Source organism: Camelus dromedarius, chromosome 6, assembly GCF_036321535.1.
Source record: "Camelus dromedarius isolate mCamDro1 chromosome 6, mCamDro1.pat, whole genome shotgun sequence".
Classification (NCBI taxonomy): domain Eukaryota; kingdom Metazoa; phylum Chordata; class Mammalia; order Artiodactyla; family Camelidae; genus Camelus; species Camelus dromedarius.
This window is the reverse complement of record NC_087441.1, coordinates 46,054,188-46,315,264: the sequence shown is the minus strand read 5'-3', so window position 1 is coordinate 46,315,264 and position 261,077 is coordinate 46,054,188. Positions and strand designations below refer to the sequence as shown.

Below are 261,077 nucleotides of genomic sequence, written 5' to 3'. Positions count from 1 at the left end.
TTACTGTCTCATGGTTCTAGAGGATAGAAATCCAAAGTCAAGATGTTGGCTGGGTTGGTTCTGTCTGGGGGCTGGGAGGGAGTCTCTGTTCTAGGCCTCTCACCTAGCTTTTGGTGGCTTCAGGCGTTCCTTGGCTCTGAAGTGGCATTCTCCATGTGTCTTCACATGCTCTTCCTTCTGTATGTGTCTGTTGCTGTGTCTACATTTCTCCTTTTTAAAAGAACACCAATCACACTTGATTTGGGCCCACCCTAATTACCTCATCTTAACTTGATTATCTGCAAAGACTCATTTTCCAAATGGACCCTCTTTCACAGGCAATGGGTGTGAGGACTTCGACATCATCTTGGGGATACAATCCAACTCATAACAGGTGGGGAAAAAAAAGAAGTAAGCTCACTTTGATTCAGTCCTAACATCCCAGAAGCACTGGGTTCCGGAATGAATGTTCTGCCGACGAGATGGCTTCCTCTGCTATAGCACAACTCCAATGATTATTGCAAACATCTCTGTCACTACAGGAATTGCCCTCCCTTTTCTTTCTAAAGAATGTGCCTAATTTAATCTTGCTGCTCCTTGGGGACTGGGCCCTTGGCATTCATGTTTCCATCCCTCCAGCCGTACTGCTGTCCTGCAGAGAGCCGGTGGTGATAAATGCTCTTGCACCTGCTAGCTGTAGCATGCAGGGCTTATGAAGTCGGACAGACCTGGACTAGACTCCAGGCTCCCACACGTACTAAGTGTGAGATTTTGGAAGCTGCTCAAGCTTTTAGGCTCCATTTCCTTTTTCATAGCATGGGGCAGCCCCACCCTACAGAGGGGTTATAAACGAGGCAGGCAATTAGGTGTAGCACCGCAGAGCGACTGGCATAAGGTTAGTTCAATAAAGGATAGCTGTTATTTTTATTGGTTATAAATGAGGTGAGCAAACTGTGAAATAGCTAGCCCAGGCATGTAACAGTTAGGGTTTTGACAAAATATATTTCTAGTTTAGCACCAAAAGCACGAAAGTTCATGTGGCCAGCCAGAATGCCATCTGGAAGACACCTCTTTAAATTCAAACTCCACCAAGAAAGGAAAAAAGATAGCACGATGTAATTCTAAAACATATGATGTTTATGAAACCACAATTCTAAAGTCCATTCTCCTTACCCCTCCCAGAAGGACAGTGAGTCCTGTTGTCTTTCTCCAGGACAGGCCTTGGTAGTCTGGTGCCACCAGAGCCCTGAGCTAAATAACCAAGCCAGAGAGAAAATAAAGGTACCGCAGGCAAAATCTCTGTCCATACATTTGTGTGTATGAAATAACAATTTTTATAATTTACTTTCTATATCGAGCCCCATCCTTTTGGAGGTCCCCCCCCCCCAAAAAAAAGGCTTCCCGGGGCCTCTGCCCTCCAGGCATCTGCCCACATGGGTTCTTGGTGAGCCCTGCAGGCAGCAGCTCTGCCATGCCCAACCAGGGACATGGTCATCTCTTTGCAAGGCTGCCTAGAGCAGGGATACGTGATGCAAATGCCTCCAGGGAGTGGGCAAGGAGAGTGCATGAGTGCAGCAGACGGGTTGCCTATTAGACACATAAGAACATCTTTACTTCTACAAAGAAATGTACTCGCTCCCCTGTTTCTTTCAACACAAGCCATCTTTAGTCTATCTTTTGTTTCTTCATTTATAGAAAAAATCTGGGGTAAAGAGGACCATCCTCTATCATCTGGAGAACAGCAGTACAAGTGTCAAGATGCATGGTGACTAACCATTGGCTTCAGTGTAGGGATGGAGCAGGGACAGGGAGGGACTCTGGCAAACTCCCTCATTTGTTCCTTATCTGAGGCGGACAGCTTTGGTGCCATAAAAGACTGAACATGGTGTGGCCAAATCTGCCAGTTATTCAAAAGAAGCCCCAGCCTGGATCTTTATGTGAAATTGCCTAGATTTATAATGTTGGGTGGCTGAAATTCACATGGCCAAACAGTCAGATGTGGCCACAGTCCACGGCTACATCTTCGGATGGTGGGGAGTGCGCAGTCCTACCTCCCAGCCATCCTGTCCATGCTCCTCCTGCTCCTGCTCAAGACACTTTGCTTATGGCTCAAATATTCTCCCTGCTGGGGCTTAAGCTTTTAGAAACAAAAGCTTGAAAGCAGTTTCACCTTTCTGCTCCATCTCATCCCTTCGCCAAGATAATAAATCCAGATGGGACTATCTTAGTGGAGACAGGGAAGGGAAAGGAGGAAATACCAGGAGAATAAAAATATAGATTAATATCTCAAAGATATTATCTTGCCACACATACTCACTGAGCAAATCTGATCTGAGGTTATCTATAAAACAGTTCAGAATTTCTCCATGCTGTGGACTCTAAAGAAGGAAGCACTAGGAAAATATTTTAGGAAGGAAATCCCAATTCAGCCAATTAATCAAAGACCCCATTTTTCACAGTAAAAATATGTATCTGATACAGCATCTTCTTAATGATACAGTAAGACATAATATTTACTTTGGTTAGTATATAGTCCCTTGTTTTCTTGATTCTGTCATGGGCAATTTCTAAATTCAATAATAAGGTTTTTTGAAAAAAATATGTAATATCTTGAAGGTTTATCCATTGAGTTAATAGTAAACACAATACTAGTCATTACTGAGCTGTCATTGGTTTAAAGGACTAATGTTATTATTGAGCCATTATTGGTTTAAAGGACGAAAGTAATACAACCCTTGTGCTCTGGGAAGATGACAAATTTGGGAGCAGAAGGTTCAGACTAAAATTACCTTTGTTTCATCATTTTCTTTGGTGGTGGGAGAGAGATGCTAGCCTCACTGTGATACTGATTTGAGTGGTCGGGAATGGGGCAAGCATATTAGAAACACCAGATGAAAATCCTTCAAATAAATGAACTTATTACCCTCCTGACCTATATAATCAGCATGAAGCAAAGAGGAATAATTGCCCTTTGGAATCCAAATGTGTGAATTTGAGGGAAAAGGTACCAGAGGAATCCAATAATCCACAGTACCTGCTTCTTCCCTCTGAATATTTTACACTAATAATTAGAGAAGTTTTCGGTAACTTTCCTCCAATAAAATTGAAACCATTTTTTAAAAAAAGGAAAGTATTAGTGTTAACAGAAAATCTCTGGTGGTAGGGAGAAACATAAGTTTTGGGACAAATATGGTGCTTATATTGTGATTCTCTGAGACACAAACATTTGTTATTTCCTGAATTCTCTTTCTAAAGATACTGCAGTTTTCAAATGGTGTCTATAAGAAAATATATTATTCTCAAGTTGATATCCAATGATTTAATAACATTCAAATATTTAAAAATTAAGACACATGAAAGGTACAGCTTCTGTAGCCATGCAAATTCATGAGATGCTTGATGCAATCCTCGCTTTCAGAAAGTAAACTTTGTACTTGTGGAAACTGCATTTATTCAGCCTTGACATTAGGAAAGTAAGCAAATTATTTCAGTGCCAAAGGGATTTCTAATCTAGGCTGGAGTAAGTGAATGTGCTTTCCCAATGCCTACATGCCCAGAGAATTTTTGCAGTGACAGAATTTGGCTCATATCAGTTGTAGAGAGAGGTGGGGGAGACCATTTAGTACCTAAATATAGGGCTGAGCACCCATGCAGTTGGCAGGAAGAGATGAGACCTCTTTGGAAGATGGCCTGACTGGCTTTGATGTAACAAAGCTTTCAAACTTAAACAAATATTTATTGAACACCTGCAACTGCAAAGCCTTGAGTCCTTTGGGGAATTAAGAAACAGATAAGCAAGGTCCCTGTCCTCACAAAGATGTCATTCTACCTGGGAAATCACTCATGAACCCTGAGAACTGTGATATAAAGCAGAAGGCAGGATCAGAGGAGAAGCCCAGAGTTGGGTTGGGCCAGGAGCAAGAATAGATCAGGAGGGTTCTGTGGAGAAGGGGCTGCCCTGGGAGCACACAGGAAGGCTGGGTGGGATTCTGACCCACAAAGGCCAGGTGAAGGGCATTCTCAATGTGGAAAAGCGTAGGCAGTAGCTGAGGCAGGAAACTGCAGGTCATATTTGGAAAACTCCGAATAGTCCTCTTGAGTAAAACAGAGTGTTGAAATTAGAGGGTGGGTAGAAGTAATAGGTGAAGTCAGAGTGATAGGTGGTGGACATATTAAGGCCTTCACTGGTCTGTGCCACAAATCTTCCAAAATGTGACATTCAGTTTGGTTTTTGACAATTTCATCGAAGACAACATGTGACCTCTGGCAGCCACAAGGCAAGAAGACCCTGATCCCAAAACGCTAGTTCTGCTCATCTCTCAGATGGCCTCTCTCTGAGTGTTTCAGTGACCCAGCTGTAACTCAGAAGTGGGAGGATGCCAGGAAGAGTGATGGGGACAGAGACTAAAGGTAACCAATGGACCACTGCCTTTTCTAGTGTCTTGCACCTCCATGCAGCTTCCAAGAAGCCCAGGGTGTGTGTTCAGGGGGTACACCTAAAACCACTGGAGCACGGTAACATGTGTGTACAGGAAAGGAAAAGCTGCCCCAACCACCACCACTGGGTGGCACCAAATCACAGTTCAGTTGGGCATGAATTTGGATAGGGCAGCTGGACTCCCAGAATTCCTCACTTGCTAGCTCTATACTGGTCATTTTTTGTTAATTTTACAAAAAAAAGTGGCCTCACATTTCACATGACTGAATTCTTTGGATCTCACTTATCCAATTACCAGTATTTGAGGCAAGTGTTCTCTTAGTAGACTAGACCAAAGGAGAGTAACTTAGACATTGCACTAATTGCTTTATAAACACAAGCTAGTTTAATCCCTTCAACAACATATGAGGAATAATATGAAATTACTATTTTTATAGGTAAAAAATTCTCAACTATTGACATTTTCACATAGTTCAGTTTTTTAAAATTAATTTTATTTTTTTGTAGGGGGAGGTAGTTAGGTTTATTTATGTATTTTTAGAGGAGGTACTAGGGATTGAACCCAGGACTTTGTGTATACTAAGCTTGTGCTTTACCACTTGAGCTACACCCTCCCCCTCAGATAGTTCAATCTAATAGTTATTATTAAACTATTTCTTGGGTGCTGAGTTCTATATATACTTCATAGCTTGAGCTTATTAATGTATTATTCAAAATTTCAATATGTGTATTTTAAGCCTGCCTGATCTATCAGTTTCTGAAAGATGTGGTTAAAATCTTTTAACTATAACTTGATTTATCCATTTCTCCCTGTAATTTTTTTCAGTTGTTCCTGTGTATATGTTGAGGCTGTATTGTTAGGTACATACATGTTTTTGATGGTTGTATCTTCTTGCTCTATTGTTCTTTTTATCAGCATATAATACCCTTCTTTGTCCTTTTTTTTTTTTTTGCCTTATAGTCTATATTGTCAGATACTAATATTCTTTCCCTTTTTTCTTTTTTTTTCCATCTTTTATTTTCAATCTTTCTGTGTCTTTTTGTTCTATGTTTTTCTTTTGGACAGCTTATTATTGGATCTTTCTTTATAACCCAATCTGAGATTGTTTTCTTAATTGGTGAATTTAATTAATTTATATTTATTAGAATTCATTCTAATTACTAATTTCTGCCATTTTATTCTATATTTTTCATTTACTACACATTTTAATTTTTCTATTTTCTGCCTTCTTTTCTTTTTTAATTGAGGTACAAATACGTGTAACATTAGTTTCAGGTGTGTAACATAGTGATGAGATATTTGTATGAGAAATGATCACCACAATAAATCTAGTTAACATCCATCACCACACATAGTTTAAAAGTTATTTCTCTCTTTTGATGAGAACTTTTAGGATTTACTCTCTTAGCAACTTTCAGATATGCAACACAGTATTATTAAGGTCACTGTTCTGTACATTACATCCTCATGGTTTATTTATTGTGTAACTAGAGGTTTGTACTTTTTTCATCCATTCCTCTCCTCCCACCTCCAAACCCTGCCACTGGCAACTTCCAGTCTGTTCTCTGAATCTATGAGTTCAGTTTTTTTTTCAGCTTCCACATATAAGTAAGAGCGTACAGTATTTGTCTTTCTCCCCTTTCTGCTTTCTATTGGATAGGGCTTTTTTGCTTATTTTCTTGCTGGCTTAAATGTTGAGCATTCCAGTTTGCCTGGAATTTGTCTTACTTCAAAGCTCATGTTTTGTCTGTTGAACCACACCCAGAATTAGATGTCAGTGGAACTTTAGAAATTTGTCATCTACCCACTGGATCTAAAACTGGTATGTGTGAAAATTACTTGGAATCTTATGAGAAATGTTGACTCCTGGACTTCCTCTTCAGAGATTCTGGCTTAATAGGCCTGAGTAAAGTCCTGGTTCTACTGCAGGCCCCTGATTTTGATGCAGGTGGTTCACAGACCACATTGTGGGAATATTGTTCTCATCCAACCCCAGGGCTTTCCAAACAGTAAGCTTTACACTTTAAATGTTGCTTTTTAAAGATACACTCCTGGATGGGTCCATCAGCTCACCTTTTCTCTAGACCTTTTCTCACCTTATATTGTCTTATATGTGAAAGGAATTCTCTAGACCCACTTTACATGTAATTTATATTCTTCTAATTTGAGTTTGCAGCCCACGGCTCCTTCACTTGCTTGCTTCATCATTATAAAAATATACTTCCTTTAACAGCATTTCTGGAACGCCATCCTCTGTAATAGGTGCAGATAGGTGATTTGGAGCCACTTCACTAGTAAGCACGACTGTCTCCATCTCTACAAGAAAGCAAGACAAAGCTTGGGAAATTTGCCTAATATCACGTTCAGTGGAGAAACTAGCATTTGAACCCAGATCTGTCTATTCTATTTGTTATATCCCACTGCCTTCAAAGAGACTCTGATCCCAAGAAGTCCACAGTATATTGAGGAAAGACACGAATAATTTCACTCTCTGGTCATCTTTGTATCCAAGACAGTGCTTTGCACATAGTAACACTTAATAAATGTCAGTGAAAAGAAAACATGAATTTATCTTGGCTTCTGACTTTTTTCTCTACTTACAGTTTCCAAGTCAGGGAAATCACAATCTGGTAAAACAGAGAAGCAAAGAGGACTGTTTGGAAAGACACAAATTTGGAGACAAGACAGAAAGAAGAGCTTGTGTCACACAGTGAGTTTCTTCCGCTAAATAGCCACTGTAACAGGTCATCAAAGTCCCATTATGTGAAAATGTTCATTATATTAACTGGAGCTACTTTCACTCTGCACTCTTGAATTTTTTTTCTAATTAATTCAGTAAAAGTCTTTAAGCAATACAAAAATGTAATATTAGTACTATTTTCTCCTTCCTGGACTCAGTTTTATAATGCTGATGTTGAACATAATAGAGCAAGCAACTATATGTAATTGTAGAAATTACTGCTGTGAATTTGCATATGAAATACACACCTTTTACTGCCTCTAGTTGGCATTGTTAACTAGATTATAAATAGTACAGCTGACACACTGCAAACAGAAAGCGCTTTTTGATGGGCACATGCTATGAATGGAAGAAGTGTTAGCACACAATGTTTAAGTTGGAAAGCTTTCATTAGAACTAGTCAAGGGGGAAAGTGATTTATATTCTAATCATAGCCTTGTCTAAGAATCCAATCATATAGAAAGATTACGGTAGAGCTGTCTAAAAACAGATATTTATGCTACTATTTGGGTAAACAAGTAATACATCCAGTGTATAAACATGTTTGAATAGTGTTGATGGGCACTTTTAAGAAAATTGAGCTGTTCCCTTTGGATTCAATAATCTCTCGCTGTGTATATGTGGTGAGGCAAAGGAGGCAAAAGGACTAAGGATATGACATTGGAGAGTGCAGTTTGTATTTATACACTCTTGAAGATAAAGCTCACACTAGGTCATTTTGCTGAAATCATCTCCTAGAATCTGAAATTTTAAAACTATTTGAAAAACTTTAACTGTTGAGAAAGAACAAAAAGATGCCATTCATTGTGACTGCATGACCATAAAAATTATAATTAATAGGGCAGTATTTTTGCTGGTGTTTTATATGGCTTGAGGGCAAAAATTCAGTCTCTGTTACTATGCAGGCTGTTTCAATCATTACAAGGTGTAGGTACAAAGTCTAGTGATGACTTTTGTAAATGACAAAAACATTTGCAGACATCGTTATATTTTTATGGGCTGTAATAATTTGGCTTTCAAAAGTTTGGGGGTTTTTGTTTTGTTTTGTTACGGCTGTAAAGCATCTATGACACAGAATTTTAATGCTGCACTACTCAGCCAGATGACAGGAGAGGTGAGGGAGCTAGGGACAAAATTTTCTTCCTACACATTTGTTTTTACACATTTATATTTGCCTGAGTGCCTTGGTACCATGGTGATAGCTTAGCAACAGCTAGACACAAATTAAGGTAATCTGTTATGCCAGTCTCTGATCATAAAAAGTTGGTAGGTAGGAAACTGGGAAGAAAAATATTATTCAGATGTTTAATCAAAAAAAAAAAAAAAAAAAAAGACTTGCTCTCTCTATTACTTGCCCTTGTCCATCTCTTCATCTTCTTTCTATCTGAAGCTCTTTATAGAGAGCTAAGAATCTTAAAAAAAAAAAAATCCCAAACAAACCCCAGTGTTTAAATTGATGAGATAAAACAAAATTTAAACCTGTCTTAAATAGGAAACAAAACAACACACCTTAACCTTTCTTAAATAGGATCTAATACTCACAATGGTGCATGGAAAATGTTTTGCAAAGACATTTCCAAATGCTTTTTTTTCCCATACTAATGGACATTTGCTTTCTGTTGATGGCTATTAGAAGGACAAAGTTACATAAGATATAAATACCTTTGGACTAGCAGACTCGGACAGCATGATGGATACTGTCATTTTTAAAGTCAACATATTATATGGTATCTTTCATTATTTTCATTATGATAATTTATACGTAAAACAGAGAAGGCAAAATAATCTGAAAGGAAGAACATAACATTTGGAAAGCCAAGAGTAAATAAAATTATCTTGATTTTCAGGGCTATTAATTTTACTTCAAATATCCTTACATGGTAAAATATAGGTTAAAGCAAATAGTCATTAACTAGTTGTACAGAGATGGCAAATAAATTGCAACTCGTGTACTGGCTCTGATACAATAATACTGGCTGCCTACAGTGCTGTGTTAAGGAGGATTCTGAGGTTCTGTAGGAAAAGGGCTGCGAATGATGAGTGAATGTCTGTTAGAGATGAGAGGGAGATGATAGGGTAAAAGACTTGTTAAGTGGAATGTGGGGTGTGGAAGGGAAGGAGGGTTAGCCCAAAGCACCCCCAGACAGGTTTTTTTTTAATTAAAAAATTTTTTTGAGTGGGGAGGTAATCATTTAATTAATTAATTAAAATAAAGGTACAGGGAATTGAACTCAGGACCTCCCGCATACTAAGCATACATTCTCACTGAGCTACACCCTCCCTCCTACATACAGCTTTACATCTGTCTTATATTTTATAGTGTAATTAATGCAAATCTTACATTTAACTCCATTATATATATATATATATATGTGTGTGTGTGTGTGTGTGTATGCACACACACACATATATATATATCTATAAAGAGAGAGAGAATGCTATAAAAGTTTGAAAACTCATTTGTAGTTAAAGTACCTAACTTTAACTTTGTGGGGAAGAATATGTTCTTAGACAATGTGCATGTTCACTCTGTGGCTTCCACAGCACCTGACAGGCTGCTGAGTATCCCTGGGAGTCTCTGTACCCCATTTAGTAATGCTTACACCTGAAAGACTGGTAGAAATAAAAAGGTTTAAATTTGTGCATGATAAAGTAAGGCTCAGAGCAGTAAGGCAACCTGCTTGCCAATGGCAGAGCTGGGATTTGAAGACCCTAAAGCGCAATTTCTTAAAAAGACTCTGTTTATAGTCTTTCCAAGACAAGTACCAGGATTCCTTGGAATTCAGGGTTTGGTGCTAAATTACTGATCTGAAAAAGGACGTTGGGGGCTACAGAAGACCATATGGTAACTAGTAAGTTGGCAATTTCTGTATTGCTGTTAAAAAAAAAGAAAAGCATGGTTTCCATTTGGGGTAATGGAAAAATTATGGAAATAGAGTGTACACTTAAAATGACACGTTATGCTATATATAATAACCAAAATAAAAAAAGAAAATTATGATTCATGGATTAGAATATTAATATTGTTAAGATGGCAATTATCCAAAATTAGAGCTATATACTCAATGCAATCCCAATAAAATCCCAGCAGGCTCTTTTGTAGATACTGACGAACTGATCCTAAAATTTTTATAGAAACGCAAAGGACCCAGAGTGGTCAAAACAATTTTGAAAAAGAACTACAAGTATAAATGGGGAAATCTAAATAAGATTGATGGAGTGTATCAATGTCAGTACTCTGGTTGTGATGTTTCACTATAGTTTTATAAGATGTTACCATTGGGGAAAAACTGTAGAGGGTATATAATCTACAATTATCTCAAAATAAAAAGTTAAAAAAAATTAAGTTTGAGGACTCACTTGTCCCAATTTTAAAATTTAATATAAAGCTATAGTAATCAAGGTAGTGTGGCACTGGTATAAGGACAGACATAAAGATTGATGGAACAAAACTGAGTCCAGAAACAAACCCTTATATTTAGGGTCAACTGATTTTCTACAGAGATGCCAAGACAACTCAAAGGAGGAAAGAACAGTCTTTTCAACAAATGGTTCTAGAACAACTGGATATCTACATAAAAAAAAAAATTCAGTCTAGTGATTTTCGATGGGGAAGATTTTGGCTTCCCAAAGGCAAGGAACATTTGGCAATGTCTGCCAACAATTTTAGGGGGCTAGGGTGAACTGGCACTTAGTGGGTAGAGGCTGGGGAAGCTGCTAAACATCCAACAGTGCACAGGGCAACTCCCACAACAAAGAATGATCCAGCCCAATGTGGTAATAGTGCTGAGGATGAGAAAGCCTGATCTAAAATTTTATTCAACACTATTCACAAAAATTAACTAAAAACAGACCATTGACCTAAATGTAAGAGCTAAAGCTATAAAACTTTGAGAAAATAACATTGGAGAAAATATTTGTGGCTTTGGGTTAGACAAAGATATGACACCAAAAGCATGATCTATAGAAGAAAAAATTGATAAACTGGACTGCATCAAAATTAAAGGCTTCTGCACTTCAAAAGTCACCATTATGAAAACGAAGTTAAGCTATAGACTGGGAGCAAATATTTGCACATCCTATATCTGATAAAGGACTTATATCTAGAATACATGAAAATGCTTATAACTCAGAAATAAGACAAACAACACAATAAAGAAACAGGAAAAGATTTGAACAGATATTTTACCAAGGAAGATATATAAGTGACCAGCATGCTCATAAGAAGATGCTTAATATCATTAGTCATCAGGGAAATGCCAATAAAAGTCACAATGAGATGCAATCTCATTCTGCCAAGAGTTGGCAAGGATGTGAAGAAATTGGAACCCATTTATGTGTTGGAAATGTAAAATGATACAGCTACTTTGAAAAACAATTTGGCAATTTCTAAAAAGTTAAATTTACCATAAATTTTACTCCTGAGGGTCTACTCAAGAGAAATGAAAACTTACGTCCATACAACGACTTGTACATACTCAGAACAGCATTATTCATAATAGGTAGAACGGCAGAAACAACCCAAATGCCAACCAACTGGTAAATGGATAAACAAATATATCTATACAATGGAATATTGTTTAGGAATGAAAAAGAACAAAATAATGATTAATTCTACAATATGAACCTCAAAAACATTACGCTAAGTGATAGAAACCAGATACAAAAGGCTAAGTATTGTATAATTCCATTTAAGTAAAATGTCCAGAGAAGGCAAATCTACAGAGACAGAGAGTAGGACTGCCTAGGACTGAGGGTGGGAGTAGGGGTTGACTGCAAATGGGCAAAAGGGATCTTTAAAACTGAATTGTGGTGATGCTTGCACAACTCTGTAAATTTACCAAAAACCATTGAATTGTATACTTAAATTAGGTGAATTTTATGGTATGTAAATTATACTTCAATTAAGTTGCTTTTAGAAATGTAGTTAAAGCAATTTTAAATCTTCAAAAAAAAAAAAAAAAAAAGGAAAGAGAAGCATGGTACAGAACCGTATAAAAAGGCAGCAGTTAGGAAGCTCACAATAAACTGCTCATATTCCATGTACACGAGTTGTTGTTTTTTTTTTAAATTGCAGGTACTGGGGATTGAACCCAGGACCTCGTGCATGCTAAGCATGCACTCTACCACTGAGCTATTTCCCTCCTGCAATAAGTAAATTTAAGTTACCGTGTGCAGTTCATGATACAAAGGAGGAAGGCAAGCAGGGAAACAGCATTAAAATGTGAGAAGTGAGAAGTAATACAAATAGTAGAGCCATGCTAATTAATTTAAGAAAGGAAAGGTTGTGAGTGTAGCTTAATTCTTTGAGGATGATGCTGTTTTCTTATTCATTTGAAGACTTAAAAAAAAATCCAAACAAAACAAGACAATAACAAAACACACTGTCTCACACTGTTATAGCATGGAAGATTTGAGTCAGATAAAGATTATTTTGTTTCCCTTCAAACAAACCCTAGGAGTTTCCTTCTCCCAAGTCTTTGAAGAAGCAAAGTTGGCTTCTCATTTCTTAGGAAATGGCTTCTCCATGGTCTTAACCAGGAACAGAACCGATGACAACTGACTGAGGGCCTTTCCTGTCCTAGGAGACTGTGAACCTCAGTGGAAAGGAAGAAGTCCTATTGAAGTGCGGCTAGCTGAGAACTTACCGTGAAGCAAGAGGAAAATACAGGAAAATACACAGAACTATGACTCCATCCTGGGCATCATCTTGCAGAAATGGGAACCACCAACTGAAAAGATTAATCATTCAAGCTGAAGAATTTTAAGGGAATTTATTCCAGTTTCAGCCTGCTGTGGAGAGCCTGCAGGGGCACTATTTTTCCAAGACAAAGACTTTCTTAGCAGCAGGTTGGGAGGTTGACTTATGAAGTATTTACCATATACCCATTTACACCAGAGAAACCAATCAGGAATAGAATTCAAGATGCCTTGTTTAGAATTTAAAGTTACTTATTAATAGTGCTTATGAAGACTGCAACACTATGGGAAAATGTTTATGATGCATTATGTGCAAACAGCAGGACCCAAAGTTAAATTTATACTATAATTACAATCATGCAAAAAAAGATACATAAGGCAGAAAAGGTTGGAAGAAATACGAATGAAATGGTGATACTGACTATGTTAGTGTGTTGAGATTGAGAATGATTAATTTTTCCTTGTTTCCAAAGTTTGTTTAAAGTGTTTCTTTACTGAAACGCAACAAAAAGTGAAATTTTCCCAACCGTCAAGGCAGTGGGGAGCCCACGTGTTTGCTCATAGGACATACAGTGACCCGTACACTGTCAGTCTTAGAAGTGGGCAGATCTCATTGAGAGAAAGCTGATGTAGCTTTTCCACGAAGATGGAATCAGCATCTACAAAAAGAAAGATGAAGAATGAAAGCCTGAGAAACTTCTTCTTTCTAAGGAAGAGAAAGAAATAGGTATCTAGGAAGAGCATTCCTCCACCAGTACAGGTTTAAAACCTGGCACTTCAGGGCTCCAAGGGCTGGGGGGTGAGCTGAAGGGAAGGGTGGATCCACCATCAGTTCTGCCCTCTGGACTCCCCTGGGGTGACCATCTTTTTCAGAAGTATGTATCTAAGAAATATCTCCTTAGTGGAAAGGCAGGCCCCATTCTGAAAGAATAAAACACGTAATCTGAGAAGGGATTAGGAGTAGGAAACAGAAAGACGTATATGCTTTTCTTGCTAGACTGCCTGTGGTTTTAAAAGAAAGTGCAAACAATAATGGAAACTATTCATAATAATGGAATGACAATTGTGTCCTCACAGTTAAACAGATTAGAAAATCAACCCAATCCATCTCTGCCCTTTTGAGTTTTAGCAAAGGTGTGGCATGCCGTCTCCAGATTAAGAGGCAGTCATTACAGATTCTAAAGATAAATCCTGGAGCTTCTATTGGTCAGAAAGGTGAGATCTTAACAGCAGGATTTCAAAGTAGGAAGACAAAGGAAGGGGCAGGAAAGAATCTTCTTAAAACTAAGAACTCTAGGAAGGAGCTTGAAAAGCGTTTTCTGAAAAGCTAGTTTCTCTTTATCAGTGATGGATCTGCTGATTACAGAGTCTTAAATAAGAAAGAAAAAACAGTATCCTTCAGCTGCAATTTTGTTGGTCAAACGCAATTCCCCCAAACCCACTTGCTCAAGAGATCTATGTTATAGAGACTTGTGGTTTTTTTTTTTTTTTTTGAAAGATCATCACAAATTATTCAGATTACTTTCTGGTCACCTGAGTTCAATATGTTGCAGGTACTGAGCCTTAAAAAAGGTCTACATCTTTTGGGAGCACTTTGCACTAATGTATTCGTCTTTCACCCCAAGTCTGTAGGTGTCACCTGCATCCTGGGCTATAGCAATAATACCGAAATAGGTAAGATAAAGTCTCAAATATTAGAGAATGAGACCTGGACCAGGCAAACAATGTCACTGATAAAACTTATTTTTAAGTGTGACCATGTTATATGAGCAAGAAAACATGAAGACGATTTACTGTTATCATCAAAAGTTTAACAAGTCACAATCCTTATTTTCTTTCAGAGTAACCGTGAATGGCAAATAACTCGCTATCTAATCAATATCTATCTAACTGATATTGTTTTTTGGAATCAGTTTTTCTAAGTTGGGGAATTTAAAACAAGTCAGCTTAGTGGGGCAGGCAACTGCTTGGAAGTTTCTGGGGAAATACAATTTAAATATTTAGAAAAGAATGTCTCTAGGGGTGGGACTAAGAACGAGATGTGTGAGACGAGAAGGAAGGGTTGTCAGAGGAGGGGGAGGAATCAGAACCGATGTGGGCACAGGCGCTGGGCGTAGGGGGCGCCAGGGGGGCTGTGGTCAGCAGGGGGAAATGCTGTGGGGAGGTCCGCATGCAGGGCCGCGGCTGGCGGGTTTCACGGCCAGGCCACCATCTGTGAACGTTAAGGAGGCGTCTCGGAACGGTGCAGTGTGTCGGCAGATCTGCTGACCAAGTATTCCCTGAGTGTCTCCAGCGCTAGCGCCGGTCCAGACGGTCAGGGCCCGGGAGTGAATGACCAATTGCCAGGGTTAAGGAGTTAGTGGACTGTGAGAAGCTGTGTTGCTCATGCTAGGAGGGAAAAAACAAGTGGAAGGAGAAATAGGGGAAGTGAGGGATTTCATTTTGGGGAGAACTGAGCACATTCATAACCAGCAGAGGAGACACGAGACAAGAATAGGGACATGGAAGAACACAGGAGGCTACAGGCTCGAGAACTCTGGAAAGAGAAGCAAAGGAAGAGAGAACGAGGAGCTATCTGGAAGGATTTTCAAGGCGGGAGGTGGTGTGTGAGGGTGAGCCAGTCAGTCAGAGGCAGCCCTCTCCGCATCTGTGAACGGGGGAGACGTCTCACCCGCCGAGAGCGGCTGTGGGATTTGAACGAGACGGCATTGCTAAGGCGTTTCGCAGGGCGCCTGGCACACGCGGAGCCCTCACGCTTGCAGCCTTTGTTATCCTTGAAGACAAGACTGACAGGGAGGAAGAAGAGTGCAGGAGGGCTCAGGGGTCTGAAGGGGGTGAGGTTTGGAGGTCCAGGTGAAGGGAAACAGGGCAGTGGCTGACGAATGAATTCTTCCCTCTACCAAGAAACTGGGGGTGGGAGAGATGCAGAGAAGGTGAAGGAGGAGACAGTGAAGGTCACTAGCTCTGTCTCCTCAGTACCTTCCCTGGCAGGACTCAGGCAGGAGGCCAAAAAGTGTAATTAAGCATGTTTGCTTGTGTGGGGGGGTATATCTCAGTGGTTAGAGCACATGCTTAGCATGCACAAAGTCCTGATTTCTGTTCCCAGTACCTCCATTAAAATAACTAAATAAATAAACCTAATTAACTCCCCCGCAAAAATCAAACCAAACCAAAAAAACCCCACAAGCATGTCTTGCTGCCCCAAATTTCTCCCTAGAGATTATGTGAAATTATAAGGCCTTAATATGAATTAATAAATAAGTACCCCTGAAGAAGGGGCATGGAGAAGACTGTCCGTATTTAATGCTTTTAGTGAATTAACCAATATACTAGGTTTAACAAAAGCAGAGCAGTCACTTAACAGTTAGGGTGAGGCTGCTATTCTGAGGAGCCAGGGTGGCAAGGCACAGGAGAGGGAATGGAGGACTGGAAGGCGGCTGAGAAGATGAAAGGGAGGTAGGAGAGGTCCCAAAAAAAGCTGAAAGCCAGATGTTGAAACCAAGTGTCCAGGGTTACAAGTCATAAAAAGGAGAGCTGGGAATTCTTTATGTCATGTATGAGGCAGCTTGGCCAGATATTTTCCATTAAGTTTTATGCATCCCTTCATAGCCTTACTCTTCCCTGGACCTCACAAAGCACTTTATCTAGAGAGTCAGAAATAGCAAAACTGTTAGAAAAGAAAACAAAGCTGGAAGGGACTTCATACATTCTTTTGTTAAATCTTACTTTACAGGTGAGGAAATTGAGGCTCAGAGGGAAGTGACTCACTCAAGGTCACACAGCAAACCAGCAGCTAAACCAGAATCAGAAGAGCCCTAGAATCCTGCCTGTGTCCTACAGTCCCCAACCATCTGCTTAATAAAACCTACAGCTTGCTTAAGTTCCTGCACAGCCAGAGAACACAAAGCATGACTCCTCCTTTGTGGACGTTAATGATTAAAACCTACTCTGATCTAAAGCATCTAACCATAGTTACTAATTAAGCCAGTTTCTGTCAGAAAAGACATTTCAAACAGAAGAGGGGAGTGTTCTCTCCAGCGAAATCTGTAGGCCTTCAAATTGGCGTAGCATAAACTGTACAATTACAATATTTCAAGTATGCTTAAAAGTATTTCATAATATAATACCTTAACCTCTATAGCTAACGTTTTCTTTTCACTGCAGGCCACATGCTGGGTCCTGATAAAACGGTTTTGTAACTTTTGGTGAAGAAACTGAACTAAAATGACTTCACTGACTGTTTGAGTGAACAAGGTAATAAAATCTGTTTGCTGTGTTCACTGTCTCCAGATAGGGCTGTAATTACACCACATAAGGCAGAAAGGTAGCTGAGTCTCAATCTAGATCATTTATGTAAACTCAGCCTTCTTGTCAACAGTGTTCTCATATTGCGTGCAGGCAAACCACAAAAATCATCTCCTGTGAACCACATAGAGATAGTGTCCGATTGCAGGCCTGTAAAATTGCTTACATTCGTTCTGTACTTGGATGTCTGTGGTTCAAGACCAAAATTTGACATTCTGAGGTTAAAAAAAAATCACCAATGAATTCCTCAGTATAATAATTATATATCTGACACTTGTAAAAATTAAAGGTATTCTCTATACCAAAGTATCACAAATCAGCACATTTACTTGAAAAAAAGCATCTTTTTCAGTTTAAGAAACAAAAACCAAAACACAAGTTTGGTGGTTTGGAATGTGTTTGGAAAAAATTCGGTCTTCCAGAAAGAAAAACAGGCAATTCCTATTATAACCAAGTTAACATTTGATAACATTTTAATCTCCTAGTTCAAATATTTGGCATTATCTTTTCAGCAATTTCCGCTCCCCTCCCCCAATCTTACAAAAACCAAGAAGCACAAAGTATATTCATACTGTATCTATAAATACAGAGACATAACTGCAAGAAGACAAAGCAAGTTTTTTCCTCACTCACTGAACTACCCTCCGTTATGACAAATTGGTCACTCGTTTTGGATCTGACAGTCCTCCCCGACTGGCATTGATAGTGTTTCTCTTGACACCTGCAGCTTCCAGCTTGCTCTGTCCTCTCTAGAAGGAAAACCACGGGCCACCGCCCTGGCGCCATCCTTGGCTCAGTCCAATCAATAAGGACTTATTTCCTGTCCATTTGCTGAGGTCACAGGAGCGAATCTCATTAATTATTTCTGCTACTGCAGCCTCAAGTGTGCTTCTGGCATGACAACTGAAAACTGCTTGACCTTTTTTTCTTCTAATTTTGTTTGTAGCAGTTCCAAAAAAGAAGGCAGTATTCATTTAGCAATGTGATAAAAAGAAAAAAAAGTATATGTTGTTAAAGTCATTTACACATTTAGATATTCCATCATGAAAGCTCTCCTGATCACCTCATTCCCCAGTTTTTTCAGCTAACGAACAATAGTGTCTTTTCAATTTGGTGTCACGAAAATCTGGTCACAGCAAACACAATGTTTTCTAAAGCAGTTCTGGCCTCCGAGGGAGGAAAGCTCTCCAGGGCCTCCAGTGCCTTGTTTCCATGGTAACGACACAGGTCAATAGCTGAAGTCACACCTTTGCCAGCTTTGATTGTTTCTCGCAACTGTTAAGAAACAAATGTACAATAAAAGTCAGTTTTTTAAATTTAACAATTAAATTGGGGAAGGGAGGTAGAAAACAAAGAAGGCGAGAAACAGTATAGGTTCACTGTATCTGCTACATTCTTTTGAGGTTAAAGAGGACATCATTCCCCAATGATTTTGAGGCACTAACATTCCCTAAGGCTGCTAGGTGTCAGCCCTCCAGAGCAGCACAATAGGCTCCAATCAGCCTAATTACACCTCCTCCCCCAACTCCCGCCCCTTGATACCTAGAAATGGGCCCTGCTGGAGGGTGGCGGTGATGAAGGCAGAGGGCATTCACATCTCTGGCATTTTGAATTCAGCAGCCTGATACTCTCTTGTGAGGAAGGCTTCATTAACATCCTAGTTAATAACTGATTTTTTAATACTGTGTGTTGACACAATAGTCTATATGAAAATTCAAGAAAGATACATAGTATTAGATCTGAACACTACATTTTTAAAGCTATAAGACTTTGGGAAGAATGAATTAAAACACTGTAAAGAATAAAGTCAATTCATGCCAACAGAGTTGATTTCGAATCCCTCTCCTTGACGACTGGAAAGGCCCAATACAATGGCTATATTTTAGAGCTGAAAAATAATTCTAATAATTTGGTCTGTCTACTTCCCCTTGCCCAGATTCCATCTTTTCTTTCTCAGTGAACACCTCTGATGTCTGCTTCACTCCCTAAACCAGAAACCCAGGAGTCCTCCTGCATCCGGTCAGGCACCACAGCAGCACCAGTGTTGCTCAGCCATGACTGAACTTTCTGGCCCCCATAGGTTGGGTGGGGCCATGTGACAAGTTCTAGTCCACGAGCTGTGAATGATGCACGTCACTTCTGGGCTGTAGCATTTAACCGTCCACCTGAGTCCCTCCAGAGCTTCCCCTCTGGTACACCAACCAGTCACATGGGAGATCCTCAGGCTGGATCCCAGAGTGACCACAGTGAGCACCATGGTGCCTCTCTAACCGCACAGGACAGGCAGTGTGGGCAAGAAACACATCTTTGTTGTCTGAAGCCACAGAGATTGTGAGGTTGTCTGTGGCCATCCTGACAGATGCAGTCACTAAGTCCTAGCGATTCTGTCTCACACAGAGCTCTCAAATTATCCTCTGCTCTTCACTCTCACTGCCACGACATTAGTTCAGGCTATCATCATGCCTCGCCTGGGTTGTTTTTTGCAATCACCTCCTAAAGAGTCTTCCCACCACCAGTTCTTTGCTCCTGGACTCCATCCGTCACGCTGCCAAGGAGATCTTTATAAAATGCAAATGTGATCTTGCTTAAAACCCTCCACTGCCTTCCAATAGCCTTAAGAAAAAAAATAAAGTCCCGGCACTTTCATGAGGCGTGGAAGTCCCTTCCCTATCTAGTTCTTTCCCAGCCTGTTTTTCCCCTTTTCTCTCTTTCATCATTATTTAGGGAAACTACCTGCAGCTATCAGCTCCCTTGAGACAGTCTCCACACACTCCTCTCTCCCCATCAAGCTTCCCAAATTCCACTTGGGTGGAATGAACTCAGCGAGGATGACACCCTAAGGAGCTAGGTGCCCTTCTTCCTTGGGGCCCTGGCGTGCCCTGTGCATATGTGGAGTGCAGCATTATTACACAGTGTTGTATCTTAATTCTCTATCACTTGTATATCTCTTCATTAGACTGTGCTACTGGATAGTGCATGAAACATAAAGGAATAAAGGAATTAACCTGCCTGCTTTATTCTTCTAATTAAAGAGATGAGAGAACAGAAGTTCAGAGTAAAAGCTCAGTGGCTCTCCCAAGATCATAGCTGGATAGTGACAAAGCTGTGATCAGAAGCCAGTTTTCTTAACACCCATCCAGTGGCACTCAATATTATACTCCACCAGATGCTCAGTATTCTAAAGATATTTCCTCCCTGCATATAAACTTTGGAACTGCTTCAGCCTGGGGTTCCCTGGTCTCCTGCCATCACTGAATGCTTGAAGGCACTAAAATGGTGCTGGGTGTCAGAGGTCGCCAGGTTCAAACTCCCATTCTAGCTTTATAATCTGAGGGAGGCCAAAACCGCTCTGAGTTCTAGATGGGGATAACACCACTCCATTGTAGGACTAGTGAGGGCACTATATGAGACAGCACAGAGTGCCTGATAGTGTCTAAAACACTATAGGTATTCAGAATGACTTAGTTCTTCTTCCTCCTCAGCCCTTAAGCCGTTGACCAGAGAGCTCTCCATCCAAGGGTCCAATCGACCAAGATCAAGTCTATTTTAGCTTGATATACAACAATTTCAAAGGTAGCTGAACTTGGATCAGGTCAGCCTTAAAGATTTAAAAAAAAAAAAAAAAGGAAAGAAAGAAAGAACATGCCCCTATTTTTATTATCTTTAATTCCTCCAAATCTAAATTAGACAGGCCAGCATTCTCTACTTGGGATTTCTAGGTTGGTACCTGCAGGCATGTGGATACCTGCATGACTAGATTTCAATTTAAAATATTAACTGAGCACCTATTATGTATAAAGAGTATAAAGAACCTTCTCTGCTTTATGGATCAGGAACTAATAAAGGGTATACTGCGAAAAGCAGCAAAGCCAAGGCACAAATGTAGGACTACAGATGATCAGAGAAATGAGAGAGCAATTTTGATTAGAAGAGATTCAAGAAGGCCTTACAGGGTACGTGGGATTTGAGGCACGTCTTGAGAATGTTGATAAGTAGTTATGGTGTCACGGTAGCAAGAAAATTATAGGAAAAGAGAATAGCTTGAGCAAAGGCACAGAAAAGACCAGAGCGAAGTGTCCAGGGAATGGAAACAGACTGGTGTGATGTATCTTGCAGGTGTTAGGGGATCAGGAGGGCTCTGGAAACCAACCTAAGAACTTTATTAAAATTTTTGATTATCATCAAATATTTTAAAAGTTGAAAGATTAGCACAAGAGTTGGTAAACTACGGCCCTAGGCCAAATCTGGCCCCCTTTGTTTTTCTAAATAAAGTTTTGTTGGAACCTAACCATGTCTGTTCATTTAAGTGTTATTGTCTGTGGTTGCTTTTGAGCTATGACGGCAGAGCGGCAGAGCTGAGCTACTGCCACAGAGACAGTATGGACTGCAAGCCTGTAACATCTACATCTACATTCTGGCCTTTACAGAAAAAGTCTGTGGGCTCCTGGACTAGCACGGTTACTGAACACAGATCCTCTACCTAGATTCAACAACCATTAATATTTTGTTATTTTTTGTTCTGTCTACTTGTATGTGCGTGTTTTCTGAATCATTTGAAAGTAAGCTGTTAGCATGGGTATGATGGTAAATTAGCTCTCCAGAGGAGGGAAGAAGCCCTCCCTGGGGCACGTGCAGATTTCTGTAGTATAAATACTCCCATCATGGCTGATTTCAAGCTATTAAGGGTTGTAGAATCACAAAATTCTTGAATATTTAACGATAGGCTCTGAGTTGGTGGGACTTGACTTGGACACACCACGGGCTACAGGATGCTTCACCCTTGTTTTGACCCTAAGATAAGAACATTCTCCCCCATGACCAGAATACTATTATCACAGCTAGGAAAGTTAACAGTAATACTCTACTATCTAATATCCAGTCCACATGCAAATTTCCCTAGTTGGCTCCCAAATGCCTTTTTTTTAGCCCTTCTCTCTAAACTGTAAGGAATTCTGGTTCACACACTGCATTAATTTGTTATGACACTTTAAACTTTTTCCCCCTATGATACTGCCGTTTTGAAAGGACCAAGCTGTGTGGTACAACGTTCTACATTCTCCGTTTCTCTGATTGCTACACTTAGTTTGGTACTCTATAAACTTTATTCAGCCAGGCTCAACTCAATATTTGATGGCGACCTATATCATATTTAACTATACAACGAAGGGTAATTCAGGTTAGGGCAAAATAGCACCCAGTTGGACATCACTAAAAGTTACTCAAGCCCTAAAAGAGTTAATTCCTCTCCCCCAATGACTGTTGTACTTCCTGTTAATACTCCAATTTGCTCTCCACAGGGTTAGGCTCACAGGACTTCCCATACCAAGGACTGATAGCTTCCAAGTGTAAAATGCCCATTTCAGGACTCAGCAGTAATCTAGTCCCTCAGGGAAGGTATTATTCCTCACAGACTTCTGTATACACTTCCACCAACTAAACATAAACTGCTGGCTCAAAGGAAATCCCTTAGCTATAATTAATAGAAAATAAATGAGACTTATTTTTATTATAAATTAGAATAGGTCATGAGCTTATCCTGAAAAAAGCCAATCTTGCCCTTTGTAAATAAATGTGACAAAAGACACATTAAGCCAGAGTTCCTAAACTCAGCTGATCATAAGATTCATTGGGGAAGCTCTAAAATGCAGATGCTGAGGGCCTCATCCCTGGCAATGGATTCAATAAAGCCTTATAAAAAAAGGCTTCTAAGGTCATGCCAATGATTAGCCAGATTCAGGAATACCTCACTCACTGGGGCATGTTTTTGAGTTACTGTACTTTAAAATTGTTATTTTAAGTTTATACTGTTTTAACCATACTTCCAATGAGTTGTCTTTGTGACAATCAAATTAATTTCAGCAAGCATTTCTTGGGCACTTTTATGACCTGGGTATATAGTCGGGGCTGTAGGTATAGAAACACAGGTGCTGCCTCCCAGGACCACCTGTTACAGGGCTGGTCATAGGGCTGCAGAACCAGAGAGGCTTGAATGGAAGGTTGAGGGACTGGACCCATGACCTTCGTTCTAACAGCTGCAAGAGAAAAGACCATAATCGAAAAAAAAAATTCTTTCCACTTTTGCCTTCACCTACATGTTGACTGGGCAAATTCCAAATTGATGTATAGGTAGAACTTTCCATTTAGGATGTGCTCAGAAGTGCCAGTATGCCCACTCTGGCCTTTATAACATGAAAAACACATTAGCTGTAGGATAAAAAAAAAAAGTGAATTATAAGCCTGCATTTTATTTTCCTGATATAGCACTTTAGGGCAATAATATAATTAAATCTCTAATTAAGTCAACTGAATAATTGTATAAGTATAGCATCACCTGAAATAAATTAAGTCCAAGTCCCCTGCTACAGGATCCAATTAAAGATATTAACACAGAGAGAAGAGGATGCAATGTACCTAAAGTTAAGTGCATTATTATTTAACATTTATTAAAAGGTGTTATTAAACACCTTTTCAGTGATAAATGTTGCTTTTATGAAACCCTTCTGAGAAATCATTGTTATGTGTCCGAAAACTATTTGGTACAAAAGTCCTCTCTAAATATTAAAGGCAAGCCCCTATTGTAGGGTCTAAGTAGCCTTAGAAGATGTGGAGGCAGCAGCTACTTCTCTCTGACGAAACCAAAGAAAGACTTCAGATCTAGAAGAAACCTCAAACACAATCTTATCTTTTCACTTCGTTTTGCAGGAGAAGATACTGGGATGAGACACGCTAAGTAATGTGGAGAAGCGTCAATAGCAAATTTGAGAAACAGCCTGGATTTCATTCCTGCGCATTTAGAGCTCTTCCCCTCTATGGCACTGGAAAAGATTCGGACATAATCCCGTTTTCCTTCACCCAACCAGAGTGCTTAGAGAGAACAGGGATACTAAAACTCAACTGGAACACAGAGTAGACCTTGTTCTGAAGAAACTGTGTAACAGAGAGTAAGGGAGTATGAAACAATATGTTAAAGCTCTTTGTTTTTTAAATGGTTGAAAACAGCGGGATATGGGTAAAAGGAAACAAATGGAAGCCATGCTGTTATGGGAAGAGACTACCTACCTCCCAATCAAGTGGTAGAAGTGGACCATGCTGTCTTAATAGAGATTATGAAGCTGGCAGAAATGACACTTCAACCTTTGAACATCTGCTAACTCATTCTATAGCTGAAAAATGCTTGATACACCTGACTTTTTACTTAGTTATGTCAACATAATTGGATTATCAAGGTGACAGAAATTAACAAAAATTAATACCATTGGTGGTATTAGAATCAGTCCTTAGAAAGGACTAGCAGGCAGACACCCAGACTGTAAGTTAGGAAAGCACACTGCAGAAATAAGTTTAGTGAAAAGATTGCCATGATTCCATGAGTCCGTAACTAGAAATATAGTTCGAAGGTGATGGAAGCCTCTGAAAAACTAAATTCCAACTATGGTCATTATTAATTATGAAAGTGACCAAAATAAGTGGCTACTGAATAAACTCTCTCAGGGCTCAAATTTGAAAAGGCCGAGGTGTGAAAGGAGGAGCCCATCATCCCCTCTTTGCTGAGCATCTGCCCTGCACGGAGCAATACTGAGGAGATCGGACAACGTCCCTGGTTTGAAGGAGCTGACAAAAGAGAGGCAGGAAGCTGTAAAAATTGTGTGGGAATCTATCCATAGGTCTGTATTATCACCAGGACACTGGCCACAAATGTTTTCAAAGTGCCGTTCCTCATAGAAAATGTTCAGAAACAAACAGCCTGGTCAGAAGCTGCTGAAGACTGATGGGTGTGCATGGGGGAAGGAGATGGTGATAAAAATAAGGGGCTTCAAAATGTAAAGTCTGTATGTCCAGTAAAAACAAGTATGTGTAAATATTTGCAAAAGATTATCGATTACTAAAAAAAAACAAAGGAAACAGAACAACTGAAGAATGAGTTAAAAACTGTAAAGACTAAAATAAATTCCATGAAGAGGGGCCTTTAAAGATGAAATACGCATTCAAGTAGCCCATTACAGGTTGTCAAGGAGGCCTTGGATGCAGCTACCATCCTGGATTCTGGTGTCCTTTGCTTTCCAAGACCACCTCCATCCTCCCATTCCAAACACAGTATTTCCTCTTGGACAAATAACTTGTGGCACCCACTGAGGGCCCTCCCTGCCAGTGGCTTTCTCATCATTTTTTCTGATGTTCCCGTCCAGCTTTTATCTTCTAATACTTCCCTTCTCTGCCTTCCTGCTCACTTTAGAGACCAGTTTCAGGTCTAGAGCACCTTCACAGGGGCACCCTCCCACCTCTGCCCTGCTCCTGCATGCTCACAATCCACATAAACGTCCTTCCCAGCTACTGAAAGACAGGAATGCCAGAGATGGGAGGGTCAAATGACTAATGCCTTCAAACACAGGGCAAAAAAAGATGAGGACAAATGTGCCTTCTGGAACACAGATCTGTGAACTTATGAACATTATGGCAAAATTCCAGAAAAGGTTATTAAATAGACAGTTTGTAAGCTCTAGAGAAAAGGCAGCGGTGATCACAGCCCCAGGATAGGTGGGTCACAATGAGCAAGTTATGACAAAGCACTCTCATTTTTCTTTTGATAAGGCCACCTGCCTTGTTAGCTTCAGAAATAGTAAAGATAGAGTATATTCAGATTTTGGAAATAGTCCTTAATGGAAAAGACAGAGATATGGGATCTGTATTAGAGTTTGGTAATACAGATTCAAATATGTAAAACAACTATTCCTAGAAAATGTTTAGTAGTGCATTTTTATCGAGCAGGAAAGCAATCTCTAGTGTGCTACAAGACCCAATACTGGGTTTCTTTCCTTTATCACAGTGCTATGCATTGCATGAATGAAGATGGAAAAGAAATACATATTAAATTTTAATTTTCAGATGTCATATAGCCGAGAGAGAAAGCTAACACATGGATAGCATCAATATTTTAATGTTTTTGACATATTGAGCAATAGACTGATACTAGCCAGATGAAACGTAGCAGAGTAACTGTATAGTTGAGCATTCAGGTTTCAAAAACTAATTGCAGAAGTTTAAACCTCAGTTTGGCAGTGACTCATAAAAATATGCTGAGAATCTTTGATAACCACATTCCATATATAAGCCAAAACTGTGATTTAGATTTAAAAAAAAAAGCAAATGCAAACTTTGGCAGTATCAACAGATGTACATGTCCCACAGACAGGCGGGAACAGTCTCACTGCAGTCTTTGATGGTCAATTCACGTTAAGAAAACTATATTGTTCAGTCCACGGTGCCATTTCTCAAGAGGGACATTGATAAGACAGATGGAGAGCAGTATTAGGATGGAGAAATATTTGGAAACATATCATCTAAGGAATGTTTAACCTGGAAGAAAGGAGTAAAGGAGCATATTAACCCATTGTCAAACTTCTAAAGCAATTAAATGGAAGAAGGAGCAGTCCTGTTCTACATGCTTCAGGAAACAGAGCAGAGAGCAACAAGGTGAAGTTTCTGAAAAGCAGATTTCAACTACAAATATGAAAGAGCTTTCAAATGACTAGAGTTGTCTAACAATGAATAATTTTTTTGACAAGATGTGAAATTCCTATCACTGAAAGTCCTTGGCAACTGGATAACCACATCAGAGAAATTATGAATGAAACTCTTGGCTGATGGGAGAGGTGGGACAAGGCTGCCTCCAAGGTCCCATCCAACTTCAAGATTCTAGCTGTCAGTGCTTCAACTGAATGCTCTTGCCAGCTTCTGAGTGCTAAGACTTGGTACAAAAGGGAAAACTACAATTAAAACCTTTCTCTAGTATGATCAGCTGTGAAATGTACTACAAACAACATACAAAAGTTCCTTTTTACTTAGAATAACAATTTAAAAGAATCTATAGGAAAAAAAATCTATTGATCTTAATTACTCAATCTACTGATTGGCTGACTTTAATTAAATATCTTATTTTGGCAAAAATGGAAGGAGGTGGAAATAAGATAATTTTTAGTTATTTCCTCAGTCACATGAATTCACATGCAAAGATACAATTAGGATGGTAGTACTTCCTAATATTAAAATAGTAATAATAATAATAATAATAGCAATAACAACAAAGACTTATTATCATATAATAAGATATATATGATAGTACCTATATCATAGGGCTGTTGAGGACTGAATCTATCTATATATCTTCTGTTTTACATACCCTACTAGGTGTATGTGTATATATATATATATATGTATATATATGAAAATATTAGAATTTCATTTGTGAAGAGAACCCATACCTATGTCAATAATGTCCTTTGCACAAGAGCAAACTTTAAAATATACATCACAGATTAAAAAAAAAAATCAAGTCAAATGCCTTTGGATAAAACCGTATTTACAGAGATGATAGAAAACTGAAGCAATTGTTAGATTAATTATGCTCTTCTATTACAACATATATATTTTTTTCTACCACAAGTAAAAGTGCCATATGGTTGTAGAACAAATGTCAATAGGAATTGGAGGTGGAGATTTTCCACATTTTCTGCTAAGAAAAAGGCATAAATATCTCAATTGATTAAGTATATTCCTCTGGATATACTTTTTTTTTTTTTTTTAACAAAGGGCACTAAACAAGACTACTGAGTTACAAAATACAACTAATATGTTTATACCTAAAAAATTCTTAATAATAAAAAGTAATTTTTACTAAAAATCTCAACTAAAGACTGACTAGCAGCGGTACTTGGGGTTTCGCACAACAGGACATCACTTCATGTCATTTTCATGATTTTTTAAAAAAACAATTTCAGGGTTCATCATACTATATTTAAGTCACTGGATAAAGGATTAATGAGTTCAAAGTGACAAATATAATTTATTCTATGCTTTAACATTTTTACTGTTCTCTAATAAAATATCAGAGTATTTTTCCTTTGTAAAATAGCCTGTAAAATTCCTATAGTATGAATTTGTATTGAGCTTTAAAATACTGACTTTTAACAAGTTCTATTTATTTTTTTTTGCAGAATTAAAATCATCCTGTATAATTGTGTGAGAGAGCAGGACACACATGACATTTACACTGCTCTCCTTTTCTCTTGCCAACTTCTGGAAGCCCATGGAGATGGGAGGTAAGAGGAGAGCTGGATGGTAGGAGGGGCAGATTTCATTTATGTCCAGACATTTTGACCTTTTTAAGCACCTTGGAGCAGAACCCTCCAGATGAAGCCACACAGGAATCTTTTTTTTAATCTCCTAATAGGATGAGCTATTCCCTTCCTAAGACTGATTAATTCACAGTAATATGAAAAATAATTGTAGAGAGGCAGCGAGGAAACTTTAGTAGGGAAACTCTGAACCTGGACATGTGTGACCTTGGGCAAAGCAACTTCTCTAAGCACACTTCACCTGTAAAATCGGAAAGATAATATTTATGCCACATTTAATTATCATGAGGAACAATTAAGATAATGTATGTGAAATTACTTTGACATCAGTAAAATGCTATACAAATGCAAGGTTTGAAGAGGAAGAGAGCATGGGATTCATCGCAAAGCTAACATGTAACATTTACATAATGTACCTGGCTTTAGTTATAAATATCCATAGACTATTTTACATAGATTCATTAAGGTATTTTAAATGTTTAAAACCTGTGATTATCAGTGAATCGGAAACACGCTTGTTTTGAAAAGTGAATTTCCAAATCACCTTGACCATTTAAAATTTAGTCTGTTCCCCCTAAAAGGAAAAAGAAAAAACATGACAAAGCAGGTATGGTATCATTTTTCTTGCCCCTTCCTCCACACATGAGGCTGTTAGGCTTGTGCATGGCCTCCTTTTCAGAGTGAGATTTCAGAACGGATTTCAAGGCCTAAACTTTCAGCTAAATACATTTATGAATCTGTGCTGTGAACTACTATCTACAAATTGTGAGTATAACTAAACAACTCATTTCATATAAATTATCATATCTGAATATATGTATATTGCATGTATAAATACCTCTAAACATACATATATAGCTTAATATATATGTATGTATGTAGTTTAGAGATACTTCCATATAATTAAAAACATTTTACTGGCCTACTCAAAACTGACCTAAATTGTTGACTCTGTGTCTGAGAATTCAGGCAAAGTTGTGTTTGCTACTTCAGAAACAGAAGTACATACAGCTCACGGTATGAGTAGATGTGCCCGTTTTCAAAATGTAATTAAATTCAGTTTAGTTCAGTTTATAAAAGTTTACAAACTTTCATTAACATTTGATAGGTAGGGTATCTGAGGTTAGCAATATGGAATTATATTAAAGTGAGGTTTAATTCCATAGAAAAAGCAATCATTGCTTCTTGGTTATCTTATCTTCTGAAGGAAATTTAATGATTTATAAATAATCCCTGATTTACCCATATTCTGGCTCAAAAAGCTAATTTTTAATTTTAGTATTATATTCCAGAGAGGAACTTAATTCTGCACATTGAAATTCAAAAAGCAAAACTGGGACCATGAAGCTTTTTAGCAAACTCAAATAGAAATTCAATAAGCAAAACATATCATAGGTTACAGACTGCAGCAATGAGCCACTCTTGCCTGTAGCTTTTTTAGGAGTGAATCAATAAATAGTATACTCTGTAATCTCATGACAAAAGCTATGCTGGTTATTTAATTAAAAAGAACACGGTGGGACAAGAGCACTCACATCATGTGGGTAAATAGTCCTGAGGGTTATTTGAGGAATACATAAACTATGTAAGAGTGAATCTGAGTTTCTGTTATTCTACTTGAGTCCATATCTTACTTATACATTTCTTAAATCCTCCTCAGGTCCCAATTTGTCATCTGCTGACACTTGGGGACCACTTACCTCAAAACTGCTACCACTAACGCCAGCACCACCACCCACATGACCCTAGATTCCTGACATCCTTGTGCATCCTGACACAAGATGAGCTCAAAACACACTTACGACTTCCATCACCAGAGCGCACCTCAAACAGAAAAACTCTGTGTACTGAGAGCAATGACAGTGAAATAAATGTATATACCTCAGCACGCCTTCCAGGCAGATTGCATCAGACTGGGGGCAAATGCAGGAATCAATGTCTGGCGTGAATAAGTTATTCTCTGTGCCATGTACCTGTAATCGTATCTGCAGGAATAATACCTCTTCCAGATGTAGGGGGCTCTACATTATGGGGCTATGGTATTTGTTAACACTGATCCTTGCTACCCTCAAGAGAATAGTGATGAGAACTTGTTTTAAATGGATATATCTATAAAACTTTCTTGAAAGACTGAAGAATGCTTACCAGCATAAAAAAATCACAGTAACTATTGTACTGGTTCAGCAAACATAAATCATAAGACAGTCACTTACTAGACAGTCACTATTTCTGAGACCAGAATTAGTTAGATTATGGAGAAATGCATATCATTTTCTGGATGTTTGTAAGAACAGAGCCTGCCTACAAATTCCCTTTTACTTCTCTTTGTAGTATGTCTAAAGCACCTTGAGAAGCAGTGTGGCAGTAAAGAGTACAATGTGGAGTCAGCAGACCTGGGTGGAATCATGTCTGTGAGATAGTAACTGTGTGAACACTGTTAGGTTATTCAACCTCTTCATAAAATGAAGAGATTCAGATACCGAATTGAATAGAACCACTTGATTAAAGTACTTAGTGTGTGTCTTGAACAGAGTGCACACTGAAAAACATGCATACAATAACATGCATCTTAAAGAGATCACAGGACAGAAAGGCCTACAATCTTTCCTAACTGGTGCACACAAATCTCGTCAGGAATGAAGATAAAAGGTAGCATAATTTCCTTGGATCTAGAACAGGGACACCTTCCATAGGGGGCACCGTTGCACCATGCATGAATCAATCTTCAGCGGTACATCGTTGTCTTTATTATGATCTGGTGGACAGGTAAGATCTTTCATCAAGCCAGAAAGTCAAGGACTTGGGGGGAGAGACAGGATCTATGCATCCACAATCTTTAGTAGCATCTTACACATCACCAACCTACACTGGAGGTCTTGTAATCTCTACTGCTACCTCAGTAACTGTGCTATTTCAGAAAGGTGGTTAAGGACATTCAGGATCAATATTCTGTCTCATGTGGTCAGTGGGGAGGCTGAGTAGTGCCTGCAGACACTGCTTAGGAAATATTAGGGAATGTCTTCAGATGTATCAACTGAACAAATTACAGCTTTCTGAAAGATCAAACGTCTTGAAATCACAAAAGTCCTTAACTCTGTATGAAATCAGGCTGTAGTATTACTGAATGAGTTTGGAAATATCAATCTAAGGTAAGGACAAAGACTTCTGACTTACTAAAATCACATTCAACATCTACACGGAGATGCCTCTGTTTTCATTCCCTCAAAATATATAGTTTTGGAAAATGCATGATGCCTTTCCACCTTTTTTTTTTTTATGATAAGGAAAGAGACAGTATTCTTTTTGGATCTACTTAAAACTATTTCAATGGACTAAGCAGGCTCCCCTCTTGGGACAGACGGCTCAGTCCCCCACATAAAGTTACACAGGCTCTCCCTGCGCACAGGTGGCTCCCGATACCACAAACTGGGAGCAGTAATTGAATCCAGCTATCCCACAGTGCAGAGCATTTACCCACAGAACCAGCCTGGCAGGCATCTGTAGTTAGTTTTCTAGACTAAGATTCAAAAGGTTACCCCACCTGAATCTTTGTTTCAACCCAGAGAGTGCATGGCATTGAGGATGCAACCATTTGATTGAAAATATACTTGCGGAGAAATAAGAGGAGTAAAGATGGCGTTAAAGATGCAAAAAAGGAATATAGGCACAAACATCTGGCACATCTTGGGTTATCCATTCATTCACTCATTCATCAGTAGTTCAAGACATATTTATTGGGTACCTAGTATGTGGCAGGAACTGTGTTAGGCCCTCAGGGTATAAATAGTGCGCAAAACCAGACATGATTCCAGGCTTCCAACTAAGAACTGGTCTTCATCAACAATCTAAGTTTGCCTTAGCTTCCTGAGAAACATTAGATATTATGTAGACACGTAGCCCAGTAATTCAAAAATGACAAATTTAAGAATGGGAGAGATTGCTCCACTAAATATTATTGTTATAAACTAAATAATTTAACATTTTATATGTAAAATTGGAGATAAAAACCCAACAAACTATGAATATATGACTTGAAGAAGAACAAAAAAGATTTACAACTGCCTAGAGGATTGAATTCAAATAGTATCAATAGTATTTGGGTGAACAACCAGAGGGGGGCATATTCTATGATGTCATAAAGAGGCCTTCATTGATATCATTTAATAATTTTATTCATGATCCACAAAAGACAAGAGATTATGATCACTAAATCTGTTGATGCCATTGAGGTGTGTGGGATTGTTAACACCTCGGAGAACAAGAATCTAATTTTAAAATAGTATTAAGAAATCAGAGGACTAGATCATCAAAGCAAGATGATAGTCGCTGGGGACAAAGGCAAAAAATACATGCACAGACTTCAAGGAAAAGAACTAGCTTGATGATGGGGAATGAATGAACGACCAGAGGGTGACTGCTTTGCAAAGAGACTTGAGGACTCATAATAAGGCACAACTCTGGTTCAAGATACTATTGTGTGTGTGATTAGAATTTATTTTTGATTAAAAGTTTCACATGGTACAAAATCTGTTTCACTTTATTATGGACAGAAATTGATCAATTATTATTTTTCCATCACTGAAAACTGCATTTTGAAGGAGATTTGGAATCAAAGCAGTAATTGCAAAAACCGAGTTTAGTAAATTAATTGTTTTGGAAAAAATTAAAATCTATTCCTTATTGCTGAAAAAGATTCCCTCAAAACAAAAAACCCCCCCACTTTTCTGAAACGTGATTGCCAAAAGAAAAATAACTTGTTTTATCTGATTTTTAAGGAAACAGAGAATGGGGGGATTTGAGACTTTCAGATGGCAGTTCTGGCAGTGGCTTCCAGCACCCACCCCTGCGCTATGGGTAGGTCATCAGATCAGTGCCTGAGCTGTGGGCTCAGCGTATGAGGTGTCTGTCTTCCTCAGTTATTCCTTAGCACCTCAACCACAAATTTAGGCCTAGTGCAAAAACTCACAGAGTGAAAGAAACACATTTTCTAATTGTGTATTTCCACCATTGCCATAGACACAAGCAATTCTTTAGGAGCCTAGAATTAAATTCTGGTTATGTCACTAGAAACATGAGTTCAGGCAAGTTATTTTCCAATTCTCAGTAGCTCAGGTCATAATCTGGAAAAATTCCAATTCAAATCAGAGTTTACACTTGTAAAACAGAAACCTTTAAGAAAAAAAATGTTTAAATATTATTACCTTAGTGCCCTTATTTACATTTTTACATGTTGTCATTCAGTCTTTATCAAGCATATAAAAGTTTACATAGTTGCACCCATATCATAATAGTATTTGGATTTTTTTCCTTTCAATTCTATTTTAAGCATCTCATCTAATTGGACCACAAATTCTTAAGGGAAAAAGATGGGCGAGGGGAATGTCAATGCTTCTACATAGTCTCCATAATTCTCACTACAACAGAAATTCTAAATGTTAAGACAACTTTAAGAGGTTGGAGGAAACAAGAGATTTAGTGCATGCAGTGATGCTGTTTGGAATATGTTACCAAAGGAGCTAATGCGAAGTCCCAGGGTAGAAGAAGGAGCATCTGTCCAAGAAAGGGGTACAGGGAAGAGAAAACACAGCAACATCTGGTCTCTAAATGTGCCAATGTGAAAAATTCTCAGAGCCAGTTAGCCAGGGTTATGGGAAAGAACAAGCAGGCAAAAACTATCTGCCAAAAAAAAAAAAATCTGGCTTTGTCAGAAAAGAAAATACAATAATACAGAAAATTTCCTATACTTAATCTTCAAAAAAGAATTTTGGATTTAATACGCAGCAAAATGGTTGAAGCAATTTATGGACAGTAGAAGAGAAGAAATAGTTAAAAGGGCAAGCCTTGAAAAGGAGAACCATGACATGAGAGGAAAGACTCTTTTTTCTTCTGAAAGGGAAGTGATGATGTGTGATCATGCAAATGCAAATGTCTGTGGACAGCACAGTTTGCTGCTGGGAAGGGAATTTTAATGTGTACCCTATGCAAATGCGTTTTATAATAAAACAAAATATGCAAGGCTTCTGAAGTAGGGAGGGAAGAGGAGAGCAGTCGCTTGGACACTGTGCCTGAGAGGGCCAGGGGTGGGGTGGGGGTATGGAGCCAGGGGAACACAACACTCTGGGACCCTGAACAAATTCTAGGAGAGAGGGCATGTCAAAACCCACTCCTTCCAAAAAAAATCTCCCTCTAATGTTTGAGAACTGGATGCCTGATGAATTAATACCTGCAAAATCTTTCTTTATTGAGTACTTAACCTTGAGCAATTCTCCGTGCTTAAAGTGAACTCAGTAAGAAGACGTTAAAAACAAGTCTCTTTTCTGTACTGAGTCATGGGGAAAATTATACGAACTGTACAGAAAAGACTGGAGATGGATATAAAGACAGCTCCTGCAAACCGTTTAGAGTCTTTGTATCAAAATTAGCATGATTGCCAAAGCCCGTGTAAGGCCCAGTCTTGGGCACTTACGAAGAATGAGCAGGAGGCTGGCCCACACTGCTGAGAGTCTGGTTTTGACCAAGAGATATTTATTCATATCTGTATATCTTGAAGCAAATTATTAAAAAGAAATTGAGAAACAATCTGTCTCTCTGGGACGGAGATATTTAAGCCAGCCATTTTGAAAGTGTTAAAAAATTAAAACTGCAGAAAGCCGAACCATAGGTGCCATGTTTTGCCTGAAGTGGTAAAAATACCATCTGCCTCAGTCTTTTAGCAGCATGCTTATTTCAAGTAGCAGTAGGCTGAACTACAGGCATACGCTCAGCTCCAGCTGGGGAAAATACACAGACGTTTGTAGATGTTTTTCTAAGTAAGAGTAGTCAACATATTCATTTTCCTTTAGACGTATATATTAGTTACCATGGCAAACCAAGAGTGAAACTGGCCTGGGAAATGTCTCCACTGGTCCCAACACGTGCCCGTGAATCTCTACAATTCAATAGGTGGCACTCTTCCCTCTAACACTGAACTCAATCTGCTGTGCTTAACCTGGGGCCAGGAGCCTGGGGAACACGGAACAGTCCGAGAGATAGGTACTCAGCGCTGCAGACCAATTACTGTAATTTAGATCCCCACAGTATTGCGCATTTATAAGCAAAACCGTCGGCACCAGTTTTCTGGTCACAAGTCACTTCTAGTAATTATATTCTGTCCAATAAAACTTCTCCTGCAGGTTTAACTAGGTAAGTAAGATGCTCCTTGTTTTTCCATTTTTGAAGCCACTGGGTAGAAATGCCTTCTAGTTGAACAGCTTCCATCCCTGCCCAGCCCCAGGTGGATGAGCTTCAAGAGTGGGTTGAGTGCTCTGGTGCTGGTGTTGACCACGTTACAGAGGCAGAAGAGACTTGATGAATTAATAGTTGTTGTGTGCTTTGATATCTTTAGATGAAAGGCACTGCAGCAGTGTAAAGCATTCGTACCCAGGCTCTGTCGCAACAGGAACTTAATTAAGAAGTAATTCAATTTCTTTTCTGAGTGTTTGAGGACAGACCACTGTTTTGCTAAATGTGATAGACAGTCTCAAGATCAAGCTGAGATTGATTTTGAAATGATCGCCTCTTCTGGCCTCTCCCTTACTTCCACGCCATTCTGAGACTGATAAAATTTGAGAGATGGCATACAAAGCCACAGAGTACATGGCCAAAATAATTTTCTATGGTTCTTAAAATCTGATTTTTTTTCAGATAAAATCTGGCTTTTGTGTAAATACACACCACTTGAAAATAAAGAAATTTCCAGCAAAAAATACATTTCACGATACTCTCTAGAAATAGCCACTGAATTTTTCAAATGCAGTTTTAAAGATAAACCCACCGCAGAGCCCTAAGCTGCCAAGCATGATGCCTGCATCAGTCAGCATGAGTACCAGGATCATACCACGGACTCATGACACACTACATAGACACAATACTGCAAGCTGTACCCTGCAGGCATCTCCCTGATACTTGGCAGAGATGGATATAATCTTTTTTACCCACGTTACTTGAGTTTGGGTCTATGCATAGATAATATGCCTGGATTAATCACCTAGATCAAGTTGTGCCCTTAAATGTCAGAATAGCACCACATATTTCAGTGGAGTGGGTTTCTGTTTACAGGCATGAGAAACATTATCACTAGGCACTTGGGAAGGCAACCTTAGGGCTGCTGAACATAGGAATGAACTGTGTTATATATATTCTTTGAATGGCTAATTTGAGTCTACAATCCTCAATTCCAGACCTCGGCCTCCTACACTTTTTCTAGCCCAATGCTAATGCAGCACGTGTCCACACGCATTTGTCAAGCACCCTTACATGCCAGCCTGCGCTGGGTACAGACGAAGTAACCACGGACAAGGCCATCGAGGGCCTTGCCTTCAGGGCTCTTATGTTCTAGTGCAAGAAGAAAGAAAAAACAAGCAATTAAATAAAAAAAATAATTTTAGATTATGATAAATGTTAAGAAAAAAAGACAAAGCAAAGGGGGACTTTGGATACGAAGGTCTGAGTCAAGGAAGCATGTGAGGCAAGGCCTGTGTCAATCTTGTACAGGTAGCAGTCAACCTCAGCCCAGGGCCTCGCACGTACAAAACATCAGCCACATGGTGCTTGGGTGGATGAAGTGGATGAATGAATGGATCTGGATCTCAGTAGTACACAAGATAAGAATATTCCCCTCCCTAACATAAGAATGTCTCCTGTCAAGTTTGGGCCTCAAGAGTAGAACAGCACTGCTCTAAACTGCCTCTTTCATCCTAAGGAAACTGAGGGAAGACCAAAAAGGCTAAGTCACTGATACTTAACCTTTTGCAGTGAGTTGGTGACAAGTCTCTGGAATTTTTGCTCAATTTTGCCGTGAACTTAAAACTGCTCTAAAAAATAGTCTATTAAGAAAAAAAAAAAGTGACCAGAGATGTCAGGAAGATGCTGAGTTCAGTTTAAGACATTTTGAGCTTCTTTGTCTGGGGGGGACTCAAGAGGTCATGTTCACAGCCCACCTTTGGGAGCAAGGCTCAAGCAGACTTCTACGATGGAGTGACAGATACAGAAGTCCTCCGTTTAGAGGTGCTTCTATTAATCTAGTTTTCCTGAAGAAAGCAAAAATTTGAGATAGAGAAAAGGAGGAGCTGCATTTCAGGCAAGGACAAGCAGCAGAGTAAAGGCATTGAGCCATGGGTGTGCACCTCAGGGCTGTCAGGAGAGCACCAGGTTCTGGACGAGCCCTGGAGAGATCACGGAGAGATCAGTTGTCCCACTACAAGCAGAGCCCTTACAGGTCGTATTTCTTCCTCCTTGTCTTTAGAGTGCAGGTGTGCTCACACTGGCTATTCCTGACTGTTGGAAAAACTCCAGATGGTCAGCATGTTCCTTTAGCCAGGCAGCTGTATGCACCCCACACACCTGCTAAAATATTCCATTTGTTCCTCAGGAAAAAACAGAACGTGACCCAAGTATGTTCATAGGCTTGCACTGGGGCACTGAAATCAGAAATCCTGCAGCAGTTTTTAAACAAGGCTGTGTGTCAGAATGATCTGTGGTGACTTTTTTCAAACCCTTACATCCTGCCCCTTACATCCCTTACCCGATGCTGTGGTAACCCAAACATGTATGTTTTCAAAAGCTCCACAGGGGATGTGAAAACTGCTGCCTTTAAGAATCCAAATCTGCCCTGTACGGTGCTTCCTAGGTATTACCTGATAATGCTAAAAGCTGTTTCCCCTAGTCCAAAGGCATCTTTCCAGTGACGGTTAGTGATCTTATTTAGCTTATTTTTCTTCATAGCACTTACTACCATCTGACATTATATTATGTATTCATTTAGTTGTTTATTAGTTATCCATCTCCCCCGCTAGCTTGCAAATCATGAAAGAAAGAGCTGATCTGGTTCACTCTTGTGTTCCCAACACCTAACACAGTGTCTGGAATAAGGTAGGCATGTAATAACCTTGTCGCTAAATGAATCCTATTTTATCTGCCAATGCCTGTTACTTAACTGAATGTGATGGTTCTCTTTTAACCTTTCAAATACAAATGAAAACCAAATACCAAACTGAAGTGTATAAAACTCTGTGGAATGTACAAAATCTACCTACCTTAGCATAGTCTAATCTTCCTTTCTCTTGAGCCTAAAATAGAAGAGAGGGAAATTAATTAGCTCCTTAAAAATTATTTAGTATTTCTATAACTTCTGCTTTTCAAAGAATAAGTCAACTCTCTCTCCCTCTCTCCTATCTCTATATATCTATATAGTGAAAGATACGTAACTTTCAAACATATTGAAAAGTTGACAGAACAGTACAATGAATGCACACATACGCGCTATCCAGATCGGATGTAGCAGACACCATGACTCTTCACCCCTCCATGCTTCCGCACACATCTTGTAAGCAGAGGACATCTCATACGTGATCATTTTCAAATTAAAAAAACTAACAGTAATGCCACATCATCTAACATACAATCCATATTCAAATTCCTCCAACTGTCCCAAGAACATCTTTTACAGCTTTTTTTCTCAAACTGGAATTAAGCAAGATTCACAGACTGCATTTGGTTTTTTTTTAATTAATTAATTTATTGAATGCATTTGGCTTTTATGTCTCTGTTTAGCCTTTTAAATCTAGCTCCCTTCCCCCATTTGTCAAGAAATGAAAATTGTTAACTTTTTTTTCATGAAAATAATTGACTTTTTGAGGTGACCAGGGCAGCTGTCTTATCAAATGTCTCTCTTTTTGGATCTGTCATATTATTTCTTCATTGTGTCATTTAACTTGTCCTTGTTTTGCTTACAAACTGAAACTTGGGTCTGAAGGAGCTTGCTTGGATTTAGGTTAAACGTGTTTGGCAAGAATACTTCCTGCGGAACATTATGTACTGCATAATGCATCAATTCCGGAGGTAGAAAATGTCAGGCTGTCCCACTCCTGGTAATGCTATACATTTGACCACTTGGTTAGAGGGGTGACTATCAGATGGTTCCACTGTAATGACATATTTCCTTCTGTTCAATTAGTAAGTAATCTGTGGGGTCAATTTTTTCCCATTTTTCTTGGCATAATTTTTATTATGCCATATTATGTCAAAAGACCCCCACCTCCATTACACCTTCACCAGAGATGGGTGAGGAGACATCCATCCTGTATGAGGTCAAATTTTATTTAAAAATATTTTTAGTTATTAAAAAACAATTTAAAATTAAAACATATACTCAAAAGTGTTACACATCAAATCTGAACATAATAGAGACAACCAATGTGTTAGTCTTTGCTGGCAGGTCAGCTCATTTTTTGTAGACTTCACAATAAAATTTCTCCTGCCACCTCTGCACAGAACAAGAGCCCTTCAAGTTACAAACTGGTGAGGTCTTGAGACCATTTTGTTCCTTAGTTCAAAATGACACTACATAGATAATGAACATGGGCAGATTACTTTCATGAGAGAAAATGAGATCTGTATAACACTAGTCCTGACTCTTCTTGCTTCTTTATAATCTTTCAAAAATTTATCCAAAGATGCTTGCATTTTTTCCTATTTTCATAATAAGCAACTTATAATAAGACACTGGCACCGTCACAAATGCTTCTGAATAAAAATTGAGACTTGCATGGTTTCAATGAAACAAAAGGCCTCTGCAACCAATGTACTATTAAAAAAAATGGGAGTTTTCAATCTGCTCTTCAAAGATTTTTTTGGGATCCAGAATTTTCAGTGAACTAAGAAGAGGCTGAACCTAATCCTGAGATGCAACATACCAGCATGAATACGAGTCGGTTCTTGCAGATATGTAAAAACCAGGTTTATTCTTCTCTCTGATCAGATATTTCATGCTGACTTGTTTGTCTGTCTATGGACATCTTTTCCCAAGAGGAAATAGTTTTGTCTATACTCCCCACCCTCTAACTTCTGCAGGCAGGGTAGGGAGCCCCTGAGCTCGTCTGCATAGTGCACTCATGACCCAGCTACTGACTTTCACACTGTGCAAATATGAACTGGCCTTGATCCTATGAATAATCCATGGCTTGTGACCAAAACTTCAGCAGCAGCATTTCACAACGTGCTTAGTCTTTATGTTCTCAAACTCCCGGCTGTCTCTCAAATTCATTTTAGGTTAAGAGTTATCCGACATGGAGGCCAATCCTGTGGTCACAAGTTTTCCACCTTGTTCATCTTTTCAATTGTTCATCCTTCTCCTAACCTTGCTGATTAGCATGGGCTGCTCAGGCACAGTGCTCTTCCAATGACGCACAAACTGGGAGCTCTATGGATTACTCCTACCATCAAACAACTCATTCCGCAAACACATCTGCCACTTCCTCACTACCTTCAATCTTCTTTCCGCTCTAACCAGCTCCTCTTTGTTCTAGAGCCTTTAACATTCGCATCTTCCAGTGTTTAACACAAAGGACATGTCAAAAGCATTAAAAGTGGTATTTGTTGAAAGTTAGAAACTTGAAAGTAGAAAGCTTTCATATCTTGACGCTACAAGGTAAAAGTGTGGAGAAACTAATTTGTATGATTTGGGTGGATTTTTCTTTTTGGAGGTGTTGAGCCATTTCCTTGTTTGTCTCAGGAAAAAAAAATTCAACAGCAATTTCTTCAGGTAGTAAAAGTGACTATAATACTGTTTGTAGGTAAGCTAGAGTAGTTCTATCACAAATTTTTGTAAAACCATTTTTCCCATCACATACTTTGTTTATAAACTAATCATCTCAGAGAATTCCATTAATTTGAAGTACTTGTGCTTAATCAATCACAAGCTATTTTCTTTTTTTTAAATTGAAGCATAGTTGATTTACAATATTATATTAGTTTCAGTTGTACAACATGGTGAATCAATATTTTTATGGAATCACAAGCTATTTTCAAACTCTCTCATTTTATTTTGTATCCTTTCTTGGCCATCACCCTTTCACCCAATAGAGATATGCTTTGCTGGGGATGGTGGCACTGAAACACCATGTATGAAAATCTGTATTTGCTCAACATCAGCTCTTGAGTGTTTTGAAAGCTGAGACTAGAAGCCTACATAAAATGACAGCATGACTGCCACAGCCATTACGATCTGAACAGAGTGTAAGTGTTGGTATGCAGCTCACCTGAATGTTCTTTTTATTTTATCACAACAAACATTCCAGTCCTGTGAAACCATTTGATCCCTGACTTCTTTTGCTTGTACATAAAAGTATCATTTATTTTATAAAACAAATATTTAGGTCTTTACAGGTATATGATATATATTTCCAGCTGCTATGTGAGTTAATGTATGCCAGACACTCACCTGAAAGTACACACCCTGATATAAAATTTTTTTTCACAAAAAGCTTTTAGAGTTTATAATACACAGCAAATTGGAAACAAATGCAAATGATGATTTAATTGCCTCCATAAATATTTCTCATTAAACATTACCGATTCTGTTTCTCTGTAAAATAGTTAATTCACGAGGGTTGGGGGCATAGTTTCTGTCGCACCTGTTGGTGCTCATTCACTCAATACTTATCTGTTGTGTACCTACTATGTGTTAGGTACTGCTTAGGCATTGGAGACACAGTCAGAAACAGAACAAACAAAAATCGCTATCCTCTAGGGGGCTGCATAGTCTTGTTTTCTCAAGCAATCTCCTTTTAGAACTTAAGTGCCACAAGAGCAGGGATATTTTCTCTCCTGCTCAGGATGTTAAGATCAGTGCTGGTAGATAGCAGATGGTCAGTAATATCTGGTGAATGAGTGAATAAAAGGATAAATGCTTTTTCTTTATAATCATTGGTTATATACTGCTTATTCAGGAAACTTAGAAAGCAAAGTTCCTATTACTCACTCCTAGGTCCAGGAAAGCTGGGAGTTTAGATTCAGTCAGGATGTAGTTAACGTGGAGACATTATCTGATGCCTTTCAAGTAATTTTTACTTACAAATACTTTATTGAACAATACCATATTTTGGCTTTATTACTCAGCTTCTATTTATAAGTAGACTAAAGAAGGGAATCTATAGAAAATAAATTCAAAGAGTTCATGAAACTCAAACAACAAAAGGACAGAACAGAGAAGAATGATCTAGTAGCCATCTCACTGATGCAGCGGCCTAGACTAACTACGTGCCTTGGTACCAGTGTACTGGAGGGAAAAGCGCCTGAGTGGAGGTCGGGAGGTCTCAGGAGATTTCACGTGCACAACTCAAAGCCTCAGGTGCTAAGTGGGCCCTTTCTATGGAGGGGAAGCAAATGGCCTAAGATCTTAACGGTGATCACTCTAAAGAGGCACTGTGACCTCCCGGGAAGTGGATCTGCTGGGAGCCAGAAAATATGGTTTCTAGTCCATAATAGGTTAATACCTCAAGTAATTTTAAAATTTTTGTGTGGGTCTTCATTTTCCTATCTGTAAAATAAGTGTACTGGGCCAGACCAGGCATTCCCAAATGCTGGGCTCTCACAAATGCTGAGCTGACTATATCAGAATCACCTGGGTAACTTGTTAAAAATGCAGATCCTCAATACTGTAGCCCTGAATTCTGACTCATTTGAGGATCACTGGTGTGGACTGTGTCTAATGTCCTTTACAATTTATGCTTCTGTATGAGTCATTGTTTACTTCAAAGGCTAAAAAGAGAACAACTATATAAACTCTTTAAAGTTTCAAGGAGAATGGAGTGCTGTAACTTTTCCCCCTTTTTCTGACATCTGCCACTTACCATGTATATTTCTAGCAGAGCAAGATATTATTAAAATAGCTTTCTCACTGGGGCCCAAAATAGGCTGATATAAAATAAATGCAGACGGTATTTCAACAGCCAGCAGTCCTGAACCTCTTCCTGCCACACTGTTCATCTCCAGAAGACACTGTAAATTCAGCCACACATGGCAATTCCCTGAGGGCTTCATTACTTGGGTCTTTAAAAGGGATTCACTCATCTTTTACCTCCTGTAGGTGTGCTTCTTGTCAATCCAGGTCATGCGAAAAGAAAGTAATTTTTCCCAGTCTTTAGCAGTTCACAGAGAATGTGTGGTTTGAAACTTGTTTTATCTTAAAAAAATGTGAACATAGACAAGCTAGTGTGCCAGCGCTCATGACACTGTCAGGCCTCCTCCGACAGCTACGGCGAGCACTGCAAAACAATATTCTACACCAAAGCAAACAAAGCCAGCGCTCTGATTGAGAGGATGCACAAGGGATTAATTCCAAAGGTTTATATACCAGCCTCTGCAGACCAAAGGCAGATAGATTCCCCATTGGTAAGTAATGGATGTACAATGTGGTCTTTTTCTTTAAGAAACAAATGCTTTTTTATAAGTCAGGTAACAAAGAAGGATTGGATGACATAAATGAACCGTTTCCAATTTTCAACTCCTGTTATCTGGACTTGAAAGTTGGATATGGAAAAACCTTTTTCTAAAAGCAGAAAACTAATATTCCACAGCAGGGAGTGCAGACATTGCTAGAGACTGATCATCTCTAACTTATCATGTTATTCTTCCCTAATGTTACCGGCTATATTTTAGAATAGCAGTCAATTTAAAAAAATAAGATTCTCTTCTTAAACCTTCAAGAAAAACTACTCTTCTCAAATTTTTTAGCCAAAAGAATATAACGAACACTTGTTTGCCCTCCAACTAGATTAACGAGTTGCTAATATTTTGCCATCTTTGCTTCTCTCTAGATGATCATTTGCTAACTATTTGAGAGTAATTATAGACATAAAGATGTCTCATCCCTAAATACTTCAGCAAGTATCTCCTAAGAACAACAATGCTCTCCTACATAATCACAAACCCATGATCATGTCCAACAAGTTTAACATTTACTATAATATTTAAGATAAAGTCCATATTCAAAATTTCAGGCCCAACCAATAGTATCTTTTATAGCTATTTTTATACCAATCCAAAATCAAATTAAAAATCATGCATTCCTTTTGGATGTCATGGCTTTTTAATCTCTTCTAATCTACAAAAGTCCCCACACTGACACCTTTTCTGTCTTTTATAACATTGGTGTTTTTAAAAAGAATCCATGTTGGTTGCCCTGCAGACTGTCCCTTATCCTAGATTTATCGAATTGTTTTCTCATGATTAGATTCAGGTTAAAACATTTTTGAGAAGACAACTACAGAGATGATGCTGTACACTTCTCCATTACATCTGAAGTCACACAATATCAGATGTCTCATTATTGGTGAGATTGTTCACTTCTTCCTTTTGTCTTCAATAAGTAATCTGTAGTGTGCTTTGAGTCCATGAGAATATTCGGTTTCCTACTAACCATTCATCCAATTGTTTTAAATGATTATTCATTAATAATCCTTGTTTGAGTAAAAGATTACATTGGTGACTGCAAAAATAATGATACCTTAAGGGTCTGCCCTGGTACATGCAGAAATACTATTGACTCCTTTAGAGAAAACAGGTCTTACTGAAAACAAACTCTCTGCATTTGCTTTGATATTAGGAGGTGGGGTTTAGTTGTATATATATGCACGCGCGTGTGTGTGTATGTGCGTGTGTATGTATGTAGGTATGTGTGTGTATATATGTATGCGTGTGTGTGTGTGTGTGTATATATACACATATATATGAGATTTGTTGGTGGACAGAGAAAAGCAGGAAGGATACATCCATCCTCATCCCAGAATGATTTGGGTATAGTGTATGAGGATTTAAAAAGGTCACAAATCAGAATTCTACTAGATCTGCTAGTCCCCAAGTAGCTCAGCCAGCTAGCTCAGTTTGGTTTGGGAGGAGAAGCAAGCCTTGTTTTGCTGGGCTCTCCAGTTATGGAGCTGGAAAGACAGTAGAATATAAAGAAACAGGGCAGGCTTTTTCTTTGATATCATGACAATTCTCACCTACTAATAAGAGAGCACAGAGGGTATCTACAGGTCAACACCCTTCTGAACTGGACTGCTTGGGTACCTGATTTTACCATCTCTTTCACTTGGGAAAGTTAATTTTTGGAGGCAAATGTGAATGTCCATGGAATTAAATTTCTTGTATTCTCTTCCCTTAGTTCAATGGGAGAAGAAGAAACAGACAGATGCAGAAGGCTGTGGTATCCCATAAAAAAAGAAGAGGGGAAGCTTGTATTATCTACATAATAAATCTCTCTCTGTTTAGAAGTCTCGATACTGCTCTTAAGCCATTTTTCTTGCTGTGCTCTCTTGGAATCTGGAAGAGACATGAAATACAAAACTGCAGTTTGACTAAGAAAAACAAAATCTACCCAGATCTCAGAAAGGCCATGAGCAGGGAAATCAGGCTGATAGGAGAACTGAGTTATTTCCTCCAGTGGTCAGGTCCCAAGGTGATGGTCACCAATCCTGATGGTGTACCCCAAGCTCATCATGTCAAAAATCAAGCTTATAATGGTGTTCCCACTTTATTTTCCTATTTTTATTAATTGTACAATTCTGCCTGTTACCCACGCTCAAAATCCTGGTTTTGGCCTCTGACCACCCTGCCCCAGTACACATTGGCCAGCTTCTCCCTGTCATATCAGTTTTCAGGTCGTAGACATTTTCTCTTTGAAATGAGTTTTATACCTAACTTCCTGACCTTCCCATTCTCACTGCCAACACTCTGATTGGGACTTTTTCTCTGCACTTATCAACAGAGTCCTCCAAACTTCCTAACTGGTCTTCTTTTCCATAGTTTCTCCTTGCTCTTTAGATTCTACATAATGCAGCCAGATATACCTCCCTAAAACACATTTCAGACCATGACATTACCTGGCTCAAAAACTTTCAATGTCTGCTCCATGACTTCTGAATCAAGCTCACTTTCTACAGACAAACATCCCCAAATTTTTCCTTTTTTAAAAAACTGAGGTAAAATTCACATAACATGAAATTCATCATTTGACTAAGTGACATTTAGTACATTAACAATGTTGTGCAACCATCACCACTATCTAGTTCCATAATATTATTTTTTTTCCAGAATATTTTTGTCATGTTGTAACATGTATCAATACTTCACTCTTTTTCATGGCTAGATAATAATCCACTGCATGGATATACTATATTTGTTTATCTATTCATCATTACTGGACATTGGGTCATTTCCACTTTTTGGCTATTGTAGTTATTGCCGTACATGTTTTGTTTGAACCAAAGTCTTTTAGTCATTACGTACTTTTTCAGCATTTCTTCATCTGTCTCCATAGTGTCCCATGTTTTTTACCTACCATCCAAACTGTAATAATTTTTTTTTCTTTGAATACATCACATGCTTGACCACCTGCATCCGTTTTTCCTGGCTTCTGTTGTGAAGGAAGCCCTTGTTCATATCTTTGCTGTCAAGATCTTCTTCTTCAAGGACTATCTCAGATATCACCTACTTCACAAACCCTTTCTTGACTCTTCCAACTGGATTCAAACTCTCTTTCCTATGAGCTCTGCAAATGGCATCAATTACAGCATTCCTTATATTTGTGTGTTTCTTTTTACGAGGCCGCAGACCAGCCTCAGGCAATTTAATCCTGTATCTCCTGTAGTCAAGCACTTTGTTTCCTTAAGTGCAACAGAAAACCTTAAGAAACATTTTAATTTAAGGGATATTTAGAGCCATTTCATAGTATGTGGTCTCATATAGTCCTTTCAAATGCCCATAATGTACATCCTCTATGGCAGAGGATGTCAATATTATTCCTTTTGAAACAACTCAGATAACTTAAATAATTAGAAAAATAACACACAGCATTAATGAGGACTCTCTGAATGTGGACTTTCTCTTTTGTTTAAAAGTCTATATGTGTGTGTTATGTTCATGACACCAGCCTTGCCTAGTAATTTTTGTTTCACTTTCTGAGAAGAAGTAAAAGTGGGATACCCAGGGACAAGTGAGTTATAGCTTAGCACTGGTAATATATAGTTCACTTAAAGTATTTTATGGCTGGTTATGACAGTGTCAGGATGTCACAAGCCTAAGTGACAATTCAGTACTTTCAGAAATAGCCAAGAAAATATAATCATAATTCTTATTTCTTCAGGTGACTTATAATGGCAGCAGAAAACTAGAAGGATCATTAAAAATAAAGCTTGCTGACCTGCATTAGCCCCTGGACTCCCTGAGAGAGTCAGAGCTCTGTGGTTCTCTGAAGGATTCTACTCTCTTTTATTAGGAATCAAAATGATAGCTGAGTAATGACTTTCACCTCTCTAGGATGAATCATTCACTATCAGTATTTTTACCTGATCATTATTTTTCAGCAGCTACAAATTTAAATTTAAAATTAAGGTAGGGAGCGATCTATAGAATTTAGTATGCTCAAATTTGCTCAACAAATATTTTTCAGTTATTTCTGGTCTGCCCTGGTGCTCTAAACTGCTTCTTACGAAAGTACGTAGTGTGTGTGTGCCTGTGGGTGTGATGGAAGAGGGCTATCTAATCTTAAGATTTGGGGAGGAGGGGGAAGTTGGAAGAGGTAGGAGGGCCTGATATGAATATTCCAGAGGTGTTCTGCTTCATGGCTTCACAGTGATGTTGAATGGGCACTAAGGGTATGTAATCTCCTCTTCCTTTCCTTGTCTAGTCATTAATTCTCTCTCCCGAAGCAGGAAATCAAGAGGGTAGGATGGGACACGAACCTGTCTGAGCAGAGCAGGGAAGTAATTTTACATGTGATAATAAGAAATCATGGATGTCTCCCAACACTGGGAGCAAGATTTTTCTATTTCTCAGTGTCAAAACCAGTATTAAGCTTCTAATAGAGATAAATATTTTTCTTATAATGCATCTCTTGCCGAAGAGACCAGTTCTTATTTGAGAGCTGAAAGGGACCTGAGAAGTGATCTGGTTCAATACCACTGTTTCACAAAAAAATAAAAATAAAAAGGATGTGAAAGAAAGTGATTAAAGTTAAACAGATACTAGCAGAGCCCAAACGAGAATCCAGGTTTTTCAAATCCTGGTCCTCTATGGGCCATTTCTGCTATACCAACCTGACTCTTTTTGTTTAACAAAACAGGCTGCTACCAAACAGCCTTGTCCTGTGGAAACCACACCACACACACTTTTTGGACAAACAGTAACTCTATAACTACTCCAAGTATGTCACTATGTCAAATACTATGGGTGATTCAAAGGTGAATTTACTATTATCTTTAAGGATCTTACAATAAAATTCAAAACTTTGGAGAAGAAAGTATCACAAAAATGCAGAGGAGGTAAATATCACACAAAAAAATTGAAGAGCGTTAGAACTAACTTTAGGATTGATAAACAACCTCCTTGAGATTTAGAATAGATCTTCCCTCTCAAATTGTGTCCCCTAACTCTGACTAAGGGGGCATTCACAGAATAATATCATTATTGTAGAAAGCTTTATATAAACATGAATATAACTTAGAAAATTAAAATAAATTTAGGGAAGGAGTATTTACTCTGAAGAATGTTGCTCTCTGCATGACAGAAACTGCTTATTTCTATTTGCTTCAGATGAATTCATCTTCTCTTCATCAGTGAGATGACTGATGACTCAGACATGCAGATATAAGGAGAAGGGCCCGAAGTCCACGGAGCAAACCACAGCAGCCTGGCAGAGCCTTGAGGTGGGCAATAAACTGCCAGTCTCTCTTGAAGGAAGAGGATTTAGAAATAACCCCAGGGGACTAAGGTTGGAGGACAGAAACCTCACCTGCTCACCGGCATCATCTCGTCAGAGTTTACTGAACTCTGGACACGATCTATTTGATTTACTTGAGTTAATGCCTAAGGCATAGGCTATGTGGAAAGGATATCCCTTTGAATTGAAAATCATGAGGATAATGATTTGAAAATATTTTACCAGCTGTTTAAGAAATCCAGGACTCTCATGTTGTCTATATTTACAACTTTTTATACTTGCAAAGACATCAAGAGTTAAACATGTCCCTATTCTGTGAAGCATCTTTAAAATTCAGATCTATGCTACTCTTATATGTATATGCATATATGTGAATAGCCAACGGAGAGTTGATAGCTTTCATTCAACATATTTAGCTGGATCTTTTCAAACAAAATGTAAGTCTGTAATGTATTCTAATGTAACACAATTAGAGCTACTAACACCATCTGTATATAAATTTTTGGTTCAGCTGTCAAAAAACAAACAAATATACCCTTGTAATATAATATTCGATACTTGAGTAATATTTCATTATACTACATACTTTAACTTTTTTCTATTTTTAAATGGATCAATTTTCATTTTCCTTTTACAACTATATAGTATTTTATTACATATTTTAATATGTAAGTCTTTGCCTACGTCTGATATTTTTCTTGAGATACATTATTAGAAGTGCAATTACTATAGCAAAGTATATGAACTTTTAAACTAAAGATTTAACTATAAAAACAAATATGTGTAATAGTATACAAAAAACATACTGTATATGTATTTGTTTAAAAAGTCAAATGATACAAGACTTCTAATAAAACATCCCAGCCCTCTCCAGACCTTGTCTGTCTCGTGTCCCTCTTTAGCTGTATCTTCTGTTTATCTTCAAATATTTTTCTTATTTGATTTTTAAATTTTAAACATTATCTATTATTCCTACTATAAAAGGAATAATTACATTTCTTACATGACCAAACACATTCCTTTCCTCTACCCTCCCCCACCAGTGATTATACTTTTGGTTTAAATACTGATTTGATATTTATGTTTTTGTGCTATATAAATATTGTTTTCTGAGCCATGTAAAGTATTATGATTATATTTCCTTGTACATTAAAATTTTTTTCATTACAGCTAAGAACTGCCTCATTTTATTCCATATGTTTATTGTGGCTGTTTTGAAAAGTGGGCCCCAAATTCTTTGAAATTGTTCCCATTGACAGGTGAGGCCTACAGCCCCTTCCCTTGATTCTGGGTGGGCTTGTGACTATTTTGATAGGAGACCATGAAAGTGACAGGTGATGTCAGATGTTGGTCATAAAAGAAGACGCAGCCTCTGCCTTGTGCTAGAAAACCTGTGTTTGGAGTCCTGAGCTGGCAAGTAAGAAGTCCAGCTTCTCTGAGGCTGCCACACTGTGAGGAAGCCAAGCTAAATAGAGAGGCCATGTGTGAGTACTCTGGCTGGTCAGATACCTGGTTTTCTTGACAGCCCAGCCCAGGTGCCAGGTGTGAGTGGAGCCTCCAGATGATTCCAGTCCCCAGCATCACTGAATCACCTACAGCCTCTGAGTCTTTCCAGCTAAGGCCCCAGCTATCATGGAGCAGACATCCCCTCTGTGCACTGTCCGAATTCCTGACCCACAGAATCCATGAACATAATAAAATGCTTATTTTAAGCAGCTAAGTTTTGGGATAATTTGTTATGCAGCAGTAGTGACTGGAATGCTTAGTCCTCTATATTCCTATTATTAATTGTCCCTAAATTCTCAATATGGTCAAGTACATTAGGGAATCATCAGTTCCATTTTTTTCCTTGGAGATATTTTTTCTAGACATCTCTGTTCTCTTATCCCAATCTGGCCTGGATGCAGAGCCATCAGCCCAGGACTTGCCTGGCTGAGACACAGTGTATCAGTTACTTAAGGATGTGGGCCCTGCAGCCAGGCTGCCTGGGTTTGGACCCTGACTCCACCACTTGCCAGTGCTATGTGAATGTGCTCAAGTTAATTTTGCTCCGCCTTGGTTTCTCATTAGAACAGTGTTGGCACATGGTAAGTGCTCTCATTGTTGGCATTCTTGTTGGTTCTTATTCTTCCCTTCATACTGTCCTGGGAACTTCCATTGCCTCACAGCCATGCCTGATGTCCTAGTTCCTAAATTCCACGTCTTTTTCTTTCTTGATTACTCCCTTGTCTTGCTAGAATACAACACCAATTCCCTAAAAAAAGATGCTTGGTAGGTAAGTTTTTTGAGAATGTTTTAAATCGTCTTTAACATCACACTTGATAGTATGACTGGCATAAAATTCTAAATTGGAAACAACTTTCTCTTTGAATGTTGAAGTTATTGTTCCATTGTCTTGGAGCATTCAGTATCACACTAAGACCATTCTGATTCTTGAGCCTTTGTACATAAGTTTTTCTTTTTCTTTCTATAAGTATTAGGGTCTCATTTTTACCTTTATTGTCTCAAAAACTTGACGTTGATGTCACTTGGTGTGTATCTTTTAAAATTCATCATTTAGAGCACCATTTCGATTTGGAAACACTTACAGGTTCTTCAATTCTTAGAATTTCTTTTCTTTTTAATTCTTTGTTAATTTTCATCTTCATTTTCAGTTTTCTCTTTCTGGGACTCAATAGATACAAGATCTCTCAAATTGGCCTCTAATTTTCTTATCTTTTCAATTTTCTATTATCTTTTTGGTCAATTTTCTGGGAGATTTTCTTATTTATATCTTCCAATCTTCTGATTTTTTTTAAAAAAATCTGCTTTCATATTTTATAATTCTGATTTCTTATTCTTGGATTGTCCTTTTTAATGTATCACCTGTTCTTCTTTCATGGATTTAATATCTTATCTCACTAAGTATACTGATGATAGTGCTTTTGAAAATGTCTTTTTTCCCCCCTTGCATTGCCTCTGTTTCCTCTGGATTCCCTCTTTTTATCAGTTTGCTTTTGACTCCTTTCCCAGCAGAGGCTGTGCTCTAATGCCCAGTGGTCCTCTATTACCTATTCTACTTCAGCTGGATATTCTGTGCCCTTCATACTCTGAGGCTTGTCAACTGGAGGCCTCACTGTATGACAGCCAGCTGGTCAGTGATACAGCACGTTTACTGAGGGAGCCCCAAACGTCCACATCTGCAGGTCTTTTTTCTGGGTTTGACAGTTTTCCTAGAAAGGAATTCTCTTTTCTACCTGGTGAATATGAAGGATTTTAAACTGGCTGTCAGCATTTTGAGAGCCTATGAGGGAGGAGGTGCGGGAGGGGGAAAATCTTATCTTTTGGAAAGCAGCTATCCTTAGGCTCTCTCTACTTTAATGATGGCGTCCACCCTCACCCAGCTGTGCCTGGTTCTCCAAGTGCAGAGTCTCAGAACCACCAAGTTAAATTCCATGAAGCTTTGGATAAAAGGGCAAGAACTCTTTGTACCAGAGTTTCTGAATTAAAAGAAACCCCCAAAAGTTCCCTCTCATCTTCCATAGCTTCCCTCTCCCGCAAAAAAAAAAAGTGAGAAATTCACCCAATTCAAGTCCCTTTACCCCTCCTGCTTAACCATACTTTCTTTTTTTTCTTTTGATAATGCCTCAGAACTTGAGTATTCAGGGTCCAAGTTTGTTTTAAAATAACCCAATGAGCTGACAGACGGAGCTCCTGGAATTCTGCAGCTTGTGCTAGAGTCTACAGATGGGAAATTGCCGTCAGTTAAAGGGTGGTGCTATTACCATAGCCCAATTTTTGAAAGCCTTTAGGAAAAAAAAAATTATCTGAGTTAATTAGCATTCACCACAGGCACTAGTTTTGTATTGCAGTATTCTAAGAACTCAGAGAATAAGAAAACAGTATTTCCGTCTCTAACTTTTAACTAACATTTATCTCTCAAAAATGTAGATTAGAAAGTAAGAGTTTTACCTGTTATATGAATAAGCTCTTATAGCACTGATCTATATGATCTTTACGGATGATTAGTCTTAGATCATCACAAAATATGAGTTATGTTCTGGTACGTAAAATAGAAGTAATTTCATTTTACCTCTCCAATCTGCTTAATCCATAAATCTCTTCCAAGAAACTCCTGATGTAAGACTACAGGAGCTGAGTTTAGATTAAAAGTCAAGGAATCACTAGTCTTTTCTTTAATAAAAGGCTGGAGATCAGAATTTATCTAGAAGGAGTAGACAAAAGAATTAAATCAGTGAAATGCATATACACTAGCATGTTTTAGTCATATTCAAAAATTACTAGTAAATATAGTGAAAAATTAAGCTTAAGGAATATAGTTATTAGTTATACTTTAATAGGCAAAAGAACAGTTCATATGATTAACAATAATCTTTAAAGTTCTTTAAAATAGTTTTCCCCTAACATAGCCCTTTTTTAACCAGGCAGCAGCCTTTATTTTGCTTTTTAAGTTCAAGGTAAGGATTTAGGAAAAGATTTAATAAATATCATTTGCTTAATAAGCTATTCAAAGATTTAATAAAATATGGAAGAAACTCATCTGGAGATACTACATATATGTATATATTTTCCCCCTCTTATGAGTTATTTAAGTAACATCTAAGAAATATATACTAAATGGAATTTTAAAATTACATATACATGGAGGCAACAATATAACAGCTAATCTTGAGACATTTTGTATTTCATTATGCCTATTCAAAAGAATCAGTTATTAGAATGAAAGCTTTCAATTTCCATGTATTTCTAAATTTCATTAACTTTCCACAATTTACTTTACATAGAAACTATAAGGGAACTGTAACAAAAATGCAAATATTTTTCCATTCTGCGACTGGCAACATTACATGTTACTTAATAACTTGCAGGAGTTCTTTCAAGAACCTTGTTAGATGGTAAGAAAAGACAAACATCACAAATACAGTTTAAGTAAGCTTTCAATCTAAATTATGCAGTACTCACTGATCATACTGTTTATATGATAAAATAATCACCATGTATGATAGATTTTATTCAGACTATAAGCAGTTTTTGAGATATAAAAGTAGTTATTAAATGGTAAAAGGCTTCTATATCATTTTAGTTATTTAAATACTAGAAAAAGAGAAAGAGTGTGCAAATACCTTATAACTCATGGCCATGTGCTTCCCATACTGAAATGCCATATCCTGAACCTCAGCATCATGCTTCGCTAATTCCATTGCAGCTTGGCAGCTCTTTGCTAATAAGGCACCATGGGAGAGAAAAGTCTGCTCCTTCCAAGTCGATATTCCAATATCATCTGTGATACGATTTTCCTAAAAAATGTAACAAAAGCCAAGATAAAAAAGAATTTAGGAGTAATTAAATTGTTCTGGTTTTTGAAGAATAAGAGTTAAGAAATGAACTATTCAAAACAATCAGGCTATTGCAACAAGACAGAACCAAAAGATGCTGAAGCTTAGTTCTACCTAAAGAGAACTAAGGGGGTAGGAACTGCTTTTTTAAGGTAATGGGGAAAAAAATGAAAGAAATGCTGAAACAAATTTTACTTTGAGCTAGGGAACATCTATTAAAATATATTTATAGGTTAAGGCAAAATTAGAGGCTTGGACCTTCAAACTATCTCTCTTCTATATTCACATTAGTTCTTAATTGAGTGGTAATATTCCAAAATACAAGAATCCTATTGCCTTTAATTTATGTGAAACTGTCAAGGGCATAATGAAGAAACTGTATTCTCTTATAAACAGTTAGAAAGAAAAATCAGAGACGAGATTAACCCATTGTAATGGAGTATGATTTAAACTACCCTATTCATCAAAGTTTATTCCCATAAGAAAAAAACAAGGTGATAAGGGAAGATATAACTATAGTTTATTTAGTTTCATCTTTTTACATTATGAAAATCATGGTACTATCTGTAAGTAAGCATACACACACCTACTGACTCTAGATGAGTGATGCCCAATAAAAACATACTGTAAGCCCCATTATGCAATTTAAAATTTGCTAGTAGCTACATTAAAAAAGTGAAAAGAAACAGGTGAAATTAATCTTAATGACATTTTATCCCAATATATCCAAAATACTATTTCAACATATAATGAAAATAAAATTATTATTAATATTTTATATTTTTTATACTAAGTTATCAAAACCAGTGTGTATTTTACACTTACAGCATATCACTAGCCAAATTTCAAGTACTCAACAGGAACAGAGAGCTGGTAGCTACCCTAGGGGACAGCTCTGCTCTAGGCAGTGAGCTCTCTGAGAGCTAGAATGATGAAGCAACATATAAAACAATGTTCATATTATGGTGTTTTGTTGAAACCTCAAACTAACTAGAATCCACTCAGAAGGATTAATTAACCCAAACACTTTACTTCCTGCCACCCATACCATAATCCTCCTTCCAACGTTATTCATAGACAAAATAAAAAATAGTAAGAAAACTGAAACAGAGACCATTCAAAAGTGATCTCAGATTTAGCCCACTCACCATGCTGAAGGGAATCTTCGACACATTGGTCAGATTAAATTCTCAACTTAATTAATGCCTTTACACAAAAAGGAGTTTCACTTATAGTTAACAGTTGCATATATGCAACCCAGCATTGCAAAAAAGTCATAGGGGAGAAGTAGTGCATAAACTGCTTTACAAAACATTAGGTATAAATAATAACATTTAATTTTGAAATTATCTTCTTGTTTGTAGTAGTTTTTTTAGTTTCAACTCTTTTGGTTTGAAATCTGAGATGGATTTTAAAATGTGCAAAGTTTATATATCATATTAATAAACCTGAAATAAAAACCATATTATCTCACCATGTATACCGGAGATGCATTTGACAAAATTCAACTCCTGTTTTTGATGGGGAAAAAAAAGCACTAAATAAAATAGGAACTGATGTGTATTTCTTTAATACAACAGGTGCATGTGTATGCATGCATGTGTGGGGCGGTACGTATGTATGCTTGCACACACGATCACCCAAAAGTCAGCAAATACTTTATGGGGAAACACATGAGCTTTTCTTTCTAAAATCAGGAATAAGACAGAGATGCACACAATATTACTGCTATTTAACAATGTAATAGAAGAGGTAAGAAAAGGACAGATGTATAAAAATTAGAAGAGTTTATCACTATTTGAAGACAATATAACTGTAAATTGGGGAAAACCAAGAGACTCAACTAAAAAAACTACTACAAACAAGAAGATAATTTAGTAAGGTAGCAGCATATAAAACTAATGTAATTTATAATGAACATAACAGATGTATTAACTACAGCTTTCATACATTAAAAACTAATCAGAAAGTATTATAAATGGGATCTTCTGTTATATCTATGGAAAAAAGATTAAAAAGCTGGGAATATACTTAGAAAGCGATTCTCCCCTAGAACCTCTGGAAAGAATGCAACCCTACCAACATCTTGACTTGGGAGCTTCTGACCAATGAAAAGAAACTTTTCATCTCCCTCAAGTTTCACTCAGTGTTGGTGAGGCTGTGAAGAAACGGGCCTCTCAAATATGACCAGCAGAAGTGGAGGCTGGATAGAAGTTCTGCAATGCCCATCAAAATTACAAATGTATTTGCCCTGTGACCCAGCAAATCCTATTTGCAGGAATTAATCCTACATAAAGTCAAACATGTGAAGTTAAATACATATAAGGTTATGGTCTGTTGTTCATCCAGGTGCCAGAGTGATCCTTTTGAAACATAAGCCAGATAGAACCATACTGGCCTCTGTGATATTGAGCTAACACTCCAGGCCTGTTCATCCTTCAGGCCTCTGCCACCCATTGTTCTCTGTCACACACTCTCCCCAGATGTCTGCACAGAGTGATCCCTCATTGCTTTTGGGTCTGTAATTAAATTTCACTTCCACAACCCTTCCCCATCATTTCCTCTCTCTTTACCCTGCTTGGAATATTTTTCCTTGATACTACTGGACCCCTGATGTAGTTCTGTGTTTAATGGTTTATTGCCTGTTCCCATCACTAGAATGTCAGCTCCATGAAAGCAAAGACTGCTTTGCCCTCTACTGAATCATCTGCACCCAACACAGTCCATTAGGTGCGCAACAACATTTGCCGGGTCTTTACCTTTCTTTTCTTTCTTCTCTTTCCGTTTTGTCCACCTTCCTCTATCCTTCTTATATTGAGCAAAAGAAAAAACTGAAATAATTCTCCCTGAATGCCTTCCTACTATGCAAAGAATCAAGATAAGCTCTACAGCATAGGATTCAAAGCAATGGTATCAGGTAATATTTCTGGCATTTTCTCCTGCCCAAATAGCCCCTTTGAGGCCTGCATTTCAGCAATACAGGACAATTTGCTGTTTCTTGAATAAAGTGTGTATTTTCAAATTTGTGTGAATTAAAAAAATATTACTCCTTTCAAAGAGAATATCACCTCCCATTCCCTGCCCAGTAAACTCAATATATCCAGTTAAAATATCATTTCTTTGAGAAACATTCTCAAACATTCCCAAATACTTTCATCCTTAGACTAACATCACCTTATTCACATTTCAAAACAGCACTTAATTCTCTCTTAATTGTATGATTGCTTATTTGTCTTTTCCCTTGAGGACTGGATATAGTCTTAGTCACTTTTACATTTCTAATCACTTAGGCCATATTTAATTTTCAACAAATGTTTCCTAAGTGAATAGAACTGTGTTTATCTGTTACATTTATTAAGTAATTGCATGTTCTTCTAAAAAATTTAGAAGTGAATAAGTAGATATATCCATACAACGGAATGTTACCCTGCAATAAAAAGGAAGGAAGTGTGGACACATGCTATGCCACGGTGAACCTCAAAAATATTACGCTCAGTGAAAGGAGTTGCCCATGAGACCATATATTGTATGATTCCGTTTTTATGAAATGTAGATTAGTGGTTGCCTGGGCTGGGAGTGGGAACTGTAAATGGCCATGAGGGACCTGACGAGGTGTGTGTGAAAATGTTCTGAAACTGACTTACAGTGAAAGTTGTATCACTCAATAAAGTTAACTAAAAATCATTGAATTGTATGCTTGAAATGGGTTAATTTTATAATATGTGAAGCATATCTCAACATGAAAGAAAGCAAAAAGGGTAATGAACATAAAATTTTACATTTCTTGGTCTCAAATGCTTAAATTAACATTTAAAAAATTATATGACTAAATTAACTGTGGCTTGTATATCATCCTCATTTACTCATATAATATTTATTTAGGTTATGGGTTAGGCTCTTTGTGAAGCAATACAGATAGGAAGATAATTATTAATGGGTATTTATTAGAAAATAGCCTGTCCTCAAGAAGCTCATGGTCCAGGAATGGCATCTATATCTATACCTACCTATATGTGGATATAAATATAATAGATAAATCAATAAGATTCAGTTTTATTTTATTTTCCTTATTATGATTAAGATATATTTTATTATCCATCATTTCTACATTTTAAATTATGCAAGTTATAAACAATCATTGAAAAAATCAGAAAATTCAGATAATCAAGAAACCATTAAGGCCTAGTCCCTTGAAATCTGCTATAATAAGTTAATCAGGTCATAAGTCAATAATTCTGCTCTTAAGTTAATCAGAAAATTTATTCCCTGAATATTAAGTTATTACCTATCATGAACTTGGTTACCAATGGAACAAAGCTCCTCCATTCGTTTCTGTCAGCTTGCCATGTATAAATTAAGAGACCATGCTCTGTTACAAAGGAAAAGTTAATGTACAACTGTGAAATATCAAGAAACCATTTTGACAACCACACCCAACTCAGTATCTTCAGATATCAGACATATAGAACTGGTGTGAAATGAATGTAGACAGAATAAATGAGACTCAGATATATGTGCAGCATCAACTTATATCTGTACAGTTTACAAAAGGGAGATACATTCAGTGGATATTTACTTTTGATGGGGTTTTCTTTCTTTCAGAAAGAATATATATCAACATACCTATTGAATGACTGTCAGACTGAAGTGTATTAATTTAAAAATGTAGGTCTCTTATTCACTGTAACATGACCTTTTTGCTCAAGTAAGGCTGGTTCAAAAAATAGGGAAAAAGGCTGAAGCTTACAAGATGATGTTTCCTGTGACAGTAGCACTGGTGGTTTTACTCAGATGTAATATGCTGTTCTGCCACTGAGTTGCCCAGGGGTCGTGCACTTTGAGTTGCTTTCCTAATGGTAGAAATACATTTGTATATACCTATACACATGAGACCAAAGTGTGTTTGTAAGGTGGCAGCTCGGTATTAAAGATTTAGTCCATGGTCACAGATTAAAGGCAAAACAGCTGATCCAGGAAGATGTCCAAGCCTCAACTAGAACCTGCCAAGCCAAACTTCTACCTTTCATATTATCAGAAAAGAAGATGTTAAAAGAACTTCAAAGAAAGTATGCAAATATTTCCTGTTTTTATGCTTCCTACTTCAGATTAATATTCTGAGCTGCTACCTTTATCATTTATCTTTAAAATAAATCCTTATATACTCATGCAGCATAAATTTGCGTTTGATAAGAGACCAGGTCTCTCAAAGGCCACATTTCACCATTTAAAATGTTTGCTTCGAATTAGTCTTTTCAGTTATTTTAAGAAGGTAAATTAGAGCCAAAACGTTTACCAGCCTTAAAAAAAAAGCCAAGTTAAGAACATTTTCAATAAAGACTCTCTAAATCTAGGGATAAGAAAGAAGCATGAGGGAGAACAGAATCTAACATTTTCTGGGAGCCAACTTAATGATGACACTTTCACATTCATTATTATATTAGCTCTCAAAGGTCTTAATTATCATTATTCCCATTTATTAGGCAAAGAGATTTGAATACTGTATTTTGATCAAGATCAAACATTAGTAAGTGGTAGATATAGATCTTAACTGAATTCTATTTTGCTTAATACATAATAGAAATACATGCAAAATATCTTTTATAGTTTAAAAAGGTTGTATTTAAGAGTAAATCACGTTTCATCTGTTTTTCAACAAAGTATTTTAAACCTATAAATTAAATCTTTTAATAATACCCACTAAAGAGATCCAAGAATCTATAGAGCATATAAATAAAAAGATTAGATATAATAGATATAGTATTTTTCCAGGAATCCCAAGGAAGGGGGAAAAAGTATAATTCTTTATTTAGCAGCACATCTAACAGTATGAAATAATTTGCTTTGATTTATAATCCAGTCATATTGGATACAGTAATGTAGGTATCTGGAAACTTTACATCTGTGTAAATCATGAGAGAGAAATTGATAAGGTTTGATAAATGTATATAACTAAAGTCTGTTTTTAAAAGTGCTTCTATATAATAAATAAAGCTATCAAATTTTTACTCACACATTAAAGAGAAGGGTTGCCAGGGAATTTAAAAGTCAGGAATTCTTTGGTCTAGGGCCAGCCACCCCTTCCTGTACTCCCTACAGTCAGTTCTTGCTGCAGAGGGGAGAAGGGAAGACTATTTTGCAGCACAAATCCTTCAGCAGCGGGTATCCTTGGGATAGGGAAAGCCTTGAACAGCTAGAGGGCAGCAGATAGTCTTCAGATGGGTTGCACAGTAGGGGCATTAGGGAACATTGAATAATTCTTTGAGATGAACAACAGCACTAAAGGGAAACTTGGCTTGCTTTGAAATGTGCAGTGTATGCTGGTGCTTGACATACCACGTAAATATGCAGTAGATGCAGGTCGATTAATTTTTTTGTGTGTGCTTACTATGCCAGGCACTATAGATTTGAGAATTGGGTATTACTCCTTGGCTTTTAGTAGAAGTTCAGCAACGGAGAAACACAGTACATAGAAACTAGTCTGGTATGTGAAGAGAGAGCTATGCTTACAACACAGAGAAGGGAGTGACCAGTTCTATCAGGGAAGGCTTCAGTGGGGGAACTGTTACCTGAATCTAGTTCTGAATAATAAAATGGAATTAGCCTAGAAGATAAAGTTTGAATGACTCTGGGGCATCAATATCAGTCCCATATTATTGAAGCACACAGTGGGAGAGGTAGGTAGAGAAAGACAAGATTACTCATGTAGGTAAGAGGCCCAGAGGGTTGGACCTTATTATTTAGGTGCCAGGAAACTGTCTTCAGCAGGCAATTATATGATTGCAAGTGCAATGAGATGGGTTGTTCCAGAGGCAGTTTGGATTGGAGGGGCAACAACTGGAAGATCCACTAAGGGGTGAAGTGCTATGTTCCAGGTGAGCAGGGATGATGCTATAAAGTGGTGGCCAGTGGGGACGGAGAGATAAGAACTATCTGAGCTGCTCAAAAAGTGAAACAAAATAGCTCCCTATTGTGGACACAGCAGACGCTCACCAAGGAACCACTTCCCTCTCCTGCCTTTCTAACAAACCCTAATTTTGTTCAGGTAGTCGCTGCTCTTGCTAATCATAAATTTAGGAATGGGCATGTGGTCCAATTGTAGGCAGTGAGACATGAGGAAGTCTACCACAGAGCTCCTAGAAAGAGACTCAGATAAAAGTGGCAACTGTGGATGTTGATTTGTCTTGATTAGACACCCCCAGGTCTACTGCAGCCAAACTGCCACAAGTTTGATAATAAAAAAGGACACTAGGAAGCAGAGCAGAGATGGAGGAAACCTTTATATCATGGCGTTGTCATGTTATCCTTGATGCCTGACTACCTCTGCATGTTGAGTTAGAGTAAAATATATTTCCTTACTTTTAATTTAATTGGATTTCCCATTTTTTTGTGTGTATGGCTGAAAGCATTCCAATGAATTCATTCCTTAAGATGAAAAACGTTTATTCTATATGAAGTCTACACATGCCAACATTAACAAACTACTAAAACATTTTAGGAAGAATTTCCTTAGGATGGAGTATTAGTTATCTACTGCCACATAACAAATTACCCACAAATGTATCATCTTAAATCATTAAATATTTATTATCTCAGAGTTTCTGAGGGCCAGGAATCTAGAAATGGCTTAACTGACTGGTTCTGGCTCAGGATTTCTCATGAGGTTGCAGTTAAGTTGTTAGCTCGGGCTCCACTTACATAAAGGGGCTAAAGAATTCACTCCTGAGCTCATTCACATGGCTGTTGGCAGTAAGTATTAGTTTCTTGCCGCTTTGGCCACTCTGTGGGGCTGCTCACATGACATGGTAGATGGCTTCCCTAGAGGAAGTGACCCAGTAGAAAGAGAGTGAGAGCACATCCAGGAAGGAAGCTTCACAATTTTTCATAACCTAATCTTGGAAGTGACACACCATCATTTCTGCTGCATGTTATTAGTCACACAGACCAACCTAGTACAATATGAGAAGGAATTAGACAAGGAACACTAGGAGGTAAGACTCACTAAGGGCTATCTTGGAAGCTGGTTACTAGAGATGGAGTCTATGATTAGAATTATTGGGTCAATAGATCTGAACGTTTTGAAGTTTCTTAAACATTCTGCAAGTAGTTTTATAGAAGAGTTCTTAAATGCACACTGACCAGTCAGGTTTGAGACTGTCTTATCACTGAATAGAATTACTATTTTACCCGCGAATTTAACAAGTGAAAAGTGGCATTTCATTTAAATATGGGAAGTAATTTCATTGATTAACCATTTGTATTTCCTCCATTTATTCATTTGTTAAAGATTTACTGAGCATCTTCTAAGTACAAGGCATTGTTTTAGGTGTTCATGCCAGTGAGCAAAACCACAGCGCACTCAATAGTTCTTACAGTCTGGTAGGGAAGCCAGATGATCAGATAACCACATAGATAAACACGTAACTGCAAACTGAGATACTTCTAGTGGGGAAAATGAACATACTTTTATGATGGCAGTAATAAAAGGACCTGACTGAGACTGGAGCTTTGGGAATAGTTTCCTTGAAGTGACACTTGAGCTGACACAGGAAGGGTGAATAAGGGATAAACAGTAAAGATGAAGAAGTAGGCAAGGATTGCATGATAGCTTGCAATGATCACACAAACAAAGAAGAACAGTATGTCTGGGGAATCAGGGTAGACTGGGGCTGATAGGTAGACAGTGAAGGTAAAAATAGTGCAAGGCGAGGCTGGAGGGACAGACTGGGCCAGATTATGCAGGGTCTTTTGGGTCACTTATGGGATTTCAGTCTTTATCCATAGAGTGGTGGGATGTTACTAGGGGTTGAAATGGAGGCACAACAGCATCAGATTAAAATTCTGAGATCCCTGGTAGTGTGGAGAAAGACTTGAAGATGGGAGAATTGCATACAGGGAAGTGAAGGAAGAGGTTGTTGGAATAGCTAAGGCAAGAGATGACGGCATCATGGACCACACAAAAGGGGTAGGCACGGGGTAAAGTCAGGCTGCAGCCTGTGCCACTGATGGTTGGAGAGTGAGGGCATCAACAAGGTACTGCTCTTGACTCCTGCCAGGGACCGAATGTATGTGTCTCTACAACACTCATATGCTGAAGCCCTGCTAGTGTTTAGGTCATATTTAGAGTAAGGAAGTAATTAAGGTTAAATAAAGTGATAACAGTGGGGATCAGTGTCCTTATAAGAAGAAACACCAGTGAGCTCTCCTGGCTCTTTCACCACAGTTTGAGCACACAGCAAGAAGGTCACCTGCAAATCAGGAAGACAGCTCTCACCAGAAACTGAATTGCTAGAATCTTCATCTTGGACGTTTCCAGAATTGAAAGAAAATAAGTATCTATTGTTTAAGCCACTCAGTCTATGGTATTTTCTTATGGCAGCTTGAGCTGACAAAAAAAACTACCTTCTCTAAAATCTTAAGATTCAATCAGTGTGTTTTGAAAGTATATTTATACTCTTCCTCCCAACATCTTTTCAGCATGGTCTTAACAACGAACATGTTGGAAAGATCTATATTCTAGCTATCTTTTTTTGGGGGGGGGGTATCAGAAGTTTTTTTTAAATTGAAGTATAGTTAGTTTACAATGTTATGTCATCTTCTGGTGTACAGCACAATGCTTCAGTCGTACATGAATACACATATATTTGTTTTTATATTCTTTTTCACCATAAGCTACTATATATTTTAGTTATCTTTATGCTATTTCTGTGTAACAAACCACCCCAAAGCTTAGTGGCAAAAAACAACAGCCATTTTATGATCACAGATTCTGTGAGTCTGGAATTCAGGAAGGGAACAAGAAGAGGGCTTGTCTCTGCTCCATGATGTCTGGGACCTCAGTTGGGAAGACCTGGAAAGCTGAGGATGATTCAAAGGGCTAGGGCTGAAACAGCCGAATTACCAGGGATCTACTTGCAATAAAATGGCTTTTTCACCCACACATCAGGCCCATCTGGGATGGATGTCTGGAGCACCTTACCCATGGTCTCTCACAGCATGGTGGTTAAGGTCCAACAGGGAACAGACAGAGTGTTTCAAGACAGTGAGCAATTCTAAGAGACCTTTTCATGGCTCAGCCTGAGAATTCAGTTAGTGTCACATCTACAGTACTCTACTGATTAAGGCACTCACAGTCCCACTGAGGTTCAAGGGAAAGGGTCATAAAGCCTCACTACTTGACAGGAGGTGATGGGAGGAGAGTTAAGGAATTTGTGGCTTTTTTTGGTTGTTGTTTTTAATCATCTCAGTCTACAAATGAAGAGAGTGTTCAGGAGAGCAACTTGCTTTCTCTGCTCCCTCCCAGTTATGCTTCTGGCTAAGCTGATACAGGAGATGGAGCAAAGAGCCGTGGGGCTAAGCCTGGTGAGGGGCAGAAGATTTAAGGATGACTCATAAGGTTTTGACTTGAGAATCTGGATGAGTGGTGGTGCTCTTAGTGAAGAGAGAGAACAACAGAATGGGTTTGGAGGGAAAGATCATGTAGTGAGTCTGAGATGCCTGAGACACCTTCAGGTGGAAATACTGAATAAGCAGCAAAATGTTCAGCTCTAGAGCTCAGGAGTGATCTGGGATGGAGATTAAATTGGGACTCACTGGCATATGCAGATGGTAATTGAAGGCTTGGGCTTCATTTTCTAGTCTATTCTTGTCCTGTGATCAAAATGGTATTCTATTAAACAACTTACAAGCTTAATAATGATGTTTCATCTCTCAGGCAAATAAACTGCCTTTTAAGATGTTTTGCTGTGATAGCTGTCAGTGAGTGACCTGAAGTACCTCTAAATGGCATACAAATTCAATTTAAACATGTATCAAATAAAAACATCCACCAAACCCACTCTAAACTTGAGGGCCTACTTAATCGAAAGGGCCATTATATACACTAAGCTTTCCTGTCACCAATAGCTTTTCTGCCTTCTCAATATCCGTGTCAACCTTAGCTTTCTGGCCTATACACATCTAACCTAATACTCCTGTATTTGATTTCCACTATGCTTACTTCCTAATACATTTGCTGTTCTCCCCTTTAAATAAAAACATTTTGTGGGTTAAAAAAATAGACAGTACTATTTTTTAAATGTGGTAGTGGGCACCTAGGTGTTTTATTTTCATTCTTTAAACTGTATATATGTCATACGCACTGTTCTGTATGCTTGATACATTTCATAACAAAAAAACACTCATTTAAACCACACTCAATAGCCTTTAAACCTGAATAAATTCAACATTTTTATTTGCAATGAATGATTTAAGACTCTGTCTACTTTATGAAAAAAGGATGTTATTAAAATTATAAGTATTTATTATCACTGCCACCTGCATCTTCAAAGTCTTGGATATGTGAGTGATGTCAGCTTGAACAGATGCCCAGCAAACAATAAAACATGACACGGCGTGTTTTATTAGCTCGTTAATACATGTCTTGGGTACAATGTGAGGGACAGGTTGTGAGTAAATGTACCAATGAAATACACCCCAGAGTATCTTAATGCTTTTATACTACACTCACTGTTTCACTTTTAAACCCCTTAAAATCTTTTGTCTTAAAGGTAGTTTTTACATGTATATATACTTGGGATAGTTTTTACTTCAAAGAAAGGAAAATAAAATTTTCCTATTTCTAATCTACAAAGAAAACTTTCATTATGAACTCCATTCTACTTCGATAAGGTTAATTAGCTTCTTTGAACTCAAACTCACTGAATTCCTCTCTCTTGTCAATCTCCCCTGGCCACCTTCACCCATTTTTATGGGAATAGTCTGCAAAACTCTGAATTTTGATCATTATTCTGTGCTTCTGTTTGTACACTGCACAGTAAGTTCTCCACATAAAACACTGTAGTCCTTTCTCACTGCCTGAGGATTGACTGCCATCACGAACAACATGGTACCTATTCCAACCAGGAAGTGCATGACCAACCAACTACGTCAGTGGAAACAAATGGTCATTGATGACCTTCCTCCTGGGAAGGCAACAGTGCAGTGCCTAAGACAGAAATTTGGGAAAAGCTTGCTAAAATGTATAAAACCACAATTGATGTCATCTTTGAATTTGGATTCAAAAAGCCCATTTTAGTAGTGGGAAGACACCTGGCTTCAGCATGATTTACAATTCATGAGTCAAACACAGACTTGCAAGACATGGCCTTTATGAGCAGAAAAAGATCTCAAAAAGCAGGGAAACTTACACAAAAGCAGACTGAAGAAAGTTGGTACTGGCAAAAAGAAGGTGCAGATTATGCAATGACCTTATCTGTGGTGACTGTGCAGATTTTTTTCATAAGAGAATTAATAAACTATAAAAACTTCAAGAAAAGCACACACACACACACACACAAACACACAAACCCACTGTAGGTTGTTCATGAACAACCCTGACATGGATTTCCTGAAACTCCAAGTACTAAAATTCTGCTCTCTGCAGCCAGGGGACAGGTGGCATTCCAGTTACTAAGTGGGTCCCAGCCCTAGAAAGCAGGGCTTCCGTCCTCAGGCTTGAAGCCTCCAGTTAGCTCCTCAAATCAGAGCCCTAATGACAGGCTTGGCCTAGACCTCCAGGTCCCCACAGATTCTCTGACTCCAGCTGACTTCAGTTGACTATTGGTAAAGCTACTCCTAGATTCAGCGGCTTCAAAAAATAATCATTTATTACTGCTCATGTGTCTGTGGATCAGCGGGGATTCAGCTAATTTAGACTGGTGGCTCTGCTTCTCACTGTATGTCTCTGGTTGGCCGGAGACGCTTTGCTCCAAGTGTCTCTCATTCTTCTTGGACCAGCAGTCTATCCAGGGCATGTTTTTCTCATGGTGATGGCAGAGGCCCAAGAGAGCCTCCTATTGACCAAAGCAAATCAAATGGCTGGGGTAAAGGGCATATAGGAACACCCAGTCCATAGTAGAAGGGCATCGTAGTTACATGGCAAAGGACGTGGATGTGTATATTAGTTATCTATTGCTGCATAATAAATCACCCCAAACTTAGTGGCTTAAAACAACAAGAAACAGTTATTGTGTCTCACAATTTCTGTGGGTCAGGAATTCAGGAATGGCTCAGCTGGGTGATTCTAGCTTGGGGCTATTCATGAAAAACCAGAAATGCTGAATTTTGCAGACAAAGTCTAAAATGAACCTGTACAAATACTCTATATTTTTAATTACTGTCTATTACTTAAAAAAATTTTTTTTTGCAAACCAATACATTTTAAGGAAAAATGCTGTTTAGAGGGTTCTTAGCACCAAAATGAAAGACTATGATATGTAAAGAACAAGTTAAGCAATGGTGAACATTGATTCAATTCCACAGAATACACAGTAAGAGAGTAATAAAACAGGAGACATAAATTGCAAATCACTTAGTAAGTTGAGAGAGAGGATACCTGCAGAACTCCTGGGCCCTTGCCCTTCACTTCTTTCCATTGCCAACAATCTCATCTGTTGCTTCACACCTGTGTTATTTCAACACTCTTCCAGCTGGTTTCTCTGCTTCTAATTCCTCTGGCTTCCAACTTATCGTATTCACAGCTTCTACAATAATCTCTATCAAAGATCTTCTCTTTGTGTAAGATCCTATGGTGCTTCCTTCTGCTTACTATCTTAAATCCAAACTCCCCAATAAAAATGTTCAAGATCTATCCATTGACTCATTGATCCTTTTTAAAATTATCACCCTTTCCTAGCAAGTGCCTTTTGCTCCAGCTCCGACTATAGTTTTGTCTCCATTTCACTTCTCAATACACATACTTGATTTGTCCAGCACAGCTGTTAGTGCATAATAGGCTCTCATTAACATTTGTTGACTGAACAGACCTAGAGTAATAACTAGGTAACCATAAAATGAAATTATAAGTTTCTCTTCTTAGTTTTGGTTGAACCTGTGTTCAAAGCACCTTTATGTTTGAGTCACATATCTTTTCATAATACCTGTCTGCCTCTCTGAACATACCTCTCATCACTCTTCTGTTCACTCACCATGTTCCAGCTGGGTAGGCCTTCTTTCTACTTTTGGGATACATTAAGCTGGTTCCTCTCTCAGGTCTTTGCCTGAGTTGCTTTCTCTTCCTGGAATGCTTTTTCCTCTGTGTATTTTTCCACACAGCTGCCTGCTTTTTGTTACCTAGATCTCAGCTTCAAAGTTATTTCCTCAGGGAGGACCTCCAAGAACATTCACTCCAAAGCAACTCTCTCAATCTTTTACTAACACTTCTCCCTATTTAGTTCTTCACTGTGCAGTACCAGTTATTTTTCTTGATCATCTATTTATGTGATTAATTGTTTATAGTTGGCCTTTCCACCAAGATGTAAGCTCCACGAAAACAAAGATGTCTTGCTTACTGACCACTTGTATCACTAATGTCTGCCACACAGCAGATGCTCAAAAGATATGTTAAATGAATGAATAAACAAATCTGACTTCCCAGTCAATGCTCAAATTCAATTTTCTGATCCCAGGAAACCTCAACAACTTCTCCTAATTCATTTCTGCAATACCTTCTAAGACTCAAAAGAAAATTAGCTCCTCCAAGGAGCTTCCCTTGAAATACTGTTCATTCTTAATATTGCACATTCACCTATATATTTTGCTTATATCATATAATCTGACATGTGGTCTTACGGGTAAATAGCTCTCCAGTGGTTTCATGCATGTTTTTCCTCTGACCTATATGTATCATCAGATCCTTGAGGGCAAGTGTGTGTTTTTTGTTACAGCTTTGTTTTGAATGCTCCAGTAGCCCTCAGTGCACTGTTGTACACATAGCATCAATTCAATGTAGGTTTACTAATAAACACTTGACCAAAATGGCCTAATATAGATCTGTGGCTAATGTAGGATTCATGATAACAAGTCAACCAGAAACCAATGAGAAACACATTATCTAGATTTTCAAATTTTAATCTCTTTATTATGTGAAAGCATCAAGAGAATCTTACTCTTTCAGTTTGCATTAAAAAAATTACCTTCACTGAGACATGAATTACTACATATCCTCTGATTTCTGAGTAGATGCTGGGAGAATGGGCTGTTTGCAATTTTATGTTGAAGGTACTATTCACTATATTCGCCAATATCCCTTACATTAGGGCCCATCACATAGATCCGTATGTGTTTAGTTTTAGAAAAAAATTTCTATACAAAAATTATTTGTAAAAAAAATTATTTGTAGCACTAGTCATCAAATAATAAATTCAGAACACAACACATTTCTGTTTCAGTCTTAGTTGGGAAGAAACAGTGTCAAATTAAAAATCCACTTACAGTGCATCCTGGTAGTACTGATTACCATTTCCATTTCTTTTGTATTCTCCATTCTATTTTTATTTTTCTAAAGTTTTTTCTTTGTCTACCAAAACTCATTTAGCTATAAGTTTAGAAAGAGGAATTCCCACATTACCTCTCTGGAGCTCTTGACTCTCTCTTTCATCTAGAGAGTCTGCCAACACCTCAACAGTAATATGATATCAACCAAACTCACTCACTTCTCTCTATAACCAGCAGTCTTTTATGTCAAATCCATCATCATTTTTTTTCTGGTCAACCAGGTGAAAAACATTGGAGCCATTTTTGATTTCTTATTTTTATGGATGAGGTAACCAACAGACAAACTAAAATAAGTTCTTTAGGGTACCAGCATCATACAATTTATAGGGGGAAATGTTATACTTGTTATCTTTTAAAAAGTGATCACAATACACACTAAAAAATAAAATTATGAGGACCGGCACTTCTAGCAAGATGGAACAATAGTACTGGATTACTCTCATACCTGATACAACTAGAATACTGCACAAAATATACGAAAACAAGAGCTTTTAAGGCACTTAAAATCAGACAACAAAGGACCATGATCTCTGAGAGATGGGAAATGAATTAGCTTTACAATTGTTCCAGCTTACTGCTTGGATAGAATGCCAGGTTGCAGTAGAGCCTTAAAAGTCTCCTTGAGTTGAGGAGATGGACGTGGATGTCTAGAGAGGACAGAGGTTAGAGTTAGTGGCCAGAGTTCACAAGACAGAGTGCTCAAGAAAAGACAGATGCACAGAGCTCTGGGGGTGTACAGAGAGTTTCTCTTAAGTCTTCAGCTGAGTATTGCCAATGCATGGGTGCAAAGAAACCATCAAAGTCTAGGGGAAGAATCATTCAGAAGATACGGAGAGAACAATCCCTATAGCTCACAGGTCTGGCAATAGTTCCTGTTCCCACCAGTCTGAGTGGAAAAACTCATAATTCATAGGGTATTAGTAGAGAACTCTGAAGGGTTTGCTTCAGCAGTGGGGAAAATTAGCCCTAGACTAAATGCAACTCTAGTCCTATGTAACAAAGCTTAGACTAAATGCTACTCTAGCATGTAAGACCTGAAAGGATCAAACTCTTTCCAGTCACTTGACTGCTTTCCATAAGAAAGCTCAAGAATATTTATAGAGACACAAAAATATTTAGCATCCAACAAAATAAAATTCACAGTGTCTGGCATCCAATTGAAAATAACCAAGCATACAAAAAAAAAAAAAAAAAAAAGGCAGGAAAATACAACGCATAATGAGGAATAAAATCAGTCAATTGAAATCAACTTAGAAATTACAGATGATAGAATTAATAGATAGGGATATTAAAACAGTTTTCATAACTGTATTCCATATGGTCTAGGAGCTAGAAGAAACATTGAGTATGTTAAGTAGAGACATGGAAGATATAAATTGGTGAACTTGAATGCACACCAACAGAAACTATCCAAAATGAAATGCAAAGAGAAAAACATGGGGGAAAAAAAAGAATACAGCACCAGTGGGCTCTGGCAAAACTTCAAGCAGCCTATTATACACATGCAATTGAAGTCCCTATGATAAAGGAGAGGGGAGGAAAGAACAAAAAATATTGAAAGAAATAATGACCAATATTTGATAAAATATTTCAATATTTGATAAAAACAATAAACTCACAGATTCAAGAAGTTCAATGAACCACAAGCACAAGAATCATGAAAAAAAATGATACCACTCCATCACAATAAAAGAAAATCATAAAAACAGCCAGAGAGATTTAGACATGTTATGTACAGAGGAACAAAGGATGACAGTAGCTTTTTTGCTGGAAACAACGTAAGTGAAAAGACAATGAAATAATACCTTCAAAACACTGAAAGAAAATAAAAGTCATCAATCTTGAATTCTATGTCCATGAACATATCTCTCAAAAGCAGGGTTGAAATAAAGATTTTTTCAGAGACACAAAAGCTGAAAGATTAATTACCAGAAGACCTGCACTATAGGCACTGTCAAAAAAAAACTGGAAGAAGAAAAATAATACCACATGGAAACCTGAATCAACACAAAGAAATGAAAAACACTGAAGATATTAACTATGTGGGTAAATATAAAAGACTTAAAAAATGAAATTGCTTTAAAATGTAATCGAATGTTTAAAGTAAAAATAATAACAATGTATTGTGGAATTTATAATATATGTGTAAGTGAAATGTAAGACAATAACACAAAACCTGAGAGGGAAGAAACAGAAATAAACTTTTGTAAGGTTCTTACAGTATAAGTAAAAGATCACTTGAAGGTAGATTGTGGTAAGTAAAAACTATATATCATAAACTCAAAAGCAACCATTAAAAAAATGTATCAAAGATTTATAGCTAATAAGTTAAAAAAAGAGACAAAATGGCATCATGTAAAATAATCTAAGAGAAAGCAGAAAAAGAAGAAAAGGGAAGAAAGAACAAATGAGACAAATGAAAAATAAATAACAAATAGTAGATTTAAAGTCAATCATATTAAAAAGCATCCAATGTAAATGATCTAAAGAGACAGATTAAAAGATAGAGATTGTCAGGCTGGATAAAAGAGCAAAATCCTATATACAGGAAGCCCATTTAAAATATATAAAAGGTAAAAGGATGGAAAAAATATATACCATGATAATTTTAATCAAAAGAAAGCTAGAGTGGTTAAATTGATCATGAAGTTAATATAATGATCCTAAAGGTTAATATGCCTAAAGCAGAGCTTCAAAATACATGGAAAAACCTGACAGAACTGCAGGGAGAAACAGAAAAATCCATAATTATAGTCAGAGACTTTAACACCTTTCTCTCAGTAACTGATAGAACAAGTAGGATGAAAATAATTATAGATATAGAAGACTTTATTGACACTATCAATCAAATTGACTTAATTGATATTTACAGAACAGTCTAAGAAATAATAGCAGAATATATATTCTTAAGTGAATATAAAACATTTACCAGGATAGATCATATCTGGGCCATAAAACAACTCTTGATAAATTTAAAATAATTCAAACCATATAAAATATGTTCCCTAAACATAATGGTATTATAAATCAATAACAGAAGTACATATGGAAAATCCCCAAATATTTGGAAATTAAATAACAAACTTTTAAATAATCTGTAAGTCAAAGGAAGAAAAATCAAAAGAGAAAATTAGTAAGTAGTGTGAACTGAATGGAAATGAAAAACAACATAATGGAAATTTGTGAGATTCTACTAACATAGCACTTAGAGGGAAATTCATTACACTAAATGCCATATTAGAAAAGAATCAGGTCTCAAATAAATGATTTCAGCTTAAAAAAAACTAATAAAAAAATAAATAAATAAAAGTAAAATCAAAGCAATCAGAAGAAAAGAGATGATAAAGCTATGATAAAGCTCAGAGTAAACCTGAATTAATTCACCATATTAACAAACTAAAAAAGAAGAACCCAAAAGACAGAGAGAAAAAAAAAACTAAAAAAGGAAAATATGATCACCTCAGTAACTGCAGAAATAAAAACTGTCAAAATCTAACATTAATTCCTGATTTAAAAAGTCTCAGGAAATTAGGAATATAAGGGAATGTTTTCACTAATAAAGAGGGTCTACTAAAACAAAAACAAAATCCTACAGCTAGCATCACACTTAATGGTGGTAAAATACTGAACACTTTCCTCCTAGCATCAGGAGCAAGGCAAGGATCTCCATTCTCACTACTTAAACATTATATTGGAGGCTCTAGTTGTTGGGCCTGAGATTTGATTATACTCTACGTACAAACTGAGTTAGCTTGCTACTGTTTTGAAGATGCTAAGACTCCTGGGTCAGAGACAAAGGACTTTATTATTCACAGCAAGGCAAGAAGCATGTGCATTAGCATATCTGTATTGGTTACCCTTGACCCCAGATCCTGTAGGGGCAATGCAATGGGCTCAGATGGATGCTATACTGTCAGTGGATTTACGTTACAGCTAAAAAAACACTGAGTTTGAGGGAGCCACTGACTTTGCAGCAAGTAGTAAGCAAGGAGTGCTGGATGTGTTTATTATCTTCATTGTGATGACAGCTTCATTGGACACACATATATACCAAAACATATCAGATGTGCACTTTAAATATTTGCAGTTTACTGTACATCAATAAAGCTGTCAAAAATGAGAAAAATCTTCCATTCCAAGCATTCTAGGCCTTTCTATATCATTAAGTTAACAAATATTTTTGGGTTACTACTACTGTGCTAGGCACTGTGCTGGTACTGGGCATAATATAATCGTAAACAAAATCCCTCCTCCCATGGAGTTTATATTCTTGTAGAAGGAGACAGAAAATAAATAATAAGAAAAACATTGGATAGTGAAAACTCTGATTAAAATAAGAACAATTAAGTAGGGTGGCTACTTTATTATTTTTTAAAAAATTTTTGGGGGGGATATTAGGTTTATTTATTATTTTATTTTATTTATTTTTAATGGAGGTACTGGGGATTGAACCCAGGACCTCGTGCATGCTACCACTGAGCTATATTCTCCCTGCCCCACCTCCCAGGGTGGCTACTTTAGACTGGGAGCAAGGTAGTCTCTCTGAGATGATACTGACGTACAGTTATGACAATCAAGAAGGGGTCAGCCATGGTGAGCTAGGAGAAGAGCACCTCTGATCTTCATTATTATTTTGATTTCCCAACTGTTCTCAATTCCCTCTGATCTCCTGTAAGCCACTGCTGAACTGACTTCCCCAAAGGTTAACATGATCATGTAATTATTTTGTTTTAAAACCTTTGATCTCTCTCTTATCTCAATAACTAAATATGACATTAGCTCTATATTCTGAGTCTTCATGCATATGATAAAAACCTACCTTTCCAGTCTCCTCACTATTCCTTTACTCTTACATGGAGGGAGCCCTGATCTTAAGTATGCTTCCCTACTTCTGAACATGCTGTTTCCTCTGCTCGGAATGCCATCCTTCTCCTCAAGGATGCCATCAGTAGACAGCCTTCCTATCCTTAAATGTCTGTCTCAAATATCACATTCTCCTTAATATTTTCCCAACCAGATGTAATTTTTGTTCACATTTCTCCCTGCTACTTTTCTCAATGGGAAAAACTCTTCTTGCTCATCTTTTTGTTATATTTTAGATGGTGGCGTAGGGCTTTTCAGATAGATAATCCACAACTTCCTAGTGGATTGAATTATCTTATCTTTATGTTTTACTTGAAAGCTGCATGAAAGCCAAAAGAGAAAAAAAAAGGATAAGCATAAAGACAAAACAAAAAAGTGGACAGAAGTTATCTTACCCCACAGAAGCAATGATATTCCTCATAAGAGAATAATCTACTGAAAATGCAATGTGTTTAGAAAAAACTAGAGTAGATCTTTATAATTACTGTGACTCTGTTAAAAGCAGTTCTTTTCCAGGAGAACTGGATCCTCTTTAAAACCCTCTCACTTTCCTGAGACTGGGACCAGGCTGACATCAGCAGAACCAAGAAGTGTGCTGTTCCTCATCTCAACACCAACATGAGCTGAAGACACATCCCTTTCAGAGGACCTTGATTAGATTCTTAAGGTGGGTGGGAAATAAACAATAAAAAAATCAGAAAAAGAGTGTGTTGGGGTCCCCAAGATCACCCCAGGTTTTGACGATTTGTTAGAAGGACACACAGGACTCAGCATATACTTGAACTTACAGGTATGGTTTATTACAGCAAAAGATACAAAGTAAAACCGGCTAAGGAAAAAGGTGCATGAAATGAAGTCTGGAGGAAACCAGGTGTAAGCCTCCCAGAGTTCTTCTACCAGTGGATTCTCACAGAAAGTGATTAACTCCTCCAAGAACTAATGCATATGAAAACATATGTGAAATATTGTCTAGCAGGGAAACTCACTGGAGACAGCGCTCAGGGTTTTTGTTGGGGTTGGTGATGTAGGCATACTCTGCCTAGTATGTACCAAAATTCTAGACTCCCAGAAGGAAAGCAGGTGATTAGTATAAACTACATTGTTTGCAGAAACAGTTTAGGCACAGTGATCTGGTCTCATCAGTTAAAGAATGGTTCCAAGTTCCCAGACACTAGCCAAGGGCCAACGCTACAAGCAGGCTTTTCTAAGGATAGTAATCTTTTTTTCTGGGATATATTGAAAATATTCTTACTTTTTTATTGAAGAATCTCACTTTTAGAGTTTTTTTAAGCAAATAGTATGAAATAGAGCAAAGTTATGTACACTAAAATGTTCATCACAATATTGTTTAAATTAGTAAAAAACAAACAAACAAACAAACAACGTAAGTGTCCAAAAACTGTGGAATGGCTTAGTAAATTATGGCATAGTAGGATGAATAAATATTAGTCATTAAAATTATATTTTTGAAGATTTTTAGTAACAAAAATGACTATCCTGGGGAGTAAATTAAGACAAAGAATTATATATACAATAATAAGTCAAAAATGGGAGAAATAGAGAATGAAATTTAGAAGACAATACGTCAAAATGTAATCATGATTAATTTCTGAGGGATGGTTTATATAAAGTAATTTTTATTTTCCTCGTAAACTTTTTCTGTGCTTTCTTTCAGTTTTTATTTAATAAACTTGTATTTACTTTTCTAATTAAAAAACAAATTATAATAATACAAGAATTGTGTTAAAAAGATTTTAGATATAATGGTCTGTGCCTTCAAAGCTAGTTTAGCTAAAATATGGAATATTTTATGAAATATTTTTAGTATGCACAGTGACTTATATGAATACAATGTATAAGGCAGAGCTTGACTAAAGAGCTCAGGATTGCAAACGACCATTTAAAATGCAATTTTTCTATTTAACATGTTTCTTTCTTCAATTAGCTAACAACAAAAGAAAAACAGGCAAAGGGAGGGGAGATATTATGAACACTACAGAAAGCACAATGACTAATTTTTATTATAAGGAAGAAATGGTTCACAAACTAGTAAATGTAAAAATAAAAATGTTACTTTTCAATGGATAGAACAAAGGATGAATTTCCTAAATAACACTGAATGTTTACATGATCCCAATTTATGTACAATCTGTTATGTATTACTAACAGAAATCACATAAATTTTCAAATTTTAAGAAGGATTGGGTAATTACCCTACAAACTTCTGGAGAAGGTGATTTCTAACATATTCAGTTACAATTCCCCTCCATTTGCTTTAATGCATCTACTCTAGTCACATAGATAATACTCCACAGAAAGCTATTTTTATACTACCCAGCTTCTCCATCACCACATTAAGTAGCCATATAGGAAACAGACCACTATTGTATCCTCTTATCCCTGGAGAGATGAAATGGTTTGCAGCTTATTTTCAATCACAAAGCAATTCTTTTGTGTACTGAATTGGCCCCAGGCTACCGAGGTTGTGCAACTCACTTTCCACATGACCTCCACTTGTGGCTGCTTCCCAAACGTGTCAGAACATGAAAACCTTGAAGGCACTCCATGTGGGGCAGTGCTCCCTCTGCCTCTGAAGTGATTGCTGGGCCAAGTTAGAAAAACCAAATTCTGAACAGCTATTGGGATGGCAAGTACACTTAGAAGGGAGGGAAAAAAAAAAACAACCCAGAATTTTTCTGGTTAGGAAGGGAAATGTGGTTAACCTAAATTGGACCTAGAGAGCAAATGGAGGCATCAAAAAGTACTCCCACTGCTTCAGTTTGACTATGCATTTTTGTTTGTTATAAAAAAAGAACAGCTCTTTAAATAGTTTGGCTATATTCAGAAATGTAACTGCTTAAAAAGGTCTCAAGTGTTTTAAAGGACTGTATTTGGGAGGTGGTGGGGAGAGAGGGCAGATGACAAAGCATTGCTACAGATTCTTTTGGGTAAAACTTATTAGCTAATGAAAGTCAGCAGTTGGTACTTGATAAGTGGTGGTTCGTGTGTGATCAACAGTTCTTCAGACTTCCTTGCTGCCTCTTTTCTTTTTCCCAGGAAGAGATAGATTATATAGGATTTGGAGGTCAAAAAAACTGTTCAGATCATGTCACTGTCAAACATGCATTAAGAACTTCCAGACACTATGCTTTCCTGCCATTTGTCATCTCTGAACTCTAGGCTGCTTTTCCTCTGTAAAATGGGTATGCCAACATGTCACCCTTTTCATACGTGATTGTGTAGAAAGAAAGAATCAGCAAACTGTGACATGCTATCCACGCATTTATTATTGTTGTTGCTATGAGGTCTGCCTAACATATGGAAAGTACTTAACAAATGTTTGCAAAATTATTAATAAACTGGACTAATTATAGTGGACAAATGGTAAGAATGAGTAAGTCAAGAACCTTAAAATCAACAATAACACTTCCACTTAACAGATATTTAACTATAAAACATTAATATCTTATATGAAACTAAGCTGAGTACCTTGGAAATATCCCGGGAGGGGGAAACAAGGCTTCAGCTGCCAGAAGAGGTCACTGTAATCATCATATATGGTCGGATCTCAGGTATGGTAGAGGCTTGCTAGCAAATCAGGTTTCATAAAGGTATAAAGGCAGTGAATGAGAGGTTAAGAGCCTGAGCTCTGAAGTTCAAATCTCAACTAACAACTTGTATGACTGTGGACAAATTACTTAATCTTTTCTGAGTCTCAGTTTTTATATTATAAAATGGGGAGAGTAGTATTATCTGCTGGCAGGATGACTGTGAAAAATTTAATGAACAGGTGAATTACCACAGTGTTACTTGCTTAGCTATCATCATCTTCATCATACTACATACAAGGAAAGGTCTTCCTATGAGTGCAACTAGACCACGAATCCTCCATTTCACAATGTGCTATTAACCCTCAGCCATGGTAGTGAACTATGGTATGCTTTTGAAAAATGCAGCAAAGGGGGTCTGCTGTGCATATATCTTGCCAGGCCCCTACACACCACTATGCTGCTTAGGTGAAGTTAGATATGTCTGCCAGGAACTGTGGTTCCCTGAACCAAATGTTAGCAGATGTCCAAGGTATGGTTCTTCATATTTCACTCACCACTCTCTGAACCATCCAGAATCCCTGGGTTATACTTTAAATTGTTAAATTTCATATCCAAGTTGCTCATGCCCTGTGTTTCACTTTCAGTAAAATTTTTCTTTCTTCAAATGGAAACATTGTCAAAAAGCTCAAGATGTGCATACATGCATATTTTTTCTAATTTGCAGTGAGTGAAATCTTGCTAATGCAGAAGCTAAAGAAGTTAGAATAATGAAACACTAAGATAGGAGTCCTATAATGGTATATATAACATGTTAAATGATGGCGGTGGTCAATGAAGCAATTGCTTCACATTCAATAACCTGCTAAAATGAAATAACTGCATTTCAAAGAAATAAAACCTAATCCTTTTTGAGATGTCCTGCTAAATGAGTCAAAAAACCTTAATTCTAGATCTATAAAATTAATCAAAATAATCCAACTGTGCAACCATCCTACTTCTTATCACAGAGAATTTAATAACGCAGTAAATTCTGGATCTTAGATATAAAAGACATTCTTCCCACATGCCTCCAACAGTCACCACTTTGGGATCATGTCCACTCTTCTGGGGCATGGAAAGTTCCTTCCTCTGGGGAAAGGCTGGGTTCAGCCTCTTCAGCATGAGCTGCTTCTCCAGCCTGCCTGCCTGTGACAGTGCTACCTGCCAGCCAGAAGCATTCTGGTGTCTTCTGGGCTGCTGCAGATTGAACAGACTGTGAATCCAGCCAGAGGATAAGAGGTTGTTTTAATTGGCTAAATCTGCTATGTACTAAGCGTATGGCCACGAATTTGTAGCCAAAACACTAATCTAAAAAAGTGTCATGTGCAATTTAAACACAAAACAAGAATGACATTTTTGCTCATCAATCTAGTTTTGCCATGAGCGTTTTTAACCTAACATTTTATAATGATTACCAAATCCTTACCTTTGCTGAAGTAGAATTTTCATGGTATACTCCTTGTACCAAGTCCATAAGAGCACTTGCTAAAAGTTCCACAACCTAAGAATACAAAAAAAAAATGAAAACAAACAATTTAAAAAATGTATCCTCATTTTTATCCAAGAAGGCTTAGTAGCAAGGCTTTTTTTTTTGATGGAAAAAAAAAGCGAGGGCAGGCGGTGGGGGGCAGGTTATATGCAAAAATCCTGGCAAATGGCATTGCCCACCTAGATATTAGTGCTGTGATCCAATTTTTTTCCAGTCATAATTCAAGCAAAAAAAAAACAAAAAACAACTTACAAGCATAGCACTTAACTAATATATGTGAAAATCCAGTACTAGCCATACTGAACATAAACTTAAATTTCAGATAACTAATGAAATCTTAACTCTATTTTCTGGATGCTTATTTCTGTCAGGTGGATACTTTTTCAATATCCCCATTTTGGGAGTTATCACAGTACTAATTTTCATACTTAATATAGAAAGAAAAGCAAAAGCAAAAAAATGGTTAACTTTCTTAATGTGTTCATTCTGTTGTACTAAAAATGCACTGTGGATATATCTGGTGCAGGGCCCTTGGGTCAAATATACCATAAACACTGAAAATATTTTAGAGAACTGCAATATTAAAATTGTATTCATCAAACCTGTATTATTTTCAAAGCTCAGGCTATTAAAAAAATCAAACAAAATCAAAAGCTTTGAACTTGTTCCAGAATGTAAAACAAGCAGAAAACAGTAAATGGTCTCTTTGGAACTACTGTACAATTTAGAGTTGTTTGCATAAACCATCTTAATTCAAGAGTATAAAATAGTGGTATTTTACTAATGTTCAATGCAGCCATTTCAAACAAGAATTCCTCAAGGCAACCCTATCTGCTTCTTACAAAGTCTTAATATCTTGTATATTTAGCTTCCTATATTATGCAGTCCTGTATCAGATTCCCACTCTTTGCTTCCTAAAATTTAGCTCAGTTCTGATTGAATTAAAGGATCTTGTTTCAGCTTTTATCATTCTTGTAACTGAAGACATTATTAAGCCAAAGGATACAGACCCAAACAACAAGATACTTCAATTTCAGGTATCTTGTATTCAATAAACATTTTCTTAGAGGCAAATTATATTAATTTGTAAAAAGACTTGCTTCAAAATTTTAACACACGGGCATTTATCTCCAAATTTATATTTACTTACATTCATACTGCATAACACACACAAGGCTGTTGATATGGAAATTTTGCTGATTAAAGGCAAAATTTTTTTCCAGCTCTGCAGATGGGTTAATTTGTAAGACCTATACAAAGTCTTTTTTTTTTTAAATCTCACTGCCCTTTAGGTAACCAAATACTTAAGAAATATTGTAGCAATATGAGATGCAGAGGAACTGCAAGGACAATGATCCTACAGTGTTACCAGATGTGTTGAGTTATTTAAGTGGGGAAGAGAGAAAAATGAATGGATTTTTTTCCCCCTGAAGGTATCAGATAAGCTCTATTCCCAAATCCAGAAGGATAGAGTATCACCAATAGGTCTATGAAAGACTGTAACTAAACGCACAGCATCAGATTGGATTACAGTTTACACAAGCAACATCCCAAGGTTCCTCTGATGGCTGGACACATAATACAGATCAATCAGTCACTAAGAAATGTTATGGTTTTGAAACAGTTCGAGGTCTCAGAACAGCACTGGTAAAGTGAAGAGGGATTTATAAAGAGAAACTCTGACATTAAATGTTAAAATGATGGCATGAACTTTTAACAATGGATCTGGTTTTGGATAACAAGAGTGTTCGTTAACTTCCCTGAAATTGCAGACCAGAAAGAAGCAATGAAAACATTTTATTCTCTCTTTTTCTCTTAATGCAATTAGCAAACAGAAGTAGATCATTTATAATTTATAAATGACCTGTACTTCTAAATGACCATCCTTGCTTGAGCAGAATACACCTTTATTGCCAACAACAACCAACAAGGAAAAAGCTCTGGACTTCCTTGGGTTAACAAGTCCAGAGAGGTAATAATAGAGTATGAAAAGCAGGATATCCTAGGGGAGTTGAATATGTCCCAGGCAAAAGTGATTTATCCAGCACACACATAAATGTCTTTCCATTGCCTGAAATATTTACTTTAAAAATTATACCAAAAAGGGATGTGTTTAAGTATTATCCTCCTGTAAAATCACAAATATTCTAGGAAGACCATAGGGCTACCAGCCACATGTACGTTAACAAGACCATTTAACGATCTCATTTTTTTTTTCATTACATGGCTTACTACCAAAGGCATTCACCTATTTAAATATCTACTGTACTTAAATATAAGAAAGCACTTGTTTAATGGGACTTCCCCACCTCAGGAATGATTTGTTCAAGCAACCCAAAATGGTAGCGAGGATAATGGCAGCCAGGAGACTCTAGAGCCTAACTGCCAGACCACCTGAGACTAAGAGTCCTTACCCCAGACTTCCTGGTGCTCCAGGCAGGAACAACCATGAGAAAGATTCAAGGACTTCTGTTCCAAGCCCAGAAAAAAGATAGGTTGAAAGAGCCTCCATGTCAGCAGCCCTCGGAAACCCAACAGATTAGCGGGTTGTAAAGAAACAGAGCAGAGCAGTGGGAGGGACAGGATTTAGATTCTGCTTCAAGGCCTATTACCAATTGCATTGTGAGGTTTGGGGCAAATCAATTCCTTTCTCTGATCTTTGGTTTTCCTCAAAAAGAAATGAGGGAAGTTGTAAAACATAATTCCTTGGGGTCTCTTCCAGTTCTAAGACTCTGAGCTTCTTAGAAATGCAAATCCTAGTATTTAAAAGTAGGCATGTAAATTTGAAAAATGCTTTTTTGGTAAACTTTGATGAAGCATCTTTGCTCATGCTATTATTTTTATCTGTTCTTTTCACATGGGCCTTTCTCTCTATCTAAACTTCACTGATTATTTTCTTTGTGAAACTTTTTTGTACCTAATCCCCTTTGGTTCTGATATCTGGAATCATAATGAAACCATTTTCATTTTTTAAGCCATTTAAAGCCATTTTAAGCCTTTTCCATTTTTTAAACCATAATGACTGGTAGCCCATCCCACTAGCTGGCAAAGAAGGCCTAGTTGGGTCAATTAAAGGTCACACTGCTGGGTTCTGGGTCTTGAAGGGCTCTAATGCTTGGGAATAATTCATACATAATGAATTCAGAATGACATCAGGTCTAAGTACAAAGTTGCATCAAACAATAATGGCACTAGTTGACCATATCACTTCCTTCATTCTCTAATGAGTAAATATGTAGAGAACTTAGAAGAGACTCTGGAACGTAGTAAGTCTCAGTGAATGGTAACTTATTATTCTTCTATACTTCTATATTACTACTCTATATTTGATACAAGGGTTGGATAGATAAAGGGGGTAGTATGGAAACCAAGATTAAAGTGTGTCCAAATACTCTGGAAGAAAATGGATTTTAATTCAACGACAGAACACATGAAAAGACTATTTTAACCAAAATCAGAGATCTCTGTAACATTGACTTGTTGCATCCTGAAACATTATTTCAGACTATATGGCTGTCACCATCAATGTTATAAAGTTTACCTTACTGCCTAGAGGGTAATCAAAGGGAGAGATACTTCTTCATTTCTGGAGGTTGTGAGAATAGTAGAATTGCCTATTTGTACATGCAAATACAAAAATGCTTTCTCTTCGATTTGTGTCATGTGTTTAAATCTAGACTCTACAGCCATTCCACACACTATCTCCCAGTCTTCTGAGTAACACCTGAGATTTCAGTGAGCCAGAAGTGATTAACTATTCACAATGTCAGTTTTATGAGCTGGCTTCTCCTGCCACCTTGTTTTAGTTACCAGGGAGAAGGTCGCGGAGGAAAGGAAGTAAATAGTGCACATTAAATTGATGTTCTCAAGCAAACTGTTGATCTCTCCCGTTTTAATCACCACCCTCTCATCAAAGAATAAGGAACAGGTACTATTCAGATGCATCTAAACCTTAGCACAATTACAGTTCTGATATATTTGACCTTTGGAATGAATTTCTTAAATAGTTAACTTATAGGACAAATTTTACCAATCTTAGGGGAATATGTAATTGCTTAATTTTTTATCTTTTGGCAAGGTTAGCTACAATTCAGTGATTTTTTTTTAAGCTGAAAAAGTAAAATGATGCAAACCCTCACAAAAGGTATTGTAATTATTATGCCCTGAGCTATAATAAAAGTCTCATCTTAAAAAATTGTAAATTGAGAGAAGTAGGAGGTAGTACAAGAACAGTGACTCAAAAACATCCTCACTTACCCTGCTATCCAAAGATATCTGTAACACATTCTTAAGGAAACGAGAAACAAAAGCTGATTACAAAACAGAATAACAGGATAGGTATTTTTAAAACAAAAATGAGGTCAATCTATGTGTTTCTAAATGCCGTGAAAAAAGTCTAAGAAACAACATAATGTTAATAATAATGACAATCTGTAAGTTGTAAGATTATAGATGATTTTTAGTTTAAAATTTTTTCAACTTTTCTGAATTGCTTAAATTTATACTTGCTTAAATATATAATGCATGACATTGTCTCTACCCTTTTATTATCTTGCTTTCATACTCAGATAAAACAATAAACCTACTTCCAGGGAGCAGGCTGGGAGGAAGTACACTCTGTTTTAGTTTCAGAAGGGCTTCAAGCTCAGCTGTGTCCACAACTGATTTTATGGACTATAGCAATCAGCAGTCCCTGGATTAGCAAAAATGAGATCAGTAAGCGGTGGTAAGCATTCTGCACAGGTAAGTTGTGCCTTTCTCAATATATGTGATTCAGGAGTATTGTCAGTTAGCATCTGACAGACGGAATAGAGTCAACAGAGTTGTAGCTGTTTCACTAGTAAACCAGACCACTTTGGTTTGAGCAAAGGAGTGCCTATCCTAAATTTAAAGTAAAATGCAACTATATCTTTAGAAAAATGTTAATTATAAACTAACGTGGCTCAGCTGAAACTCAAGCCAGCATAAGCTATCTGAGTTGATGTAATCAGGTAGTATAGTTCTATTTTAATTCACTTAAGAAAGGTTGTTGTGTACTTAATTTAATTTGCTCAGTATATTAAAACTGCGGAAGCTATTACAGATTTATAACTGTCTTTCAAAATCCTGCACTGGGAAGGTTGTTTCACTGACGTTTTTATGACAGCGTGGAACGCCAGACAACGGAGGCTCCATTACTCTATTTGGGAGGCCAGTGAACACACAGCCCCTCAGACTTCAGTGCTCTGAACAGCTGCAAGCAAGGGAAACTGTCACGCGTGTGCCCGCATCTGCAGTGCTGATGGCATTAATTACTCACAAATTTAATGCACTCCTCCCCCAACCCCCAGGAACAAATAGCAATGCATGAAGCAGTAGCAAAGGTAAAACACCCCTGGGGAAGAATTAATTCTCATATACATCTTGGGAGGAACAAAAGACTGATTTAGTATAAATACGTCCTTTTCAAAGAGCCTTGGCATTTGAAGGGATATTGTCAGGATTTTTTTTTTTTTTTTGAGCCACAAAAACTATATAGTCAGTGAATACGTTTTACAGAAAAATGCTTTTATAGATAAAGGATGCCGAATAGCCTGCTAATGGTAACCAGAGCATGTAGCTTCACTCCAGTTCCCCTTCATACAAATGGAATACAAAATATCTGAGAGATGCTTTTAAAGATGGAAAGATTACTTTCATTAACAAGGTAAGGTAGAGAAGGACTGGTAAAGGAGTAGTGCTCTCCTGCAGAGGCCAATAATATCTAACATTTGTAAAGCACTTTATCATTTACAAACGGGGTTTAAGTAAACTAGCTGGTTCCAGGTGGATCCAGTCCCCAGTGCTCAGCCTGAGCTTCCAGGCTGGCAGCCTTGGTGGAGAAGCAACCTCTGAAGAACACAGGAAGCAGCAGCAGTGGCCAAATAAGGGGTGAATCTACTCACCCACCACCTGGGCACAAACAACCCAGATGAGCCCTAATCTGCATGCTGATTAATATAAATGAGTGGTTTTAATAAAGCCATTGATGGAGTCTATGAAAGAATGGTTTTCTTCATTCCTTCCTACCAGACAAGGACCAGGTTTAATGAAGACAATGATGAAAGGTCTGTTGCAATAAACACGCGACTAACTCACAGGAGTTCTGGAAGAAGCTTCTAACTCGGCTTTTTGAAGGGAGTCTTTTCAGTGCTGCCAAATGTGTATAAGGCCGTGCTTATTTGTGGGAGGGATGGCAATCTGTTCTAGTGAGCTGGAAGTTCTTTCTGGCGAAGGGGGAAGAGCAGAGAGAGAAATGGCACTACCAGTAGGACAGGTGCAGCAAAAACTAAGCAAATTGATAATCTTAATTTTTAATTTAGAACAGCTGATACATTGGTTTATAAACTACTGGTAACATTTGTCAAAAAGGGTTCACAAAAATTCAGCGAACTACAGAAAAGTATAAAATCACAACTAATAAAACTTAAAAGAGACAGTCCACAAGTTCAGGAAAATGGCTTGAATATGAAGTATTGAAGTTTACTATTATATTGGCTAGTGCACTTATTCCATAAACATTTGCTCATAGCCTACTGTGTGACTGGCACTGTCCTAGTGAGACCAGTGATGGCCTTACAAAGATAAGGCCATTCATTTGTCTTTGATCACTTAGAGGGTTAATACATAGATGAGCTGCATGACCTTGGGCCAGCACACCAATTCTCTGGGCCTGTGCTTTATCAACAGTAAGCCCTATGATCAGAAATACCTAAATATGCAGCTGTATACATTTTTTACTCATAACAATTATAAGGAATAGTTATAGTTGGCCAAAAATGTGGGTTTCTTTTACTACCAATACAAAAATCAAAAAAGTTGTTCCCTTTTTGAGTGAGGGTGCAGGATTCTTGGCCTTGTTTGTCACTGAACAATGACAAATATTTATTTAAACAATGATTAGGTTTCTGAAAAACTGGCAGATATTTTAGAATGCTGATGTCAAGATGAAGCTTTTCAGAAGAAATAAAGGAAAAGGAGATGCTTTCCAGTAGGTTAAAAAAAGGTTGTGTCAAGTAGCTACAAAAACTGTAAATAGTTGCTAAGGATCGAATGCCTGTGAAACAAAGCAATTCTGACATTACCACACAAAAGTTAGTTGCTTTACTTTCTACCTTCTCCAACATGGAAATTCCTGCACATGAAGTCTGCTGTACTCAGGATATTCCACATTAGTATGCTCTTTACTTAATGGCACTGTTACACCTTGTTTTGACTGTACTTTCTTGAAGAGAATAAAGTTTGCCATTTCAGTGACCTGCACTTTTTTCCCCAGGTAGCTGATAACCTCCATTTTGCTTTCACTGCTTCGTCATGTGAGGTTCCTCTCAGTGATGTTAAGTGATATTTTCCAGGTGTGATTTTACTGAAACGTTAATGCCACCTTTGAGAAGTTCACAATGTGAATCCTCAGAACAGCCAGAATCATAGTACAGTATTTCATTCAACTGAAAGGATGCTGCTGGTTAGAATACTGCCTAGTAGCGTCGGCTTTCAAAATTTTAAAATTGTAACCTTCACTAAGAACTGTCTTTTATACCATGACAGTACATGTATACATGCATATATATAAAAATAAGTGAAAGGTTTCATAAAACAGAAGTTTAATTATCCCTATTCTATATTTCACTTAAAGTGTTGATAATTACTAAACTGATTTCACCATCCACCAATAAAGAGGGTGTAATCTGTGGTTTGAAACATTATCTTACATCATGCTGATATATGCCATATATAGCTCATACCTTGTTAGCCATTTAATTGCAAATAAAGTCCCCAAATTTTGACATGCAGTTTAAATATTCTTATTCTAAAATGTTTGTAAAGGTGTTAATTTATTTATCACTTTATACCTGAAACATGTAAATTTGCTGAGTATAAACAGAGGTAGGGTAAAACAGAATCACTCGTAGGTACTATGCAGCATATTCCATTAGGGTACACATCAGTCTTGTTCGTTTATAGCACTCATGTTGACTAGTAAAAGCTAGTAAGCTTTCAACTTATTAGACTCATGAAAACAAACTGGTTTAGATCACATTTTGCCAAAGAGTTAAAAATTTCAGAATTTTTCTGGGATTAACACATCCATCTTGCAAATTCCAGGGATACCATGTTCTTTGGGTAACACAGTTCACCTTTCAGCTCAATCAGTTCCTCTTCAAATTGGGCCACACTAAAAGGCAGATGTTTATAATTTAGAGATGTCCCAAGGTCTGTACTTTAAAGGCAGTCACAGAAATTAAGGCATGACTCATATGCATTAAAATCCATGCATCTTGTCTAAAACTGTAATTATATTTCTTCCAAATACCTTAGCAGCTCTTCAAAATCTGTGATTCAATGGAATTCTAAAAATAACTGGCCCTACTGGTACAGTGGTCTAGAAAATTAGGTAATCCCTTTTTTCCCTCCTTAAAAAAAAATTAGGTAGTAGAAAGTTGAGACTAGCTGCATTGTGCCCTTGAATCAAATAATGGATACTCTTCGGTTAAAAATTCTCCAATCTATGTAAATCTATAAAGATATACATTTGGCTTTTAAACTAGTATCTCCAATGCTTAGCACATGCACACAAAATTTTTTGTAGAATTATCAATACTGTTCTAATATGTGAATTTGTAGTATTAATCATAACTATTTCAAAATAAATTTGCAATTACCACTTTGTTCAATCACTATTTTCAGAAATTTATACTTGCATATCACCTTATGGCTTTTAAAGTACTTGAAAAAAATGAAGCCATGTAAGTTTCTCATCACAAATCCACCATAGAGGTGAGTTCACTAATTTGGTGTATTAATTTAGATTGCTGAAACACGCATGTCAATCTTAAGCTCTCTGACATTTATAAAATATTTTGGTTTCTCTATTACACCTCTTATTTTATTACCAATTCTTCTTGAGTCATTTGTTTTTCTTCATACTTTAATGCTGTTTTCAGAATCTGGTTATATGTTATACCTTTGGACTCTTTCCTATAACACTCAGAACTATAGAATATTGAAACTGGCAGGGAGGGAGGGGTGGAAACACGCTGCCTTTATTTTATAGATGAGGATACTAAGAAAACAAGTTGCCTTTGTTTAGTAGTTATTTCTCTAATATGTTTTATAAAGCCCTATTAATTTTTAAAAATAATTTATAAATTCATTTTTTAATTAATCTTTTTTGGGGGGGAGGTAATAGTTTTATCCACCTATTTATTTTAATGGAGATACTGGGACTTGAATCCAGGACCTTGAGCATGCTAGGCAAGCACTCTGCCACTGAGCTATATACCCTTCCTCCCCCCTTAATGTTTGTATTGAAATGCTTATTCCAATATTTTAAAACTACTAGTTGTTTAAGATATAAATTCCAGGTTCAGTAACTGCAAAATTGCTGGCAAAAAAGATATCATGGTTGTTTGTTGGTTTGTTTTCTGCTTTAGTTAAGCATGAGGATTTTGGAGCCAGACTGCCTGGATTAGACACGAGTTCTACCATTTATTAGCAGCGTTACCTCAAGGAAACTATTTAACTCTTTCCTCTGCCTCTGGAGAGGTTAAATGAGTTAGCACACAAAAAACAGAACAGTGTCTACTTCATAGTAAACACTCAAAAATATAAATTGGTATTTTTTTAATGTTTCTTGGTAACTTTAATAACTATTATATAGTCTACATTATGAAGTTTCTAATTTCATTTCTAAAGTGGAGTATTAAGACATTAGATAAACAATCAGGAGAAAAAGACCTGAACTGGAATTCTAAGAGATAAAATGAGCTGTCCAATGTTAAAGTCTAATTAAGGGGAAAAAAGGTAGTTATAGGAACTAGGTCCACAGACTTACTTCAGGGCTATTTCCACCTCTCTTTGTAGCTTTATCATCTCTGAGGAGTATAAAATAGGTTAAGTGTTATATAGCTCAATACATTATGAAAACATATGATTCACACGAGTGTAGCTGCTTAGTAAAGAAACAGTTAATTTGATATTCTAAACAGGGAAACCGTCCTTTAAAAACTAGAGATTGGACACAGAGACAGTATAGTTGTGGTGTTTACTGATATCTGACTGACTTGAACAAAGAATGATGACAATTAAGCCACATGAATAACAACAATTTAATGCATTTTCCAGAATTCTTATAAAGAAACTTCCTTGGCACAGCCATACTTTCCAACAAACCCACTTTAATGTTTTCACAGTTTACAATATCAGAAATGACCTCAGGGTCAGGCATTTGTCAGTTAATGACCTGTTGGGCTAATGGCCTTCAGCTTTGCCTTGGGCACACAAGTCCTCCAGTAGGTCATTAGCTGCCAGAAAAGGGCTCTTCCCCAATCACTATTGCTAAATAAATAAAATTTGCTCCTGGGTTAAGGCCCTGTAAGCCAACTTTGGCTTAGAGTGAATTTTTTTGTTGAGTATTTACAACTCAGAGGATTCAAGAAAATAATGGAAATGCTAAAACTAAAGTTATATCAATATAACTAATGAAAATTAGTTACACGGATCCTTTTGGACACTCTTAAATTTTCTTTTGCTTAGGGTGTTCAAATTCAGTATTAATCTAATATAGCAGGCACAGAATACAAATGCACTGCATTTTGGAATTTCATCTACAAGTAAGTTTTTTGGAGCTCAAACTACATTTTTCCAACATACAAGATTATGAATGGTGGCAAGGTTCCCAGGGCAGCCCACAAAAGCTTGGCTAGCCTGTAACATTAGAAATACCATATACCTGTAATCAAAAATAGGATAGAAAACCATAATCCTCCAAATCTGCAATTAAACAAAATAGGAAAACAAAACTATACAGGAAATACTTTTTAAATGATCTTTAAATGTTGATGGTTGCAGAGATATTTGGTTTAACAAGAGAATGAGTATAGAGACACTGGTTCTTTCTTATGCCTATTTCACTTCTAATTACAATATAATTTTCCTTTTCTTAACACACGAGTATACCAAGCTTTACTTTGTGTTCTTCAACCCCAAGTAAAGTTTCCTGGTTTATTTTTCCTCTTGAAAAAAGCAAGAAGGCAAAAAGGTGGATGGCAATTTTTCTGGAATAACAAGTAAGAGGAGGAAAAGGGTTGAAGAGGATGTGTATACATTTTGGAGATAGCCCGAGGTGAAACTCACTGAATTGTGAACAGTAAGAGACAAAGGAAAGGGCACTGTGTTCAAGTCTAGTGGGTGGAGAAAGGATGGATGAAGAGACGTGGGGTTAGGTGGCTGAGGACAAAGAAGAAGGAATCAGCTTCATCTTCAGCTTCATTAGCCTAGTACTTTCGTAAACTCCGAACTTAGGGAAATTCCTTGAGTAAAATCACTAAAAAGGCAAAGGAATAACACTGAATAAGTCAAGCTTGAAAATAGATTTTTTTTTTCCTCCTCTGGCTTTGGAGAAATAGCCATTTATGTCAGTGAAATTGGAGGAGAAGAAGCTGGTTTGATTAATTTTACTGCTAGAAAGTGGAAAAAGGGATTTATAAAAATTTAGGCTGCCAAAGTGTACAATAAGATTGTCATAACCAGTGTATTGCAAGGCCACCCATGGCGTGAGGTTCAATGCTACCCATTTGAGATGGTGTATTTTTGTATAACACAGACTTTTTTTTTAAAATGGGTTTCTTTGAATGCCAGGCATATAGAAGAAATGTTTCTCTTTTTTCTTGTCACCAAGTTTCTGGTTTGACATAGACACTCAGAGGAGTACCCATTTTGCATGATGGCATATGACTTTCCTATGCCCAAAAGATACTTTATTGTTTTATTGCATGGAAAGGGTAAAGTTCATGGTTTTAATGAGATAATAAATTTTAAAAGAACATAATATTTTGTCTTATCTCTAGTACATATCTCAAACATGTATCACTTTTACTTTAAAGATCGAGGAAGCTGACTCAGAAAATAGTGTCTGTTTAATATGTGGCTATGTGAGCAAATGATAAGAAAAAACTGGAAAAATTAGGGATTTTGAAATTAAAAATTTACAATAGCATTTTGACTTCTCTAATTGATATGGAGATAGCTTCCTTTATTGTTACAATATATGACACCCTACTTTCCTTCTGCACACATTTACTCTAGTCATGAAAATCTACATTTGAGTAGGTTATATAAAGAAAAGAACATTAATCCTGACTGTCAAACTACAGAGGGTAAAAGACATTAATTCAATAATTTCCACAAGTAAAATAGTGATGACAAGACTATAAACACATAAGGTCACAATAAGGCCTATTTTAAATGGATATCATAGAGAAAAACTTAAATTTCATATGATATAGCATATTTTAGGTTTCACTTTTCAACATGAATTTGAAACTAAAAGTAATATAACAGATAAGGAAAACATCAAATAACCAATAGAAGCCTCTTTATTAAAATATATAGATGATATAAAAGAAGATTTATATGCATAAATTGAGCATATTTATACAAACAGAATTCTTCCTAGTAAACAACATATTTATGCCTTTAGGAAAACAAAGTTAACATAAGGAAATACATCAGCTCTGTAAGGAGTACATCTGCCTACTACTGGTTATTTAGAAATATAAATCACTAATGCTTAATAGAATGGCCCCCAGGAGTGATATCATGACTATGTTCTACGGGAAAGGGGGCGTTTAGAGAAGACTGGGGCTAACTCACAGTCTTTTATCTGATGTATAGTGACAGGTCCATGAAATGAAAATTACCACAAAGATTAAAAAAAAAAAACACAGTGAATTAAATTCTTTACATCCCAGGGTTATCACTGTACATGTAAAATAAAACACTTAAATAAAAAGATGATAAGTAGTAATAGGGTTAGTCTTATTTGCACTGTGGCTTAATCCTAAGATATAAATAAATCCAGTCTACAAATAAACACAGGGACCAGGGAAAACCTGTAATGGTCAGCCAGATTTCTAAATTATAGTGCTTTTCCATGTCATGATCCTCTACCTCCTCCCCCTCCACCAATTATTCAGCATGTTTCATTGATCACTTGATGCTCAAACACTAAAACTTTAGATTCTGGCATGATCCCGTTGTTTCTGCATTCAATGATGTTCTACATGAACACAATTTATTTCAATGGAGTCAGGGAATTTATAGCTTAAAAAGGGGCATTCTGAGGTCACTTAGTCCAGGGTCTTCATACAGTGAATTACTAAAATAAAAAGTTGCCCTTAGTTCCATAATTGAAAATGAATAAAAACTCAATTAATTTTTTTTAATGTAGGTACTGGGGTTTGAACTTAGGACCTTGTATATGGCTCTACCACTGAGCTAACCCATCTTCTTTAAACATTAATTTTTAAACTCACTCTTGAATTCAAAATCTTGTTAATTCACACTTATGTGTCTATAGCTATAATAGTAAAGACAATTACCAGAGTATTAATATACCAATTTCTATACTTCGAGATATTTAAAAATCTAAATGTTACCTAAGGCAGTTACCTTGAAGACCCCCTAATATCTTCAGGGAAAAGCCAAAGGGAGAATAATTGACTTTGTTAATTTTACCCTGGGCAATTATGACAGCTCTGAATTTCATATGACTGCAGAATACTTCATCTAATCATCTGCCCCAGGAGAAGTACAGTGATAAACATGTAATATAGAAATTCAGACAAGAATCCAGTAGCACAAGAAAATGGGAAATTGGTACAATGAGTAAGTCATAAAATACTAAAGTTGTTACAAATATGCTAAGTTTAATTACCAAGCTAAATATATACCCTCAAAGAAAATGCATGCTGTCATTGTGAAAAAACCTAATACTATATACAGAAATTCTGTGTTAAGTTCTGCCTGATCCCTATTGCTGTGGTCTCTATTTACATTGCTACTGCTGACAATTTTTCTTGCTTATAAAGGAAAATTAAAACATCATTAAATAGAAATCTAACTTTACCAAGACATTAACCACATGGAGAGAGCTTAAGAAAACTTAATACTGCCCCCCAAAAGTATTTATCACCACCTCTTCTTCCCTCACCAAAACCCCCCTATTAATGGTTAGTATTACACTTAAACTTCTGGGAACTCATTTAATAAAATTAGTCCTCTTCTGAGATAAAACTTTACCTTTCTTAAAAAAATATTCTGAGGGGAATACTGCTGAATATTTAAATGAAAGGAGCTGGTTCTGAATATGGGAGATTTGCTCTATCAAAGAAAATTCTTTGATAAAGCACTTTAGTTACCCCTTACAATCTACTCAGTTTAAAACACTGCTCACATGATTTGGAAATCATCTATTATGATTAAAAGAGAGCTACAAAAAGCCTAGATTTGTAGAAGATCAATTATGGACCCCTGGACATGGTACTCAAGGTCTTTCACGAAGAGTGAGCCAGTGAAGCATCTTTTGAAATTGACCTTTGAAGAACAATGTACAAAAGATCCATGTTTTGGATGAACAGGAGGGTTGCATAGAATAAAGGCTTCAATTCAACACATAACTATCAAATTCAGAAAAAAAAAACATACCATGGCTTAAAAAGGAAGAGAAAAAAAATCCTCACCAGACAAAGGTTGATAAAATGCAAATCCAAAGGAGCAAACCTGTGCAGAGACCATGAAAGTACAGGGCTCACTGGAGGGGAAGGAAATGCCTGATCATTCATTCTTATTTCAAGGAGAAGCTCCAGGCTGAACTGTTGCTTGGATATGCTAAGGCTATTTTTTTTTTTTTTTTTGTAAATCAAGTAGTGCTACTGAAATCCAGTGCCTAATGGAGCAGATGGTGGAGGTCTTAGACTCTGGAACATTTATAGTGATGCTTCTGAATGCAAAACACCAACAGTGGATTTCACAGGCTGTGAATCTGACTTGATTTTGATGGGAATAAAAACTCCATTTTCTCTGAACTTGAACCACACTGAAAGAATGTGTGAATGATACAAACCAGCTAAGAAAAAGGAACATATTAAATATTATTCCCAAAAAGTGAAGTAGTTAAAGTGAGTACTTGTTTGTGTCATTATAGCATATTAATAATACTTGTACTTAATAACCACCATCTTGAAATCTTATATAAGATTTCATCAGAATAGCTTAAAGTAAGTTAAAATTGATGATTAGAGAAAACAGATATAAATTTGTCTAAAGGCAATAAGCTTTAGTTTCGTTGTTTTTTTTTAGAAATGGCAGGGGCCAGGCTGAGGGCTAATTACTGAAATGTGGACCTAGTTAGCATGTCCATAACATCTCTTCTTCTCAGGTATGTGGGTCTAAGCCATGAGGGGTCAGTGTGTGTGGCTAGAGCTAGTCTATGTGCAGCTCAAGGCACCCAGAAATTATGCCAGACTGTACTCTCTGATGCTTCCTCCTTCTCCAAGACCCAAAGTTCATCACAGATCACAGCAGGGGTGAAGAGGGAGGATGGACAATGAGTCAGAGTGGCTCCCAAATAAACTGAGGTTATTTATTATTCCATTTTATACAGCAATTCATTTCTTACTTTAGCTTCTTTTTCAGGTGAATATAAGCTATATATTAAAGTATCATACTATTTTCTCCCTAAAAATCAGCAGTTCTGTCTAATGAAAATATGTGCTAGACAAAAATGTGATGGGAAGGTAGGGCAGAATGCTACTTGTCTCCCAGTATCTGTTCTCTGCATCTTCCACATTTTTCCTGGGCACATGGCGACCCACAATAAAGTTTATATTTCCTAGTCTCTCTCACAGGGGTGACCATATCATTAAGTTCTGGTCAATAGAATGTAAGCAGAAGGATTTCAAATAACTTCTGAGAAATGTCTTTAAAGTGGTGACACTATATAATTTATCATCTAAATTGGGGCACTTGAGAGTAAAAGGGGTAATTAAGATTTTGTACTTTCTGAAACTTACATTTTAACTAACAATTGATTTATTACATTGGGGGACTTTTAAACTACTTTTATTCAAAGATTATTTTCAAAAGTAAAATTTCAAAAGAAATAAAAATAACACATATCCATGTATATTAAAATTCAAAAGAACTTCTTTATGTTGATTATCTGAATAGTAAAAAATAGCCAATAAAATAAATATTCTTGGAACATATTCACATACTTTAATTTGTTTCTTAGCCATATCTGTCTCTAATATTGTGTCACTGGCATTTTTCTGAAGAATGTGTTTTTTAAAATATGGCATTTAAAAATAAAACTACCAGCAATATTCTTCACATTTGCATGATTAATTAATTTGAAATTATTGATATTTTCAATTGATTTTTATTGGTAGACCATAATATTTTTAATCGAGAAAAATGCTCTTTCTACAGATTCTGAGTTGCTTGGTAAGCTCAGAGTAAATTTGCTAAATGGAAGAAATACTCAATTCTAATTATTTTCATATTGAAAAACATAACTATCCTAGTCCAAATATTTTCAAGGTACTGTCTTTTTGCTCCTTTCAGAGTGCCTTTCTTTGACAAATATTTTTATAAGACAAAATTTGTCAAATAAATTGATTTTATGATTCTTTTGAATGTTTTACCAAAATTAAATACTGCAATATCTGGGCCTTTTCAATTTTATTTCATTTGTGTATGTGTATAATGTATTCAAAATAGGAGCATCACCAAAATATTCTTCCTGCAAGGTGAGGTATTCCAAATCACAATTACAGAACTGCAAATTTTAATCTTGTAGAGCATTTCAGTTCTTACTATTTATTTTGTTCAATTCCTAATCTTTGGTTCTGTAGAGAAAAATTCCAGGGGAAGCTTTATTTTCATTAACTGCAATTCTCTAAAAGCTTCATTTGGTGTTTCATTTGTTAAATACTTGATTTAATATTTCCAACTGATTTTGAACAAAATGTCACCAAAATTTTGACGACCTGTTTGTAACAAAGTTCAATACCACTGTTGGGCATAAAGACTTCTAAAATCTGACTAATGAGAGGCACCAAAGAAAGAACCCACATAGTGTGGTGCTGAAGTATAGCTTTGTATTCAACACAGCTGTATCCCCCAATCTTGTAGTCCACAGCCTCTGACTATAAAGATTATTCTGTAAATTTTTATAACAATAGTTTTTATTTCAATTAGTAGAATGCTGATATCTGTTTTGATGCAATTATGAATTATGGGTATGCCTCAACCAATTCCAACTACACCATAGGTTTCTCAATGTAATAAGATGATCATTTTTATCCCAACACCATGTATGCTTTACCTAAATTTGTACTTGTATTATTATTATAAACTAATAATTTTATCTTCCATGTTGAACTTTTAAACTGATTTTCCAGTCTCACTCATGACTTTACCTTTGATAGAATGTACTTCCAAAAGCTTTACCTTAATTCCATGAATGGATGGAAAAATAAAGCATTTTTAGAATTGACTAAAATGATTTAATTACATGAAATATCTGATGGCAATCAACTGAAATTGGAATTATTTAACTGTTTACGAAGTTCTTCTGTCACTGGAGCCAACAAACATAAAGCTATTGCTTATAGTTGAACATTAGTGAAATTAATTTAGAAGAATAATTATTTACCTAAATAAAATTTAGGCTTCACAGAGTTGCATGTATATATACTTTCTTCAGCTGCATGTGTTAAATCATCATCTTCAGGAAGTCTCCTTAAAGTAACTACTAACTTTGTAACTAGATCCTGACATTTTTTCAGCAGATTTGACTCTTCTTGTTTTCATGTGGTCAGTGATACCACTATGGCCTCCATAGTGGATAGTAAATGTCAACAAACATTTTATGCAAGTTACACATGCCTTATCAACTTGCCTGAGAAATAAAAATCCAGTACTTTTTAAACATAAAATGTGTACTTTTTTTTTTAAGCTTACTGCTGCCAAAAGGTTTACTGCAAAAACAAAGTACTGCGAAACAATAAAATAGTTACCAGTTTACATCATACAAGCAAGTGTATTCAGTCTACGTTTTACTCAGTTTATACGCAACTGATCAGCCTTGAATTCCCACATGTCTATTTCAAAGACACTGGACCTCTAACTTACTATATTTCCCACTGAGCTTTTGGACTGGTATCTGGTAGTTTTGTGACTCTTGAAGGCAAGACACGGGCCATACAGTTGGGGGATACACCAAGTGGCCAGCTGGGGCAGCAGTGTCAAATACTTCTAACACCTGAAACAGGAAGGAGTTAACTGTCCCTAGACAAGCAGTACACTTTGTCATATCAACAACTGCCCTGCATGCTGTCCTTGATTGGGAGGTGTATGAGATAGCTGAGAGAAGAGATGAGTTTTTGCTGGTTGTCTTTCAGATATAATAACACCTTAATATGAGAACTCTCCCTATTGTACATGGGCCTCATAGATTACCAGCCTATGCTAGACAAAAACTGAGGCAGAGGCTGGAAATAGAAAGCAGAGGTCTATCAAATCCATGCTGGCTTATTCTAATGTAATTACTAGTAATCATTCTCTGTTAAAAACGAAAAATCCAGGACAGATGCTAAGTCAGATGGGATTCTGGGACAGCAGACTTACACTGAGACTGTCCTTGGTGTCCAGAATGTACACTTACTTGACATTCAAGGGAGGAGATCTGCCCTTCTTTGCCCTTCCTCTTCCCTCCTTCCCACTGACTGGAGTGAAGACATGATGACAACTACCTTGGGCCATAAAGTGGTAAGAGAGGAATGGCAGGGCAGTAAGACAGAAGCAGCCTGGGTTCCTGACTTTAGAATCACCATATCAACCTTGGACTGCCTACTCCTGAATAGTAAAAGTATGTGAAAAGTGAGAAAAAATAAACTCATATCTTGTTTTGGCCACTGTTATTTTATAGTCAAACTTAATCCTAACTGATATATAAGGACTACTTCTATAATCTTTCTGGAAAGCAGCTTGGCAGTATGTAGCAAGAATTCTAAAACTGTTTAAACTCTTTGAACCACTTCTAGATATTTATCTTAAAGAAATCATCTGAAATGAGGAAAAACTGATGTATAAAGATGTTTACTACAGACCTATTTATGATACTAAAAAATTAGAAACAACCTAAATGTACAAAAATAAGGAACTTGTTATACAATATTACATCTAAATAACTGAGTATTGTGCAAACATTAAAAAGTTTATGAAAAATGTTAATACATGAGAAAATGCCCACATCATATATGCAATGGGAGAAAATAGGCAGGATTTTTTTTAAAAAACCTTGTACATGTAAGTTCCCACTTACATTACCCCAAAACCCACATATATAAAGGTATGCATAAACAAACAAAAAATACTGAAAGGAAATACATGAAAATATTAACCAACAGTGATTCTCTCTAGATAGTGAGATTATAGGTAATATTTATTTATATCTTCGTTGTATTGAATATTTAATACTTCCCATAATTAACAAAGAATTCCACGTATGATCAGCAAAAAATAGAAATTAATTTCAAAACTCTTTCCTAGCATTTACCAGCTTTATCTGGTGTTGACACTGCCGTTATCATCATTATCATCATCACAATTTTACCGGGCATCTATGTGTGAGGAGCTGGGGCATCAGGGTGTCCAGATCTCTGGGGCTCCTATAGTCAACCAGGAGCCACCTACAGGCTATCCAGACACAAGCAGACCCTGCCCAGTTTTACCTTGGTGTTCTGTAGCAGAGCTAGTCCATTGCAGGCATTTGCTAGAAGAAAGTCTCCACTCAGGATAGCTATTTTATTTCCAAATTGCATGTCTTTCAGTGGCCCATCAGAAGACTGTAATTCATTTAAATTTACTATCCCACGATGTACAAGGAGAGCAGTATGGATAAGTTCTGTGATCTCTGCCAAACTTCTTTGACTAAAACATAAAGGTAAGACTTGTCTGAGTGTAAAGAATACCTTCTCACTAATGTCAGACTTCAGTTTTCAACAATAAAATATTTCATATATTAGTCCCTCTTTTTTAAATTATTGTTTTTAATGAAGTTTTTTCTCCTGGGATATAATTGATATATAACAGTAATCAGCTTTCAGGTGTACAATATAATGATTCGGTATTCGTACATAAATTTGACCCTTGAACAACACCAGTTTGAACTGTGTGAGTCCACTTACATGAACATTTTTCCAGTAAATACTAAAGTACTACACAGTCCAAGGCTGCTTGAACCTGCAGATGTGGAACCATGGATATGGAGGATTGTCTACAAGCCTCAAATATCCACAGATTTTGGTAGCTGAGGTGGGTCCTGGAACCAGTCCCCTACAGATACCAAGGGAGGACTGTATTGTGAAATGATCACCACAGTAAGCCTAGTGAACATCTGTCACCACACAGAGTTACAACATTGTTTTTCTTGTGATGAGAACTTTTAAGATATACTCTCTTAGCAATTTTCAAATATATAATAAAGTATTATTAACCATAGTCATCATTTATACATTAAATCCCCTGTACATTACATCTTCATGGCTTTTTTTTTTTCTATAACTGGAAGTTTGTACCTTTTGATCACTCTCATCCATTTTTGTCTACCTCCCTCCCTCCACCCCAGGAAATACCAATCTGTTCTCTGTATCTATGAGTTCAGTTTTTGTTTTTTAGATTCCACATATAAGTGAAATCATACAGTATTTGTCTTTCTCTGACTTATTACACTTCATATTTTGAAGTTCTGTGGGTTTTTTTTTTTTGAAGGTTTCAAATGTACTTTATTTCTTCAATTATGCCACATTTTAATGGGTACACAGTGCTTTTACTTGGCATCAACTATGAGTTGATTTTGAAGCAATTCAGTATTGTACCTGCTGGATGATTACTGATCTCTCCATTTTTGGGGGGTAACTCTGCCAACAAGGGACAGGTTCCATTGTATCCTAATTTGTGTTGCTGCATATGCCCATATAGCAACACAGAAAGTGGCTCCACTGTCATGATCATATTTGTCATGGAAATCAGGTGTACATATCTGATGTCTCTCCCTTGCAACTGTTAGCTGAACGCTTCAAACTTAGGGAAGCATCAAGAAGCTGAAGACAGAAGTCTGGCAGCTGCAGCTGCTGGTTTGGTGCAAGTACCCTTGCAAAGAGACTTGAATGAAGTTTTTGTTTGTTCTGTTTTTAATTGAAGCATAGTTGATTTATGATGTGTTAGTTTATGCTGTACAGCACAGTGTTTCAGTTATACATATATATACTTTTTCCTATACTTTTTCATTATAGGTTATTACAAGATATTGAATGTCCATCAACAGATGATTGGATAAAGATGTGGTATATATATACACAATGAAATACTACTCAGCCATAACAAAGAATGAAATAATTCCATTTGCAGCAACATGGATGGACCTAGAGATTAACATACTAAGTGAAGTCAAAGAAAGACAAATAACATATCACTTATATGTGGAATCTAAAAAAAAAAAAAAAAACAAATGAACTTATTTACAAAACAGAAAGGGACTCATAGACATAGAAAACAATCTTATTGTTACCAGAGGGGAAAGAAGGGAGAGGGATAAATTAGGGGTTTGAATGAAGTTTTAACAGAGGTCTCTCCACTGAGTAGTCTGGGATCCTTAAGCAGATCTTGAAGCCTTCCTTCTCTCCACCATTCCCCACAGTCTCCCCGGCCAGCTGCCAGGAATCCCCACACTCTACTTCACCAGCCAGTCACCAGGATTCCCCGGAGAGAAGCTGACCAGTGAAGGGCCATCCTCCACAGATCCATTTAGATACTTTGTTCTCAGGATAACTTTGTTCTCCATAACTTTAGGATTTCTGAAAATTCTTACTAGTATCTAATAGAACTCCAATTTAAATGGGAATACAATCTGTGCCAGACATTAGGCTAAGCACTTTTATGTATTATCTCTTTAAGTCCCAAATGCAAAGCTATGGAATTTACAGAGATGAATAAAATGTGGTCTCTTCCTTCAAGGACCTTACCTTTCAGAACAAGAATCAAGATACATACCTACAGTAGTAATTAAGATAGAGAAGGCCCCTGAGTTTATAGTATAGTACTGTATCAGATTGGGGTTTCAAGAGATGTTTGCTTTCTTTTTTATACTTTTCTGTAGTTTGTACATTTTCTACAATGACAATTACTTTTATAATCATAAAAATCAACAATTACTAAAAAATTTAAACCTCATAACCACCCTATGATAGTTACTGTTAATTTCTTTTTATAGGTAAGATATTGTTGTGCACAGTTAAATGACTTGCCCAAAACCACACAGTAAAGCAGAGCTGGAAATCTGCTGGAATCTGTTACGAACGGCCCCATGTGAATCATGCCTCTTTGTTTCCATGCTCCTGTGCAGTCCCCTCCACACTAACTCTGGGCTTGTCCATGAGACTTACTTTGGCCAAAAAGACATTCGTGAACGTGACACAAGCAAAGCCTGATAAGTGCTTATGCATTAAGGCTTTTTGAATGCAGTCATGCGAGTGACCACAGGCAGAACCATTCAGCGTCTCAAGTCACTAACTAAATCTTAGGGCAGTTTGCTATGTAGCAATAGATACCTGATATAGAAACTGGTATATGTAGGTGTGGGTGCTGTTGCAACAAAAGCCTAAAATGTGTGTCAATGGCTTTGAGTCTGAATGTCTGGGGCTAGAGGTAAAGGCTGAAGAAATGGAAACCTTTTAGTGGAATCCAGAAAGGCAGTAAGGAAATTGTTATTGGAGGATTAAGAACGGACATATTGTGTTATAAAGTAGTAAAACAACCTGCAAAACTTTTGCCTGTGGTTAACTTGAGAGATACAAATTATCTCTAATAAAATCCGAAAAAAGTAGGTAGTAAAAGTAGAGAGATCAGTGGAGGAAGTTTTTAAACAAAGGTCCAGGGGAAACGTAACAAAAGGATTTGACCTAAAGGTCAAATTTAAGCATCTGACCTAGAACAACAGCCTTAGACAAGGAGGCAAATATAAAATGATCAAGTAATAAATGTAAAAGTCTCCTCTCTCAAAAAAAATGTAATACTAGTTTAACAACGATAGTACATTAATTACATAAAGATGCAATAAAATAAAGGTGCCAAACAACTTGGCCTCTACAAAGGAAAAATCACATTTATAATTTATTCTCTTTGTTAAAAAAAAAAAGTAAAAGAATATGTAAAAATGACCCAGTGTACACATGGTACCTGACTACAAATTGGCAGAGTAGAAGATGAACCAGTGAGTTACACAGCTTCTGAGAAGAGTAAATTCATGGTTTATATTGAAACCTCAGTACATCCCAAAGAAAATCACTGGGCACAGAGGCTTATAAGACTACTGAGAAGTTAATAAAAAAACATTAAAAAAAAAAAAAGAGGAGCTAACATTTAAAATATCCTTTAAAAATGTGAGTAAAAGAAAGGAATAAAAATATATTTTATTAGTGCCCTGCAAATGTATTCTACTTTAAAAAGATGTTTACTGTAAAAATGTATATTGTTACATTTCACAAAAATTACATAATGAAATTATTAACAAGTATAAAACTCAAAAAAGGTTAAGCACTAGATAAATCTCTCACGCAGTTCGGCTTATAGAAGAAAGTAATAACCAGGCAAGCAGAAGTCATAGGTGTTTTGAATTATCCTAAGGATGAAAATGAATGATTGGGAGCTTTTAATAAAGACATCCATAATCATAAAACTGCATTCATTAAACAAATAGCAATCTTTAAACACCACATGGCCAGAAACAATAAAAACAATGGTAATAATAAAAGTGAAAAACCATAATTTGTACAGTACCCACAACTTACAAAGAACTTTCATTTATATTATCTACTTGTGATTCTAATTATAGCAGGTCTGGGGAGGTTAAATATCTGGTTGGAACATTCAGTTTATCAAGAACAAAGCTGGAACTCAGAGCCTTTCATAGTGACCAATGATAATTTAAAATGTTTATTTACCTAATGAATAGTAAATGGAGGGAGGGGAGAGCCAAATTTACCAGTGTTACCAAGACTGGTATAAGCCTACCACAAACGTGTCGAATTTTCATCCTTAGTTCTAAACACTACAGAAGAGAATTTTGCTAGGACAAAGTATATTATGACTAGACTTGACTCTGTTCATAGTAGCTAAAAAAAGTAATCAAGTTGTTTCCAAATCATTTGGTTAGAACCAAAATCAAGTGATTAGCTCAGTCAGGAATCTGGGTAACAGTTCTCTCTGCCTGTAACAGACAGTTCATGGGCAAATCCCTGAAACTCTCAGACACTTGGTCTTCTCATCACTGAAAGGGGAACTGGAGAAAGTCTGTTCCAGTTCTAAGATTCAGGGATTTCAGTCCTAAAATTTAAGATTTAGTTCCAAAATTATAAGATTTGGGATTAAAAAAAATGACCTAGACTGGTAGTTAATAGTTAAAGTGAGACAAAATTATTGCTATTATTAGTACCTACTTTTCTATAAGAAATAGAAATAAACTGGTCATCTTGAAATCTGTTCTGCAATTCTACTATCTAGTATTGTGCTCTCTACTTCTAAGATTTTATCATTAGATAAATAACTCCAGACCACATTATGCAAGAGTTAATTTAGTATACAGCAGAGAAGCAGTGACAGGATGAAAGACTCTGGGAACTTTTTCTTCTCATTATCTTATTCCTATTTTAGCCACTCAAAAGAAGCTAGTAAACTTTCAGTGTACTGGATTTTAGAAATTACCTTATATAAAAGTCTTCATGCTATTTATGTACATATATTTTAGTACTCGGGTATTTTTTATGCTAAATCTTGATTGGAAAAGAGTCACAAATGAATGCTGCTTATGTTAAGTAATCAGAGTAAGGAAGTAATCACCACATTGAATGTAACCCTGAGGATTAATGATGTCTTTACAAGAATTTTCACCAAATAACTTTCTTTCAGTTATATGTTAAACAACTTACTCTGCTTTGATCCATATTCTTCCAACATTTCTCCAAATTTTTTAGCATCCTAAGCTTTAGAAATAAGGATGGCAGACATTGCTAGTTACCTATCCATTCTCCTTGCTCACTTAGTAACAAACTTTTGGTTACTTTTGGAGTGACAATGAACTTATTTAAAAATACTAACCTCTGCAAGATCCCCTGAGGCTAGAGGTGATCGTGTAGCACAGTTTGGCCAATGAATGTGAGTAGAAGTCCACTAGGTGGAAGTTCTGAGAAATCAGAGTTTCTGATCTAAGGGGACAGATTCAGGTGGCATGTACCTTTGGCATTTTGGGCTTACTCATTACTCCTGTCTAGAATATGGTCCAGCTACCTAGAGGCACAGGATCCTAAAGAGGGCTCCCAACCTAAGGATGGTAGTGCAGGAAGAAATGAGAAGCCTGGACCTCTGATGACTTCTTTGAGGGCTACCCCTGCTCTGTTGTGTCCATCTCTAGACTTCTTGTTATCTGAGATAAATACAAACTGCATTTCTTCAATTTACGGTCTGTTAGAGTCAAATAAACTCCTGAAAGATATGGTCAATAAAAACTATATCACAAAACTGGTAAAGACATTTTACATTCAGATTTCTGCACTCTGGTTTTATTCACCTAATATTATCTCTTGGAGACAGTTCTACATTATGTACAAATAAAGAATCTCCTTGTTCTATTTAACATCTCTTCAGAGGTCTACTGTATAGGTATGTCGTATTTTTGCTGCCATAGGGTGAATGATAAATATATTCTGTTAAAGAATTTTTAAGAATCAGCCTATGTCCTTCCTCACTTCCACAAAGTTAACTTCTGTGCTTGAAAGCCTTTGAACATAGCTCATTTACTATACTATGTCAAAGTTATTTCTTAAGCCATCTTTCTTCCTACCACCTCTCTCCCTCACTACGCTGTAAATGATACTATCCTACTCCCTAGGCTGCCTGTAAATATTTGTTAAATGAATAGCTCTTTACTTTGCAATCAATTTCATGAAGGTAGAGGATTGTTATCATCCTTAGTCTCAAAAGGTATGAAATAATACAAACTAAAAAGTCCAGTTTATAGAATTAGAATGGGAAGTGACCCCCACAGTTCAATTAAGCTCAATTAGCTCCTTCCACAGATGAGTAATAAATTACACAGAAGCCAGGACTGCTGATGAATAGTTTTAATTATTAGAAATTGTTCCTTATATTAATTTGAAACCTCTTAAACATTTTACACATTTAAGTTGGTGTTAGAAGTAATAGAAGGATCAATTGTGTTTCACCACACAGGCAAGGGAGAAAAAAAGACAATGGAGTCTTCTTTCTTATTCTATTTTTTCCCTTTTTCTTCCTCCGTCCTTCCTTGCTTTCCTTCTTTTGAGAGGTTTATAATAAATATAAAATATTCCACTTAGAAATAACAAATGTTTAAGCTTTGTCATTTTTAACAGTTTTTAAAGATGCATTTTTCAAAAAACTTTATTTTGGAAATTTTCAAACATAATAAAAGTAGAAAACATAGCATAAAGAACCTGTGTGGGCCCTAAACTTGGTTTAGCTACGTCTTTCACTCTCCTTCTAGATTGTTTTTCCTTTCAGATTATTTTGAAGCAAATGCTAGATATCATGTTATTTCATCTGAAAATACTTCAAATAGCCTATTTTAAAAAATGCCTAATAGCGATAATGGCTCCCACTTACTAAATTAATTAATTTGAGTCAATTAGTTACTGTGTGCTAAGCAACTTCACATAAAATAATTTTGCAAGCATACGAGTAACTCAATTAACAGATTAATAAAATAATATAAAACTCACAGCAGCTCTCTGAGGTAAGCATTATTATTTCCACTGTAAAGAAGGAAGCTGGGCAGGCCGGCTACATAACTTGCTCAAGTTCACATAGCTGGTAAATTGCAGAGCTGGATTTAAGCCAAGGCTCTCTGATTCTAAAGCCCTAAACACAAAATGTACAAAATTCAGGGTGTTTCTGAAAGTATTACAATGGTAATAATAATTTTATTTGAATCCTAGAGGTTTTCTGTTTTCAAGTTGGAAAATTGACTTTTATGTTCATGTGGGAAGAATAAATTTGAAAATCACAAAGAAAATTTTGGAAAAGAAAAGGCCTGTCACTCCAGATTTTAAAACTTACTATGAAGTTACTGCAATTTTTTAAAGTATAGTAATATCACGAGAACAAACTAACAGATTAGCGGAACAAAATCCAGAAAGAGATCCAAATATATTTGGAAAATTAGTTTTTATGGTAAAAATAACCTTTCAAATTGTTAAGGAAAGATGGATTATTCTTACAAAAAATGTTGGGGCAACTGGCTATCAATTAAGGGAAAAAATAATAAAGTTATATCCCTACCTTACACCATAGATAAAAATAAATTTAGATGGATCAAATACCTAAATGTGAAAAACAGAACTGTAACTTTAGGAAAATATTCTTATGACCTTGGGGTGAGAAAGCCTTGAAAAATAAAATAGGAAGTTAAGAAGCCATAAAGAAAATAATGGATAAAACTGAGTAGTTAAAAGATACAAAAATGTTTATATAATAAAATAACCCATAAAAAGAGACTGAGGCAACTACAGATTTGAAATCATATATTTGCAACATATATAATAGAAAGAATATTATATTCAAAATATGTGTAGAGCTTGTCCAAATTGGGAAAGAAATTAATAAGAAAAAAGATAAACAGTTTAAAAGCAAAATGGGAAAGGATATGAAGAGGAAATTCCAGAGCAAACACAAATGGCCAAAAACCATATAAAATGATGCTGAATCTCACTAATAATTTGAAAAAGGAACATTATAATAATAATGAGATAACATTTTTAGTCCATTAGCTATGCAAAACTGAAAAAGATCAGAAATGAGGCAAGCAGGAAGATGAAGAAACCATGAGGTCCATCATTTTCTTTCTTTGCTCAAAACCCTCTAGCAGCTCCCTATCTCACTCAGGGTAAAAGCTGAAGTCTCAGCAATGCATTCCAAGGTCCAACACAATCTGTCCCTGCTCCTCTAGGCCTTTAACTCTCTGACTTCATCTGGTACTCTCTTCCTTCTTGCTCACCCTTCTCCAGTTACATTAGCTTCCTTGGTGGTCCCTGAAATGCCACGCCTGCACCTGCCACAGGGCCTTTGCCCCTTCCTCTATCTGGATTGATCTTTCATTATATATTTGCAAAGCTTAGTCATTTGCTTCCTTCAGGTCCCTGCAAAGTGCACCTGATCAGTAAGGCCTTCTCTGACTGTTGCATATACAATAGCAACCTTTCCAGCCCTGCCAGCACTCCCTATCTCCACTTTCTGCTTTTCCCCCACCATAGCACTTACTATCATCTAACACACTAGTTATTTTGTCTGTGTTTTGTTTCTCTCTCCACAGCCCCATAGAAAGAAAGCTCCCTAAGAGCAAAGGATGGAGGGAATAGGGGGAAAAGAAGATTAAGAGCAAGAGAATTCCTAAAGCATACTTCAAAAATACCAAAATACAAAAAACATCAAGGCATATGAGCAATAATAAAAAGGAAAAGTATATGCTTTTAATGCCAGGTAAAAGAAACTTTCAGGGTGCTAACTTTAAGTGTCAAATATTATTTTCTTATAAGTAAGTTAGGCCCCAAATCCTAAGAGATTCATTTAATTCACTGTAATAATTACAGAAACATAGTGATTTTCCTATTTTGTCACTTACTCTTATTGATAACCTAAGTGAAGCTGGAATTTTTAATTTTAGGTTTGCCATGATCACAGCATTCAAAACTAATCTTGTTTCATTCCTTCATTTGGAAATGAGAATTTTGATTTTAAAAACAGGGTATTGAAACCAAAATTTCAAATCTATAGGCTGTAGTTACGGTGACTTCCAAACAGAGATCAAGTCACAGGTTCAAGGGCTTAAACACTGACCAAGCCTTACTTCCAGCTCTGACCGTATACACCAAGCAATCACGCAAGTACCGAGGTCTCTGTGTCTCTTTCAGGAAAGCTCACCTGACATTCTGAGTTAGAATATATAGAAAAGAGGTAGAAAACAAAAAGTCTTTGCATCTGGTCTCATTCAAAGAAATTAAATATCCAAGCAATGTTAGAATCTTGCCATGCCATGAAAATACACGGTCTGCAAGTGAGGGGAGAAGAAAAGACAAAAATTCTTAAGCAGTACTTCAGTGAGAACCTTTAAAATACACAAAAGCAAAGTTCCTTCATATTCAGTACTGTAATTTTGATTTTTGAGTTTTGTAGAAACATGATTTATAATAATAACAGCTTAACAAAAAGATTTCTCTCTCTTGATTTATTTCTAAAAAAGAAAGCTCAGTATTTAAAAATTTTTAAAATAAAATTATACATATATTTAAGGTATATATGATGTTTTAATAAACATATAGTGACATGATTACTACAGTCAAGCTAATTAACATATCCATCCCCTCACAGTTACTTTAAAAAAAAAAAAAAAAGACAGCTCAGTATCAATCTATTCTGTAACTAGTTTCCTCCATACCTGCCAACCAATCTACAAAGAGGTAAGCTGCCTTCAGTGGTGGTACTTACACTTGAGAAAGCAGAGGACGCTGGGACTCAGCAAGAAGTCACAATACTTATTACTAGAAATTAGCTGACCAAAACAAAATTTGTAATATATTTTCTCTTTATACACGAACATAATAAAGTTCTGCTTGGTGGTCAACTAACACACCTATGAAAATAATAAAGCATAACCAAGCCAGGTAACTTACTATATTTAAGAAACTTTTAAGAAAAATTATTTTGAATAACTAGACACAACTTGATACTGTCAACACGCAATTATCCTGCAGGTTAACCAGATACTTATTATGAGGAGAGGTAGCTAACTGAGAACATCTGGTTTCTGGAAACAGTTTACGCTGGGCTGTTTTCTCCCTGAGAAGCAAGCCTAGCCAGGCCTCCTTATCTAGGTCTCTAAAGTACTTTCCGGTTTGCGTATCACAAAAAGGGTTAAAAATACTTGAGACTACCGAAAAAGCCCAACAAGACATCTGGGTGCTGCGGCTGTCACTGTCAGGGCAGCCCTTGGAGGGAATGCCCATATCAATTCAGTTTATCAGATGGACAGCTGATCAACATTAAACAGATTTGCTCTGGGCAGACTGAGCTGAGCTTCCTGACATGAATTCCAATGAGAGCCCTCTGCACTCTACCACTGAGCTCTGCCATTTTTTACTGCTGCAGCTCCCTGGACATATGGGAATCCCTAGTGATGAGCACATAAAGCTGCCTCTAACTCAAGTGACGGCTCATTTCCCCTGGCTGAAGGCAGACATTAATATCCTGAGGAGATCAGACCCGCCTCTCTGACCCCCATCTACCGAAGCAAAACGACTGTCCTATTTCTTCACTTAATAAGCTTTTAATGAAGAAAAAGCAAAACCCTCTCTCTGACTGTGGCACAGTTCTACATGAAAAGGTTATACAAATATGTCTGATTCTGTGTCAAAGCTTCCAAAATGTCTGTCCCCCTCCCTACTGGAGTGTAAATGCTATCATTTGCCCTCCCATAGTGCTCATGCTTTCTGCTGCAGTACAGGAGTTTGGTTCTCTGCTCCGATAATTATGAGCCATCTCTACATTATGGCAGGTGGAAGATTAAAGAACCGATTACAAAGAGCACGCTGGTGTTTCCATTTTCATCACAAACCTCTTTCTTGGAAAGTTTATCATTTAGCCATGAAAACTGCTTCAGGCTCAACCAGACTGGGAGAAATGACAGTCCAGTGATAACTCAGATAGTACACCAGAAAATGTTTTGGAGCTACATCAGAATATGAGAAAACTGAAAATATTTGGTGAATTAGAGTTGGCATACATACTTTGGTTTTAGGAGGGATAGAAGGAAGGCTGTGTGATGGCAGATGAAAAAGATAAGCAGATTTTTACCTGTGAATCTTGGAGATTAAAAATAAGGGGAATCAGAATCATTACTAAAGTTTAGTGCTGGGCCTATGGCCTATTGCCAAGGCTCTGTGAGTTCTGAATTGTCTCATGAGAGGCTGTGGTTTGAGCTTTTTGCTTCTTTCGAAAGCAAGTAGGGGTTAGGAGAAATGTGAAGGCTGCATGTTAAATGGGGCACAGGAAGCACTGTAGGAGGGAAATGTCATTCTGCAAAGACCCCCTCCAACAGAATAACAGGAGGCAATGATGTCTGAAAAGGGATGTTGGCAGGCTTCGTTTAGACCATGAAATGTGTTTGAGGCTGGGAAGTGTGAAGGTAAGGAGAGCATAAAGGGGCAAAGATTTGCTTCCTATGAAAAAAGGTTTCAGGGTACAGGCTATACGGTTATGCTTTAAATCACATTGCTTACACTTGTTATCAAGTCAACCTAGGCATCTAGAGTCACAGATCCTAAATGTTCCCCCAAATATTTTGTGTATAAAAGTCGAGAGGTTCCCTGGCATGTTTAAGCTATAGACAATAAAAGCCATGGGCAGGTACTCAGTGTGTAAGCTAATGCACAATTCATAACCTATCACATCCCAGACACTAGGATTTTTTAAACAGCATCTCATTTACTCTTCACCAAGTTTAGTTATTAACCTTATTACATAGATGAAGAAGTAGATTTCCACAGGATAAAGAAATGTCAGGGAGCTTCTACATGACATGTTACCCAAGAGGGAAAGACATACAATCTGAACATTAAATGAAAGGAAGATTTAAAATCAAATAGCATTTCTAAGTGCCTCTTTAAACAATCAGATCCTACAAAATACTGTTGTTACCATGCATAAAATTATTTTCAGACTGCATATATGGCTATAAAAATTCTTAACAGGGTCACTGAAGTCTATTTTATCTTCTTTTTAAAAAATAGCTTTACTGAGATATAATTTATATATCATAAAATTCACCCAGTTTTAAGTGTACAATTCAATGAATTTTAGTATGTACAGAGTTGTGCACCCATCACTACAACCTAATTTTAGAACATTTCCATCATCCTAAAAAATATAAACCTTATGCTCATTTAGAGTCATTCCTTATTTAGGCTGCCTTGATTTTTATTTTAATTTTTCAAGTATCTTAATTTTTTTAAATAAAATTAATTACAAAGAGCAACAATATAAAATGGAAATGTCAACATAGTTTCACTGAAAAAATACTACAATCTATGATGAAGAGTAAAATGTCCACATGACATAAATGTTCTTCAAAGCCAAATATAAATAACAGATCCATTAAGTGTCTGAAAGTAATGCTTGTTTTGAAAAACTGATTGTAAGGTATTTCAAAGGACATATGCAGAGAATGGTATCCATATACAACTTTCAAGCAAATTACTTTGAAAGGCAATTGTATAGTTTGTTTAATTACCAAAAAAAAAAAACCCCTTATTACTTTATAATCACACCTCACACCTCAGGCAAACCTTAAGTTTTACATTTTTCCTTTCACATGTTTTTGTTTACATGCAAAGAAACAACAGAAATGTTCAAAAGGTTACCACAGGAAAGCTGCAAGGAAAGGAATAGTACATGCATATGAAGTAGTGAAAAATTCCGTGAATCACAATTTAGATGCAATAAAAAGCTATCTCTATTCGTTTTTTTTTTTTGTTTAAATTGTATCACTTTAATTCAAATATGGACTTAATGTGCGTTCACTGGGATGAAAATCCATGACTTCTGGTTTCAAGTGAAACAAGCGTGCCATCCAAATTTTTTTTAAATGAAAAGTAGTATAGGAAGATTAAAAGTAGAATTAAAGTATCACAACTATTAAAAGGTCTACTTACAAAAGTAAATCATACAAGTGAAACGAGAGCATACTCTTACTGTAAAAAAATCAAACCAACATAAAATTACAAAGAGGGTAAGCCATTCAGTGTGGTAGACACAAACCACATGTAGCTATGAAGCACATAAAACATCACTGGTCTGAATTCAGATGTGCTTTAGTATTAAAGACTTAGTACAAAAAAATTTTAAATATCTCAGTAGTAAGTGCTTTATATTAAAGATGTTAAAATGATAATATTTTACCTATATTAGTTCAAATAAGCTATATTATTAACATTAATTTCACTCACTTATTTTCTTTTATATTTTTAGTGTGGCTACTAGCAAACTGAAAATTATATTCCTATAGGGTCCCACCAGGTTCATCATCCCTCCATCCTACTTCCTTCCCTGGAAGTTCTCTCTCTTACAGTTTAGCATATTTTCTTTCAGGCTTTTGCTGTATGGTTTTTACGTGTTTGTAAACATATAGCAAATGTAATGCATTTATAAACAGAGCAAATGCCATGCGTTTTCGTATAAAAATGGGTTCATACTATACACACTGTACTGTTAACTTGCTTTATTCACTTAATATAGTTTGCAGAATTTTCTTGTCACAAGTATAGGACTACCTAATTCTTTTTAATGATGGATATCTATGTATATACCATAATGTTCTCCAGACCCCATTCATAAATATTTAGGTCATTTCCTATTTTCTATTATTATGAAGAATACTGCAGTGAATATCCTCATACATATATATCTATGTGCATAATGCAGGAGTAGTTTGGTAGGCTATATTCCTAAGAAGTGAAATTCTGTTAGATATTGCTAAATGGGCTATTCTGCTTTCAAAATAAAAAAGATAAATAATCTGGTTTGCGACAGTCTATAATTTCTCCATAAGTCTCTGGAATGATAAGGATATAAGCTTCATGTCAGATATTCAGTAAAGAAAAACAATTCTAATCTATGTCCTTAAGTCAGCCCAGACTTAGCCAATTGATTATTGCGGTGGACACCTTTTGGGCGATTGCCCTGATAACGATTCCCTTTCCTCTGGAAATGCTGCCTCCCCATCCCCCACTGAGATCATAAGGTGGTTAGTAGCTGCCGTGTCTCTTCCGGGGCCTCAGTGTCCTCTACTCTGGCCGAGTGGCCTAGAGCTGCTGAGCACCTGGCCTAATTAAAGGCACTCAGATTCTTTCTTTGGGGAATCTGAAACTTAGGGTTACCTGGGAATTGCTAAAGGCAATGCTCCAAAGTAGCATTTATGATCTTCAGTTATTTAAGTATCACTTTTGCCATTTCTGCATATACTATGTGTATTCTTTTGTATTTAAGAAAGAATCTTTTAAATTTTATCTTCAAATTCTCTTTTAGGATTTTATTTAGACACACCATATAGCAAAGCGCTTAAGAGTGCAGATTTGAGAGCCAGATTGCCTAGATTCATATCCCAGCTCTGCCACTTACTAGCTGTGTGACCTTGAACAATTTGCTCAGTCACTCTCAGTGCCTAGTCTTTCCAACTGTAAAATGGAGATGACAAGAGCAATCCTTTCCTGTCTATTTAGTCCAATCCCCACCCACTCCACCTGCTCAGTCCTTGAAGTTCTCCTGTGAATCTGCAAAAAAACAAATCACTGATCTGGTCTAACACATCTATACTACATATGAGGAATCAGCAGATTGAAAAGGTCTACTGAATTACTTAAGGTCCCACGGGCTCTAGATATTGGAACTAAAATCCAGGTGCCCTAACCCCCATCCAGTGTTTTTGCTTCTATAGTCAATAAGTTTGTTTTATGAGCAAAGAAAATACTTTTTCTTTTTCAAACTGATACCTCACCTTCTTGAAAAGAAATCAAGTAATCTCAATGGTTGGGTCAGGTACAACTCTAGAATGGTGGTAAGCTTGATTTCTGAGTTCCTATCTTCCTACAGCACATGATCATCTTCCTGCTAGAGTATCTGCTGCCTTCTCGTTCTCATCTTGCCTCTCCACATCAGAATCTTTGGGAATAATCATGAGTCATTTATACTTTAGGATGAATTAAGTTTATTGAAACAGTGAGTTTTGTTACCAGAATGCTGTGGTTTTAAATCCTGGTTTCATTTCCTACGAGCTGCAAAACCTTAACAAGTTATTTCAACCCTTCCAAGTCTCAGCTTCCTCTTATTTAAAAATGGGCCAAACAACAGGTACTTCATAGGACTTTTGTAAGGAGGAAGTAAGCTTCATTCATTGAACAAACAATAAAGATTTATGGAATACTAACTATCTGTTCAGTAGCAGACAAGGCCTTTTCTTAATCACACTCATTGCTTAATGGGGTGGACAGATAAAGACTGTCTTTTATTTCTTTTTTTTTTCCCCCATTTTTACAAAGTGGGACCAGTTCTCTAGCTTTATTTATTCATCCAAGGAACATTAAGTAAGTACCTGTTACCTGACAGGTACTACTCAGGACATGAGGAATACAAAGTAGGTAAAACACTGTTTCAGAAACCTATAGTATAGTGGGGAAGGGACCTGACATTATTCTTACAACTTTCGAAGCCAAACGCCAAATTTAGGACTCTTTTCAGAATAGAAGAATAATGAGGACCTTAGATGCCCATCTTCCCAATTCTGCTGCCAAGGTTACAGATGCAGAAACCAAGGTCCAGAGATTCTAAGTACTCTGTTCAAGGCCACACAGGTGGTTATCCATTATATCCAGAGGTATCAATGCAGTTTTCCATTTCCATTGTAGCTAGAAGTACAATTCCCTTACCTTCTAACCTTTTCTATGTATAATGGTACCCCAAGAAGCAGACAAAATAATTTAAGTCTAAGTCTTCTAGATGGAAGTTTCTCAAATTTTGCTTAGGGACAAAATAAAATTGGGTAGCACAGAATAATCATTCTTTTATTATGCTGGAATGTATATTTTCCAGAAATTATAATTATTAGTGGTCTTTCAGATATGCATATGGTGTGCAGATGTTCAATATACAGAAATTTTTAAAAACTGAACTAGTATTTGACAAGCAATCTTAGAAATCAATTAATACTGATTACATGGTATTAAATAATCAAAGAGGATCACAGAGACAAACTCTGTAATCCAATTTGTGAATTTTTTCTTTTTCTGCATAATGAACAGAAATAGAGACATTTGAAAACAGATCCTGATCACTTCAGAGAAATACATTAACTTTACAAAATGTGTTAGTTTGTGAATTTTGGCTTCAAGCCCAAAATAGTTCTAAACATAAATATCTATATTTTATAGACTTCTAAGATCACATTATTTTTGGTTTCACCTTCTCTTCCCCTATAGTTATCTTTCTCTTTTCCTGTCTAACTATGATTTCTCATCCTGGCCTTTTGAATCCACAGTGCTCACCTCTACTCCTGGAAAGGCAAGTAATATGCTTATTAAAAGTGCTCACATTTTAAGAAAATATTTTTTAAACAAATAGCTAATAAAATGCACTTTTAAAAAATGGCCAAGTGTGCACATGGTTCCACCAATCTTGTATTTTGTGAGCACCTGTGATGTGCCAGGCACCGTGCTTGGTGCTGCCTTTACCCTGTAAACACAGTCGAATACCATTCTCAAGGAGCTTAAAGCCTGGCAGAGACAAAAATAATAAACGGAAATAGAGACATCTGAAAATGCCCCCTGCTCACCTCAGAAAATACATTAACTTTGCAAAAGGATAAAACTATACATTCCAGTCAGCAAACATTTTATTTGCACTTTCATCTGAAATACCAGGCAGCATCTTAAAAAGTCTAGATTAAAGTCTGGAGAACTTGAAGCTCATCTAATACACTTCCAACACATAGACAGAGACTTCTACTCTGTAAGAGTTTGTTTTGTAAACTTGCAGTTGAAAGCGTGGCTGCCTACATTATTGTGCTTATTCTAACCAAACTCTGAAATGTCTAATTTTCCAGGTAACCTTATCTTTTCCCACTTCTTGTGGGTTTTATATTGCCTTACATGTCTTTATACATTTCCACATTTAATCATCTTGGCACTCTGCTACCATTATTGTCTTTCCTATGTACTCGTCTAGTTCACTCTTATGTCCACAGTATGGTTTCCTTAAAGGAAAACAGCTTCCTTTTACTAATGTGCATTCTTAGATGGCTCTCCCAATAAAGTCCGATCACGTCAAGAGTAATCTAAGCCTACAGTAACTATTTTTAAAATACTGATGACTCTCTATACATGAATGTGTTTGTAAGTTTGAAAAATAAGAAGGCTGTAAGAAATAAGATAAACCTGAAATATTTGAGTAAGCCACCAACTTCTCTTATTAAAAGGCTTCCTGATAGTTGATGATACCAAATGGTTCACAAGCCAGTTTGGAAGTCAAAGATCAGCAAACGTAATAACAAAGGAGAAAGGTCATTTAATAACTCAATTCAGATTATAGTCCCATTACAGCAAGCTAAAATATGTTTACCTTAATATATATGTTTCACAACCACATGAAATAGCCCACTCCTGAGTTAATTTATGGGGAAAAAAACTTTAAAAGAAAAATATTTAGATTATTTGTAACTTAAGAGTCAGAACAGGTGAAAATCGAGAAAACTGTTAACCTGGGTTATCTGATTATCATTATCATCAATAAAATTATTAAGAATGCCTACTATGTGTCAGTCCCTAGAAATAGAAACTACAAAAGAAGTGTTTTTGTTCTATCAATGAATATGTATCAAAGTGTAAGTGTGTATGTATTCTTTCTTTTAAAGTAGTTTCAGACACGGTCTGTACCCTGAGAGCTCACAATTTAGTTGGAGATAGACCACAATGACATAAAAAATTTTAATAAAAAACTACACTGCATGTAAGTGTAAAATGAATGCCACAGTCTGTAACTGCTGTAGGGATGGATACAAAATTATGATCATTGAGGATTTGAAGGGGAGGAATGGGAAGGCTCCATGGAAGAGGTAACAGGAGAGCTGGACTCTTCCTGGAAGAGGAGCACACACATCAGTCAGAGTAGGAATGCTGCTGCTCACCCGCACTGTGCCCTGAGTGGCTGCCACAGGGGTGTAGAGGGTGCTGGGGGGTTGGAGGGGAGTGGCTCTCCAGTCTGCTTGCTGCTGCTACTGCTGCTGCTGGTCCCAACAGGGCTCACTGCCCCTGCCAGACAATGAACAAAGTCGACAGCTGCCATGGAATGGTTCGAGAATGGTTGCAGGCAGCAGACAGAAACAGGAACATGGGCGGAGCATAGGTTTAGGACAAAGGCTTGGGTGTCTCCTCTCAGACAGGGCCTGAGAGGAAAAGAAATGAGAACAATACAAGAAAGGAAAAGTCCAGGAACATCCTTCATCTTCTGGCCACAGCTCCAAAAGACTTGGACAAATTAAAGAGAACAAAATAGCTGAATTGCTACTATTTGCCCAAAAGTCATTTTCACACAGAGATAAAAGAAAATTAACATCCTTCTTATTTATATTTTGCTTAAATAAGATTACCTAAACCAAACAAATGTGAGTTAACATTTGGGTCTTAGAAACCACAGTAAAATATTCACTACCAGTTAATTATCAGAATGTTGAGCCATTATACTACTTAATTTCACCAGCACACTTTCATCTGGACACAAGTGCCCAGCTTGTGGTCTAAAACAGAGGACTACATATTAATCAGAGTGGACTGATAGAATTAACTCAGATTGAAGAGAGCAGAGAAATGAATGAGCTAATTTAGCCCTTTGTCTTCAATCTCATTCTAAAGAGAAGAATGTGGTGAAGACTTTATCAGGGAGGGTGACACAGAGAATGCCCTGGCTTGCCCTTTTAGGAAGCCCTATTTAAAAATGAAATGTACCCACAGTTCAGCCTCCTTGGGTCTTAGGTTTAGGTAATAATTTAGACAGTCACTATCTAAACTGCTTTCCACCACGAAAGTCTTGCCTACCATAAGCCCTTCCCCATAAGAAAGGACTAGGCCAGGAGTCTCAAGAGAGGGGACTGAGAGAGGATTGCTGGTGAAGCCTGGGTGCCTGCAGTGGGGAAAGGGCAGGATGCTGAGTTGTTCCTCCAGCGGCTGAAGGTAAGTGGCTGTTGTCCTGAATCCCCGATAAACACCAGCAGTTCGATTTCTCTATATTTCTACAAAGACTTATAATTATTCTAGTTATATTATTAATGGCGTATCTCAAGTAATTTTATGGTACTACTTTCCGTTGGATCTTTATCATGTTAAATTATCAATTATAAACATTTTTCATATAATATTTTATTTAAATCCTAAAGCAAGAAGATCTAGAATAACCTACCCACCAATATCTGTATATGGTTTTAACAGTCTGATAATAAGTCAAAAGAAAATTACATTAAACTCTGCTCATTTCAAAACACATTTAAAATTGAAGTTCATTTAGAAAAAAATAAGCATGTTTTAATATTCCATTTCTTTCTTCTTTAAAGCACAATTTTGATAGGATCTGGGGTAAAAAATGAGTAAGACACGGTGCATTCCTTGAAGGGTTTGTGATCCGATTATGTGAAAGACAAAAGCAGATAGTGTCAATAAGGTATGGTTATTAAGAATATGAGTTTGGAGCAAAAAAAGACCTGATTTAAATCCCAGATCAGTCACTGATGGTTTGTGATCTTGGTTAAATTATTTAACACCTCCAAACTTTATTGTCCTCATCTATCTCTACTGACCCTTTAAGATTATAGTGAGACATGAGGAAGACAACATGTATAGAAAGCTTTCAACACAATGCCTGGCACGTGGTCTGTGCCCAGTACATGGCAGCTATTACTGCTATCACCACTAATGCTAATGTTTGTACAGACTTATGCACAGTGTGCTAAGGAAGCCCAGAAGAGGGGTACTTAGCTCAGCCTGGAGGTCAGGGAAGGTTTCCTGGAGAAGATGAAAGTAAGTTGTGTCTTAAGGAATACGTTAGAATTAGACAAAGAAAAGCAGGAATGGCATTCCATGCTGAGGAAACAGCATAGTGTAAACAGGGCACTGCAAATATTTGGTATTTGCTGGCAGGTCTAGTACAAGAATAGTCATCACTCTGCTCCCCCTTTCCTTGGCATCCTATAGTATAGCTGCTTCTCTCTCCACATAGTTTACAGTCTATCCTCCCCAGAAATACCCACCCTACCCCTGACAGCTATGTTGGCTTGGCCCCTAAAGCATAATTCAGCCTACAAAGGTAGATCGGGCCTCTCCAGAGCCTTACCAGAACCTGCTCTTTACCTTTGTGACATGAGAAGGGGAAAACAGCAGAGGCAGAGTCTGGGCTCTGGAGTTAGACTGCCTCAGTTCAAATTCTGGCCCAGTCACTGTCACTTTGGGCAAGCTGCTTCACCTCTATGTGCTTCAGTTTTTTCTTTTTCTTAAAAGGGGATGATAATAATCTCTCAGGGTTGCTGTGAGGATTCAGTGAGGTAATACATGTAAGAAAATTAGAACAGCGTCTGGTTGCTAATAAGGATTAGCTATTATAACCTAACAAAATTAAAATTCCATGTTTCATGGACAGGAAATCTTAGAGAAAGTAGAGAATGTGCTAGATTAGAAATGTCACCTGTTGTGGGGCAGAAGGAAGAAGGGAGAATAAGAGGGCAAAAAGGAGTATATTATTTGAGTACCTGATGGGTATCAGAAGTACCACAGTAAGTGCTTCATATGTTTTTCCAAATGACTCTTATAACAGCTGTGCTAGGTAGGTGGTATTGTCCCTGTTTTTATACATGAGTACACTGGGGTTTAGAAAGATAAAGAAATTTGCCTAGCCAAATGGACAGAACCATGATTCGAAACCATGGCTGGAAGAATACACAGCCATGCTCTCCCAAACAGCTACTTCTCTTCATCAGAATGGTGAAAATAGGCCTCTATTTCCTTAGGTTGAAAATTACGATATCAAACTTCACATTGCTAAGAAGAAACCTGAGAGCTGCCTAAGTTTTCACATGATTTTTTTAGGCCTACTCCAGGAAATACAAACATTTGTTCATGTTCTGATTTCATGTGCTATGCCTTCATGTGCTATGCCCAGGATTCCATTTCATAAAAATCATGAACTACAGGATATAAATCAAGAGTACATTTCCTTGTCTAGAAGTCCAGAGCATATTACAATTACACAATGGGTAACAAAAATATTATTCTTTAGAACTCCAATTTTACATTTTCAGACATAAACTGACTAGGCTTACATCTGTTTTATAACATGAGGCAGGTCCAATTCTAATCTTTAATTTACATTTTTTTTCAAGCTTAAATAGTGTACAAGGTATTCTGTGGGTCTTTAATATCCTTTAGATTCATATTTCATAGTAATTTGGTGAGAATTTTGGCTTCTTAGGTATCCTTTTTTTCCTACTAAAGAACATAAATTTCTTACAACAAAATGAGAATAAAGTTAGAAAAAAATAAAGTTGAAGAAACTATGGGAAAGGTGAATAATATGACACTGTCTGGCTATAAAGCATTAACTCCATGAGCTGAACCCTGAAGTACAAACTACAGTCTTATGGATCTTATACATACTAGAAAGAGCTTTTCATTTTGTCATTTCTTTGTCGATGGAGATGCTTTTTTCAAGTATGAAGGAAAATCAATCTTTCTCTCTCTCTCTCTCTCTCTCTCTCACACACACACACACACACACACACACACAGAGGTCTTGTCACATGCTGGTCCTATACTGATAAAAGAGCACCAATCCTCAGGGAAACTTCAAATACTCTAGGACAAGAAGCTGCAAAGGGGTGGGGGAGCAGAGGAGAGCAGACGATACTCTATAGAGACATTTTTATATACATACACACTATTTTTTTAACCTAAAATATATATAATCTTTTTCTTTAATTACAGTTTCCCATATAACCATTAGTGGGTTTCAGTGATGCAAGCCATATTTATTAGAAGCAGCATGTCAAATAGGAGTTGACAATTACAGTCTCTATCAATACATATTATGCCAGACGGTAATGAGCCGTCCACAAAGGGCGAGCCATCCACAATCATCACGCTGCTTTCCAGAGAAGTGCCGAAGAGGTTATGGTTTATTACACAGTGCTCATTAGATATACAGTGGCAGCATTAGCAATTTTTCCTTCATTTGCATCTCATTTAAGGATCTGCCCCCACAAGCACAGTCAAATTAGTACACAAGGTTAAAACCATTATGCCCAGAAAAAAATTAAGTTGCATTTTATTTTACAGTAATGGTGGATCAAAGGTCCTCAGAATCTACTATTTGTGAAACCATCATCTAACACAGAATATTAACAAAAGGGAAAAGAAAAGCAATGCCCTGCTAGCATGGCTTTGACAGGAACAAAGACAGACTGTTTGAAATAAGCAAACACACATTACTTAATTAAATATCCCTAAAAAAAAAGTATTTTAAAAATAACACTAAGGTTGTGACATCAACTGATAAAAGTCACAAAATTAAAGTTAATGATGAAGCTCTTTTCTTCAGGGCTTTGGGTTACATCTCTAAACCCTATGGGTAAAAATAAAAACTTCTGATACAATACTTATCATTTGTAACAATAACAGAGGGGGATCATGTTTTACTATTTGAAAATGGCACTAAATTAGTAATGGTCATCCTTCATATAGCAAAAATATTTGAGCACTTACTGCTTGAAAATGCATTCTAAGTCAGTGGTTCTCTCTCTAGATTTCCCAGATCTTCAAGGATTCTTCACAGTAAGTGAAAAATTATTCAGAGAAATGAATTATTTTCCCCTTTCCAAAACGTCTAAGGAAAGCCATTCATTCACTCCTGGATAAAGGTACACTGGTTAATAGAAATGTTAATTTTCTTTAGTTCTGTACTCATTAATTCAATGTGACAGTAGTGGTTACCTCTTGGTCACGAGGTAACCAGACTGTCAGTTATAAGTGTATCTAATAAAATAGAAAGTTAAGTAATCATTATTTTACCTATAAAGTGTTTGGTAAACAGACTCTTCTAAAGGAGGCTAGAACAGCAGAAGGAGTCCTGAGTGGTGAAGAGGCTGAGAGGTTATCATCACAAAGGCTACGCTGGCTAACTTCCCTCCACTTCTCCGTGGCCACCCGCTTTCTTTCACCAAGGCGCTCTGAGAGCAGCTGTCCACTTCAACAACAAATCTAACAGGAGGCCAGAAGAGGTCAGTGGAGAGCAGTGCTGGGTACCCCATCCCTCCCACCCAGACTGCTGGGCTCTAGCACATCTCAGGTCTCTGTTTACCCAAAAGGAAGAAGCCAAAAAACCAGAATAAATCATTATACTCAATGTTTCACTTTGACACAATGAGAGATGACTTTAAGGCTGTTGTAATGTTTAACTTAAAAAAAGAAAAAAAGATTTGAAGTAGACAACAAAGAAATTCTCCTGCATGATTGTAAAATATAAGTTTTCATAGCAAAAAGTTTCCTGAAGAGGACAATGACAATAAAAATGATAACACCTTGATATTGACATAACAATCCTATGTTCTCTGAGATAATAATCTATTATTTCTCAAAAACATATGGGTTGTAGGTACACAACAATTTCCATTTAAATATACTCAATATCTGATTATCTGTGCTATGGGGGGAAAAGTATGTGATTAATAAGAACTGATCAAGTATTACAACGTCCCAGCTTCTAAATTAATTCTAAAACAAACAGGGGAATGGAACAATTAAACATGTTGTTTTGAATGTTTTAAATATGTAAATATAAATTTTCCCTCTCCTTTACATTCAAGGAAGTATTAACTAAATAGACAGCTCTTCCTCCACAAAGAGCTGAAGAATTAGAAGGAAAAAGGCTGTAGAATTTTAAACACCAGTTCTTGTGTTTTGACTTTTCTCTCTTGGGAAGTTTCTTCACTGAAGGTCCACCTATAAGGTACAGCACCTAAAAGTGAGCCTTCACAGAGGAGCTACTTCCCCATCAAAATGGAGGTCATGGTCTGGGGAAGATTTATCGAGTATAAACCTGCAGCAGTGCACCAGGCACAGAGAGGATGGCAACCCCAAAAGACTGGTACCTGAATTTAGGGACTTTATGAATCTAAGGGTGTAACCAATAAAACTGGAAAACGCCAAGGAAAGACCTAAACAGGTGGATTACAGAGAGGTCCAAGTTACCTTGCCTACCCTTCTAAATATTCCTGAGGAAGATTAACTTCCATCCAAAGTGATATAGACAGTATAAAACAAAATCTGTGTAAGGTACCTTTGAAAAATAACAAGTTGCCTATTAAACACTGCAGGTGTGTCAAAAAAGAGAAAGAGCTTTTGCAAAACTGAAGCCATAAATTGATTTAAACTCTAATAATTTAGTACTATTCCATTTAAATTCCCTGACAACTTTGACTTTTCAGCTTATTGTTTTCATTAAATTAAAACTGCTCTAGCCTCTACAAAAAGAGACAAAAAGTAAATTCCTGTTGTTAAAGTTCTGAATTGAATGACATAAAATTAAAAACAGAGATGCATTTTAAGTGCAGAGTATCCTTCCACGGTTGCCAGAAAACAACTAACAAAGGGGAGCTAAGTAATTTCACAGCCGTATTTTTCTCACTCTCCTTCACTGAGAACACAGTCGTTTGCATGGCATAATAAGCTGTAAATTACAAACATTTTTACATAGCCTGCTGCAAAGAACAGTCTGCCAGCTTTCTACCATATTGGATAGGGTTCAAGTGATTAACTACAGCTTTGGAAAGGAGGGGTGGAAACTTGTTTTGTGTCTCAGTTTGTCGGTTTTCTTATGCACAGCCTTTAAAAATCCGTCACATCATTATTTCAATGAATATGTAAGTTATTCATTCTAATTACAGGAGAGTAATAGAAACTCCATATTCCTGCAGGATGCAAACTACCCATGGACAGCAGCGAATCCTGTAGGTGCACAATTATCCAAGTATTTCCTTGAAACAACGTCTATGATGAGTATGCGTGTAATGGTTTTCAATATCAAAATGTGTACCACCGAGCATTTCAGGACTAATGATAAATGAAATAAATAATTTTGTTCTTTGTCTATATGGGAAGCCCATTAGACAGAACATCTATTTGGGGCACAAGTCTATTTTAAAAAATGGTTTCTGTATCAAAGAAAATATATAGGTATCTGTATTCTCAACAGATAAATAAAGGAAATGTGCAGTAAAAGAGGTATGGATTGTAAACATAAATGGCTTTATTTTTTTAATTGTATAGAACACCACCATGATCCACATTCAACCTCTAAACAAAAGGCAATTTTGTCTCAAAAAATCAACAATAATGCATGGAGCACTTGAGTACCCACCATAGGGCTTGAGTTTAAGAGGCCAAAAAAAAAAAAAGAAAAACTCTATGACCTGGTTTCTATACACTATGCAGCTCAACACCACCAAATATAAAGATCTGTGCTCAGTGCTGAGGACTTCAAGATGAAAAGGAAAGTACAGCTGGCCTTCTGTATCCTTGAGTTTCACATTCATGGATTCAACCAACCATGGAGCTGGCTAAACCCAAGGACGGGAAACCTGCAGACACAGAGAGCCAGTCGTATTCATTGTACTGTACTATTTTATACAAGGGGTTTGAGGATCTGTGGATTTAGTATCTTTGGGGGCTCCTAGAACCAATCTCCCATGGATACTGAGGGGCACTCTGTATTTAGGGCACTCTAATCCAGAGGCTATCTATAGTAATGGAAAGAGCATGGATTCTATGGTCAAATGGGGCTTGAATCCTAACTCTGCTATTTATTTACATTATCAACTTGGTCAAGTTATTAAATTTCTCTAAGCCTATTTCCCAAAAAAAGCATTTTTTTTGTTAACCAACATTGTAAGGATTAAATGAATTAACGTATATATAAAGCACAGGGAACACTACCAGACATATAGAAAACTCGATATGTGTTAGCTATAGTAATAATTATTTTTCCACATTTATTGTAGTCAGATCAGCCTCCTAGCCTCTTATTGTAGTGAGCATAACAAGTGCTCACTAAATGTTTGTTGAATGAATGGATGAATCAGTCAACAAGTGACTGAACAAATCTAGTAGAGGGATAAGAGGTATACAAATTACTGCAAAATAGATGAGAAGTGCCTCAAAGGTATAAAATGTAAACAGAGGCTCAGTGGTGGGAGAGGTGATCGGTTGGAAGATGGCTAAAACACAGGCCCTGACCTCTACAAGGTACTATCTAGTGGGAAAACATATACATAAATCAGTCATTTCAAAACAATGTGTTACGTGTTCTAAAAATTCACAGAACAACCCCTCTAGGTTCCAGCTCTAACTGAGCCATAACTTTTACTGGGGCACCAAAAAACCCTGTATTTTTGTGAATGGATATACTTCACCTCCTACAAGCTGCAAACTGACAGGTTGAGAGGAGAGACTAGTGCTCTTTGTTTCCCCGTCGTCTTGAGAAAACCACTGCTCCTTCGCAGCAGCTCTGCTTCCGCCATCACTCCTCTTCTCCGTCACTCTGCACTCATGGGAGCCCTCAGTATTTCCCTTAGGTCTGTTGTTCTCTTGGTTGACTTCAGTCACATGAATTGCCCACCTTGTAGTTTCTCAATCTACTCAATACAACTGCTGTCAACCACATTCTCAGGAAAAACTGGAACTCACCATGCAGAACTGCTCTAATTCTCACATCCTCAATGCACATCCTACTCTCTAACTACAGCCTCCTAGCCTCTTAGCTCTCTCACTGTATTACTACTTCTCCTCCTATAATATGAATCATCATGACTTCCAGTCCTTGATCACTATTTTTTTCCCCTATTTTTGGACTCCCTCAGTCTTCCTTCCTGATCAAGCCTAAACAATTCTCAGGTCAACCATTCTTTTGCACACACCTTTTTCTTGGTAGGAAAAGAAAAATCACGATCATGCTTTTACTTTCTTCACTTCTCTAGGGCTGCTAGGAACTGTCTACTGCTGTTAAACAATTTGTATTTAATTCTCTAGGGAATGGGACACCATTGAAAAATAAAGCATATTTTACTCCACTTAAAAACTTGAGCAGAATAGGAGGGAAAAGGGCAATCTTAATAACAGAAAATGGACATTTAAGATGCCAGCGACTATAGAGGATTACATGGTAAGAGATAACCATCCTGAGAATCTGTTCTCTTTGCTTCTATTACCATCACTACCAAGCTGCACAGTCCAAGAGCAGGATGAAGAGAATAGTGAATAGGAGTTCCTTGCACACTAGCTACCTGAAGATGCCAGTTTCTCCTAGCATCTTACATTAGGGGTATTAAGGACCATTTGTCTTTAATTAAACAGAGGGCTGTAAGTGGACATGGGTGGACTGTGGATCCAATAGTAAATATGGTTACAGCTCTAGAAGTTAAGTCTCAGAAACAGAGTTCTAGAAATGAAATTGCATCAGTAGTGTCAGAAAGCAGTAAATGCATAAATTGTTTCCTTACCTTGTCACTTGAGATCAAAGACTATTTCTTATTAAGATCTGCGTTTCCCTCAAAGTTTAGCCCTGCGCCTTGAAGAGAGGAGGTGGTTAGGATATGTTATATATTGGACCATAGGCTACGCGAATCTAGATGGATATGTGCCCTGTTAAGCTCTCTGACCTGAAGTCCATTTTATCCCTATTAACTTACAGATGAGTAACCACACAGCATGATTAGTGACTCGCTTAAGATTAAGTAGCTAATCAGTTACAGATTTGAGACAAGAACCCAGATCTGCAGCCCTTTACACATGTCTCTTTTACATCACACTATTTACCATTGTGGGGGTCCCTTGAGTTTGGGTTCAAAGGATAAGCAAGTCATAAAGCTATTAAGCAAACTCTGTCATTAAACACGTTACATGACTGCAATTCTTCTACCGAATAGAAGTAACATTTTTTTATAATGAATGTCAAGAATTAAGTGCAGTTTAACATTTAGAATTAGACACTGGACAGTGCCTTTGACTGTGGCTTCTTATTAGTCAACATATAGTCCCTTTCTAAGGAAAAGGTTTCAATTTTTTCACCATTGACAAAACAATTTGTGCAGCTTGTTTTTTGTTGTGATGTAGTCAGACAGGCTAATCTAGATCAAGACATTTATATACGATTAACTCGCAGCTAAGCAGATTAGTAGCTGAGCCCACCTACTTTTTGTGGTTAATTATACTTGTTTTGTAAGAGGCTGTTCTTATTTTGTGTTTTCCCAACAGCTCTGATGAAGTAAAGACTTCTGATGTACAGTATGCTGAACATAAAGAGCCTTTCCCTTTCTTACTCAACATATAATTGCTGCATTTGTGCATGCTGCATAAGTTGAAAATAACAATAAAAAGTTAATGAAGAAAATAAGTACTGGTGGTAATGAATTAGTAATATTGTTAGATTTGTATCTGGAGTTTATTTTTGTTGTTATAAATGGAATACAATCAATAGGAATATGTAATCAAACTGCACATGCTTTCATCTCTTGAGATCTCCCTGAAAAGGAGCTGAGATATCTTTAGGAAATTATCTTTAAAAGCCTACTCTAAATTCAATTACTCAGCATGATCATTTTAAATCCCTGTCAATAAGCACTCCTCATTTTCAAGGTTCTTGTAGTACAAAAAGATACATTTCTTAAATAGGTTGTTATTGCTTTATAAATATAAAATATAACTTCCTTTTAATTTTTAAATTAATTTTAATTATACAAAATAATATGAATAGATTTTCTTTACTAAAAAAATGAAATATTACAAATAAAGTTCCCTTTGACTATTCCCCTATACCTGTTCCCAAATCTTTCCCCCTCCCCACTTCCTCCAACCACAATTATCAGGTGGGTGAGGTTTCTTCCAGATTCTTTTCTATGCATTTACATATGCCATCTTAAATAATAATAACACCAATAACTTTTAAAATGCTATCTATTTCAATGTTAATTATTTCACACTAATATAAATTGAGCCCTAAATAGATAATACGATCAACACGTTCCTACTTAAGCCTCATTTCTTAAGGTGTTTTTTTTGATTTGGTCAACCCCCAAGGAAAATGTAATTTGTTAATTTTGTTTGGTGTTTTTAAGTGCTAGACAAATTCTAATATGTAGTGTGAAGGTGAAGATTGATAGTCACGGCCTATTGTTACTATGATGAGAAGTCATCAGAAGCTAATTAGTATCACATTAAAATGATAAATTATGAACTACAATATTTGCAGCTGAGTCCATGTCCAATTCCCTAAATTTAAAGATTTGTTTAAAAAGTCAAGTTGCTTCTTTCACAGCTTTTTAAATTCTCCATTTCTCTTCTTAAATTAAGATTTCACCACTACTTCTTCTAATAGCACACCAAGCTATTAGACCAATTTTCATTTAGAGGAGGAAGTAATGTTAAGATCAGTCATTTGATTATAAGATATTTTCTAGATTTAACTTATAGTTATGTTTATAGTGTTTTTCTGATTAGTTCTTTCAGTCCAACAAGTACCTTAGCATTTTTAACCTTAATCATTAATTTAACTTTAATCAATTGAATAATACACTGAGTTGAAAAAGAATTAGCACAGTTACCAAGAAAGTGATGGTGTCCATTTTAAAATGGATGCTAAACCTAAGAAAGTTAATCTAAAGATATCACTTTGCTTCACTCCTGCTTTCTTTATTTAAAAAATATCTGGAGTTTACGCAACTTCATAGGATATTTGATCCTGTCAAAGAGGGCAAAAGATAAAAAGTTCAAGACAGCTCAGGGACTCTAAGGGACTTATTTTAATGGCAGGATAGAATTTCTAAGCTAACTACCTTCATTCAACAAAAAATTTTACTAGGTTTTAAGAAGTGCATAAGTAAAACATGTATACATTAAAAATAGTTCAGACCACTGAAGAGGACATAAAATGGACAAAGTCACTCATCCCATTTTCCCCTATAGTTGTCTCTCCCCAGACGTGACCACTATTTACAGCTCTTTGTGTCTCCTTTGAGGTATTTTCTATGTATATAAAAATCCACCACACCTACTCAAGCCCCAATGGGATCAAACTATATTATGTTTCTGAGTCTTGCTTTTTCTAATTGGTCTTTAATCTCTTTCCAGATCGGCACATACAGATCTCCTGAATTCTTTTAAATGATCATTTGATATTCCCTTGCATCAGTAACATAACATGTGCCCTCTTGGTGGACACGTTGGCTGTTCCTTTGTTGTTGTTGTTCTTGCAAAGTACGCTACAAAGAGCAATCTTAGATATACATCTTTGAGAACTTATGCTAATACAGCAGTACACAATTTTGCTAAATCAAAGGACAGTAGGAGTAAAATAAAATTAATAGCTATTATCAAATTGTTCTCTAAGCAACTATACCAATTAACAGCCCTACTAACAAAGCATTCAAGTGCCTTCTTCCTCACACACAAACATTAGGTATCAAACTTTTTAATCTTTGCCAATCTGACTGGAGAAAACTATTGTTTTGTTTTAATTTCCCCTTCATGATGAGGTCCAGCCTTTATCCCCTTTTGTTTACTAACCATCTATGAGTCTTCTTCACTGAACAGCCTTTTTATGTCTTTTCTCAACGTTTGTGTTGTACTATCTTCTCCTTCCTGACTTATAAGATCTTCAAATGATTTGTTTATTAAAACTTGGCCCTTTGTCATATATGCTACAAATATTTTTTATAATTTTGGCATTTATCTTTTGACTTCATAGGAATTTTTTCCATGAAGAATTCTTTTTTATGAAGTCAAATATATTAATCTTTTTGTTTATAAGGTTTAGAGTGTTGAAACCTTTTAGGAAGGTCTTCCTTGCTTCAAGATTAAATAATAGTAAGAAAAAGAATTGTTATTATTATTATTCAGCCATAATCAAGTAGTCATTGACTGCTATCTATGTGCTAGGACCATGCTGAATGCTGGGGTAATATGAAGCAAACATATCATCTGAACTATGTTTAATGGCACACAGAGCACACAGCTCTCTTTTATCAGCACTACAAATAAACACAGAACAAGGTCAGCCCATAATTTTATTCTTATTCTTCAGCTCACCTGCCACCCAGAAGTCAAATAAGTAATAAATGTACTTGTTTTACAAATAGACTTGGCATGTGTTAAAATTTGCCAGTACCCACATGTATCCTGGCCAACAGACAATCTTAAAGGCAAACATAGCACCAATCACTTTACCCCTGGCTCACTTTATACTTTTTCATTCTTGCATGTTCTACTTATCACTGAATTTATCCCTAGTGAACAGGTAGAGAGCAAGGTGGACAAGAAGAGAGTAGTAACATATCTATAATAGTATCCCAGGACACTGCAGATCTTTAATTAAATTTAGTAGTTATGCCTCAAAATGACAGGTGCACCTTGCAGTTCAAGACGGGCAGGCTGCTCTGCTATGATTTTGGTGGCAATGGGAGTATTATCACTGCATTGGTCCTCCAGCAGCAGCTCATTCTCCCCACTCCGCTGTCCAGAGGAAATTAAGTTAAGGGCAACACAAACTCAGAAGAGTCTAAAACCCATCAGTAAAACTTCAAACTAACTTTTCATGTGTTTGTTGGCCATCTGGGTGTCTTTTTTGGAGAGATGTCTATTTAGGTCTTCTGCCTATTTTTTGATTGGGTTGCATGCTAATTGTTAGAGAAATGTAAATCAAAACTACAATGAGATATTATCTCACACCAGTCAGAATGGCCATCATTAAAAGGGCCCAAAAAGATAAATCCTGGAGACAGTGTGGAGAAAAAGGAACCCTCCTACACTGTTGGTGGGAACGTAAATTGGTGCAGCCACTATGGAGGACACTTACACTTGTACGGAGGCTCCTTACAAAACTAAAAATAAACTTACCATACGAACTAGCCATCCCACTCCTGGGCATATATCCAAAGAAAAGTATAATTCAAAAAGACACATCACCCCAGTGTTCACAGCAGCACTATTTACAATAGCCTAGACATGGAAACAACCTGAATGTCCACTGATAGATGAATGGATAAAGAAGTTGTGGTATACATATAGAGTGGAATACTACTCATCCATAAAAAGAATAAAATAATGCCACTTGCAGCAACATTGGATGGACCTGGAGATTGTCATTCTAAGTGAAGTAAGCCAGAAAAGAGAAAGAAAAATACCATATGATATCGCTTATATGTGGAATCTAAAAAAAAAAGGACACAAATGAACTCATCTACAAAACAGAAACAGACTCACAGACATAGAGAACAAATGGTTACCAGGGGGTAAAGAGGGTGGGAAGGGATAAACTGGGAGTTCGAAATTTGCACCTCTTGGGGAGTGATGGGAATGTTAGCTATCTTGACTGTGGTGGTCGTTTCACAGGTGTATACATCTATCAAAATTCATCAAATTGTACATCTGAAATATGTGTAGGTTACTGTACAGGAATTATACCACAACAAAGGATGTTAAAAAAAAAAAAAAACCTTCAAGCCAAATAGACAACAGAATGGAAGCTACAGATGACACAGGTGAGAAAAGAAAATGTAGTCAAAAAAAAAAAAAAAAAAAGGAATAGATTGAAACACTGGGGAAACAAAATGAACTTCTGATGGGATTTTAAAAAATTCAATAGGTATTGGGCAATACTTTTTAATTGTTATTTTTTGTGTTTTTTTGTGATACTCCACTAACACTTCTATTTTCATCCTTTATATATCACAATTATATATTGATTTACACGATAAGTAAGTTAAAAATTTAGACTGTTGCACGAAGAGTGCTTTAGCACCTGATTACAGCTCATATTCTGATTTAGAAGTTGCAAAGGACATAATAAGGTACAATGACTGTAAGTTATAGTCCATGTTCAACTACTCTACAAGGCACATACTATAAAACACATGATTCAAATGTCTATTTTGGTCTAGAACAGTTAGGTATATTGAAGATTCAGTCATCCAGACAAAGATTTAAATGAATACTAAGTCCAAGACACTGGTGAGATATAAAGATGTACAAAGCTAAGTGACTGCCCTGAAGGAGTGAGAAAGCTAATAAAGGACATAAAGCAGCATGACAGGGGTCTGAAATAACAATAAGAGACAACATTTGTTAAGCACAGTTTACATTCAAGGCACTGTTTTATTCATATTACCTTCTTTAATCCACTCAACAAACCTATGAGGCACAGAGAGGTGACTTAACTTGCCTTGGGTCACACAGCAAATACGTGATGGAACAGGATTTAACTGAGGCAAATTATAAACCAACATTATATATTTCTTCCCCTACTTGATCACTTAATGTGAAATCTCAGAAAGTCACTTCACCTCTCTGAGTTTTGTTTTTTTCCTTGGTGACACCCTTATTTCTGCCTCACAGTGTGCCCGTTAGGGTTCCAAGTCAGGTACTCTGACATAGAATAACATTTACTGAATTGTTTTGCAGCATTCCATAAAATGTACTGCTGACAAGGATGAAAGGGTTATATAGTCAAATAACTGGGAAACAGTATCTTAAAGATTCATAATGCATACCATATATACCGAACAATTCTTGAGATTTCTGAAATACAGAAAAAAATTTAAACTCTGTTTAACCTGGCATGCCCAAGTTTATTTGATCATAGGAACTTTTGTTCCACTGACCATATAGTAAAATCTTCATCCCAAATGAAGCACAAATTGGGAAATGCTGATAGAAAATGGAATGAGATCAAAGGACCTAATGAGTTTGAGTCTGGCTCCGCCAAATGCTAACCTCTTGCTTTGGGTAAAGACTCCTTAATCTCTCGAGGTCTCTGTTTGCCCTCTCAGCAATCACCTAGACTCCTACAGTAACTCCCTGGCTGGTCCTCTCTACCTTTTGGACCTCAACTCTCTGGGTTATCTTTTCAGCTGATTACATTCTACAGCACAGATATATTAATGTGACTCTTTTGCTTAAAGACCTTTCTAATAGCTATGAATAAAAATAAACACAGGATGCTTACTACGCTATGCATTACTCTATTCACTCATTTAATTCTTAAAACCATTCTCTGAAGTATGTGCTGAGGCACAGCTAGTAGGTGATATAGTCTGTTTCCAGATTCCAAGTCTATTCTGCTGCCTCTTGGATGGCTCCCCACTGTTTCTCCAGGATATAGCTCTAATTCCTTAGGCACTTCACAATCTGACATCAGCCTTCTGTTTCTATGCCATCTCCTCATGAATATTCTATACCGTATCAGTTTGCTAGGGCTCTGGGGAGGAACCTGTTCAGGTCTTTATCTTTGGCCTGCAGATGACCATCTTCACATTCACAGGGTGTTCTCCCTGTATATGCATGTTGTGTCCAAATTCCTGCCCCCCTTTTTAAAAAATAAGAACATTGAACTAGAGCCCATTCTAATGACTTCATTTTAACTTGATTATCTCAAAGTAAAATCACATTGTGAGGTACTAGGGGTTAGGACTTCATCATATGAACTTGTGGGGGGGACACAATTCAACCCATAACACCTACAGCAAAATGAAGCTAATCTCTATTCTGATAATTCATACATTCATATAACAGTTATGTACTGAGTGCCCACTACAGTGTTGGCACTGCTGTGGCCCCTGCTATGTACTTCCAGACCACGTCTTTGGTCAGTCAGTTTCTTACTTCCTCTGCCTAGAATATAACCACCTTTTACCAAACCCTTTGCCTAGCTGCCTTCCTCCAATTGACGACCTCCTAGTTACCTTCAAAACCCACTAATAAGTTCCCTATTTTATAAAGCTCAAATGGTCTCTTTTTCTGACATTTTCTCCTTTCCTTCCCCCAACATAGTTCACTCCTCCACAGAATTCTGTTTATACTCTACTTACAGTATCTATAGCATTGTATTACAGTTGTCTGTAAACTTCTATGTTCCCTGGCTTGGTGCTAATAAGGTCAATGAGTAAATACTACACACTATTCAGCTTGTATCTCCTGCACCAAGCACAGTGTCTAGCATATCACATAGTAAGTGTTTAGTATTTGTTTAATGAGTGATCAGATGGACTATAGGGTGTTCAATTTAACAAGACTCAATAGGAAAAATACTAAGGAGGAACATTTAGAGACAGGGTGACCCAACAGACAGCTATTGCTAAAATCTGGACATAAAGTAACAAAGGCCTGGAATAGGAGAGTGGAAAGTGAAAGAAAAAGAGACCTGGAGAGATTTGAGAGTTGGTGGTTTGTTGGACATAGAAGGTAAATAACTTGTCAGCTGATGGTCTATTGGGCATGGAAGGCAAAATCAAGGTTTACCAAATTCACTGGGGTAACTGGGTGACAGAAACAGTAAAGGCATATTAATTAAGACACTACTGCTATTAAGAGATAAACCCTAAAGTTTAAGTGGTGGAACAAATAGATTTTTCCTCTCATTCATCAAGTCTATATGGATATTTCTGATGGACAGGTGGCTCTCCTCCAAGGGATGTAGGCACCTTTCATCTTGAATAGGTCACTTCCAAGATCACCTGCTTAAGGGGTACTGCAAATGTATGGCCAGGAAATAGTAAATATGACTTCTGCTTATATTCCATTGGCTAGATCTCATTCATATGGCCAAGTCAACTGCAAAGGAAGGTTGGGAAATGTAGGTCTAGCTGAATACTCAGGAAGAAAAGATAATGTGTTTGGCAAACTTGTTTCAATCTTTTCTAACACAGTTAACAAGAGGTGCTAGGAAATTTCAGGGAATGAAGGTAAAGTGAAAATTTGTGGTTTGTTTATAACTGCTAGATAGATGAGAAATATTTGAGTCAATTCTTCCTAAACCAACTGAAAAAACTGAACTATTAGTCACAAAATTCATCTGCATTTCTTTAAACTTGATAATGTTACACTAGAGAAGTCTATGCTTTGTAATACTGTGTATTATATATTATAATGATGTGTCTTTTGTACACACAAAAAAATAGCCTATCATTAACAGAGTAAGTTGTAAACTTATTTTATCAGTTGTGGCTGGGGATGTTTGTAAATTCAGTAATATTTTTTTTGCCTGATCACTTTTGTAACCAATTTTTAAAGTCAGGATTGGTGGAATAAACCTAAAGCCCATGGTTTTGCTGGCAAAAGTTTATGGTAGATTTTTATAGTGCCTTTTTACAAATGTGACTCGCTTACCTATTTTTCAAAATGTAGTTATTATATTTTAACCTAAATTCTACTTCTTTTGGCCATTATGTGATAAGTTCACTAGACACATCCACAAGTTACATCCATCAGTTATATCCTTAGGCCAAACAAAAGAGGTCACCTAACTCACTTTTGTTCCCTTAGGTAATTTACTCAGGTCTCATTATCTGACATCAAAGTCAAGTCTATGAGAGAAAAACACCAACAATGTAAATCCCAGTAGTTTGGAGGTGAATTAAAAAGCTCCCAAATCAGTACTTCCCTCAAATGTTAAATAATTCACTGTGGCATTATAGATACAAGCCTCCAGCAAAAGTTACACTTGAACAATTAAGGAAGTAGAAGCCAAACAAATGACTTCAGGGACAGAGAAACAAATGATTGGTTTCTCATAGTACTATGCCAAATTACATTTTCACATTAACAAGTGTGTAGAACACCCAAGCAACACCAATGACTTACTAGATAAAGTCTGATTACAGGAAAACAGCCTGGAACCACACACCAGGATTATTCCCTGAATGTAACTGGATTCTATACACTTGGGTATGAAACTCATTTATGTTATTTGGAAAATTTTTATATTCATAACGTACCACCTACTCGTTTGCAGAGTTCTTTCACAATTGCTCATATTACCGCAATCATCTACCAAATGCGTTATGTTCCTGTGAAGGATCAGAAGGCAAGGCAGCTGTCTCTGAGAGGCTATAAAAAAAACTGGAAACATGAGGTCACATCGCAGTGCACACAACAGTATCTGCATAGTAGAAAGGGTATACACTTCAGATTTAAATCTCAACTCTTATCACTTTCTACCTAGAGGATTTTAGACAAGTCTCTATCTCAGTATCAAGTTTCTTTTTCTGTAAAATGGGATGATTCATTTATGCAATAAATATTTATTGAACATCTATTGGGTGTCGAATAGTATTTTCCAACGGTTACTTTAGGATAAGCAATGGTAAACTACAGCTGGTGTTCATCAGAGGTATGTATGTTTACCCAAATGCAAGAGCAGATGACTGATCAATAAAATGGTTAAAGCCGGCAGACTGAAAAAAATCAATGGAGTTCCAAACAGGAAACAGAGATACATGGGATACAAGGTGACACGTGGTTCATTTCCTTTCCAGGGACAAACAGTTTATTGGTATTCATTGTAGATCGCTACATATTTTCTCCAATTATTTCAACGAAATCAGTCAGCCAAGAGCTTTTCTATGAAATTTATAAGATAAAGTTTTGAGCTCTAATTCAAACACGCTGAGGGAAGGATGTAGATTTATTAAAGATCTGCTAAGTTGTTTTCCATTCAGAAGTCTTCCAAGACATACTCACAAGAAGACTTTTTTGGTATACTAATTTAATGGCTAGTCTAATCCACAAGTGAAATAAATTCTTTTGAATCTGACTAGAAAAGTGGAATGAAATCAAGAAAAAAACACATGAGATTTGGAAGTAAAAGAACTATAGTGAGAGCCTTAACTTTCCTCACTTACCAGTCATGTCACCTTGAAAAGAAATCTCAAGATTTTTGAAACCCAGTTTTCTCAAAAGGAAGCATAACGACAAATCTTACCTATGGCATTATTGTCAGGATCAAATGGGATAACTGTCACTAAGATGATTAGTAACTTACAAAGCACTAAACAAATACAAATTATTTCAGAGTGAGTAGGGACTGAAAATGATCCCAAGATATCCCTTCTAGGGCAGACACTGATATGAATAAATGGTAAAAGGTCTGCAAAATTATCCTGGCTGGAGGAAGATCTGTGACTACATTTTTAGCCACAACAGTAATAATCTTTGCTTCCTTCTTAATAAGGAAAGATCACTGGAATTCAATAGCTGGCAAGCAACAGCCATCTCTAAATATTACAGAAGAAAACATTTATGGGTAAGACTACTAGGACTTTTTAAAAAATCTAAGATGTGGAATGATTTTTAAAGTAAATCAATGAGCTATATTAACCATAAGTCAAAGTTTCTAGAAATACTTCTTTATGTGAGGAAAATTTCCTTGTCACCCATGTTTTTAGGGTGGTTTTAATTTCATGGGCCAGAGTCCACCTAAAGACTGTTACTTCTTTCTGTACATGTTTTTAACACAGTGTCAAGTATACTGCTAAGATTAAATAAATTTATTGCTGATATACGGTTACTAAAAAACATGCAGTCATTTTTAAAATCAAATCTAAAAATTTAAAGTTTATTTTGTATGCAGCAAAAAATGACTAATACACACTCATAAATTTATTTTTTAATCTAAATGTGTGAGATGTAAAAGTTTCTTATTCAAGTCACTTTAGTAAAAATCCTTTTACCATAAAAATACGCAAAGTAAAATAAATAATACAGCACTGAAGTAGACTGCATCTCCTAAAATGGTAGTTGCCTCATTATATATACAACTAAGTTACCGTATTGAGTAGGTTTAAAAGTCATGAATCCTGGACTAAATGACACAGAAAGTCTCCACAGAGATACACTGATAACGTGATGGGGCAGGTGGGTAGTGATGAATAGAAAATTTTAAATGCTCCAGGTAGAAACGAAAGTATTCGACATAAAGGTATGGAGAAATTTACCAGAGTTACACACAAAACAGCCAAGACTATTAGATTTGATAAGAACAATAAAAACCCATGTTTTAACCTTACTAAATATTTTAATCTATCTTTGAACCAGAGAATGACAACTAAACAGTGATTTCTACTGACCACTGTAGGAAAATAATTTAGAGAGCAATGTCAAAAGACTAATTTCTTCTTACCATGAATAGATCCCACTGACCATGTCATAGTTCTGGCATGAGGCATCCACGCTGCTGGGCCCAGCTGCTTTGGAAATAAGTAGCACCACCAAGCCCCTCAACTGGAGGTTATTCTGGCTGTCGTGTACAAGGCCCCTGCCAACAAGTAAAGGAAGAAGAGGATTAATATGCCCCCACACCCTTAGTCAGATCAAGTTAGAAGATTGCTACAGATACACCTGTACTTCCAAAACCAGACAATGGGACTTGTTGAAAAGAAATAGGATTGAGGGAAGAAAGAGTTAATAGAAAAAAGTAATGAGTTCAGGAAACAACTAAAGAAACCCACGGCTCATTGTGAAAGTGACCACCTCAAAATTGTGAGGTCCAATGATTTGGTTTCCTCCTCTTTCTGGGTTTTCCTACTGTCTATACCCTACCATGCAATCTTAACCATTTGCTCTGATAATGAGAAGAATCCATAGTTTTAAACTGTTTTGTGGTGGCTGACAGCAAGTAAAACACAAATCCTATGGCTTGGATAAAGTGGTATTAACTTGCTGATGACTGTGGTAAGGGGGAGAAGTAAAAAAGTGTCTTCACAGGAAGAAAAGCAGCTCAGAAAATGAAAGGATGACACCAAATTCAAATAACTTAAAATTTTTATTTGAGAAGTAAAGCGGAAATGAATGCCATGGGCAAATATCTTGCCATTTCTTATTATTTACGCTAAGGATGATCATTCTAGACAACATTAGGCTTTAAGAATGTCTTTTTTTTTTTGGTCATGAGGATTGAACTTTTATAATTTCTACTATAAATAAGGCCAGGAATACATTCCAGGAATATATTTTTGTTTAAGTATCGCAAATGGATATTATATGAGAACTAAATGGCATCACTGAAAAAAGAAAACTATGGGTAATGTATTATAATAAATTAATACTTAGAACAATACTCACGAGCACTAATCAAATAGAGTATATTACAGTACACATAAATGATATACAAATATAATTTGTAAATGTGAAAAATAGTAAAAATTTATATTATAATATTTCACTGAATTATTAAGACTTCCTTGGGTGAATTCTGAACAAAGAATCAATTTAAATGAAGTAAGTTAACGTAGCCAAAATTAACGAGTTAGTTCTTTACTTAAGAAAAATTTTGACACACACACCCTCCCCATAACCCAAACCTCCAAACAAATTTCTAAAAGGGCCCCTACTTACCCTTTCATTAGTTTCAAAATAAGACAGATCTCCAGGTTCTCTGTAAGAAAACAGTTATGGCTCTTTCTCTACTTAGATTTTTTCCTTAATCTAGTAAGTGATCGTCAGTAAATTAGAGGGGTTAATGATTTTTTAAAAGAAGTTCTAATTTCCTAGGAAAAGAAAGTTGATTTAAGGTAATTAAGCTATATCACAGTAGAAACATATAATCATCAGAAATGTCCAAAGTTTTTTATTATCATGTAACAAACTACTTAAATCCTATAGACGTGAACTGCAGGAAGGCTGGGAAGCACTCTGTTTTAGAAGAAAATATAAAATGGGAGCTCTTGCTAAATTTTTGCTTTGAATTACAGATTTTAACTTATGTTCCTAGATCCTTATTTATATATCACCTAAGGTAAACTTTTATTCTTCCCTTCCTGCATAATAATATTAAAGAGAAGGTCTGAATTGGCTCTTAATTCTAGAAAGGGAAAAGAGGAAGATAAGGCTCTGTGTGTGTGTGTGTGTGTGTGTGTCTGTCTGTCTGTCTAAATTTTGAAGGTTGAGTCTGGTTAGGAATGAAGCATATAACAGAACTAACTCAAGGACATGAGCCTTGAGACTTCTGACCAAGTCAGGCTGATGAAATAGTCCTGGCAACAGTCTGACAACACCTTCCTCAAACTTCTCAGAGATGGGACCTTTCACAAGGGAAACACACACAAAATAATAACAACAAAAATAAAAATACAACAGTAACAGCAGCATATAAACCTAGGTCAACTGGCTTTAGAGCCTATATACATGCTTAACCATTATGCTGTAGTGACTCTCCATCTACTTCATCTCATGTGCAAACTGCCGACTAAGTCATTAGAATAGTGACTGATTTAGAACCAGGTTTGAAAAATCCTTCTGCCATTTATTAGCTGCACGACTCATACGATCACTTCTTCTGTAAAATTAGGTTAACAACATCTACTTTCCAAAGTCACTGTTAAGGAAGAGACAACATAAGTAAATATATAACACTGTGGAAACACATGGTAGGTGATAAAGTGATTAGAAAACTACATTCTCTTTCCTTATTACTTTTTTGCCATCTATTTTTTCTCAACTCATATTTTCTCTTTCTTCTATTCCATTTCTCCTTTTAGCTCTCAAAGTCTTCCCCACTACCAGCATATATAATCTCCTATAGATATTGTTTCCTTTTCTATCTCCCAAAATGACAAAAGTTAAGGAATTATTCCTAACATCACCACCAAACATCATACATCACTGAAATAACCGTTACCTTCAGAATGCATTACTGAAAAGGTCAAGAAAAAAACTGTAGTAGACTGGTTGACAGAAATCAAGAGAGCAGTCAGAAAAGCACACTTTCTAACCATCAATTTTCACATAAGACAATAGTTAACAGCCCAGAGAAGAGATTAACAGCTTGAGTAAATTAAATGTTTCCAAAACACCACTTCTTTAAATTCACATCATTAACACCCTTAAAAAAAAAACATACAAAGATAAATTGATAATGTCCACAGCTCAAAAAGTAGCTCATAAGCAAAACAGAATAACAAATTTTGCTTCTGAGCATAAAAAATAATCCCTTGGATTCTAAGCTGGTAGAGATAATATGTTTCATATAGTCCAGGTCATACTTTTCACCTGGAACACTATGATTTATTCTCAGTGCCTCTCTTAAGGAGGGATACTGACAAGCTGGAGCATATCCAGAAGATGGTGAAATCATCTACTGCCACATGCAGGGCTAAAAAAACACAATGGATGCTAGCTTGGAGAATAGTAAAGTTGGTGTTCTCAAATGAATTCAGTCAAAAGTGTAGTAAGTGCTTACTACATGCAAGGCACAGTGCCAAACAGAGAGTGGAGGACACAATGGTGAGTACTGTGTGGTCTCCGTTCTTGTGGATAATACAGTCTGGATTAAACATCATGGTAAAATGTGGCATGAGCTACTTTAGGAGATGAGCAAGGGCTGTGGGAGCACAGACAAAGGACAACTAACATAAGTGGTGCTGAGAGGATGGTGAAAGAGACCTCCCTGAGACCTAAAGGATGAGGAGGAGGGAGTCAGGGGAGCCGAAGCAGGGAGAGAAAGTGAAAAAAAGACTGTTCCAGAGAAGAGACAATATGTGTGATGGTTTGGAGGACAGTGAGGAGAACACAGCTGTTTCCAGAATCAATATGGCAGGAGCACAGCGTGTGAAGGAAAGGGTTGGGAGAATTCAAGCTAGAGGAGTACACGATAGCTGTCTGCTCATGTGGAAGGGTTCCATATGGATAGGAGACAGACTTGGTAAGTATTACTTTAGAGACTGACAATAGTAGATGGTTAACTGCAGTTCTCACTGCATCATCATAGCTTTCACAACTATTAACTAGTTTTTCTTCCTTAACCCAACCCTATCAGCATTTCAATCACAGCTAGGGCACCTTTCCATATTGTCTCAAGTTCCATTTCTTCAACATATCTATACCAAGAGGTACACAAAGAAATAAGAGGTAATAAATACCTATAACAACATGTTCAAGAAATGGTTAAATTCGGGGGGGGGGGTGGATAGCTCAGCGGTAGAGCACATGCTTAGCATGCATAAAGTCCAGTACCTCCATTTTACAAAAAGGTTAAATTGAATAGTATATGGAACAGATAACAAAGATAGTAGAGTAACTAAAAGCTATCAGAACTCAAAGGAAGAAAGAAAACTGCTTCTTATTAGAGATGCCCCTCACAGTATAGATAGCGTTCAGACTGAACCTTAAAGATGGTCAAATTTCCCTGAGAAGAGAATGAAGGTAGGGGTGAGATGGAGTTATTAGAATGGAAAGAAGGGTACTTTAGGTGAAAGGAACAGGTCACAGAGTGATAAGCAGGTAAAAGAATGGGGAACAGGGTCAGGAGCTGTGGAGCTACTCACTTGGGCAATGTGTGAAGATGTACAAGCCCAGAAAAACAGATGGTAAAAGAGTGAAGGGCCTTGAAAGTCAGGTTTAGCATCAAGACTTATTCTGCAGGCAATCTGAAGGCATGGATGGTTTGTCAGCAAGCGAGTGATGTGATCAGAATTAAAGACTAAAACTGTTACTCTGGGCCTAATATTGTTACTCTGGCAGTAGCGTGTTAAGTGCAGGGGAAAGGAGAGAAAAGATTAGCTGGGAGTAGCTTCTTCCAATAGTCCAGGTGGGAGATAACGAGGGCCTAAATTAGGGTAGCAGCAGCAGGGATGGAAAAGAAGAGCTGAATGATGGCAGCAGCGTGGAGGTGAATCAGGCTAGTCTGGCCAACTGACTGCATGAGGGAGACATCAGGAAGGAATCAGGAAGCAAAGGAAAGATAAGGGCTGAATTTAAGATTCAAACCTGTTTGCTGAAGGTGATGATGCTAGCATGAGGACTGGAAAGAAAAAGAGTGTTAATGGGGAATTAATGAGTTCAGTTTTGGACATGTTAACTTTGAATGCAGGAAGGACTTCCAGATGGAGATGCCCAGCAGGAAGCTGGAAATGCTGTAGATATAGATTTGGGAGGCATCTTCATAGTAGTGATGGCTGAAGCAGTAGGAATTGATGGATGGGTTTTGAGGGGAGAAAAAAGAGAAAAGAAGGGGAAGGGAAGAGGGAAAGGGAAGGTGTGGGAAGAAAAAAGGAATCTTGAAAAATTCCTATATTTAGGGGACTGAGGAAGGACGAGTAACCCACATGAAAGAACACAGTATGTCCACAAACAAATGAAAGGGGTCTCCACAAACACCCACAAAGAAGAGTGAACATACATGCACAATGGAGGCAGAGAACTATGACAGCACAGTGCACAGAAACGGGGGCCAGCAGTTGCCTCTTCCTTGGGCTTTTACAGTACTTATTATAAATTTTCAGTTTGGTACTTACTACATTGAATAATAAAAATGATAACAACAATGACACAGACAACAGCTAAACCATACTACAATGGCAGGCATGTGCTGTCTCATGCATATGTTCTAATCCTCCACAAACCATGCAAGGTAACTAGTAATATCTCATTACATATGAGGAAAAGTAGCAAGAAAGCTTAGAAAAGTTAAGTAATTACTATTTACACTATTCAACCAGTAATGTAAATGCTAAAATTTAGACATAATTTGGACTCCAAAGCCCAGGAGCCTTTGCAGTCTTGTGACTTAATTATTTGTTCATAGGTAGGTATTCCTTACAAAGCTATGAGAACCTTGAGGGCCCTCAGGCTTGTTTAATGTTTGGATGCCTTGCACCCAGCAGAGTAACTGACACAGAATAAGTCTAAAAATTGCAAGATGATAGAATAAATCACTTCAAGAAGTAGAGTAGCAGACACTATCTTATACAACTTACCCCAATAGATCTATTATTATTCCCAACTTTCCTCACCTCTCCTATTACCCATTTGCTGATTCAACCATTCAGCTCTGAAGTTTTGTCACTCTTCATAAATCATAGTGGATTCTTTGAAATTGACAGCCACACAGGAGAAAAGCCCCAATACATTAAAAAACATGCAAACGTGCTACGATTTATTTTAATGCAATGCTGAAAAGTTACTGCATATAAGAATTACGCCATACCTAAGGACCTATTTATTAAGTTTCAAATAGAGAAGAACTCAATATATTGGAGTGTTTATGTCTTTTGTTTCTTCATCTAGGAGAACTGACTGAATTCACTACTGTATCTGTGCCCATGAGAGAAGGCTGCCCTCAGTTTGAACAGAGAGTAAGGGTAGTTGCAGATGGAGAGTTGAGGTAGGATGGCAGAATTAGAGCATGAGAGATAATTTCTGAGATTTATGCTCAAGAATTCAGAATTCTAACTTACGCCAGTGGCTCAAATCACAATCTTTTGGTGAATTTATAATAAATTTTATGAAAAAATTTATCACCTGCAAGAGATCATCACCCTTGATTTAGCTCAAAGTACCTCAAAGTAAAACTGAATGGGAAAGAATCAGCACTGCCCAGACCCCCGCCAGGGTAAGAACTCCTTCCAGTGCTAAAACTTAGAGGGACAGTTTGTTTTACTATTTTATTATTCCACTTTTAATATATCCAGCTCTAATAAATCAATCCAGAAAATGTAAGCATAAAAGATGAATGTCAAATCTAACATACATGAGGTGGGTTGATTGATATGATTCCTAATGCTTGTGGCTGTGACCTCTAGTCAAAATTTTTTTTAAAATTTACATACAGATAACTGAAACAGAAGAACCGACTATAATGTGCACAATTTTTGCCAAAGAACTATAGGAATACCCTGATCTTTTCTAGTCTTTTTAAATGCTGACTGTAACCTGCTAAATTGGCTTTGTGAGCCATTAATGAGTTGCAACCTGCAGTTTTTTGAAAAATCGTATTTTAAGTCATGTAACATATATGATATATTAAGTTAAAAGAACTGGAAGTAAATATAAAATTAATTAAATAGGAATAGAATTATCACTATTTAAAAATAGAAAATCTCTTCATATACTATACCAAATTTAGTGTCGCAACAAAGCACTAAAATTTTTTAAATGAAGGAGTAGGGTATAGCTCAGTGGTAGAGGACAAGGTACTAGGTTCATTCCCCAAGACCTCCATTAAAATAAGTAAATAAACCTAATTATCTCCCCCCTCCAAAAATTAAAATTAAAATTAAAAAAATTTTAATGACTCGGGAAAATACTTAAGATGTTAAATGAAAAGATAGCATATAAAACTTTATATATATAAAATATCTCAATTATGCTTCAATATTTGCACATATATACATATAAACAAGGTCAAGGGAAAAAACTAGGACTAAATATGACAAAACATTAACATTTAAAATCTGGGTGTCATTATATAGGTGCTCAATACACAAAGGATCCATGTATTTTTCTGTGTCTTTAAAATATTTTATTTAAAAAATAAAAAAACAGGAAGAAAACACCCCTAAACAGTAATAAGTGTTAATCAATGCATTTTCAGATTAAGTGTGACTTATTTTCCAAATTGCACAAAAGCAATAATTGAATTTTCAAAATAACAGAATTTTAAGACAGCAGATGACTTACTACATAATAGTTGTATTTCTCATTTGAAGAAAAAAATATAACCCACATTTAATGAACCCTGGAAACCTATGCTGGGTGCCTTTTGAGTTCTCGTATTTCATCTTTAATTTCTCTAAGGTTTAGATACAAGGTCAAAGTTTAAATGGTATCAAAGAAGTGATGTTAAAAAAATACATGATTAGCAATTCAACGACAGTAGTATTACTCAGTTGTAAAAGAAAAATATTAACACTTATGTATATTGTTTTCAAGCACTATAATTTGAAGGAGACTAAAAATAGTCTGTATGTCACAGATTTTTATATAAAATTAGCAGAAGAACTAGAGGTTAATTTCCATTGACAAAATGACCCAAATTGTATTATTCCTGCCACATCTATCCTGAGACTAAAATGCCCTAGACTTGAAACAACTTTAGGGCCTGAGGTGACCAGCCTTTAGAATCTGAGAGCTGTAGCAGCCACTGACATGGCTCGAGGGCCACAAGCACATCCCACCCACATTAAATTCCAGAGGGACAGCCAGGCGAAGGAACTGCCGAACCAAAGCTCTCCCAAAGCTGCAATTAGGCTTGATGGGCATGTGGCTGAAGACAGGCGCTGCAAAGAAAGGAAGTAAGAGAAAAGAGAACGTAGAACAGGGGTAGGGCAGAGGGGTTGCTGAGCAGGAGGGAAATCAAGCCAGGAGCTTTTAGAAATAGTTAATAAATGAACCCCAGTAGTTTAATGAAATACAGTTGAAATAAAAAAGAGGTATAAAATAATGCTATAATCAGTCAGGTTTGTAGCAAGATGTAGGCTGGCCACTTTAGAATTAAACTACCTCCAGGAAAAAAAAAGCCAATAAAGATTAACCCACTCAAACGATAATTGAAGATTTATTTTAAAATCGTAACGTAATAAAAACAAACCATTAAAATATATTTTGGTCACACTAAAAACTCTGTTAAAATGATCTCATACAATAAGTTTTACATAAGACTGCTTTGTCCACATTAAAAAAAAAAGAATCAATTTAGTGTTGAAGTAAAGGGGCAGAAAACTTGAGTACAGGAATATAGGCATCGTTACACCATACAGACACACAAGACTCACACCACCACTCAAGCAGGGACACTGGCTAAGAGCTAACGCGCTGTGAATCACACCTCCCGCTACCACAGTCCGTCTGTGCACAGAATAAATCAACCAAACGTGAGTGAGTATTCCCTTGATGTTCAGTGCTTTTCCCAACTTGCAGTCCAGATTTCAAAAGACTCTGCCACTCAAATGCAAGAGAACAACTCTCAGATTAATCTTCTATAATTTTCTTTGGTTTTACTCGGGTACAAGCACATTTTTATTAAAAAGAATATCTCAATGTAAGTAATAAATATTTATTTAGCACTTGGTGTATCAGTCCTATTAGCTAGTGATGGTGGTTCAACTGCAAAATTTAGAATATTTACATTAGGACAGGTTGGAAAAGACAAAAGACAGAAGATCATTCAATTAACTTTATACAATATATTATTAAAAGACTAAAGCCAAATGTAAAGGATACAACAGCAGATGGGAGAAGCCAGTAAAAACAAGCAAGTTCGAGAAAAATTTTTAAACACTTTATAGAGAAACAGATAATACCTCAAAGGCAAACTGAAGTGGGGGTAGAGGGATAGCAAAGTGAAATACATTATTGATTTTAGCAGGAGAAGTAAGTTTTTAAAAAAATGAATGGAAAAAACAATCAAAACCTAAAACTATATTACTGCAACCTAATGGTTCAGAAATCAAGTGCAAAATTTTCAGGAGAATCTCCTTTATTTTTCCAAAATTGACACTGACATCAAGGTATAGGAGATCAAAACATGGGAGAATAAGACGTGATGGGTGGCAGGACACAGACTACTTGTGTTCATCTTCCACAGAAAGAATTTCCACCAGAGAAAAGATCCCATGTTTGGCTGCCTAAGTTCAAACCTATTGGCTCTCAAAATCAGAAATATTGCCACTGATATAACACTAATATCTTACAGGTATTTAAAACAGCTACCAACAGAGGTAGTAAACAGAAATGATTACTATGATAGTGGCATTTCTCAAATTATGTGTGTTAATAGGAAAATATGACTTTTATAGGAAAGCATGATTTGATTTTTTAAAAGTTTAATTTACATGACATTAATTATTAGGATGATTATTAGAATTATTGTGCATTAATTAATAGGATAGCACCTACCGAATTGAGAGACACCTGGAACAAATCACATATAGGTTATTCTAGCCAATTTCATCCTCAGAGAACAGTTAACATTTACTCTACTCTAGCAGGTCAAAAGGGCCTGGGAAGAAATCCTTCATTTACCAGGGAGACTGTCTCCTCCACACTGGTATATCCTCAAGCCTTTTTGGGGACCAGCTCATCTGACCTGACAACTATCCTGTGAGGTGATAGTTTCTCTCATTTTATTGATAGGATACTGAGGCTCACAGAGAAAGTTTATTTCCTCCACATCAGTGATTAACAATGATAAACTACATATTTGTATTCATTTATTTTGGTTATTATTTGTCTTCCTTGACTAGAATGTAAGCATGTTACAGTGTATTTACTTTCCCACAGTTGTATCTCCAGTGCTTAGAAAAGTGCCTGGTACAAATAGACATTCAATAAATACTCGATGAATTAATTAATAAGGTAACCTGCCCATAACTATATAGCTAATAAGAGAGACAATCAGATGTCTACCTCTAAATGCAACCTAGAAAAATAATAATCGCAGCAGCATTAAAATACAAAGAGTATAAAAAGAAGCGATAGCTTAGAATTAGGGCTTCAGAAGTATCTTTTAGGTAAGAGGTGTGAAAACATCTTTAAAATTCATTTCTCCAAAGCACCTCCTTGCAACTTCTCTTGATTTCGTGTCTGGTGAACTGAGAGCTGGACAAGAAGTTGGGGGCTGCCTTCTCCTCATAGGCAAGTTCAACAAGACTTCCAAGTAGCACAGAGACAGAGGATTTGTGGTCCATTAAACACAGAGCCATGGGAAGCCTTGAATAGCCCCCATTCACACAGAGGCTGAGAAAAGTTGGCGCTGTCGTGAAAAGTGCAGTCCATGTTAAAAACCACAACTAAAAAACAACAACAACAAAAACCTTCACAGACTGCAGGAGTAGCCAGGGTCTACACCACAGCCAAAGAGTCGTACACTGAAATGAGGATCTGCACAGGCCCACCTTGTGGCTTATGGCTCTGTGCCCTTCTGGTGGCCTGCGACAGTCAATCCTCTAAAATAGTCCACAAAATTATAACTTTTAGGGAAGGAGGAGATCACATTTTTCATCATTCTTTGCTGAACACCTCGGGTCCTTTCCTTGAAATTGGGCAGAATGTAAATTTCTCTATGGAAATGGTTGATTGAAGGGCTACTTAGTTTTAAAAAATTTACATGCATTTTGTTTTTATTTCTAGCCATATATTAAGACAGGAAATTTATGTCTGGAGACTTTTTGTTCCTATCCTAATAGCTGTATTTAATCCTAACTCATACTAAAATAATTCATTTTTAAAAAGTAAGAAAAAGTAAAGGACAGCTCTATAGCTATAAAGTGCTGGGAAATGTGAAAATGCTGTATGTAGTCACATTAGGCTTTGCCTTGTGAGAATGCCATTTCTCCCCTTCCCCTAGTTTTCCTTCCCCAAAACTTGTAGGCCATGGACTGAAAATAATAGCCTATTTATTTCACTAGAAATAAGAAAAAGTAATGAAATAAGGCATAGATTCTCCCCTCCCCCCAAATAAGGCAATGGAACCTATGGACCTATCTGCCTATCCTTTTGACTGACTTTTGAGGGGCAAGGGGATGGGCAATAAGAATGGGAGATTATGGAGCAAGTTACCATTTTTACAACACATACTGGGAGCTACACACTTTACATGCACTCAACAACTCTCACAACTCTATGAAGTAGGTACTACAGTTATCTCCACTTTACAAGTGAGAAAGTTGAGGCTTAGAGATAGGTTCGTTTCTTGTCCCAGGTCAAAAGTAAGTGGGAAAGGCAGAATTCAGAATTGGGACTATCTGACTCCAAAGTTGCTACCTTAATTACTGCTTAATAATTGAATTTCTTTGGTTCCCAGAAACCAACAGTGTTGAGGTAAGGAAATAACTCCAATATCAAAGGGCAGATGAAATTTAGGAGCAAAATTTAGCATGTAAAATGCTAAGCATACTCCCTGGCACAACTATGTGCACAATGTGCATCAGTTACTTCTATTATCAGTATTATTGTTGTCCACATAGCCAATGACTTTTGGCTTTAGTGAAAGCTAGAACAGATGCAATCCTATTTCACCTGCCCCAGTGTAAAAATGTTAAGAATAACTTCTAAGACATTGAAAAGAGGATTTTTTTTTAAAAAAAAGAATATAGCAAAAAGCTTCTTGAGTGTCTATGCAGACACCAGGTTTGTATAAACAAAACATGTGGGTGTACACAATCATGTGGGATTAGGAAAAATTAGTTCTAGATTTTCATTTACAGTAAGAACAACAGTAAAACATATATTTCACTTCTTTCTTCCCTAGGCAGGATTCCCAGGAATATCAGTTGGTTTTATTCATGGTTATTATAACAAAGTATTCTTTAGTAGCCACACTATTTAAAGGCAGAACCATTGTGTTTAAAGTCAAGTACTCTCCTGCTGTAATTTTTCTCATATTAACTAATATGACAGCAATAATTAAACGTGGTTAGCCATTGTAACTACATCAAAAATGCTTTTCCTCCTCAGATACCATGTTATTATATTTGTCACCTCTCAACTCCTTTCTATTGTTAACACCAATAGTTTTCCTGAAGAAGTAAAGCCTTTACTTATAAAGATAGGTGGCAGCCTTCAATAGGATAGTGTTAACATTTTCTCCCCAGTTCTTGAAAATGCCAGAAAAATTCTCAAGAGTTCCTCAGTTTAATTCATGAAATCCTGAGGCAAAATATCAGCCTAGAAATAATAATGAATTTTACAGAGAAATGACTTTAAGAAAATCATTGGAAAATTTTAAATGTATTTTTCTATTCTTTCTCTCAGGAAAAAAAGCTTATGACTTTAAAAGGTTGGAGAATTTAAGCAAACACTCAGTGGTTTTGGAAATGTGGTTTCCATGGCAACCAACATGGTCTTCTTTATATAGCATTATAAACAGATGGTAAAGAGTGGTCATGTTTGTTTCTTTGCCAGTGTATCAATAAAACTGCTGTAATATAGTATTGAATACATGAACTATTTAATAAATTTAATATACTAACCACAAGATCTAGTAATTTAGACAGACAAATATAATTAACTAGTATCTGGGTGGGTTTTTTTTTTCCTTTTTAATAAACACATGAGGATCTTGAACAGTGAAGTCACTATACTCCACAGAGTCAACAGTCTTCCTTGGCAAGACTTTGTACAAATGTTTTCTCAGCACTTGCCATGCAGGGCATATCACCACAAATATGAATCTGATGAGAAGAAAATAATGTATTGAAATAATAAAAGTGGAACCACGTCTGTAAACATATTCCTTGGCCATCTTTTCTTAAGGAACAAATGAGAAATTAAGAAGCACAAAAGAGTTTCTTTACAATAAACAATAGGCTGTAAAGCAAATGGCAAAACCGCTGTTGTTTAAAAGTCAGATTCCATTTCATGCACAAAGTAGTGCCTTCAGAAATGCAGGTGCTCCAAACTCCACTGATTTGACTGTGGTAACTTGCTAGGTTCCATTTGCTAGAAAACTGAAATTAGCCAAGAAACTATAAATGTGATTAGTCTGGCAGTAAAAGTTTGAACAGCCAATTCCGCCACGAATTATCAACACATTTGAGGCAGTGACCCTGTGTCTGGAAAGCAGTCAGTCAGAAAGGGCTGTATGTGAGCCCGCGGCTCTGCAGGAGAGTTGGCAACCCTTCTCAATAGGCCCATCTTAGAGGCTCTGACATGTTTTCCAAGCAAGGCAAGGAATGCTTACCTTAAAAACACTTGGGACAATATTTACTATTTTAAATTATATAAATGGCCATTTTGATTTATACTTACAGAACATCTGGAAAACAGTGCCAGTATTACATTCTCCCTCTCACATATCTATCCCTAAATTTGGTGATTTTTATCATTTATAAATTCTTCTATGCTTCTCACATCAAAGCAAGTTCATTGGAAATGAGATATTTCATTTTGCAGAAATATCCATGATGGAAATACAGGAAAAGAGTATGCATATTTATGAAAGGAGTGAATCTGAATGACATAAAGTATATCATGGTTTAACTGAAAGACAAAAAAAAAATTTCAATTAAAACATTTTAAGACTGGTAGAAACTGTCTCAGATTTATATTTGATTCAAAACTTGGAAAAAAAATTTAAATTATGTATCTTGGATGAGCTACAGTAAACTCCACAGTCTAGCAAAAACTGTTCCTAGTATACAATTTGGGGGAATTATTTAAACCTGGAGAACCCAGGAAAGAGCCTCCTTTCTCACATGAGGCTGGAGAGTCTCTAACAAGTTGTCAAGCTCATCCACCCCAATAAAACATGCCTACCTATAGCAAGTGATCACTACCTGAGTGACAACATAACCAGAGGTCCTTTTCAGAGGGTTTTCAGCTTACCTTCTATAGCACTTGTATTGTGGGAGAGTATTTAGCAACTGATAGCCCCTAGTTTAGGTTAACTTCTTCTAAGAGTGGTTCTCAACCCCGGTGACAAAACAGAATCACCTGCAAAGTTTTAAATATAACAATACCCACATCCTAGCATATGCCAATTTAGGCAGAATCACTAGAGGTGGGGTCCAGGCATGGGTATTTCTTTTTCTTTTCTTCTTTTTTTAGGCATGAGTGTTTTAAAAATACTCCTCAGGTGTGATTTAAATATGCAGCCAGCATTAAAAAAAACACCAGAGGGACTAAGATTCACATTTCTCTTTACCCATGGTGAGAAAGAGGTCTCAAATCACCACTTTCTTCTTTTCAAGATACACAGTTCAGAGTTAGATTTCTTTTTCATTACAGAGAGTCACAGGACTAAAGATCAGGAATTGCTGGACTGCTTTATTTAGTGTAGTAAATTTTATTATGAAGAAATTCAACAAAATGTAAGACTGAGGTGTGAAAAAACTTTTCTCATGAACTATTCTAGATAGTAATGTTTACCTCTTCCAAAGATTATCATTATCAGGAAGACTTGTGAATAGTGAATTTATTTTCACTCCTGTGGAGATATACTCAGAGCTGGTTATGATGTATTTATTCTCCACCTTGAACAGTCAAGAAAATAAATGCTTTCTGGGTTTCCAGTGCACTTAACAGATATTCTGAAGAAATGGCTTAAATGATCAGCAGTGTAATTCTCACTTATTACTTCAGAGATATAATATACTTTTTTTCAAGAATGACATTTAAACTATCACCAACAGCAGTGAAAATACAGGCATTTGGAGAAGGAAAATCTGCATAAGAAGGTTGCCTTTATCTTCTTCTGTAGTACACATTAAAAAAAAAACAATTTAAAAAACAACCTGTTAATATACTGTCCCCAAAAGAGAGTAGAAATGAATTCTGTAGATTACAAATGTTATTTCAAGCCACACATTCATAGCAAAATACTACTATGTAGAAAAATGCAAAGGTCTGGTAGATTGTGATAATAGTACTTCATATATTTATGGTTTTCTCCTTTCAAATTATTTGTAAGAAGACCAATGACTTTTTGCTTGCTATGAAATAGCAAACAGAAATAAAATAACCAAAAACTCTCCAAATTGTCAGTGATAGAGAACAGGGAGGAGAGTACACAGCTACATAATCTCAGATAACACAAGAGCCTTGGAGATGATTTCTACATTTTTGTTTGTGTTTCTTACATTTCCACTGGCTACTAAATTTTCAAGTCATTTATTCTTTCTTTGAGAAACTTTATTTGGCTATTTGTGTGTCTGGTGCTATTAACTCATCATAATTTTACATCAAATCCTCATAACATGATTGGGGTTTAATTCCAAAAAATATTCAAAACCCACAAAACAGGAAAAAAATTCACCCTAATGCATTTGGGAAGAAACAACCTATTAAAGGGAATAAATGTGTCTGGTAGAATTCTAGAGATGACAGAAAACAAGAGGAAACAACATTTCTTAATGTTATTTAAATATGCAAACAGGAGACAGGGAGATACGCTAGGACAGAGAATCAACAGGAACTCTAGTCTTCCTGCACATAAAATAGAGCTTCATTAACAACAAAGGAACAGGTGTCTTGGGACCCATTTATACAGGCTATTAACTATTATGAGCTGCTGGTATCCAAATTTATTTTAGTACTAGGCAACTGATTAAAAATAAATATAAATTTAAATTCCAACTATTAGCATGTGAAAGCAAGGCCTAGCTTTCCAGAGTCCAATTTAATACAAAGGTATTTTTCTATGGTCCTGATCACGGAGGATACTGAAGTTTAGGTACAATATTTCCCAAGTCCCCAAATAAAAATCTCCATATTAAACCTCATTTGAATTTTAAAAAATTGATGAGTGGCTTTTTGTCTTGAACTGACAAGACCAAACAAGTTTTGTTCATAAGAACTAAATTTTTATTCAGACTTAAACAGGTAATGAAACAAACACACATCTATCTTTTCAAAACTAGATTAGGGAATCACATACACTCCTACTCTATTCAGTGCATTTCACCACTTTATATACTACTTATTTTGAAAAACATACATAGCAGTGGTTATCCTCTGATAATTTTTACTATCTTATCTATAAATACCAATTAAAATTTGAACATTTATGAGAAATCATCTACACATCTTAATAAAAATACTTGGAATGTTGAGTTGGAACTGCAGCAGGGATAATCCAGTTCAATACACTTATTCAATACAAGAAAATAAGGTAAAATGAGGCTAATTTGCCTAAAGTAAAAATGATAGCACTATCTGAACACATAAACTGTCAAAATACTATAATACTGTAAGGCAGTATAATAGTACTTATCTCCCAAAGATGTTAGGAAAATTCAATGCATTAATTATTATTGTTGATGTTATTTCAAATTATTACATTTACCTGCATCTAGTTTCTTTTTTAATCATTTGGTTTATAAACTTATATATGTTCTGATAGTGATATTATTTCTACTTATTCCAGAAGTATTAAGTGATTACACTTTTTGCATCTTACTCTATGGGGAATAAAGATGGTCCTGCATGATCTGTAACCACAAATATCTAGTAAAAGCCACTGTAGAAATGAAATGGTTAAAAATTTGAGAGACTGATGAAAAAGTCAGTAATAGAATCATTATTCTTAAAAATATGGTGATATTTTAAGAGGAAATAATTTGATAAGACCAGCATTTCTCTGATGCAACTGACAAAGGTTTAATTTCCAGAATATATAAGCAGCTCATACAACTTAATAACAAACAAACAAACAAAAAAACAGTCCAAAAATGGGCAGAAGACCTAAACAAGCAATTCTCCAATGAAGACATAGAAATGGCCAATAAGCACTTGAAAAAATGCTCAGTATTGCTACATATCAAAGAAATGCAAATCAAAACTACAATGAGATATCACTTCACACCAGTCAGAATGGCCATCATTCAAAAGTCCACAAATGATAAATGCTGGAGAGGATGTGGAGAAAAGGGAACCCTCCTACATGACTGGTGGGAATGCAGTTTGGTGCAGCCATTATGGAAAACAGTATGGAGGTTCCTTAAAAAGCTAAAAACAGACTTACCCTATGATCCAGCAATCTCACTCCTGGGCATATATCCAGAGGGATCTCTAATTTGAAAAGATACATGCACCCCAATGTTCATAGCAGCACTATATACAATAGCCAAGACATGGAAACAACCTAAATGTGCGTTGACAGATGACTGGATAAAGAAGTTGTGGTATATTTATACAATGGAATACTACTCAGCAATAAAAAATATAACAGTGCCATTTGCAGCAACATGGATGGAACTGAAGATCGTCATTCTAAGTGAAGTAAGCTAGAAAGAGAAAGAAAAATACCATATAATATAACTCATATGTAGAATCTAAAAAATAAAAAAGAAGACACTAATGAACTTATCTACAAAACAGAAACAGACTCCCAGACATAGTAAACAATCTTATAGTTACCGGGGGAATTGTGATGGGAAGGGATAAATTTGGGGGTTTGAGATTTGCAAATGTCAACCACTATGTAAAAAAACAGATAAACAACAAATTTCTTCTGTAGAGCATAGGGAACTATATTCAATATCTTGTAGTAACCTTTAATGAAAAAGATTATGAAAATGAATATATGGATATATGTATGACTGAAACATTATGCTGTACATCAGAAACTGATGTATTATAACTGACTATACTTCAAATAAGGGGGGAAAAAAAGACCAGCATTTCTCAACCTTGGCACGACTGGCATTCTGAGCTGTAAAATTCTTTGTTTTAAGGGTTTGGGCATACAGGCTGTTTAGTAGCATCCCCAACCTGTACCCACTAGATGCCAGTAGCATTCCCCAGTTGAAACAACCAAAAATATCTCCAGACATTACCAAATATCCCTAGGGGGCAAAATCATCCCTGACTGAGAACACTTGATAAGGCAGACTAATATATTTTGTGTTGCTTTTCAAGCTAATGGCACATACTAAATATCACATCTAGTGGCAAACCAAATCTGAAGCTTTAGGATTTTTTGAAAGATAGCTTCAGCTCTAAGGCATCAAGCATTAGGGTATTGAATAGAGGAGTAAAATCACAAATTCAATATCAAGGTATGTTCTGGGTTTTGATTCTACAGTTTTCTGCCACTAACTGCCCAAAACTCCAAAGAAATATGAATAGGTCCATGTTCCTAATGAGAGAGAGGTTATCTTTCATTATATTAAAGTTTCTCAAATTAGAAAAAGCTCTGTCACCCTCCAAGAAATCTTTAGCATTTCCTTACCTATTCCTCTAAAATACAATAACTTGTCATTTAGCTAAAGCACAAATTTCTTTCAATTCCAGGCTGGTGTTCTGGAGTAAGTCATTTAGTGTATATGTAACCTATCCAGTGGCCTAAGAGCACTAAAACGATGTGGTTTTGTTCTCTGTACATGAATTTTGTAGGGAAAATTTGTTATAAAACCATTCTCATATTTCACACTTTCCAAAGGTCTCAAAAGTAGTTAAGGTTTATTATACTGGAGATTTTGAAAATGTCAGATTAAGAACCAAGTAATTGAGGTGGGAAGCAAATGTCAGGTGTACATAATTAACATATGAAGGGGAAGAACTTACCTCCTCTGCCTCATGCATCTTCTCTTGCTCTCTAGCCTTCATTCCTACTGAAGTATAACACTTTAAACAATTGCTTCGTAATGGTAGCACCTCATTAAAAATCTGGGGCATAGAGCAAGTAGAAGTACTCTACAAGAAGACCACTAAGAGAGAAAGATGGAAAGGAATGTCTGAGAATCAGTGACCAAGCATGAATCAGCTCAGAATCAACTTTTAAAAGAATTAGAGCCAATGGAGGGCATAGTCCAAAAGACAGCACTGCCATTAGTGCCCCCTCTGCTTCTGGAAACCCACAGGCTTTGCACTGAAAACAAACAAGCAAAGAAAATGTAGTCTGGACAACTGATTAATTTGGGAATCATAATCATCAAGTGGAGAGTGCTGCTCATTTTGGTTTTGACTTCACTTGAAAAGCTACCAAGGGGTCTCCATTTCATGTTCTCAACAAACTTGTTTCTTCAGTGAAAGAAAAGAATGGTCTGTGTTTTCACAAAGGGATGCCTACAGGCTGAAAAGCTCTGTTAACACTGTTTTGTTTTGACTCTATGTATGATGACATCTCCCAACATTAGAAATTTGTACATAATCTACTAAGTCTGAATTTACATATTGGGCAGTATTTCCTTTAACAAAGTCTAATTGAAACAGCAATTTTATGGTACATGAAAACTTAATTTCAAATGTTAGAGATACTGAGAAATCTCATTTAGATAGAAGACAACTTATTTTTAGTTGTAAAAAACTGCAACACCAAAGTATTTTGCATTTAATGCTATAATTTACATATATTACAATATTCATGATACATGATAAATACCCAAATCCTATTTGGAAAACCTTCATTGCAAAAAATTAAAATTTCAACAAAATGGTGTTTTACATTTTAAAGAATGTTCTCATTTTAAAAAACACATTAATTTGGCAAATGATACTAAACCTATTATGACAAATAAGCACAGATTCCTTTGATATTCCCTGAATAATTGTAAATATTAAAGCAAACACCATATATGTGCTAACAAATTTCTAAATTTATTAAATAAACAAATAGGCATCCTGCATTTTAGTTATATATTGCAGACATTTCACACAGGTACAGGATTACTTTAACAAAAGATTCTTTAGTTATTATAGGCAATATGCTGCTACAAACTAAAAAGGAAACAGCTCTGAAAAAACTGATGTTCTCTGACCCATTTCATTCATAAATTTGTATTTCAAGGAAAATTTTCAGGGTTAACATTTTCTACTTGAACCGACAAGTGTCTTTTCTCTAAAGTATTATTTCACTTAGGTAACAAATCATCTATATGTCTACATAACAGAAATGAAAACTTCTGCTACAAAAAAGACTAAGCAATGGGATATTATTTATAAATAATACCAACAAAAAATGTGGGATCACACACGTAACATAACCTAAATCAGTACTGCTTTAAAATGTATAGAGACTTCTGACTACATCATGGGAGTGAGGTGGTTGAAAAATCCTCCCTCAGCAATTATAAAGCTGGACAAATCTGTCAAAAGCAAGTTTTAGCACTCTGGAATTTAAGGGTATTCACTTCGTGAAAACTACTGAACTTCCAGGAGGAACAGTGTGAGTTTATGACATCCTTGCCAGGGGCTGCTCCCACACCTACTCCTGGCTTTGTCAGTGCAGTAGTTCACTCAGGGCAGGACAGGCTGTGAAAACCAGCAGCTTTGTCACCTCTGCCAGAGAGGGATCACTTGATCTGGAGCACTGTCAGTTACAGTAGTGATCTGTGGCAAACCAACAGAAATGGCCAGTGGCACTGTAAGCCTGAGTAAGCAAACCTGACTGGGGCAAAGAGCAAATAAGCAGACTAGCCACGGATTTAATAGGGAGTTCCAGCAGGTGCAGATAGTCTTCAAAAAAAAAAAAAAAAAAAAAAGAGAGAGAGAGACTAGGGAATCTGAATGGTTAAGCTGATCATGATCTTATTTTTCTTGAATAAGTCAGAAAACATCTGGATATCTTACACTGCCTTAGGGTCATGGTTATAACTAACTATCATTACTCTCTAGTCAGGCTGTTGCTGCATGTGTACTCAGCAAGGAAGCTTCAGTAAAAGCCAGATAGACCGATTTTTACTATGGGACAGTGAAACCAAGAAAATTGAGAGCTCAAGCCTGCAAGTTAAAACATCTTTAAAAAATAAATAAATAAAATAATCAGCAATTACTAAATTATGAAAGGAAACAAAGAAAAGGCCGAATGAAAGCTTAACTAGGAAGAATGCTGGCATTTGGGAATTCTTACAGAGAGGAGGGATCAAAGGAGGAAGTTTTATACAGTTCTTCAAATATGAAATGTTTGATTCCTGGTGGGCTCTAATAAGAGGAGGAACAGAAGGAACTCTGCAAATACTGGTTTGATGAAGACACAAAAAGAGAAAAGTCCATTTATTTCTTTGTGCCTTTTAATGGCTTTCTGGTGTCCATTCCATGAAACAGACAACTACACCAGGCTAAGCATACACGGATGCACAGTTATAATGTTCCTTTAGGTGTGAAGTACACAGTAGCAATTTTATGTGGCCTGGAACTTTCATCAAATCTGTTACTTTCCAGCTGCTGCTAATTCTACCTTTAAAAAGCACTACTGTACATCAACAAAAATACACAACCCAAAAAATGTAACAGGATTGCTTAGTGGAACATGGGATATCACTCCGTGGAAAGTATAGTAACAAGCTTACAGAAAATCATGTGTAGTATTAAAGATCTTATTAATTAACTGTGAAGTAAATAGAACGTCTATTTTGGAATTTCATGTTAAATGAAGGGAAGGTTAACCTCCCTTTCCCAATCCTCTTCATTCTCTAGCCTGTCCTCTAAAAAAGCATCTCTGAAAACGTGCCTACAAACTTTTCTCTTTAAAGATCAACTCAAATACATTTTTAAAAATGAAGATTGTATTAATTATTTAATAGTCATATATATTCACAGGGAAAAGAATCTGGTGCTGAACATAGTGATTTTTTTCACTTTTCTTTTGGGTTCCCATATACAGGAATCAAAACAATTTACAAAGGATATTTGTACAATGAGGAATGGTAGACTTAAAAATTCAGACTTATTGATATTACAAAGTAACTTCATGCATACGTGATACATGCAGAAAGGCTATCATTGTAAACAGGATTATACCGGGAATACAGATTTCAAAGACAATTAAAACAAAATCTGAAAAGTTGATCCTATTTTAAAATGTCATTTTAACATGGTAAACATGTGTTCTACTAAGGCTCACAGCAGGTCAAAGCTTACATTTAAATCATTGACATTTTTTGGTAATTATTCATTTTAGAGTAAAATCTAAAATGGCCACTCATATCATAAAACCACAGACTATAGAGTTGGAAGGTATCCAACAACTCACTAGTTCAAATATTCTCATTTTACAAAAGAACCAGCCAGGGCCAATGGAAGTTAGCTGACATGTCCAAAATTCTTGATGCTCTCAAGATTAAGGCACAGCATAGGGCTAGGATAGTACTTTAACACTGAAGCTAACTAAATCACATTTAACCAGGAAGAAATCTCTTTCAAAAGCCTAACAATTTTTTCTTTCATCATAAAATGATCTTTTGAGTTTGAAAGAACTTGAAGATCAACAAGCAATCACTGTCAGTAATAAAAGAAATCTACAAAATATTTCCCCAAGATCTGAGGCAATGGAAAATTTAAAAATAAACCAGGGAAGTCCAAAGTTATAGTTCTCTCTTCTGTGTTTCTCCCATAATAGTAGATGCACATGAATCACATCTGAATTCGATCTAAGGAAAGGAAAATCACTAGTGGAGCAATTTAATACACAAGCCACCACATCCTCAAATAAGTCTGATAGGTTTGTCAACTTTCTGTTAACCACTGCACTGTGCTTTGGTATTCTGACCATTGTGGACTAGACATTTCCAAAGAGTGTCTGACTTGACCTACTTAGACCTTGACATCTGGAAACAGCATTGTTCCCCAGCCTCTCCCCACCACCTGTGAAAAAGACCAGAAGAGTTAGTTGGCTGTTTCTAAAGATGAGATGACAGGCCTGCAGGTGTACCTGTGGCCTCTGACCTGTGAGCGGAATTCTCACTTGCATGACTAAGTGAAGCAGCAGCCTGAATTAGAAATATTAGCAGTTGTCATTTAAATGAACTTTCTCTAGAGACCCTGGGTAGATAACATGAATAAGCTGCTCAAAAATTTCCTCAGCAAACCTTTAACTCTCATTTTTGCCAACATCATTATGTTTGTCTGAACAAGGAAAAGTGAGTAGAGAGAGAAGGCAGAAAATTTTTAAATAAAGAAAAGCATTATTTGCTCTGTTTGGCTTTAAGATAATGGCAAATAAAAGGGCACATTCTAGAAAAGGCGAAGCCAAAAGACTTGAAAAACAGTTAAGTGGTTGCCAGGGATTAGGGGAGTGGAGAGTGGTCCACAAAGAGGGTACATAGGGGAACTTTTAGGGTCATGGAAATATTCTGTATGGTACTGTGTGGTGGATACATGACACTATATATTTGGCAAAGCACAAAGAACTTTACAAAACAAAAAGTGAACTTTAATGTATGCACATTAAAAAATCAGCCCAGAAGTTGGGGGCCCCAGGCTGGAATGGAGGCTGTGTCAAAAGAATCTAATTGTATTATAAATGTATGACATAATCTCACTGAACACAGAACAAGATAAAAAAAAAAAGAAGCTGACAAATTACTTTGGAAAATCATGTTTTAACTGGAAGCAGTAAGGGCAGAATAAAAAGGAACTGTACATGAACACTGTCTGCTAGTTAGTGGGTTGTTTCTCACAGGAGTAAGAGTTAATATTTCTGAAACTGCTTTAGATGTATACCACAGGTGAACAAATAAGTAAATGGATGATGGATGGTAGAAGCCAGATTAATCACAGTTGAAGAAGGAAGTTCAGATAAACAAGGGGGAAAGCTAGAAAGAATTCTGTGGTACTGGATTAGTCAGCATCATCACTATGAACCCATTAACCCACTATAAACCCATGTTTAGCTTAATATAAATGCAGATGAAAAGATACAAAAATAATTATAGATGTGTGTGTGTGTGTATATATATAGATATATATAAAATATATATATACAGATTAGTATGTATACATATATTTCTTTACTCTGTTGAGAAGGTCTAGAAACTAGGACACTCTAGTAGCAATGAGCATACTCACTGCCCAGATTCTAAATGCCACTAAGCAGGGAACCAGGCTCTTTGGAGAATTGGCTGGTTCTAGGACTAGGGCAGGGAAAATACAAGATGAGTTCACAGCATTTTGAAGTACCAGAAAGTAAAGAAGTGTTCAAAAAAAAAAAAAAAAAAAAGGTGGGGGCATATCAAAGGGACATAAGAGCCAACCCAAAAGAGCTTCCATCTGCCAAAGTTGGAACCATTTGAGCAACAAAATAACACAGTAAAGAATTATAACTCAAAATATAAAATAAACATGCATGAGTCCATACTGAATGACTGAAAAAATAAATGAAGGAGAAAAGACAGAACTTCCTTAAAGAATTCCAAATAATTTATGTAGATACCCTAAAAGCTTAACCTACCTCCTCCTTTTGAGCAAGGGTTGGACTTAACGACTAGTCAAAAACAGAGTAGGGGGGATGGGGGTAACTTTATAGTGGAGAAGCTTAGTAAATACTGCCTTGACCATATGATTCAAGGTTAACATCAACAATGATAAGTCATATTCATAGAATGTACCTCTAACACTACGTAATGAGAAGGGCAATTTATTTCTGTGGTATTATTCCAAAAAAATCCATAAGCTCAGTGTATATGAGGAAAACATCATGCAAACCCAGACTGAGAGATAGTCCGCAGAACAGTTGACCAATACTCCTCGAAACTGTTACAGCCATGAAAAATATTTAAAGACTGATAAACTGCCAAAGAAACAGAGGAAGTGAAGGGGACATGACATCTAAATGCCATGTGGTATCCTGGATTGGATGGAACAGAAAAAGGATGTTAGTGAAAAAGCTAGTAGAATTTGAATTAAGCCTGGTGTTTAGTTAATAGTAATGTTATTACTGTTGATTTCTTTTGACAAATATACCATGGTTATGTCACATGTTAACAACAGGGAAACAGGGTAAGGGGTATACAAGAACTCTCTGCAACATATTTGTAACTTTTCTGTAAATCTAAAATTATTCCAAAATAAAAAATATATTTAAAAAATATGCCATATCTGGAAGGAACTCTAGTTTGAAAAGATACATGCCCCTCAATGTTCACAGCAGCACTATATACAATAGCCAAGACATGGAAGCAACCTAAATGTCCATTGACAGATGACTGGATAAAGAAGTTGTGGTATATTCATACAATGAAATACTACTCAGCAATAAAAAATAATGCCATCTGCAGCAACATGGATGGACCTGGATATCATCATTCTAAGTGAAGTAAGCCAGAAAGAGAAAGAAAAATTCCATATGATATCACTCATATGTGGAATCTAAAAAAAAAAAAAAAAAAGAAGAAGAAAGAAAAGAGAGGACACTAATGAACTCATCTACAAAACAGACAGACTCGCAGACACAGTAAACAATTTTATGGTTACAGGGGGAAAAGGGGTGGGAAGGGATAAATTTGGGAGTTTTGGGATTTGCAAAGGTTAACCACTATATATAAAAATAAATTAAAAAAACAAATCTCTTCTGTATAGCATAGGGAACTATATTCAATATCTTGTAATAATAACCTTTAAAGAAAAAGAATATGAAAACAAATATATGTATATAAATGCATGACTGGGACATTATGCTGTATACCAGAAACTGGCACATTATAACTGCCTACAATTAAAAATAAGAAAAACAATGCCAGGAAAATAGATACGTCAGGAAAACAGATATGCCAGGACTTTATGCTTATCAGATAAATGAGTCAAGTGTACCTTTACTCTTAATATCCTTTGTTGAAAATCTAAAGCATAACAATTGAACGTGTGGTATTTGGTAATCAATGAAAATCTAACTAGATTCCATCACTTCTAAAATTTTTAAAAAATTTTTCTTTTATAATTCTTAGCTGTACAAAATATACAACGATGCTTTAAATAAAGCTACTTGAACTGATGAGAAGGGAGTCATGCAGAAGAAACAATGATTGGTGATGAAACTTAGAACTTCCTTTCCATTCAGGTTTTATATTTAGGGCTTAAGTATTTTATTCTTGAGGAAGAGACAATGACAACATGGCAACTGGAAAATAAATCCCATTACTCATAAGATCAGTGGTGAACTCGGAGGCCCACAACACTATACTGCATCTCAAGAGATAAGAAAGAAACAAATTGGAAGAGTTAAAAAAGACCACTTACAGGGTAAGAGGGAGTAAAAGAAGATACTGAAAACTGACAAGCTACCTTCTATCCTGCTGGTAGCAAACAGACTGTATTTTTAAATTAACTCTTTGTACAACCCTGTCTGCTGTGGTAAGGACTAATTCTCCTTAGAGAGCTCCAGCTGCCAGAAATAGTTCGTATTCCAAGCAGGGGGGTGGGGGGATTACAGAGAGGGTACAGAAATCATTTGGAAGCAAATATTTGTCTTGATGCTTTTCCCCCTTCAACAGCTGTATGAGGGAAGGTAGGTGTTGATGGGAGTTACAGGTATTTCTAGTATACTAAAATGGCACAAACCCACATATTTCATGGGGGTGGGGGTGGGGAGCACACAACAAACTAAAACTACTGACAAAATGACTTTCCAGTATGTCAAATATACCAATGCATATTATAACTAAGCCTAATATAATAGTAATAAAAAATATTACACTTAATTTCCCCACAGAATCCATTTTATTCATTTATTCAATAAACATTTACTTTATGTTTCTTATGTGCTAGCCACTTTTTTAACAGCTCTATAGGTTTTGAATAAAGATACATGCTCCTTATTTTAAAATTGAAGCAATTCAAACAAGTACAAAAATGACAGGCAGTAAAAATGACCCCATAAGCTACCAGAATTTAACATCTGGTGATAAAGAATCTAGACATTTCTCTTTTGCCAGGCACATTAATAAATGTTTTATAAAAAGTACTTTAGTCATTTTTCAAATAGGAAAAGTTTCTTTTAAAAAAAGGATAACCAGTTATAAAGTTTGAATTTTATGTCAATATTAATCCTAGACTCTTCTCTTATTGAAAATAATTTGAAAATTTAGCCCAATGATTTTCCTTCACCTAAAATGTACCTAACAGAACTTTTCTCTGCCTATTTCTACTTAGTCTATAGTATATAAAATGGTCAGCTACTACCTGCAGCAATAAAAAGTAACAGTAAAAAAAATAATAAAATGAAATAAAATATTTACTGTTAAAAATCACCTTTAAAGGGGGAAAGGGACACAAGCAGTTGCATATTCTCTTGATTTTCACTTTCATGTTCATCTTGAAAATTCTCAAAAAAATTGTTCGGGCATTTTCTTACTAAATACAACTTTAAGTTAACATTCATTAGGTTAAATCTGAGAGTGAAAAAGACCACATCTAAGGCTTTCACAGCATTAGAATTTTGAATGCAGAAATAGAGTCAAAGGATTTTTCACAAGGGAAAATCAAACATTACTCTCTTCTAAGTGACAGGTTATCTGCCGCCCTGTGCCCTTTCTCCCCCACACATACTTCCTTTCATTCTCAGTTACGTTGATATCAATAGATGACTTGCTATATCCCCTGACTTCCATCCTGGCCTCCATTCACTTTCTCTTCACCTCACTCAAGTGTGAGAAGTACAGGCACACTCTGAATTGATCCCAGAACAGTTTCACTAAGAACTCAACCTTGGCATTCCCCTTCTTGAAGCCTGGCCTTTGTTTGAGCTCTTCTCTTGCTGCCCCTGCCCCATGACTCAATACACTGTCTTTATGCCTAACTAGGGACTGCCCATGTCTCAACCTACCCTTCTCAGTATCTTTTGTGATACTGGTCAGGCTACTGATCTTTTCAAATAACAGCAATTGGTTTTATTAATTTTTCTCTATTGTTTATTCATTTTCTATTTCTCTGATTTCTGCTCTTTTCTTTATTAGTTCATTCTTTCTACTTACTTTGGGTTTACTTTATCTTCTTTTCTAGTTTATTCAGGTAGAAGATTAGACAATTGCCTACATTCCACAAATTGACATGTTTTTTCATCATCATTCAAAATATTTTCTAATGTTCCATGTGATTTTTTATTTTATCCATCAGTTATTTTAGAAAATTGTTGTTTAATTTCTAAATATTTAAGAATTTCCCAGATATCTTCTGTTAAAGAATTCTAATTTATTTCTGGGTTTGGTGTAGGCACATTCTTTGTGTGATTTACAAACTTAAATTTATTGAAACTTTTTTTTTAAATCACCCAGCATATGGTCAATCTAGAAGAATGTTTCAGATGCACCTGAAAAGAGTATTTACTTTGTAGTGTTGGAAGACGTTCTATAAATATCAATTAGATCAAGTTAGTTGACAGTGTTGTGTAAGCCTTCCATATCCCTATGAATTTTATGTACTCTTGTTCTATCAGTCACTGAGATATGAATGTTGAAATCTCCAACCATAACTGTGGATTTGTCTATCTCACTTGTCAGTTTTTGCTCCATGTATTCTGAAGCTCTGTCATTACATGTGTATATACATTAAGAACAGTTACACCATCTTGATGAATTAACCCTATTATCACTTTAAAATGTTCCTCTTTATCCCTTATAATATTTTTTGTTCTGAATATTTGTTTAATTCTTTGAAATTAATACAGCAATTCTGGCTTTCTTATGATTAATGTTTGTTTGGTATATATTATGACTTTAGTCTTCCTACTGAAAATGAGTTTTATATAGACAGCAGAAAGTTTCTGTGTAGCCTGAAAATCTTTGCCTTTTAACTGGAGTATTTAGATCTTTTATAATTAATACAACTATTGATGAGACTGGGTTTAAATCTACCATCTTGCTATTTGTTTTCAGTTTGTCTCATTTGTTCTTTGTTCCTTTTTCTCATTTCCTGTCAACTTCTGAATTGAGTATGTGTGTATATATATATTTTAACAAATATATATACTTTAGTATTTCATTTTAATCTTCATTATTTGGCTTATTAGTTCACTCTTTTTTCAATGTGATTATTCTAGGACTTGCACTATGCATCTTTTACTTATCATGGTCTGCCTGTAAATAGTATTATACTCTTTCATGTATAATAACTTTTTAACAGTATACTTCCATTCTTTCTCTATTATTTGTTCTGTTGTTTATATACATTTTGCTTCCTCATATGTTATAAATCCCACAATATATTGCTATTATTTTTGCTTTAAAGAGTTAACTATTTTTCAGTTTTTAAATGAGGGAAAAGAACTCTGTTTTATTAACCACATATTTAGCATTTCCAGAGCTCTTCATTCTTCTGTATAGCTCAAAGTTTCCATCAGGTATCATTTTCCTTCTGCCTGAAGAATCTTGTTTAACATTTCTTCCAGCAGTAGTCTGCTGGTGATGAATTCTCTCAGCTTTAATTTGTCTGAAAAAGTATTTCACCTCCTTTAATAAAATATATTCTCAGTGGATACAGTAATCCAGGTTGACGTGTTTTTTTTCCCCCTATCATTACTTTAAAGATGTTACTCTATTATCTTCTCTAGTTTCTGATAGAAATCTATGGTAATTTTCTTTTGTCCTCTGTACTCAATGTGCCTATTTTTTTCTACCTGAATTTGAGAATTTCTGTTTATCAATTTCTTTTTTTTGGAAATTTAATTATGATGTATTCTGATATGATTTCATTTATGATTATCCTGCTTGGGGGTTGTTGAGAGCTTCTTGGATCTAGAAATTTATACATTTCCATCAAAGTTTGAAAATTTGGGGCATTATTTCTCAAAATAGTTTTCCAGTCTCCATCTTTTGGTGCTCTAATTACTCCTATTTTAAACCACTTGATATTGATATAAATATAAATTAGGCTCTGTAAATTTTTTAAGTTATCTTTCTATGTTCATTCTGGATTGTTATTATTTTTTTCAAGATTACTGATCTTTTCTTCTGTAGGATCTTACTTGTCTGTAATCCCATCAAGTGAAATTCACTTAAATACTTTACATTTCATCTCTAAAAGCTCCATTTGGTTCTTTATATCTTCCATTTCTCTAATTATAATGTTCATTCATATTTTCCTTTCATAGCTTTACTATACTGAGCATACTGATTTTAGCTGTCTCAACATTCTTGTCTGTTAATTCCATCATTTCCACCCTTTCTTAGTCTGTTTCTCATTTGGTTATGAGTTATGTTTTCTCACTCCTTGACAAATCTTTAATTGTATGCTAAATATTGCTGATTTTATGTTCTTGAGTGTTAGGTTTTGTTAAAGAAGATTAGATTTTGTTCTATTGGGCAGTTAAATTACATGTGAACCAATCTGATGAGGTTTATGTTTAGGGTAGGTCTAGAATAGCCTTTATTCTAGAGCTGATTTAGTTCCACTACAAAGGGTGATCCTTCTGAAGTCTTCCTTGAATACCTCATGTATTCAGTGAGGTCTTTTTACTCTAGTGACGTGAACTCAAATGATTTCTTGTCCTGTATGAGCTCTCAGAATTGTTCAGTTTACAGCTGTTAATAACTTTTTTCCTGGCAGTTGTTCTTTTCCTAACATAGTGTTTCACCATACCTATGTGCAGAAATCAGGGACTCATATATAGATTTCTAGAGCTCTTTCTCTGTGTAACTCTTTCTTGTACGGCATATTATCCTGTAAATTTTAGCCACCATGGCTTCCCCAAACTCTTGATCTGTCTCTCACACCACTCAGCAATATCACAGGGTTCTATTTGTGTTTTCCCTCCCTGCACCATGATCTGGAAATTGCTTCTGGGCAGAAAGCCAAAGCAATTATAGAGCTCACCTCTTCTCTTTCCCTTCTTTTTGGAATCACAGTGTTATGTTGCCTGTTGCCCAGTATGTGAAGACAGTTGTTTCAAGTATCTGTCTAGTTTTCTAGTTGTCTATATAGAGAGCAGGCAATTCCAGATCCTGTAATTCTCTCATGGTGAGAAGCGAAACTCCTTTCTTGTAATATTTGACTGTATGTCAAACACTATATATAAAATAACTGTAGAGACTGTAGTTGATATTATTTCCCACAGAGGATTACTCTTTTCTCTTTAGGCAGAAAAAACTGAGCTGGATTAGGATTGAAATGTATCTTTAGTTAGACTCCATTCATCTTTATTTTCAAATTTCTCAAGGATGAAACAGTCAAGTGTTTGTTGCAGGCCCCTTTCTCTAGATTAATGATTCTCAAAGTACAGTCTGTGAACCTACAGGGGTCCCTGAGATTTTTTTTCAGGAGGGAGTTCATGAAACAAAAACTATAATATAACTAAGATATCATTTGCGTTTCTCACTGTGTTGACATTGACACTGATGGTACAAAAGAAATAGTAGGTAAAACTTCTCCAGCCTCAGCACAAATCAAGGCAGTGATACCAACTACACAATTATGTTCTCCAGTGCCATGCACTCATAATAAGAAAAATACCAGTTTTACTTAAGGGCATCTTGATGAAAGAGTATAGTTAATTTTATTAAATCTTGACCCAGAGTATATATCTTTTGTAATAATCCACGTTACAAAATCAAAGCATGTGTAAAGTACTGTGTTGTATACCAAAATATGGTAATTGTCTCAAGGAAAAGCTGAATTAGCTGGTTTTTTTTTTCAGGAGATACCATTTTTACTTAAAAGAACAACCAATAGATAAATTACTCTTTCAACTTGGATACTCAGCAGGTGTTTTCTCAAAAATGAATGTAGTAAGTAAGTCTGTTACTTAAAGGGATAAAAATAACAGCACTTGTTGCCATCAATAAAATTCGAACTTTCAAGCAAAAATTAGAATTGCAGAAAACTTATATTGGCCGACATAATCTTGACAACTTTCCAAAACTTAGTACTTTTCTGATGAGACCAGTGGTGATAGCAACAAATATGTGGGGAATTTTATAATGTATTGAAGATTTGTATACCTCAGTGAACCAATATTTCCAAATGACCTATACAAAATTGTGGGTAGGTAAAAGATCCATTCAAAATGCAAGACAGAACAATGGATTTTAATGTAACAATATACAAAGTTCATTGACATAGTTTCAGATTCTGCACTACAAGTAACCTCTAAGAAACTACCACCTGTCAAGTTTTGCCATAGGATCAAAAAGAAAATTCATGATTATCTGTAAAAGCGATTATATTACTCTTCCTTTTTCCAACTACGTATCTATGTAAGGCCAGATTTTCTTCATTTACTTCAACCAAAACAACACTTTTCAACAAACTGAAAGCAGAAGCAGATATGAATAATCAATTTTCTGCTATTAAGCCAGAGATTTACAAAAATATAAAACAACTGTTTTCAATATTTGTTTTTGAAAAATATAATCATTTTTCAAAAAATGTTTATTAATGATAACGTATTATGAGTTTATTACTGTTATTTTAAAAGTAATAAATATTTTAAATTTCTCTTATTAGAATTTCTGAACTTCTGATACAATAAATAGCAACAGATATAATCCATTGAAGCAAAATCTCCTTGGTGTCTTCAATAATTTTTAAGATTGAAAAGGGGTCCTGAAATCAAGAAGTCTGAGAACCTAGCAAGTCTCCTAAGTACCATGAGTCTGCAATAGATTTTACTCAGCTTTTCCAGGCTAGCCTCAATCTCCCACTCTGTCCCATTAGCAAGTGTCTAGTGGAGAAAAAAAAGGCTGTGCATTTTGGGCTCACCTAGATTTCCACATGCCAAACCAGCCCTCACAACTGTTAAAAGTTATTCTGAATTCTCTTGTCCCCTGTGAACTCCCTCTGCCTAGACCAAACCTAATCCTAGGAACATGCCCATACTTGGCAACTGCTCTCAGGAAAAAACACCTAGCTATCTCAGTTCACATTAGAAGAGGTCTTCTCTCTCTAGAATTTGAGTTTTCCTCCTCCTTTTGCTTCCACGGCTCTATACCTTTCAAGATAAGATTTTTGTAATTTTATCTATTTTCTACACAGGAGCAATAGCCTGCTACTACTTAATCTACTACCAAGTAACAATGGCCAACACTTATATAGCATTAACTATCTGCCAAGCAATATTCTAAGCATTTTACAGTGCTTAGAACTTGTTTAATTCTCAAGAAAATATAAGGTATCCTCACTAAAGTTATACAGTTCGTAATTGGTGAAACCAGAATTCAAATCCAAGCAGTTTAGTTTCAGAGTCCATGCCTTTAACCTCTAACCTCTAGCTACCCTTTGCCTTCCTTATCTACCATACATTTTTCCCTCTGGAAACTTAGCCCATTTTCATGGTTGCTACTGTCACCTTAAGGTTGAAGATACCTAAATGTCCTTATCTCCAGGTCTAACTTATTTAACTGCTTGCTGAATTTCACCCTGGATATTCAGCATGTCTAAAACCAGTGCAATTTCTTTTTTCCCTGAAAATTTCCTTTTCCAAACATTGCCCTTTAACTGGCACCTTTCCACCTTTGGTCAATACAGGCAATTACGATTTTTCTTTCCTCTAAATTTCAGAAACATTTATATCTATACCAGTAATCTGCAAACACTGACTCACAACCAAGTCTACAATGGTGAATAAAACAGAGTAATATAATGTGCTGTTCTATTTAAAAATTCTGTCCTTAATTCTCTGATAATCCCTACATTTTATTGTTAGAATGTTTTCTCTCTTATGAAATTGCGGTAACAGATAATACACTTTTAAAGTAATTTTTTTTGTAAACTGAAAAGTTGACAACATTATAATGATTCCCAAATTCAGATACATGCTACAATATGGATGAATCTTGAAAACATGCTACGTGAAGTAAGCCATACACAAAAAGACAAACACTGTATGTTAATTCTACTATATGAGGTAACTAGAATAGGCAAATTCATATAGAGAGAAAACAGAATAGAGGTTAGCAGGTCCGGGGAGAGGGGTTATGGGGAGTCATTGTTTAATGAGCACAGAGTTTCTGTTTGGGATGATGAAAAAGTTCTAGAAATGGATAGTGGTGATGATTGCATAGTGATGTGAATATACTTAACATTACTGAATTGTACACGTTAAAATGGTTAAAATGGTGAATTTTATGCTATGTATATTTTACCACAGTGAAAAAAAATGGGGGAAAAATTTCAGAATTTTGGAGGTATGAGGAATTTTTGGTTTTCTAGGCCACTTACCAACTTGTCAACTTGTTAGTTATGAGTTATTTCCCCTCAAAAATACTTCTTGAAAAAAAATTCAAACATTTTCATCAACAAGTAACATATTTCAACAAACTTAGAGGAATTACAGGAAGCTCCAGAAAACACTCGTGGAGGTAAAACCAGCCCTGACTGGGTAGTACTGTAGTCCTTATTCAGTGGTTATTTAGCCATCCTAAACTCATCTCTACAGGACATCCATTGGCATAAAAAAAAAAAAAATCTCATTTACCAGGGAAGAGACCAAGAATTCCCTGGATCAGATTGCCACAGGGATGGAAGACCTCTGAGACTGAGAACTGAACCAGTTCAGCAGACCACAGATTCTAGCCTCTCTTGCTCTTAACCTATTGGTGTCCTTCCTCTCCATGCCAGGGGTCACAATCTCAAATGCCTAATAAAGCCAGAAGCCAGGCAAGGAATGTAAATTAATGATGCAAGAGGGAAATGAATCCGGGGAGAAGCAGGGAGACAGAAAGCTACAGCAGCCTGGAGGGCTTCTGTCACATCTACAGAGCACTGCCAATTGCTGTCAAGTGGTAACACTAGCCCACTGTTGCCATGACTTCTGATTTTTCAAAAAGGCTGGAAATTCAAAATTTTCAGCTTACTCTACAAGCTAAGCAGACAGATCTAAGAACCCCCAGGAGAATATAGATCTCCCAGTTTCTGCTCCACGCATACCCTTCTCCAAGCCATGAAGAAAAACAACAGGAAACAATACTTTCTAGTTATGCTTATCTTATTTTGCATCTAAGGACTCTAATTCCCTGAAAGCAGCAACATTCAAGGAATGTAAAACTAAAAAAACAAAGGAGAAAATCAAAAAGGCAATCTTTTTAATACCTACTTAATTTATGAAAAGTAAAAGCCTGGCACTTCAAAAAATTTACCAACTTTCAAAATGTCAGGAACTGAAATGAGGGTATGGTAACTGGAGAACATTGGAAGAAAATATTAAACAGCTAGAATGTAATTTTTAAAACTCTTTAAAGCCATCCTAAAAATGATATGATAGAGAGTATGACCCTCATGATTCACAATAAACCTGTCCCCTATGGCACAATATGAAATGCCTGTTGTATCATTTTGGATCCCACTGTCTTGAATTTTACTTGATTTTTACAACTTTGGTTGATATGAAAATACAGATCTGCAAGTTCATGTATAAAATCCCAGATTCCAAGTGAAAAATTCTATTTTGTGAATTTTTTTGAAATTGCCTGCTATTTGACAAAGGAGGAAAAAGGAAAGGGAAAAAAAGAAAAAGAAAAAAAGAAACGGAAGGAAAGGAAGGGAGGGAAAGGCAACTAGAAAAGGAGAAAAAATATTTTGGAAAAAAACCTGCTTTCTTGCAGTGTGACAGATACAGGCGCCAAGAATAGTGGGAGTAAAAGCTATTTTCTCTTTCCCTTTTCACAAAAAAGACTAGTTACTCCCTTCCAAAGGTAATCCTTACTGTGGTCAAGGAGAGTCAGAATTCTCCTTTAAACTCTATGCAGTTAATTTATCCATAAATAATATTATTTCCTTCTACTAAAAACAAAATATATAGCAGGATCTAACTAGTATTAAATGCTTATGTGCTAGGTACTATGCTAAGCAGGTAACATGTATCTCATTTAATCCTCCCAAGTCTCTGAAATAGGTACTTTTATCTTTGACCAAAGTAAACATAATCATGTTTACTCATGAGGTTTACTTTCTAGAGGGAGAAACAAACATTAAACAATTCCAACAAAGAATGTACAAAGTGAAGTAAGCCAGAAAGGGAAAGAAAAATACCATATATCACTCATATGTGGAATCTTCAGAAACAAAAAAAAAAAAAAAAGAAAGAAAGAAAAAAAGAAGACACTAATGAACTCATCTACAAAACAGAAAAAGACTCCCAGACATAGTAAACAATGTTATGGTTACCAGGGGAAAGGGGGTGGGAAAGGATAAATTTGGGAGCTTGAGGTTTGCAAAGGTTAACCACTATACATAAAAATAGATAAACAACAGATTTCTGCTGTATATTATAGGGAACTATATTCAATATCTTATAATAACCTTTAATGAAAAAGAATATGAAAACAAATATATGTGTGTATATATATCAACAATGTATGAAAGTGCCTGGACAACCAACTGAGTTACCAAGCCATCTACCTATCTATCTATCTATCTATCTATCTATCTATCTATCTATCTATTTATTTATTTATTTTAACCAGTGTGATAGGTAAGAAACTGTATCTTATTGAAGCTTTTAATTTGTATTTTTCTTTCTTAGGTAAGGTTGAACATTCTTTCACATGTTTAAGAGCCATCTATACTTCCTTTTCTGGTCAACTACCTGTTCATGTCATTTGCCCATTTTTCTATGGTGTTTCTATGAGCTCTTAATATATATACTGTCTGCAATATTAATTGCAAATTTTTCCTTCAACTTGTATTTCTCTTTTTTCTAATTAAAATGTATAATTGAGATATAATTGATATATAACATTGTATTAGTTTTAGGTGTACAACACAATGGTTTGATATATGTATATATTGTGAAATGACACAGTAAGTTTAGAAAACATCCATCACCACACATAGTTAACAATTTTTTTTCTTGTGATGAGAACTTTTAAGATCTACTCTCTTAGCAACTTTCGAATATAGACTACAGTATTGCTAACTCATCATATTATACATTAATCCCCAGAATTTATTTTTCTTATAACTGGAAGTTTGTACCTTTTGATCACCTTCACCCATTTTGGCCACCTCCCACCTCTGGCAACCTGTTCTCTGTATCTGTAAGCTCTTCTTTTTTTTTAGATTCCACATATAAGTGATATCCCACAGCATTTGTCTCACTGAGATCAAATGGTACATGCCTTTCTCTGATTTATTTCACTTAACATAATGCCCTCAAGGTCCATCCATATTATCACAAATGGCAGGATTTCCTTCCTTTTAATTGCTGAATATTTCTCTATCTCTCTCTCTCAGTCTCTGTGTGTGTGTGTGTGTGTGTGTGTGTGTGTGTGTGTGTGTGTGTGTGTATGTGTATGTGTGTATCACATTTTCTTTATCCACATCTGTTGATGAACACTGGTTGTTTCCGTTTCAGGTCTTATAAAAAAAAGCTGCAATGAACATAGGAGCACAGATACCTTTTTCAGACAGTGATTTTATTTCCTTTGGATAAATACTCAGAAGTGGAATTGCTGGATAATGCAGTAGTTCTATTTTTAATTTTTTAAGTACTCTCCATACAGTTTTCCACAGTGGCTGCACGAACTTACATTCCCACCAATAGTGCAAAATTTCTCCACATCCTTGCCGACACTTATTTCTTATCTTTTGGATAACAGCCATTCTAATAGGTGTGAGATGATATCTCATTGTAGTTTTGATTTGCTCTTTTCTGATTAGTGATGTTGAGCACCTTTTCACGTACCTGTTGGCCATTTGTATATCTTCTTTGGAAAAATGTCTGTTTAGATTCTCTGCCTATCTTTTAATTGAATTGTTTCAGGTTTTTGTATTGAGTTGTATGAGTTCTTTATACATTTTAAACATTAACCCCTTATCAAATACATGATTTGCAAATATTTTCTCACATTCAGTAAGTTACCTTTTCATTTTGTTGATTATTTCCTCTGCTGTACAGAAGCTTTTTTAGTTTGAGGTCCCAGTTGTTTGTTTGGGACTTTTTTTTGCTTTTTGCCTGTTTTTGGTGTCAAGTCCAAAAAAAAAAAAAAAAAATCATTGCCAAGATTGATGTCAAAGAGTTTACCCCCATGCTTTCTTCTACAAGTTTTATGGTTTCAGGTCTTTTATGCAAGACTTTAATCCATCCTGAGTTGATTTTTGTGTATGGTGAAAGATAAAATGGTCCAGTTTCATTGTTTTGCATGTGGCTGTCCATCTTTTCCAACACCATTTATTAAAGAGACTTTAATCTCATTGTATAGTCTTGGCTCCCTTGTTATAAATTAAACGACCATGTATACATGGGTTAATTTCTGGGCTTTGTATTCTGCTCCATTAACTGATGTGTCTGTTTTTATGTCAATACCATACTGTTTTGATTACTATAGCTTAATAATATAGTTTGAAATTAGGAGGCGATGCCCCCAACTTGGTTCTTCCTTCTCAAGATTGCTTGGCTAGTTGAAGTCTTTTGCAGTTTCATACAAATTGTAGCATTGTTTGTTCTATTTCTGTGAAAAATGCCATTGGAATTTTGATAAGAATTGCAATGAATCTTGTATTTCTCTTCTGACCATGCTTATGGTGGGATGGTGGGTTTTGGTCATACAGATTTTCAAAAGGCAAATTAACCAACCTTTTGAGTTTAGGATTTTGAGTCATAATTTTAGAAAGGTTTTATAACTCTAAGGTTATAATTAAATCCAACATGGCTTTACATTTTTTATTAAATCTCTGACCAATCTGGATTTTATCCAAATATACACTGTCAAGTATGGACCTAACATTCTCTTTCCAGATGGCTACACAGTTACACCAATACCAGTTATTAGAGTCCATCCTTACTCCCACTGATACGAGACACTGCTTTCCATATCCTAAGTTGTTATATTTTATAATCTATTTCTGAATTTTCAATTCTTCTCTTTAGTCTGTCAACTCATGCACTAGTACTATATTGCTTTAATTGAAGCTTTATAATATGCTAATACCTGGAAGAGCTAGTCCTTCCTCATTGCTCTTCTTTTTCAAAGTTATTCAGGGTTCAATATGCACTTTATAATTAGTGTTTCTAGTATTTTCACTGGGATCACTTTAATTTGTAAATTAGCTTGGGAAAATCAGCACTTTATGAGGCTGAGATTTCCTATTCAAAAACATGACATGTTTATGCTCACATCTACTTTTGTGTTCTTCAGGAATATGGGGCGTAGATTAGAAGGAGGCTAGGTGGATAGGTTAGACTGATGCAGATTGTTCCTGGTAATTGAAAGATATGGAATGGATAAACTGGAGAGAGAACAGAGCGGTAAGAGGGCACAGCAACATTTAACTACCTGGGTGACATAGTCACAGGGGGTAGGAAAGGGAGAAAAGAAACCATCAAGTAAAGAATGTTTTCCAAGAAGAAAGAAACTGTCAACAATACAATTAAGACAAAAGCATTTTATACAGGACAGAAATAGACTCATAGACAGAGAATACAGACTTGTGGTTGCCAGGGGGGCGGAGGGTGGGAAGGGATAGACTGGGATTTCAAAATTGTAGAATAGATAAACAAGACTACACTGTATAGCACAGGGAATCACAGAGGGAAAAATGTAATAACGAGTGGGTATATGTCCATGTATGACTGAAAAATTGTGCTGAACAGTAGAATTTGACACAACATTGTAAAATGATTATAAATCAATAAAAAATGTTTAAAAAAACTAAAAAAAAAAAAGACAAAAGCATTTTAAAATAAATCCATCAGATTTAGTGATATGGAAGTCATCAATGATCTTAGTAAGACCTACTTTGGGGAGAATTATAAAGCTGGAAGCCACAGTGGGACTTACATTCCAATATGGCCAAATAAAAAACTATTTTGCTCTAATTTGATCCTAAAAGGGTCTCCGTGAAGTCAAAATGCCACTCAGTTTGGAATATAACTGTATGGCTATTATTCCTAAAATGGAGTTCAAACATAGTCTTAGAAGGGGGTTCTTAAATATTTCATGCAAAGAATGCACAGATCCAGAAAATACTGCCAACAAAACGAAATATCAGGAACCAGAGTGGGAAGTAATAGCTATAGGGCAAAGGGGATGGCAAACATGAAGCAAATTTTCTCCAAAGTAAACTAGCTATAGCTTCAGAGAAGGATTTGGCTTGGAGTTAGCCCCTGCTAACATTCTAAAGCATAGCTGAAGATCTGGATAAAACAGGTGACTCCTTAAATAGGATGCAAGAACAAGGCCTAGCTGCTCAGAATTACTTCCTTCTGTATCTTTTCAAGATACCACTCTCTCCCTCCTTCAATTTGATCTCCAAATCCTAACTGTGTTTTCTCTTTTGTCTAGTTTCAACAGAAGCATACAGACTTCCCTGGTAGGAAAGTAAGGATATTGGTAGGAAAGTTAGAGAAAGAGTTATTCCTAATTCTTTCCTCATATTCACACAGGATAGCACATAGGATCTAGCTTAAGGGAGATAGCAAGAAGGGTCAAAAAATGGAGAAGTCAATAAAATAGTAACAATGCCTTGGTCAGATGCAAAGTGCGGCTGAATAGGTCCTAAAGAGAATATTCCATGGGCAACTCCAGAAACCTGGGACTGTGTGAAAGTGGAGAATGTACAGGGAATGAGGAAAGGCATTCAAGGGACATAATCAGAGAATCTTAAGGGGAGACCTTAGATGACATCTAGCCCACAGAGAATGCTTTTTAATAAAAATAGTAAGAAAGGTGATTTTACATTACAATTTTATCACTCACATTTGAGCCAAGTAAAACTAAGACTTTCAAATGGAACTGATTACTGAGCACTTCCTAGGTTATTATACATACATTCCTATAGAATTCTTCAGAACAGAAAGAACTTTCGAGCCCACCTGAGTTGATCTGCATGCCGAAACCAATTTCCAATGTGGAAAAATAGGGTGAGTGAAATACAGCAATATCTTTTGAGCTTTCATTTTAACACAAGTTTGGATGAAGAATGGAAATCAAAATATCATAGCACTAAAATGCAGAAGTTCCAGGTCCCTTCTACCACTTACCAGCATCATGAATATAGGCACATGCATTGCGACAGTGTTATACCAAAATCACTAGTGAGATCTCTTCTAGGTATGAGATCTTTGTTCATAAAAGGAGGATACTCTCACATAAGCATTATTATCCTCTTTGGCTGCTAAAGATACCACGCAGGATCAATAGATTCAACTAAAATCATTAAGGTAGAGGTAGAAGAGAAGGAAAAAAAGAGTATCTGAAATAGAAAAAGCAATTAACTCTTTATTGTAACTATATCAAGGGCACCTGTCATAATTTTCTTTAGGTTGTTCTACACTGGTATTTCCTCACACGTTAGCCCCATTCCAGTGTTCACCCTAACATGGTGGTATTCAAAAGTATTTGAGCCAACTAAGGAAATGTAATGCTTCTAAATTATTCTGTGGAACTAGTGCTATTAGTTGTTCATTCTGCCATGAGCCTAGAATAATAAGAAGGTACTGGATCAGAGAACTGTATTCACTTGGTAAAATCTACTCCCTTATATCAATTTTCTGTGCAAGCTTGTCACAAAAGAAAGAAACAGGAGCTATTTCAGTTTAATCTGCATACCTCTTTTTGGAACCAGATATTAAAAGATGTGGTGGCTATTCCAGGGGGCAAAGTTTTTCTTTCTTTATAGAATTAGAATTATGTTAGTTCTTACCAGGATAGCAGGGAACAAATCACATATTAGTACATTATAATGACAGTTTATTCTATTTACTATTACTGGGGGAAATGCATTTTATTCATACAGTAAAGTGACAGAACTCTCTCCTGGGCATGTGCCTAAACTTTATTTCAAGAAAAAGAATCTGTAAGCATAGGATTCTACCAACTTACTGCAGGCTGGGTGAGGGCACGTGAGTCATGAAATGGGAAACAAACAGGAAGGAAACTGGGCAAAGGCATTTGAGGGTAATAAATATGATAGCAATCTAGAAGATGTACGGTTCATGTTGTTTATGATTACAGACTGATTATTCCTCTAAGTGCAAAGGCTATCCAATAAGTCATATCCGGGTTGATTTGTTAGCAAGGTACTTTCACCAGATAATAAATTAGAATATAATTAAAGTGCATTCTGTCTGTTTATCATGGACTAAGATAGCTTACTATAATTCTCAATTATCTGCATGAACACACAACATGCCAGCATGGTGAATAAACCTTTCAGCAAAGGGCAATAAACATCTTAGGAATGCATTAAAATTGCTAGATTTCTTCTCTAGTCCTTTTAAAAATTTGTTTCCAATTTTGATAAATTATGTGAATGGAACCAAATTAATTTGGTATTTGCTTTCGTACAGTAAGTCATACAGTAAGTTTGGGCTCATAAGTCTCCAAACTTAGCTTGCTGGCAATTTGCTAAGGGCAGTGACTAAATCATGAAAGAAGTCAAAGAAAATAGAATTGAATATTACTGCAAACCTTTGCTAGGTGGAAAAACTTAAACACAGAGAAAACAGAAAAATCACAAAGGAAAAAACAGATATGAACATTTAAAATTTTAAAACGTGTGTTTAAAAAAGTATTTGTAGAAATATAAGACAATAAATCCACTAAAGATCTCATAAGTATTAATAACAAGCAACTCAAACCATGAGAAATAAGTGAACAAAACATACAAAGAGAAACTAATAAATAAAACATAAAAAATAATTTCAAGTAAATTAAATTCAAATCAGGGTAACAATTTTCCACCTAATTAGTAAAAAGTCTTTTTTTTTTAAATGATAATGACCAATTTTGGCAAAGATATAGTGACGCTTGTACTCTCATACGTTGCTGATTATTTCTTATATTGATTAGAACTCTTCAAAAATACAATTTGGCATTTTGAATTAAAAAATATAAAAACGTTTATAATGTTTAGTTCAGTACTCCTACATTCCAGGATCCATCTAATAAAAAAAAAAAGTTATCATAGCTTGATCTATCAGTAATAAAAATCTGAGACAACAAATAGTAAAAATGTAAACTATGGTATAATTGTGGATGGAATATTATGTGGCTTTTTTAAATGATGGTTATGAAAACTAAGCAAAAGAGGCTAGAAAACTGTACATGCAAGATAAAAAATATGCATATTAAAGAAGACTAGGAAGGAAAATACCAAAGTGATAATCATGGTAAGCTGATAAGGTACGCTGAGCAACTGACCCCACCCACCCCAAGTACTACCCTCCAAAGATGCCCAAGTCCTAATGCCTGGAACCTGTGACTGCTACTTTACTTGGCAATAGGGACTATGCAGGTGTGAATAGGATTTTGAGATGGAGAGATTGTCCTGGATTACCCGGATAGGACGAGCATAATCACAAGAGTCCTCATAAGGGGGAGCCAGAAGGGTCAAAGTCAGAAAAGAGACATGACAACAGAAGCACAGGTTGGAATGACTTGGCCACAAGTCAAGGCAGACGAGTAGCTAGAAGTTGGAAAATGGATTCTCCCTAGAGCCTCCAGAAGGAACCCAGCTCTGCTGACACCTTGATTTTTATTCCCGTAAGATTCATTTCTACCTTCTGACCTTCAAAAAAGTTAGATAATAAATGTGTTGTTTTAAGCCACTAAATTTGTGGTAATTTGTTACAACAACAGGAAACTAATAGATGTTAAGACTGTCCTTTTTATACTTTCTATAATTTTTATATTACATCAGTTGAGGCATTCTAATACACCTATTAGCTAGAATTTTTCTAGATAAAAACTTACTCTGCTGCAGTGGTTCTCAACCCTGGCTGCATATCAGTACAAACATACCTCAGAGATATTGCTGGTTCAGTTCCATACCATTGCAATAAAGCAAATATTGCAATAAAGTAAGTCACACGAACTTCTTGGTTTCCCAATGCATATAAAAGTCATGTTTTCACTTACTGTAGTCTAAGTGTGCAACAGCATTATGTCTAAAAAAACCCAATGTATATACCTTTTAATAATTAATGCTTTATTGCTAAAAATACTAACCATCACCTAAGCCTTCAGCGAATCATAATCTTTTTGCAATAGTAACATCAAAGCTCACTGATCACAGATCACCATAACAAATATAATAATAATGAAGAAGTTTGAAATATTGAGAGAATTACCAAAATATGACACAGAGACACAAAGTGAGCAAATGTTATTGCGAAAATGGTGCCGACAGACTTGCTCAAAGCAGGGTTGCCACAAACCATCATTTTGTAAAAAACATAGTATCTGTAAAGGTGCAATAAACGAAGCATAATAAAACCAGAATGCCTGTATCAAGTAATCAGCTTTAAGAAAAAAAAAAAGAGAATACCAATGCCATGCTTTCTTCCCATTCCCAGAGACTCTGATTTAATTTTTGTTAGGCTCAAACGTCAGTACTTTGTAAGAACCCTACGTGCTACTATGCAGCCAAGGTTGAGAATCACTGCTCTAGTACAGCAGCTTATGACTGACAAGTTTCCCTAACATAAAGCAGGAATGTATACCAACCTAAAACTACGTCTCTTTCAAGACTTCTGAAAATGAAAACACTCAACGACAGTTTGTCTTAAATTTAAGACTGGGAGCTGTGACATAGTTTAACTGGCACTATCAAAGGAAAAGAAAAGAAAAGTCACTTACTCTTCTTCCTCAATGTTTTTCATTTGTGGAGTTCAAAAGACTCTTTAGAGATACTGTGCCCCAAGAAAAAGGTTCTTATTAGCTGCTACCCTGAGATTCATATTTAAATATGAGACCCCATACTTAAGTAAGAGTAATTCATAAGAAGAATTGTTCTTCCTTCACTTTTCCATTGACAATTGACTTTATTATTAGACTACTAAAACTATGTAAGATAATCTTTGAATTTTTATGGTGTGTTTTAGAAATAGTATAGACTAGTCAAGTCTGTCAAATTCCGCTAATAACGCATTCTTTAAAGTCGTATTTCCCCTCTATTTTCCAGGTAGCACGCTTATACATTAAAAAAAAAAAAAGACAAAACATACACACAGTATGTTTGTGAGCAAATATGTTAACTTAAAAGTTTTCAAACGTGAGATTCTCGGCTAGAGAAATCACTGACAAAGTCTTATGCATCTCTTGGTCAACTCACAGCAGCAAAATCCACATTATGAGAGACACTGTTATCAACCAAGTGTGTCCAAAGATTGATCTCCATAGCAACTGCAGCTCTGCCACATGTAGCGTATAAGGCATCAGAGTTAACACCACACGCACACAAAGTGCTGGTATTATATAGTCCAACTGTGGTTGCTGTAGAAACCTAAACCCAAGTCCCTGACAGCAGTGGATAAAATGAAAACAACAGAAGGGTCCTTGAATACTTAGCCATATACTAATTTGCTTTCAAGCAGGACAATGCCATTCTAAACACTGTATAATAGTCTTAAATTATTATCACTAAAGGAAAATCTTCTACAAAAATAATTTTAAATGATGTCATGTATCTGTTTAACATTAGGAACTACTTTGTATTCCCCCCCAAATTCTCTCTCCCACTCCGGGCTTAGCTGAATGCCCAAAAGCTCACCCAACAGAGTACTGTCGCCTCCTACTGGCCTCAGCCAAAGCCAGTTCCACCCACTGGCAAGCTGGAGAGGTACCAGGTTTTGTTGTCCCCACCACAAGAACTATAACAGATACAGATAAGCTCATACTAAAACAATTTTCAAAAGAAGGATAAAGTAGGAAAAGTCACTCTATCTGATGTTAAGTCTTACTATATAGTCATCATAATCAAGACAGTATGGTATTGGCAAAAGAAGAGAAACACAGATCAGTGGAACAGATAACCCAGAAATAGATCAATCAATAAAAATGCACCAACTGATTTTTGATAAAAGTGTAAAATCACGTCAACTGAGTAAGAAGAGTCTTCCTTTCAACAAACTGTCCTAGAACAACTGGACATTCATATGCCAAAAACAAAACAAAACAAAAATAACTATGGCTTTAAAACTCAGTGCAAAATGAATCACGGATGTAAATGGAAAACCTGAAACTACAAAGCTTTTGAACGAAAACACAGGAGAATATTTTTGGGATCCAAGGCTAGGAAAAGAGTTCTTAGATACCACATCAAAAACTCAATCCATAAAGAAAAGAAAATCAATAATTGAACTTTACCAGAATTAAAAACCTGTACTTTGTGAAAGACTCCATTAATAAGATAAAAAGTTGAGCCACTGACTGGGAGAAAACACTTGCAAATCACATATCCAAAGGACTTGTATCCATAATGTATAAAGAACCCTCTAAATTCAACAGTAAGAAAACAATCCATGTGAATATGGGCAAAAAGACATCAACAGACATGTCACCAAAGAGTTAAGATATTAAGGATGGCAAGTTAGCACATGATAAAAATATTCAAAATCAGTAGTCATTAAGGAAATGCAAATTGAAACCAAGATGAGACATTACTACATACCTATTAAAATGACTAAAATAAAAAATACTGACAATACCAAATGCTGACAAGGATGTAGAGGAACTGGATTTCTCACACACATTGCTGGTGGAATATATAAAATAGTATAGCTATTTTGGAAAATAAGTTGGCAGTTTCTTATAAAATTGAATATATATTTACCATATAATCTAACAAGCACACTCCTGAGCATTTATCTTAGAGAAATGAAAACCTATGTTCACATAAAAACCTAAATGAGAATGTTCATGGCAACTTTATTTGTAATAGTCAAAACTGGGGGGAAGGGAGGAAATCCAAATGATCTTATGGTAAATGGATAAATAAACTATGATACACTGATAAAACTGAATATTAATCAGCAATGAAAGAGAATAAATTATTGACACTCAACAACTTAAGTGGATCATAAGTATGTTATTCTGAGTGAAAATAGCCAACCTCAAGAGTTACATACTATATGATTCTATTTCAAAGTTACAAACATATAGAAATGGAAATCAGATCAATGAATGACCAGCTAGGAAAGAGGTGAGATTGAGACTATAAAGGGGTAGCACTAGGAAGTTTTTTCGTGGTGATGGAACAGTTCTATTCCTTGATTGTGGTAGTTATACAAATCTGTACATGTGATCAAATTTTACAGAACACACACAGGCACACAGACAATTGAAAGCACGCAAAAACTGGTAAAATCCAAATGACACCTGTAGTTTCATGAACAGCATTGTACCAATGTCAGTTTCTTGGTTTTAATAATGTTCTATAAATATGCAAGATGTTACTATTATGGAAAGCTGGATAACAGGGACAAGGGACATCTCTGCACTATTTTTGTAACCTCTTATGAATCTATAATTATTTCAAAATAAAAAAGTGAAAAAAACCAACAAAACTTCAGCAAAAAGCCAAGATAAAATTTAAAACTGGGAAAAAATACATTTGAGAAAAAGTAAAATGTTTAATATACAAAGAGCTCTTATATGCCAATAAGGAAATAAAAATGCAATTAATAATAAGCAAAAGATATAGACAACTCACAAAAGAAATAAAATTGGCCAATAAACATAGAAAAAAGACAATCTCACTAATATTAAAATTTTTCAATATAAAACAAGTTATTTTTAGTGCTTATCAAATCGGCCAAGATTGCCAATATCCAAAGTTAGTAAGAACAAGGAAAAACAGGCACTCCAAATAATACTATGAATAGGAATTAAACTGTGAAAAATTTTTAAAAAAAGATATGCATACCCTGATTCCCAAAAATTCAAAGCTAGGAATTAGCCTAAGAAAATAAATAAGTATACAATGACATATATTTAAATTTCTTCATCACTATCTACAACAGTGAAGAATTTCAGGGAAAAAATGTCTAATAAAAGAGAATAATGAATTATATTATGGTATATCCATAAATGGAATACAATGTAGTTATTAAAAATGACTTTTATTTAATATTAAAAGCAATTCTCTATATACTGCTATGAGAGAAATGCAAGAAGCAAAAATACATGCATGTGGATAAACTCATTTTTATAGTCTTGCAGCTATATACCAAAATATTAATGGTAGTTATCTCTGAGTGGTAAGATTATGGGTACTTTTTGAATAAATTTATGTAAAGTCTAACAAGGACATATTTTATATAAAAATGAAAAAAATTTTAGTCAAATAACACATACTAAAGACGGCTCTTTTGACTAGAGATTTTTATCTATTATGATGCTAAAATCCTAATTGATTTTTTTAGTTTCATGGAAAAAATAAAACCACCCTTCCTGGTATAGCAATATGTCCTTTGTCTTTATGATTCCTCCAAATTCCTGAAAAGATGTCCTTCATAAAGCATAAAAGCAAATAAAATTTGATCAGATTTGCTTTAAAAAACAATCCATGCAATCAAAGGACTGTTTATGCCCATTTACCATAAAGTTGATAATCTCTGTATCTCTACTTATATCTAATTGTAAATGGCATGAGTACAGATTCAGATGTTTTTAAATAGATAATTCACTAAAACACATTAACAAGTATACTCTATAATAAATATAGTAAAGGAAAGATAGGAAAATGAGAAAAGAGACTACAATGACAAGAATGATAATAACATCTTCTTTGACATGATCTTGAGGAACATAGAAGCACTTTGGTTCTAAGGATAAGGAAGAAGGCAGGCATACAGGAAACATTTTCCTCTTTAGTTTGGTAATTTATATCAAGCTCAGAATCACTGAAAGCTCATTTGATGCTCTGGAGTTACCAAGCTTATTGTGCAGCTGAAGGCTAAGGTTTCTCTACTAGACACAAATGGCTCCTTCGAGCATGTTCTTTTCCCTCAGTTAAACTGCTTGAAGTATCTAAACTTAATAATAATAATGTTGCTGCTTTCATAGTGAATATCTCAGAAGGCATCACTTTCTCTATGCCCTTCCAGTATCTTAAAAGCCTTTTGTTTTTGTTTTATAGGCCTGAATTAAGGGGACTTAGAATATGCCGAAATCATCAAAGTTTTCTCTGGCTCATTAAGTTAAAATTCTCCCACGTAGTTAACTGTGGATTTTGACTCAAAATTACGATGATACTAACTCTGCTTTTTCTGACTTCCACACTTTAAACTTCATATGTTTACATCTAGTTTCCTCAAGAATACCCTACATTCTCTGAGTACAAGAAGCCCTTTTACCTCAATGTATCCCTCATTATGTTTTAATTCACAGTAGATAGTCAGTAAATATTGGTTGGCTAATGGCAACATAGCTATGCCTTTCAATTCCACTCCTTAATTGATACCAGTGTTTGTTTGTTTGTTTGTTTGTTTTCCCAAGCCTTAGCTATTATTCCTCCTCCCTTCCCTCTGCCTTACTTGCAGGGACAGAACTACGAAGCAGAGGCTGAAGACAGGGGCTTAGAAAGATATTGTTTTCTTTTTGTCTCCCTGCAGCAAAACTTGTTTAAACACGTTAAAAGAGAATAAAATTAACTTATATCTTTGGCATACATCTTTCAAACCATCATTTAACAAATAAGTTACCTTCACTGGAGAACAGTCTAAGGGAAAAGCTGAGGGAATAACCCTTGTGTGCTAAACGACTGCTTTACTCTAAAAGCATGTGAACAACTCCATCAGTCTCGGTTCCCAGTAGTCCCAAGCTCTGCACTCAGGACTTGTGGGACGAATTCAAAGATATTTTTACGAATCATGTGAATCATGTGACTTGGAGATATCCAAGAGAATTTTTCGGTGCCAAAAAAGTTTTATGATTAGGGGTCCATTCTTTAAGAATATTTATTCTGCCTAAATAACTCCAGATGTTTAGCTTTGGGTTTTGGTTAAAGGGTAGGGGCAGGAGGGCAGAAATCAAAATGAGGGTCCTCCCAATTAGAAATGTTTGCCATTCCATTCTAAATGGGCCCTTTCTTATATTTCTGCTTGGGAGTCCCAGAATTTAAACTTATGACACTCATGCGTAATGCCAAAATATGAGGATTTAGATAGGATTGTTACTTTAAAATAACATGGCTTGTGTATAACTTACATCTAAATTATTTTTAAAATCACAATCATATGAAGCAGAGATTGCTTCTGGCATTTGTAATTAATTTGCCAACAGTATAAAGCACTCTTTGGAGGCAGATGTTTTTGATAGAGGAGCAAATTATGGAATGATAAATTTCATTTTTTGGGGCAGAATTTATGCACCTGCTGATTATTAGAATTTGTTCTCAAATTTTGTCTAAACCTACAATGTCTTAAAGCTAATATATTTTCATACTAAATATTAAATATTGTCAAAATCTTCTGAAACATTCTGATCATTCACTAGTCTCATAAGGAATTTAATTTTGCTCTTTCTGTCTTGAAGAAGGTATATGCCAATCCTGTGGAAGATTTCAAAATAAAAGGATGCAACAGCATATCGTGGTAATACATTCCTAACAAACGTTACAGGTAGGAAAATGTTTCCCTATCTAATTTTAATCAATTCTGCTATAACTTAAGTGCATTTTTTTCCCTCTCTCTCTTCAGGAAGAGTTGATCACTATCTACAACCATGATGTTCCATGCTATGAAGAATAATACGTAAGATAAACATCATGACCTAATTAAATGAGTAAGGCAAACGTCAGGAAAAGGCCTCTGGTTAGGAAAGGTTTTACTTTATTCAATTCAATTCTGTGAGTACTTACTGAAGGCTTTCAATGTGTCAAGTATATGCTGGGTAATATAAATATAAAGACAAAATCATCTCTTTCAAAAAGTTCACAGTCTTAGAAATACATATACCTAAATCAGAGGTCTGAAATAAAAGATACAGATAGGCCAAATAATCCATGAAGTAGCCAGCTAAAGCATCTCAAATGGTGAACTGGAGAACACAGGTTCAATCTTTTTTTTTTTTTCAGTTTTAATGAGGAATAATTGCCAAATATAATTGTATATATTTAAAGTATACAACATACGCCCAGTAAGGCAGCCACCACTTGACACCAGCAGATTAAGACCTTGCAGAACGCAAGCTCAATAATGTCACAGCTTCCGATTTTTAAAGAGGATGAAAGTTAGAGAAATGAGCCATTTAACCTGGAGAAATCAGGGAATGCTTAGCAAAAGAGCTAACACTTGAGTTGACTCCTAAAGGTGAAGCAATGCTCATCAGGTATGAATAAAGATGGTTTATCTCCTGTGGCCACAGCTTAGGGTAGAAAGTGGGGAGTGGCAAAAGTGACTAGAAGGAAAGAAGGGATGTTTTGCCATGCGCAAGTCAAAATGTATCCTACAGATTATGGGAAGCTACTGAAGTCTCTGACCCCACATCATAGGAGGGTAGAATTTATCAAACTGTAGGAATCTTTACCAAAATGCCATCCAGTGAGATGTGAAGATGTGTTAGGCATATAAAGAGGCAGACACCTTACTCATAATCCATAAAGCTAGATTGGGCATCACCATATCTAAACACTTGTTTTAGGCCCCTAACTACTGAGATGTCTAAGTGCCTATATGGTTCCAGTAGCAGCAATGGCTGCTTAAACAGATAATAGCCAATTTACCCATGAAGAAGAGTATACCAAACCCAGAAAGAAAGTTTTGTGAGATTGATCATCCCCAGACATTTCCCCTTTACTCCTGGCAAGGGTTAAAAAAAAAAAGATAATACCTTATTCATTGCTAAAATGACTTAGAGTTTACAAAACATCTTGACATATACTATTCTTTCACATCTAAGAGACCCCCAACTCCCTGTTTTCTATTTTGTCTGGGTTTGTAACACACCCACAACAGCCAATTGTATTCATATTTTGAACTCCTTCCTTTATACTAGACCATTTCGAATTCAAGAACTCTAAAATCTAATTCAGGTCCACCAGTTAACCAGCACCCCTATTTTCTTCATCTGCCCAACCCATTAATCAATCCTATTTTACTTACAGTTCATTAGTAAAAATATAATCAACTCTAACTCAAAATTAATGTACATTTTGCTTCAGAAAGGATGTGTTTTTGCCAGGGATACTTCCTTGTCTAGTTAGGAAGGAGGAAAGAAAACTCTGTTGTCGCCTAGGTCTTTCTTTCAAGCGTCACAACAGAATAGACATTATTATCCCACAAGATAGGTATTATTATTCTCATTTTCAAAGATAAGAAAACTGAAGATCTGAGTAGTTAATGTGTCCAACAGCAGCTAGTAAGTGACATAAGCCAGGTCTGAACAGGTCAATTTGTCTCCAAAACTATGTTCTTTCCACTATACCACACAGCTTCAACTGCTGCTTCTAATAACAGTCATAATACTCCACTTCCACCTTATATTTGTACAGTGCAGCATACCTTTCAAATCATTTTCACCTATAATATTTCTTTGGGTTCCTAAAACTATCCTTCAAGCAAACTTAAGCAAAGGGGGGAAAGAAGGCTAACCTAAGAAGATCACAGTGAAATGATTATTGGGCACAAATAGCTAAGAACAGCAGCTATGTTTATTGAGCACTTAAGCTAAATATTTTACAGTGTTGTCTCATGTAATCCTTATTACAATCCTGTGAGACAGGAATAATAACAATCTCAACTCTTTTACAGATGAGGTAACAGGCTCAAAAAAAAATCCATAGTTCACACAGCTAGGAAAAGGCAGCACTGGAATTCAAATTCAGGTATCGGTTAGCTCAGAAGCCCATGCTCTTCTCTACAATCTCAGCTAGTACTGCCTCCCTGCACTGCTGTGCTCTTTATAGAATATTATGCTTTCAGTGTAATTAAGTTAAACTAAAATTAGTTGGAATTCCAAATTAAAGTTAAAACCAGTATGCACTCCCCAACTCACTACTAAATGAAAGTGGTGGAAGAAGCAAACAGGTGGCAAGATAAGCTCTACCAGAAATATAAGAGAAGTTTTTCACTGGATAACTGACACACAGATAATGAGAAGCTCAATATAATCTGGGGGAAAATTAGACCATCAAGCTCCCAGGATTGCCCTCTATGGGCAAGAGACATCACCCTGGCCATTTAACAAATGAACTCATTCTCATATACATTCAAAACCAAAGACATTACTTTTTTTTTTAACAGAGCCTATGAAATAGTAAAAATTACCCAGGATGGAAAAGCTCCTCCCCAGTTTTTTCCTAAGTTGCCCAGGTAAATCCATGAGTATTTTTAAAATTAGATTAAAATGCTGGGGCCAGGACCGCTAACCTCTAGATGTTCATTTCTGGGGCTCTTTTCTGTGTATTCATAAAGTTGTACAACGCACATTTTATTGTCATACAATCACATTTGTTTTTAATTCATGGGTACTAGAGAATTAAAAGTACAGAAAAAATAAATAATACTTTAAAATAATCAAACTACATAAAAAATGCTTTTAATAAAAGCTTTGTTAGTATTAGCCCTGTGAAACTAAATGACATTCCTTTAAATACACAGCAACATAAAAGAAACAGCCTAAGTTAGAAATAAATGTTAATGAAGTAGATTTGTGAAGCCATTTTTATTCTGAGGATAAAATTAATTTCATTGATTTAGTGATATTTGAGTATTCAAGATATAGGAAGTACCTGTCCCAAAGCCCTGTAATTATTAAACACTATAAGGAATATGTTCACACAAATTACCAATACTTGGAAAATTCAAACAACTACTGCTAAGTTTTTAGAATATGATATAATATTCACTAGATCTATCTCTAGCCTCACAATTCTGGAAATAAAACCAATTCAGTTTGTTAAAAAAAAAAATCTCTGGAGCAAATGAAATAAAATTCCAAGGAGATTCCAAGAGAAGGGTAATTTTTAAAGCTATTTAAAAATATTTGTTAAAATGAAGTTTCAGTGCACAAAAATAGAAAAAACGAAAGGCTTTGAGAAGCCTTTGTTGAGTCATAGGAAGGAAACCAAATCCAGCTGCACTACATAAGCTAAAGATATGTATCAAGAACTTCAAGTAAGTATTAGATCAGAAACAACTAACTGAATGGTTAACATCTAGTACCCATTTTTAAAACCTACTCTAGGGTAGATATTTTTGGAAAAACATTCATTAAACTCTTCAAACCACAAACAGAGAAAAATATTTTTTGGTAACTAAAGGACCTCCAAGGTGTTTAAAATACACACACACACACACACACACACACAATTCTGAATCCTACAAAAGAATAAAGAAGGGACAATTACAGAGTACAATACTGATGAAAAGCAGCTGGCAGTATAGTGATACTGAGCAATATGAGAAGAGAGATGCAGATGTCTGAATCCTAATTTGTTAGAATCTAAGCACAAAGAATCAAGTAGTACAGCACTTAAAAACCTATGACCAACTTATGTTTATTAACTGGGCCCAGAATTAAGAACACAAACTAGTCAGTATTCCCCAATCTTGAGTAATATTGAGAATATTTTTAATGGGTAAAAATTCAGCCATCCAGTATTGCCTTAAATGATTTTTATTAACATGTTATTTAAATATGTGTTAATACAAAACTTACAAACACTGTATGGTTACGGTCCTTATACAACTAAAATGAATAAAATTACAAATTGAATACAAAACTTTTTCATGTTGGCATTAATTTACCATAACAGATGATGGTACTTGACTGAATTGCAATTCCCAGTATGAAAACAGTCTGACCGTCTGGGGAGGTTCTCTGGAATAAGGAAAACCTATGGTGAAGATGTTATTCTCTCACCACTTTTCTCTATACAAACTATATGACAGTTTTATTCATTTAACATACTGCTTTCACCATGTCTCCTCACTCTTGACACAAGAAAAAGACTGGTGAGGGGCACACCACAATCATTATGAATCATTCTAGTGGCTCAAAGAAAGGGCTAAGGATTTTGATGGGAGGGACTACAAATGAAATAGACTCCCTGAACTCAGAAAGCGGTGGGAGGAGCCCAGGGGAGGCTGGGTCTATATCGTAGCAGCTAATTACCAGAAGCAAAGTGCGCATGGTGACTCTCACAGGCAGCGAGGTAGATATGGGAATATTGGGAAATCTCAGGTTTCCTTGTGAGAAGCAGAAATCCCTGTCTATATTTAATCAGTCAGACTTAAGAACTCAAATCAACAGCCATCCCACTAAGATCTGTTTTGATTTAAGTAACCAAAAGCAAACAAACTCCAGGTCTAGGGAACAGAGACCTGTCTGAAACACTACAGTAGTGAGTTGTGGCCTCTCACCCAAATCTGAGGCCCACAGTTCTCGAATGAAGAGGAGGCTAAATCCCTTGTGAAAGATTTTTTTTTTCCCAAATGCATCTTTTGCCGTTACCCAGGTAATCAAGAGCTGGCAAAAGGAAAATGCCCAGCCCTCTTGAGGATTATTACCTACTAGCTCTGAGTTAACATTAATTAGTAGGAATTAAGAATACCACTGGTCCTATTACTAAAGTATAACTTTTCTTAGGTCTTTAGAATGCCCAGCTGTTTGACAAGGTCTTTCCACATTGTCCAGTCAGAACTCGCACACCTCCCAGCTCTGGGAGAACTCTGAGAATTGTACAGCTCACAGCGCCAAAGCCTCACGGAGTTTCATCCTGTGTGCGGCTTAGCATTCAACAGACTCGTGTGCACCTTCGATTTCTGGAGACTTTTTCCACAAACTCTATCCTCTTCTGTATTCTGTCCCACAGTTTCCAGCTGTCTCAGCCTCCCCCAAGTCTGATCTGTCTCCTCAACTCAGCAGTACCTGCATTCTCTGCTCAAGTTCCCCCTCTCTGTGCTGCTATTTGGAAAGTACATCTCAGCAGAAAGTCAGAGTGATCATAGCTCTCACCTCATTTGTTTTCTCACTCATAGGAATCACAACCTTGTGCTGCCTGTATTCCAAGCAGAATGTAGTTGTTTCATACATTTCATCCAGTTTTCTATTTGTTTACAGCATTTGTTACTCTATCTTAGCAGAAGCAGACAGTTCCAATCTATCCTTTTTGCTTCATCCCATCCCATGTTCAGCACACACCAAACAACTACTTTCCTACACTTTGCTAAGCAACTCCTTGCGGCTTAACTTCTTTCCCTGCCTTGGTCATTTCCTTCTCATCCAATATGACCCAACTCATATGCCACTTCAACTTTGGAAGTCTTCAGTTTTCTCTAGAGAGGTTTTTTTCCTTCTTCTCTGTCTCTACAGCATACTGTTCACACATACTACAGCATTTATCTCAACATACTCTATTTGCATGTCTCCCCACTAAAATGAAATTCTAATAATAATGATAATTGCTAACATGTGGCTACTTTCTATGTTCCAGGTACTATTCTAAGTATTTTACCTATATTTGCCCATGTACTCTTCATAAAACCCTAAGATATAGGAACTATCATTATCCTCATTTTACAAATGAAGAAACTAAGGCACAGAGAGGTTAAGTAAACTGCCTGAGATCACATAGCTTGGTAGTGGTAGAGCCAAGACATGAATCTAAACAGTCTGACTCCAGAGCTCATGCTCACTATACTGCCTCTTATGAATTCTTGAGGGGCAGCAACTATGTCTTATTCTTGTTTGTATATCCATGCCCAGAGCACCTCAAATATTTGTGGAATGAATTAAAATTTATAATTTTCTCCTAGTCATCCAAGAAAAAGTCCTTTATAAGTAATGTAGGTTTTCAGTACAGTAATTACAGAACTCAATCTAGAAAGGCTCTTTCATAAACATGGAAGAGGCTAAAATTAAATTTCTAATAATAAATTCAAAGAGCTCTGAAGAATTTTACCATGCAGAAAAGACTAATAGGTTTTTTTAGGTAGCTAAGTAACTGTAGTGAACTCAGTCAGGAACAAAAAGTCTCTACCAAGGAGTCAATACCCTCTAAGAGAGAGGCTAAATGTCATAATTTGTCTCCAATAAATGCACACTAAATTGATCCCATCTATCTAAACCTGAAATAGAGATCAGAGTGTTCTGAAGGCAAAAGTAAAAAGAATATTTAAGCAAAAATGTCATCCTAAGAGCCAAATCTGTCAAGAGTAATGAATGAAAACAAAGCCACACTGCTCAATGAAATCAGCTCTGCTAAACAATAACAAAAATTTAACCAATTCTGCATAGAAAAAAAGTATTAGTCATCACCTTTTAAACAATTAAGTATCCTTCATGTGTTTATTAAAAGCATTTAAGTTCGTGACAGTAGATAATATATGCAGTGAATTTATAAAAGCTAAATGTGATAAAGTAATATGATTTATAGAAATTTAAGTGATTAAAAATAAAAACATATATTATGCACAAGTGGATAATGAGATTTAATTAGCAAGGCAGTAATGGACTATAGGGTACAAGTTAAACTGGAAGAAAGAGGAGACTGATGCACTGTTACCACCTTCAACCTCTCCCATACTACCACTCCACATCATATGCCTGGACCTCTACTCTATCCTATATACCACTGTCCATCTTGGACAGGTCCACAATCTCTCACCCAAAGTCCTTGAAACCAAATGTCTTCCAGAATTCACAATTTTTCTGATTCTAGGAAGGTTCAATTTACCCAGCACTCCAGAAATATCTGGGGCAGCACCCGGTAATCAAACACATTAGTATTTATGTAGCAAAATGCAAGAATATTCATATTAGGTGGGATAAGGAAAAACTATAAATGATCTCACATCAGTTCAGGTCAGATTTATGAGACTGAGAAAACATTTTTTTCTGAGCTTTCAAGATTTTTAAATAGTACGAAAAGGACCATAGATTTGTATCATTCAATGTGCACTTTTCCTGCTTGAGAAGTGATGATGGCTCCCTTACCTGCCATGTTCAGTTTTAACAATAATTTCTATACTAGTCTAGAATTGGCAACACCTTTGGAAATCATTAAAACTTTTTAGTTCATTGGTTAGGAAACTAAAGCCCAGAGAGCTGGAATAACTTGCCTCGGGTCACACTGTTACCTACTGACAGAGATGAAACTAGAACACACAGGTCTCCCATCTGCTAGGCTTACTTACTGTTCATTCATTCATTCATTCATCCAACCATTCATTCTCTCTCCATTTGAAATTATTTTTTAGCTTTTCAAAATTATGAAATTTCAAAAATTTTCTCACAGAAAGTTGCAAAAATAGTCCAGTCTTCCCTCAATATCCACAGGAGGATTGGTTCCAGGCCCTCCTGAAGATACGAAAAATCGTGTCGTTCAAGTCTCCTATATAAAATGGCATAGTATTTGCATATAACCTACATCCTCTTTTACACTTTAAATCATCTCTAGATTACTTCTAATACCTAATACAATGTAAAGTCATGTAAACAGTAGTTAATACAGTGTAAATGTCATGTAAACAGTAGTAAATATAATGTAGATATTCTGTAAATAGTTGCCTGGCTTGGTAAATTCAAGTTTTGCTTCTGGGAACTTTCTGGAATTTCCCTCCATCCCGAACATTCCCAATCTGTGGTTGGTTGAATCGATCTGTGGTTGGTTGAAACGCAGATGTAGAATTCACAGATAAGAAGGACAGATTGTATAGAGTCCTATGCATCCTTCATCCAGCTTCTCCTGATATATAGCTGTAGTATAAAATTATCAAAACCTAAAAATTAATACTAGTATATTAGTGTTAACAAAACTATAGGTCTTATTCCATTTTCAGCATTTTGTTTAAACCTGAATTCATTTACGTGTATGTATACACAGTTCTATGTATAGGTTTATCCCATGTATAGGTTCATATAACTACCATCACAATCAAGATACTGAACTGTTCCATGGTCACAAAATATCCCTTTGTATTTACACTCCTCCCTGCTCCCCACACTGTCCCAGACTTAGCAACACTAATCTGTTTTCCATCTCTGTAGTTTTGTCATTTTGAAAATATTGTATAAATGGAATCATACAGCATATAAACTTTTGAAATTGACTTTTTCCTTAGTTGTGCTAAAATACACATAAAATTTACAATTTTAACCACTTTGAAGCATACAGTTCAACAGTGTAAAGTATATTTACATTATAGTTCATTTCTTTTCATTGTTAAGTAGTATTCCATTGTACAGATGTACCATGATTTGTTCAACAATGAATGATATGTGGGTTGTTTCCATTTTTGGCTATTACAAATAAGGCTGCTATATGCATTCACATATAGGTTTTGATGTGAGTTTTTATTTCTCTGGGGTGAATGCTCACAAGTGTGATTGTTGGGTTGTATATGAAACGTATGTTTAATTTTATAAGAAATTGCTAGGCTGTGCTCCAGAGTGACTGTACCATTTTTATACTCCCATCAGCAATAAATGAGTAATCTAGTTTCTCTGCCTTTTAACCGTGATTTCATATTGTCAGTATTTTTTATTTTAGCCATTCAAATAGGTATGTAGTGGTATCTTATCCTGGTTTTAATTTACATTTTTCTAACAGCTAAGCTGAACATCTTTTCATATGCTTACTTGCTACCTTTATAAGCTCTTTCTGCCCATTTTCTAATTGTATTGTTTGTTTTCTTACCATTGAGTTTAGAGAGTTCTTTACATATTCTGGATACAAGTCCTTCCACAGATAAGCAATCTGCAAATATTTTCTCCCAGTCTGTGGCTAATCTTTTCATCCTATTAACAAAGTCTTTGGTAGAGCAAAGTTTTTAATTTTGATGAAGTCCAATTATTGACTTTTTTTTCTTTTATGAACTGCATTTTTGGTTTCATGTCTCAGAACTGTTTACCTAGCCCTAGGTCTCAAAGATATTCTCCTATGTTTTCTTCTTAAGTTTTATAGTTTTACATTTCACATTTAATTCCATTTTACATTGATTTCACAATGACACATTTTACAAAGACCTTTTTAAAATATGGTGTGAGGTTTAGGTCCTGATTCATTTTCTTGCCTGTAATAGTGCAATTGTTCCACCACCAATAGTGCAATAGTCTCAATTGTTGATGAGACTATTCTCCCTCCATTGAATTGCTTTTGAACTTTTGTCAAAAATCAGTTGTGTTGATTGTGTTGAGTTATTTCTTAGTTCTTTATTCTGTTCCATCCATCTATTCCTCTGCCAATACCACACTGTCCTGATCAATGACATTATGTATATTAGACTAAATATGAGGTAGAGTGATTCCTCCCATTTTCTTCTTTTTTTCCAACATTGTTTTAGCTATTCTAGCTCTGTTCATGCTACTCATTTTCTTTATTGTACTGCTTATTCTTGCTTTTAAGGTCCTCCTTATACCTAGTAAAAGTATGACAGCCTAGGTAAGAAAATAGTGTCATGAAGGAAAAAAATGTCATATATTACCACCACCCTAGAACACTACCTATATAATTTCTATCCCTCTATCCTAATGACATCCCAATTTCTTCATGAAAGGTTCTCTACTATTGCAGGCCACTTTATTTTTTTTAACTTTTTAAATTGAGGTATAGGTGATGTTCAATATTATATGTTTCAGGTATGCAACATAATGAATCACAATTTTTAAAGGTTATATTCCACTTACATCTATTATAAAATATTGGCTCTATTCCCTGTGTTATACAATATATCCTTGTAGTTTATCAGTAGTTTTTATCTCAATCCCCTGCCCCTATCTTCCCCCTACCTCCTTCAGTCTCCCCACTGGTAACCACTAATTTGTTCTTTATATCTGAGTCTATTTCTTTTTTTGTTATATTCGCTAGTTTGTTTTATTTTTAGATTCCACATATAAGTGATATCATATAGTATTTATCTTTCCTGTGGCCACTTTAATATCTCTAAATGTAATAGCTAATATGTCTCTAGTACTCATTAGCCACAAATCATTTACTTCCTTCTGTTAAATATTTGTAAATATATTTGTGTCCAACACAATGTCTATTCTCAAGGGACACAGCCCATGTTGTAGAAGTCTTTATATTTCTCCATAAACTTTAATAAAATGAATTAGTTTATTGAGGTTTATTTATCTAATTGGAAATTACAACAGAGAGATACTAGAAAATCCAGAAGGACGAGGATAAAAAATTAGCTAATTGCTACATCTCAAGATTTTAAATTTAACCTCACTTCTCAGTTAAACTGTTATAAAAGTATACTTCAAAGCTGTTTTCCTTTTTCTTGATGAGATGGCTTAGGTAAAGACAAAGAAGGCAGTGAATAATGAATTATGGCAATTTCCTTTTTTTTCCCTCCTGTATGCCAAAGATATCACCATTTATCTAACTTTTAGGGCTATCAGTCGTAACTCATCCCTAACATACCATGTCTATTTATCCAAAAGGTAATATGACCTAAGGGATTAAAGTAATGATTTAAGCAAATAATAGAAATTCAAAATGTAAAATGGAACTGTAAAAAAATTTACCAAATCCAATTTCCTGGTGTCCTAACTATATCAACTATCTGGGGTCTCTGTGCCCTTTGGCTAGCATACTGAGAGGATCTCCCTCAGTTATCAAAGCTTTGCTGTCAAGATTTGAACAAAGTAAGGTGCAGCATATGAAATAATACAGCTGCTTAATCTATATTTTCAGCTATAATTTACAATAAGCACAATCTGCCTACCCTATGGATTAAGTGCCTGCTTCTTTGCTAAAATAAATAGATAAACAATACCCTCCCCAAGTTTTTTGTTCATTAGCTGCCCGTACGTTTAGACTGTTTAAATAATATAAATAAATGTAATAAAACTACATGCAGATTAGCCATTTCCTTTCTTAGAAAATAAAGTAATCCATATATGCTACTACAACAATTTTGCTGAAACATTTATTTTGCTCCTCTCCAGTTCTTTCACTGTAATATGGGACTAGACAGGCAGGATAGGCTACAATCAGGAAATCTTCAGAGCCACTAGTCTTACAAGCTCTCATTTAGTGTGTCTCTGGTGGCCTCAGAATGAATCTTCTCTAAGGCCACATTTGATGCTCTGACAACTAAGTAAATGAATTGCAATCCTCAGAAAATGCACATTAATAAGGCTGTTTTTAGCTCTGACCTTTTCACTTCAGTGTTTTATTATAGAGACTACAATATGCATATGCACAATGCAAAATGCAGTCCACCAGGGATTGGTTCCAGGAATCCCCATGGACACCAAAATCTGAGGACGCCTCATATAAAATGGTACAGTATTTGCGTAAAACCTATAGCACATTCTCCCCTATACTTTAAATTATCTGTAGATTACTTACAATATCTAATACAATGTAAATTCTATGTAAATAGCTGTAAACACAATGCAAAAGATGTATAAGTAGTTGCCAGTGCACAGCAAATTCCAGTTTTGCTTTTTGGAACTTTCTGAAAATTGTTTTTCCTGAATTTTTTTCCATACACAGTTGGTTCACTCCACAGATGTGGAACCCACAGATACAGAGGGCTGAATGTACTATACAACCCCCAAACTAACAGAAATCCACTATTCAATTAGGAAAAAATTGACACATTATGGTTCTAGTGTTGTGAGAACACAAAGTAACCTGAACTCAGATACCGCAAGTGAGAATGTAAACTGGTACAACCACTTTAGAAGACGATTTGGTATTATCTTCTAAAGCTGAACACATGCATACATGCCTTTATTCTCTCAAGACAAGTACACCAGGAGACGCATGCAGCATATTCACAACAGCACTTTCCACGACACCAAAAACTGTAAACAACCCAAATGCTGATTGAAAGAAGACTGTGGCATATACACACAATAGGATTTTTACAGACTAGTGAAAAGCTAATGAAGTACAGTTGAATACAACATGGATAAATCTTAGAAACAATGATAAATATAAAAAGCAAATCATAGCAGACCATATGCAATAAACTACTATATTTATAAATTTCAAAAGAGCAAAATTAAACACATTATTATTTAAGGAAAACTCATGTAATTTTAAAAAGAAAAAATAAACACAAAATTCCTATAGTGAGAGTCAGGGAGATGGAGCAATAAATACAGAAATAAAGCTTCAACAGAATTGATAAAGTGATAGTTCTTCAATTGGATGGTAAGCTCATTTGTTTCATTATTAAGCTTTAAAACATTTATGTATGTGTGTTTTGAGTGTGTATCATCTAGAATCTCTGGAGAACTAACAGATACAGGTCAAGTTTAGCCTACTCTTAAAACAACATTCCTGATAACTGGGAATGATGCTAAGAAATAAAATCACTCTACAATTGCTATTTGGTAACTTTTGTAGTAACAAAGAAATGGCAGGTGTCTCATAAAAAATTAAAGCAAGAGGATGGGCAAAGGAAGTGAAGGTGGCAACAAAAGGGCGAGATGAGGGACCCTTGAAGGGATAGAAATATTCTGCATCTTGATTGTCAGTGTCAATATCCAGCTTGTGATATTGCACTATAGTTGTGCAAGATGTTACCACTGGGAGAAACTGGGTAAAGGGTACATTAGATCTCTCTGTAGTATTTCTTCCAACTGCATGTGAATCTCCAATTATCTCAAAATAAAAGTTTTTTAAAAAACATGAAAAAAAGATAATTTTTGTTCAGGGTTCTTCTACCCTGGTACTACTGACATTTTGGTGCAAATAATTCTTCTTTGAAGGAGGCTGTCCTGGACATTGTAAGATGTTTAACAGCATCCCTGGACTCTACTTACTAAATGCCAGTAGCAGGCCCCAGTTGTGACAACATCTCCAAATACTGCCAAATGTTCCCTAAGGGGCAAAACTGCCCCATTTGACAACCACCGCTCTAGTCATAAAAGCAAAGAACTGTGGAAATGTTCCCAGTTGAAGAGACATGACAACTAAATGCAGTACCTGATCCTAGGCTGGATCCTGTCCTAGAGAGGAAAGAACGCTATAAGAAACATTACTGGGTCAACTAACAAAAGTAGGGTATAAATAGTAAATTAAATTAAAGTACTGTATCAGTATTAAAAGTATGTTGATTGCTGTAATGTAGTTATGTAAAGAATATTCCTATGCTCCAGAAATACACAATGTAGTATTTAGGGGTAAAAGACCACGATATATGCAATCTACCCTCAAATGATTCAGAAAAAATATACAAGTGAATAGTATATGTATATCATAGGTGAATCTGATTAAAGGGTATACAAAAGTTGTGTTCTTTACACTACTTTTATTCTTGCAACGTTTCAGTATGTTTGAAATTATTTACGAATATAAAGGTGGAGTTTTTTTTAAGTGTAAGCAAAAGTTGTGGTCCTTACAGTCCTAATGGCAGGTTTCACAGTAGTAGCCCAGCATAAGTGATTAAAAAAAAATCTCAAGGGGAAAATGACTACTGATTGGATAAATTCCTACTTCAAGCCTGAGACATTCGTTGCAAAGAACTGTCTACTTTCGGCTTATCTCCCCCTCCCCATTCTTTATAGAGGTGACCTCTTGAATAATGCGGAACCGAAAATAAATCTATCCCACTTTTAAAAGACCATTTCTAGGAAGTGACTCAAACCCACATCCCCACTCTATTTCTCCACAAATCACTGAGGCATCTTAACCCTCAATAGTTAAGCAAAAACGCGAAAAGCGTACGTGTTCTCATTCTTCTGCAAATGAAGGTAGACTGTTACAGGGAGTGGACTAGAGAAGACACAACATCGGATGTCTAGGAGGGCTGAAGAAAAGAAGAGGTAAAAAGAAACAGAGAGCCAGTTTGAGCGAGCCCGGAACGGTGTATCGGCCAGGAAAAGGGACCCGAGTGGGTGCAAGTGTGTCAAGGCGAGAGGGAGTAGCTCACCTGGCTGTGGTAAGCAGAGGGTGCTGAGTCCCCACCAGCTTCCGCACCTGCATAGCGATGTTGCTGAGTTCGTCGCTCAGCAGGCAGCGGAGGCTCATGAAGGACGTGGGGTAGCCCACGATCTTCTCCGCCTCTGACACCACTTGGTTCCAGTGGGCCGGGGATCTGGAAGACTGACCACGCCAGGAGACCACCGAGAAGATGGTGTCGAGGGACGGGGACCACCACAGGCGACGCGGTGGGGCAGAGACCCCGAAATAACCGTGCAAGCGCAAAAGCAGCTGCCGAAGGCTCATAGTTTGAGTCTGGGGGTGTCAGGGACTAGAAGGTGTCCGGAGGTGGCGCGGGAACGAGCCAGGGGTAGATGAGGAACCTGCAGGAACTAGGAGGAAGCGGCGATTCCTGACCCTCCGAGGAGGGTGGGTTCCTGGAGCTGTGACCAGAAAAGAACTTTAACTGCAGCTTTCTGCAGCCCGGGTTAGACAGATAACAGCCCTAACTCAGCACTGCCCACGGCCATCTATGGCAGAAACCACGGCCAATGCCTAAATGGAGGACGCCATGTTGGAGGCTTGAAATGCGGCTTGCCGTAAAGACGGAGGCGGGCTGTTTAGCAAAGAATGTTTCCTACTTTACTGCACAGCCGTGAACGCACTGAAGGGGCGGGGCCTTGGAGGGGAACCGCGGAAGGCGATATTGGGTGGAAAGCCTCAGCTCCTCCCACCTCCTCTTCCCGGTCTGCAAGGACGGAGGGCGGCAGCGATCCTGGTGTGGGCGCCGAGCTCCTCTGGGAAGCCTCTCGTAGCTGTCCGCCGCCAGCCTTGGATTGGTAGTAGACGGACGTGAGGGCTGCCTCTCGAACCATGGGGCTTCAGGAGCTGTGGGCTGCGGCTTCTTTACTGGGCGGGTGGGGCAAAAATCCGGACGTGAGGCTGAACTCCCGTGCCCTCAGCTCCCAACTGGACGAAAGGTGGCGTGGCCGGGCAGAAAGGTCCTCTCCCACCCCGCCCCGTCCCCCAGCCCGAGACTCTCCCTGTTCGGTTCCTGGCCTCGGTTACTCTGTGTACAGCTGAGGCAGGATCAATCGTGCCTCCCACGTGGGTGCGGAGTCCACCTCTAGAAGGAAGCTTCGCTCACCATCCAGGATCCAAAACTATCACTGACTCTAGTGCTTTCCAGTTATAGCTCAGGTATTAGCTCATTTAATCCTTAAAACAACCCCATTAAGTAGATAATATTAGTATTCTCCATGATTCATTTGAGGAAACGGAGGCACAGCCAAGTCGTGTAAATTGCCTAAGGCCACACTAGGCTGGAAAGCAAGCCCAGACAATCTGGTTTCTGAATCCATGCTCTTAGCTACATTACTGTCTGTAAGTAACGGGCTACCAACCACTCTTCTCACTGTTGTCAATGTGGTTCTGTAATGCTGCCAATTCTTTTATCAGGTATGTCTACAATTCTCCCCCCTTTCTCATCACCCAAAACAAGTGTTAACCCTTGTTAATAATAAAGATATATTACCAAGTTTTACACCCTAAAAATAGCTAGTAAAACTCTCTTTAACTTTCAAAATCCTTTAAAATTCATAGTTGGTATTTTTAAAATTAGCATCATGCATAATACTGGACTAGACTTGGACTACATAAAAAAACAGACTTAAAAACGGGCAAATTTAAAGAGTATTCACTTTGCACAAAAGATGCTTTTTTCTAAAAAGATTTAGCCTCAAACTCCCTCTAAATGGAAAATTTCCCTTGTGATTTAAAAATAAGATTTTATTTCCAAAAATTCAGTTTAGGCATTACTTTTCAGGGGTACATTTAAGTACAGTGAATTATGCTCATCAGTATTAAACAGTCTATGTCCACTAAACAAATAAGGCAAGCTGAAATTCAAAAATAATTCCTGTGAAGGAGATAACAAACTTCTGACAATAAAATTCAGGTCTGTTCTAGATGAAAATAAATATGGAAAGTGAGATACCTTACCATTCCAAAAAGTTCCAAGGCCTGAACTTCTGGGTTATCCAAGGTGAAAGAACTCATGAAAAAACGAAGAGAGATAAAAGACTGAATATAATATATTGTGCACGTGAGGCTGTTTCTTCGGAATCATGGTACCTTAAGACTAACTTTTCAAGCAATTTCCTTAATACCAATTCACAGCATGTACTTTAATTTCTCCACAGAAGCCAAGTGCATTATTCTCTGGTCATACTCTATTAACCAAGTTTTTGATTATTCATGGGACTTTAAATATCAGCTCTTCCCTTTATTCTTACTGTTAAAAGGTTGCATTATACCTAATGATAATCAGTTTTTAGAAGGTTAAAATGGTATCTGTTATTTAATCTTCCAGATAAATATATAACTCCTTCGAGTCTTTCTGCCTGAAGACATTTCTGAATTACTAGTAAATTATGGCAGTGCAAAGAGGGGGAGTATCTGGGATTCCGCCCTTCCTCTGCCACTAGATAATAGTCATTTTGAAGATATCTGTGAATGTGTACACAAAGAAAGAATACATTATTTCTTACCTTGGCATTATTGACATTTTGGACCAGATAATACTTATTATGGGAGGTTGTGTTTGGGGAATGGGAACCTTGAAGGCTGTCCTGTGCATAGTAGGATGTTTAGCAGCATCCCTGGCCTCTACTCACTTGATGCCAGCAGTACCCCACCCTCCAAGTTGTTACAACCAGATTTGTCTGAGGACATGGCCAAGTGTCCTCTGGGGTGAGGAGGGAGTAAAGTCACCCATGAGAATACATGGAAATGGGAGATGCTGGGGGAAAAAAATCCACTCATAACATTTACTTCTACAAAGCAGCAAAAGAAATCCATGCACAGGGACATCTTCTCTTTGGCTTTGGGGTTGTTCTGGAGACAGTGAGCTGACAAAACATGTTCACACTTACTCCTTCACCTTTCTCAGGATCCTGAAGCTGGTAGAGTGCCAGTGGACTTCACTTACTATCCTCTGTGTGTTCTGCTGACCTTAGAAGGAAGTGAAGTTATAGTTGATGTCCTTTTCCTTGGCTGGAAACTCAAACCAGGCTTTGGAAATACAAGGTCTTAACAAGGATGGTGTATGCTTTGGGCTTTGGCATTTCCATGATTAGTAGAGTGGAAATAGATAGGGACACTGCAGCCACCCTTCTTCTTTCACCCTCAACATAATCACCTATTGTTTATGCTGAGAGAGTTCTTCCAAAAGCAGATGAAAGCATGGCCATATACCTTGGGGCAGAACGATAAAAGGAGGCAAGTAATCAGATTAGCAAAAATCCAAAAGTTTGACCACCTACTGAGTTGGCAGGCTAGAGAACAGGGATGGTACATATTGCCAGTGAGAATGTAAAAGGCATACTGTGAAAGGTCATTTGATAATCCCTAGCACAATTACATATATGTTTATATAATATGTAACTACATACATTTACATTTGACCCAAAAATCCCAATTCTAGAAACCCTTCCCCAAATACAAAATGACTTATGCACAAGGCTGTATAGTGTTATCTGTAATAGCAAAAGACTGGAAACAAACCAAATAACCACAAGTAGGGGACTAGTTGAATAACCTGGGGTAGATCCATGCAATGAAACACAGTATATAACTCTAAAAATAGAATAAGGGCCATCTCTTTTTTTTAATTTGATAAACATTAAAATTTAAAACTTTAATACATTAATAATACTTGTATCAAATATAAGATACGAGTTGATACTTTTTCTTTGTGAAACATTCTTATAAATCAATGAGAAAAGCACTAAAACTATCTCTTTACACTGATGTGGAGTGATCTCTGGAATTTTTATCAGCTTTAAGCAACAACACAACCAAGGTGCAGAATAGAATAGTATGCTTTTTTGGTAAGATACATATTTATATACATTTGGGATGGGGGAAAGCAGGTGGACGGGACAGGCGTGGAAGCAGGCTACTCTGATGAATATACCTCAACTATATAGTTTTGAGTTTAGAATCATGTATAGACATATTCAAAATAATTTTAAATTAAAATGAAAAATGTAATTCCTAAAATTTGAAAACAACTAAAGCAAATTACCTAACTGTATATTAAGTTGGTGGCATAATCACACCAAGTAAACAATTAAATGACTTTAGAAAATAGTGCTTTCACTGTACATTCATAGAGGAATATATTTTTAGGATAAGTAGATTTACAAAAAAGTCTTAAACTTTATTCAATAGTCTTATTGCTGGTAGAAATATAGATAGTATTACCTTCAAACTGTTCTTGTATATTACAGGTAAAAACCAATATTAGAGTTATTAGGAATGATTATCAGAGAAGTAGAATCCATGTAAGGTTAAAGGTGAATTGGGAATATGAACTAGTGATTTTGTCTTTTAAAAAAAATTTTTACTGGTGGCAATGGGGATTCAACCCAGGATCTCATGCATACTAAGTATTCACTCTACCACTGAACTATACCCTCCCTCCTTGATTTTGCCTTCTTAAAAATGTTTCTTGTATCCAAACAGGAGAATTTTTACATTTATTGAAGAAGAAAAAAACATTTACTTGTTTTATCCCTCAAAAAGCCCTAGAAGTAATGATAATCGTGTACCAGTGAGCACCTTTAGCATTCATGTCATACTCTCAATATATCACTTCTTATTAAAATAAAGGAAGTTCTTTGGAGGAATGGCAGATGTCAGGTCTGGGGCTAGAAATGCACGTGATGATCCTGGGACACCCTGTTTTGTGAATCAAGGAAACTATTAAAGTCTAAAGTCTATTGGAATAGGTCAAAGGGAAAGAGTGATTGGCATAAAGGAGCTTCCACTGGCTGAAAAGGGGACACTCTGAGCCTCAAAAAAAAGAAGCCAACTACAACTGATTGAAATTCATTGATGACATATAAATCCTTGGGTTGATTATTAGACATAACTAGAGCAATACACTGAGTATTTGCAATGTAATGAAAGAATTGAGCATTTATTCTGCCTTTCCTGTATGACTTACATTTAGTGGTGTCTTAGCCTGGCTTACCCCCTTGGAAACTGAACATGAGACAAGGGTTTACTTTTAGATAGTTTATTTTGGACAGTGATCTCGGGAAACAGCAGTGGATGACTAGGAGAGTGAAACAGGGAAAGTCAATACAAGTGTGTTCTTGAGTTAGTCATCACTGTGGGCAAGTAAGGCCTTGAGCCTGCTGGGCCGCCTTAAGTTGCTACGTAGAATATATTCTTCAGCTTGATACAAGAGAGGAGCAGTTATCTACCAGCTTCCATCTCCCATTGGTCCAAATTTACCCCTTGGGACCTTAGCCCCCTCACTCTTCTAAGTTGTCACGAAGTCAGAGGAACTCGGGGGACAGAACATGAAATGTATGCAGTACAAACGAAGAGTGGTGCTGTCAGGTTACTCCCGCAGGAAGCGGGTTGTTTCAGCAATGGCTGCAGTAGGAGTCAGGCTGAGAGGATGTGAAACCGGGAACACATGCCTCTTCTAATGTGGTAACCAAATAGTTCAGGCTGATGAGGGAAGTTTATAACACAATTCCATCTGATAGAAGGGGAGCAAAGGACAGAATTAGGAAATCACCATATTGTAATTCCTTATGAAATAATTCAGTCAGCTATCAATAGATGAGAGGCTGGTGGGGAATTCCACAGTGGAGGCAGCAGGCTGACACTCCCTGCAACCACTAACCAATCTCAGCATCACTAGAAGTGGGGAGTCCACACGCCTGTGCCTCCTATTGTGGTTCATTATGAAATACATAGCACAACCTATGAAATATTCTTGCCAAACTAGATGAATCTAAATTGCTTCAAGCTTGTAGGTCTAACTTCCAATTTTCTAGAAGCATAGGAGGGAGCTGAACAAGTGAAAGAGCTTCACAAGGAAGCAAACAGATCAATCCAGCAAGTAAGATATTCTATAAGCCAACAAGACAAGGGGGTAAAATGGGAATGAGTAAAAAGACTCTTCTACATTGAAAGATTTTTAAGGGGTATGCCAAACCAAGTGTAATTTGTGGACCTTGTCTGGATCCTGATTCTTATAAGCCAACGGTAAAAAAAAAAGTAAGTTTTGAGACATTTAAAGAAATCTGATATATAGTTTTGATATATTAGATATTGTAAAAAATTATTAATTTTATGTGTGAGTTTATAAGAAAATTTCCATATTTTTAAGCAATGCATATAGGGATAGAATAACACAATGTTGGGAATTTGCTTTAAGATGCTTTAGGAGGGGAAAAAATAAATGAAGCAAGTGCTAAAATCTAGAAAGTTGTTGATTCAGGATGATAAGTATGTGATATTTGTTATTCAATTTTGTGTATGGTTGAATATTTGCATAATAAAAAAATTAAAGAGGCAAGTAAATATCCTCATCCCTTTTTTTAAAATAAATGGAAGTCAAGTAAATTGCCCAAAATCATAAAGCTGGAAAGTGGTAGAGCTAGAATTAAAGCTCCTCTCACTCCTTCCCCTATATCCTGTTGTCTTTAGAATTGAATGCATTTGTTTATTTATTTGTTTATTTTCTGGCGTCAGGTACACATAACTGCTTCTTAACACACTTGCATCATTGGGTCACACCCTGTTCTTTTTTGTTTTATTAAGGTTGTTAGTAGCCTCCAGGATAGTGCCTAGTGACCCCTGCATCCTAATAGTCATACCCTGTGTAGGCCCCTTCCACCTTGTCTTGGAGTTGGTATGTGTGATCAGTAGCATCCAGCAAAAGTCATGGTGTGTTAGTTCAATAGTAGTTTTATGAGAGACATTGCAGCTTCTATCTTGGGCTCTCTCTTACTCATATTCTCTCTCTCTCTGATTGCTTGCTATGGTGGGGGAAGCTATGTCATGAGCAGTCCTATGGAGAGGCCTTTGTGTCAAGGAACTGAGACTTACGCTGAGAGCCCTGTGAATGAGCCCTGTTGGAAGCAGATCCTCCAGCTCTTTTAGAGACTGCAGCCCTGACTCACAACTACTGTAACCTCATGAGAGACTCTGACCCAAACCACACAGCTAAGATGCACCCAGATGCCTGACCCAAGAAACGATGTGAAACAACAAATACTGTTTTAAGTTGCTAAATTATAGGAAAACTTGTTATGCTATAATAAAAAAAGAACACAAATATCTATTCATCTTTGTATAATATAATATATACAGTAAACCCACCACCAGCACAAGAACTAGAATATTGAAAATAGCTTACTTTTTTTTAAAATTTATTTTTTGGGGGGGTAATTAGGTTTACTTTCTTTTTTTTTTTTTTAAATTGGATTGAACCCAGGACCTTGTGCATCCTAAGCTCACACTCTACCATTGATCTATACCTCCCCCCAACCAAACAGCTTACTTCTGACTGTGTGGCCTTCCTCCATCCCATTCTCCTTACTTCTTTAACTCAAAGTTATCTTTATCTTGAATTTGTATTTATCTTTCTTATGATTTTTAAAACACATAGTTTAATACTATATGTATTCCTAAAAGGTATATTATTTAGTTTGTTATTTTTAGCTTAAAAAGTAGGTTCCATGCTAGATGTAATTTTCTGTGACCTTTTTTACTTACTCAACTTTATTTTGCTGAGATGCACCCATATTGATGTTTATAGTGGCAGTTCATTTGCTTTGACTGCTGTATAATATCCACTGGGTGAATATACCATACTTTATCCCTTCTGTCAATGGGCATTTGGATTGCTTCCAGATTTATTTTTCCCCTATTACAACAATCTTGCCATGAAGAAGTTTACAGATGCTTCCAGGTTCACATGTCTAGAGCTTACATCTAGCATTGGAATTACTGAGTTGCAGAGTATGTAAATATTTGATTTTAATAGACAATCCCAAACAGCTTTCCAAAGTGGCTTTTCTAGTTTACACTTCCACCAGCCATTTACAAGAGATCTTGTTGATGACACCCTCTCAACCGTTGATATTGTCAGGCTTCTTAAAATTTCCAACAAATGGGTATAAAATGGAATTTCATTACAGTAGGAATCTGCATTTCCCACATCACTGAATGTCCTTTCCATCTTACAGATTAGCCTTCAAAGATGATGTGGGAAAGTATATATGACTACAGTTCTTTATTGTAATTGTCTCTATTTAATTTTTAGGTCTTCCTTTCTCAAATCGTCCCTCCCCGCGTTCCCAATAGTCCTTTCTTGCCATCTTCTAATGTTCTTAGTTTTGACCTTAGGACAACTATAATTAGGGAGGAAATGGACCAAGACTACTCTCCTTTTTTCCTAGTTTCTCTCCCTACAGGGCAGCAATGTGGAATTGACTAGCAATGCTGCTAGTTAATTTCCCACTAGGATTAGCTCAATGAGGGAAGAACTTGTTCCCTTTCATTTACAAAGACCCTTTCTGGGAGACTATTTTCTTTTATGAACTTGGAATGAAAAAAATAATCTGCTGAGTTTTTTACTTGAACATAGACAGCATTAAAAATGGTTAGCAATCTGAGTTCTACATCTCTGTCCTGAATATTATCATAGGCTAGTCATTAACCCTTTTAAACAAAAGTTTAAAACAAAAGTAGATGATCTCTTTGGTTCAGTTAAGTATCAAAATGTTTTTATTCCATGAACAAAATTAACTAGTAGACTAATCTGGTCCTTATGGTCATTTCATTCTCTCTCTCTGTCTCAGTCTCTGATCCAACCAACCCAGTTAATCTTGGCATTAACATAGGTTGAGATGCGAGATTCATAAGGAGGATTTCAGAGAGGACTCTACCATCCTTCTTTAATTGCTCTGTTTGTCATTGCATCTCCACTTTTAATACAGTGTCTGCTGAAGAATAGACACCACATAAATATTTGTTGGTCAGTTGAATGCATAATAATTGAATGAGTTAGGTCTTTATTCTCTATTCCTACCTTCACTCCACTATCACACTCAAAGTTAAAAGTTATTTGAGTTGTATTTTATTTATGATAAGATCAGGAAGCCCAGAGCAGAGAATATCTCCATGACCACAAGTTCAGCTAGTTCTTCATTGCCTTTTAAACATTTCTCACAAAGACCAAAAAATCACCACAACCAACTGAATCAAAATGTCTGGGCGTAAGGAACAGGTATCAGTATTTTTCAAATACTCCTCAGGAGATTCTAACATACAACCAAGGTTGCAAATCATTAATCTAGAATAATTATAATCTAACCTTTTTTTCTCATATCTCATTGGTTCTTTCTCTTCCCCTCCTTCCTCTACCCTACCCCATCATTCTATCTCATCCTTTCTGTCTACTTTCCTTCTTTATTTTCTCTTGGTTTTTTTTTTTTCTTCAAGAAGTATATAGGTCAGACTACATCCCCTAGGGTTCTAGAGAAAATGTGACAGAATTCTATACACAGAAAAATCCTCCTTTTGTTTTGTAGATTGGATATATAGGTAATATCAGGTAGAAGGGAGTTAGGACATACTGCATTTAATATATGTATAAAAGCTGACAGCTTCAAATTATAGAGTTTTTTGACTCTATAATTTGACAATGACAAAAAGGCATTTTGTCAGTAACTGCTGCCCTATAGTAATAAATCTAGCCCCTAAATTACCTGATAATATTTTCTCTGTCTTAAAAATGCAGTTTTCTTCTAAAATTGGAAAATGTTTTATTCAGAGATGGATGGATCTATGGGAGAAAAATCAAATCAGTATGGTCAGTTAATTCTAAGAAACCACTTCACACATTGACTGAAACAATTCAGTCAAACCATTCTTTTCATAAGTTCAATGACCAGTTCAATTAAATAAGTCAGTTTGAAGCCCCATGTAGACTCACACAAATTCCTGTCTAGAAATAGCTATTAAAAGTCCCCCAAATTAGAGACATCATATGCAAATGCTATTATGATATGGCCCATAGATAAGTGGATCTTTAAAAACTATTTTTTTTCCCAAATAAAGATGACATATCAGAAATGAGAGGGAAAAAGAGAAAGAGATTCCATTATTAACCTTGGATATACGGAAGAAGTGATATCAGCTTGCTGGGCTAAAAAGAATCTGTGCAAGACCATCTGAGAAGATCAGGTGATTAGGAAAAATCATATGAGGTCATTTCCCAGCTGACACCCACATAAGAGAGATGTCCTTATCAACTACTATGATGTCAGAGCTGTTTCTCGAACAAATCCTGGTTTAAATCAATCAGAAGAGCTTGCTGTGATATTTTCTGTTCTTTGAAACCATGCCATAAACAAACATCTGTAATAAATATGTTTGAATATTATACGGCTGGTATGACGATGTTGGGAGTAATAGGTCTGAAGTACATAACCAAATAAAAGGAATATACTGATGTCAAAGAGAGTTAAAAGTTGCTTTATTTTTCTAAGAATAAGAGACTGGGTCCCCATAGTCTAAACAAGGAAGCATCTATAAGATGCTCTTTCCATGGAGAGTGACAGAGCTTGGTGATTAAAGGATCACACATGGGAGTCAGATGCCCTGCATTTGAATTCCAGCTTTGCTGTTAACCAATAGTGCAAAATTAGGCAAATTATGTAATTTACTCTCAGTACTGTGGTTTTCTTAGTTGTAAAATGGGAAGAACAGTAATCTCTATATCAGTAGGTAATTTTGAATATTAGCATGAGTTCATAAACATAAAGTACTTAGATCAGTGCCTGGCACACAGGAAACTTACAACATAAACCCCTATCATTCTCCACTATTAAGCCACAGATCCTCTTCAAATCAATAAAAAAGATAGATATAAAGTGCTTTCATTTCTTACATTCCTAGGAGAATAGCTGATTTTAACTCCAGAAGGAAATGTACAGTTTACCCACATAGTGTAAGCATGTATATACATGCAAAAGACAACTGAAATGCTGTGTTGTGTGAAAGTATTATGGTGAAGTGTTGTTGTAAGGATGTTGCAAGTTATATGGCTTAGAACTTATTTTATTTAGATAGAAATCTATTAATTGTTGAAGACCTCTTCTGAATTAGACTTTGCTTACAGAGGTCCTTCTGTGGTATTTTTAACTGGGTTTTTTTTTTTTTTACATATTGTTACTTTTTATTATAGTTTTGAAACTTTACACAAAAGTAGGAAAAGCAGGATATGTACTCTTTATCCAATTTTGGCACATTTTTCACTCCCCTTCCAAACAATGCTGTAGTATTTAAACCAAACCTAGCTATCATATTTTGCCTCTTAACATTTCAGAATTTATTTATAAGAAATAAAGATCTCCTTTCTAGAAAAAGTAACCAGGATTGCAGTAACCCAGTAATACAATTGCACCTAAAAAAATGATCAAAATTCTTAATATTCAAATTGTTTAAAAAATGTCTTTATATAGTTGATTTGTTTAAATCAAGAGCCAAACAAGGTAAAATGGGTAGTTTATGTTGTTAACTGTTTGATTTTATATTCTGGAAGATGTTTCATCTTTATACTCATTCTAAAGGGAAATGAATGACCAAGGCTGCAATTTGAAATTAAAATCATCATAACAGCAGAATAGGAAAACCTAGAGTGAGACGTGGAAGTCTTACAGCTTTGGGTTTTCACTTGTGACGCTGACCTAGGGTTCTAGTTTATGACAGTAGATTCTTTTGCTACTGTAGAAAAAAGAAAAATAATCCTTTTAAAGTACTTGTGCTATAGGAAGCATATGGAGATAAAAAACAGCCTGTCTGTAGGCATTCCAAGACCCCGAAGCTGCATGAACTAGTCAACATCTCAATCTTTGAAGTTCCCTGGGCGTAGAACTCCCTCCTGTTTTTCACCTATCCTAAACTCTGAGTCTCTTCCTTAAAAATACTTACAAGGGATTTGTTGGTAACACTTTCTCCTTGGTTCTTGTATTTTATAATCATGTCTCGGGTTTTTACTTTCTGTATAGGACTATTTGCATATGCCTCTTAAGACTTGAATCTAATGTTTTATTGGATTTTATTTTTTAAATTGAATATAGTCGATTTATAATGTGTTAATTTCTGGTGTACGGCATGGTGATTCAGTTATACATGTATGTATTCCTTTTCATATTCTTTTTTATTATAGGCTATTACAAGATATTGAATATAGTTCCCTGTGCTGTACAGTGGAACATTGTTGTTTATCTATTTTATATATGGTAGTTAGTTTCTGAAAATCTCGAACTCCCAATTTATCTCTCCCTACCCCCTAACCCCCCTGGTAACCATAAGCTTATTTTCTATGTCTGTGAATCTGTTTCTGTTTTGTAAATAAGTTCATTTGTGTTCTTCTTTTTAGATTCCACATATAAATGGTATCATATGGTATTTTTCTTTCTCTTTATGGCTTATTGGACTTCATTTTTTTTTTTAAATATTATTCAATATGACTGCCACTGAAGTCCCCAAGTGTTTTTACAAGGAGAGACTTTATAATCCCTCTATAGGTCGCTTGTAATTATCAGAATAAATGAGATTCCCCTTTCAAAGGAGATGGATAGGAAAAAATTAACAAAGGTAGTATTTATAAAGATAAGATGTTAACATCTTTGTTTGATGGGGGGAATCTAAAATTAAATGAACCCACATCCTTCTGTGGATTCCCATAGTATAACCTCTTGCAGCTATGAAAACTAATGAGCAAATCATCTTTATTGATTAGGACCTCAAAATAGAGTGTCTTTTATCTTGCATGCTTCTTTCCCTCAGGTCCCATTTATTATTGTAAAATTACCATTGCTTCTATATTTCCTTTTATAATGTCTTCTGGAGTCTGGTTTGATAAAACTATATAGAGTTAAGATACTAGGCTCTGGAATAAGGCTGGATCTAAATCTTGGTTTCATCACTTCCTAGCTGAATGTCTTTGGGTAAGTTTCTTAACCTTTCTGTGCTTTGGTTTATTCATCTGTAAAATGGATGTAAAATACCTATATACCTATCTTGTTATAAAATATATTTGATTATAGTTTGGCAAATATTCACTGCCATTTCCCTTGGGGTAATTTTCCCTCCCTATCAATGTTGGTCTTGGTTATGGAATGTGGCTGGAAGTGATGGTGTGCCAGTTGCAAGCCTTGCAGCATGTGTTTTCATTTACCCTCTACCATCACTATGAGAAGAGCATGCCCCAGACAGCTGTTCTTCCCAAAATAATGAGACACATATGCAGCAGATCTAACCTAACAAACACCCTACAGCCAGTCTCCCCTGCCCACAGCCTGAAGCAGAGCTATGCAGCAGCACTCAGCCTAGATCACCCAAACCACAGTTGGCCTGCAGGGATGAGAAAGAATAAGTGCCAGTTGCTGTAAGGTACTGGATTTCTGGGTAGCTTGTTACAAAGTATTATTGCAGCAATAGCTGACTAATACACAAGATTATTGTGAAGAACAAATAAGATAATTTAGGTAAATCATTTAGCCTAGAGCTAGGCATATAGTCAGTACTTTGCTCAATTAATGTTTACTATGACATTATTATTACTATCATCATCATCATCATCACTATTATTATTTCTTTTCTGGGTAAAAATGTCCAAGCCATATATTGTGATTAATTTATAACACAGCATTAGACCATATACAGTGAACAATGCTCTGAGTTGGCATCCACACAGCTCCTGGCATTGGCAATAGACAGTGCTTATTCTGGTAGATGCTGACATGTCTTGAACTCTGCCTGTGGCTCATGTGGTTCCACCTCTTCTCTACTTTAGCCTACTCAGCCTCTTATCTAGTTTTGTATAAAAAACTTGTTTCACAAGCATACATCCAGAACTTTTTTGTCTTATGTTTATGCCAGTGGTTACTGAACTCCATTTTTGCTACCTTTGTTCACTGATTAGCCCCCAAATAATCTAGTGTATGGGCTATGGAGGGGATAGTTAGAGGAGGAAGTCCTTTGGGATATAAGTCAGGAAATTATATGAGGTGTAAGGAGTAGGGACAGATGAAAGTGATGAAAAGTCCCAGCTTAACTTTTATTTAGTTTGACCTTTGCTTGCTCTATAAATTTTATTTTCCATTACAGTAATACCTAAGGTCATACTGTTACATACAATGTGCTAAAAAGAAAAGGTACGTATCAAGAATTCTCACTGAAAATCTGAATTCTGCCTCGTGACTTACAAGTCAATAAATAATTATTGGGCAGTTGAAATATATCTTGTGCTGATATATGACAGTGTATATAATACATACCATATTTGATTGATTCTAAGACATGCATTTGTTCATATTTTAACATCTCTGAAATCAACATGCAGCTTATAATTGGTGGTATGTGGTAGTTTGATTGTCATAGTTTTTGTTGTGATTATTGATATCTCACTGTCTTATGGTGACACTTATTTCTTGTTCACATTATGCAGGGCAGTGGGGTTGGCTGTGGCTCCACTGGCCTTTGTTCTGGTTGGTCTGACTGGACTTGACTGTACAGCTAAGTATGTTGTTCTAGAAGCCAGGCAGAAGGACAGGCCACTTTCTGGGTCTATTCTACTATTATCTCATGGTTGAAGGAAGAAGCAAAAGCTAAATCTAACCTCACAAACGTTTTTAAAGCTTTTGGATATGGCCTTAGTCATGTCTACTCACATTTAATTGGTCAAAGCAAGTCACGTGGTCAGTTCTGACAATGGCATGGAGAAGTGTGCTCCACACACTGTGAGGCTGGTAAGGGAAGATGTGGACGGACGTTGGGAATAACAGCACAATGTACACAGCACAGCTGCACTTCTCCTTTTTTCATGGTACTTAAAACAATGGTGTGTCTCACAATAGTTGGCATCTGAAGAGTCAATGTAATATGATAATCTTTATTAGGATTTAAAAGAATCTGTTCTTTAGGCATAATATCTTGATGAGCTTCTTTTTACTTTCTTCTAGTTGGGTTTTAAAGGCTAAAAGCAGAGATTCATTTACTTTTTCCATGTTTTTTTTCCTCATTAAGTCAGAATACTTAATAATGGGTATAAAAGAGACTCATTGACATTCTTTCGTTAATCCTGAGTTAAGTCATTATTGTTACCTAATTTACCCTAATTTCAGTGGGTAAAGGAAGCTGAATTATGAGAAGTGACCCCAGGACTAGGCTTGTTGCATCATTTATTATTAATTCATTTGCACAGCAGATACTTACAGAGTGCCTACTACGTGCAGGCACGTTCTTGTCACAGGAGATTCAGCAGGATATAAGGCAGACAAGATTCTCAATCTCACGGTGATTGTATTCTAGTACAGAGTGACAGACAACAAACAGGCAAATGAGAAAATTTAAGGTGCTGATGAGTGCCATGAAGAACAGAACTCATGATTACATAATAGAGAACAGGACAGGGGAGGGTATTTTAGATGAAAAATTGAAACCTGATAGCAAGGTGTCCACCATGGAGGACTCCTGGGAGAAGAGCATTCCAAACAGAGGGAATAGCAAGTGCAAAGACCTCAGGGTAGTAGAAGAAGCTAAGTTCAGGTATAGGTTGTGCAGTTGTAGTAAAGAGATCAAAAAATACAATGACTTAAATATAAGAGTCAGCCCTTGAGATGGCCAATCTAGCTTCTACCCTTTTACCTTCACACTAGTATTCCAGTCAGCAGGAGTGTGGGGAGGGGGACAGAAGCCATATCCCTTCCATTTAAAGACACAACCTGGGAGTTGCACACATCTCTTTGCTCACATCCTATTGGCCAGAATTTGCCATATGACAAAATCTAGTTGTGAGGGAGGCTAGGAAACGTGATCATTAGTTTGAATTTATGTATCTGGATACTTTGGTGACCCTATTTCTAAATAAAGAAGAGACAATTAGTTGTTAAGGGACAACTATAGTCTTTTCCACAAAGTGAGCAGTAGGTAAAATTAGTAACATAAACAGAATGCTAAGTATGTAGGGCCTTGCTGAATATGGCAAAGAGTTTGGATTGTATTTTAAGTATGTATATTAGTTATCTATTGTTGCTTTACAGATTTTCCCCAAAACCTAGAAGCCTAAAATCACTATTATCTCGTAGTTTCTGTGAGTCAGGAATATGGGAGCTGCATAGCTGGGTGGTTTTGACTCAGGGCCTCTCAGATAATGGATTCAAGATAGTGACAATGGGTACAGTCATCTGAAGGCTTGACTGAGGCTGGAGGGTGGGCTTCCAAGTTGGCGCATTCATGTGACTATTGGGAGAAGGCTTCAGTTTGTTGCTAACTGTTGGCAGAGGGCTTCAGTTTTTCACCCAATGGACCTCTTCATATGGCTGCTTGAATATCCTCATGACATAGTAGCTGTCTTCTCCCAAGTAAGTGATTCAACAAAAGAGAGCAAGAAGGAAACCACAATGCCTTTATGTTCTAATCTTGGACATCACACACCATCACTTTTGCCACATTCTATTTCTTAGAAGCAAGTCACTAAGTATAGCCCATAGTCAACGGAAGGGGAATCAGGCTCCATTTTTCCAAGGGAGAAGCAACAAAGAATTTATTAACATATTTTACAACCATCACAGTATAACAGGAAGTCATTGGAACATTTTCAGCAAGAGGGTGCAAGGTCTGTTTTATGTTTTCAAAGAGTTGGTTTGGTTGTTTTGTGGAGAATCGATTGCATAGGGACAGGAGTGGAAGCAAGGAGTCCAGGTAGGTGGCAGTTACCTAGTTTTAGCAATCAGTAAATAGGCCTAAGATCAGGATGGGTGCAGTGGAATTAGGGAGAAGTAGTGAGATTCAGGCTATGTTTTAGAAGCAGAGCAGAGAAGACCTGATAAGATATCGCTGAATTTAACATTAGTGGGTGTCATTTCTTTTTCACATTTTCAATTACAGTGCTTTCTTAACTTAAGTGATCACCTGAATCTTTGGAGAGCTTTAAAAATATGAATTACTCATCCTCACTTCCAGACAATCTACTTCAGTAGGTCTGGGACAGGGAGATGATCTATCAGAACTGGAATCCACTGCTCCACTTATTGAATGAGCTAACTAGAAGTGCAATTATTATTGTTGCTGTTTTTGCAAAAAGGAGTTAGTTACAATGCAATGGGCTCTATTATCCAAATGCTCATTTTTGTTACACAATCTCCCTCCCCCCTGTTCAATCAGATACCAATTCCTATGGATTCTTTCTGCAAGGTAACTCTTATAAAGAATTCCTCCCACTACTGTACTAGTCTAAACAATCATTTACTACCTCTTAGACTATTGCAAACACCTCTTATGTAATTTGCTACTCTGGTCTCTCCTTCTGCCTTTCATCTGTTGTTGAAGTGATCCTCCTGTCCCACATTTATGATCTTATCACCTTCATATTAAAAAAGACTCAGTGGCTTCCTAGGACTCTCAGAAAGAAGTCCCTGCTCCTTTAGGATGGTTTTTGTGGCCACCAACCATCTGGTCCTGTCCTACCTTTGGGGTGACCTCATAGCCCCTTTAACACACTCATCGTAGGCCCACTGAATTATTCACTCTTCCCTTAACTCCCTTTAACACACTCATCGTAGGCCCACTGAATTATTCACTCTTCCCTTAACTCCATTTGCACTTTCACATCTTGACACCTTTCTTCATATTGTTTCTTCCGTCTAGAATCTTCCTCTTTCTCCCTCCATCACCTGACAGTATCTTACTATTCATCCTTTAAGGCCCAACTCAGATGATCACCATCTCTATCCTTCACCCAGAATTAGTCATCCCCTTTTCTTAATTCCTATCTCACTTTTCAAACACCTTTATTATTTATGTTTATGTTCACAGTGCCTAGTAGTGTGCTTGCCCTTAGTGGTCTCAAAATAAAAAGTTTACATAGACAGAATTTATTTCCTCATCTTTATCCAGTTTTTATGCAATGGAGAAAACAAAAGGCAAACTCATATTAGAAATCTCGCTAATGAAATGTGCATGGAACGTATACCATGGGATCTGTACACATTTAGCATAGTCGGCACCCACTGCACTTTACAGCCACATATGGTGGCATCAGTAATTCTGAGGCATTGCAAAAATCTTCACAATCTAAATATTTTATTAAGAATTCCAGTGACAAGAGCTGAAATATAAAGGTTTGTGAGTCTTTTTAAAGGCTTAATCATGTTTAGTTAGAAATTTAAGTTAACAAGAACATTCCATTCCCTAAACATTCCAATTAATTGGTGTTTAGCATATGGGTTACCAAATTTGTCTTTTTGAAGTTTGCATTTAGAGATTGTAAATGAATCTATTAGGATGAATTTCTAGGTCAGTCAGGTTTTGATTTGCAATATTTAATGTTTGCACAATTCCACCCTTGCCTGACCTTTCAAAATTATTTTAACAGCCCTACATTTACTTTCCTAATGGAATGATTTGCTACAAAGTGGCTACAGCGGGAAGTCTGGAAGGACATTATAACATTCTTTTGGCTGTCAAAATCCATCTGTCCTTGTGTTTCTTTATTGTGTGTGCTCTTGGGATATAGGGCCTCACTTTCCACTGTGGATGCCAAAGAGTTTGAATCTCACTCTCCCCACACCCTGGAATATGGAGCAGGGGCCCCAACATCTGGCTGTGGACCCTCCAATCCAGGCCTGTGCTCCCTGACATGAAGGAAGAACATCTGGGGCAGCTCATGGGGTCAGCACGATGTTCAGCGGTAGTATCTAGAAGGTGTGGTGCAGCCGAAGCAGAGATGGTGGCATCCTGGATAGTCTTTCTATGGTCTGGCCTCCTGAGGCCCTGGGTTCTTGCCTGGTTCCCAAGCCTGTTCTCTCAGCCTCTTGGATTTCATGAGCCCTCTTTCCGCCAACGTATTATTATTTTTCCTTCAAACAGTTAGAGCTCGTTTTGTTGCTTGCAAGCAAGAACCCTCACCAATACCATTCATACTGCAAGGTGGCAGAGAGAATTCTAGACTCGAGTCAGACTGCTGGCCCACTTACTAGGCAAATGTTTAATGTCTTTAACTCTCCATTTCCTCATCTGCAAAATAGGACACAATCTGTAATTGTGTCAACTGTGTGAGGACTGAATAAAATAATCTCTGTAAAATACTTAGCATGGGCCCTGGTGCATGAAAAGCATTCAGTAAATAATAGCTTTTGTATTACTAAATGCTATGTAATTGTCCGTGTGTTTAGGCCACGGAATTCCACTGCTCACCAAATAAAAAGATGCCCTGTGCACACTCTGTGCTCAGTATTGAACTTCATTATTTTTCCCATGCTGGGGTTTTGTTTTGTTTTGCTTTGTTTTCCAGTTTAGGATTTTGGTGCCGTCCCATGCAGTACATCATTATAATACTGTACGTCCTGAGACTTTCTTGGGGAGTGCAGCTTTTAGTCACTGTACCTGGGTCTTCTCTCTTCTGTCTGTCCCTGCTAGCTCTTCCTCACCTCCAGACTCAAAAGGAGATCACCTGCACTAAAGACTGACTGTCTTCAGATGGCAAGGGCAAAACTGAGTTGCAGCACGAGTCTTACTTCAGCAACTGTATATAGATTTAGTAACTTTAATGGAATTTAAATATATATATATATATATATATATATATATATATATATATATATATATATATATATATATATATACAGCCTATATCCCAAGACTTATTATAGGATCCCGTATTTATCTACTTATCTTTTGATGAATTTTTTTTTCTCCCACTGAAATGTATAACGTCCTCTTGTTGTTAAACGGTGGAATCTCCTTCACTCAACTTCCTCCCCCTGGGATGTAATAAAGAGACAAGTTACACCCCAACAGCATGTTGGAGAGAAATTTTCTGTGGAAGAAAAATGTTTTTTACTACATGTAATGTTTCTCAAAGGAGGTGGGTCAAAACATAGGTATCAATCTTCTGTAACCATTTACTGAATACTGTACTTGGTTTGAGAATATTAAAAATGTAATATGCTATTTTTGAAAGGTTGTGTATTTTGTTATGGATGTTTTAACTTCTATAACATCCATGTGTAAATGAGAATAAAGAAAAAATTAAAATTATTTACTGTATCAATATGCTCTATTTTCCCAAAAAAGGTGACAGGAGGGCTGAGCAGAGAGAAGCAGAGTCTAGTGAAGGTGAAAGTATACCTCACCAGTCTGGGAGTTGGCAGACTGGGGACTTTTATCCTGGATTGGCCACTTCCTAGTGGGATCCTGTGCTCAGCCTCACTCTCCTAAGTTGTGGATTGGGAACAAGTAGACGCTCAAGGGTGGTTGTGAGAAATAAATGACATAATTTGCACAAAACCCTTGACTCATAGCAGGAATTCAATACCTGACAGCTGATGATATAAATCAACATAAGATTGTCACAGGTCGAATAATTTTAATGTCACTTGGTTATCTAAAGGAAATGTTATATTATTATGTCTACTTTAGTTTCTATATAAATCGAATAAAGATAAGAGCTCTATTTCATCAGTGGATGTCATAGAAGAAGGCAATGACAATTCAAGATAACTCAGATATTGAGTTAAGTTTTATATTTATCAGAATTTGGACTAATTACTGAAAATATTCTGTGTTTAAGTAGGTCTTATTATGATATTAAGGCCGTAACCCCAAGGAAACTATTCTTGTTTGGGTGCTACTATTTAGATATTAAATAATTAGGCAGATAATGCCCTCAATTTACTTCAGGATCCAGAAAACTCCATTTTAAAAATTGTTCAAAAGCAAATTTGAGTAATAGGGTGAACATATGTGTGAGCTATAAGTATCAATGTAAAAATTTTAGATATTTGCTACATGTAAACTTTTTTATTTCTTTATAACTGAACCCAGTCTCCATTTCACAAGACAACAATGCTAGCAGGTGGAATTGAAACCTCCAGGTAATCCCAGCTGATCTGGTTTTCTCTCATGCCCACCTCCTACACTTTTCTCACTGGGCTGGCACCTACATGGCAGGTAGGTGGGTAGGTGGCATTTACTCCTCAGCCATGGTCACCTCTCCAACTGACATCCTCTGAGATGGAAGTTCTTGTGGAGTCTCTGATCAAACATTTTGGGTGCAGGCCTACTTCAGTTCTGCAGACTCTTCCATTCCCGGCCACACATGAAACACACACCATAGTGAGTGGAGAGTATTTACAGCCACCCCAGGACCTCTGTCCAGGCTTCTGCACACCACTGTGCCTACCCCACTGGACCTGCCTGTACTCTGGTGGGCTGGTGCTTTCCAGCCTCCATCTGGGAAAGGAGGCATGATTCACCTCTACTCTCTGCCCTCTGCCTTCAGATTCCCTCATACCAAGCAAGTGTTCTAATTGTTCCTCTTGCTCCCTAGGGAACTGGGCCCCAGGTGGGAGGCTACAGTCAGGCTCCTTCCCTTGTGTCAACTCCTTTGCTCCTTCTTTCTCTCAGCTACATAGAATTGTAATCTATTTCTGGATTGGACTTCCTTTGGCTCATCGTTTCTCTTTTGGAACCTACTTTTTAAGGCACAAACTTTATAATCTAAATCCTTCAAGTCATTGGGTCTTGATACTCAAAATCTAGATTTTTAAAACTCAAAGAAAAATGTTTTCTTCCAAACACTTTTTTTCTGCCTTGAATTTCACAAGTCCATTTTAAATCTCAAAAATCACAGACTACTCATATTTTTCCATAAATTTCTTTTGTAACATCCTTACCCTGAGGCAATGGATGCCAAAGTCTAGTTTGAACGAATGAGTGCATGGGATAGAAAGGAATTAACAGGTATAAACAAACAAAACACTTCTTAATACATCAAAATATTCTCGCCACAAATGGAAGCTGCCTGACACCTGGATTTAGTTTCTTTTTAGTTGTCAGGCCTATATAATTTTCTAGTTAATGGCCTGAGAGACTGACTATACAAATGGACAATGGCCAGACCATGTATGATGACAGAACTCTGGCCCACAACCTCTGAAGCAACAAGTCAGAGAAGCCAAACCAACTTCTCTGCCACAATCATCCCAGAATGATTGGAACTTGGTCAATGACTGCCAGCCACCCCACCTCCTCCTCATCACTTCCTTCCAACTCAGGACCAACCAGAGAAAGTCAAATATGCTTCCCAAACTGATCCTCCTCAAAGCAGGATGCCCTGCTTCTAGTTAGCCCTCTCCAGCTTCTCCAAGCCAACAACCTCCAATTAGAGCACACCTGAAGACTTTTTTCCCCTCACTATAAAGTTTTCTTACTTCCATGCCTGCCTTTGAGTCTCTGCCATATGCAGGTGATGGTGGCTGACTGCCGTGCTCTAAATAAATAGCTTCTATTTGTTCTCATTTGGGTAGTCTCCATTTATTTCCACAGGTTTATTACACATAAAGCTATTATATTCAGACATACACATTGGTAGTTAAGTTTAAAAATTTTTTTGAGCATAGAGATGCTTGGGGTAAATAAATACCAGACTTTGATCTCACTTCAATGGACAAGGATTAAAAGTTATAACTCAAATTGACCTTTTTTTTTGAACTTATAGTACTGATATGCTTGCCCCTACAGATATAGGAGAAATGGTCTTGAAAGTGTATATGAAAATCTCGTTTTTGTTTTTTTTTTTTTTACTTTTGGAGGGAGGTAATTAGGTTTATTTATTTATTTTTTTAGAGGAGGTACTGGGGATTGAACCCAGGACATCATGCATTCTAAGCATGTGTTTTACCACTTGAGCTATATCCTCCCCATCAAAATCTCATTTTTATAAATTAAAATTATTATGTTTTAGCAAATTACTATTACAAAGGACCCTGGTGTACATTATTTTGAAAATGAAGAACGTTTTTATTAGGTAGGTGATTATTCCTCATGTGTCAGCTTTCCTTAAATTGGCACACATCCATATTAGTCTGCACATATAAACCTAAGGCTATTGTAAGATAATAATGATCCTTAGAAGAGTAGGTGATACATATTTGCATACAGAAATTTGTGCAGTTTTATTTTTAGTTCACTTTAATGGATAATATGTGGTCTTAACAACAACACACCAAAATACAACTTACTATTCTCATATCACAAGTGAAGAACTGAGTATTAAAGTAAAATTACTTGCTCAAGGCCTCACTGAAGGCTGAAGCCGCTTATTCTCCTGCAAAGTCTGTTTGAAGCTACCAGCTGGGAAGCTTCTTCTATTTCTGTGTCTGAAGGAAGGCCCTGCATTCCTTTGGGAAGACCATGGTCTTCACCATGACCCATGGCAAAGGGGGTGAGGATGTTCTCAAAACAGTAAGGAGAGGAGGGGATCCCCACCCAGGGATGTGCCACGCTGAGTTAACCTGGTGTATAATGGCAGAGCTAACCATGGCCTCATGACCCACATACACAAGTAGTGGAACCAGAAATAAATCCAGGCCTTCCCATGCAAAGGGGATTTCTTCACACTGTGAATTTGCCCATCTTGCTCTTAAAATTCTGACCCCTTCCCATCCCTTACCCCACGTAATCTGGCCTCTGCATTCCTCTTTCACTGTTTTCCCCACCACCCACCTCCTCCTCACTCTCAACATTCCAGATACTTTCAATTTCTCAAACATGCTGAGTGCATTCTTTGGCTCCTTTAGAATTCTGACTGGAACACTTTTCTCCAGGATTACAAGACCTCTGCATAGGCAGTTCTTCTTATCTTTCCTGATTCAGGTCAAATGTCTCCTTTTAAAGGTCTATCATGACTCTTTTAGCTAAAGCAGACTCCAACCTCTATACTCACCCTACTCCAGTTCCTCTCTATCACATTGTTCTCTCATGTCACATACCTGGATCTAAAATTGTGTGCTTTATTACTTATTTGCTTATTTATTGCCGCCTTTGCAGACTACAAGCTTCTTGAGATTTGGGAACTTGTCTGTCATCTTTGCTGCTGGATCCCAAGCACTCAGAACATCGTGCCTGGAATATAGTGAGCTCCCAATACATATTTGTTGAATAAAGGAATGAATAAATCATGAATCCCAATTGAGAATGACAGCTCTGGACCCATTATTCAGGAAAAAATGCACTGAATTTTTGTATATAATTTCAGGAGACTCTAAAGCCCTGGGAAAGTCATCTGTAGCCTTAGTTAAAGCTCCTGCATTATAGTAATGCTGTTTCATGTTTTTTTGAAATTAATTCTGAATTTTGTTCTTTAAATTTAAACATGAGCATGAATTTTAAAAGTATGCTTAAGATGGTGTATAACAAATCATAGGCCAATTGGTTTTGAATAAAATAGATCCCTGAGGATAGTTACATCAATGATCCTAATGACCTTATTTCATTAAATGAAGATTAACTTTGTGGTGTAAATGTTAAATGCTCACCCACATCCAGTTCTTTTCTCCCCTGGGGAACATGGGTGGATTAAATTCCTAGCTTCCCTAGCAGTGGGATAGAGCCATATGACAAATTCTAGCCAATGGATCAAGGGCAGAAGTAACCTATGTCACTGCCAGGCTGGAGCATTTAATTGCTGTGTGAGATCCTCCAGGGCTCCATCTTCTCCTACTTAGTGGTTGTGGAAGCACATGCAGGTGCTGCTGGTACAGAAGTGCATTGTCAAGCCATCACACAGAGGACAGTGGCTCTGGACAGTCACACAGATCTTTAGCAGATTTTGTGTGAGCAAGGGGTATAAACCTCTGTTGTTTTAAGTCTTTTGGATTTTCTTTGGATTTTCTGATAATTTGCTATGGCAGCATAACCTAACATAACCAAAAACACCACTGATTGGAAAATGTGCTAGTATTTCACATACCGTGGAGGGGGAAAAGGGGTTTCATTTATAATTGAAAGAAACCTTGTAACATATCACAATCCCAGAGATGTTAAAATGTGAAAAGTGTGGGCCTTAGATTACATAAAATACAGATTGTTAAAAGAAATTCATTAAAGCAGATTAGCATAGTGTCAAGAACTCCAAATCCAGAGTTGAACAGAAAGTTATAGATTCGAATCCCAATAGTTGCTAGTTTGTGATTTAATGACTTAGCTAGTATAAGCCTTTGTTCTTCATCTGGGAAACTGGAATCACAGTAGAAACTGCCTCATAGGGTTTTGTGGGTATTAGATGAGATAATTCTTGTAATGTGTTCAGCATAGTAATTATTCCACATATTTTAGTCCCCATATTTGGTTAGATCACAGAGCTTGTTCAAGATGAGCATTCATTTCAAACAACGTACAGGAAAAAGTTCTTTGTTAAGTTTATTATGTCATACTAATCGGTCAGCAAGTAACTTAATTCCTTACCAAGCATGAAGACTGGGCCTCTGAGTTAGGTGTTCTTGGAGATAACAAAGAAGCAGATCTAGAGATTGAGGGTTGAAGGCGGATCACCTTGGGGTCTTCCCATCCACTCTGTGATGTATTTTCTGGATGAATCAGGCTAGAACGAACAAGAGCAACCCTGAAGGATAAAAGAAGTCACAGAAAGCTGAGGAATGTATGAAAGCAAAGGTCAGTCCTGTACCCATCTTGGTGACTGGCAGGGCTAGTAAAGGGAAAATTGAGGACTTTTTCTATGTCCAGGGTCTGGGGAGCATAAGGGTAAGTCATAGAAGCAAAAGCACGGTTCTTCGGAGATATGTGTGTGATTGATCCTATCCACATCCTAACCCTATCCTATAACATAGGGTTATACTCTTAGAGACTGTATGAAGTTAATCAGGGAACATTATTGGACTTGTAGTATGTCCAGATTCATAATGTAGCAACTCATAACTGTCTTCATCTATAGCACATTTGAAGAAACCTACACCTTGTCACCAAGAAGGTGTAACAATCATCAGTTCTCAAGTTTTTTAAACTAAAAGTCTCACACATACTTCATGAGCTTTCATTCTGTCACTGAGTTATACTTTACAGATTCTAATACAACATTCTCACCTCAGTTTTCTGGAGGACATATGCCTGTGAACGAACAGGTGGCTGATTAGTATCTTTATTTTTATTGAATGCCTGAACCATGACAGAACAAGTTATTTTCTTTAAAGAAAGTATAGCTGCCTCTATATAACTCTGGGCTACAGTTCACCTTTTCTGTTTGTTTTATTCTTAACTTGTGAAACTGTATCTTAGGACTTGGGGTATATAACTTGTTATTTGATATCAGCTGAACAACAGTGAATCAATTGTAATGGTTCTGGCACCAAAGGAAACACAGGGTACTTAAATATGTTTCCAGAAGACAAAAAGCTTCTCGCTGTGTACACCTTACAACATATGTTTCCACAGTTTTGGATATTCAAAAGTCCAAAAAAAGTTTTCTCACTACTTCTCATTAAAGATCAAGAGGACGAAACAGAGAAAACAAACTCCAACCCACATATTATTTATCAGATGTTTTGGATGAAATTCAGATTGAAAAACCAAAAAGTTTCCCTCTTCTCCCTTCCTCCCTCCCGGCACACGATGCTTATTCCCCACTGCAAAATACACCCACTGTCACACACTCGGCCGTGTATCGTTAGCGGTCCAGGAAGGGGGAGGGGGATTGTGTGAATGCAAACAAGTTTGGGCTTCTCTCGGAATCCTTGCTGCCTGCTGCCTGGGTCGTCGAAGGGCTACAGCCGGCTGGGAGACGTGGCCAGAGCACTTGGGCTCACAATCCGCGTAGGCTCCTAGAGGCTACCGGAAAAATCTTGAGTAGGGGACGCCTGAACCGCAGAACGCTCCCTAAAACCTCATCGATTCTCCTCTCTTGACTTTCAGGCGTCCCGGATAACCTACCTAGGATTTTTAACTTCCCTCGGGGCAAGTGTTTTACGTGGACCCCTTGCAGGAGCAGAGCCTGACTTGGACCCGCTCACTCTGGCCTCCTCGCTCGCCTGGGATCCAGGAGCCACGCGGAGCGGGTGCGGCTTCTCGTCGCTTTCTCCTGATAGGGAAAAGAAGAGGAGAGAGGAGGTGCTCAGCTCTCCTAGGTACACTCCCAAGCATCGGTAATTTGGCCTCTACGAAACAAAATGATGCTAAAAGGCAAAACAGCCAACCCGGAGGTGCTCAGCCCTCCCGAGTACGTTCCCAAATAGCTCTAATTCGATGTTTAAGAAACAAAACAATGCCAAAATGCAAATTAGGCAATATAACATTCAGGATGAGACTCGTTTGACAGGCCAAACTGAGATTTTAAAGGAAAGCTTTCTCATATCCGCACACCGAATTCATTCTATCTTTTAGTACTTGGGGAAAAAAACGGTGTAATTTTAAGTCCCACCACTGTCACAATGCACACTCCACAATAACACGCAGTGAAACAATGGACACCCCCATATCGCATTGTGTCAGTAATTACGAAGTGCCGCGGCAGGGGCAAGCGAAGTCGGAAACGTCAGTGTATCCCCCCGCCGCGAGTGGGAGCAGTTAAGGGCCGCGTTTCTCACCGAAAACTCATCAAAACATTTAGGCCAGTCCCTCAACCCAGAGATGGGCAAACGCCATCTGAGCTTGGCCCCGGGCGGACGTGGACAGAGAGGGCCAAAGAGGCGGCGCGCGAGCGCAGACGGAGCGAGCAAGACTAGGGGAGAGCAAACGCGCGCAAGGAAGTCGAGGAGAAAGAGTGCACGCCAGAGGGTGGGGAGAGTCCCGTCAGGGGTGGCCAGGGCGCCTGGCCCCTGGAGAATGGAACCCCACGCGGGACCCTGCACTCCTGGCAGCATCCCATCTTTGGGGTTTGGGGGTTAAACCCAGGTCACCAGGACAAGGGTGCACGCGGGGTCACAGGATAACGCAGTTACTTTGTAGTCAGACACGTGTGTGTGTGTGTGTGTGTGAGAGAGAGAGAGAGAGAGAGAGAGAGTGTATGTGTGTGAGGGGGAGAGAGAGAGAGAGAGGGAGAGAGAGGGAGGGAGGGGGAGGGGGAGAGGGAGGGGGAGAGGGAGAGGGGGAGAGAGAGAGAGAGAAAGAGAGAAACTAGAAACTAGAGGGAAAAGAAAGAAAAAAAGAAAGAACAGGGGGCTGAAGGCCGAGATGTCGTACTTCTAAGTGGTTCATTGAAAGGCAAAAGCTTTCTTGCAAGCACAGTCGTAGCTCACGCCGCGTTGGGGACCAGCCGAACAAGGCGCGGAGACTTCTCCAAGGGACCTTTCCAAGGGACCTCTCCAAGGGACCTCCAGCCTCACACGCCCTGAGGTGGTCCCGAAAGGGGGACACTCTATCCCGACAGCTGTAGGGAGGTCAGAAGACTGCGGTCTCCTTCTCCCGAGACCCTAGCTCTGCCAGCCAGAGGCGGGGAGCTCAGTCCACCTTCCCCAGGCGGAGAAAAGCGGCCCTCTAGCAATGCGACCTCAGGTCCCCGCGCTCTCATACCGCCCAACCTCCTCCCCTCATTCCCCCCCCCCCCCATTCATTTTTCCTCAGCAGCTTCTAGTCCCGGCTCAAAACCCAACTCCAAGCACACTCGAGCCCACATCACGGAGCTAAGGGGAACAGCCAGGGTCTTAGCGGGCCCGGGGGCCTTCATGCCGAGGTGGCGGCCGCCGAGGGGCGCCGCGTCCCGCCGGTGCCAGCCGCAGATGAGCCCTGGGCCACGAGCAGCCCCCTGAGCCGCGCAGCATCCGCGTCTACAGTGACGGTGGAAGCCACGCCCGTTCTGGAGCTGCGGGCAGTCCTAGCCCCCCCCCCTTTTCCCTGCCCGCCCGCCCCCTCCTCCCCGCGCCGGCCCCCCGCCCGCCCCCAGCTCGCTCGCGGGAGGCGCTGGGCGCCGGGGCTGGCGCGCTCTCCCGGGCGCACACAGACATCCACGCACGCACGCCCAGAGCCGCTCTCTCCGCGCCCGGCCCTCGTTCCCCTCGCCCATGCAGACGGACAGAGCGACGGAAGATGGCTGACGACTCCACGGGGCACCGAGGATGCAGCCCGGCGGCGGCGGCGGCGGCGGGAGCGGCAGAAGCAGCGGCGGCGGCAGGGGCAGCGGCGGCAGCGGCGGCGTTGGAGGCGGCGGCGGCGGCAGCAGCAGGAGCAGGAGCGGCGGCGGCGGCATCCCCGAGACTCCTCGAGCTACCTTTCCTTCTGACAGCCACTGACGTTCTCCGCCGCTAGAAGAGACCCCGCTTCTCCGGCGCCTGCCTTCCCTCCCCCCGCCCAGCCCCAGCCCCAGCCCCGCCAGCACCGCTACCTCCGCCAGCATTGCCACCATCAGCACCACCTCCACCACCACCACCACCGCCACCACCACCACCGCCGCCGGCGGCAGCAGCCATTTCATCTCCACAGAAACCAGACACAAAAACATGGCAGAAATGGAGAAAGAAGGGAGACCTCCGGAAAATAAAAGGAGCAGGAAGCCGGCTCACCCAGTGAAAAGGGAGATCAATGAGGAAATGAAGGTATTTTTGGACTTCATGGCTGGAGAGACTGAGCTCTTTCTTCCGCCTGCTCCCTTTGGGCCGTTGTATGGATTTGGGGGGTACAGGGGAGCGCTTGTCAGTTTCTGTAGGATGCCCAGAACGCCTCAGCTCCTCCTCCAGGTGCAAAACAGAGGCCAACTCGCGGGTTGCGTCCCCGAGATTTGCCTATCTCAGAGTCGATGAGGGTGGGGGGCGGCTGGGAGACCATATACTATTTAACCTTATAAACCCCTGGTTGGTACACGCGCGTTTCAGAGGGAGGGGACCGGGGGCCCATGTGGCGTGTGGGCATGGTGAAGAGACTCCCTAGTCGGTGGAATAGTTTTTTCCTCTTCTTCGGGAACCATCCTTTGGATCTCTCCAAAGTTAGGAGCCGCCGGGCCGAGGCACATCGGGAGCGCACAATTTCCCCCTCCCCCCAGTTCATCTCCCGGCTCCTCGATCCCGCTTCTCCCCTAGTAGCCAGCTGCGAGGGTATGAAGAGGCTGTCAAGTGCCGGAGCGAGTTGCGGCCCGAGCAGTGCGGGTCGGGTACCGTTTTGACGGTCGGCTCGCCTCGCCCGCCCCTGCCCGCTCCTCTCACTCGGCGGCCTCTGCCTCCCGCTTGCCTTTGCATGCTCCACTTCCCAGTTAAGCGGACCTGGGCAAGATCCACTGAAAGATAGCTGTCTGAGGGGCGGCCTTCGCAGAGCGCCTGCCCATTGTTCCGAAAGGCCAGCCCCGAGTCCTGTCGGCGAGGCCGAGTCCTGTCGGCGAGGCCGGGCTCCCCGCCAAGCCAGCGGTGCTCCAGAGGTGGCAAGCGCAGCAGCCTGACGCTCCAGCTGTTCGCGTTGGAGTGATTGCTCAAGACCGCTCAGCTCCGGACCCCCCTTGTCCCCCCACTTATTTTTCACGAAGTTGCAGCTTTTACGCGGCGAGGGTTTTATTTTGTGTTGATTTCATGAATCCCTTTTTATTTTTAAAAATTCTTTTATTTGTATTTTTTGTCTTTCTGTAAGTTACTAACAAGTAGCAGATTTCGGGGAGGGACTTTAGTTTTCATTCTGCAGCCGTCTTGGTGTCCCCATCTTCTGCATAGAATCCTTAACACTGACAACTGACTTGGTCAGCTTGGTTGAATTTGTATTTAAAAGACAAACGATGAAAATGGCAAGCAACTAAGTAAAATTTATTGCAGTTTGACCTTGTCTTGATTAGAACAAGTATATTCTCTGAAGGTATGAAGCCCGTATTTAGAAAGGGGCACATGGATAATACAACCTGTATGTCTACCTAGGTGCATATGCTTAGTGTTCCTTTCTTCTAGAAAATGTCTGTAGCAATCTACATTTTGGAATTAGGGTTTTTATTTTGGGGTGAGGCCATTCCTTGGGATAGAAACCACCGTTGATTCCACTGATAGACAGTTTTTTTTTTTTTTTTAAAGAGACTGGTAGGAGTTGTTGTCTTCCCATGGGGGTGGAATTCAAACAGCCTACAATAACCATGATTCCTTACTCGCCCTTCCCTCCTGTCCTGCGTTTCCAGATTACTTTTCCATTTCATTTTAAATAGGGGGTGGAGGAAGAGGAGAGAGGTGAAGCCACTAAGAAATCACAGTGTGTGCTGGCCCTTTAAAACACTGCCTAATGTGATCTATATGGATGGCAGCTTTTAAGTTTCATAGGTTCTAGAATTACAAATTAGCTAATTTTAATCAAAACATGTGAAATGTTATCCCGGCTGGATATAAAGGCTGACTGTGCTCGATGCTTGGGGCTCACGTTGTTGACTTTGGCTGCGGGAGCACTCCGTGGTTTGGGAGATAGTTGTCCTTCTACAGTATAACAGATGTTTGTCTGAACTGGTGAGGAAGAAACAAAAACAACATTGTGTGAAGGGGAAAAATTACACAATTTTTAGCCAATGCTGCAGGAGTAAGTATGGAATTAACCTTCGTGCACAGAATTTCCTCTTTTAAAAATGTTATTTTTTTCCCAGATCACCACCTACTATTTGAAATTTTAATCCTCATCATTTCAGTACAGAGTAGCATTAAATAAGAAGTTTTATGCAGCAAATAACTAAATTACCTGAAGGATCAGTATTTTCTCCCTAGTTTGGAGCAGTGTATGAGAGAGATCCCTGGTGGAAATCTTCAGTTGTGTCAATGGACACCATGCCAGAGAGTCATGAAATCCCATTTCTAGCGGAATTGTTCAGTATGCATTCTTCTAATATAATAGCACCCAAAGTCCTCTTTTAAAAGGTGATTTCTCAAAGTCAAAAGGTGGAAGGCTTATTTTGAGCACATTAATATTTTTCTGCTTTTAATATTAATAACCGTATTAATAAAACCCCTCCCCAAACCTCGTGGCATTATCACCCATCCATCTCCCCAAACCTAAAGTGTAGAGTAACATAACACGTTGATTGCCCTGTATAAAAATACGTGTAACAAAATGTCACCGAGAACACAATGTGGCCTTGTGCAGCTTCATATCGGTGCTGCTGGAGCTGCCTGGCTGTGTTTGCCTTCATCTGAACGGCTTTCATCTGGACCAGTGTAAACTAAGCCCTGGTAAGTAATCACTGCCCGGCAGAAAGAAAGGAATGTATACAGCTAGCACGGCCTAAGCTGTAAAAACGGAAACCTGAGCCCCCACCGTGGATCACATATCAAGGCTTGAAGGTAGGGGAAATGAAAGGGGGAAAGAGGAGAGAGCAAATGCAAAAGTCAGCCTGGGAAGTGGAGGATCAGGAGGAGGCCCCCCTTAGGGAGATTTGGCTCAGGGATTAGGGAATTTTATCGTGGTGTACAGTGACCTACTCAGATTTCAACACTGGTTGGATCAAGTTGCTTCTCCGCGAGCTGAAAGAAAAAGGACTGGTGTGTATGTGATTTTTTTTCCCCTTCGGGTAATAGAAGGGACATTGGTACAAGTGTCTATTTTAAGTACAGCAAATGCAGGGCACTGAGAATGAGCCACAAAATTGCCTCATCATAGAGATTTCCTTCAAGATTTCCTCACTGAGATAGTCACATATTTATTTAAACATGGCCGGAGAAGGCAAATTGGCAGAGGTTTAGCTGACACCAGTAATGGCATTGGAGGTTGTCTTCATGTGGCTGGGAGCTAATGTTGGTTGCTGTTTCACTAGATCAGATATTGAGTTACATTTTCATTATCACTGGTTTAATGTACATGGCAGTTGTAACAAATTTAAGTTTGATACGATGTAATTTTGTGTGTGAAAAGTACATGACTTGGCATAGCTTTAGTGTCCTTTAGTGAAAAAAGCTTCAAGTAGAAATGTTTGTCTCATTATGACCTTTACAATGTTTCCTTATCTTTCCTTTTCTTCTTCCTCACTTCATCCTGGTTTTTCTTAATTAAAAATACTTGGTACTTTATTGTACTTATAGTCATTCTGCCTTATTTAATTAGTGACCAATAGAGAGGATTTTAAAAAAATCAGATTGCAGTGCAATTTATAAATTTTGACTACTTTCGGTTTCTAAAGCAAACACTGTAATTGTAGCTAAAATAACATGTCTTCAATATATTGTTAGCTCACATGGATTATAACAAATAATCTTAGGAGGGAATTCTGATATATAGAAGTGTTAATTCGTTTCAGGAGTTCATCTAGAACATTATATAAAAACTAGTTTGTGATACTGGATATGTGAATACATGAATAAGTGTAAATATAGTTGCACTTAAGAGTATGTATTTTGTGCACATAGATCTTGGGGAACATGATTAATGACTACCAAACAGTAATACAACTCAAAATAATCTAAACTGTGAGTAAAGAAAATGAGTCAGATTTTCATCTTTTAAAACTCTGACAAAACCAATGTGATTAGGTCAAGCACTCTGCCTTGGAAACCTTCCTAAACAAACCATAATTAATGCACTTACAATGTTTGGCTTCCTTATCAATTGTTCAGCTCCAGGATAATCTGTGTTAAATGTCTCAGGGTCTCCTCTGCTGAAGAAGTTTTCTTTCTGTAAATGTTCTCAGTAAGTAATTTGTATCTAAAATTATGCTTCAGTCCTGTTGCCTGCAGTTAGAATCAGGCACATCTGTTAGAGTTTAGTAGTAAACTCACCATAAGATTTTCTAGTTTGGTTTCTGATGGTCTCCATTTGGCATTAAAAATGACCTGTGTTATTTGCATAGACAATAAAGCAAGTTGCAGAGCTGTGCTGGTGAGTGCAGTGATTTAATTAGCTTGCCATAAAAATTAAAAAAAAAACAAACTAGAGATATCACAGTGTGGGTTGGAAAAGTCAGCATATTTAAGGTTGAAATCAGCTCATTACTAAAACAGGTATACTTCAAGTTTTTCTCCTGAAACTCCATCCTGATGTCAGAAACAGTAAGTCTCAGGAACCTAGAAAATGAATTTGGGACCAGATCTCACTGTGACATTCACAAATGATGTCAGACCTCCCAGGCTGAGCAGTGGTGCAACGTGTGCCATGTGTCAGGGCTGGGACCTGGCCCTTGCCCCTTGGAAGCTGGTATAGGATGTTCCTGAGCCCACCAGCCCTGTCCTCCATGTTGCTGTCAGTTGTCCTGTGCAAGGCTCTAGTCTAAACCCATAAGAGAAGGTCCTGGGAGGGCACAGAGAGCTATGAATTCTGCTCTGTTCAAACTGGAGGTTTTCTGAAAAGAGTCTCTTTCTCCATCTGTGAACCTGTGAGTATGATGTGTGGCAGAGCGAGATTCTCTAAGCCTTATACAACTCGCAGGTTCCAGAGAGGAGGAAATGGAAAGGAACCACTCCACTTCCTCCCGAATCTGAAATAAACATTTGAACTAGAAGAAAATGAGTCTGACAGACTCATTCCCTTCTGCGTTTCCTGCCTCTGTGCTTGCCAAGCACTGCTCTGAGAAGCCAAGCCCTACTCTCCTTGTGTGAAAGACAGACTCATAGAAACCAAGAGGTAACAGAGTTTTTAAAGGAAAGTCAAAAACAGGGCCTCAAAAAAGGCAAATATCAGTGAATGCAAGTGACTGTCTGAAAAAGGAGAGTTCCAGGGAGACAGAGTGTCTTGCTAGGGTGACTAGACTTTTTATATCTTCTAAGAAAGTGTCTTTTTTACTGTCTTTATCCTTCTTTAAAAAAAAATTACTAGAAGTAGTAGAAGGTGGATCATTTGAAAATCTCTAAAGTCTAAAACTTTCTCTTGTGGAATGGGAAGTCAGCCACACTTGCACTCTCAAACTAATAAGATTATTGAATATTTTCCTAAAAGAGAAGGGATTTTACAGGCTAGAATGAAAAAAAACCCAAAACTTTGTTTTTGATGGTGCCAATTGAAACATGTAAACAGACAGGAAAGCCTGTGGTGAGTGAGATTTACTGAATGTATATTTTAGGATCTGTGGACTGATGAGTGTTAATAGCTTTTACATAACTAAGGGACCGTGGAACTCTGTCCTGCTGTAAGGCCAGTGGCTTTGGCATGGACAGGAAAACAATGTAACAAGTCTTGGCGATTTTGAGGCCAGTGCTGCAGCTGTGAAAAGACACAGCTGCACACAGCTGCACACCTGCCACGCCTGCCACAGTGTTAGCCCCAGGGCTGGTCTTTACAATTTCACAGCATTTGTTTGGTCTTTTTAGGATATTTGATGTCCTGGCCATTAAAATAGGGGATGTAATTATTCCATGTCACAACAAGATGATAAAACAACATAGAATTTAATGTGGAAACACATAATTTTGGTTTCATATGACGCTTAAGACTTTCTCCTCAGGTCTGCTCCAGGCCAGAGCTGGATTTTGAGTGTTATGGACATGTCCTTTGTCCTTAGAACTGCATCATAATCATCATGTTGTGGCTGAGAACAGTGCTGCAAAATGACCCAAATGGAGTGCAGTGACCATCTTCAAAGGATTTTGGGCCAAAAGTCTGTGTGTAATTCAGGTGAAAACAATAGGGCTCAATGAGTAATGTCTGCACCAAGAGTATGAATCTGGCCACTCTTATAACAGGCATGTGGATGTGCCTCGAATCGGACATCTGTGGGGAGCAGCTTGTCCTTAGGATACCATCTGATCCGTGGGATCATGAGTGGGGAAGTACTTTGTAGTCTGTAAAGGGCTCTTCCAACATTTCTTTCGCACTATTAAAATTCTCCCCCTTCTTGGTAGGACCATAAAATATTACCGATCCACTAAGTCTGTGTTAAGAGAGATGACTTAAACTCAGCCCTTGGCCAGACCTGGGCATAGACAGAGCTAGAAACAGACTTCTAATCAAGTGTAGTTTCCTACTTTCTACAGAAGAAACTGCCTCCCCCTGCCCTTTTAGAATCTTAATTAGCAAGTCCAGTGATCCTTTTCATAGAAATCTATCTCGGAAGTCAGTCAGAAGCCATGAAGGTGAAAAGGAACAGTCGAGCGCTGCGTAAAATAACCGTAATTCTATTATTCGAACCTTAAGTGGCAGAGATACTAGTATTTTTTTCCTGCCTTGTAAATTGTTCAGGATTGGGGGTTTCCTTTTGCTTTCAAAGTATTCTCTTATGCTTCATTTTCTTGGATAATGTGTGTCAGAATGTTTTGAAGTTAAGTACTGTAACTGACAGATCCTTTTATTGTCATTAGGACTGTGGATATGACTGACATGGTTCTCTATGAGAAGACTATGTTTTAACTAAGTTTGAATTAAAACTATTTTTTATTTTTATAAAAATAGCACATGGACATGACAGATCCAATAGAATAAGCAATACAAATAAGCAAAAAGAAAAACAAAGCCTATAATTTTCCCACCCAGACACAATTACTGTCAACATTTTGATGTATGTCTTTTCATGTCCTTTTCTATGTGTGATGTATGTTTAAAAAAAATGGTCTTATAGTATACTAACCTTCCTTTTAAAGCTTAATATATTGTTAATAGCTTTTCATGGCAGTAAAAATTTATCCATGGCATATATTTTAGTGGCAAAATAGTATTCCATTTTAGTTATTTCATGACTAAGCTGTAATTTATTTAACCAAATTCCTATTGTTTGGCATTTATTTGTTTCTAAGAAAACAACACAGATAAACATTCCTGAACATGCATATTTTAGCACCTATTGCCTCAGAATAGTCCCCACTCTGCTTAGAAATAAAATTGCTGAATCAAAGCATATATACATTTTAAGGCTTTTGTTGCATAGAGTCAAATCATCTTTCTAAAAGTTGAGCCAACTTGAATTCTGAATAGTCTGAGAGTTCTCATTATCAGTGGATATTGCAGATTATTTTAACTTTCACATATTTAGTTTTAGAATCAGTTTTTCTGAATTTTGTTTGATCATTTTTCTATATTTATACATTTAAAAAAATACCTGTGAAATGTATCCAAACATGTTAGCACATCTATTGAGTACATTCTAACTGGTAGGCATTGTGCTGAATGGGGCATAAGGTGAAAAAAAAGTTTCTGTCCCCAAGTAACTTACAGGGTGTTTGGGAGAGATGACATATTTTACTAGCACTGTGGAGGGAAGTAGGACTTGGAGTGAAAATGGGAATTATGTTTGTGGGAAGAGGGAGGGCATGGCTTTTGCCTCATTTGAATGAATGATTGGGAGCTCTCTGAAAACTTTCTGCTTTCTTGGGTAGGATACCAAGTTGAAAACAGATAGACATTCAGTTATGCCAGGTCTGAGATGAAAGCAATCAGAGGAACCTACCCTATATTTTTAAATTTGTTTGGTGTTTTCAAAACAAAGTCATTAGTCCTTTCTGAAGACCTTGCATTTCAGAGGTATTCTGAGACTTTGCAATTACTGTGATTTTCAAAATGACTTGAAGTCAAGTCTTTATTATTTATCTAGTAAAATATTCAATTAAAAACCATTTAGATTGAACTTTGACGTGCATACAGTACTTCTAGTTGAATAAAGAGAGTGAATGTCCTGGGAATTAAGTTCCAACAAAAATAAATTTTGCCAGTATAGAAAGAACTCAGAGGAGTGGGGAAACAGTAGTTTCCTGTCTTTCTGCTATCTTTCTATGACCTTTTTTTGTTTTTTTTTTTTTGTTTGTTTTAATTCTAGGAAGAGATCATGCTTTCAGAGTTAATGTTAAGATTTTCTTCTTTCCTTAGGAGCCCTGGAGGTGAGAGGGGGAATTCGAAAGGGTGAAGAAGAGGTATGGGGATAAAGTATTAGAAGTACAAAGCAATTAGAGTCAGGCTTGCTGTCAAAAATTATCAAATGAGAAGATTAAATTTTAATTGCAAATTTTAAGAACCCATATTCTAATAATACAAATAATTAAGGAGAGTAGGGGCCAATGAGCAAAGCTGAAAGCAAGCAAAGTTTAATGTAGCTAGATGTGTCCTTGTTGGAGAGCTCTTTATATGTGACATTGACATCCTGTGATATGATTTCCTTGCAATTCTTTGATTGGTCTGAAGAAGTAGTAGCTCCTTTGGAATTGCTGACACCTTGGGCTATACAGAATTTATAATAGAAAGAGTTCTGATATAAGAATCAGAAGATCTGTATTTTTGTTCTGACTTTACTGGATGATCTCTCCTGCCTGTCATTTACCTTCTGTATGTTCTCTGTTTCTGTTGTGAAATGAGGATGTCACATAGGTTCATGAAAAGTTTATTGTGGAAATCAAATACCTAATGCATAGGGTTATTGACAGGAACAAGAGAGTTAAAGGATGTGGAAACCCTATAAAGTGCTATAAGAGTGTTAGACATTATCATTATAATTATAGTGACCTATTTTCCAAACCCAAATTGGACCACATGGTATGAGAGAGGATTTTTGTGCCACTTCCAAGGGTGAGAGGCAGTCTGCAAAATGTGATTTGGATGCCAGAGTATTGACATTTCTGGCACATTTTGATGGTTTATGGTAACAGTGATAAAATATTTGAGATAGTGGCTGTTCAGTAAAATTTATGATGTGTGATCACTGTAATTATGATACTTCTTTGCAAAAGGTATTTTATTTCTTGTATAAGTAGAAGCTTTTCAGTTTCACAGAATTTTAGAGCTGGGAGGGGCTTTCAGAGTCTCTACTTCGGTTTCCTGCTCTAAGTCTACAGGAGACAATCTGGGTGAAGATTTGGGGGGAAGCAAATTTTACAACTTCCCTTAGTACAGTGGCTGGTCCTATTATTGAACATTCTTATCTCAAAAATCTCTCTGCATTTTAACTCTTATGACCTTTATTTTCTGGTAGAAAAACTTGAAAACCCTTATGGGCTATAAACATTAAATTCACTTCTTCTAAAATATATTATGTTTCTTGGATGGTAACTGGAAAAACCCATTTCATTTCCTTTGGTTTAGCGCTGTTAACAAGCCCATATAATGTCTATCATCCAATTCTACCTAGAAATGACAAATTTTGAATTATTAATTCCTTGGGGTTCTTTGATTTCTTAACAATAGGGTATAAGACAGAGGTAATAGTCTATTTCTTGTAGTTATACAAGAAACTTTTGTGTTTGTTTTCTCTTTCTTTCATCTTGTTCCTCTTTTTATGAAAGGTTTGGGATTTATGGCTCAAGTATAAGCCTTTTGTTTTCTGCTTTTGCTGTCATACATCAAAACATTAAGGTGTTTATTTTTATTTTCAGTGACAAGAAAGGGAATGTTTTAGAGTTTATTTTCACTGACATTTATAGTAACTCAAAAATCATGGAATAGATCAAGTTCATATTGATTGTTCTGTGAAGCCGCTGAGTTTTCAGCACAAACCATAAACCAAGTGATGCAGTTATGATGCCCAAATAATATGAATTTGGTGTTAATAATCCAGTTGAGGTTTCAGTTTTTACCCAAATGTCTGAAACTTCTGGATCCCACCCCTGAGATTGGTTCTGAAAGGCTGAATGGATTTGCAGCTGGACTAAAACAAACAAATCTATATCCTTGGCTGGGAGGTTGCTCCATGAATTATGCATCTGTAGCCTTTGTGTCACTTCAGAGGTTAGACAGAACCAGTGAGAGAGGCGCCTAAGATACAAATGGTCTAGAAAATTAGATACGATGGCCAGGAGTTACTATGCAAAAGATTTTCTGTCTTTGGCACATTTCTCTTACAGATTGAGGCAAATAGTATACAGACCAATAGGATGACTTGAACCTGGCTTTTAACACTGTTGGGAATTGGTTTTTTGATGCAAGGTGTAATCCTTATCCTTGGAGATTGCTGCTGCCAGACCACCGATGGAGGACCTTGATTTGTGAGCTTAAGGACTGTCATTCTCCAGTCCAAGCACTCAGCTCAGTGTAAGAAATTGGATGTTAGGGGAGACTGACCATCATTAAAGGGATCTCTTTTGATTGAGTAGAGCAGCGTTTAGCCGAATCGTCCTCTGTGGTACTCCAGAAGTTGCTGAGCTTATTACACATATCGATCATATCATCTTTGTGCATTCATGAAAAGAATGTCTATTTAATGTGGACATGACCAGCCATCAGAGAGAATAAATGCCCCACTAAAACTTGATATGGCTGACTGTTGGCCTTGTGGATGGTAGCACTGAATCAATCTGGCTAGATTTTTTAAAATTGCTTATGCATTATAGTATCACAGATTGACCCATTTGGAGCTCTGAGCTCAAGTGGGTACTAAAGAAAAAAATAAAATAAAACCTGGCATCCTGTGGTAGTTTGAAATGGCCGGTTTGTTTTTGTGGAGTCAGTAGTGTAATATCTTTTTTTTATGCAACCCCTGATGAAATCTAAAGTCGTGAAATTCAGGAGAACATGGAACTCACACGTTGAGGCTGTGCACACCCTGGTTTAGCCTGGGTGCTCTGTTTCAGGTATATAAATTCTACATCCCAGTGTAATTCAGCAATGACAGCTTCTAGGGAGAATGAGAAAAGCTTCTTTGAGCCACAGAGAAGGTTAGAATATACAGTTTTTCTAGCTTAGTCTAGGAAGCTCAGGTTGCCTTGCCAATAGAGGTGCCTTAAAAGAATTCATTCAACAAACATTTATTAAGCCCCTACTCTATAACATAGGGTCCTTCTTTTAACTTAAAAATTTTTTTTCCCAGATTTAAAGAGATGTCCTTGACACATAACATTGTGTAAGTTTAAGATGTACAATATGTTGATTTGATACATTTATATATTGTAAAACAATTACCAGCATTAGCTACCACCTCTATCCTGTCACATAGTTATCATTTCTTTTTTTGCAGTGAGAAGACTTAGGATGGACTCTCTTAACAACATTCAAGTATATGATACAGTGTTGTTAGCTGTAGTCACTATATTATACATTAGATCCTGAAATTTGTTAATCTTATAACTGGAAGTTTATAGCCTTTGATCAGTATTTCCCCATTTCCCCCACCCTCCAACCCCTGGTAATCACCACTCTACTCTCTGTTTCTCGGATAGAGATACTTTAATGCACTTACAAGCATTAAGATTTAGCAGTTGTTAAGTTCATTGAAAACAGTCATCTGACAGATTTAAATTTGTCCAACTATACCCATTATTTCCACAGCTTGATATCTATAAGAACAACAATGATTATACCTTACAATTATACAGTTATTCCTCCACCGTCCATGGGGGAGTAGTTCCAGGACACCTCCCCTCCAATCCCCAAATCCGAGGATGCTCAAGTCCCTTACGTAAAAGGTGTAGTATTTTCATTATAACCTACGCACATCCTCCTGAATCCTTTACTCATCTCCAGATTATTTATAATAACTGATACAATGTAAATGCTAGGTAAATAGTTGTAAATACAGTATAAATGCTATGTAAATAGTTGCTTGCGTGGCAAAGTCAAGTTTTGATTTTTGGAACTTTCTGAAATTTTTTTACCAAATACTTTCCATAAATCTGCAGATGTGGATGTAATGTAATGTAATTAAATGTAATGACATTTAATGTCCCTTTGTTCATGCAGATATGGAGGCCTGACTGTATACTGAGTTATAGTTCATAGAGTATTTTTATGTGTTATCCAAAATCTGTACTGGCTAGTAACCTTGAAGTTATTTGGTACTTTTATGTTATTTGTCAGAAGACAATCATAGTGACCTTTGATTTCATGGGGAAAGAATCTGTCACTAATGGAATTCATAAAGCAAATTAGGCTTCGATTTTTAAATACTGTTATAAAAGGGAAAATCAACAAAGGAAACCCTTGTGGCCTATTCACCTTTCTGGATGGTAGTGGTTGACAATTGAGATATTATTTCTTTGCTGAGATTTTGCTTTATGTGATATAAAAGTCATGTTAAGAAACACCACCTGAATTAGGAAGCACTTCTAATTTAAATTAATCTGAGTCGATTGTTTTCAGTTTCAAATCTTTTCGTAGCTGTGTTTGTGCTTTACCTTTCAATATTTTTGTGTTAGTGTGGGATATAGTCTTTGCAGAAGAATATGCCAAAATATGACTTCCTATTCGTAAGCAAAACTGACAAATACCTTTTTTCTTATTATCTCTAAATTGCAAATGTCTGAAAGCCTGTCATAATTGGATGCGTCATCCTGAGATTTAAATGCATGACAATTTTTGAATGTGTTTTGAAAAATGAACACGACTCTAAGGGAGGTAGGGCAGGGCTGGCAGTGAATGGGTAGTGCAAACAGAATTTGATTTATGCATTCTTTTCAAATAGTTATTGATTATATATGTAAGTAGCCTATGCTTCTCTTTCAGAACTTTGCAGAAAACACCATGAATGAACTCCTTGGCTGGTATGGCTATGATAAGGTTGAATTGAAAGATGGTGAAGATATTGAATTCAGGAGCTACCCTACAGATGGAGAGAGCCGGCAGCACATTTCTGTTCTCAAAGGTAATGACATTTAATGTCCCTTTGTTCATGCAAAGAAGGATTAACTATCTCAACCTGCCAGAATTGAGTTGCTTTGGGACTCGTTTTGTTGATTATGCCAATGGTTGATTTAAATGTACATCCCCGGTAGTGTTTTCCCATAAGCAGTATTCCACGGAATATAAAAGCACAACATAAAACAAAAATAGACACAGCTTAATCTCCTTTCAGCAACGGGAGAGCCAGCTAGACAAGGGCTAGGGATCTTAAGCGCTATGGTCCTGCCCACAAACTTATGGAAAGGGACCATATTTACTAACTTCTCCTAGTTTCCCAAGCCCTTTGATTTATCAGTTGTTGAGGACTGGTGCTTTCTGTTAAGTGAAATGTTAGGGTTAGATTTTCAGACTGTAAGAGAGAACCATTGTTCTTTTGGTAATTTCTTCCTCCCCACCCCTCTTTTGGTAGGAATTCTAAAGGAAAGTCCTATTTCTGTTTTATGTTTGAAGTTTTCACCCTTCTCTCATCCCCACAGCCTTGGATAGTGTAAGGAGAGTAAGAAAGTGGTAGAGTAAGAAAGAAATTCTGTAAGAATTTTCATCAAAGCCCAACCAAAGAGTAGAAATTAGCGGTTTGGCAGAGCTGAATCAACACTGATTCTGCTGGTGGGTAGCACCGCCAGATATGTCATGAGGGAAACCTAGAACCATTGGTGGGGATTGATATGGATACTGAATTTATGAAGCTAAATTTGGATCAAGGGTTTGTTTGTCAAAGAAAAGGAGAATATGAGGAAGCAACCCATTTGGGGAACTTTAATAAAATGTGGGTAAAACTAATTGTGTGTCATCACTGGCAATTTGATCAGTATTTGTATTGCGTTCAGAATCTACTGGCATAAACTACTTGTTCATGCATTTTATTTTCAGTCTCTAAGATAGCGCTTTTCCTTCTTATGTACCAAGCAACGAAATGTAAATGAGCTGTCCTGCAGGCATGTGGAATTGAACGTACGTGACAAATTTTATGTTAAGCTTGCTATGAAATTGTACACATCATGTTACAGAGATAGTATCATCAATTTCACTGTAAATGAAAAATGCAAGGCATGAGTTTATATCCCATGAACTAATCGCTCATATACTACTTGGTCTAGGTAAAAATCTTTGCCTCTGGGGAACATGGGAGAGTACCAGGATATGCTACTGGAGGGAAAAAGTTGTTTTCCATGGTTGAGTTTTTTTTTTTTTTTTTAATTCACATGAAAGGATAAAATTCATTATGTTTTCTTTATTACCATTTTTGTTAATTTTTAATGGGTATTAATGGGTTAAATTAATGGGTCTATCCTGTGAAACAACAGGGTTTTTCCCCTCTAATTATTGGCTTCTTTCTCACTGGTTCTTTTGATTATATTATCACCCAAGTTTGTAATATAGTGGGACATAGTTACAGTAGTGGGTTGGGGGGTACTTTTTAAACTTCTCCCCTGGTAGCCAGAGAGCGATACCTGCTATATATCATTTTGTACATGGAAAAGGTTAATTGCCTCTCAATTTTCTATGGGCTTTTACAGTGCTAAAATTCATCACCACGATACAGTTGGGATATTAGCTATCATAGTGGAGCAAATTATAAAGGAGCCCATTGGAAATTTATGGTAACATGCCTGAAAAGGTCCAGGATGGTCTGTGGAGTTCTGGTAAAGTGTTTAAAGATTTGCAAGAAAACATTTTTATTCCATAGCCATTTTACTTGAGAAAATGTGGTTATAAGGAAAATAAGTCCTTTTGTCATATTGAATGTAATTTTTTTCTTTTACAGAAAATTCTTTGCCAAAACCAAAATTACCTGAGGACAGTGTTATTTCACCATACAATATAAGCACAGGCTATTCAGGGCTTGCCACGGGAAATGGACTCAGTGACTCACCCGCAGGGTCAAAGGATCATGGCAATGTGCCCATTATTGTACCTTTAATTCCGCCACCTTTCATAAAGCCTCCGGCAGGTAAGTCACTACTGGGGCTTCCCATGATAACGACTTATAGAAAATTGTTTTAACCGACCTACGATAATTATTAAATATTCAAGTTAATTTTGGAAAAGACTATTTTAAGGGACTTTGTAGATAAGAAATATTAGTGCCTGTATTATTTAAAATAGTATTGTTTTTTAAACAAATTCCCCAATCTACAACTGCTTAGGCTGTCAGTTTTCAGCTGACAATAAACTTTTCCTATCCCTGGCTATAAAAAAAAAATTTTCCTTCTCTGAAATCATGTTTAAAGTTAAAAAAGGATGAACTAATTTAAAAAGTAAGATATAGACTGGCTGGTTAGCAAGAACAAAAGTAACCATGGTTGAGCCGGGTGGTGGTGCAGTGGGGACCACGTCTCCTCTGAATTTTCTGAAGGATGGGGCAGTTTGTAAAGCATGTGTGGCAGGCTTGTTCCTCAGTGTGCCTTCTTCTAAATCCACTTAAGAAACAACCTGGGTTAGCCATCTCTGCTACAGAGTTCTTTTTAATTCCTGGAAAGCTCTCTTTGAGAGCTTAAAAAAAAAGTGGAGATCTGACTTTCACTTGCATGAAAATATAATCAGTGCTTTTATATTTCCAGAAAATTAGATGGTGGTGTATTAAGCTGGATGGCAGTGGGCTGAGCATGATGTGATATTGCAAGCTAGGTTACAGTTATGCTCCACACAGACAGAGGCGTTCAATAATATTGTATCTGGCTTGCTGTAAAGTGTTAGAATTATGCTAGAATGATTAATTGCTATACTGGTTATATTTCTGTATGTTGAATTGAACAATGATAAATACTGCATTTTGATAGCAGTACTTATTGTAACTCACTAAAGGTAATGCTTGTTTTTTGTTTGTTTTTTTTTGTTTGCTTGTTTTTCTAGGGAAGATATGTGCTCGGTTACATTTCCATAAACAATGAAGATATTTGTAGATATAAATTCCTGGGCTTATGTTATAGATATATTTACCGTATCTTCTAAGTGTTACTAACATTTTCTTTCATGATATGGGCACATTCTCTTGCTTGCCTGCTACATTTTAGCAGTAAAAGTGTCCTTTCATACTGAGGTCCTCAGATATGTTATCAAAGTCCATTTACCTATCAAAATCATTTGTAATTGTGTTTGTCTACTAAATACTAACGTTATTTGTATATCATAAAAAGTTTGTATTTCGAATGACATTATTCTCTTCTGGTTGATTATTTTGTGGTGCTGAGGGGCCCAAATTTATCTCCCAAAGGTCAAAGGACATATTTTGCATAGGACAACGGGAGAGAAGGGTGACTAATTTTGTAAATGTAGGTTCCTGTTTGCATGTAGGTCCAGTGGCTTAGGTGAGTGAAGCTGATGATGAGGGTATCAATAAGGCAGAGTGACTAAGTAGAAAGAACACGGGCTTCAGATTCAGACAGATTGGGTTCAAATCTGGGCTTTGTCATTTGCCAGCTCTGTGAATGTGGACAAGTTACGTAATTTCCCTGTCTGTAAAATGGGGATCACAGTTTCACCTCATGGGATAATTGTAGCCACGAGATGAGAAAAAGCACTAGCATAGCGCCTGCCACACGAAGACCATTTAGTAAACACCATGCCTCGTTTTCTTTTTTATTTTTTCAGTCCTTATTCTGCCCTAGAGTTATCATGCACATAATGTGTGCATAAAAAGGTATGCATCCAAATGAAAATTCCCCTCTAAGATTTATTTGAGCAGAGCAAACAGCTCTAGAAATTAGCATAGCTGAGGCTATCATGAGTTTGGCATGCCAAAAAACCTGCCCTGGAGTTTCCTGTTGAGCCAGCCACGTGGAATTCAAGCACACAGCTCCTATTTAACTCTAATTCCACATCAGATCAGGAAATAAATATGCAAAGGATAGAGGCCAAAAATTGAGCCTTGGAAGCCTTAGATGTAGGAACTCTGAGGAATTAGAAGCCAGAGTAACAACACCAGCGGTTTTATACTGTCTTCCATGGAACTCCAAGGTGCTCATCTGTTGAAAGCAGAACTTGGGGAAGGACATGTTTAATTTTCTGTATCTGCTCTAAACCTTGACTTGGTCCTACTCCAGGGTTCTATATGACAAGACCAAGATACACAAAGTTTCTCTGCCTTCAAGGAGCTGACTCTGTTATTCCCTAAGCAAAAACTTAGAGGAGAGGTGAATTTTTGATTTAGTCATGTTATCTGGTGCAGTGGTCTGTAACCTTTTTCTGTAAAGGGCCAGATAGTATTTTAGGCTTTGGAACTATACTGTCTCTTTCATGACCACTGAGCTCTGCTGTGACAGCAGAAAAGCAGCTACAGATGATACATAAACAAATGGGTGTGGCCGTGTTCTAATAAGACTTCATTTACAAAAAAAAGGCAGTGGGCCTGGTTTGGCTCAGGGACCATAGCTTGCTGACCCTGGCATTAGGGTAAGATTGGCAAAAGTCTCGTGGTAAAGGAAGGTGAATAGAGTTTCTAAAAGTCAGGCCATGAGCTTTGCCAGGGTGCTCTGTGTAATATCAAAAGGAAGGGACAGTGACAGAGCAGAAAAATAGCAGTTTCCAGGGTGTGTGGTGGGCTCCGGCACATAATAGATACTCTATCAGTGTTTGTTGAATAAATGAATGAATGATATTCAAGTTCCTCTTGCACATGCATAATAAGATAGTATGGGCTGCTTTGTTGTTCTCTGAGAAAACGCTAAGATCATGTTTGAATTAGTTCCAACCTGTCTGACCTTGACCATAGCCTTCCTGACAGTGAGGTATTTATCCATAGATAAGTATAAAGTCTACACATTGTTCAAAAATTTCCCACTAGTTAATCATTTCAGTTCTTCCTTTTGCTAAAACCTTTCCCCGAATTGTTATTCAAGGTAATCGAGTTGAGGGATGCTCATTGTCAATTTTCTAGCCATATATAGGTTAACGTGGCGTTCCTGCGGGACACTAATAAATGATACAATGGCGAGGAGCAAAAGGCCCCTTGATAATCAGCCCCTGAATAATTAAGAGTTGAATGTATCCTGCATGTGTCCACCTCTTGGGATAGGGGAGATGAGGATTGTATGTATGCTTTGGATTCCTGGGAAGAAAATAATGATTAGCGTTCAACTTGTTCCTGTTGTACTATAAACCTATAAGCTATGTGGAAATGCAAATAATACCTTATGCCTGTATCAAACCCTGTACAGTTTATGAAACTCATTCAAATTTATTATTTTATTTAATTTGATCTTTACAATAACCCTGGTAAATAGCATTTTAGGTATCATTAAATAAAGAACTGAAGCTCAAATAGGTTAAACAGCTTTCTCAAGGTCAGGTGGCTTCTAAACACCTGAGTCAAGACTAGCAGTAAGGTCTTCTGACTCCCAATCCAATATAAAGTTGCCTTTTCAGTGTATTTATACAATACCTCCCTGGACCGTATCAGAGTAAGAAGACTTATTAATCTGCTTCTTCAGAGTCCCTAGTGACAGGGGATACAACTTGTTCCTGCACAGGGTTATTTTCCCCAAATCCACATCTTTTGAGAGACTTGCTAAGTTCTCTGAGTCTGAGCATCTGTGGTTCTGTGAACCTGGATGACCTAGTAGGCGTAAAACTCCAGCTTGGTTTTAAGGTCTTGCCAGCATGAGGCGAGTTGCTTCTGCTCCGAGGTACCAGAGGGCTCCATCTGGTCAGACACTAGCTCTTGAGAGTGTTTCATGTGCTCAGGCAGGCTCACCACTGGATCCCATCCACGTCTGGCAGCCAGTGGGCCCAGTGGAATACTCGTGATCGGGAACACGGTGATACCACACTCTCTTGGATTTCCACTCTCCTTTTGCACAGCTGCAGACAGAAGTGTGGGTGTAGCTTATTCCCGGGCCTGGGGAGCTGCTTGTCTCTTGCTGCGCCCCTTTTCTTCCGAGAATGGGAACTCCTTGGGCTTTGGTGATTACCACAAGCACTGACCCTGCTTTGGCTACATGTTTCAATCCAATTTCATCTGATTTCCGAGGCTAAGCCGTCCTTCCCCCCTCAGAGACAGAAGCTGGCCCTTGGTGTAGGGTTTGTGACATCACAGTCGTTACTATGGTAATAGACTTGCTATAAACACAGAATAATAGCCCTGCTTTTACTTTTGTTTTCTCTCCAAGCAGTGAAGGGAATCACCATGCTCCTTAAGTAAGAATTACAGACTTTCCTACAGACTCTAGAAGTGTACAGAATAAGGTTTTGCTGTGCAGACTCGCCATTTAAAAAAATGTTATAAGAATAATATTAGAAAATAATAGAAAGTATCAACCAACTCTCTTTTTTTAATGCCAATATTCCTTTATCCTTTAAGTCAGAATGAATATGAAAACCTCCTTCTTTGCTAATTTAAAAAACCACAGCTTAAGCATGGTCTGAAGTGGCAGAATATATATCAGCAAGAGTTTTGAGAGATAACTCAGGTTAATTACACTGTAACCTTGCTGTCATTCTTCTCATATTAGAGATTTTAATATGGGTTCAACCCTTTGGGACTGCATTCAAAGAGGGTTGTGCCGGTAAAGGACTTTCAGCATGGGTGGTAAGAACTGTACAATAATGAATCTCCATCAAAATGCTTACGCCTGCTCTGCTCCCCTACAAGTCTGACTATTGAAGTAAAGCCATTCAAAATGAATTTTAAATGGATTTTTTAAAACAAAGATCTTATATCGGTCTTTATTGCTTTACAAGTGTAATAACATCTAGCTCCATTTATTGGACATCAGTCCTCTGCAGTGGTTGGGTAAGCTTGGGTCTCCCCAGCCTTGCCTACCTCTGGTTAAAGCAACCAGCTGGGACTTTTGAACAAGGATTTTTTATCTCCTAGTCTCAGACTTGTTCCATAAACAACATTTTGCTCTCCAAACTTAAAAAAGTCAGTAAAACTGTTAGCGTAATTGTTTTTATTCATAAGGTAAAGATGAAATCCAGTGACTTAGCTAGAGAAAGTTTCACTGAGCCTGGCTGCAGAAAACACTGTGTATCTAGGAAATGATATTTTAGATCTGAGTCTTTTGACAGATTTTTTCAGAGGCTTACAACTTGCCTATTACAAGTCCACAAACCCCTGAATACTTTAAAATAAAATGAAACATGAAAAACGGAGGGAATATACTTCTCTGGATGCATTTATATGGCAGTTTTGAAGAAAATGTCTTTTACCTCAAATAATAAGTGACCTTATTCTCATTCTCTAGTGTGTTCCCACGTGTGAGGTGAAAGGTAGAGTCCACGCACACAGCGCACGCAGGTTTGTGTGGAGGGACGTGAGATCAAGCTCCTAAGACCAGCTTGATTTCCTGTGTGCAGGAAAGTCTTGCCTTTCTTGGAAAACAATGACCATTTCCTGTCTTCCAGGATGGTTTGCTTTCAGCGAGCGTTCCAACTTTGTGTTCAGTCATAGTCATGGAAATATGATATATTTTTTCAGGCAAATCTTTAAATTCTTAAGGGATTATAGGAACTGGGCTCTAAGGAACCATTAGCTTAACTGAGAATATGGAAACATTCACGTGATCTGCTAAGCTCTATGTATATAGCTGAGTAACCCACAGTTAATAAGCATGTTACTTTTTGGCTCTTATAATTCTTACATGGAGTTGTATTTGCAGGGAAGCGGGAATCAGAATGTGGTTTGCATTATGATCATTATTTATTTTATCTGTTATTTAATATTCTTGGGGCTTGCATATGAATGCTGTTTTCCAAATAGCCTTTGAGAAAACAGGATTTAATAGGAATTACTTTGCCTTTTATTTATTTGTACAACTTTTAAAATATGATTATTAAATAAAATTACCTAGAGTTAATGGGATTTGGATAACTTACTATTTATGTAGCAGATACATTTCTCAACAAAAAGAAGAGATTCACTGAACCCTCAGATTTGTAGAGTTTTCCAAACCACTAAGGACAAGGACAGGAGGAATTATGGTGAAAGGCAGGAATAGGAGTAGTTAATAACAATATCGATTTAATCTCATCATAGCTACTATTTTTTGAGCATTTATTATGGGCCAGGCATTGTGCTAATAGATGATCTTATCTAATTGTCAGGAAAACTCTCTGTGGATGCTGTTATTAACCTTGTTTTACAGATGAGGAAACTGAGAACCAGAAGAGTTAAGCAATTTGCCTGAGGTCACACAGGTAATAAGTGGCTGAGCTGATAGTCAAATTTAGGCATAGTGTCCCTTTAACCCGTATTCTACCACTGGATTATCCAAAACACTATGTCTGTCTTTCAGTCAATAATGTATTTACTGACTGTTCTTCACATTGCATGAGACAATACACATAGATGGAGAGAGAGATAGATAATACAAATATGTATATAGTGTATATTATTATCCCTGACCACCAAGAATTTACAGGGTACTTGGTATATAATCAAAACATCATTCTAGTTTGACTTTAGAAAGAATGACATAATTTCAGCAACATTTAGAGGGTGCAGGGTGGGAGCAGAAGGGTAGTTAAAGTGGAGTAGCAGAAAGACTATGGGCAGATAATCAGGAACTATTGAATTTGTATAGTTGAGAAGAAATGACATCTGAAACATAATGTAGGCTAGGAGATAGTTATTTGAAATTCAGAGTGATAAAAAAGACAAAGTGAAGTCTTGAAATGTTAGCTACTGTGATGTGGGCCCTGTTTCATCTTTTCTTATACAATCAAAGGATCTTGAAAAGGTGTAAGTCAAATTTCGATGTGTTCAGTCATTCTTACTGCCAAATGGATTGTGTAGTTAGAATGGTAGCATGATGTGGTGGAAAGACTATCAGAGCAAGAACCAGGACACCTGGACTGTTAATGCCAGCTCTGCTGTTTACTGGCTAGATAATCCTGAATAAGCCACTTAGCCCCTTTGAGCCTCAATTTCCTTGTCTGAAAATGATGTAGTTAGCTTAGGTAATCTGGAATGTCCCTACATTTATAAAACCTTGATTTTGTGACTTGTATAGTGAATTGTCTAGCCGATTCTATGACTTGAAAGGGTCTATTTCAATATGGCATAATATATATTTGTGAATATATATTTGATTGAATATATTTAAAGCACATTTACCTATGTCTGTAGTTTCGGCACCTGAAAGTCTGATGGAAGATTTATGCTGCTTAGGACAACTTTCAGTGACTGATTGTTAATTTTTACTCTGAAAGAGTGACTTGAAATAATAGATTTGAAATTTGAAGAAAGTGCTAGAAAGTGCAAAATTTGAGTAAATAAAAAGACTGTATCACCCATATGTTAATAAACTTAATTATTTTGATGTTACACATAAGTTGTGATCACTGGAATTCCCAGAATTTCTGCAAAAGAGAAGTCACATTATGTCTAATTTAATTTACCAAAACAGTCACAAGAAGAAATAGAAAACCTGAGTAATCCTTAATTTCCTGAATAGTAAGGAAATTAAATAATTAAATCCTTTTTATGAAGAACTTGCTAGGTTGAGATTGCTTCAGTGTTAAGTTCTAGTGTTTAAGGAAAAAATAAAACCAAACTCAGAGAAACTCTCTTAGAGAATAGAAATGAAACGCTTTCACTCATTTTATGATCCCAGCATGATCTTGATTCCATCACATGACAAAGGCATGAATGATAATTTAATGTAACTTGATTACATTTAAGTGGAGAACTTCTCTTCATCATGAATAATGATCCAAAAATCCTGAACAAAATCATATCAAGCCAAAGTCAATGATATAAACAACAGGATATTGCATCATGACTAATTTGGATTTTTTTTTCCCTAGGAATGTAAGGTTGAGTTAAATTTTAAAAATTAGTCAATATTGTTAACCACATTAACAGAATAAAATAAAATGTCATACAATATTCTCAATAGATGCAGAAACATGATTTGATAGAATTTAACACAACAACAAAAACTCTTGGCAAAGCAGGAATAGAATGAAACTTCCATAATAAGGCAAAAAATATCCACAAAAACTTACAGCAAATATACTTAACAGTGAAATACTGAAATTCTGAGATGAAGAATGAGATAAAGATAACCACCATCACCACTTTAATTTTGTGCTAGAATTCATACTCAGTATAATAAGGCAAGAAAAAGAAACAAAATATTATAAGATTTGAATTGTTTATAACCTCTCTACCTCACTAATATACAGGTCAACTATTATAATTAATGAGTGTATTTATCAATGTCTAAACACAGTCAATGCCCCCAAGTCCATCATATCTCTACATACCAGCCATACACATGCAGAAGAACAAACTAAAAAATACCTTTTAAAATAGCATCAAATCATCAAATATCCAGGGGAAAAAAAATCTAACAAAATGTGTGCAGGATTGTTGCACAGAAAACTACCAATATTGCTGAGAGAAATTAAAGAAAACCTAAATCAATGAAGGGATACATCATATTTATGTTTTGGAGACTAAATATTCTAAAAAGGCAGATTATTCCTAAATTGATCTATATATTTAATTCTGATGAAAATTCCAGCATCAAATGTTGTGGAAATTAAAAAGCTATTTCTAAAATGTACGTGGAGATGCAAAAGGGTAAGAATAGCCAAGACTATCTTGAAGGAAAAAAAAATTGAAAGACTTATGCCAGCAGATCTCAACATTTATTATAAGACTACAATAATTATTAATTAATTAATATTATTAGTGTTAGTTGTTGCTATTGTTATTCTTTTGACCTTATCTAAAATTATCCTTTAGGAATCTGTTGATCTGTATTTGAGACATAAAAGAGGAAGGAACACTTTCTGTTTCATGTCCATTATCTTTTGGTTTAACTTTTGTAAAGAACCTTTTCTTGCAATTATGAAACATATAAATTTTGGAAAAGTGCATAAAACATAAAAGTGTTCTTTTGTAGACAGTGATCCTTGTCTGCTCATACCTTCTTTCCTCCAAGAGGTAACAACTTTTATGGTAATTATTGCCCTCTTTTCTTCTATAGTTTAAACACCTCAGTATGCCTCCCTATGTGATATAGTTTATTTTTGCCTATTTTTGGACTTCAGATAATGAAATTTTGGTAGCCAGCTTCCAAGATGACCCCCAATTATCCTGGCCCCCTGGTGGTATCTTCTTACATTGAATCAAAGATGGTCTGTGTGACCAACTTCTAAGGCTATCATCAAAGGTTATTGCAGTTTCTGCCTAATTCTCACAGATTATTCACTCTTGAGGGGAATAGAGAGGAGCATGAGGAAACTCAAGCAGTCCTGTGAAGCAGTCCATGTGGATAGGAACTGAAGCTTCCCATCAATAGCCAGCACTGACTTGCCAGCCCTGTGTCTGAGCCACCTTACAAGTGGATCCCTCAGCCTGAGTCAAGCCTTCAGATCACTGCAGCCCCCCAAAACATTTGATTGTAACCTCATGAGTGATCCTGAGCCAAAATTGCTCCAAACTACCCTCAAATCTCAGACCCACCGTAACCATGAACAATAATAAATGATTTCTGTTGAATTAAAAAAAGACAATGAGATAATGATATAAAGATATATATATATAAACCATTGTAATAGAATGCAGAAGCAAGTCTAATTTATAACAAATGTGTTAGCCAGCTTGAGTTCCCATAATAAAATACCCTATCCTGTGTAGCTTAAATAACCAGAATTTATTTTCTCACAATTCTAATGAATGGAAGTCCAAGATCAAGGTCATCAGGGCTGATGTCTCATAAGGACTCTCTCTGTGAGTTGCAGTGGCAGCCTTTTCCCTGGGTCCTCACATGGCAGAGACAGACAGCAAGCTCTCTTGTGTTTCTTCTTATAAGGGCACTAATCCCATCAGACTAGGGCTGTACCCTCATGACCTCATCTCACCGTAACTCTCAAAGTCCCCATCACCAAATAGTATCTCACATTGGGAGTTAAGACTTCAATGTGAATTAGCGAGGGACACAAACATTCAGTCCATAACAACAAAGATGACACTGTAGATCAGTGAGGAAAGAACAGTCCTCTCAATAAATGTACTTATGGGAAAAAATGTGTGTTGATTCTTTACTTCACACTGTTCACAAAAACCAGTTCTTGATGGATTGTTGATCTAACTGTAATAGGTCGAACATTAGAGCTTGCAGAAGAAAGCCTAAGAGAATATATTTATGATCTTGGATGGGCCAATATTTCTTAAACTCTACACCAAAAACACTAACCATAAAGAAACAGGTTGATTAAATAGACTCTATTAAAGTTGAGAATTTCTGTTGATTAAAAGGCATCTTTCGAAAGAATGAAACAGCAAATCACTGAGTGGGAGGTGATATTTGTGATACATATCCCACAAAAGACTCATATTCACAATATATAAAGAACCCCTAGAAATAAAAAAGAAATCATTACAATAGCAAAATGAGCAAAAAAAAAAAAATATAAACACCAAAGAAAATATCCAAGTGACCCCCCCAAAATATTAAAAGTTTTTCAATCTTGCTCATTAGGAAAATAAAATTTTAAATCACAGTGAGATACCAGTACACAACATTAGAATGGCTAAAATGAAAAAGACTGATAATATCCAGTGCTGGGAGGATATAGAGCAGCTGGAACTCTCATGCGTTGCTGGTGAGAGTGTAAGTCAGTATAACCACTCTTGAAGGCTGATTGCCAATATCTATTATTGCTGAACATACATATATCCTATTACCCAATAATTCCATCCTAGATACATACTCAATGTAAACGTGTATATATGTGAGCTGAAGACATTTAGAAGAACCTCTGTAGTAGCATTTATTCACAACAGCTAAAAACTGGAAACAGTTTAAATGTTCATTAACAGTAGTTAACATTGTCTCCTAGGAGTTCCTTGGATGGGCTTAGGTGGGTGAAGTGTGGGCCTTGAAGTTGAATGTGAAGTTGTGTGTATATCACATATGCATAGCTCAGAGAAAAAAAAATTGTCTCAAAAAATATTGAGTCCTTGACTTAGAGACCTAAATTTCAAAATGAAAAAAAAGTTTTTTAACTCCTCTTGATTTCAGCAACTAAGTTCTAGACGGTAATTCTAACATTTTTTTATCCTATGTTTAGTCTGTTCATAGTTTCCTCAAATCAAGCATTTAAAAATCTCATCACTCTTTATTATTAAAGAATTATCAACATTTACATGAATTATATCATGGTGAAGCCCAAAAATTAGATTATAGGCTTAAGACATAAGTATCTGTCACAGTGGTGTACTTGAGAGCTACTTTTGATATGGTGTAAAGCGGAGAGAAATGAAGGGGCCCAGGTGAGTGGCAAAAACAGGATACACATTACTCTACATCAGTGGTTCTTGTCATGGGTAAATTTGCCCCTCAAGGCGCACTGGGCAGTATCTGGAGATATTTTTGGTTGTCACAACTGGGAGAGGGGGTGGTACTGGCATGTAGAGAGTAGAGGCCAGGGATGAGGCTTAACATCCTGCAATGCACAGGACAGCCCCACACAAGGAATTATCTGGCTGAAAATGTCAACAGTGCCATGGTTGAGAAACCAGGCTGTACAGGGATGGCAACTCTGTGTATGGGGCACCTCTTATGTACCACTCCAGATCCTCTTGGCCCCACAGTGACTGCTGCAGTACTTTGATAGCTTAGGCACTTCCATTTTGAAGAGGGCAGTGTTCTGTTGGAGTTCGGTAGGTGCTCTGGTTGGCTGAATGGGTCCGTGGATGTGAGTTTTGGTGTATTTGTGGGAGACGGTGAGCTATGAGCGTCCTTCTACTCCGCCATCTTGGCCCCTCCTTCCTAGGCACGTGCATTTTGAAAGGGCTTGTGGCATATGTCTCCAGCTTCTTTCTCTGGGACTTCTCTGATATGGCAGCATGGGCTTTGTGTAAATCCTTTCTGCTGTACATATGCATGTGCAAACCAGATGTATAGGGCAATTAACACACTAGGTCAGTGGAACACGAGAGTTGATGAATACATTCTTTCCCCTTTTGTCCCCTGGGTTAATAGTTATGAAATGTATTTCCCATACTCCAAAGAATGTTCTTTATGATTGAACACCAGTCTCCCTGAATAGTGGCTAACTCAGTATCACATCGTCACATTGGCTCTTCATCCTCCCCAGGTTCATTCCCCTTGTCCCCCACTCCTACTTCCTGGAATCACATGTCTGATAAACCACCTGCATGCAAATCTTTGTCTCAGATTCTGTTTTCTGGAAAACTCAGGATAAAATACCATGTGTGTTGAAGTCCACAGTAAAAGATCAGAAATTAATGGAAAAGAATATAAAAAGTTAGAATTTTATAAACATTCATGTTTGTCCCTTTACAGGGAAGCATTAAAGGATTAAAAAGAAGGTACCAGATTCGTGGTGGTGCAAATATCGGAGAGCTCCTAAAGGTCCACTTCTAAAATTGTCCCGTCAGCCAAAGAATTTCCTAAGCCTCTTGTGGTAGGGGCAAAGGACAATAGTGGTGGCCATCCAGAAGGAGAAAAAGGGAGGAAATTAAGTGAGGGGTTCAAGAAAAAAGAAGAAAGGATAAAGAATACCCGCTGGCTGCACTCCTTTAAGTGGATCTTGCTGTTTTGAGAGATGTAGAATCCCAGAATTTTAGTTAGAAGGGACCTAGGAGACCCCTTCTAACGAAATAGTGTAGGTCATGACCTCCAAACTGCTCTCTCAGAGATACTGAGGGTCATGTGTCAGATGTAGATTAGTCACTGAACTGGGGGCACCATGGTGAGGAGAGTTCCAGCTCGCTTCTACTCCTGACTTCTAGATGTCTTTGAGTATGTCATGTTAATGTCATCTCTAGGCAATATCTGACTCACCTACTGGGGTGTTGGGAGCATTTAGTTAAAAATGTGCATGAATGCAAAAAAGAGAAAACAACCCTAAAACTAAGGTCCCCTGTCCCAGAGTCGAGGAAGGGAATTATCAAAACCCTGCTAGTTTGAAGGTATTGTCTTAGCCTTGGGAAATTCCTTGCCATGATCCCTTTCTCACATCCAGGGAAGTAATTAAATCTCTTAGGAGATCCAAGGAGATTTACAGATGAGGAAGATGAGGCTAGAGAGGGTAAATGACCTTCTCAAGGTCATTGAGTTGCTTTCATGGCAGAAACAGGGACACCAACTAAACATGGATTCTAAATTGCACATTTTGTGATCCTCGAGGCAGCCTGGAACTTTTTTTGGCATTATATAAACTCTTTCTGGGGTTATGACCTAGCTAGGATTTCAGAATGCCCTGCCCCAGGTCACCAAGGAGCTAAGGTACTAACAGGAAATAAGAGGAAATGTCAGCTGCACTTTCCCTTGCTTGTAGAGGGTGGATGTGTTTTTGGAATTAACGTAGACTTGACTGAAATGTTTGCTATTAATTATTTGAAGGTATAAATAAAGTTTGGTTAAGAGAAAGAAGCGATGGTGAAGTTGGTAACTTTTGTTATTCTAGGGACATTCCCAACGCTGACTTCTCAAAGTTCCTGTTAAATTAAGAAGACTTAGTTCATGGACTTGGCCAAGGAGAGTGGAAATAATGATTGCATTCTATTTTGGGGCTTTTCACTGGTGTTTCCCTCTAAGGCAACTTTGTTCTGAGTGATTAGCAAAGATGGTACCCTTGGCTTCCTCCCCCCATCCCTGCCCCTGCCCTGGGCATTTAACCACCCGGGTACATCTAGTAAGGATTCTGATTTTTGTCCTCCTTATACTGAGGCCCAAAGTCAGACATTTCACGCTAGTGAACAACACAGATATGTTCCCTGTCTTAACTGGCTCACGGTCTGGTGGAGGAGACAGACATTAAAAAGAAATCTCAGTGAAGTCTGATGATGATCAAGTCCAGAGTGCTTTGGGATCTGACCAGGTTTGAGGTCAGGAAAGATCTCCTTAGGATGAGGCTTAAGATAAGATATGAAAGAGAGCGTGACTGCCCCAGTCAAGGATTTCGAGGTTGTGGGTGAGGAAGCAGTCCGTGGACAGGCTCAGAGCAGAGATAGCACCTCAGGAAAGTAAAAGAAGCCACAGCCCCAAGTAGACAAGCTGAGAGGCTGGCCTGGTCACGGGAGCCGTGGAGAGGCCATGCTGGGGAGTTCCAACTTCTTGAGGGCAGTGGATGCCTCTGAAGGGTTTTGAGCAGGTGAGAGCAGTGATCAGATTTGTTTAGAATTCCCCCACATCCAGAGTGGAGGGAATGAGCCGGATGGGAGTGAAATAGGAGGCCACCTGTAGTATGGGCAAGAGGTGTTGGTGGTTTCACTGGAATGGACAGCAGTAAACTCCATGAGGATGGGCCTAGTACAGCCTAGAACAGTGACGTGTACATAATTAGACTGGGTAAATTGTTACTGAATGAATGAATGGATACATTATAAAAATATTTAGGAGGACCTGGTGATTAATCAGAAGATGGGAGGTGAGAGGGAGGAAAGAAGCAGGAAAGATGCCAGATTTCTGCAGGGATGGGGGTCCAGGACCTGAGATGGGAAACACCGTGAAGGGGCAGGTTATGGGGAGGGGTGTGCATGCAGCTTTGGACATGACAAGTTAAGATGCTGGGAGGCAGTTGGAAATAATCTGAGAAGCAACTGTGTTGATTTGGACATCTTCATCTCATGGTGGATGGTAACCAGAGTCACAGGAGTGCATCGATGATATGGCCCAAGAAGAGTTGGTAGAGAGAAGAGAGGACTCTGAAAGATTGCCGGGGTGTGGCCCCTACCCTTCCCAGAGCCGGGCTGTTTTGGCACGTGACATCTCATCACATTCCCAAGTAGGGATTGGAGTGGGTCCCGTTCAGCGAGCCCCTCATCCATCCATTCATTACTCTCATTCAAGAAATCTGAGTATTTCAAGATGAGACGATGAAGAGGGAAGTAAATCATCTT

At 37.0% G+C, this 261,077-nt stretch overlaps 2 protein-coding genes and 1 long non-coding RNA gene across 6 annotated transcripts in view; 1 reads left to right on the top strand and 2 right to left on the bottom strand.

Annotated features, from left to right (window-relative positions):
- Positions 1–17,618: 17,618 nt before the first annotated feature.
- PDSS2 (decaprenyl diphosphate synthase subunit 2) lies at positions 17,619–202,819 on the bottom strand. Of its 2 annotated transcripts, XM_010989617.3 has the most exons (8): positions 202,194–202,819; positions 137,955–138,089; positions 99,020–99,218; positions 79,359–79,433; positions 53,955–54,128; positions 52,904–53,035; positions 38,369–38,401; positions 17,619–18,438 (listed from the first exon to the last, which is right to left on the bottom strand). In XM_010989617.3, exons 1-8 carry the CDS (start codon positions 202,487–202,489, stop codon positions 18,280–18,282), a joined length of 1,203 nt encoding a protein of 400 aa, XP_010987919.2. In that variant the 5' UTR covers positions 202,490–202,819; the 3' UTR covers positions 17,619–18,279. The 2 variants fall into 2 exon arrangements, with proteins under 2 accessions (XP_010987919.2, XP_064342881.1); XM_064486811.1 differs by lacking the exon at positions 38,369–38,401 and having other exon boundaries at positions 202,194–202,790.
- A 14,455-nt stretch (positions 202,820–217,274) lies between these two features.
- Positions 217,275–229,147, bottom strand: LOC105097126 (uncharacterized). The gene is made up of 3 exons (XR_837902.3): positions 228,794–229,147; positions 227,315–227,471; positions 217,275–217,374 (listed from the first exon to the last, which is right to left on the bottom strand). It is a non-coding gene; the product is annotated as an uncharacterized LOC105097126 (long non-coding RNA).
- Positions 229,148–230,754: 1,607 nt separating this feature from the next.
- The window catches only part of SOBP (sine oculis binding protein homolog), a 158,193-nt gene continuing 127,870 nt past the window's right edge, over positions 230,755–261,077 (top strand). For 2 of the 3 annotated variants that reach the window (XM_064486809.1, XM_010989615.3), the window contains exons 1-3: positions 230,755–231,390; positions 244,076–244,214; positions 246,018–246,203. In XM_064486809.1, the coding sequence (XP_064342879.1) occupies positions 231,295–231,390; positions 244,076–244,214; positions 246,018–246,203 (421 nt within the window). In that variant the 5' untranslated portion in view covers positions 230,755–231,294. Of the gene's footprint in view, positions 231,391–244,075; positions 244,215–245,498; positions 245,896–246,017; positions 246,204–261,077 lie in introns of those variants that run through there. The other variant, XM_064486810.1, reaches the window with a different exon arrangement.

Coding starts and splice junctions, on each gene's coding strand:
- PDSS2 (XM_010989617.3), bottom strand. CDS start 202,489: ATGAGCCTTCGGCAGCTGCTTTTGCGCTTGCACGGTTATTTCGGGGTC. Junction 53,036..53,954: donor ACATGGCCATGAGTTATAAG/GTATTTGCACAC, acceptor TACTCCTTCTAG/ATAAATTCTGATCTCCAGCC. Junction 38,402..52,903: donor GGATTAAGCAGATTGGAGAG/GTAAAATGAAAT, acceptor CTTCTATTTTAG/GCTCAAGAGAAAGGAAGATT.